The sequence below is a fragment of the Papio anubis genome, chromosome 6 (assembly GCF_008728515.1).
Source record: "Papio anubis isolate 15944 chromosome 6, Panubis1.0, whole genome shotgun sequence".
Lineage (NCBI taxonomy): Eukaryota > Metazoa > Chordata > Mammalia > Primates > Cercopithecidae > Papio > Papio anubis.
In genome coordinates this window covers 70780984-71040760 of record NC_044981.1, presented here as the reverse complement: position 1 = coordinate 71040760, position 259777 = coordinate 70780984, and the positions used below count along the sequence as shown (strand labels likewise).

Below are 259777 nucleotides of genomic sequence, written 5' to 3'. Positions count from 1 at the left end.
TTTTTTTTTTTTTTTTTTTTTTTTTTTTTTTGCCATTTAGAAAAGTGTTTATTAATGTGATTGTGTGTGTGGGTTTTTTTTTTTTTTTTGTTTTTTTTTTTTTTTGAGATGGAGTCTGGCTGTGTTGCCCAGGCTGGAGTGCAGTGGCCGGATCTCAGCTCACTGCAAGCTCCGCCTCCCGGGTTCATGCCATTCTCCTGCCTCAGCCTCCCCAATAGCTGCACTACAGGCGTCCGCAACTACACCCGGCTAATTTTTTTGTATTTTTAGTAGAGATGGGGTTTCACCATATTAGCCAGGATGGTCTCAATCTCCTGACCTCGTGATCTGCCTGTCTCGGCCTCCCAATTTGTGATTGTTTTTTACATTTAATTAAATAATGGCAATTGGAATAAAAACTCAGGTAAATGAATGGCATAGTAGTTCCATTATGAGCTTCAAATGTGAATTTAGAATTTAATAGCTCAACTTTATATTCCCAAATGTTCTATGATTGTTGATGGTGCATACATTTGTCAAGATTCATCAAATTGTATAATTAAAATTGGTGAATTTTATTGTATATAAATTATGTCTCAAAAACCAGAAAAAAAAAATTTTAAAGGGTTCCGAGGCGTCAGATAAAGGGAGAAAGATTGTAAACAAATATTACTAGCAAGTGACTTAAAATATGATAGAAAACATAAAATTGGTTATTAATCTTAAGGCAGAAAGAGGTGGAAGCACAGGTGGAGAAGATAAAGAGAAGAGAGCTGACATTTCAGGTGGTGTTAGAAGGGCTGACAAGAAAACTTTTTCTGGGGAAGTAATGTTTCAGACATTACTTCACACAATTTCTAGTCCTAATATTATTTCAAGAGGCTCTTAAAAGCCCACCCTGCCAGAGCAATCAGTCAAAAAAAAGAAATAAGGGGCATGCAAACCGGTAAAGAGGAAGAGACATGGTTTGGCTCTGTGTCCCCACCCAAATCTCATCTCAAATTATAATCCCCATGTGTCAAGAGAGGGACCTGTTGATAGGTGATTGGATAGGGGTGGTTCCCCCCATGCTGTTCTCATAATAGTGAGGGAGTTTTCATGAGATCTGATGGTTTTAAAAGTGGCAGTTTCCTCTGCACTCTCTTTCCTGCTGCCTTGTGAAGAAGGTACTTAACTTCTCCTTTGCCTTTTACCATGATTGTAAGTTTTCGGAGGCTTCCCCAAGCCTGCAGAACTGTGAATAAATTAAACCTCTTTTATTTATAAATCACTCAGTCTTAGGTAGTGTCTTTGTAGCAGTGTGAAAATGGACTAATACAGGAAGTCAAACTGTCAATGTTTGCCAATGATATGATCCTATACCTAGAAAATCGTAAAGACTCGTCCAAAAAGCTTCTAGATCTGATTAATGAATTCAGTAAAGTCTCAGGATATAAAATCACTATACACAAATCAGTAGCACTGCTATACACCAACAATGACCAAACTGAGAATCAAATCAGAACTCAATCCCTTTTATAACAACTGCAAAAATAATAATAATAATAAAGCACTTAGAAATATACCTAACAACAACAAAAAAAAGAAATACACCTAACCAAGGAGGTAAAAGATCTCTACAAGGAAAACTACAAAACACTGCTGAAAGAAATCACAGATGGTACAAACAAATGGAAGCACACCCCATGCTCAGGGATGGGTAGAATCAATATTGTGAAAATGACCATACTGCCAAAGGCAACCTACAGATTCAATGCAATTCCCATCAAAATACCATCATCATTCTTCACAGAACTAGAAAAAACAATCATAAAATTTATATGGAACCAAAAAAGAGCCCATATAGCCAAAGCAAGACTAAGCAAAAAGAACAAATCTGGAGGCATCAATTACCTGATTTCAAACTATGCTAGAAGACCATATTCACCAAAACAGCATGGTACTGGTATAAAAATCAGCACGTAGACCAATGGAACAGAATAGAGAACCTGGAAATAAAGCCAGGTACTTACAGTCAACTGATCTTCGACAAGGCGAACAAAAACATAAAGTGGGGAAAGGATACCCTATTCAACAAACAGTGCTGGGATAACTGGCAAGCCACATGTCGAAGAATGAAACTGGATCCTCATTGCACCTTATACAAAAGTCAACTCAAGATGGATCAACGACTTAAATGTAAGACCTGAAACCATAAAACCTCTATAAGAAACATCGGAAAAACTCTTCTAGACATTGGCTTAGGCAAAGAGTTTATAATCAAGAACCCAACAGCAAATGCAATAAAAACAAAGATAAATAGATGGAACCTAACTAAACTAAAAAGCTTCTGTACAGCAAAAGAAATAATCAGACTGGGCACGGTGGCACACGCCTGTAATCCCAGTACTTTGGGAGGCTGAGGCCGAGGCCAAGGCAGTTGGATCATCTGAGGTCAGGAGTTCGAGACCAGCCCGGGCAACATGGTAAAGCCCTATCTCTACTAAAAATATAAAAATTATCTGGGTTTGGTGGCGCACACCTGTAAGCCCCAGCTACTTTGGAAGCTGAGACAGGAGAATTGCTTGAACCCGGGAGGCGGAGGCTGTAGTAAGCTGAGATTGCGCCACTGCACTCTCAAAAAACAAAACAAAACAAAACAAACAGCAGAGTAAACAGACAGCCCACAGAGTGGGAGAAAATATTTGCAAACTATGCATCTGACAAAGGACTAATATCCAGAATTTAAAAGGAACTTAAATCAGCAAATAAATAAATAAATAAATAAATAATCCCATCAAAAAATGTGCAAAGGACATGAATAGACAATTATCAAAAGAAGATATACAAACAGCCAACATTTCCAAACATTTGGGAAAAATGCTCAACATAATTATCAGGAAAATGCAAAATCAAAACCACAATGAGATACCATCTTGCTCCTGCAAGAATAACCATAATTTAAAAATAAAAAAAAATAGATGTTGGCATGGATGTGGTGAAAAGGGATCACATCATGTGTAAACACTTTTTTACACTGCTGGTGGGAATGTAAACTGGTTACAACCACTATGGAAAACATTATGAAGATTCCTTAAAAAACTAAAAGTAGAACCACCATTTGATCCAGCAATTCCACTATTGGGTATCTACCCAGAGTAAAAGAAGTCATTATATGAAAAAGACACTTGCACATGCATATTTTAGCAGTGTAACTCACAACTGCAAAAATATGAAACCAGCCTAAATGCCCATTAACCAACGACTGGATAAAGAAAAGTTGAGATACAGATAGATAGATAGATAGATAGATAGATAGATAGATAGATAGATAGATAGACAGACCGACCGACCCACACACCATGAAATACTACTCAGTCATAAAAAGGAACAAAATAATGGCATTCGCAGCAACCTGGATGGAGTTGGAGACCATTATTCTAAGTGAAGTAACTCAGGAATAGAAAAGCAAATATATGTTCTCACTTACAAGTGTGATCTAAGCTATGAGGATACAAAGGCATAAGAATGATATAATGGACTTTGGGGACTCGGGGAAGTAGGGTAGGAGGGTAAAAGATAAAAGACTACACACTGGGTTCAGCGTACACTGCTCGGGTGATCGGTGCACCAAAATCTCAGAAATCACCACTAAAGAGCTATCCCTGAAGAACTTATCCCTGAACCAGAAAACATCTGTTCCCCAAAAACTATTGAAATAAAATAAAGTTTAAATAAAGCCCATCCCAACTCCAATATTTGCTAATACCTAATTCTGAAAACATGAAATAAAAGGAAAGGTCTCTTAGGTAGTGTGAGAGCTTTATTATTGAATCTTCATTCCCTTTGAGCAAGGCAATACTGTACCATTTTTTAAATAAAGTAAATTATTGTTTAACTTAATCAAGAGAACATGACTAAGAAGAGGCAGGTTGGGATTTTGAATCAGATCTGCTTGCACAAACACTGTGCTTTAATAACAATGCTATTGCTCAAATGGATATTGCCTGGACAGCTCAGGTTTGCAAGACTCTGTTTAGGTTAACTTCATCTTGCTTGATTCAGTTTATCTTAGAATTGTCAAGATGCCCCTTGGACTCTATTTTGTCACCCAGAATATCAGCTTATACCTAGCATTGTGTCGATGGCGAGATGACCCCAATTATTAATTAAATAGGCAGGTCAATGCACAGAACCTTTCAAAGCACTCTCCAGATCTCCCTCCTGCTGACATCAATCCATTCAGTGGCGTGGACATTGTCATTCAATTAGCTCTGGGCCCACTGAACTGTTCATTCTTTATCTCTTCTGAGCTCCCAATCTTCCCCATGAATCTGTTCAAACCACATCTTCCTCAAATCAATCACCTACAACCACTTCTTCCAGATGCTTAGGACTGAAATTTAGAGCCGTCTTGAGTCACATCCCTACATTCAATTCTTCAGCAAATCTTGTCAATTCTACCTTCAAAATATATCCTGAATCCAATTACTTCTCACTTCCTCCATTGCTATCCCCCTGGCGCAAGCCACCATCATCTCTTATCTGGATTATTGCAAGAGCCACCTAATCTGACTCCCAGCTTCCACTCTTGTCCACCCACAGTCTGTTCTCTTCCCAGAAGCTGGAATGATCCTAAAAGAGGGTAAATCAGAACATGTCACTCTGCTTGTAAAAGGAAGGAGAAACAGGAAAGTGAACACAGGAAACAGGTAGGGCAGGATCAGTAAGGGTTTTTTGTGTGTGAATATATATACAGATATAGATACACATATATGTATGTATATATATAAAATATTATATAATAATATATAATAAAATATATTATATAATAATATAAAATAAAAAGGTCAATGCACAGAGCCTTTCAAAACACTCTCCAGACCTCCCTCATATATATATGAGATAAGAAACTAGTTTGTTTTTCCTATATAAACATTAAGAGAGATATATTAACATGTTTCTTCTTAATTTAAAACTCTTTGTTTTTCCTTATTATTTATAAATTAATAAATGAAAATATGCCACTATTGGCATAAATAAAGAGGTAACTCTGGAATACCACCATTTTGAAATAATGGATGTAGGTAATGCTCATCAGTGTTTCTCAAAAAGAGGCAGCCAGACATTGTATACAAACCTCCACCCATGAAAGATTCTTTTAACAAAAAAACCCTGAACCTGAATCAAATCAAGGTCCTATAACCACTAATTACTAGTTTAAAGGAAAGATAGGAGCAAGAAACTGCTACATGACCTCATGATGATGCAATCAGAAAAATCCAAAATGTGGGCAACTATATAGGATAAACAAACTAGTTTCTTCAATCAATAAATTGCAAGATAAAATGGGAGCAGAAAGGGAAACCTATGGATTTTTTAAAAATTTAGAAGACATATCAACCAATTGTAACCTTTTGGATTCTTATTCAAACTACTTTTTAAAATCAGATAATTGGAAAAATTGTATTATTGAGAAATGATTATTAAGTTTAGGTTAGATAATGGATTATGGCAAGAGTCCTTTATTTTTAGGAGTCCTTATTTTTTAGAAGTACACATTGAAATATTTGTGAATGAAATTATATATCTGAAATTTATATCAAAATAATTCAGGGGAGTGAAAAATAGATGAAACCAGACTGGTCATAGTTAATTAATTGTTAAAGATTAGTGATAGGTACATGGGTGTCCATTATACTATTCTCTTTACATTGTAAATGTTTGAAATTTTCTGTAATAATTTACAGAAATTATTGTTTTTGTTTGTTTGTTTGTTTGTTTCTTTTGAGATGGAGTCTCACTCTGTCACCCAGGCTGGAGTGCAGTGACATGATCTTACTGTAACTTCGGCCTCCCAGGTTTAAGCAATTCTCCTGCCTCAACTCCCAAATACCTGGGATTACAGGCACGCGCCACCATGCCTGGCTAATTTTTGTATTTTTAGTAGAGACGGGGTTTCACATGTTTGCCAGGCTGGTCTCAAACTTCTGGCCTCAAGCGAGCCGCCCACCTCAGCCTCCCAAAGTACTGGGATTACAGGCATGAGCCACCATGCCCAGTTAATAACATTTTTTTTAAATCTCCTTTGTAATCTTTAGCTCCCCTCTCTCACCTCCAGTCTCAGCTCCTTTGGTCTTTGGTTGTATTTTTACTTTCCTCACAGTGCCATGGAACTTTCACATTTGTCTGTGACTGTGGGTGATTCTCTTATTCCCTTCCATGTTTATGTAATTTAGTTTGTTGGAGACTTTTACTTTTCTTCCTTATTGAAATCCTTCTGATACTTAGTCAAACTTATGCTAGAGAAAGTATTCTCACTCTGTCCTACTCCACAGATACTTGTTAATTTATCTTTCTTCTTATGGTCTAAGGACAAACTGTTTGGGAGAAGGAAATGGGAAGTGAGAATTTTTTTAAAGCTTATCCTGATTACCCATTCTTGTGATAACCACCATCCTTGGAACACTTGTCAATCTGTGCTACTAAATATTTAAGGGGACATTCTGCCTGTATTCATTCTTACTTCTCTTCCTTGGAACAAGGTGGTGTAAGATTTCAGGGCTCCTTTTGACCAACATTCTTGACACTCCCACTTTTCAACCACATTTCCAAATTTATCAGCATTAGCTCCAGAGCATCAATTGTCTCTTTGATTCCTTAAGATTTTGTCACTTGTCCCCATCTTAATCCATCGGACTCTGTTTTGCAACACAAATATCACCAAAAAGTCATCCTAAGCTTGTTTCTTAGGCAGACCATGTTAATTTCCTTCTCAGAGCACTATTTTTGCTTTTCTTCAACTCTCCCCTTGTGTATGCTTCTCTGTCTTCCAAGACAGAGGGCAGGTTAAAACTCATAAGGGCATGATAGTAATTAAAGATGAATGAACCTCAAAAGAGTCAAGCTTGCATGTAGTTTGAAGTCTTTAGTCACAATGCGTTTTTTCCCAGCTAGAGTACAGTACAGAGCTAAGCATCTTGTTAACATAATACGGCATGGTTTTACCAAATAACTCAGAAAGAGCATTACCTTTTAATTTTTTAAATTTTTAATCTTTAATTTTTGTGGGTACATAATAGGTATATGTACTTATGGGGTATATGGGATATTTTGATACAGTCATACAATGTGTAGTAATCACATCAGGGTACATGAGGTATCCAAAACCTCAAGCATATCCTTTGTGTTACAAATGATCCAATTATAGAATGTTACTTCTGAATAAATTACCTCAGTTCCTCAATATGGTGATTATTATTATAGTTATCCAAAATTAATCAGTGTCCTTCATATACTACGCAGGGCTGGGATGAGAGAGAAGTGGATGAGGGTTGGGTTGTACAACTGCAGAGTCAGAGCCTGTCTTCACTTGAAATTTTGATATTTTCTTCATCGTAAATTTTTTGCATTAATTTTGATACTTTTAAAATAGTTCATTAAAATATAATATATCTCGATTACTGAGTTTTTTGGCATCACCTTAAATTTTGCACCCAAAGCGAGAGCCTCACTTGCCTCACCCTGGTTCCAGCTTTGATTTCTGAGTGCTAGAGAATCATTTTTTATAAAGAAATAGTGAATCCTTCCCATCAGGACAAAAACTTTTGAGCTTTGTTTTTGTTTTGTATTTCTTAGTAGTGAAGATGAGTTTACAAAAGCCCTTGTACACTTGTTTTCTCCTCTTGTCTTATAAAGACCAGCAACATTTTGGAGCATGTGATCTCAAATTTTTGACCTAGCCCAGTGCAGGAAGGCCTATTTCACATAGTCCCACTCTAAAAAAGAACTTGGTGATAAAAAATTGGAAGAGAAGAGAAAAAAATCAGTAGACCTGTTGCTAGCAGCTTTTGTGAACTGCTTTTGCTTCATAAGAGAAGATCCTGTAGTTATATTTACGATTTTAAGCTATAAAACTATTATATATCCTATAATTTTTTTTTTAAATCCAGTAATTTAATTACATTTACTTTGCTAGTATAATTCAAGTAATTTACATAGCAAACACACAAAGCTCAGGCAAATTATCACAAATAAAGTTTTATTTTTCATCAGATTTTGAGGGAATTATGTATAATTCTGCTCTAGAATAGGCATATTGATGATGGTCCTTGGAACTAGTTGTTGAAAATTATAAACTGAGAATCTGCATTATGGACTCTCTGTGGGTTAGCCCAACAACCCACAACAAACTAAACTGTGACGTTTAATCCATAGTAATTTACCTTTAAAATGCATAGATGGCGAGAACTGAAAACCATGAAAGGTTGATGGCTAATAACAAATTATACATCTCGGAGATGATTACATTTCCTACTACTAGGTAAGCAGAAACTTGTAGGTATTTGCAAACTGGGTGGCAGCTAGACTGCATTGTAAAATACTGATTTAGTCTTCAAGAAAATCTGGTAACATGGTAATTTAAATTTATAAATGCTATATATGTTGTAAAATAAATTGCTCAATATGTAACTAGTAAATAACACTTAGTCATAATAAAAATTAAAGTCTAGGGAATTGTTAGTTGTTTGCTCCTATGAGCCATAGAAATGGCTGGTATTTTCTGATAATTTCTGACCATCCTGGAGGCCCATATTTGAGAATCACTGAGAGGAAACTCTCTGATCACACACTCTAGTATGAAGCTCCTTGTCTCATATAGAATATAACCATGATTCATTAATTAACTCAATAATTCAACAAAGATGGGCAGAATGTCTCCTCTCCATTGTCAGTGCATTAGGGGATAGGAATAAATATATATATATTGCAAGGCTATGTTAAATGCCAGTTATCCTTTAAATATAGGCTACTCCATGGATGGGGACATGGATGGAGGAAGTAGTTGTTCAGAGCTTTTGCAGTTGTCGGCCTTCCCAATACCCTTCTCCTGCTCTCAGGGGTATAACCCATATGGCACATTTGTCAGAACTGGAAAGATCTCCTTCCTCTCTGTGGAATCAGTGCCATGCTGCAACTCTATTTCAGCTCCTATTCCTTCACTGGTCGGGCGCCCTTGTAAGCTATAACCTGCACGACTGCAATGAATTAAAGGTTTACATCCTCTCACATTCCAAAATTTGTATATTAAAACCCTAACCCCCAATGTGATGGTATTAGGAGATGTGGCCTTGGAGAGGTGATTAGGTCAGAAGGGTGGAGCCCTCATGAATGGGATCACTACCTTTAGAAAAGGGATCCCAGAGAGCTCTCACACATGAGGATATAAGGAAAAGACAGAAGTCTGCAACCAGGAAGGGGACCCTCACCAGAACGTGACTGTGCTGGCACCCTGATCTCGAACTTTCAGCCTCCAGAATTGTGAGAAAAAAAAATTTTGTTGTTTATCAGCCACCCAGTCTATGGTACTTTGTTAGAGCAGCCTGAACGAACCAAGACAGCAGTTCACCGTAGTCTCATGGGCTCTTCTTTCTCAACCTTCAGATTTCTGTTCTTATGTCCTTTCCCCAAAGAGGACAACAATATGCCTTTTATGGTGCTTTCCTATTTTCTATGTTGTTCAAAGTACTTTTCAAACACCCACTCAGATTGGTCAGATGAAATACTTTCAAAACAAGAAAAAGCAGGTAGTATTCTTTATTTTTGATAATGTGTATAAAGAATCAGCTAGGTGAATGAATTTAACTAGTAATTTTCACTAGGAACAGGCAAAGCCATGAACCATACAAGTTTGTCACTTAAATGTGTGACCTTGGGCTCTCCCTTCCAGGTGGCCCCTTCACCTTCTCTCCCCAACTCAAAGAGGCCTTCCATATCCCATTCTTAAGGAATGTGTTGCCCAGGTTCATCACACCCAATTATGGGATGCTATATTTAGGAAATGCGTATTGCCATAGGAAATTCTCTCCCTCAGAAATAGGTTAAATGGAGGGATTCCCTAGGGAAAGCCAGAGGGCAGGGAGGATATTAGAAGCAGGTAGGTTTTTCAGTCCCTGAATTCGCAGTATGAAGGTCTCCAATGTGTGAGGGTCTCCTCCCACATACACCTCCCACAGTGTGAGGAGCCTTTCCCCCATGGGATGCACTTGTGGTCACACAGAACATAACAGGAGGAGCTGGCAGCATGAATGAGGTTTTCTGAGACTAGTCAAACAAGTTGGAGACAATCCATAAAGCTACCATACATCTCATTTTACTCCACACAAACATTTATACAGTGCTGGGCAAAAGTCATGGTTTTAAGCTTATATAGTGTGGGACCTCACAACATAAAAACATTTTATTGTAAAACTTTTAATTAAGATACTACTAATCTGTCTCAGGTAAATCCATTTTCACAAATAAGATTGTTTAAAATAACATGGTCGTACTTAGGTAGCAAATTAATTTAAGTATATACATCACTTATTGGTGTGTTTTCATTTACTTACTCAGAAAAGTAAACCTGTCTCTTTCTAAAATGGCAGTTGAATTTATTGCCATGACATTTAAAGGTCTTTTAAAAAGTTTTAAATATAAGCTTATGTAAAATTTTGCTAAAGTTTTTGAAGTATTACGTTAACATTTATTTAATAATTATCTCACCCAGTTTTGGAACAACTTTAAAACTAATTCAAAAAATAAAATGTCAAAACAATAAACAAAACTCCAAAACCTCAGACTCAATTTTGTATTGATCTTGACTATCGTTAATCTAGAAAAAAAACAAATGTGAGCATCATTCTGTTGTGGAAAGGATACTTAATTTTACAAGTAAACAGAAGTTCATCTAGTCACATGGAATTAAGAATCCAGGAAGATCAATGTAGTGAACCCAAGATTTTCATCATAGTTGAACTCAAGATATTCATCACTTTAAACACAGAGACAAAACAGTATTAACAACCAATGTCACACAAATTAAATCTACACAAATGAAAACCATACCATCTGCCCCTATTTCAAATTTCTATAAAACGGGTCATGTGAATCTAAAATCACACTATAAAAATTTGGTTTTGGCCAAATGAAGTTCTTTTGTGAAAGACTCACAGATCTTTCAGCCCTACTGAGCACTAAATCAAGCTATTTATTTTTATACACTCTGCTGAACTTAGACAATGTTTTTTGGCATTTTGAAAAATTACTAAAGTTCAACTTTTTACACATTTGTTCAACATAATCCAAACTTTAATCTCATTCCCACTTTGAAATCAAACCTCCTATTTACTTTATTATTCTTGTTATCACTGCCACACTGAGTGTTTCAGAACAAACACGGCTTTCTTTGGATCGCTGTGCATTCTAATTCATTGCCAACTTTTACAAGCCTTTTCCACACATGCAAAGAGAGAGCTGTAGAAAATCCACATGACAACAACAACAATAACAACAAACCTTTGGGAAGAATATTTTACTTGAAATTAGTTGCTTGCTCATCAAGAAATCATACATTAGAAGATACATTTACAGTATATAGAAAGGCTGCCTGTTAAAAGCCTTCAGAACACATTAGTAGGACTGCTGGTAGTAAGACAAGAGATTTTTCAGTTCTGATACAAACTCCCCAAGGTTTCTGTAGGATGAGATTACTTCCCCCACCATAGAAAACCAGGAGCACTCTTCATACCATAACAAGGTGCATCTTGGACAGTTCCAATCAAGGATTCTGAGGCATCAAGGAAAGTCACAAAAAGCTGGTGATTTTCAAGGCTTGTCACCATCCACACTCAGTAAAACCTGTAGCTGCAAACTGAAAGGTTGTCGAGTTCTTACAGCCCTTGTCAGATTAGTCAGGGCTCTACAAATATCCAAACCCAGCTTCCAAGATGCTCTTTGCAGTAACACTTAGAAATGAGTTTACTGCCAAGTAAGCCTATTAACAAATGAAATGCGCATGGACAAGAGTAACTAACATTGCTTAAATCAAAACAGATCTTGACTTCCTTACCTTAATACTAGGAAGCATAGTAGCTTTGTTTTTGTTTTTGTTTTTTTATAAGGGGGTACTGAAGTTTGTTCAACAGCTGCAGGCCTTGCTCAGCCCCCTACTCCACAGGGAATTAACCGTCACATTCCAGCCCTGTCATCAGAACAATGAAAGGTGAATGTTGTGCAAAACAGCTTGGGACCACTAACTGATGATGTCATTCCTCCCTTATATGGCTCATTATTGTGCAGATTTACTTTGGTCTGTGAGAAGGGGTGGAGCTGCCCAAGACTGGAAGGGAAGGCAGCTCTTAAGAAGCAAAGCAAGTGAACGGGAATTACACTCCACGCTAAGGGAAATGCATTGGGAGAGGGATACAGCTGGGGAGGAAGAATGAAATAAAGAAAAGATATGCAGAAAATGTCAAATGGGCCTCACTCCTGATTTTTCAAACGAGCTAAACTCTATACAGTTCTATTCAGCACATATTGGAATTTAAATAGGGATCCCACTAGAGCCTAATCTATGATTCAGCCAACAGGAGAAAATTCATGTTTCAACTAAAATGCCAGTTAATGTACATGGTATCTAAATGAAAACACTACAGTATGGGCTACAGAATGCCAAGTACTTTTCATTTTAAAAATCATTTTGTCTTTACAAAATATTTTTACTTGAATTTTTTTCCCTAAGTGTTTTTAAATGGCAAAAACTGCTACCCGCACAAACAAAAGTAGGTGAATACATGCAGCTAAAGTTAGAAGAATATCTGTATCATCATTTATATAAAATGTTTTCAAAAGCTTCTATCATCTTCAAATCAGTTGTCCCTCTTCTCTGTTTTTTCTTTTCTTTTTTTCCCATTGTTTCTTTCCTCCCTTCCTTCCTCCCTCCCTCCTTCCCCTCATTCCTTTTTTCCTTCTTCCTGAGAGAGTGTATGAGTGATAAATCTAGTCAAAAAGCCATTAGGCAAATTAAAAATTCCAGTATAATTTTTTCTAAGCCATATGCATAGAAATGTATGTCATTTATGTTATGAAATTTCACTTCAATTACAGAATAAAAGCACAATACCAGATAAATTAGTCAAATTAACTTTAAGTTAATAGAATTAAATGTTTGCAGAGCATTTTTAAGTCTTCAGATATCTTTTATACTACATAAGTATAAGCCATTATGTTATGGCATATGGCATATGACAGAATACGAAAAAAATAACATCAAGATCGTTGCTTTCTTACATCCCTAATGTTCAGTCATGCCCTTTTCTTTAAGAATATGTCTAACTTCTTAATAGCCTGAACTGAATATAATAATTATTGCATGTTTAAAGGTTGTAGTACTAAATAAATGTGTTTTCATTACAGAGTTATAATCAAATAATGTAGCTTTCTGTAAAAGTTACATAAAGCAATGTTCATTGTTAAGGTAAAATTACAGATACTAACCAATTAGTTATTGTTTTGTTTTTTTAGCTATTTTTTAATATGGGTGGGGAAACTGACATTGAAGAAGAAAACAAGAAACTATTGCCACTGCCTGGCAAGGCTGCACTAGTGCTGGGGGAAGAGGCATCTTGGCAATTGATTGATAGACTTAATCTGGGCTTGGCAACTACTTGGAAGATAACCAAGGGGTATATTTTATAACTCTGTGGCTTCAGTTAACTCAGCTGTATAACAGGGATATGGGTTTTAACTTACAGGGTTGTTATAAGAATTAAATATAGTAATGTAAGTCAAGGCCACAGAATCTGATGCGTAGTGGACCCACAATATATAATATGTTTCTGCACAGTTTAATTTTGATCATGGTAGGCAGTTTGTGAAAATATAATCTTGTGGTCTAATTTTGACAAGCAACATAAACCCATGTGAAAAAAAAAATGGGAATCAAGGGATCAGGACTGATTATATAGTCAAGTGGCATCTTGTACTCAGTTTGCTTCTAGTGATTCAAACTTGAATTATAGTCCTGGGGAGGTATTGCTCATGTTCAAGCCATATTAAATCAATATTTAGAGACAAATGATAATAGCAAGGGGAAATGTTTTATTACCTTTAAAAAACCTTTTTAAAAAATACCACAAACGTTAATCACAGACAGGTTTTTTTCCCTCCCTGTTTAATACCACTAAGTGATTATATTCAAAGTTAATTTAAAAGATTCACTCAAAATGGCTATATTTATTATAAATTAATTAACACTCCCTTGGCTAAATAACATTGTTTATTAGAAGCCTCTTGGAACCCAGAGACGTTTAAATGGTGTTGTAACCCTCCCTAGAGTTACAGTAACAAGAAACGTCCCACTATTAGCTTCTGAAGGGCAGGGTTCTTTCTGTGTCTTTCTGTTTTCAGGAAGTATCTTGTATTCACTCATTCAACAAACACTTAATTGGTTGCCCACCAAGGACCAGACATTGTCTTAGACACTGGTACCTAATTGTTTTTCTATGAATCATATACAACCTTTCTTCAACTCCTTATTAACTGAAATGTACACTACAATGTAATATAGTGCATGTGGAAAGTATTATTGTGATTATTGTTCCCTAGGTCGAGTCCTAAGTCCAGTTATGAGTGGGAATCTTCTAAAAACAATTACAACTTTTTAAAGCACTGGATCCTAGAGATAGAGTATCCAGGCTCCTATCATCCTTTAAGTAACTGGTTGCCATTAAGCATTATGACCTGACCGAGTGACTCTTTAAAACAAGTCTTCTTTCAGTTGCTTCTTTTTCAAATTGATAAAGAAAAGAGATGTAAAGAGGACATGATTCCTGAATTATGAAAAAGATCTAGTTTAGCATATGGCAAGTTGGAAGTTTCTCAATGTGTTTGGGCAATCACTGGGCTTGCCAATGCAATATGCTTTCATCTCACGAACCTTTTTTTTTTTTTTTTGTAGCAGAGCAGGGTGTGCTCCAGAATTTCAAGAAATGGAGGCACTGCAGGGCTGGAGTGAGCAGGCAGGAAGAAGAACATCATAGGATATATAGAAGCGCTGCACTTGCCTTCCTCAGTTGGGGCAGAGGTGCATTCTTCCAGGATGCCACCTTGGAAGCTTGGAAATGGTGTATCAAGTCTGGACAACAGTTCTTCCCACAATTACGCCTTCTTCCTTGGGAGTAACATAATCCAAAACTTACAGTATGTTACAGATTCAAGGAGAAGTGAGAAAAATCTGAGAGCACTGGAAAGCTGAGTAAATCAGAAAGTACTGGATGGAGGAATGGTAGTGTAGATAAGAACACTTTCCTGATTTGAATACAGGATTTTTACAGAAGTTGTTGTGTGTTATTTAGTCACAATGTACTAAATGACAAAGACTAGGTAGACTAGAGCATTCCTCCCCTCTAAGAGCATGCTGGATGTAGTGCAGTCATAGTCCACCATTTCCTGTTTCCTTCATACTTCAGGTCAAATGAATGTGCTTCCTTAAGCATTTAAGAATAAAATAAATAAAAGGAACTCTCAGTGACCTCTTATATGATATTAGGAGCTATGCAGAAAATATTTTTTAAAATCCTTAAGGCACAGCATTTCTGAACTTAAGAGGAATGAGTTAAGACTAAGTAAAGTTGACCTCTTCTTTTCAGTTAAAGCTCACATTCAGCCCCTGAATAATATTTGAATAGTTTCTTGGCTAAGAGTTCACATCCAAGAGCTGAATATGTTATGCACTGAGCATGAAAGACCCAAACTTTGATTAATCTTTTTTGTTCAAACTTTTCACCACCATGAAGCACTTTCCAAACACAAGCATTCTTGGAAAAAGCGTGCACACACAGTCAAAGAGCCAGAAGAGGAGCAATCTTCAAACATTGAAAACACCACCTTCCCAAGTTTCAACCTCCTCTCTGGAGTCCCAGATTTCTAATGCTAATCTGACTACCTTCTTCCACTCTAGAAAAGAAGTAAAAATACAAAAACAATGTAGTTATTCACTATAGTGATACAAGACAACACATTTTTCCAGCACTTTCCTTTCTTAACTTTTTCTTGATGTATAAGTTTATGCAAAAACAATATTTACTTGTTATTTATTGTGATGACAAATCTCTGCCAATTTAGAGCAGAATTCCCAGAGTTTTTTTATTATAGAAGAATAATCTCACATCACTTTTCCATACCCGATTTTGTCCATGAGGCTGAAATAAGCAATTAGATCAATTAAAAACTCAAACCAACCAGTCTGGAATGCGGGGAACAAAAACTCCCCTCAGTTGTTGGAAGTGTTCACTTTTAATACAGTTGCTTCTATAACCTGGATTAATTTATTTTCTCTGAAATGTATGCATCTCACTGATGCTTCAATTCATGAAAAAAAATCCATAGGAGACTTCGATTTTGCATTTCTGACTTAAAGAACGTCTGTTAAAGTTAGAATTGATCTACAGTTAATCGTTACAGTTGCCTGGATTAGTGATAGTTTCAGTGTATTGATAGGTCAGAAAGCATTTTTAAAATCTGTTACGACAAAGCAGTAGTTGTTCACTGTCTAAATGTTTGTCACGTGGCTAGACTCTGAGGCTGTAACTACTGATGGAAAATTTGTCTGTTAAAGTCCCGTTCTGACTGGATTGTTTGTTATTTCCTGATGATTTTCATTGTGTGTTTCTTAAAATGTCTCATCTACTCTGGTTCCTGAGGACTATCTGATTAATTAATGCTTATTTATCTCTCTGAAAAATAGGCATGAATTTTCATCTATATACATAAACTGAATCACTCACAATCTACTTTCATCTAGAAATTATAGGGTAAATCTGTGCTAGACTTTCAAAATAAGTAAATTTGTATCTGGACTCTGCTAAATAACACACAACAACTTCTGTTAAAAAAAAATGCATGCTTTTAAATCCTTCAGTTTGGTAGATGCTAAATAACACACAACAACTTCTGTAAAAAAAAAAATGCATGCTTTTAAATCCTTCAGTTTGGTAGACTATTAGGCACAGCTCTTCATATTCGCTTTTTTTTCTCATTTAAAGCAATTTGTTTTATGCAGCTGTTGGGAAAAGAAAATTAATATTCTACAGATTATTCTAATAAGTAAGTTTAAGCTGTGTTTAATCCTTTCAAGATATAAAGTGTGAGGAGGCCAGGCGCAGTGGCTCACACCTGTAATCCCAACACTTGGAAGGTCAAGGCAGGTGTAAGGCAGGTGGATCACTTGAGGTCAGGAGTTCGAGACCAGCCTGGCCAACAGGGCGAAACCCAGTCTCTACTAAAAATACAAAATTTAGCCAGGCACAGTGGTGGGCGCCTGTAGTTCCAGCTACTCAGGAGACTGAGGCAGGATAATCGCTTGAACTTGGGAGGCAGAGGTTGCAGTGAGCTGAGATCACACCACTGCACTCCAGCCTGGGTGACAGAGCAAGAGTCTGTCTTAAAAAATAAATATATACACACACACACACACACACACACACATATATACACACACATATATATACACACACACATATACACACACACAAAGTGTGTCCTGTCACTTCTTTTTATTTTTTAAATATACAAATTTATAGAAATACAGCAATAAACTTATGACCTTAGCAAAATAACTCCAGCACTTCCTCTTCCAAATGATGCTTCTAGTTACCACATATTTTATTTCTCATAAGATTTTATATGGCTAAAAATCATAATATTGCTTTTTAAAATGGAAAGTAAGCCATGATTTTCCAGCTATATATTTCATAGTTTTATTTTATTCCTCAAATATAATTTTTTATTATAAAGAATTTATCTGTTCTTTGGAAACTTAAAATGTAAATGCTAAAGTTTCTTCTGACACAAACCACAACTGTTATATGGATGGTTCTCCTGAAATGGTAGACATTAGATTAGGTCAGGGGAAAATACTCTCACTAAAATACGATCAGTTGTTCCCCATGTTTACAAATAAAGTATAGGAGCCATACAAAAAGATGACTATAATAATGGTCATTACTAAGGGACCCAACTTGTGCCAACTGATTTGGAATGCCATCTTTAAAATATATTACATTTTTATATCTATATAATCTTATCTCCAGAAGTTCCATCAGCTCTAATGGTCTGTCCATGTACCAATACCATGCTATTTTATGAACTGTAGCTTTAAAATGAGTTTTTGTTTTTGCTGGAAAATTTTTTGTTTCTACTTGTTTTTGGTTTCAAAATTTGACTATTTTTCCTTATGGGTTTTTGTTTTTTTGTTTGTTTGTTTGTTTGTTTCGAGGTGGAGTCTCACTTTGTCGCCCAGGCAGGAATGTGGTGGCATGATCTTGGCCCACTGCAACCTCTGCCTCCTGGGTTCAAGTGATTCTCCTACCTCAGCCTTCCTAGTAGCTGGGATTATAGGCACACACCACAATGCCCAGGAAATTTTTTTTTTTTTTTTTTGGAGAGATGGCATTTCGCCATGTTGGCCAGGCTGATCTCGAACTCTTGACTTCAAGTGATCCACCCACCCCGGCTTCCCAAAGTACTGGGATTACAGGCATGAGCCACCATGCCCACCCAGCCGCTTATGTATTTTTCATATGAACTTTAGAATCCCTTAATTTAGTTCCCATACTTTAAAAAAAGGTATTTTTAGAATTACATTAAAAATTTGATATTAGGATTACATTAAATTTGTGAATTAATATTGGGAGACTTGAGGGGTTTTGTTTTGTGTTTTTTTGTTGTTGTTGTTGTTGTTTTTGAGACAAGGTCTCAATCTGTCACCCAAGCTGGAGTGCAGTGGTGTAATCTTGGTTCACTGCAACCTCTGCCTCCCAGGCTCAAGTGATCCTCCCATTTCAGCCTCCCAAGCAGCTGGCACTACAGGTGTGTGCCATAACACCTGGCTACTTTTTTTTTTTTTTTTTTAAGATGAGGTTTCACTATGTTGCCCAGGCTGGTCTTGAACTCCTGGGATCAAGTGATCTGCCTGCCTCAGACTCCCAAAGTGCTGGAATTACAGGAGTGAGCCACTGTGCCAGGTCTTTGACATCTTTATGATGTTGAGTCCTCCAGTCCTAGAATATGATCCTTTCCATTGGTCTCAGTCTTTTTCATGTCTCTATGTAGCATTTAAGATTCTTCTTTATGTAGGTCTTGTTTTATATTTAATATAGTTTATATGTAATATAGTTTATATTATTTTGTCATTTGGAAATATGAAAACTATTGATTTTTTGCTTATTGATTCCGTGTAATTTTGTACTTTGCTACTTCCCTTTACTGAAGTCTCTAACTGCAGTAGGTTTTCAGTTTTCCTGAGTCTACATGTAATTAAATACAAAAACAACTACCCTCAAACAATAGAAGAGTTTACTTTTGCTACGCATTGCATTGTTCTCAAAATGTCTTAGTTTGATAAACTGTAAATCATGAGTTAGTGAAATTTGTATTGTTTTCCTGCAAGAGTTTAATACACAGATAAGTAAAAGAAATTATCCCTTTAGGTATTACATGCTATGCCTTATGAATGGGGCTATATATTCATTATCTCATGAACATAAAATGCTATGAGATAGGTACTTAGTTATCCCCATTCTATTTAAGAGGAAACCAAAAATCAGAGAGGTTAAATAACCTATCCAAAGTCATAGACCATAAGTGATAGACTTAGTAACTGAATTCAGAGTTATCTGTCTCTAAATGAAATGCAGGAGACTAAGAAAATAACTGTCTCTAGGTGACAGATTTCATGAGGGTCTCACACTGTGTAGCTAGAGTAACCTAGAGAAGAAATTGACTGCAGTTGAAGAGGTAAAACTTAGTTCAGATGATCCTCTGAAGGTCACAAGATATTTAGAAGCACATCATATCTAATCTGAAATGCCTCAATACTGCATTATTTCTCCTCAGCACACATACAGATTATTTTACCCATGAAGTGGTACTAATTGCAGGCCTCATACTCATGTGTGCGAGAAATACAACGATCTTCATTTTTCTATATCTTTTATAATTTCTATTTGGGGTCCCATTCCACAGGTGACAGAAACTTCATCTTAGTTAATTCTGGGTATGCTCACCCAAGCCTAGTTTCCTTTAGTAAATTCAGACTTCAGTCAAGTCATGATCTCCTGAGTTCATTCTAGGGCTTCAAGTCCTCATTTCTGGAGTGTGACTAACTTCTGGAACCATCAGGAAGGTGGCTGAGAGGTCATCTGCTCATCATTCTTCCACACAGGCATCCTCTAAATGCACACTGTGGTCTCTGATCTCAGTTGCCAATCTGTCCAAGTTGCTGATCCAAGTCAGTCGCAGTTCCACGCTCTTGACAAGCCCTGCCTCAGCTACTTCCATGGCCTTTCAAAGGCATAGGGAAAAATCTAGATATTCTTTTAGAGTGGCAGGAAACTGAGGCTGTATCAAGATTTCTCCAACTAAACATATTGGACACCATTTTTACTCTTTTTCTCCTGAATTCATGGAGGGACCAAAGACTAATTTGTGCCTCTCAAAATTCATATGCTGAACCCCTAATCCCCAATGTGCTCTAATTTAGAGACAGGACTTTAAGGAGGTGATTCAGGTCAAATGAGGTCATAAGGTTGGAGTTCTAATCTGATAGGATTGGTGGCCTTATAAGAGTTGGAAGAGAGTGAGCTTTCTCTACATACATGTGAACTGGAAAAAGCCCACGTGAGCACAAAGGGAGAAGGCAGCCATCTACAAGCCAACAGAAGAGGTCTCACCAGAACCCAACAATTCTGGCATCCTGTACTTTCAGCCTCTGGAACTGTGAGAAAATACATTTCTATTGCTTAAGCTACAGTCTATAGTATTTTGTTATGGCAGACCAAGCAAACTAAGATTCTCTTGGATTCCACCTGGTAATCCCCTCAGTCTAGAATTCTCCACACTAACCCTCTTTGGGTTTTATATTACTGTCCATCTTTGTCCCCCACCCACTCTCCACAAAAAAGCACCAAACAGAGCCTCTTATTTTGGACTACCCCTTCCTACAGCATAAACTTCTCTTGCTTCCTTGTTTCTATCCTCTCAGAGAATATCTTATCTAAATGGGAAAGAAGAGGGGTGATAAAAATTGGATCCACTTGATTACATATTCTGTCTAATGCTATACCTGGAACCTTGCTTCTGATCCTATATACCAGATATTGATTTCTGTTCTCCCCTTTAGTCGCGACAAATTTCTCTTGAGGCAGTGGTTGCTCTTGGGTGACTACTCAAATGGGCACAGGTCACAAGGAAATAGAAAATACTAGGTGAAAACATCCAATTACTATCATGCTATAGTACATTTTTTATAATTGAGCATAAGCAAATGATAATGTGAAAGCTATAACAATTTCATTATTGTAACCCTTGGTCTCTGAGGTTGTAAGAGCAGAGCCACCCAGGTTACTTAAGATGATGGGAGTTCTTAGAAAGAACATCCTAAAAAGTGAATAAATACAGAAAACTGTCTCCACAGTCAAACAGGCCCAAAGAGAACTGTAATATTGTTCATCATTGTTTAACATACACCTGCAGTTCCAATAACCCAACAGCAATGCTTATGGCCCAATGCTTGTCATCCCTTCAGAAATAGGCATCCATTGTAACCCCAGATATGACGTGGCTTTCTTCACTCTGAGAATTTCTATGTTCTGGAGTGGTTTTCTGTTTGTTTGTTGCTTGGTTTTGGGTGGTTTTCTAGGCTACTGTTGTCCTTTCTTCTTTCTGTTTTGTATGCCTCATGAGGGTCTCAATGGATTAACTGACCACCATCAGACAGCACATGCCCTGCCACCTCATCCACCTTAGTCTCTCTAATGCCTAGGCCATCAAAGGTTGTAAACCAGCCACTTTAAAGACAAAGTGGCCAGGAGACGGCTTTGTTCACCACACATTATTTTATCAATTTGAGTCAACATTGAAAAACTGGAATATCTTACTAAAATCAGAGTTCTATCATTTTCTGAAACTTAAGAATTGACAACACTGGGTCTACAAAGTAAAATGGGGTCAATTAGTCTGAGCGAAACTTTACCTTTCTCTAGTAATCAGAGAATGGTCTCTTCAGTCTAGCAGTTTCAACCACTCATGCCATGTATGCTGAAGAGTTGGGTCAGCTGGCTCTGGAGGCACTTGCATTGGAGACCTCTGTGACCTTTGTCCAGGACAGTTGTCAACTTCTCTAACTGGTTGTGACCAGAATTTACAGGGCCACATGACAAAAAGAATGACAGCAATGTGAAAGGAGCTGCCTCCATTTCTCTCAGTAGAGGCCTTTTCAGCAAATCAGGAACTTAAGAGTTTCAGGGACTATCTGGTGATATCCTGAAAACTTTTTGAAAGAGATCAACTCTCTGGACGTTGCAGTGAGCTTTGATCACACCACTGCAATGCAGCCTGAGCAAAAGAGCAAGACACCAACTCTAAAACATAAAAAAATTTAAAAATGTATTTAAAAAGATAAACTCTCTCAATGACTGGTTCAGATCTAGAGAAAGTCTGCTAACACGAACATCTACCCTTACTGGGTTCCCACTATTTCTCATATTTAAATGCCAAATACTGTCCTCCACTGTTGCTTTTCTTAGGACTTTTCTAAAATAAGGCATATCAAACACCAGGACTAAGGCATTCTTACACAGCTTGTTGAAATCATTTACAGTAAAGTACATTTCTTGCCCATTTTCGCTCAAGCCCTCCCTTTCAACACTTTTTTTCTTGTAGTCAGTTTTCTTTGATTATTATCTCATCCTTTTGTACAATTGACATAGGAGTTACAAAGAAATTACTTAGGCAGATAGTGAGAGTACGGAAGTCCTTGGTAAGGTTTTCTTTTTAATGAAAAACAGCCCCCAGCTCTTTTTTTTCTAACCAAGAGCAGCCCATAAAATCGAGCTGCAGACATAAACAAGCAAGCTGGAAGCTCGCACAGGTGAATGTCCCCAGTTGTGCCCATAGGAATATACTACCTGTGACTAGGCCTGTTCAAAATGGCAGTGTCATCTTTTTGCCAGCCTCATGTACAGTAAGGAGCAGACAAGCTGGTGCTGGCCAAGTGGAAAAACATTTGCATAATAAGATTAGGGTGTGTAAACGTCACACCTGGTCAAACCAATCTGTGAGCCCTATGTAAATCAGACACTGCGTCCTGAAGCCTGCCTATAAAATCTGCTGTGGTCAGCCGTCTTTTCCTTTTTGGGCACCTCTCTCTCACAAGAGAGAGACAGCTGCTCTCCTCTCTCCTTTCTTCTGCCTATTAAACTTTCCACTCCTTAACCCACTCACATGTGTCCGTGTCCTTAAACCACTTGGTGCAAGATGAGGAACCCTGGATATTTACACCAGACAGCAATGCCACTCCACAATGTCATTAGGGTTCTTTCTGGTCCAAGTTCTATTGCTATGATCGTGGTGGTGGTGGTGGTTATAAAAGCCTAAATATATTGAATCTAATTAACTAAAATTCTCAGTTAAACCAAGTTAAGCCCTAAAATCTAGAAAAAATCCTCACCATTTTTATCTGTAGTAAAACGTGATCAGAACAGATATTTAGATTTAAATATAATCTAATAGGCTCTGAGTTTATAAGGTACAGAGTCATCCAGGTAGTAGCACTATAAGATCCTGAATCATCAAATATGACTTAATTGGATTTTGTGGTATATTTTAAATTTTTTAAAAGAAAGTAAAATGTATTTGAGAAATATCTTCTATAGCAGTAAAAGTAAATTAATTCATGGCATAACCTTGATTAATTAGAAATTTCTGTGAGTCAGATAACCCATTTTCGTAGGCATCCTTGTTAACATTATAATACTAAGACTTTAAAGAGTCTTTAATCAGAGGCTGTTAGCTCATTAACTTTGAGAATGACAGTGCTATGAAGCTTGGGAAAAAGCTCACATCCATCCAAGACCCAGCATCTTTGTATAGGTGGAATCTGGTGAAATGAACCTCAAAAGCATTTTTAATGGGCTCCTTCATATTTAATCCAGGGGTGTGCCTGGTAGATCAGCAACATGCTACTAGTTCCACAGCACTGATAGTAGGTATGTTACTATCCTGGGTCTTTTAAAAGAAGTGACTCTTCTAACCCCAAACTTTCCAACCCTGGGAAGCTACCTTTTTAAGTTACTTTCCTGGTCCCTTCAAGTAAGATGTATCTTCACTTTCTTTATACCACCTCGCACCCACCTTATCACCCAAAACAGACACTCTAGCTATGCCCTGGGGTAACACCTCGTCACCTCAGCCTCCTTTACTTTAATTACATTTTTCCAGTAGAAAGTGGGATTTGCATATTTTAAGGGTAAGAGGAAATGGAAGGTGGTGTTTGATTCTGCATTATTTCAGAAACTATAGAACATACTCCAGCTGGGTCATTGGGCCTCTGAATTCTAATTCCTCTTCTTTCTTGAAAACTGTCTATTCCCAACAATTTCCTTCATCGGTGGGATACTGATATTAGGCGGTATGTCTTATGACCAAGAGAAGGTCTGTGAATTTGAATCCTAAACAGGCAACAGAATAGGTATGCAGTTCAAGTCACTGGTCCACTTTCCAAGTCACCTTTCTCCCTGTGTGCATTGAAGAAATAAGGCTTTCACTTTTATCAGAAGGTAAGAAGTTAGGAGTGGGAAAAGTTATTTTTTTCTTACTGAAAAAAACTCAATTCAAACCCTGATTCTGCCAATTAATTATTGGCAAGTGTCCTTGGGGGAAGGAATTTAACTTCTCTGCTTCCTCATCTGCTAAAAGGGGCTAATAATTACACATCTTATAGTTTTGTAAGGATTAAACAAGTTGGTACATGTGTCTAGCTTATCCGGGGGTCAATAAAAGTTAACTTTGCTTTTGAACGGCTTCTAGCAGAGTGCTAATCACAAAGAAGAAGGCTCAGTTGTTTTCTGCTGTTATGTTACACATATGGATTACTTTCTGCTTGTTAAGACTTGAGCATTTACAAAGCATAAGCAACCTTTTTCTACATAGTGCTTTATTTAGATTCTCTGAGCTACCAGTGAGAAAAGTCCATTTTGTTAACATGCTTTTAAGATATGGCCACTAAACCTAAGAAACTTAAGAATAATGTTCCAGGGAACCAGACATGAATCTTTTTCTATAAAGTGGATCAAGAATATTTCCAAAGATCCCAGTCCACTAGAGCAAGTTTTCAAAAACAGTTGATTTTGACTGGTCATTCCCCCACATAGGAAAGTATAAGAGTGCAGACTGTCCCATCATCCACCAGATACATGACCAACCCCCTGTTCACATTGACTTAAAGGAAGAATACCAAAATGGGGCTTGAAAGCTTCCCTTCCATTCAAGCCCCTGCTCTTACTCTCCTTCACAGGTTAAGGGATTTCTCTTGAGATGCTGATTTGTACTTTAAAAAACTTAACTTACACTTGGAAGGCTTGCTGCAATATTATATGATGATGTAATTATTTATGTAGTTCCAGCTGAGCCTATAAAATCCAAAAGTTTTAAAATCTGTATCTGCAGTGATAGATCTAGACAGCACTCCTCCATATCATTTATACACACACACACACACATATATTTCCCTCAAATATTTCTTTAAGTCCCAGACCACTTTTTAATGTAACTGTGTTCTCTCTATTTTGACATTCTTGGAGCAGCCCTAGTGAAGCTTAAGATTAAAATCACAAGTCTTACAGTTCAGGCAGAGAATAAAGTACAGACTCTGAAGGTGATCTCATGTGCTCAGAATTATGCCTTTAAAAGTCAAGTTGACTTGAAATATGGACCAAACTAAATATAGCATTTAGACAAGGGGGCTTTCTTTACGCAGCCTGAATTAATACAATAAAAAGTATTTTGTCTTTATTAACAGTGCTAATTAAGCCAAAACATTTTAAAATGGTGTTTTCTCTTTTTAATTTGGGACTCTAATTTTAATTTGTAAAAACAAATATGCAGTAAATGATGGCAACAAATTATGATCACAGTTTGTTGACTTAGAATAAAGGAAGCCCAGAACAATATATTGCCCATTTTAGGTACTTAATTTGTGCAATTTTTATATAAGATGAATTAAACAATTCCTGAAAAGTGAAAAATAATTTGTATAGTTTTCACACGTATAGGGTATAGGTCAGTGGCAAAACAAGGGAGTTAATTTGGAGGAGGGCTTTATTAAGCGCCCCCATAAACCTCATTAACTTTCCATGATAACTACCCCAATAGAATGTAAGCTAAGTAAAACACTGTGTGTGCTATTCAGACTCAACTTCAAAACAAGTCCCAGGCTGCTCCTCCCAAGAGACCACTGTGCCAAAGCTTCTATCTTGACATTCTAGAGACACCCTGGTCCTAATATCTCTGTGCTTATATCTTCACGGTAACAGTCATTCTGCCTTTTAAAATTTTGTGTCACAGTTTGGATAAAGAGGGTGGGGGTGGGGAACCTACACACAAAAATGAAACTTTTTGCACAAAGCATCCACTTGCCCACAAGTGCTAGAGTGGTGGCCTGCACTGTGTGATCTTGGTTTAGTTACATAATTGTTCTAGGCCTCAGTGCCTCAATGAGGGATTTGAAAGGGCTGATCTCAAAATCTTTTGCAATATTCAGGGCCTCAGACTCCTGGCTTCATCAAACATCTGAATCTGGATGGCTTATCAACAGCTACTACTGATCTTGTGAGCCTGAGTTCCTTTTTGTTGTCTTTAACCATTTTTCTGGAAGAGGTGAGAAACCCTTACAGAGCAGGACAAATGTGGAGAATGGAGCTGAAAAGGTTCTGGTACCCGGAGAGTCTCTGCTCTGCCCCGCCCCCAACCTCACCCCTCCACCACCAAATCAATAAGCCGCCTGGGATGGAGGCAGCCTGCAGAGTCTCACCACCGGCGGGAGAAGCTGAGTGAGTGATTATTAGGAGAAAACCACTCAGGCTTATCTCAAACTTCACTTTCTTCCCTTACTCATGTTCACTGTAGAAACAAAGGGAAGTGTTTCCGAAGCAAAGTTCTTGGCTCTGCTTTTTGCTCACAGGGACTTTTCGGGAAAAGGGGAAGGGAGTGCAAAACAAAAAGCAAATAAAGGACTTGGAACAGTCTACAGGACACGAGGACTCCCACTTGTTCTCAGAAATGCCGTTTCCTTATTAGCTGCAGTCCAGCTTCCCCTGCAGGTGCTGTGGCCGCGTTGCGCCTCGGCGGGAGCCTCCTGGAGAGGCTCTCTGGCAGAGCCCCAGGGATGCGGCAACCCGGCCGAGCGAGGTCCGTGGTCCGTGGTACGCGCTGGGGAGGGGCTCCCCGGCAACTTGGCCCGCGGGAAAGAAAGTCTCGGGGTCAGCCTCCTGCCAGCTCTCATAAGTAGATCTAATTATGACCGCTTACTTCAAAAAGAGGATTTAACCCAAAGCAGATTTAGCGGGGCAGTTTCCAAAGGGTAGCAGGAATCCCAGGCTTGACCTTTGAAAAATCCCAGACTTCGCTGCCCCGGGAACTTGGCAAGCAAGTCACGGTGGTCGCCGCAGAACGCAGAGAAATTCAGAGATGCCAACTTAAGTTATCAATCAGGTCCTACTAGGGATGTTTAATTTAGAATAAAGTGTCTGTCAGAGAGTGCCCACGGCGTGTGCACTGGTGGTCAGAGTGTTGAGCTAAGATAAAACGTTGACAGAAAAAAAAAAAAAAAAAAAAGATTTAAGCACTCAAGTATAACTGATTCCATGAAAAAGTATTTTAAAACATAAAGTGGTGTGAAAATTAAGTGAGAGTCAAAGGTCTCTTAGTGAATTCTTATCTAAAACGTGAAAGTTTGGTGACATATCCCAGTGGTGCTGATGAAAGTGTCAAAAGCATGTCAGGGTAATTTTTTTTAAGTTTTTTTTAACTCGGCTTCTACATAGCACTTTCAGGAGAGGCTATTATGAGTGTTTTTGAGGCGGGAGTCTGCAACTCTGTCGCCAGGCTGGAGATGCAGTGGCGGATCTCAGCTCGCAGCTCGCCTCCTGGGTTCACGCGTTCTCCTGCCTCAGCCTCGAGTAGCTGGGACTACGAAGCCATGCATCAGCCGGCTAGTTTTGTATTTTTTAGTAGAGGCGGGGTTTCACCATGTTAGCCAGGATGGTCTCCATCTCCTGACCTCGTGATCCCACCGGTCTGCGGCCTCTAAAGTGCTGGGATTACAGGCTTGAGCCACCGCGCCCGGCCTGTAATTGTTTTAATAAAATTAACAATTTCTACAAGAGGATGGGGATTAAAATTGTTAATCTAGAGTTAACCAACATGAAGGTATTAAATAAACACATTCTGCATAGGCTTAGTGGATACTGAATATAAAATTACTCTGTGAACGATCATGCTCTCTGGCATGTATTATTTCAATTACTCTCACAGAACACAAAAATTAGGAAAACAAAAAACAAGTATGGTCACTCCATCTACACACTTTTATCAAACCAATGACTCGGTAACTGACCTTATACTACCTCAGGCATTTAGCTTAGGTGGGAAGCTGAAGAAAAGACAGATATCTGGTTCTAAATCAAGTAATTTATGAGGTAATGAAAAATAATTTGCACAGGTGCTCTTAGAATTATTTGATTTTCGATATTCTGAAAAGTCTATATCAAGTTGCTACTTTTTTATCTGACCACATTCCAACACAGAACACCTAACCAGATGACTGTTGTAGATAGAGACTTGAGCCACATAACAACACTTCTGTCAACAAGGGACTGCATATATGATGGTAGTGTGCCTGAGGCAGCACAAGAGAGCATGATAGTTCACAGAGCACTTTTTTTTTGGGGGGGGGACAGAGTTTCGCTCTTGTTGCCCAGGCTGGAGTGCAATGACACGATCTCGGCTCACTGCAACCTCTGCCTCCCGGGTTCAAGCAATTCTGCATCAGGCTGAGTAGCTGGGATTACAGGTGTGCACCACCACACCCAGCTAATTTTTGTATTTTTAGTAGAGACAGGTTTCACCATGTTGGCCAGGCTGGTCTCGAACTCCTGACCCCAGGTGATCTGTCTGCCTCGGCCTCCCAAAGTGCTGGGATTACAGGTGCAAACCATCATGCGCAGCCACCACAGAGTACTTTTATATTCATTACCATTAATATTAATTATACACTTAATATTTTATTTCAATTGCATAGGGCTCTAAATAATTTGTTGACATGGGTCTAGTGACTTACTACCTTAAAGGGAGAACAGTGAGTCTGGTATTCACGGCCATTTCCCCCCTTGTATCCCATAAGATTATAATACCACATTTTTACCTTACCTTTGATATGTTTAGATACACAAATACTTACGATTGTGTTATAGTTGCCTGCAGAATGCAGTAGAGTAACATGCTGTACAGGTTTGTAGCCTAAGAGTAACAGGCTGTGCCATATAGCCTAGGTGTGCAGTTGGCTATACATCCAAGTTTGTGAAAGCGTACTCTATGGTGTTCACACAATGATGAAATCACCTAATGATGGATTTCTCAGAATGCATCCCCTTCATTAACACATGACTGTATATGTACTCTCCTTAGAACCATGTTTGCAATATCTATAGCTTGAGGTTGGAAAGTTCTCAGAGATTGAGGAGGTGGGATTTATTTTCACTGGTTACTCCAAGATGTCAAATCAGTTAGTCTATGTGTTCAAACATGAAGCTAGTTAACCTGAGCTTAACAGGAACTTAAGACAAACATAAGTCTGGGATACAGTACACAACAATTTAGCCATTGTTCACTTTTCCATTTCTCCTTCCGCAAGGGATGTACCAAATCCAATAATAAATAAACATTACCAATAATTTTTTAAAAATGTTTAACCCAAACCTGTTCTATTTTATGCTTTTATTTACTGTCTAATTGTGATCGCTTCTTCTCATATATACACTAATCTGGGAAAACTAGATCTCTTTTTTGTAACTAAATAGATAATACAGTTGGGGTAGGTAAAGCTGTTCCCTAGTGGTTCTCAATTTGCAAGCTCTAAACACAAAAGCAGACATGCTTGGTAACTCAAAGCATGGGGATTCAATATCATTGGTTTCAAAGTCTGTGGAATTCACAGACACGAGCATTCAGCCTAGGGAAGAGAAGGGAGATAATAATTTAAAAGATACTGGGAAAAGAAAACAGATGGTATAGAAGAGTGAATTACAACATTTTAAAATTTGGGGTCTCTGCTTCAGTTGTGGCAATCCTTGGTCTTAGAAGACTAAATAAATACCTACAAGAATAAACATCAAGGCTAAATGTGTCAGTTTTTAGTTGCTTTGGTTTATTTTTTTACCCCAAGTTTTAAAAGTTATGCAGCCTTTAGAAAGTTCAGCAGGTAGTTCTAGTCATTAAGTGATTTATACACAGCCAAATAGTAACATTTTCTACACTGGTATTAAAAATGAATAGGATTCATTTATAATTGTTAAGTTTAATAATTTGACTTCCTGAAAAGCTGATTCCCGCCCCAAAAAGAAAAACTAGATTAGTTCAAATAGAAAGCAATTTGTAGAAAGACTTTTCAAATGTAGGTGCTTCATTGATCAAGTGTAAATATAAAGTCCTTGAGTTTCTTTCCAGCTTTACGGTTTCATGGCTTTTAACATCCTTGTGGGAATGTGATGCCCTACCTATATGCAACCCCCAAACCATTCATGTAACAATCTCAGGTAAAATTCAGTATCATTCTCTATGGTTACCACCCATTCAGAAATCGGCATTCGACGCTGGGCACCTGTCCACAGTACCCCTGGCTGAAAGACTGATCCCTGAAGGGAGGGGCAGACATGAAAGGGCTATGGGCATCCAGATGTGACCGGTGGTGTGTGTACGCATTACCTCTCCCGCTCCTGCTCCAGCAGGTTGGTGAAGTCGTCGCTCTTGTTCATGTAGTCAGTGTGTTTATGCTTCTCGTTCTCTAACTCGTACACGGTGCGCCTGTGACACTTTTCGGCCAGCAACAGCTGCTCTAGCATGCGCCGGTAGGTTTCTTTCTGTTTTTCCTCAAGTCTGTCCAGCTGAATAAGCAAACATGGGAAAGAGCTTAATATTTTATTGCATTTGCATAGGACTCTAAACAATTTGTTGACATGGGTCTAGTGACTTATTACCTGAAAGCGAGAACAGTGAGTCTGGTATTCACTACTATTTCCCCCATTGTATCAGTTTCTTTATGCCAATTGGCTGTATAAACCAACCATAATAATGTTGCAATAACTTCTGGCTTTCTGGCTTTCTTGTAAACATATATATGGTTCCTAAACTTTTTTCCCTTTTAAGGGTGGTGGGATATACCACAATTTTATCCATTCTACTGTTGATGACCATTTGGGTAGTTTCCAACTTGGGTCTATTACAAATAATGCTGTTCTGAATACTCTAATTCATGTCCTTTAGTGAACATATAGCATATGTGTCAGGTGTATACCCATGAGTGAAATATGGGTCATAGGATATGTGTATATGTAGCTTTATTAGATATACCTATGAGTGAAATATAGGTCATAGGATATGACCAAATATGGGTCATAGGATATGCCAAGCAATTTTCCAAAGAAGCTGTACCCATTTATGCTCCTACAACCAATGTTTAGGAGTTTTGATTGTTCTACATCCTTGTCAACACGTAGTATTTTTAAAACTTTTAGCCAGACGTGGTGGCTCATGCCTGTAATCCCAGCACTCGGGGAGGCTGAAGCAGGCAGATCATGAGGTCAGGAGTTCAAGACCAGCCTGACCAACATGGTGAAACCCCATCTCTACTAAAAATACAAAAATTAGTTTGATGTGGTGGCACATGCCTGTAATCCCAGCTACTCAGGAGGCTGAGGCAGGAGAATCGCTTGATTCCTAGAGGCAGAAGTTGCAGTGAGCCAAGATCTCACCACTGCACTCCAGCCTGGGCAACGGATGGAGACTCTATCTCAAAAAATAACAACAACAAAAACCTTTTAACCATTTTGATGGGTGTGTGGTGTTCGCTCATTGTGATTTTAATACTCACTTACCTGATAAAGTTCAAACACTTTTTCATTTGTTTATTGGTCATTTGGGTTCCTAAACTTGCAGGAGAACAACTCTTTCAGGGTTTTATGAGATAGCACAAAGCTCTATACTCAGAAAGAGGATAACACCCTTCCTAATAGAAAAATTAAGATCTCAGCATGTACATGCACCAGGCTTCTCCCCTGGAAAGTAATTTTCATCACAATCTGTTTTTAAAGCTTGCAGCTATCTGCATTTCTAGGAAAAGTATATGTAGGATCCAAAGTCCTCTGTTTTTCAAGAGATGCTAAATATAGGGAGGATTTCAGAACTTGTGGACAGTACATATCTCTAAAAGAGTTCTTACCAAATATTATTACAGGGGCCAGGCACAGTGGCTCATGCCTATAATCCCAGCACTTTGGGGGGCTGAGGCGGGTGGACTGCTTGAGGTTAGGAGTTCGAGACCAGCCTGACCAACATGGTGAAACCCTGTCTCTACTAAAAATACAAAAATTAGCCGGACGTGGTGGCAGATGCCTGTAATCCCAGCTACTTGGGAGGCTGAGGCAGAAAAATCACTTGAACCCAGGAGGTGGAGGTTGTAATAAGCCAAGATCACACCACTGCACTCCAGCCAGGGCAACAAAGCAAGACTCCATCTCAAAAACCAAAACCAAAACAAAACAAAACCAAAAAAAGGCAAAACAACAACAACAACAACAACAACCCATAAATATTATTACTGGGTTTTGGGCCGGGCGCGGCGGCTCAGGCTGTAATCCCAGCACTTTGGGAGGCCGAGGTGGGCGGATCACAAGGTCAGGAGATCAAGAGCGAGACCATCCTAGCTAACACGGTGAAACCCCGTCTCTACTAAAAATACAAAAAATTAGCCGGGCATAGTGGCAGGCACCTGAAGTCCCAGCTACTTGGGAGGCTGAGGCAGGAGAATGGCGTGAACCTGGGAGGCGGAGCTTGCAGTGAGCGGAGATTGTGCCACTGCACTCCAGCAGGGGCAACAGAGCAAGACTCTGTCTCAAAAAAATAAATAAATAAATACAAAATAAAAAAGAAGTCTTTGTGCCTCTTTCTCTGGTCAGGTTATAAGATTTTTTTATTGTTTATTTATTTATTTATTTATTTATTTATTTGAGACAAGTCTCACTCTGTTGCCCAGGATGGAGTGCAGTGGCATGACCTTGACCTCAGCTCATTGCAACCTCCACCTCCTGGGTTCAAGCGATTCTCCTGCCTCAGCCTCCTGAGTAGCTGGAATTACAGGGCACGTCACCATGCCCAGCTAATTTTTGTATTTTTAGTAGAGATGAGTTTTCATCAGGTTGGCCAGGCTGGTCTCTAACTCCTGACCTCAGGTGATCTGTCTGCCTTGGCCTCCCAAAGTGCTGGGATTATAGGCACGAGCCACCACACCAGGCCTGGCCAGGTTATATGATTTTAAAGAGATCATGCCTTGACCACCTTTTTAGACTCTGGTGCTGAGTACAGGCCCTGGTACAAAGTTGATGTTCAGTAAGTGTTTGTTAAATTGGACCAAATCTGACAATCTTGATATTTCCCTATGCTACTCACTATCCTATTCTTCCCTTTGAATTCTAGTTCAGTGTTCCACAACTTTGGCACTGCTGAGGCCAGGTAAATCTTTATTTCAGGGTGCTGTGAGCTGGAGGATGTTTAGCAGCATCCCTGGCCTCTGTCCACTAGATGCCAGTAAGCACCACCTCCTGTGTGACAACTAAACTATCCTGACACTGCCAAATGTTCCCTAGAGGGAAAAATCCACCACCACCCCAATTGAGAACCAATTGTTCTAGTTGAAACAGACATATTTAAAATCAGTTCTCAATCTCACAACCAACTTCCGGAAACCCCATGGGGTAACTCCACAGGGTCTCAGCATTAGAGCTATTCCCCTTTAGTTTTCTGTTTACCCTTCAGTTATAAGGAGGATTAAGTTCTCTCTATAATTGCATGATGTGTTCATTGTGAGTGAGTCATTTCTGGGGCCCAAAATAAAAGAGAGACTGCTCGCATTATCTTTTTCCCAGATCTCCACTTCCCTTGTTTAGGAGTCAGTGACCAGATAGAGACTGGTGAAGAAGCCCATGTTAATGGGTGGCTGATATTATCTGAGATCATCAGGAATTGCTAATTGTATTTTTATATCTTCCAATAATTTTTTGTAGTCTTTTTTTTCTTTTCTTTTCTTTTTTTTTTTTTTTTGAGATGAAGTTTCGCTCTTGTTGCACAGGCTGGAGTACAGTGGTGCAATCTTGGCTCACTGCAACCTCTGCCTCCTGGGTTTAAGCAATTCTCCTGCCTCAGCCTCCTGAGTAGCTGGAATTACAGGTGCCCACCACCACACCCAGCTAGTTTTTGTGTTTTTAGTAGAGACAGGGTTTCACCATGTTGGCCAGGCTGGTCTTGAACTCCTGACCTCAGGTGATCCACCCACCTCTGCCTCCCAAAGTACTGGGATTACAGGCGTGAGCCACCACACCCAGTCAATTTTTGTAGTCTTAAAGAGACAGTCTATGCGTGAGGTTTTCCCATTAGAATAGCTCCATTCCCTATTACAAAATATTCTCCCCAAGAACTTTCCAAATTTCTACAAATGTGATTTTCAACATATTTTAGAGAACATGTCAAACATTGCTGAAACATCATCATCATCAGAAATGTAGAAAAAGCAACTTTCCCCCCTTTTTGAGCCTTGCTGCTTTATCATAAAATAGGACTCCCCATCCTTTGGAAAGTATTTGAAGATCAGTATTTTCCCTCTTTCTTCAGGCCCTACCCAACTCCTCCCAAAGGAAGGAGGGGTGACTTATTTGAAAGTTGTATTTGGAATAGGGAACTGGATATGTGCAGCCCAGCCCTTTCGTTTCTTAGTTTTTACTCTGCCTGTCATACAATGATACACTGTGATCTGAAGGGTCAAACTCTTCTGCAGGATCTCTCAATCCATGTAAGGAATTCTGGAGAGGAAGGTGGGAGCATTACTAATCGGATGCTTGACTGGGAAATGTAACGAGATAGTCATTACATGGACATCTGGAGAAAAAAACAGCACATGGAAATATCAAGTGTTCTGGGGCCCCTTAGGCAGAGGGTAGACCTTAGCCTTTTTACATCTATCCTTGTAGGCTTTTGAGACTGGTTGTTTGCGATAGCTACAGTTCTGGACTAAGCCACTGGAGTAGGTGGCTGAAGTCTTTGTGGGTAATGTTCACCTCACCAAACACTAGCACAGCTTGACCACAACAGTAATTACATTATCAACAAAGCAGTCTTTTCATCTCTTAATGCATAAGTTACTGAGGCATTGGTGTATATAGTGTGTTTTTTAGGCAGAGCTGCAGATCCAGACTTTAGAATGTAGAGGCTATAAATTCTTCTGCTATAAAGCATTAGTATGTGAGGTTTTAGGTGTCAATTTTAAGTTTTGGATGTAAGAATAACATAGGTAGCAAAAGATCAGCTGTACCAGATGCTGTTTCTTGTTATTTTGTTTGGAACTACATCAATCTCCTAAGAGAGAACAGAGGTAGTCTATTTTCTTGGCTCTATGTGGCTTGTCCAGAGACTCTGAAGATTCTGTAGATTCATTAATCATAGATACTATATGTACATGGCTTTTGGTTTCAGGATCCAAGCTGTGGCTCAGTATAGAGGAACGGGTTTTATTAAATGACTAGTGAAAGTAGAATGGGCACCTATTACTTTGGAAATGTAGATTCTACTTGGACGAGGTGGAAGGAAAATTGAATGAGAGAATCATAACACCAAATGCCAAAAATTTACTAAGGAAAGAGAGTACCTGGAAGTCTTATTCTAATGAATAAAGTTAGTGGAGAAGTACAATAACTTGAGGAGAAATTTCAGTATGTTTTAGACAAAAAGGCATGATTCAGGAAGTATTTTTAGCTCTGTTACCTGCAAAGGGCTAACTGGAGAAGTATTAAGGAATTGAGGAAAAGAGAAATCTACTTAAAAGCAAATATGAGGTCTTAAAGACCAAACTAGATTTACACAAAGCGGAAATGGATCTAAGTACTTCTAAAAATAGGGATATTAAAATGGAAGGTATTTCAGACATTGTTGAATCAGAATGCGTGCCCAGAGACGACAGAGACAGGAGAGCCCACAGGACAGAGCAATGTGACTTTCCTCACAAAGAAAGCATTAGGATCCAGGAAGGGATTGAGGAGAACACTGTAAATGGACTGATAGTCTTTTGTGAGCTCAACTGGGGGCCCTTCCCTTAAAGATTGCAACATCTATTCAAAGTGGTTATATAAAATACGAATAGATTTAAGAATCGAAAACTGGGAAGATCAGGGTAAGATATCTGAAGCATTATTTGGTGAGTTTCAGTGTCTCAGCTGTTGTAGATGGAATTGCCAATGTTTATTTATTTATTTATTATTTATTTACTTTTTTTTTTTTTTTTGAGAAAGAGTCTCGCTCTCTCGCCCAGGCTGGAGTGCAGTGGCGCAATCTCAGCTCACTGCAACCGCCGAGGCCTCCCAGGTTCAAGCGATTCTTGTGCCTCAGCCTCCCGAGTACCTGGGATTATAGGTACCTGCCACCACGCCCGGCTAAGTTTTGTATTTTTAGTAGAGATGGGGTTTCATTGTGTTGGTCAGGCTGGTCTCGAACTCCTGACCTCAAATGATCTGCCTGCCTCGGCCTCCCAAAGTGCTGGGATTATAGGCATGAGACACCACGTCCACTGGAATCGCCAATATTACTGGGGCCCTGAGTGAACATACTCAAGAAATGTTGGGATGTGGTGTTTGAAGGAAAGATGAGACAAAGAAAAGGGAATTTAGGCAGGACAACATTAGATAAGTTCAAATGTGGGTGTGGTGTAATGGAAAAAGGCCCTTTAATGAAGATTATCCAACTCAAGAAGATGAAAATAGATAAGATTTAGGTTTAACAAAGAATACTCTTGGCAGACTCAGAATTCTTTGATTTCACATCTCTCATTGAGGGAGCCCACATAATGTAGAATATGGAAGGCAATATTAGAAAAACAAATGTCTGGGAGCACTTGAAGAAAATGACTAAAATGCTGAAGCAGCAACTCAGCTGAGCCTTCCTACACAGAAAAGTTGTGGCAGAAGAAATATTTTTGAGTCAGACAAGTTACTCAAAGATTGAAAGTTCAAACATGAGGGGAGTTCTGAGGAAGAGTAAGGTCTGATCCCTTCTGGGCCTCAAATTACACAGGCTTCAGAAGGGTAACCCTCTAAAGCGATGGGCTTCCTAGGCCTGGCAACAGGGCCCGAAAAAAGAAAAAGACCAAAGAAGTTTAAATACTCAGATGGGAAAATTGAGTACCTAAAATGAGACCTAGGCACTGAAGAGGTCACCACTGCAAATCCCTAGACTTTACAAAAAGACAGGAATGTTTTGAATGCCACTCACTGAGGCAAAGACAATACCTGCACAGAGGCTCCACCCAATCTCGAGCTTGCCACTTCCCATAATTATTAAGCTGCTGATGACAACAGGCTCTGGTAAGAGCAGGCTTACCAGAACCCTGCTATGGCTGAAGATTTTCTCTATCTGCCTTCCTTCCCTCAGACATGCCCTAAGTCTCTGCTTTAGTCTCTGGCAGGAGTAACATGGACCTTCTTTATACTGAGTCCTAGGGTCAAGGAATATCATTTTGCTTGAGAAAAATGTATCTTAGTGCTAGAGACTCTCTTGTATTTTTTAAATTTATGAGTGTGAAGTTGTACTCTGATAATTGCATGTGTCCTAATAATTCTTTAGATTCTTCAGAAAAAAGTAGACTCTAGGGACTTCAGGATATATTAATACAACTTTGAAAATGCCAGTGAGTCCAGGGTTTTTTACTAAAGGGGAAAACAAAAACAAACTCTACCCAGACAATCAATTGAGATCCCACTGGCTAAAGCTAAGCAGAATACAAAATTAGGAAGGAAAGAAATCAAAACCTTCAATGTTTTTGGAATTTTGCTTAAGAATTATGAACTCTCTGGCCGGGCGCGGTGGCTCAAGCCTGTAATCCCAGCACTTTGGGAGGCCGAGACGGGCGGATCACGAGGTCAGGAGATCGAGACTATCCTGGCTAACACGGTGAAACCCCGTCTCTATTAAGAAATACAAAAAACTAGCCGGGCGAGGTGGCGGGCGCCTGTAGTCCCAGCTACTCGGGAGGCTGAGGCAGGAGAATGGCGTGAACCCGGGAGGCGGAGCTTGCAGTGAGCTGAGATCCGGCCACTGCACTCCAGCCTGGGTGACAGAGCGAGACTCCGTCTCAAAAAAAAAAAAAAAAAAAAAAAAAAAAGAATTATGAACTCTGATATCCCAGACTTTAATTTACAAAGAAGGGCAGAGAGATTTAATATTTGCTGTTTAATTTTTCCCCAGCTATTTGGCAAGGGAAAAAGGTCCACTGTATTGGGTTCATTGCTTAACTTCTCGTGAGTTCTACTGGATACCCCTGCTGGGCCTAATACGGTATGGAAATAAGAAAGAGCAGTGATTTTTGGCTTAAGATATAATATGGCTTCTAGGAAATAAGAGCTAGACTACCTGCTCATGATCCCAGGAGGCTAATGGAACAGTGATGTATCACAGTTCCTGCCTCGTGAATTTGGAAGCAGGATTCTGCTCCTAGGTAACAATAAATTGACTGTTAATTTCAAAGGGTTAACAGACCCAAAATTTGTAAGTGTTGGAAGGAAATCTTTTCTCCTTCTATCATTTTATTTCTCTCACAAAATGGACTTCATTTTGGCAGTATTAGGAGAAGTATTTTCTGCCCTCTCTCTCTGCCTTCTCACTCACTTCTCCCCAAAGGGGAAACGACTCTTCAGATTGTTAAGAGGAGAAAGGAACCATGAAATATGCCCAGCTTAGCCAGTTCCAGAAGGACAAGTCACAGGGTGAGTGTTTTCTGTTCTGATCCTCTGTCCCTGAGTTAGGAATATTTAGGTCAGGCCTACTTTCTAAAGGTAGGTCGGAAACTCCTCTCTCTGTGTTCAGCCCACAGAACCCAGTGGATTGGAGGCAGTAATCCTGGGTAAGTGTGTATTCTCTGCAGACCCACCTCTCCCTTGGTGGTGAGGGTGGGGAATGTCATCCCAAGCTCTAGCCTTGGAAGAAAAGAATTCAGAAGCCCAAATGAGACCATTTATCCAAGCTGAGTTCTCTAATCCAAGTTGTTATTATTATTATTATTATTATTATTATCATATTAAATATATGTTTTTGACCTCTGTGTCTTTTACTCCTCAAATCTTCCCAAGTTTCAAACCAATTAAGGGTATGAGCAGTTATTCTTGAATCCCAGCAAATACTAATGACTAATACTTGTTAAGTACCTAGAATGTGCCAGAGACTATGTTAAGAGTTTTATAGGCATTGCTTTATTAAATCCTCACAGCAGTTCTGTGAGGCAGACACTGTGGTTCCTCACACCCCACAGTTGAGGAAACTGAGGCTTAAAGAGCTTACATAATCTGCCTATAGCCATACACAGCTAGCAGTGGTAGGTCTCAGACATGAAAGTAGATCCAGCCTGTTGACTGCATCCTAGCGTATAATCATCTCTTAACTCTTTAGGAAAAGATGAGAATAGGCCGGGCGCGGTGGCTCAAGCCTGTAATCCCAGCACTTTGGGAGGCCGAGGCGGGTGGATCACGAGGTCAGGAGATCGAGACCATCCTGGCTAACATGGTGAAACCCCGTCTCTACTAAAAATACAAAAAACTAGCCGGGCGTGGTGGCGGGCGCCTGTAGTCCCAGCTACTCGGAGGCTGAGGCAGGAGAATGGCGTGAACCTGGGAGGCGGAGCTTGCAGTGAGCCGAGATCGCCACTGCACTCCAGCCTGGGTGACACAGCGCCAGACTCCGTCTCAAAAAAAAAAAAAAAAAAAAAAGATGAGAATAGAGCTCCAGTTTATTCTTGCTGCAGAAATTTAAAAATTATGGGACCATCAGTCTGTTGTGAATGCTGTCTAAAGCAGATCTTATCTCTGAGAGTTATCAAACTGAGCTGCTCCAAAGGCTTGACATAAATTACATGTTAAACGTATAGTAAGTTGTTTCAGACTTTTAATTTCTGTTCTCTTTTTGGTTCATGACAGTAATTTCACATCTGTAAATTTTTTAATATAAAGTCTGAAGGGTCAATGTGAAAAACTTGTATCCTAATCTGGCTCGAACTTCTACTACAATGTGAGAGTATTTTTAAAATGTGGTATTATGAGTAATCGATAATAATAGTCATAGCCCTATTAGAATTCCTTTCATCTTAAAGAATTGCCCTAAGTATTTCATAAGGATTTTGCCTCAATCACTATATTTTGGCCACTCACATTAGACCATTTTAATTATGAAAGAGTTTATAAAATTCGAAAAAAGTGTCTTTATAACCATATCAGTGATAAGATCAATTTAATTTTAGGTTACCAATTTTGTAAGAATCATGACAGCTCAATGTTAAAACTGGTAAGCACTTCAAATTTTTACACTATCATTTCTTAGAGAAGTAAAATAATAATATACTGCAAGCGCATGTAACTATCAGAACCACATGGAAAAATATATTTCAGGCTTTGGTATGTTTAAAGAAAAGCTTCTACAATTCTTAACATTGAAGCTTATCCACTATAACCCTTGACTTATTTAATTACACTTTAATTTTATATTAGTGTGTCATCAAAATTTTGCCTTTGAAAGAAAATGTTAAAGCATGTAAATGGAAGAATGTGAAGATATCTCCCTGAGGTTCCTTCCCTTCCAGGGGACTTGTTGGTGTCATATTTTTACCTCTGAAATCGGTTTTTCATAGACATCTTCTCCTATGGATTTCTCCTGGGCAAGAATGGCATCTCGGTGCAGGACCCGCAGCACTTTCTCTGGCTCCGCAGACCCGTAATGAGCCTCCAGAACCTCAGGTTTGGTTTTCTCCGTCTTCAGCATATGGATCACGTCTTCTCTGGCCTGTAATAGAAAATGCAGCAAGATCAGATGATTGACAATGTAAATCACATACTGGGCTCAAAATATCAACAGAGAGCTTATTGAATACATCCCCATTTTGTCAGGGCTATTGGCAAATTCATTGGGTATTCTGTTCTTTTTTTTTTTTTTTTAACCAAAAGCAGATTGGCAAGCAGATACTCTGCTTCAGGTTGCTAGGAAGCAGGCGAGCAGAAAAAAGGATTTGTGCTAATATTAACTACATAAAAATTGCTTTATCTAAGTAGCAATAATTCGGGATGGGGTGGTGGAGGGAGGCAAGCAGGGCTGGTCCTGGGATACTTAACCTGTTTCAGTGCACGCGAGGTCAATGACAGTCTAAAATCTTCTAGTTTTCTGTTGATGTTCTCAATGTAGTATTCAAATCTGGTTTAAAATAAAACCCTGCTGCCTCCATTCTAGTTATAACTTCATGTGTCAATTAACAAACAGCCTTTATTGATGATTTCCTGTTTCTCATTAGGTGATTCATTTTGCACAGAAACACATGGTTGAGAACTCATATGATGCTTGGCTGTCCTTTTCAAATCTAATGTATCTAATGTATTCACAATAAAGGTGAAATTACACCCCTTTAACATCCAGACTGTCAGTTAGATGAGTCAGCTTGGTAGGTCAGTTTTGTTTGTTTGTTTCTTAGCACAACGTATTACTGAAGCTTTCAAGAAAACCATGATTGTAGGCTTTATATCATACAGTCTGTGGTTCCCATCACATAATGCAAATACACCTGCTTATGTTTTGCACTGGTTAGTAGGGATGATCTTTCTACTTATGATGGAGCTGACATTTGCTGAATGTATTTCCATATAGGGACACACTTGGAGCTGTTTTTCCAGTAATGGTGATGGGTAAGAAGTGCCCTGACTTCATTCCAACTTGTACTAAAGAAAAATCTGGTTGGGAACAAAGTTTCAGCCTATGACAATCGAATAGAGTTTTCTCCTATATTGATGCTAACTGTGGGACTGAAATTATAAACCTGGTTCATTATTATGATATTCTAAAGAAGAGAGCTAACTAGTCAGCTATGAGTGTTCACAATACGACCGTTATAAAGTTTGTCTTTCTCGAGGTTTCTCACTTTTGTTGCCTTTTCAGTCTCCAAATTAATCTAATTCCATATGGCTACAGAATAATTCATTACTGAGATGTCAATGAACTGGAATTTGCAGATTTGAAATGTTTCTGCCACATATACACATGCTCACTTCAAGACAAAAATGGAAAATATGAATTTTGAAGAACCTGGTGGTTTAGAATGTTAGTGAATGTTGAAGTCAGGAAATAGTTTAATGGAAAGGCAATGTGTCTCCATGCAGGTTGAAAGAAGATAAGCACAGATGCAGGGTCAAGTTAGCCTGTACACTGTGCTCATTAGAAAAAGGTGCCCACTTTATCTAGGAGACACAGCCCTGAGTCAGAGCGCAGCTCACCTAGTGAGTGAAGAGCAGGCTGTCTTTTAGCCCTGTTCATCCTCTCTGCCAGGCACCATTGTGCAAGGCATAACTCCCAATCTATACTGAAGGAGCCTCAAGTTATGTAGACTGCTACTGGTCTTCAGGCAGAAAGTGTTCCTGTGTTCATCTGACATAGGTGAATATATAAAGCATGTTCTAAAGTAATGATTCACAATGCTGACTGTGCTGAAGTCATTTGAGGAACTCTAAAAAATCCCAAGGCCCAGGCCGTTCCAGACCAATTACATTCTAATCTTTTGGGGAAGGACCTATATACATCAACGCTTTTTAAGGCTCCCAGGTGATTCCAGGGTTCAGAGTACTGTGCCACACTAATAGATTACGAGACATAGCAACTAAATTGAATACAAATCCTTGGCATCATCCAAAGTCAACTTGCTTACTTTGGTGCAAGTACATTTCCTTTTTCCGATCTTAAAAAGCTGTCATCACTTTTCTCCTTTAAATTATCCTCACACCCTAGGTCAGTTTTTTGCTTTGACCAAATCCGAAAGAGACGAACTCGTCTTTAAAGAAGAAACACCATACTGTGAATTTAGTGACTTATGTAATGACAGGAAAGGAAAATTTAGAATCACATTTAAAGTGAAAAAATGGCGATGATAGAAGGTTGGCAAGCTGGAAGTTCTTGATAACAAACTACTGTCTGTTTCTCATCTTTAAATCAGATGAAGTAAAGGCCATTTTCTAAAGTTCATTTTTCTAACATGTGAAATGTGAAGTCTTATAGAGCAGACATAGAATGTACTGTCCTTTGAAAAAATAAATAAATAAAAAATTTTAATATAAAAAGTAAAATAGAATGTACTGTTGTTTATACTATAAATTGAGATACTGATTAAAAATTTCTGAAATACTAAAAGAAAAGGGCTTAGAAGACAGGGTAGTAATATTAAGGGCTTTTTTTTGATGTTTATTTTGTTTTTCTGTTTTTTGCTTTTGTTTTTGTTTTTGAGACAGAGTCTCAGTCTGTCACCCAGACTGGAGTGCAGCGCCATGATCTTGGATCACTGCAACCTCTCTCTCCCAGGTTCAAGTGATTCTCCTGCCTCAGCCTCCCGAATAGCTGGGACTACAGAACATGCCACCTTACCCGGCTAATTTTTGTATTTTTAACCTCTTCTTTTTGTTTTTACAGGTATGTATTTTCTAAATTTTCTACAGTAAATATGTAGCTAGTTTTACAAAGAGAAACAAAGTAGTGCTTTCATAAAGAAAAAAGAAATACTTCATCATTCCTTATTCCCCATAAATAAAACAAAGGCAAATAATTTCATAGAAAGTTCTTTTTCATGCACCCAATGCTGAGAAAGCCACCTTCATTCTGGCTATAGACAGTCCTATGCACAGTACCTAGGATTTAACACAAAGGAGGACATAAAACAAAAATTGCTCAAGGATTATTCTATACCCTCTTTTTGGCATTGTCTTGATTTCTTTCAGAATTATTTCAAACACACCAGTAAAGCCAGAGGTAAAACAGCCACTGAGCTGGGTAGGTGTACTGAAAACAGCATAGTATAAGGATTATAGGTTTTCTCACCTAAAATTTATTATGATTTAGTCACATTCTAACTAGACAGCTGAAGGAATCACAGCAGAACTATTTCCATGTGGTCTTTCCACAAATGACATTCTGAAAAAGTGTTTGTCCTTAGTTATGGATAAAGGTAATCAGAAAGTGGCTCTTAAATGTAAACTGTATCAAGTAATGTTGAGAGCAACAATCTTACTGCTGGTTTGCCCAAGTTTACATAGCTCGAGCATAAAGAAAATTAAATAAATCTTAAAGCTATCAAGCAAGTATGAACTTTAATTAAAATATAGGAATAAAATTTATATCATGATAGAATGAGTCCAGCTTTGAAGAGACTCAGAAATAGTTTCCAATCTCAGCTAAGGTGTGTGATTTGTGCAAGCAGTTAACATTACTTTGACCTAATTTATCATTTATGAAGTTGGATCATAATAACTTTCTTATATATTTGTTGTTAGATTAAAATCAGACGTAAATATATAAGATGCCTAATATAAAACTTGGCATACAGTAGGTGCTGAGACAATAGTAATTATATACTATGGTTTCTGTTATGTCTCCATGATTAAATAACTTTTTGCTGCATGGGTAGAAAAGGAATTTTATAAGATACATTTTTCCCTAACCAAATATAACATGTAAAACTGATATTGTTAAAACTGTCTAGATATTTCACAATCTACTCTTAGGAATATTTTTTTCAAAAAGGAATTTCAAAATTAGAGCTGTCTCTCCAAAAGTTATTTAATCTCCCTGACTGTTTCCTTGTCTGTAAAGTGGGGACACAACCCCTATACATTATAGGGACTGTGTTAGGCTCTAACAAGATAATGCAAATAAAGTACTTTTAAAACTGTAAGCAGGTAGCTATTTCAGTTTAATCATTTAAGTTATTTAGTTTAAAAATATCCATATATTATTGGTATTGATCATCTTGACCCCAAACTTCCTAATTCTCTTAGAAGACAGTTTCCTGTGTTCCAACTGATATCAAACACCTATTACTTTCCTTCCCCGAAATACACTTTTGCTTGAACTGTATTAATTGTGATATGCTACATATACTATATATTTCATCTTAGTTTAATTACCCTAGATACTAATTACTGAAGAAAAAGAGGTTATGGTGATATAATACAATGCATTTATTTACAACCACACTATTCACTATAAATTTACTAAAGCCTCTTTAATTGTATAGTAATAATCATGGAAAGAGGCTGGGTGTGGTGGCTCACGCCTGTAATAAGAATAATAGTGATAATAATAAAATAGTAAATCAATAAAATTGTGGTATCTAATCAATGTATTAATGAAGATGACTGTGTGATCACAAATTTATTTTACTATTTGAAACAAATGATTCAATTTATGTTAAAAAAAGATTCTATATTTTGGGGAGAAAACTTTACATCTCCATTTCTGAGAAACTTGCTAATTTTTCTATAAAAGAATAAAGTTCAAAATGTAAGAAAGCTTCTGTTCTTGAGCATTAATATTTTCACATAGAAATTTATCCAAAACAATTTGTTAAAATCCTAGGATGTGGGGAAGCTGCAAAATAGACCACTATATTTAAATACATGTAAAATGACCCAGAGAAGAATGCTTTGAAGATGACTCTATGTTCAACTTATTTACTCCTGATGATAGAGAACAAATATGAGATTAGAGTAGAGAAACAGACACAGTTGTCACACCATTCTCTTCCATCAGACATAGTTCTTCTTTGTGCCAGTGGAAGTGTAGGGAGGCCAAGAACAAGGATGTTCCATAAATACCCCACAACTGAAACTGCACCAGGTGGAACAAGCGGTTTCTCAGTTGACTGGATAAGAAGCTGATTCAAAACATGTGGGGGCAGCAAAGAGCTGCTCTGTGAAGCCTAGGGCCCACAGGTGAGTGTGCAATTCATTGTATAAAGTCAATGGAGTGAGTCTGCGCTTTGCTGGAAAAGCAGGAGCAAATTGGAGGATAGAATAAAACACAGGACAGGTGGAACCCACACAAGTAGCACAGGTTCAAAAGAGGGCTGAATCTAATCACTCCTTCAATAAATATTTGCACACATTTACTTTGTGCAATGCATTGTATTCAGTATTGGAGAAATAACTGCATCCTTGGGAATTCAAGTCTGGAGAGACACAAACAAACAATTGAGAGGTGTTTACAATATGACATAGTAAGCCTTAGGTGGAGGAAATAATTGGGGCTAAGGACATCATCTAGAAGAACACTTAACTTGAATCTGAGCTAACAGAAGAGGCTTCCTGGATTAAGGACCTGAAATCTCATAATGAATACTTGAGCTAGAGAAAGAAGAGGTAAGGTGAGAGTGCTCTAGGCCCAGGCAAGACTGTATACAAAGGCCAAACAGATTTAAATGCATGAGATTTTGCAATATGAGACTGGAGTAATAAACTCATGAAAAGCTTTGTAAGCCATGCAATGAGTTTGGATTTTGTCACAGAAGAGCAAGAGGCTTTGGAGTTTTTGAGCAGCAGGACAGTGATGGTCAGATTTGTGTGCTGGAAACATCATTCATCTGCTATGTTAAAAGCACAGAAATTCTAAGTCAGCCAGTCTGTTGGTGCAGGCCAGGAATTGTGTTTTGAAATATCTCTGTAGGTGATTCTAAAGCACAGCTGCACTTGGAAATCACTGCTCTAGGACAGATGACCAATTCAGCATCAAAAATACTTAAAACTTTGGCTGTGTTAGCTCAAGGTTCTTGGCAGAGTTGTCTGATTCCCAGGGATTTGGTTGCCTCAGAGGTTTCTTGCTGTTCTCCCTGTGTTGTTAGTCCCTGACCTTTCTGCACCAAAGAATCATGGCCATTTCCAGCCAGCAGCCTATATGAGGAGGATCCCTGAAAACTGCTGGAAGTGTGTGCCAGTTCTGGGCAAATGAGGGTGACCAAATGTCCCAGGTTGTCTGAGACTAAGGGAAGCTGAGTCGTGTGAAGTCAGACTTCTGCAAACCAGGACAGTCCCAGGCAAGCCGGGACAAGTTGGTCACCCTATGACAAACACCAAGCCAGAAAGAGACTGGATATTTCATAATATTCCTGTGTCTAGCAAGGCAGCCACAAATGGGCTTATTATGCTCAGGAACTGAATTTCATTGATCATGTTTCCAAAACTTAGCTTTTTTTAAAACATACAGCACTATTACTAGTTATTATGTCTGACGACAGTTTAACTGTATTTTAAACTTGTGTGGCTTTTCTATCTTTGAATGAAAAAAACATAATGAGTAGGAAAGAATGCTTAGTTCTTATGCTCCTATGACATAGCTTCTTCCACACTTCTAAAATGGGGATGGTATGCCCACAAGCCTTGGAGCTTGGAGATAAACATGGTGCATCCTCTTTTAGCACTAAGATTACTGAAAGACTTGGGGTGGGTGATAAGTAGCTTAAAACTCAGAATATTCATACAATTTTAATATTCACCTGAGTGTTCAGAACAAAACAAAAGATATAAAAAAGCATTTGCTTCAGCAAGGCAGCTTGGGACAGACTCTTAGACGATGTAACCATCACCCCAACATGATGATCCACTCGCTTGGCTGAGAGGAAGCATAGCCAGTGGGAAGTTTAAGAAGCCTGCCCTTACCTAATGACACTGCACACTTTGAACAAGGCATTCCTGCCAAAAGCTGTTGACTTTAAATAATGATGGATCCATTTTGAGGAAAGAACAAATCCATTTCTATGCTTATGGAAGAATGACACAGTTCCCAAGCACTATCACTTCTTGGTATTATTTAACTTCTTAAATATGACCCCATTGTTGCAGTGAGTCAAGGAGCCCTAGAAAAGACAGTCCTGGAAGATCAGTAACATACCCTTTCTGTGATTGCTTTCCCATTCTGCTTTCCCATTCAACCACTCTGTATCTACTTACATATGGTAATTTATTAATTTACTTGTCTATTTCCTTCTGAGGCTTTGAGCTGCTGTGAGGACTGTGACTGCTGTGGGAGACTGTGTCTACAGTGCCTAAAAGAGTGCCTGCTGCATGGCAGGCACTCAGTAAATATTTGCTGAAATAAAGAAAAGTAAAATTAAGTGATGTGAAAGTCAGAGAGGCATAAACTGGCACTGAAAATCTCAGAACAACCTTAACTACTTAGCTTTGTTCAAAAGATCTAAATAGCTACATTTTGTCAACCTCTTTACTCTTTCAACTGATGTATTTGTCTGTAATTTGGGAGTCTTCTCTTCTTCTTTTTTTCTTTCTTTCTTTCTTTTTTTTTAGACAGAGTTTTGCTCTTGTTGCCCAGGCTGGAATGCAGTGGCATGATCTCAGCTCACTGCAACCTCCACCTCCCGAGTTCAAACGATTCTCCTGCCTCAGCCTCCGAGTAGCTGGGATTACAGGCGCCTGCCACCACACCTGGCTAATTTTTGTATTTTTAGTAGAGACAGGGTTTCACCATGTTGGCCAGGCTGGTCTCGAACTCCTGACCTCAAGCAATCCTCCCACCTCAGCCCCCCAAAGTTCTGGGATTACAGGCATGAGCCGCTGTGCCCAGCCCACTTTCTTCTTTTTAAGTTGATTCCAAAAAGAAAATATGTAAACTGAATAAGGAAAAATAGTACATTCCACCAGAATGCTGCAACAGGAAATGGACTATCTTTAAATCTCGTACAAATTGAATTATATTATTTACCTGAGTTAGATAAATTCTAATATTATAAACAGATTGAAAGAAAAAAAGTTATGTAATGTATAATGTTATTAGCTGTTACTATAGAAATTAAACCCATTTTTCCCCTGAATTTTAGAAATCAAAGTTAACAAGATTCGTGATACAACTATGTACAAGAAGAACATTCAGACGTAGTTAGGTTAAAGGGCCACTGGGGCTAAAAATGTGACTTTTGTTCTCTTTGGAGAAATTATTCTCCACAACTATACAGTCAATAGTAGCCTAAAAGCCTGTATAGAGCTTGTTCATAAAAGAGTAGCACTTCAGATTGAATATCTACCAAAAGAAATCTGTTATTAAAATATCAGAAACAGATGCAATTTCTTATGTTAAAACTTGCTTTGCCACCACCATGATAGCTTGAGTTTTTAAATGTAAAATCCTCAAAATCCCAATTATGACTTTGCAGAAATAGAAAAATCCATAAGTTAATATGGAATCTCAAGGGACCGTGAATAGCTGAAATAATCTTGAAAAATAACAAAGTTGGAGATCTCACATTTCCTCATTTCAAAGCTTACTACAAATTTACACTAATTAAAACAGTGTGGTACTGTCATAAAGACAGACATATGATCAATGGAATGGAATACAGAGCCCACAAATAAATTATTGCATATATAGACAAATGATTTTCTACAAGAGTGCAAGATCATTCAATGGGGAAAGGAGAGTCTTTTCAACAAATATTGGGAAAACTGGATATCCACATGCAGAAGAATTAAGTTGGAACCTTTCCTTGTAGCATATACAAAAAGTAACTCAAAATTGATAAAAATGTAAGAGCTAAAACTATAAAACTCTTAGAAATAGCACAGGAGAAAAGTTCCATGATATTGGATATAGCACTTATTTCTTGGATATGATACCAAAGCACAGGCAACAAAAGAAAAACATATAAATTGGACTATATTAAATTTAAAAACTTCCTTGCATCAGAGAACACAATCAACAGTATGGAAAGCAACCCATAAAATGGGAGAAAATATCTGCATATTGTATGTGCAATAAGAATTAATATCCAGAGACCGAGCATGGCGGCTCATGCCTGTAATTCCAGCATTTGGGGAGGCCAAGGTGGGTGGATCACCTGAGGTGAGGTCAGGAGTTCGAGACCAGCCTGATCAACATGGAGAAACCCTGTCTTTACTAAAAATACAAAATTAGCTGGGCGTGATGGTGCATGCCTGTTATCCCAGCTATTTGGGAGGCTGAAGCAGGAGAATTGCTTGAACTTGGAAGGTGGAGGTTGCGATGAGCTGAGATCGTGCCATTGCACTCCAGCCTGGGTAACAAAAGCAAAACTCTGTCTCCAAAAAAAAGAAAAAAAAGAAAAAAGAATTAATATCCATATCTAGAATATTAAAGAACTCCTATGGCAAAAAAATTTTAATGGGCAAAGGACTCAAATAGACATTTCTCCAAAGAAGATATACAAGTGGCCAAAAGGCACATGAAAAGATACTCAATATCACAAACACAAATCAAAATTAACAATGATACCACTTACAACCCAATAGATTAATATCAAGAAAAGAGAGAAGGAAAGAAAGAAAAAGAAAGGAAGGAAGGAAGGAAGGAAGGAAGGAAGGAAGGAAGGAAGGAAGGAAGGAAGGAAGGAAGGAAGGAAGGAAGGAAGGAAAGAAAAAGAAAGAAAGAAAGAAAAGAAAAAGAAAGAAAGAAAGAAAGAAAGAAAGAAAGAAAGAAAGAAAGAAAGAAAGAAAGAAAGAAAGAAAGAAAGAAAGAAAGAAAGAAAGAAAGAAAAGAAAGAAAGAAAGAAGGAAAGAAAGGAGAAAGAGTTGGTGAGGGTACAGAAAAATTGAAACCCTGGTGCACTCACTAGTGGTAGAAAAGTAAAATGGTGCAGCTACTATGGAAAATAGTATGTCAGTTCCTCAAAAATTAAAAATAGATTACCACATGATCCCAAAAGAATTGAAAGCAGGGATTCAAACAATATTTGAACACTCGTGTTCATAGTAATATTATTCAAAATAGTCAAAAATAAGAAGAACCCAAGTGTCCATTGACTGATAAATGGACAAACTAAATATGGTACATACATACAATGGAATATCATTCAGCCTTAAGAAGGAAGGAAATTTTGACATGTGCCATAAGATTGGTGAACCTCGAAGATGTTATGCTAAGTATAACAAGTCAGTTACAAAAGGACAAATACTGTGTGATTCCACTTACAGGTACTTAGAGTAGCCAAATTATAGAGAAAGAAAGTAGAATAGTGGGTAGTTGCCAGGGCAGAGAGCAAGGGGGAAAGGGATGCTATTTTTTTAAATGAGTAGTTTCTAGTTTAGAAGATGAAAATAATTCTGGAGATGGATGGTGGTGATAATTGCACAACACGGTGAATATACTTAATGCCACTGAACTGTACACTTGAAGATGGTTAAAATGGTCAATTTTATATTGCATACATTTTACCACAATTATTTATTTATTTATTTATTTATTTATTTATTTATTTATTTATTTATTAGAGATGGAGCCTTGCTATGTTGTCCAGCCTGGTCTTGAGCTCCTGGCCTCATGCAGTCTTCCCATCTCAGCCTCCCAAAGTGCTAGGGTTACAGACATGAGCCACCACGCCTGGCCAACAATTTAAAAAATTTAAGTATACGTTCACCTGCCTAAAAAAATCAACTAAGAAAAGAAAATTAAAATCTTTCCCAATTTTCTATCTAGAGATTATATTTTTGGAAAAAACTAAAATTTCAAGCTGAGCACAGTGGCTCAGGCCTATAATCCCAGCACTTTAGGAAGCTGAGGCTGGTGGATTTCTTGAGTCCAGGAGTTCAAGACCAGCCTGGGCAACATGGCAAAACCCTGTCTCTATAAAAAATGCAAAAATTTGCCAGGTGTGGTGGCCTGTGCTTGTAGTCCCGGCTACCTGGGAGGCTGAGAAGGTAGGATCACTTGAGTCCAGGAGGTAGATCACATCACTGCACTCCAGCTGGGGAAACAGACTGAGACCCCATCTCAAAACAAAACAAAACAAAACAAAACAAAAAACTAAAGTTCCATGTAATAAATTATAAAAGTTTAGTCATAGTTCCCTGTAATTAGTCATCCAAATGTCACTGTCATCCATGGATTTGAATGCATTTTTATTATGTGGTTTTCTCCTTTTTTCTGTTTTACACACATTGGGATATTAATAGTGTGACAGCTGCAGTGTCCTGGATTAAAAATTAGATAAGGTCACAGGTTCCCCCATGCAGCGCTATCATCCTACAGTGTATAATTTCTTAAATTCCAAAAGACTGCAAGCTCTCAGTTCTGTGCTAACAAAGACCTTAGGCAGAGCCCTTAAACTGCCCACCTGTATGCATAATCAGCAGATAGGGTCCAGCTTTCTGTGAACCAGGTGAGAAGCTGATTTTTTTTTTTTTTTTTTTTTTTTGAGACGGAGTCTTGCTCTGTCACCTAAGCTGGAGTACAGTGGCATGATCTCAGCTCACTGCAACCTCCACCTCCCGGGTTCAAGCAATTCTCCTGCCTCAGCCTCCTGAGTAGCTGGGACTACAGGCGCGTGCCACCACACCAGCTACAGTAGCGACAGGGTTTCCCTATTGTTGGCCAGGCTGGTCTCGAACTCCTGACCTCAGGTGATCCACCCGCCTCGGCCTCCCACAGTGCTGGGATTACAGGTATGAGTCACCGTGCTGGGCCAGTGAGAAGCTGAATTTTTTAGAACATGGGAGAAGTCATTGCTAAGGTACAACTAGATAACATTTTCTCACAGTGGTTGTTTATCAGCTCAGTAAACTTAATACCCTCAACACAAACCAGCTAGATGAGACCCAGGACAAATCAAGCATCTCTGGTACAACTCTGTTTATTAAGTTAAATTTTCTTCACCTCTTTCTTAATTTTCTGCGATTGCCTCCTTTTCAGTTGTCTCTAGAAGTTATTTTCCCACCTCAAGGGGAAATCCTTCTGTATAATCTAGAAGACTGACTGGCGGGTGGCCTTGTCCCACAGCTATTTGCATGAGGCTCTTCCTGGGAAAGAACTCATCCCCAGGGAAGAAGGGCACCATTTTGGTTGAAGGACAATAGAGCAGGGTCAGAGGGGAAGGGTGAGTCTGAGTGCAGCACAGTGTCTGTCACTCAGACTCCCATGTAGCCCACCCCCATCGACCCTTGCCTGAGTCCTGGGGTGAAGGATTGCCATGAAAGACCCAAGTAAGAACTAGAGGAATTGGTAAATTAGAATTCAAAGCACCACAGCTTCCGCAGTTGGGGGGGAAGGTGGGGAAGAGTAGCCCTGTCTATAGCTTACATCATGCTCTCAGTGTAGACATCAGCCTGAGCAGCCTCCAAGTAGACAACAACTGACATAAACAGAAGAGAGAGTCTTTGGGGCACACACAGCTGTGTTGGCTGTGCACTTACAGGGGCAGTCATCAGACCCACAGCTGGCTGGAGAAGGAAAGAAAGGGCAAATGGCAAATGCCAATATTATCCCAGAGAAGTGTGTGGAACATGTGTGGGTCATTTTCTGATTTTCTGGGGTCTTCCAAGGCTTATGAGATAACCTAAAGGAGCTTGGCATTCTCACCGAGCAGGAGGGTGCAGGGGCAAGAGAGGGAAAAGATAGCTTTATAAAAGTCTTTGATCTTATTTTTATCCTCAGACTGGTGAGGTCTGGAGATATGGGTAAAGCATTTTCAAAAGAGAAAATATATTGATCAAACAAAATAAAACTACATTGTCTAGACAGAATTTATATGAGGTTTATTTGAATCACATAACATTGAATTTCTTTGGGTTTACTGTGTTTTCTGATCTATTCATTTTAGCCTCTGACCTAAGTGAATTCTACACTTATACATTTGACCAAGGTAACAAAACTACTGTTGATTTTTTTGAACAAAAATGCAAGAAAATCTCGCCGTTCTGAACCTATGAGGAATGTCACACTGGATATTCACTTTTACAAAAAAATCAGAGTTAGCATGCCAAATATTAGAGATTTAAATTTTAAGCGTTTGGGCACAGGTACATCCTCAAATGTATTATAAAGTCCCCCTCCACTTAAAAAATATGTAAGGTACATGATATCTTTTTGAAAACTCAGGGTGGTCCTTATAAGTATCAATTTTCTGATGTACTGAAGATTAATATTGTTGTGTCCTTACTGAATCCACTTGCTTTTTGTTTTTCTTTTAAGGCAAGTTCCTGATGTAGACTCAGAGCTAGTTTTTGGCTTAATTTTACTCCTACTCAAGAGATGCAATGTGGTAGAAAGAGCATGCCATAGGGACTCTTGTGTTAGAAATATGCGTCGGTACTACTGTTAGTGTGACCTTGAATGAGTGAGTTAGCCTCTCTGAGCTAATGTATACAAAGTGCCTGGTAAATGTTGGTTACCCTGCACCCCTTGGGAGTCAGACAAATTATAGCTCTTCTGTTTACTACAGCTATGTGACCTTGGGCCAGTTAGCTCTGAATTTCAGCTCCCCAACCTGCATGAGAATGAAATATTTGTGAAGTGACTAATATAGTGCCTGACATACAGTGAGGCCCAATGAAAGGCAATTTCTTCCTTTTTTTTTTTTTTTTTTCTGGTAAGAGCAAATTGCCTGATCCACTGGGCAACATAACCAAAAGCCTTTCCATAAACTGAACCAATAAGTCAAAGGCTAAGGCATTTTTTTTCTTCATCCCTGTTGTTCCCAATATTCGGTGACTACCCAAACCATTCATAACAACATCTGTGATTCCTATGCCATGAACCTAGCAGACCACTAGCAACCCTATGTCAGCTTGTGCCAGCTTGTGCAAATAGTGCAAATGGAGGCCTCTTGTACTATTTGTTGATGTGATTTAAAGAGGCAGCTCCCTCTCTAATTCAAAAATTTGGACTACACTGTTTACAGTCTGCAGTTCCCTCATCACCGCTGTCAAAAGATTATATTACGGCAGAAATATCTTACTATTTTTTCTAAACTTTTCTTAGTATTTTTTTAAAATCCAGCATCAGGAAGAAAAAATACTACATAGCACATTTTGCTAGTACTCATGCTGAAGGTAAGTATTGCCTGTATATGAAGGATGCAACGAAAGTCAAGCTCTCTGATTTAGGAAAGGAAAATTAAAATAAGCACAAAAAATAGAAATGTTAAATGTTTTAAAAATTGCATCTTTAACAATATTCCCATTGAGTTCCTACTTGGAATGTCCTTTTTTTAAAAAAAAAAAAAAAAAAAAAAAGAAACTAGACCCTCGAGAAAAAGGTCTACTTATGTAAGATTTGTGATTTGTTAACTGCTTTTCATGGGCAATATTTGGCCTTACAAGGCCTGTTTAAATGCCAAATAGTCAATTGTATCTGCTTGCAAAATTAACTTGCCTTTTCAGTATATTGGATCAGAGATGGGACACATTCAAAAATGTTTTGAACAACAACATCTTATATGTACTGTTACCTAAGTGCTATTGTTTAGGAGATACGTGATGCTCTGTGACTTGAGAGTGAGCATAAAATTTGTGGAACTGCCATTTCTGATGGCTGATACTTCCCTAATCACAATAGTCACCACTTTGTAATTACAATTGCACCTTTATCCCTTCCCACAAGACTGAGAGCACTGAAGGCAGGAGCCTCTTGTTCTCTTTTGTGTCCCTAGCTCCTAGCACAATGACTGACACAAGTGGGTGCTCAGTAAACATTTGTTGAATGGTGTGTATGTGTGTATCCTACTTATCCATCAACAATTTATTATGCTTCTTCTTTTCAAAGCATGTACATTTTCTCCTCTGAGGACAGAACTGCTTTTTAAAAAGCTACCTTTTTGCCCTTCACTAGAGAAAGTTTAGATTCCAAAAGATATCGACTTATTAGTTTCATTTATGTTCACAAAATTTCTGTCAAATGTCTCCATGGTTCAGATTCCTTACTGAACATGAAGAACAAATAGAAGTGAACAACAGTTGATCCTCATTATTCACAGTAGTAGTTATGTTCTGTAAAGTTGCCACAAACATGAATTTAGTGAATACTGAATCATTGCTCCCCGGGGAAACAGAGTTCGATTCCTGTGAGTCTTTCTTCACAGTATTTTCATCAACCAATCAATACATTACTTTATTTTGTGTGTTTTTCTGCTTAAAGCCATCTTATTTTATAAAAACTGTTACTTAATCAACATTGAACTCATGATCAATGACACTATGTCTGAAGGACTCATGTCTGAAGGAAACTTACCTAACACACATGTTTTCTCCTTAAAGCATGTCCTACACTTAGGAACACTAGACAGCACTTCAGCACTCTGCCTGGGGCCATTTTAAACAGCAAAATCACCAACAAAAACCACAAAAAATAGATAGCAAAATAGTGGCACTAAATAGATAGCAAAAAAGATACTTGTCTACGGTATGAGAGCTGAAACAAGAAGGCAGAGAAAAGCCTGTTCGGCCTCCGTTGGGAACATGCACGTAGGCAACACAAATTTTTGGCCGCTCTGTGCATATCTGGGAATGGCCATGAAAGCACTGCAAGTATTGATTTGAGGATTACAAATAAAAAGTATCCCCCATCTCCCAGCCTCCTTGTGACTGGAGGGGGTTATGTGACTAGTTGTGGTCAATAGGCTATGAGAAATGATGAGTGAACTGATGCATAACTCTTCTACTTTTCTCTTCAACTAATGGACATGAAGTGAAAACTGATGGAATTTTCACTTGATGGTGAAAACTCCCTCTGGGTCCCTGAGTGACTACCTGGAACACAAATCACCCCCTGCTCCCATCAAATCAAGTTGGACAAATATAGTAATGAGAAAGAATTTGGCCACTGGTATTTGTAGATTAATTTATTATTGCAGCATGTTCCTGTCTACCCTTATTAATACTGAAATTGATACCAAACTAAGGGCACCAACATAGGTTTTGCCACCACCAAAATCTAAAATATAGAGCTGATAATATGTAGAATAAAATGTATGACCCTCATTTCAAAGATCCTGATTCAGGAATTGAATTCTATTTCTTTATCTATACATAATACCTGAAAAAAAAAATCCAACTTAATGCTCTCATTTATGAATGAGAAATCTAGGCTGAAGTAAGGTGAATAACTTAAAATATTACCCTTGAAAATGAACTAAATATTATGAATTTCATAAAAGTAAGTTGTTATTATTGCCTACCGCCTACCAAGGATATACAGTTGGTTCACAACCAAGCTATGACTAGAACCCAAGTTTTTTTTTTTTTTTTAATTACTAGGTATAAATGTAGTTTATTACTCAGTTTTTAAAAATATAGAAATACATATTACAAGGAATATTGACTGGAAGTTGCTGATATTCAGATGCCTTTTGCAAGTAGAAATAAGCAACTGTTTCGTTTGCATTACTGCTTTACACAGAAGCTAAAGATGCCTAATGGAGGCAGAAAAAGAGAGACAGAGAGAGAGGTCTATTATTGAACTTCAGACTTATTCAAAGGTATTAGATAGATTGCAATGGTCAAACCAAGAACGACTTATTGGGAGAAACAACAGAGACTCTGAGGAAGCTCACTCTTAGGGAAGAAAAATCTGGGATGGGAAGTCAAACCCAGCAACAGGACCCAAGTGTTGGAGAGGCTGTTGCTGACTTCACTACTCCCTCTTGTAACCACCACCTCCTCTCCCCTTGGTTTTATCTGCACTGGCCTCCTTGCTGTGCCTCAGACTCTCCAGGCATACTCTCCGCTCAGGCCTCTGCCCCTTTGCCTAGAATGCTCTTCCCCCGTGGTGTGCTCTCCCATCTTCTTCAGGTCTTTATTTAAATGTTAGCTTTTTAGTGGAATCTTCCCTGATCTCCTATTTAAAACTACAATCCTCATCTCTGAAATATCCTAAGGCTTTTCTTGTCTTTCTTTTTCTCCATAGGATTATTATCTTTTAACATATCTGTTTGACTGACTTAATTTGTTTCTTGTCTGTCTCCTCCTGTAGAATGTAACTCCTTAAGGACAGAGATTTTTTGTTGTTGTTCAACAAGCTTCGTTTATGCTTTATCCCCAATGCCTAAAAATAGTATCTGGCAAATAGCAGATACTTCATAAATATTTGCTGGATTAATGAATGAATGAATATACATGGGTAGTTATCTGACTTCTGAATACAGGAAAGACTTTCTCTAAAATAACAAAGAAAAAACAGAGAGATTCTAACTATAAAAAACAATCATAGCCAACTAAAAGACAAAAAAAAAGAAAGGAAATATTTGTAACAACTCTGAAAGATATAGGGTAACTATACTTAATTATAAAGAGTTTACATATATCTGTGAGAAGAACCCTAAAGCTCAAAAGAAAAATGCCTGAAAGGTATAAATAGACAGCTCTCTAAAGAGATATAAAATGTTCATTAAGAAACAGTTCAACTTAACTGACAGCTAAAGAATTATAAATTGAAACAATAATGAGATACCATTACTCACCTCTTAAATCAGGACAAATTTTAGAACTATAATAGTTATTAAAAGTGAGAGTTTGATAAATAGGCATTCTCATAATTTTGTTGGGAAGACATATGGCTCTAAAAATAACTTGGCAACAGAAACACACAAGTCTTCAAAACCATTTATACCTTTTAATTGAGTAGTTTAAAAAGAAGGACAAAGATGGTTGCACAAATACGATGTTATGTTTAATAGTAAAAAAAGGGAAAAATAAATATTTAATAATAAGGAAATATTTGAGTAAAATGTACTATACCCCTAGAATAAAGTGTTATACAAAGATTAAAAATTATATCCCAAGGGTGGCTGAATGATGTGGGAAATGCTTATTATAAATATTTAAAGTTGCATATATACTGTGCTTGCAATTATGGAAAAAATACATGTGAAGAAAAATACCCACCAAAATAGCCACAATTATTCTTTTATGTTGGTAGAATTATGGATGATTATGAAAAACTTTTTTCTTAAGTTTTGTTTTCCTAAATCATTGTTTTTCAAACTTGTTTTTGTCCTCCTAAGGAGACTTTTTAGGTGTTTTTACTTGTATTGCCCTCTTTTGAAACTTTAATACCATAGATATATCCTGTACATATATATATGTTCTGTGATCCTTTTGAGGGCCATAAACCATTGTCACATCTAAAATTTATTTACCACCACCCTCAGAACCAAATTTCACCCTCTTGAGAACAGTAGTGATGACACTGAGAATGCATGTTCTAAATAATCTATATCAGACTGGTTTTACTTTGATAATTAGATACAAATTTTTTGTGTGTGGTTTTTTTTTTTTTTTTTTTTTTTTTGAGACAGAGTCTTGCTCTGTCGCCCAGGATAGAGTGCAGTAGCTTGATCCCAGCTCACTCGGGTTAAGACCTCCACCTCCCGGGTTTAAGCCATTCTCCTGCTTCAGCCTTCTGAGTAGCTGAGTTTATAGGCGCGCGCCACCACACCTGGCTAATTTTTGTATTTTTAGTAGAGACGAGGTTTCACCATGTTGGTCAGGCTGGTCTCAAATCCCTGACCTCGTTATCTGTTCACTTTGGCCTCCCAAAGTGCTGGGATTACAGGCGTGAGCCACTGTACCTGGCCTACAATTTTTTTAAAAGAAAGTGCTAGGTATTTCAGCTCAAAGGACTAAATTTTCAACAGTGGAATTTCTGGTCCTCTGGCACCTGAAATTTTGAAACAATGATCTTTCTATTATACCTAAAATTGCTTGTGTAGTAGACATTTGTTCTAGCTAATATAAGTCTGACTTCGGATATGTAGATTTAGATATGTAATATATTTTGCAGGAAAGGACAGAGTTCAATTTAAAAACAACCGATTCTTACGTTTTACTCTAGTGTGGACAAAATTCCTTTCAGGAGCATTATTTAATTTACTGCTTCTTAATTCCAATTCTATAGATGAAATAAGGCTCAGAGAAAGTAAATAGCTTGACCAAGATCCCGTTAGTAAAAAACAGAGTTATCCAACTCCAAAATATTTGTTCTTTCCATTATATGTTGCTGTAGGTGTTAATAACAATTTTCAGTAAAAATATGATGTAAGCACAGAGCTAAGGAAAGTCCTGGAACAAAACTTACTGGGTAATGTTTCCTGTACTAACAATTATCCACAAGTGGTGCCGTCTTTAGCCATCTGGTCCAATTTCCCCACACTACATAACTTGATTGGCTTCTCATGGTCTTGCCAACATTTTTTGAGTATTGTCATCTTTTTTTAGTAACTTCCTTAAAGATGCTGCACTTCAATCTTCAGGCCAGGGCACGTGAGGCAGTGAACCCAATCCTGTAAACTTCTCTGACTCTCCAAGACCCCTTGCCAAGCCACTGCTGCTGGGAGACAGCCCTAGAGCATGACTTCTTGCAATGCACTTTGAAGTAGATAAAATATGCACTCACGGACATCTGTCTGTTATTTCCTGCACTCACAGCTTTGTTCTGCTTTATTGCCAGAGAATTCTATGGATGATGTCACTTTTTTCTGAAGAGAACAGGCCATCAGAGCTTTTCACTGACATAATTAATTATCTGTAGTTTGATTCTGGGCCAGAAAATTCTCAAGGCACAGCCCCCAAAAGAATTAACTCTACTGTGCTTGCTATTCTTAAACTGTTAAAGAGACAGGGTACCATATCTCTTTTTTTCTCAGACACTGATAATGGTATTTTTGTTCAGTGATATCAAGTAACAGAAAGTGAACTGGGGCACTATTCTATGATTTCACAAGGAAGACCTTCGGTTCAATGGGCAGCAAACTCTAAAGGTCGCTACAGATCAAGTATACAAAGCAAAGCTTTTAGGGCTTAGTCTTAAATGCTATAGGAATGCATCACAATTACTGAATAGACTTTGGGGGATCTTGTGAATCTGCAGGCAGAAAAATGAGATCTCAACCAAAGCTAACCATGTTAAATTAGCCACAAGGTGAAAGGCTTCAGTTTATCAGCCACAAAAACCTAAAACATCAAATATATTTAAACCTTACAGGAGATAAGAAATTACCAGAATGGTGACCATATATTTTGAGAGTCTTCGCCTATGTTTTTATATAGATCTAAAACGAATTAGTCAGTTCCCCAAGAGACTTGTTACTCTCCATTCTGCTGGGTTTCAAGATTATGTAAATGCACTGTTCTTTGTCTCTTTAAAACTGGAGCTCCGTGGGGAATGATGGACACCGTAGATGTCATAAGGCAGTGGAGGGGCTCTGTGGAATCAGGGAACTTCAGTCATTTCTGTCCCTGCTCTTCACTAGGTGACTAATAAGGTAAGATCTGGGAAGTCTCTCAACTTTCTCAACTCTAGTGGAAATAGCAAAATCCTATTTAACCTAAAGGATTAATTGAGACTATAGGTTTGAATATGCATATAAATATTGTCCCCCTAAAAAGGAACTGTTATTTGTAGTATCTTCTACTACCTTAATTCTGCATAAATGAGTTTGAATTGTGCTCTCTCTGAATGAATTTACAGTGGTAAGTTCTCTCTTTAGATCTATCAAAATTTAAAGACAAAATTATGACATAAAAATGTTTGTTATAAAAAAGTCAACATTAGAGAAGTGGTTAAAGAAAAAGTGAAACGTATATGCTACATCCTCCCACATTCCACTCACCAAGGCTAATTCTATTAATAATTTGAAGTGGATCCTTTCAGAATTGTTTTCTCTATAGATATACAAACGTAGTAGTAGCATACGCATTATCTCCCCCACCCAACAACATTATGAAGCACTTAGACAAGTAATGTGCAAAGTGCTTTTTAAACATTATCTCATTTAAACTTCACATAACCTTATCAGACACTGTTATTATCACCATTTTGTAAATGAGGGTTCTGAGGCAAGTGCAGAACAGTTCAGTAATTTGCTCAGTCATATTAACTAATAAGTGGTGTCAGAATGCGAAATCAGGCAACCTAACTTCAGAGCTGCAATCTTAATATGATACTTTATAAATTCGCCATATACATACATCCATATAGAACCTCTCAAATACGTACCACCTAAAAATATGTATTTTTTTATTCAACAATAGAATGGAAAGGTCAAGGAGAATTAAATTTCATTGCAGCTAATACTCATTTCACCATAACTGTTATGTCTTGCTTATTTCATTTTCAGTAAATTAATCGAGTCTCTTCTATTTTTATGTTCATTTCTCAATTGAGTCTTTTTCAGTGTTCTCAATTTTTTTAACCTGAATCTATAACCTAAAATTTAGATCAAACTCTAATACAAAAAAAAATTCCAAGGAAAAGATCACATAATTGTGTTGGACTAGAATTTCACTTCGTTAACTTTGTTTGAAATATTACTTTCCACTGTGATTTACGTCTGTAGTAATTAAATCAAACCTTTACCAGATATCTCTGATTTGTCCTGCTCCCCTCTTTAGATGGAAGTTGACAGACTTAGCTACTTCTTCTCTTTCCTTTAGTAGCTCCACATCATAAATGGAACAGTTAGTTATCTATCTCTCTCCCTCCCCCTCTTCTTACATCCTTCATTCCATCTGCTAATTTATTCCTTTAGCAGCTATGTGCAAAGTATGTGGCTAGTTGCTGTGGTGAATCTCATACGAGTAGGACATAATCCTATGTTGGTATGACTTTATAATCTAGTAGGAGCAAGATTGTGGAAGGCTACTCCTACAGCTAGTTGTTCATCAAGCCACCTTTTGGAAGGAAGGGTGAAAGGAAAGTTCTAGAGCATGAAATAGCATTGGGAAGTCTTTAGGAATGATTAATCTTAATTCCCGTTTTTTGACCTTCTAATTGGCTCCAAGCCTTAGCAGACCATCTGATTTATAGAACCAGAATAATTTAGAACAAAAAAATTTAATTTCCTTTTTTTTTTTTTTTTTGAGACAGGGTCTTGTTCTGTTGCCCAGGCTGGAGTTCAGTGGCACAATCATGGCTCACTGAAGCCTCAACCTCCAAGGCTCAATTGATCTCCCCACCTCAGCCTCCTGAGTAGCTGGGACTACAAGTGAGCACCACCATGCCCAGCTGTTTTTTTTTTTTTTTTTTTGGAGAGACAAGGTTTCACCATATTGTCAGGTTGGTCTGGAACTCCTGGCCTCAAGCAATCTGCCCATCTCGGCCTCCCAAAGTACTGCGATTACAAGAGTGGGCCACCACACTCAACCTAATTTCTTAATTTACAACTAAAAAGACAGAGGTTCAGAGAAGTCAATAATTTGCCTAAGGAATACAACTAATTGGTTCTTGATTGCACATTAGAATCCCAGTCTCCTGATTCTCAGACCAGAGATCTCTCCATTATGCTAAATCACTAGTAAATATATTGCCGTAATCTCACATAGGAATTAATTCATAGGCTAATTAATTTTTAAAACATGAAATGTGCAATTTTTGGCAAAATTAATATTTTAAGAAGCATTTGAATGCTATTGGGCACACTTGAAGGAATGCTGGCATACATATCAATAGCAGCTTTTGACTGTAAAATCAATGCCCTAAAAAATGGTAATTGACGTTTCACTGATATTTGACTGTGTATTCAAATACATCACTTGTCAATTAGCAACAGGAATGTGTTTACTGAACTTAAATTAGCTGATGCAATGTATTTTTCTCTTACCCCTTTATCATGTAATGCAATATTTTACCTTAATTTTCAGATAAGTACATATATATATAGCATTATTTATATCATGCCTTCTTTCCATATGCAGATCCTGAAGTTAACCAGGAACTGGTTGGTATGTTTGATAATCTCCTTGAGGGAACATGTTGGAAAACTTTAATTTTGTTATAAGGTGATTACTTCCTTCCAACTTTCACTCAAAGTGGGGAGCATTCTGGTTAAGCATGTTACATATCATGGTCCCATTACTTGTAGCCCCTTAGGAATTTTTTTTTTTACAGGATAGGCTAACCCTGAGCTTTATCTGGCAGCCTAACATTGATTGTGACGTTGGGAAATATTTGCCTTACTAGCTTGTATAATGTTTCCAATGTATCTACTTTTTCCAAATAAATGACCAAGAACCACTGGCCAAGATTTATATTAATAGCTGGAAAGTTTCAGGGAAAGAACTTTCTGGATTACGATAGAATCAATAAAATGGTTCAAGTTCTCCCTAGCTTGTTTCAAACTCCTACTGCATATCTGTAGTTACCAAGCTGCCAAAAATTATTGTTTCAGACAATGATATGTATTGACCTCTACTGAGTTTTTGTGGTCAGGAACCTTCTCTGAGCTGTCATAATCGTGCTTCATCATCTCCAAGCAAGTGGTCAGATGAAAGCATGGTGAAGATGACTAAATAGAAGAGGCAGGTGGATGAGATCAGTTAACCAGCACCGCCAGATTTCTCAGCGCTGAACTCATTTCATGTTCAACAGTGGCCAGTCTTGTTAAATAATATTATGGGAATATCCCTAGAGTCTTCTTTCACATCTCTTCATGACCTTCAAGGCCAGTAAGCATGTAGTCTGAAGCCTTTTTCTTACAGCCACTCTTCACATGCTTAATCCCGAGAGCTAGCTTATAGCAAGACACCATGGAGCTGCAGCAATACCGGCACATCAGTTCCAGTTGAGTCTTACTAGCTGTTTCGGAGATAGTGTCACATTCAGGGGGATGAGTTCTCAAGGCTTACATCTCAAGATGACTTAATCACAACAAAACCATTTGAAGCATCTCTTCCTGAGGTGTCTGGCGTTGCTTTTCCTAGCCACGCCTCCTAAGGATTCACCAAAGCCACAAACGAAGAAAACAATTTATGTAACTCTGATTTTGCAGCTGCTAAAGTGGAGGGACTTAGTACTTTCAGAACCATCAGTAAAACAAAGACAAAATTCATCCCTTTCACCCTCCAAACTCAAATCTGTATTTGTTCTACCATCATCTTTTCTTTTTTGTTATACTTTAAGTTCTGGGATACATGTGCAGAACGTGCAGGTTTGTTACCTAGGTATAGATGTGCCTTGGTGGTTTCCTGCACCCATCAATCCATCATCTATATTAGGTATTTTGCCTAATGCTATCCCTCCCCTAGCCCCTCACCCACCAACAGGCCCCAGTGTGTGATGTTCCCCTCCCTGTGCCCATATATTCTCATTGTTCAACTCCCACTTATGAGTGAGAACATGTGGTGTTTGGTTTTCTGTCCTTGTGTTAGTTTGCTGAGAATGATGGTTTCCAGCTTCATCCATGTCCCTGCAAAGGACATGAACTCATTCTTTTATATGGTTGCATAGTATTCCATGGTGTATATGTGCCACATTTTCTTTATCCAGTCTAACATATGTGTGCATGTGTCTTTATAGCAGAATGATTTATAATCATTTGGGTATATACCCAGTAATGGGATTGCTGGGTCAAATGGTATTTCTAGTTCTAGATTCTTGAGGAATCACCACACTGTCTTCCACATTGGTTGAACTAATTTACACTCCCACCAACAGTGTAAGAGCGTTCCTATTTCTCCACATCCTCTCCAGCATCTTTTGTTTCCTGACTTTTTAATGATTGCCATTCTAACTGGTGTGAGATGGTATCTCATTGTGGTTTTGATTTACATTTCTCTAATGACCAGTGATGATGAGCTTTTTTTCATATGTTTGTTTGCCATATAAATGTTTTCTTTTGAAAAGTATCTGTTCATATCCTTTGCCCACTTTTTGATGGGGTTGTTTTTTTCTTACTACTTTGTTTAAGTTCTTTGTAGATTCTGGATATTAGCCCTTTGTCAGATGGATAGATTGCAAAAATTTTCTCCCATTCTGTAGGTTGCCTGTTCATTCTGATGATAGTTTCTTTTGCTGTGCAGAAGGTCTTTAGTTTAATTAGATCCCATTTGTCAATTTTGGCTTTTGTTGCCATTGCTTTTGGTGTTTTAGTCATGAAGTCTTTGCCCATGCCTATGTCCTGAATGGTATTGTCTAGCTTTTCTTCTAGAGTTTTTATGGTTTTAGGTCTTACATTTAAATCTTTAATCCATCTTGAGTTAATATTTGTATAATGTGTAAGGAAGGGATCCAGTTTCAGTTTTCTGCACATGGCTAGCCCGTTTTCCCAACACCATTTATTAAATAGGAAATCCTTTCTCCGTTGCTTGTTTTTGTCAGGTTTGTCAAAGATCAGGTGGTTGTAGATGTGTAGTGCTATTCCTGAGGCATCTGTTCTGTTCCATTGTCTATATATCTTTTTTGGTACCAGTACCATGATGTTTTGGATCCTGTAGGCTTGTAGTATAGTTTGAAGTCAGGTAGCGTGATGCCTCCTGCTTTGTATTTTTTGCTTAGGATTGTCTTGGCTATACGGGGTCTTTTTTGGTTCCACATGAAATTTAAAATACTTTTTTCTAATTCTGTGAAGAAAGTCAATGGTAGTTTGATGGCAATAGCATTGAATCTATAAATTACTTTGGGCAGTATGGCCATTTTCATGATGTTGATTCTTCCTATCCATGAGCATGGAATGCTTTTCCATTTGTTTGTGTCCTCTCTTATTTCCTTGAGCAGCGGTTTGTAGTTCTCCTTGAAGAGGTCCTTCACATTTCTTGTAAGATGTATTCCTAGGTATTTTATTCTCTTTGTAACAATTGTGAATGGGATTTTGCTCATGATTTGGCTGTGTATTGTTAGTTTATAGGAATGCTTGTGATTTTTGCACATTGATTTTGTATCCCAAGACTTTGCTGAAGCTGCTTATCAGGTTAAGGAGTTTTGGGCTGAAATGATGGGGTTTTCTAAATATACAATCACGTCATCTGCACAGAGATAATTTGACTTCCTCTCTTCCTATGTGAATACCTTTTATTTCTTTCTCTTGCCTGATTGCCCTAGCTAGAACTTCCAATACTATGTTGAATAGGAGTGGTGAGAGAGGGCATCCCTGTCTTGTGCCAGTTTTCAAAGGGAATGCATCCAGCTTTTGCCCATTCAGTATGATATTGGCTGTGGGTTTGTCATAAACAGCTCTTATTATTTTGAGATATGTTCCATCAATACCTAGTTTATTGAGAGGTTTTAGCACAAAGTGCTGTTGAAAATTTATTGAAGGCCATTTCTGCATCTATTGAGATAATCATGTGGGGTTCATCATTGGTTCTGTTTATGTGATGGATTACGTTTATTGATTTGCATATGTTGAACCAGCCTTGCATCCCAGGGATGAAGCTGACTTGATCATGGTCGATAAGCTTTTTGATGTGCTGCTGGATTCGGTTTGCCAGTATTTTATCGAGAATTTTCGCATCAATCTTCATCAGGGATGTTGGCCTGAAATGTTCTTTTTCTGTTGTGTCTCTGCCAGGTTTTGTTATCAGAATGCTGGTGGCCTCATAAAATGAGTTAGGAAGCTGTCCCTCTTTTTCTATTGATTGGAATGATTTCAGAAGGAATGGTACCAGCTCCTCTTTGTACCTCTGGTAGAATTCAGTTGTGAATCCATCTGGTCCTGGGCTTTTTTTTTTGTTGGTAAGCTATTAATTACTGCCTACATTTCAGAACTTGCTATTGGTCTATTCAGGGATTTGAATTCTTCCTGGTTTAGTCTTAGGAGGGTGTATGTGTCCAGGAATTTATCCATTTCTTCTAGATTTTCTACTTTATTTCTGTAGAGGCTTTTACAGTATTCTCTGATGGTAGTTTGTATTTCCATGGGATCAGCGGTGATCTCGCCTTTATCATTTTTTTATTGTGTCTACTTGATTCTTCTCTCTTTTCTTCTTTATTAGTCTGGCTAGCAGTCTATCTATTTTGCCATCATTTTTTCTAATCTTATATCTCCTATCCCCATCTCCTGAGACTCTTCCACTGTGCTCTCTGAAACTCACATTCAACACAAGTAAACTCTCCTCAGTTCACAAACTCTTCTGAGAATGTTCCCTTCACCTCCTTGCTCTAAGGTAGTTATTCTCAAATTTGGCTGCACTTTAGAATCATCCAAAGCTTAAAACAAACAAACAAACAAAATATAGGTCTATGGCTCCTACCTCCAGAGGTGGTTATTTAATTAGTCTGGGATATGGTCTGTGCATCTGCGGTCAAGTTTGAGAACTACTTCTCTAAAGGAACACTGGCTCTCTCCTGAGGACATCACTTGTCCAACAACTCAGAAGCAGATAGTTTCTATCCCACTCTCCTTGTACCAATGGGCCTGGATGTGGGGTAGACTTTCCTCCTTGCTCATCATCACTGCTTCCAAATAATTCTCTTTCCCTGCTTCCTAAAATATACTAGCTTTTATTCTCATGTCATCAGATAATATTAATTATATCCTTTCTGTTAATAGCTGTACTAGTCCATTCTTGTATTTCTATTAATGTAAAGAAATACCTGAGACTGGGTAATTTATAAGAAAAGAGGTTTAATTGGCTCATGGTTCCATAGGCTGTACAGGAAGTATGGTGGCATCTGCTTCTGGGGAGGCCTCAGGAGGCTTCCAATCATGGCCGAAGGCAAAGAGGGAGCAGGCATGTCACATGACAAAAGCAGGAGCAAGAGAGCAAGGCAAAAGGTACCCCACACTTTTTTTTTTTTTTTTTTTTGAGACAGAGTTTCACTCTTTTTGCCCAGGCTGGAGTGCAATGGCGCGATCTCGTCTCACCGCAACCTCCGCCTCCCGGGTTCAAGCGATTCTCCTGCCTCAGCCTCCCGAGTAGCTGGGATTACAGGCATGTGCCACCACCCTGGCTAATTTTGTATTTTTAGTAGAGACGGGGTTTCTCCATGTTGGTCAGGCTGGTCTTGAACTCCCGACCTCAGGTGATCCACCTGCCTCGGCCTCCCAAAGTGCTGGGATTACAAGCGTGAGCCACCGCGCCCGGCCCCACACTTTAAATGACCAGATCGTACAAGAACTCACTATCATGAGGACAGTACCAAGGGGAGTGGTGCTAAACCATTCATAAGAAATCCATCTCCACGATTCAATCACCTTTCACCAGGCCCTATGTCCAACACTGGGGATTACATTTCAACCTAAGATTTGGGCAGGCACTCACATCCAAAGTATATCAATAGTCATGGGACATTCAATACCCCCAGGTCATTCATTTTCTTTCCTTCTTTGAAGATTTTTGTCTCTGGATTGCTGTTATTCTAATACTACTTTTCCCAGTTTTTTGGTGATTTCCATATCCTCTTAGATGATATTTCTGGTGTTCTGACTTCCCAGTTCCCTGAACTTCTCTGCTCTCATAATTCTGTCCTTCATACTACCTCAGCACTCACTTGTATGGTCATACCCTAGTTTTTGCCATTATTATAAAAAATTACAACTATCTGTAATTTCAACTCTCCAGCATCATCTTCTGTATTTCCAGCTTATTCCCTCTAGAGCTCAAAATCCAACAGTGGTTTGATGGCAGCACATTATAATTCATTGATTTTTGTCATCTTCTGATTGGCCTTCACCCTTCTCCTTCCATGCACTCATTTTCTTTCTCATTCAGCTTAAATTTCGATTGCATACACCCTTAATGTCATGCCCATTCTCTCACGTGATTGTACTCTCTTGGTCAAATTACAGCCTTGGTTAAATCTCTCTCCCCAGAGAAAAACTCATGCCAACTGATCTCATTTCAAATTCATGGTCACTAACTTTAACTGGGCTGTTAATTCTATCAAGAAATCACACTATATTCCTTTGGTCCACTCTCATACACTATTTCATAACTTCTCTAGCCTTATCAAATCACACATCTACCCTATTGCTCCCTGACTCACCAAGAAAATTGAAACAATTTGGGAAGAATTTCCACAATCTCCTATCACTTTCATACACCTACTGCATCTTTGCTGGTATATGTGACCTTCTCCCCTATTACTAGAGGTAAACTGATAGTGCTTCTAATTAACACAAACTTCTTACTTCATTCACTAAATCCCACCCTCTTTTGACTAGCTAGGACATTGCTCCAGCCTTTTACTTTTTGTTAATGTTTCCCTCCATATTAGCTCATTCTCATTAGCATAGAAAATAGTTATTTCTTCCATCAGAACAAGATCCTCCCTTGACTCTACTTCCCCGGGAGATCCCACTTCATTTCTTTCCTTTCCTATACAATAAAACTCACTGAAAGAATTGCCTATACATACTGTCTCCAATATTCTCTCCTCCCAAGTGAGTGGGATTTCTTTGAGCCCACTCCAACCAGGCTTCTGCTTCTAGTACTCCACTGAAACTCTTTTATGAAGGCAAATCATGATCTGTCTATTGCTGAATTCAATGGTCAACTCTCACTCCTCATTTTTCTTGATACATCAGCAGCATCTGACACTTTGAATCTTTCTCTCTGCCTTGAAAAATTTTCCACTTTTACTCCAAGACACCCTACTTGCTGATTTTCCTCTTTCCTCTCAAACTGCTCATTCTCATTCTTTATTGCTGAGTCCTCCTCATCCTCCCAGTCTCTCAGTGCTGGAATTTCCCAGGGCTTAGTCCTTGGACCTCTTATCTTTTCTATCTAAATTTGCTTTCTTCATGATTTTACTGGATTTCAAGGGCTTTAAATAGAATCTATATACATGTGACTTCCAAATTGATTACTCCACCCTAGACCTCTTCCCTGAACTCTAGACTCATATTCAAATGCCAGAGTTTCAGATTCAAATCTGAAACTTCCTGTGCAAAACTATATTTCTGGTTTCCACTTGTCTAAGCATCTGAAACTTCCTGTGCAAAACTATATTTCTGGTTTCCACTTGTCTGCTCTCCACCTGTAGTCTTCTCCATCTCAGTAAATGACAACCCATTTCCCATTTGCTCAGGCAAACAAACTTGGAGTCAAGCTTAGCAAATCTCTTTCTCACATATCCCACATTCAACCTGCCATCAAATACAATGAGCTCTCCTACACAATTTATACAAAATCTTAGCACTTTTGCCCCACCAGCACTGTTATTGCCTGATATGGTTTTGCTCTGTGTCCCCACCCAAATCTCATCTTGTAGCTCCCAAAATTCCCATGTGTTGTGGGAGGGACCCAGTGAGAGATGGTTGAATCATGGGGGCAAATCTTTCCCATGCTGTTCTCAGGATAGTGAATGGGTCTCACAAGATCTGATGGTTTTAAAAACACAAGATTCTCTCCACAAGCTCTCTCTTTGCCTGCTGCCATCCATGTAAGATGTGACTTGCTCCTCCTTGCCTTCTGCCATGATCGTGAGGCCTCTCCAACCATGTGGAACTGTAAGTCCCATTAAACCTCTTTCTTTTGTAAATTGCCCAGTCTCAGGTATGTCTTTATCAGCAGCATGAAAACAGACTAATGCACTGCCCTAATCCAAGTCACCATTATCTCTTGTCTGGATTACACAAAGCTACCTAGTTTGGTCCCTCTTTCTTTCTAGAGGTTCACATTGACTCAGAAACAGGGAAGTAAATAAAGAACTGCTGACGAAGGAAAGGATCCCTCCACTTTCTCTGTTTAACCCAATCACTGTCAACATAATAAAACTAAAACTGTTTTTAAGTACATAGAGATGGAATTTTTTTTAAAAGACATAATGACATTTTTAAATGTTAATAAAGTTATTCACATAAATTTATTAAGTACCTAATATATGAAGATTCAGATCACCATAAATAATGAAACAATAGCCGAAAGAAAACAAATATAATTTTCCTAAAATTGGCTCTTACTTTTAAAATTCCTTTAAAGATCTTTTAAGTAAAAAGCCAAGTTTTTAAAAAGTAAAAAAGAATATTTGGGAAAATTCAGAAAAGCATAATGAGAAAGGACTGGTCTTTCCATACATAAAAACATATTATGCTACAACAATAATTAAAACTATGGTACTAGAGCATGGAATACTAGAGCATGGAATAGGTAGATAAATCTTTGGAGTAAACTAGAAAACCCAGAAGTAGATTTAAATATTATAGGATAAAAGTAACATTTCAAATCATAGGGTAAAATAGCTTGTTCAATTAATGGTTGTTTACTCATTATCTCTCAGTTATAAAACCATTTATATCTATTCTACTCTGTGATACTAAATCTGAGATTCTGCAAATTACATTTCCCAGGTTCCTGTACTAGCTGCTTTCTGTTGGGTTCTGCTAACTGGAGTGAGTAGAGGAATGTTAAAAGGTGGGATGGGGAGAAAGATTTCCTTTCTACTTTATCCTATTTCTGACAATGTTGCTCCAGTAGTAGCAGTTAGCTGCGGCTCTTGGTTCTTCAGGCCTCCCACAACTAGTCTCATCAAGCTCCCTCAGAGGTACTAGCAGAGGCTGGGCAGTAAGCCCTCTGCAGATGGATTCCTCCTCTGTAGTCCTATGCACTAGTCATCTTATGTCTTCTCTTTGTTTCCTCAGCCCTAGAGGTGATAGCTGCTTCTTGCAGTTACCATCTCTGGTTACTTCAGCATTCTCTTTTTACTCTCTTAGGCTTCTAACATCTGTGTGACCAAATTCCTTTAACTCCTTTCTGTTTGAAATATCTAGTGCACTTTCTGTTTTCCTGACTAGACCCTGACTGCTATTAACAGCCACCCACAAAAAAGTAAAGTAGCTCACTTTAAGATGAATTTCAGATGGGTTAAATATTTAAATAAGAAAACTTGGGGGAAAAAAGTACTAGAAGAAAATTTGAAAGAAAATTTGCATAATCTAAGAGTGAGAAGGCCTCTCTAATTTTAATCCACATTAGAAGCCATAAAACAAAAGATCGATGTCTGGGTAATAATAGTAATAACAAATTCTGCATAACAAAAAGTGCCAAAAGTAAAGTCAAAATAAAAATAATGAGATAGGAAAAAATATTCGATTGACAGCTTATATCAAAGAGAACTAATTTCTTTGTTATATAAAAAGTGATCATTAATCAATAAAAGACTAATAAGTCAATGGAAAAACAGGCAAAGATAAGAACAGACTAGTCACAGAAAAGGAAATACAAATATCTCTAACAACATTTGAAAAGATGTTCAGCCTCACTCATAAGATAAATGTAAATTAAAACTACTGGAAAATACCCATTTCACCTATCAGATTGGCAAAGGAATTACAGCACTAAATTGGTAAAACAGCTGATAATGTACTGTGTTGACAGGAATGTAAGAAACCAGGCCTATGAAGAGCAACTTTGCAAAGTCTATCACAAATTTATATACCATTTGACTCAGCAATTTCAATTCTGGGAATTTAATGAAGAGAAATACTCTTACATGTGTGGTAATATATATGCATAATGTATTAATGGAGCTTTGATTGTGATAGCAAAAAACTGGGTACAACTTAAATGTCCTGCAACAGGGAAACTGCACTATGTACCCAAATATCATACACTCTAAAGTCACTGAAATAAGTGTAAAATCTCTATGTGTACTAATAGGGAAAAATTTGCAAGCCATATTTGATTAGAGAAAAAGGCTGATTTCAGAACTATTTATTTTTTTTATATATATATATAAAATATGCTCTCATTTGTATAAAAAACAAAAATATAGTATATATACTTCCATATATTATACCCTTCTGGAATTTTTAAACCATATGTGTGAATTAACCAGTCAAAATTTAAACTAAAATAGTTTTAACGTACTTTTTTTTTCTTTTTTTTGAAACGGAGTCTTGCTCTGTCACCCAGGTGGGAGTGCAGCAGCATGATCTTGGCTCACGGCAACCTCCACCTCCTGGGTTCAAGCCATTCTCCTGCCTCAGCCTCCTGAGTAACTGGGATTACAGGCACCTGCCACATTGCCCGGCTAATTTTGCATTTTTAGTAGAGACAGGGTTTCACCACGTGGCCAGGCTGGTCTCAAACTCCTGACCTCAAGTGATCCACCCTCCTCGACCTCCCAAAGTGCTGGGATTACAGGTGTGAGCCACCGTGCCAGGCCAAAAATGTTTAAATATATAAACTTTTCCCTTAGAATTCTATTTTGATGTTTTGCCTAATTTTTGAATACAAGTTTACTACTGAATTAGAGCATGGTTCCATCCATACACTTGTCTTGTTTTATAATTACAACATGATTCCTGAGCATGTGATTACAATAAGACTCTACCTTGGAAAAGACATTGTAGTGACACTTTATCAAAAAATAAAAGTTTCTGAACACCTGGACAGAATGGAAGTTCTCTCCCGAGTCCTTGGTGAAATATGCAAGCAAGTTATTTTACGACAAATAATGGAATAAGCTTTTAAGTACTAGCTTAACAGTAGGTGTTTGTATGGAGAATTCCTTTCTCCACCTAATGACCTTGACTTGGATGTGGAAACAACATAAAAAAATAAAGTAGGACAAAAATCAATGAAGAAAATAAATGCACTATACACATCAGCCAACCTGGAACACATACAATCTTAGTGCCTTTTCTTTAAAATCATTTGCATAACACATAATGAAAAAGAATACTCTCCAATAAGAAGAGGCTCCCAACATTATTTAAGACAGGAAACATTCAGGGGACTGCAGACAGGTCAGCATGACAGGACCATAAATTGAGGAGATGTAGTGAAAGAAAATGCTGAAGTGGTGAGCAGTGGTGAGCAGGGGTCAGTCCATGAAAGCCCAAGCAGAAGACAGACTTGATCAATTTTATATTTTAAAAAGCTAACTCTTGCTGTGATCTGGGGAATTAGCCAAAGGGCGACAAGACTGCAGGAAGGGCATACCAGTTAAGAGTCAGTTGCAATAAACCATGTGAGTGGTGGTGAGGATGCCTGAAGTAAAGCAGTGGCAGTGGAGATCATGTCTCTCCAGCTACGTGAGGTCAGGGACTCTGTGGCTTACTCTTCTACATTCTCTCCATTGCCTGGCATTCCATAATTGCCTGTCAATTATACCCTTGTTAGTTGAATCCACTATCACATGGTGGTAGATAATAAATAAGAGTGGCCAGGCTGTTGATCTCCTCTCTGCTGTAGGTAGGCAACAGTATGATATCTGTAAAGGTAATTGCAATTAGCCAATGACACTCAAGAGGGAATGGGATCTTAACAACCACCTGTGTCCTGTCTCACAGGCTACAAAGGGAAGCCTACGTCTCTTAAACAATTACTTCTGGAGAGAGAAAGTGCAGTGTTCAAAGTTTCCCATGCTCAACTCTTCAGTGACCCTATAAGTGTCTCCCAGTCAGGATTTGTAAGATTCTTTTCAAAGGTCTTTGCTCAGGTATTTTGTAGTCAGCATACCGGGCACTTCAGGCTGACACGTTATGCCAAACCATCTATAAATAAGTCATGTTAGATATTGCAAAGATTACAAATAGGGCTCACACTCTGTATGCAACATTGATCTTATCAGCGCTCACATGCTTATCCTTTCTAAACTCAAAGCCACGAATTTACATTCCATTAAAGAAAAAAAAGGCATGCATATTTTGATTACTTCAGAACACAACTCATCTTACACATTGTTTTCAGGTTTAAAAAGTTTGCTAAATGAATATATATGTGTGTGTATATATATACACATATAGATTTTTTAACATAACATACACACACAAGACATATATACATATATAAAATTCCAAGTTGGCAGGAATTATAACATCCCATCTCAGGGCAGAGCCATTTAAAGTTCAAAAACAGTAATGTTAAGATCCCTTTCCTTCCACTCTTCAAGGATCACTCACTTTCATTGGTACAAATATGTGTTTTGAGTCTGTGAGACAGTTTCCTTCATCTGCTGAGGAACCTGCAAAATCTTGGTTTATAGCTGACTTTCCTCATAAATGAGCTGATCCTCATAGAACCATGGACTTGCAAATGTACTTTCATTATTTCTATTTTTTGAAGGGCAAAGGGATGGCCCAGAGGCTGCTAAAATTTGTGCACATTGTTTCATGTTTATTTTCAGGCTGTTGATGAGGAAATGTTTAACATCAGAGTAAGTATTCTAGAGATTAATGGCTGCTGTTTGGAAAGGTCCATAGAGGTCCTTTCCTGCCAATACAAATATATACATTGTTGAAGCACAAGACTACATCCACAGATAGGATTACATATTAACTGAAAAGATTCAAGGTACAGTGTTCTTATTTCATCAAAGTGATGTCCTCTTTTGATTATGCACTCTCACAGTGAAAGAATTCCAACAATTTTCGTCAATACCCTGCTTTCTCCCTTAAATACAGAGTTTGGAAAAAATATTTCTCTGTTGACAGCCATGTGATATGAGTCACTTTGATCCCTTCATTGTTTTGAAGCCAGTCTGTGACAGGTTGACGTAGTACTTATGAGGTCGTTTTCAATCCCAGCTGGGCCAGTGAGTTTTGCAAAGAAACATATTCCACTACCTTGTCGGCATTTGTAACCTCACCTGCAAACCTAAAGATACTGCAGGTCACATGAGCTTCAGAATAAACCCTCCATCACCACTACACTAGGAGAGGTCTCCTGAGGATCAGTGAGGCCAAAAGGAGGGAAGATCAAGAGGAAGGAAGAACCTAAGAAGGGGCCGTTCTGTATCTGTAAGTATTAGCCCAGTGACTTTCAAGAGTGTCCCTGAAACTGTTCAGAAGAGAGAAGAGAATAAAAAAGAGGCTAAAGGTTGCACTAGGTACTTTAAACAATGTCAAGGTGCTAAAAGTTGTAAGTGATGTGGTACAGTGACATGTCACTAATTTCGGTCAATAAAAATTTAAATTCACTATGGTCTAGACATGCTGGTCTACATTTTACTCTTAAAAACATTTAATAACTATCTTTTAAAAAGTTTTACATGAATGGTGTAAGCCAGCAAAATGCACCTAACTTAAAGTGAAATTTATACCTTTTTTTTTAACCACTCAGACTGCATCCTCCCCTTCTTTTCTCTCCCAAAGGAAGAGAAGATGGGCCATCAATGAAAAACGGCGGTTGCAATGAAGCAACGGATTTCACAGCTAAGGCAAGAGCACTGCACTTCCTCCTCATGCTTTCTGGTACACTCCATGCTCAGAGAAACTTCTCTAGTAACAAACTATGAAAATGGCTCCTCAAAGCATAGAATTTTACTTTATTTTTCAATGTTTTTCAATCACCAGTTTGACAATGGCATTGGCCTATGTTACCATTGAGTTTATTACAATTGATTTCTATTGTTCAGGTCGTTAAATTCCTACTGAGAAGCATGAAAAAGAGTAAGATGCACTTGAGGAGATAAAGCAGACCTTTGAAGGGAAACCAAACATCAATTCAAGTTATGACTTAGAGACCAAAAAAGATATTCCAAGTTTTTGTGAATTTTAAAATATGCTGTTTTGTGTGGAAAAAATAAATCCTGTTGGCAAACAATTGGTGTTTCCTCTTCTTATCTGTGAAATAGGATTCTCTTTTCCAGTGAGTTTGCTCCTCAACTTGGACTGCTAAGACAATAGCAGCACATTATTTTACTGCCATACAATAGGACATTAATATACATTTGTTGGTTTATTGTGATTTAAAATCATTAGCTTTCAGTCTTTAGCACAAAGCGGAATTATTTAAAAACAAAATGTGAAAACAATGTGATGCCACAGATTTTGGAGATTCTTGCTGAAACAAAAGGGCACTGGGTTTGGGGTCAGAAGAGCATGGTACACTTTATAAGGAGGTGCTCTTAATGGAGTTTACTTAAACCCTCTGGGCTTCTGTTCGGACCTCATCTAACCTTTTAGGGTTATTGTGATTATTAAATAAAATAATGAAAATCCTAGCATATATTAGGCAGTGCAAGAAAGTCACATGGGCAACATAGACATTATTTTTCTTTTGTCATTTCATGCTATTTGTTTTCCTCTTTGTATTATGAAAAAGTTTTAAACATACATCAAAGTAACCTGAAGAGTATAATGCACCATCTATCTCTTCATATGTTTTTTTTGAAACAGAGAAGTTGGAGCCTTTTAAAGGCAATTCCAGGCACACTATCATTTCACCCAGCAATCGGGACATTAAGATGACAGTGTCCTCAGAGCAGGAACCCATCTGGTTCCTGGCTGAGAAACATCTCTGCCATTAATACTGGCCTAACACATCTGTGGAAAAAACAGGTAAAGTGATGCAGGTGTTAGGCACTGTGACAGGTAGAAAACAAATCCAGAGTATTCATCATGACCTGTTTCCTGTTTCCTTGGAACAGCCTCACTCTTGGTCGCTATGCTGAAGGTTCCGCCAAAGCCAACTCTTTGCATTTAACATGCAATATTTTAGAAAAAAATTGAACTGGAAATATACCCTTTATTTAAAAAAACACACACACACAGTTTATATTTACCGATTGCAACTACAAAGTAATTTTCAAAAAGCACCTATCAAAGTGCTTTATAGACACCGTCTATTCTCAAGAAGTTGTTAATTTAAAATAGTTCTTTAAAAGACAAACATGGACAAGTACAAGTCTTGTTAAAAATAGTCAATGTAGAAAAAGAGGAGATGAATTTACCTCTGTGAGGCTATAGGTATCTAAATAGAACGGAGGGAGGAAAGAAGAGCATGTATATAGTCAGGAGAAGGTTAGAAAAAGGGGACCCAAATATTTCATGTCCATATTCCCTAGAGGGTGGAGACCTTTCTGAAAATAATTCCGTGCCTAAAGAACCACAGGAGCTTTGATCAATCTAGCCCCCTTAATTTGCAAAGTTTCCAGGACCCCAACAGTCTAGTGCTAAAGGCCATGGGAGATTCAGGGATGGGGGAGGGAAGGGTAGGAGATATGTTAGTATGGGAAGGCAGTAGGATCAAGTGAGCAGAAGTAGCTTTGACAAAAAGAGACACTTTACTTTTAGTGAAGGGGGAAGTAAAGAAAGGTGAGGCAATGAACAGAGTATTTTTGCTGTGGAAGGAAGTTGAGATGATCTTAATCTTATAGGTAAAATACTTCTACATCAAAGCATCTGTGGAAGACAAAGAGAGCAAGGGTAGGACTGGAAATTATGAAAGAAGTTTGTATTTAACATGTATAAAGTGTTAAGTGTCCTCTTTCAAAAAAAAAATCAGAACAAAACAAAAAGCCTTTCCCCATCCCTACTATTCCCTTAGATACAGCCCTACCATCTGTCCACAAACTTGTCAAAAGTGAAGTTTGCCTAAGCACTTCTGGACACCAGTAGTCTGGCATCAACCCTCACTGTTCCTTGGAAAACATACCTTCTAATTGCTGGCTCAATAAACAGCCTGTTGTCAGTTTTCATTCTCCAGCTTTGTGGCAGCATTGAGAACTATGTCTTCCTGAAATTCTCTCCCTCTCTTGCATCCATGACACATCTTCATTCAGATGGCCTTCCTTTCTCATTAACCATGTCTTTTTTTTTCCCCCCCCCTTTGGCCAGTTCTTTTCTCTCTTACCACCCTTAACCATAGATAATTTCTAAGGGAATCTCCTTGGTGTTAATTTTTCCTTTTACTCTCTCATCCCTTTGCTTCAACCATGGTCTCTTCAGATTAGTACCTTGTTTGTTTTTCTATATCCATGCTGATCAATACAGTAGCCACTAGCCACATGTGGTGACTTAAATTTAATTAACATTAAATACAATTTACAATTTAGTTCCTCAGCCTTATTAGCTACATTTCAAGAGTCTGCAAACCACATGTGGCTAATGGCTACCCTATAGGACAAGGCATATATAGAACATTTCTTTCTTCAAATAAAGTTCTATTGTACAGCACAGTTCTAGACCTTATCCCTCCCGAGCTTCAAATTTGGCAGTGTTCTACATGACATCTCTCCTGGAAGTCCTTCTGGAATCACAAATTCATCATGCCCAAGTCCTACTCTGCTTAACATACATTTCTCATACCAGTTATCTGTACAAACTAATTTTACTTGAAAATGCTCCATGTAAAAAGAGAACATCCCCAAATAATTGGGAAATATTTGTACAGGTAAGTTGTAATATTTATATATAATTTAGTTTACTAAATAAAGACCATTTTCACTGAGGAAAATGCAGGCTGCAGCCATTTAGGGGGAAATCTCCATCTTTCACATATTACCCTTATGTGGTATCTTCCCATGACCAGATTCCTATAAAATAATAAAAGGATTTATGAGAGATTTTCTTTATTAATATGTCTTTTTTTATGTTTCTCAATAAAACTAAAGTTCTCCCCTACAACACCAATGAGGACATTATTCTCACTGCAGGAAAGCCAACTTTCTGATTCTATTAGGAGCTCTAAAAGTATTCTGCCTGAAACAATGAAACTCAGACAACAAAGCTCTTTGCCAAAATACGAACAATACTACTGGACACATGAGATTCTGAAGCATCATATTCAACAAATAATCAGATCTGGTCCTGATTTTAATCAGAAAGCAACCTGTCTCTCTGTTGCCTCCTAAACTTAGCAAAGACATGCCATTCTCAGCACGCCTACCATTTTGATGGTGTGAGGTTTCACTGGGCAGCCTCAGTCAGGGTGACCTCAGCCTGAGATTCTAAAGATGGAGCATATTAAGTGCAGGTGAGTCATCAATTTAAAAAGGCATAGAGAGTAACTAAAAGCCTCATTCTTCAGAAGCACAGGGACTCTACTGAAGGCCTTCCCATGTGACAAATGGAACTCATTTAGTAAAAGAAAAGCCATTTTTTAAAAAAAGTGATAAATGGTACCCCTGAAGGATAAGCCTATTGTTCTTGGTTGCACAAGTAATTCCATCTGAACTGATTATCACCATTCCCAATGGAGTTATGACATCTCTTGTTAAAGATGACAGAAAAGTAGAATCATAGTATTGTAGTAGGAATATCATTGTAAATATTTATGACCATTACTGTTAATTCAGTAATAACATTATGTATTATGATACTTATACTTTTCCTATATAATTCAGAGTGTTTTGTAGATGTTAAAAATATTAATCTTATGACTGTCTCATAGGGTATATAAATATTAGAACATTTCAAGATTAATCACCAGTTTCTAATAGACTAACAATGATATGCCTAACCCTTTTCTAGATATAATGAGGTACGTGAAAGATGCAGAAGACACAGCTTCTCCCAGGAAGTTTTTTTGGGCAACAAGGTGTAAGTACATAAAATACTTAGGAAATGTGGGGGTATGAAGTGCTATGGTTCACTTCATGAAGGATCAATGTAGGATTTCATGGCAGGAGAAAGATAAGCATCAGGGAGCAAGTCATTAGGAAATGCTTCACTGAGGAGGTAAACCTTCAGTGGCCCCTGAGGAAATACTGAATAGGGCTGAGTGCAATTGTTCATGCCCATAATCCTAGCACTTTGGGAGGCTGAGATGGGAGGATTATTTGAACTTAGGAGTTCAAGACCAGTCTGGGCAACATAGTGAGACCCCATCTCTACAAAAATTCAGAAAAATTAGCCAAGTGTGGTGGTGCATGCCTACAGTCCCAACTATATAGAGGCAAGAGGATCCCTTGAGTCCAGGAGATTGAGGCTGCAGTGAGCTGTGATCATGTCACTGTGCTCCAGCCTGGGCAACAAAGCAAGACCCTGTCTCACATACACAAAAACAAACAAACAAACAAAAAAAATACAAAAAAAAAGAAAAGAAAGAAAAAGAAAAAGAAATATTGACTGGTACAAGAGAAAACTATGGGATAGGACAAAAATAAACACATATCCTGAATTTCCTTGAGAGCCTCAATTTATGTCTTGCAAGTATTTTAAGATTGTATGTGTGAGTATAGGGAAAAAATGTAGAGACTGCCTGATTAGATAGGAATGGTCATGTTAAGTAGCTCTAAAGACGAGGTTTCATAGCTAAGAGGGAGATTTTTCAGACCAGTCTAAGCAATTTAGACTTCTATCTGATAAGGTGTAGGGACCTCTTGTAAATTCCTAAGCAACAGAATAAAATGATCAGAGAAACACTTCAAAAAAAGTAGTCTGGCAGCAGTTATCCAGTTATCTACTGACCTTTTGGTCCCCAACGCTCATATTTGTTAGATGACACAGACTTGCACTCCACTCCAAATCCTGCCATAATCCTAGGAGATTTCAATATTTAATGGAAGATTTAGCCAATGTCCTAACTTCACCATTTCTTGACCTCATTCATTCCAATTGCTTTCACTTCCACTCCCGGGACCACACCCAAGACCCTGCATTAGTTAAAAATGTGCCACAAAGCATGCACCTATAGTCCTAGGCACTTGAGAGGCTGAGGTGGGGGGTCACTTGACCCCAGGAGTTGGAGGCTGCAGTGAGCTGATTGTACCACTGCCACTGCCCATGGCCTGAGCAACATAGCAAGATTGTCCCAAAAAACAAAACAAAACAAAACAACACTGCCATACCAGAAACCCTAAATGCAAATAGCCCAAATTCCAGTTTTTCCAGCCCTCTCTTGCCTGTCCTGCCATTGGCCTGCTCACTTCTCCCAAGACCTCTTCCTGCTGGGTACCATCTCACCAACACATTCTACTTTCTTATAACACTGTCCTTTCACTGCACCAACTTGGACAACTGCAACCCTAGATCCAGTGCTATAAAATATGTCTCCCCCTTTACACGGAGGCTTCTAAACAGACTGCTGCCACTGTTAATGCATGGTCTCTCCCTGCTGAATACTAAACTTCACCCATTAGTGCTTGTATTTGTACATAATCACCTTTCTTTAGCATTCCCCTCTGTAACGATTCAGCATGTACATAATCATGCTCAGGACCACCACTCACTTTCAGCAGACCATAACTTTGTTCCTTGATGAAAAAGCTGAGGCTTTAGGAGGATCTACCTCAACTGCCCACCCCTCAGTTGCAAATGTTAGCCCCACTCATCTTTCCTCCTTCCATCACAGAGGAAGGCTCTCCTTCCTTTTCAAGACCAAAACCAAGTTCAACCCAAAATCATACTTTTGATTCACCTCCTCCTATATCCTCCAAGATGCTGTCATCTAAAATTCTTTCTCTTTTCTACATCCTTGACTCTGCTTTTTTCTTGTCCTGTAATCTCTTAACCTGTAAACACAGCAAAGTGTCTTTCATCACTAAAAACCCTCAGTTGACTTGAGTTTCCCTCTAGCTACTGTCTTCTTTCTGTGCCTTGTTCATTCAAACTTCTCCAAATAACATCTATATTGGCTAAGCTTAGTAACAACAATGGGGAGTAAACTGAGGCCCAGAGTCAACACTAATAAAGTCAACTACCAAAGCTTTTCAATTCCATCATATTTCCCCATAGGACTTGGCATTCAAGTCACACTGTTTTGACCTTTTCCTTTTAATAATCCCATGCTTCACTTAAAGCTTCGAAGTAGAGAAAAGCAACACGTAATTTCAAATCAGGAAGCCAACAAATGTAGGCCTAAAGGCCTATTCTGTGCCACACAATTAATTTACACTAAGCTAAAGAAGGGGGAAGCTTCTCTGGCTATGTAAAACAACAACAAACAAACAAACAAAAAACCCAGAAAACCTATTACCAAAAGAGAAAAAGAAAAAAGAAGAAAAAAAAATGTAAGAAAGTTTTCCTAAATTATTTACTTAACTTCCCTTCACCTTGTTATAAATAAAGTTTTGATGCCGCAAAAGAAATAGTACTTGAATATAAAATTTTCTTTTTAATTCTCAGCAAGGCAAGTTACTTCTATAGAAGGGTGCACCCTTACAGATGGAGCAATGGTGAGCAGACACTTGGACAAGGGAGGGGAAGGGGTTCTACTCCCTGACACACGTGGCCCCTGCTGCTGTGTTGTTCCCCTATTGGCTAGGGTTAGACAGCACAGGCTAAACTAATTCTGATTGGCTAATTTGAAGAGACTGACGGGGGTGAGTGATTTGGAGGTTATGACAGAGCAGGCAATCGGAATGAGTCAGGGTGGAGTAGGTAATTGGAATGAGTCAGGGTGGAGCAGGTAATCGAAAAAGGTTGCTTTACAAGGAAGTTAAGTTTAAAAGTAGAAGTCAAAGAACTGAACATACTGACATACTGATTCTCTGAAAAGAAATTTAGAAATCATATCTAACAACTTCTCAACCCACTGAAAATGGGCTTAACCTCACTAAAACTGCTCTGACAAATGTTCTCAATGAACTTCAAATTAACAAACCCAAAGAATGTCCTTCAGTCCTGTCTGATGGGGCCTTTCTGCTGATTTGAGTAACTGAACCTTTCTTCTTGATACTCTTTCATCTTTACTCCCCCGACTTCTGCATCACTCTACTCCCCTGGAATCCTCACACTTTCTGACTATTTTGGTGGGAAAGGAGGACCTCCTATTTGTAGTCTCTAAATGGAGGTGTCGTTTTACCTCCACAAAATACTACTACTTCACTAAAGCCAGACTATTCACCGATGAACATGGCCCAAGACTTTTTCACTCACTCTGTTTGATTCTGCCCATGTTGGCCCCTATGCTCATCTCTGTCTGTCCAAAACCCACAAATTCTTCAAAGTCCAGATTTTTAGTGAAGAGCCTATATTTTCATAATCTTTCCCTCCTTTGTACTCCTGTAATTTATATTGCAATTACTCAATACAATACTCATTCCTGTATATTCTTATCTATTCATCTATCCTACCAAGTCATGAGCTCTTTCTTCATGATTGTTGTAATATCTAGTGACTAAAACCATACTTGGCACATAGTAGGAGCCCATTAAATACAAGTATTATGATTATTTGTCTTTTCATTCCTCAAATCTCTCAAATAGCAATGTTTCTTTCTTTTTTTTTTTTTGAGACGGAGTCTTGCTCTGTCACATAGGCTGGAGTGCAGTGGTACAACCTCGGCTCACTGCAACCTCCGCCTCCTGGTTCAAGCGATTCTCCTGCCTCAGCCTCCTGAGTAGCTGGGATTACGGGCGCACACCACCACACCCAGCTAATTTTTGTACTTTTAGTAGAGACAGGGTTTCAACATGTTGGTCAGGCTGGTCTCGAACTCCTGACCTCGTGATCCGCCCTCCTCAACCTCCCAAAGTGTTGGGATTACAGGCGTGAGCCACCACACTTGGTCTCAGCAATGTTTCTTAAATATTGTAAGATCAATCTATTTTGAATTAATTATTTATTAATTAAAGCCCAAAGAATGAATGAACTCTCTTGGTAAGAAAGAAGCACAGATAGGAGGCTCACTTATATTAGGTGATGAAGAGGAAAAGAGAAACTAATGAACAATATTTTTAAAAATGGCTGGGAACCCCAAAAGAATGTGTTTATGAGGTAAGAAGTTATGGAATAGAAGAAGCTTCTAACAATCCACAGACAAATTATTTACTTTATAAATTATTTTTGAAGTATTCAACACCTCTTCTGCCACTCACTCAGAATGAAGAGAGATTTCTCAATGTGTCAATGACTTTGTCTCTGACTTAGCCTGGAAAATAGCAATGCCGAATGGAATGGTGGTGCAGTATCCAGCTGCGTAATCTAGTTTACTCTGCACCTCCTTATACACAGGCAGAAGGGAGCTAACTATAACAACAAAAGGAAAAATGATGAAAGCAAATTTAGGTCTTTTTCTGTAAAATGTACCCAGGTAAAAATATCAAGGGAATTTATTATATAAAATGGCTATTTTTTCATAAAGAAAAAAGAATTAATTTGTCCCTTTTTCTTGAATCATTCTACACGAATATCCTTTTGCCAGATCTTCTATGTAATGGCTTTTTGATATGAGTACCATTTCTGTCAAACTTTTGTTATTTTTAGTACAGTCAAGTTTACTCACTTTTTAAAAGTGCTATTTTGGGACTAATACAAGGGGAAATTAATCATGGTGCCCAAATGACGGGCCAGGGGTACTATTTTATTACTTTCAGTTTAAACTGGGAAATATGTAACTGGTTTTTCACCCAGAGAATAAGAATGTTCCAATTTATTAGAAAGTAATTGGTATTGGAAGCAGTCACTGACAGAAGTATAATAATGGAAACCATCCCAGCTACTTCATGCAGGCAATGCAGGCCAGTCATTGTGCTGAGATGACAGGCCTGCATCTGCAGAGGTGTGGCTTGAAAAGTCTGAAAAATGTCCCTCTTCAAGACAAGGGTCACATTACTGGTTCTAGACAAGACTCCCTAAAATGCAAAATCTCCAGTAGATGCAACTCCATTTCTAATATATATCCATTAAAGGTGCACTTCAGGAGTTCATGGGATACCTAGATTGGCAAACAAAACAGCAAATGTGCATATTTTGCAAAGAACCAAGGCCTACAATAAAGGTCATGCTGTTTATAATATTGGCTCAACAATTTTCTATAGATCACTTAACAGGTACTAAAAGTGGCAGGGCACTGGTGTACCAGAAAACACACAGAATTGTCTACAGTGTCCAAAATGTTGGATATAGAGTTGGAGAGAATGAGAGAGGTCAAAAAGCAGTCTGTAAAGGAGAAAACTGGCATGACAAGCCTGAAGGAACCTCCATCTCCTCCTTTTCCCAAGTCACTTTTAAGGTATACCTCCTATGGGCAGACTTGATCTTAGTCCTATCTCTCCAAAATATAAGCTGTTTTCTTTGTGTGTCACCCTATTTCTTTCTACCTGGAGATGTGATCCCCCAAAGCCTGCACTGTTACACAACTCCAGAAGACACCATCCTTAGAGTAGTGAATATGAAGCCCCCCCAGAGCTATGCAGTGGCCAGCTCACATAGCCCTGTGTGTGGCACCCCTGCCTGCTGCCATTTTACTCATCATCTAGGTTGTACCAAACTCTGAGGCTCAGATCCCATTTTTGTCTCCCTGGTGTAAAAAAAAATACCTTACATTTCTCTTACCTGAAAAGTTTCATCCTTTCACAAAATAGCTTCAGCCTCTGAGTTTACAATGTGAGTCTACTTTAAAGAAACTCTGGAGGCCAAGAATAAATGGAAGGTCCTGGAGCCCAACTTCCCTTGAACCTCCATAGAATGTAAGTGATATATTGGGAAGGACATTCAATAGAAAGATAGGAAATTTATATCTAGAACTCTACATTGCTGTGCGACCTTGGGCAAGTCACAAAACTAGCATGTGAGTTTCACATTTGTAATATAAAGGAGGTGAGGTAGATAAGACACCTTAAAGATGTCTTAGAGTTCTAATATTTTATGGAAGCTTGAAACCTCCTTTGCAAAGATTATGACAGTGAGAGGACTCTTGCATGGCTGACTCTATCTTGCTTCTAGCCTCACAAGCAGGGTGACCTCACTCATTCCTGGGTATAGGCCAAGCTAACCATGGGAAGAATTTAGTTTATAGTTTAACTTGGAAGCAAGGATGATAATAATCCCTCCTAAAAACTAACCCCTTCCTTGCTCAGGGACCTATAACTAATGAAAAACCATGAAATTAGGATTATAGAAGGGGCCTGAATTCTGCTAGAATGTAGGCAGAGTTTCTATAATGCCTTACTGCTCAGGAGTCATGTGGCCAGAGATCACAAGATTTGTGACTTCTCCAATTGCTCCTATAGATAACATCACTATTGTAGAACTTAAGATTGGTGTTTTGAGATATTTTTCAGATTTTTGCATTCTGGCAACTGACTGACCCCACTTGGACCCATGACTCCTGACTCAACCGGTCCTGTGGCCTCCACCCAGAAGTGGACTCAGCTCACAAGAACTGTTTTCCACACCCCTATAATTCCACCCTCAACCAATCAGCAGCACCTATTCCCCATCCCCTTGCCCACCAAATTATCCATAAGACCTTAGCCCCTGAGTTCTCAGGGAGACTGACTGAGTAATAACTCCAGACCTTCCACTTGGCCAGCTTTGTGTTAAACCATTTTCTACTGCAATACCACAGTATCAGTGAGTTGATTTTGTCTATGTAGCAGGAAGGAAGTACCCATCAGGCAATCATAATCTCAGAATACCACCTCCAGAGTAAGGGCATCTGACTCATATATAGTCACCCCATAAAGAGAGAGCAATAGGTGGTCTTTGGAGATCTGGGAGACTACTCACTAAATGCTCCATACATATCAAGCCAGATGACCCATAGGTCTAAGCTGAGAGTAACTTATTTCATAAGGCATAGTTCTGCTTCTCCTCCCAGCACCAGCCATTCAGAAAGATTTTTTTTTTTTTTTCTTATCTCTAGTCTGGTAAACCTTGCACATACCTTCCACATTTTTTTTTTGAGATTTTTTTTTATTATTATACTTTAAGTTCTGGGATATATGTACATAACATGCAAGTTTGTTACATAGGTATATAAGCGCCATGGTGGCTTCCTGCAGTCATCAACCCATCATCTACATTAGGTATTTCTCCTAATGCTATCCCTCCCCTTGCGCCCCAACCTCTGACAGCCCCGGGTGTGTGATGTTCCCCTCACTGTGCCCATATGTTTTCGTTGTTCAACTCTCACTTATGAGTGAGAACATGTGGTGTTTGGTTTTCTGTTCCTGTGTTAGTTTGCTGAGAATGATGGTTTCCAGCTTCATCCATGTCCCTGGAAAGGACGTGAACTCATTCTTTTTTATGGCTGCATTAGTATTCCATGGTGTATATATGCCACAGTTTCTTTATCCAGTCTAGCATTGATGGCATTTGGGTTGGTTCCAAGTTTGCTATTTTTGTTGGTTCCATTTTTTTGCTATTGTGAATAGTGCTGCAATAAACATATGTGTGCATGTGTCTTTACAGTAGAATGACTTATAATCATTTGGGTATATACCCACTAATGGGATTGCTGGGTCAAATGGTACTTCTGACTCTAGATCCTTGAGGAATCACCATACTGTTTTCCACAATGGTTGAACTAATTTACACTCCCACCAACAGTGTAAGAGTGTTCCTATTTCTCCACATCCTCTCCAGCATCTTTTGTTTCCTGACATTTTAATGATCGCCATTCTAACTGGTGTGAGATGGTATCTCATTGTGGTTTTGATTTGCATTTGTCAAATGACCAGTGATGACGAGCTATTTATCATATGTCTGTTGGCCACATAAATGTCTTCTTTTGAAAAGTGTCTGTTTATATCTTTTGCCCACTTTTTGATGGGGTTGTTGGCTTTTTTCTTGTAAACTTGTTCCTTGTAGATTCTGGATAATAGCCCTTTGTCAGATGGATAGATTGCAAAAATTTTCTCCCATTCTATAGGTTGCCTGTTCATGCTGATGGTAGTTTCTTTTGCTGTGAAGAAGCTCTTCAGCTTAATTAGATCCCATTTGTCAATTTTGGCTTTTGTTGCCATTGCTTTTGGTGTTTTAGTCATGAAGTCTTTGCCCATGCCTATGTCCTGAATGGTATTGCCTAGGTTTTCTTCTAGGGTTTTTATGGTTTTAGGTCTTATGTTTAAATCTTTAATCCATCTTGAGTTAATATTTGTATAAGGTGTAAGGAAGGGGTCCAGTTTCAGTTTTCTGCATATGGTTAGCCCGTTTTCCCAACACCATTTATTAAATAGAGAATCCTTTCCCCATTGTTTTTGTCAGGTTTGTCAAAGATCAGATAGTTGTAGATGTGTGGTGCTATTTCTGAGGCATCTGTTCTGTTCCATTGTCTATATATCTTTTTTGGTACCAGTACCATGCTGTTTTGGTTTCTGTAGACTTGTAGTATAGTTTGAAGTCAGGTAGCGTGATGCCTCCAGCTTTATTCTTTTTGCTTAGGATTGTCTTGGCTATATGGGGTCTTTTTTGGTTCCATATGGAATTTAAAGTAGTTTTTTCTAATTCTGTGAAGAAAGTCAGTGGTAGTTTGATGGGAACAGCATTGAATCTATAAATTACCTTGGGCAATATGGCCATTTTCATGATATTGATTCTTCCTATCCATGAGCATGGAATGTTTTTCCATTTGTTTGTGTCCTCTCTTATTTCCTTGAGCAGCGGTTTGTAGTTCTCCTTGAAGAGGTCCTTCACATTTCTTGTAAGATGTATTCCTAGGTATTTTATTCTCCTTGTAGCAATTGTGAATGGGAGTTTGCTCATGATTTGACTCTCTGTTTGTCTATTATTGGTGTATTGAAATGCTTGTGATTTTTGCACATTGATTTTGTATCCTGAGACTTTGCTGAAGTTGCTTATCAGTTTAAGGAGTTTTTGGGCTGAGATGATGGGGTTTTCTAAATATACGATCTTGTTATCTCCACATAGAGATAATTTGACTTCCTCTCTTCCTATTTGAATACTTTTATTTCTTTCTCTTCCCTGATTGCGCTGGCCAGAACTTCTAATACTATGTTGAATAGGACTGGTGAGAGAGGGCATCCTTGTCTTGTGCCAGTTTTCAAAGGGAATGCTTCCAGCTTTTGCCCATTCAGTATGATGGCTGATAAGTTCTACATTTTTACCAGTGCACTCACATTTGCTAATGTTAACTCCCTCCCACTCTTAGCTACAACACCCCCCACATGACAATGCTACTAGAAGACAAGTGTCTACTACTACAAGAATATATATCTATAGCTCTAAATATAGGAGCACTCTCATTTTAAACAAATCTATCATAGTTAAATCTGCATTTACAAGGACATATGTTTATATATATGGACTTGTATATGTGTGTGTGCATATATATATATGGAATAGATTATCTGCTTTGCAAATGAATTCACCAGGGAATTCCTTAAAATAGCAGGTCCTTCATTTATCCTTCTCTTCACTGTTTCCCACATAAATGATGTCTTGCACTTTTTACTTACTGATAGCTGCTCAAGAATTTATCTATAATGTAATGTAGGTATATTGTATTTATAAAGATTAATGGAAAGCAAAATGCATTTCTTTGGAGCCGTCTCACTAATTTCTTTAATATTTCAGAGGTGTGAGTTTATATTTTGTATAGCTAGGATCTGAAACCTTATCTAGCACCACTATGAACATAAAAACCACATGAATCTTAAATACGTTCCAGAGTTCACCATGATATAACAGCATTATGCAGAAATTAGAGTCTGCAAGAGCCACTGGCTTCACAAAAGCCTTTATGGATGGAGAAAAGTGAACTAATGATGTTGTTTTGTGAAGGTTTCTAAGGCAAAAATTATACCTTTCACTCAGGTCAATAGCTTTTGGCTGGGGGTAGCTTAAAAGTGAAGTAATTCTGCCTCTGTACACAACCAATGTTAATAGACAAAAACATTAACCACATTTCTGGGAGTGGTGAAGCTATTTTTAGTAACAGTGGCTGCTCTAGAAAATTTTATCTTTTGCTGTGAAATGCCAATGTGATTTTTCTCAGTCTGTAAATGGTAAGCACAATCATGTTTGTTTAAACTTAAGTTTTGTATGTTGTTTGTTTTTCTTTACCCCAGGGATTTCCTTATCTGTATGCACACACAGATGATAACAGGAACAGAGTGACCCACCCTAGTTTAGAGTAGGCTGCCAATTACCTCTCTAAAGCTAACAGCACCCATAAGCCAACAAGGATTTTATTTCATGCAATTGTTAAAGTAATTACTTTTGCACCAACCTAATAGTATTTCTTCAAAGGCTCATGCAAGCTAAGAAACTAATAAAAACAAAATGAAAACAGTAGCTCCACTCTTTAAGTCATCTTCTCCAAAAAAAAATATTGTTCCTCTACTTCCAGAAATATAATTGTTCAGGGCTCAGAAACTCAGAAGTTCAGAAGAATCCTGACTTCCTGCCTGCCTCCTGGGTCCCTAGAAACATAGACTTAATGGGAAGGAGGGACCTGGCTCATGGCAACTAAATAAGATTGGTGGGGGTGGGCAGAGGAAAGAGCATAGGACGAAGAATCAGGAAGCTTGAGATAAGATCTAGACAAACCTTCAATCCTTCTGGGACTCTGATTCTTCACTTATAAAATACAGATGATACCCATATTTTTATTGTGATCATATGAGATGGTAGATTTGAAAATGTTTAGGAAACTATTAGGTTCTTCATAATGAATGCAATGCTCTGCTTATTTCTGTGCATCTCAATTCCTATGATGTTGTAGAATATTGAGACTGAAAGTTAAAAAAAAGAGAGAAAAGACTGGGCAATAAGGCTGGTTTAAACAAAGCCTTATTTGCCTCTAACTCTCCTTCTCTCTTTCACTCTACCTCCTAGAAAAAAGCAAAAGTAACAATTGACCTGAACTCTCCATTTTAATAATCACTGCATTTCTACATTTTTCAGTCACAGTCAATGTCTAAATTAGATAAACTAATTGATTACCTACTGACCAAAAGGATCTGTATGAAATCATTACCAAAATCATATAATGAAGAAATTTTCTGTTTCTAGAGAAGTTTGAAGTTAGAATCAGCACTTTTTCATTTAGCATTCATTCAACAAATATTTATTGAGTGCAAACTTGTGCCAGGCACTAGGGATTTAGAAATAAGGGAAACATATTTCCTTTCCCCATAAAGTTCATTATTCAGAGAGAGGAACAGATTTACATTCTCTTGTTTTATAGCTTAGAAACCAAAGACACAATAGTTGGGAAAGTTTGACTCTACCTGCAACTCTCCTTCCATTATACTGAGTAGTTGGATGAGGTCTTCTTTGGATAACTCCAGGGATTTCTTAGTCTTTCGTTCACTTTCTCCAGATGTTTTTAGGTGTCGTTTGATAGTTCCTGAGGCCATGACATCATCCTCCTTCCTATTTGATTTCTTCTTCTTTTTGGCATCTTCTGAGAGACTTTTTTCACTAGCATTGCCGATGATGGAGGGCTTGGGACAGGAGACATGCCCATCAGATGAACTTTCACCACCTTGGTTTCGAGATCTCATTCCCACCTACAACACATAAAAAAAAGATAAGATGCTCTTTACCACCATCAAAATTATTTTTGCCGAAATACTTAGAGACTTATAGCAGCTTTACCACATCACCAACAATGAAAAATCAAATTAATATGTCATTAAAATTTTCAGGAAACCCCTTTGATGGTCTTCAGAAAAAATAAAAGTGAGATTTTAACCTGAAAAACCCCTCAAGCCAAATGATCAAGGTCAATATCAATAGTGCTAAGTCATATTGCTGTTACATAATCCCCATAATAATATATCAATATTGGTTCATTAATTGTAACGAATGTACTATACTATCCTAATGGAGAATGTTAACTATAGAGGAAACTGGGTGTAGGGCATATGCGTATTAGCTTTGTAATAATGTTATGAATCTAAAACTGTTCTAAAATAAAATAAAAATCAATAAAAAAACTGTTCTAAAATAAAATAAAAATAAATAAAAACAGTTCTAAGATAAAATAAAAAGTTTATTTATTTATCAGAAAATTCAGACCTGAAACTCTGTCAGGAACCAGTTGGATGTCACAGGGGAAAAAAAAAAAGTCCGCATAGAGTAGGGGCTTAAAATGGACAGAGGATAAGGGAAAAGCAAAGGGAAGAGGAGGGTGGTGTCATTTTCAGTGATATGCAATTCTATTTTCCCATAGCCTCTATTTAAAAATCAGGTCTTTTAATGTCATTTACAGTAATAAGCGCACAAAGAATTGGGAGAAAATGAATCAATTTCACAATCAAAATGTAAAACAATATTTTGAGGTAAAATAAGGAAAAAAGACAAAGCAGCAGCTAAGATATTAACTTGTCCTATGAGAAGCACATTCAAGTCATTCTATGAGGAACACTTTATAGTTTCTCTGTCAGTCTCTGAGCAAAAAGATTCTACCAACAGGTATGTTACGAACAAACACACTGAACTCACAGGCTAGGTCTCATAGTGCTGTGAAGAGAGCTCTAATATCCTGGGGGGTGTATTTCAAATTTTGCCTAAACCCTTAAATATAGTAGATTAGCTCATGAGCTTATTTAAAAACTCACAGTATAAATAGCCCTTACCATGAATAGCTAAGCAAAAAGATTTTCATCATTCATTCCAGATAAAATACAAGGACTTAGTTATCTGAAAGTAAATTTCCTTTATGGACCCAACCATACTTAAGAAACTAAGGAAAGATTTTAAAAAAAACGTTAGGTTTGTAACACAAAAATTAACACAGGGTGATGTTTCCTTTCAGATAGTGAATATTCAATTCTTCCAATGAATCTTGAAATCTGCATTAATGCTCTTTTTTAAAAAATTGAACTTGTATTCAAATGGACCCCTTTATGTATGTGTGAACTTTCTACAGCACCCCAGCTTTTAACAATATAAACCAAAGGAATGTTTCTTGACACTAGCACCCTGTTTTCTGGTTCACTCAATGATTAGTTCCCTATTTTAGAGTATCTTTTGGGTTTCCCTAGTCAACAAAGAATAGAAGTTTCTTTGTAATGGAAGCCAGAGCACTTTGGAACAAACCTACTGTATTTTATCACAGCTTATTTGTGGGCAGAATGGGCTGACTAAAGCCCCAATCCAAAAAAAAAAAAAAAAAAAAAAGATGTGATGAATAAAGAGTTTCAAATTTAACTCATGACCTGTTATCGCTCACAACTAAGACACATGGACTTCCCAAACTGAATTGTGATTCTGTACGACTTCATACCACATGTGAATTCCTTTTACCTGAAATAATTTTCTCTATAAGATCTTAAAGCTCTTTGAGATGGCATATCAAATATTGATTTGACAACTTTAATTTAAATCATTAAATCATGAGTTAATAGAAATCCCAGACAATAGTTCCCAAAGCACAGGAAGTGCTTAATCTTACACAGTATTTAAATCTGATTGTATTATGTTACATGTATTTACTCAATCACAATTATATCTGCAAACATACAGAAAATAGTCTATTAGTATCAATTTTATATTTAGTTCTTTCTAAAAATTTCAGTCTGAAATTAATGTTTTAAAATAAAGTTTATTATAGTATTATATTAACGACTTTTACACAAAAAAATCCACCCATTTTAGAATTATGTAATTATTTTATATCATTATTCATTTAAAAAGCTTAAGTTTCCTATTCCCTTCCACATTAATTCACTTTGGCTGATGGAAAATCTCATGTGGTAGACCCATGATGTTAATTTTGTCTTAACAAATATTTTTCTTTTGTGATATTGAAATTTGACATTAATTACTTTTCCTTTGGCATGAACATAAAGATTTTTAGTCCTTTCTCGGTTAGATAAATGACGTCTTCTATCTATCTTCACAATAAAGTCAGCAATCAGCACCTGTACTATGTCAGGAATACAAAAGTACTCAGCAATAACAAATGAATCAAGAATGTTTTAGCAAGGAATTAGCATCTATGCGAAGATACACATAATTTCTCAGTAGAATAACTAAGTCTGTTATAAATAATGTACACTTTAAAAATGCTTTATTCTATTTTGGAGGGAGAAAACATCCAAGCAATAATGGACTTGCATGTGTCTCATTTAGTGACATTTATATTCTTCATATTTTTAATAGCTCTCACTTACTGCTTCTTAAGTGTTACATAGTATAGGAAGCATTTTTCATTCAGCACCTTGTTTAATATTTACATCAACCCTGTGAAGTAGGTGCTATTTCTCTCAGGTTTATAGATGAAGCTACTGAGGTTTAAATAAATTAAATATCTTCTCCTGGATCACAGTTACTCCTAGTGGATAGAAAAACTAGAATTTGAACTCAAGTTGGACATGAAATACTACCCCACTATACAGCTTTCCTTACAGCTTTCCTCTAAGTTCTTAAACATATGCTAATTGGAAAAGGGGCAAACCCTGATAAATCAGGGGATCAAGAAAAAGTTAGAGGCCAGGCGCGGTGGCGTGTGTGTAATCCCAGAACTTTGGGAAGCCGAAGCGGGTGGATTACCTGAGGTCAGGGGATCGAGACCAGCCTGGCCAACATAGCAAAACCCCATCTCTACTAAAAATACAAAAATTAGCTGGGCATGGTGGAGTGCACCTGTAATCTCAGCTACTAGAGAGACTGAGGCAGGAGAATCACTTGAACCTGGGTGGCAGAAGTTGTAGTGAGCAGAGATCGCGCCACTGCGCTCCAGCCTAAGCGACAGAGCAAGACTCCATCTCAAAAAAAGAGAAAAAGCTACAAATGCTAAGAAGTTTTCTCACTTCACATAACAAAATTTGAGAAATCCACATATATGTCTTCCTCCAAAGACACTCTTGCAACACTCGCATAGCAATTTAAATTAGGTTACTAAGCAATACTATGTTTTCTGAAATAATTAACCTTCTGCAGAACTTCTAAGATGATGAATCATTCAAAAGTCTTCCTGAGAAGCAATCTGGTCAATTATTAAGGGTACAGTTATGAAAACAGGATGTAAAGTCTGAACAGGAACAATTACAGACTTATTGTGTTAAAAGCCCTGGAGCTGAACAACAGTAAACACATCATCAGTGTTGGCCAAATCCTGCCTATTGTGCTTACAAGGGTAGCAGGCAGGTAACAGAAAAGGCATCCAGAACTCTTTAGGCTTCTTAATAGTTGATTGCATGGCTGCAAGTTTAAGACGTGTAGATAACATTTTCTGAAAGAAGCCAAGAAGGCCTTCGAATCATCCCAGTGTATAGCCTTTAAAAAAAAGTTCTCCCCAAGAAAAGTATATAAATAAACTGAAGATTCATATCAGGTTTTATAACCCTTTTTAAAAAATCAGTGTCAACTGGGGCACAGATGCTTCTCTTTGATAAGCAAATTATCTTAACATAGTTCATAAAATATACTTACTTTTCCTTTCATAGTAGTCAACAATAATTTACATGGAATTTGCTAACTACAGTATGAAGAAAGATCAAATGTTATTCTGAACCTCCCTCTTTTATCCACAGTCCTCTCTCCCTTTCATCTGCGCCTCCCTGCCCCCTGCAGCCTCCCATTAATTGGGCAATGCCAGAGCATACTGTCAGATGAAAAATATCACAGGAATCAGAAAATGTAAAGCCTTTTAGTCATTTATGCTGAACTACCAAGTATTTCTAGAGCATTTGAACAGGAAAAGAAAAAAAAGGAAAAAAAAAAAATGTCTACGGAAATTCTAGTTCCCAGACTTCCTTATCTCTTACAAATCCTGACCTTGAATTTTCTCCCTAGCACTCTCACCTTTGCTCTCGCTCCTTTCCAGATTTATATTTTCCTGTTATGATTCACCATTGGTCAAAATACTCCCTACCCCACCACCAACAAAAACTTATTTTCTGTATAAATTCGGTTTTGGCATCTTTGCTATGCTTCTCAGGTATCCAACCGCTATCTGTTCCCGGTTGTATTTTATCTATATATATTTTCAAGAACATACCTAGTGCATAGAATGAGATGCCATAATAATTTTATATATTTAATTTCTATTTTAAAATTACTTCATAGAATTATGAGGAAAAATTATCACAGTAAAAAAGGAAAGTACATAATTACAGAAAAGCCGAGATTTTACAAGGTGGCCTGGCAAAAGGCCTGCTGCAAGTGGAGCTTCCAGAACATTACCACAGAACTGTCCTGACTCTTTCTCTTACACATAAACGACAATACCCAAAGCACCCAAAACTCAAAAAGAAAACATCTGTTCTAGTTTTATATCATCAGTGAATTTTCAGATGCAAAAGATCAATTAAATCAACTAGTTTATTCCCTATCAATGCCAGATTACTTCCCGTGTGCGTTATCTTATTGGTTAAATCTGCATATAAATATCCCAACTCATGAAATGTTCAAATATTTCTCATGAGGTTATCACATATTCTATAGTGTATATTGCTCAGAAATGTTCCCAAGTTTGCCTCTAAATTTTCCTTTCTTCTCTTCATCCTATTTATGCAACAAGCCATGTTATATATTTGTTTTACTTCTCATTACCTACATTTATTAAATCCTAAAAAATAACTAAGGTTTTTACTTAAAGTATTTTTTATTCTATTAGGGTAGATCTATGCAGAGAAATTGAAAATTGCTGTAAGTAATTTCACAAAATGTTAGAGTTCAGAGAAAGGGATTCTCTTGGAGTCACTGCAGTGATGTTGTCATCAAAAGGCCAAGGAAAATATTATAACTGTGGCAAATAGAAAAATATTATTCTACTCCAGCTTAAAACTATGGTGAAATATTTTATGACGTTCTGTTTAATATCCTTCAAGAACAATACCAGCAGGCCCAGAAAAGTTTCCAGAAAAAAAAAAAAAGACAAAAAATAACAAGAGAATAGATCAGGGAACTGCCATGAAATAAGAAATCTTTTAAAATTAGCATAGAGTCTAAAAGAATGTACAATTTGAGTTTTAAACTTTGAATGGTAATACATGGTAACCTTTCTTACCAACATTTTAATTAAAATCCCCAAATTGATGGACTCTTCTATCATAATGTGTCCTGTTGCTATCCTTTACTTTCCATTCCACTAGCCATGATCTAGTATTCAAGATCCTCCACTTCCCAAAAAATTGTATTTCCAGTCTTACCTTTCAATGTCTCCCATACATTTATCATGTTTGTTTAGTCACTGATTAGAAATTATGTCTGGTATATTTTATTTTTATATCTTCGCTCATGAATTTCTTTCCTAAAATGGCCTATTCTTCCCTTGTACTCTTCACGCCTCCTCTGACTATTCCAATATGTGCCATTTCTCCTTCCTGGTTAATTTTGTACACTCGCTTGTTCTTTATATTACTTGGTGCTTTTCACACTTGCTTATATTGTTGTTATTGCCCCAAACATAATCTCTTTAAGGATATTTAATAAGACTTCTTCAAATCATCGAAATACCAATTGATAGATATCATTTGATGGTTTGAATTTATAACATTTTACATATTAGAATATAGGTTTATAGAACTCATTGCTTCCAATTAAAATAACTGGATAAAATATAATTAGAGAGAAAGAAATATTTAGATACACTTGTTGTTAACAGGTGCCAAAAGCAATTAGCAATATTTGGAGAGATTTCTAACACTAAAATAATAAAATGTTCATGATAGTAACATGTGCACTTTGGGATAAACATGGTGAATTAAAACTTGCATTTATTTCCACTCTCTCCTGAAACACACTAAAATAAAAACAAAGAAACAAAAGATGACAGAGAAAATAGGAGTGTAAATGACAGCAGATGAGGATGAGAGATGTCAACACAATTTTGGAGAATCGAAAGTGGATAGATGAGTGGGTACGTACTTGGGCACCTAAATGCTGGCACAGTAGAAAGTAAAAGAGACGCAAAGTTCGAATTTTCCCAATTACTCTCAAGCTAGGGATGTATCGGCTCCACAGGGCAACAGGGTAACCAGGACACAGGTCCCAGATCCTTAAGTCATAGTATGTATTTAGGAAATACTCAAGAGATTTGAGTCCGGGGTGGTTACTGCAACATTCAACCAGATCCCTCCAACTTGAGGCTGGAACTTCTGGTACTATATCCTTGTTACTGAGCCTGAAACATCAGTACCCTTCCTTGCTACTCCTCCTCACTGTCCCTCCACAACATCTCTCTTCCCTGCTTCAGCTCGTACTGACTTCTTCTGCTAAGCTCCCGTAGCATATCTAGTTTGTACCACCCATTCAGGGCTTAATAATACTGTCTAGTGTGGTTCTTGAAAGGCTCCTGGTATTAGTCTTGTTGACTCATCTAGAATGTAAACAACTTTGCATAAGAATAGTGTTTCTACTTTATCTTCCTAAAATAACTAGCATGCTAGCCCCTCTACTCCTACAACTGAGGAAATTGAGGCTACACAGCTGATCAATGGAATAGTTGGAACCAGGACTCACGTGTCATGAGTATTTCCTAAACACATCCCATGACTTCAGGATCTGTGATCTTGCAGAGTGGGTATTACATTTCACTTATTTATACTCACTTCCAGCGTCTATAACAGGGTTTTTAACTTTTTTCTTTTTTACTTCAATCCATGGAAAAAGGCTACTTTCAATTACATAAAAGAGAAAAGCATTTAACTATCTAGTAATATACTGTTATTTACAGTGGTGGAGACATAATGACATAATTTTTTCTGGCATTTTCAACATTAGTGATTCATGCTTGAACCTCAAGTACATGTTAAAATATTTTTATATTTATAATCCTTTATTATTATAATTCTGATGTCACCATCACCACTAGACATAGCATGTGATATATAATCATTGATTAAACAAAAAGAGTAAGACCCTCACATTTAAGTGATTATGAAAGTTGTTTTCTGGTAAATTTTACCTTTACTTTTTCTACTTGATTACTATAATTTTTTTCAGACATTTTAGTAGTACCATCTGGCCTCTGAAGAAAAGGGAATGTCACCATTTAGTTTAATTAAAGTTTCTAAATGTCTGGAAAATTACCAGATTCCTAGTTAGCCAGGACTAGAATTTCTTCCTGTGTTTCATCAGGCTCAAAATTGAATAAGAATCAGCCATTTTCCTGCCACTAACAAAACAGGCCTATTGGTAGCCAGAAAGACAAGTACCTTAGATATTATCTCAGCAGTCTATATCTGCTGAATTATTCTTAAATATTACCTTTGTTTGCAATAACAATAGCTGACATTAACTGAAGAGCTTATGATGCACTGAGCTGTGGCTTAACCACCAGATAGACATTGGTGCAAAAGTAACTGCGGTTTTTGCATTGTTGAAATTTGCCATTTGATATTGGAATACATTCTTAAATAAATGTGTTTATGTTATACATCATTTTAATGTATATTTCTTGCTCTTTTGGTAATCAATTATTACTTGTTATTTATTTTAGACTATGGAAATGACGTTAGAAAAAGCAAATTTGAGGGATTTTCTTGTTCAAGTTCGAAATGGGTAGTAAAGCAACAGAGACAACTGGCAACATCAACAACACATTTGTTCCAGGAACTGCTAACAAACATACAGTGCAGTGGTAGTTCAATAAGTTTTCAAAGCAGATGAGAGCCTTGAAGAAGAAGAGCACAGTGGCTGGCTATCAGTTAACAATGACCAATTGAGAGCAATTATCAAAGCTGATTCTTTTACAACTACACGAGAAGTTGCTGAAGAACTCAACCTCTACCATTCTACCTTGTTCAGCATTTGAAGCAAATTGGAAAGGTGAAAAAGCTTGATAAGTGGGTGCCTCCTGAGCTGAGGGAAAATAAAAAAAAAATTGTCATTTTGAAGTGCTGTCTTCTCTTATTCTGCACAATAACAATAAACCATTTCTCGACCTGATTGTGATGCACAATGAAAAGTGGATTTTATACGACAACCAGTGCGGCCAGCTCAGTGGTTGAACTGAAAAGAAGCTCCAAAGCACTTGCCAAAGCCAAACTTGCGCCAAAAAAAGGTCACGGTCACTGTTTGGTGGTCTGCCGCCTGTCTGAACCACTACAGCTTTCCGAATCCCGGAGATACCATTACATCTGAGAAATAAGCTCAGCAAATCGATGAGATGCACCGAAAACTGTAATGCCTGCAGCTGGTCTTGGTCAAGAGAAAGGGCCCAGTTATTCACAACAATGCCGGACCACACATTGCACAACCAACTCTTCAAAAGTTGATCAAATTGGGCTACGAAGTTTTGCCTCATCTGCTATATTCACCTGACCTCTTGCCAACCTACTACTACTCCTTCAAGCATCTTGACAACTTTTTGCAGGGAAAACACTTCCACAACCAGCAGGATCCAGAAAATGCTTTCCAAGAGTTCATCGAATCCTGAAGCATGGATTTTTATGCTACAGGATTAAACAAACTTATTTCTCATTGGCAAAAATGTATTGATTGTAATCATTCCTATTTTGATTAATAAAGATGTGTTTGGTTTAGTTTTAATGATTTAAAATTCATGGTCTGAAACCACAATTACTTTTGCACCAAACATTTCCTGACACACTGATAACAGCCTGGTAAAGCAAGTACTATAATCATACTTCTTATAAGGAAAGTAAGGCTTAGCTAGTTGTAGCCATTTACCCAAACAATATGGCCAGCACCTGGGAAAGCCTGAGCTACAACACAGGTCTGTTTGGATTCTCCATGTGCAAGAAGTCTGAATGGAAGCTTTTGCCATCACATCAAGAATACTGCAATACAAATGCATTTATAGCCACCTTGTCATGGGCTGAAATAAGTTTAGTCACAGGGCATAGCATCCCCCAAGAAGTCTCAAACAATAATAAATGATAAAGAATCCCACTATTTCAATAAAATTTTTCTCTTATTTGTGCAATAACTCTTTCTACTAAGACTGCATTCTCTTCCCTCACTTCTTCCTCACGCTGTCTTTCTACTCCTCAATACTTGAGGTTTTCAAAGGAGCTGAAGGGTAACTTTGCCCTCACAGTCTTGACTTTTAACTTCTTGGATTGGAAAAGTCACTAAGACTCCAGAAACAGAAACAGAACAATTTTATGACAACTTGATGAGTAGAACTGTTTTTTGAAAGTAACTGAATTTTTAAAAAATCTAGTCTGTGGATTAATTATTCTATTAAGCCAACCATACAAAATTTCCTGATGGAAAAATGTTTGTCTTTATATAGCAAATATTCTCAACTTTATTGCATTTTCCAGAAAGGTGAGGCAAATCCCAATTGATGGTCAATGTTCATAAAACAAGTTAACCTCCACAGGGTGAAAGACATGCTGTGATTTGGATGATATCATTGCTTTATGCTGACAAAGAAAAAAAATGAGATACGACACAGATCACCCCATCTGTGGGCTGCTGATGACTTCATGTGTTCTAATTGCCTGCACACACTTCAACTGTATTCAGGTATCCTTTAAATGCCTTTACTTTCAAATCCCTAGAGCATTTCATAACATAAAAGAATAACTTAAAATCAGTTGTAATGTATGAAGTCAAGTTGTGTCTTTTTTGAAGTCCTCCTGACTTCTGTCTCTTCTAATTGGCCCTGAGATCCCTTGTCTTAGATTAGATCAAAGCACATAGAGCCTAAATTGAAAACAGGCATAGCCACTACATAAACCAAGAAAGGAGAAATATAAAAATTATTCCTATTAAAACACATCCTGTGAATGCAACTGAAACTACATGATTGTCAAAGATGTTTATTTGATGTTTAAAGATGTTTATCACTCTGATACTGTGTTAAGAGACTCTGAATACTGTCAAACAATCAGCATAAACTTAGTTGCTATGTGAATGCAAAGGCTGGCAAGAGCCATAAACTTGAAGAGCTTTGTGATGAACTAATTAAGGTACACTAGAAATTTATTTTATCTAAAATGTCATGCCACAATGCAGAAGTTTCAGACTCAGTGTGGGCAGGAAGTATATAAGAAAATGAGTCATCGCCTTTTGGAATAATTTTTTCAAATACATAATGGCCCTTAGACTACTATCTTCTCTACCCTCCAGCCACCCTACCTCAGCACACACCCAACTCCACATTGGACCTTAAGGTGTCTCATCACCTCATACATCACCATCCTTAGCATTTGTTTCCTTAACATGCTGAATCCTTCTAGAGATGTTTGCCATTAACCTCAAGGAATCAAAGGAGCTGCATCCCTAACCCCACACACTTATTCTGTAATGCTGGACAAATTACTTAACTCTCCAACCCACAATGTCCTCATTTGTAAAATGACGAAAATAAAGCATTGGATGTACTACCCACAGTGTATGTATGTGAAATCATAATGCCTGTTCTACTCTCCATATGTATGTGAAAATATTTACTAGAAATATTAAGGCAAGAAGCATTAACCAATGGTAGATTAACTACTGGAATCATCAAATGCCTCTCAATATCCTCATATAGGTAGCACCAGGGACAAAACTACTTTACTTTCAACTGTGAGCATCTAGCACAGGGGTTGGCAAACGTTTTCTTTAAGAGGTAAACATTAAATATTTCAGGCTTTGCAGGCCATATGGTCTCTGTTGCATCTACTCAACCGTATCACTATAGCACAAAAGCAGAAACAAACAATACATACATGAATGGATGTGGCTGGAGTTGACTCTTAGCTCTTAGTTTGCCAACCCTGATCGAGACTATGTGACAAAAATGATGAGTGTATTTAATCTGGGAGAAATAGAAATGGTTTCTGCCACTCCTCATTCTGTCCTCTAGTTAAAAAAAAAAGTGCCACTTCTTCTCTTCCAGATAAACTGAAGGAGGACATGAAGATAAAAGGGTTCTCCCACAAAGTTTGAGGAATCTGAAGTGGAAGAACCTGACATTCTGTTTCATGGCTAAAATTTGAGAGTAGGATTCCGCTGACATTAGCCATGCCATGGGATATGCAGACAGGAAATACAGTTCTAGCTATATGTGACTGTAGAAAGGAGGTGATAGTGATGAATGCCCACTAAGTATATAGAGGAGATACAGAAGTGGCCATGTGCTCAACCAAGGTGGAAGGTAGCTTGGAGAGGCAGCTGATACGCTAACAGGAGAGCCACCAAGGCAGACAGCTTCAAGCAGATCACCCAAACTGGGGCTGAAATGGAAGGCACAGCTACGTTTGAAGGACTCTGCAGCCTTATGTGAATTATGGTGGGATTCCAAGACAGCAGTAGAAATAGGGGCATTTTACAAGAAAGAACCATAGGCACTACTTCAACAGAGGCCAAGCTGAGAGATGACAGCAGATAATACAGGCAGGATGGGTTTCACAGGCATTTGACCCATTACAGTTACACAGGGCCTTGCACTCAGTTTAATGCTCTGCTGTAGCTATCTTGAAATTCTTATTTTTGAACAAGTAGCCCCACATTTTTATTTTGCATGGGACCCCCCAAATTATGTAACCAGTCCTGATGGCAGCAGGGAAAGCAGTCTAAACTAGATACTGAATGTGCTTCCCCCACTACTTCCACCAGACTACCATGCTAGTAAACTTCCCTCCTACTCCCTAACACTGATGCTCAGTGTTTGTGTGATACCCCAAGATATAGAGGAGGAGAGCTTGGGAGAAGGCAAAGGAAAGACGGTAATGGAATTTTGATTTGGTCTAGGATTGACTTATACATATTGAATGTAACAACAACAAAATAATCACCAGATAAAATTTTACCAGAAAATATATAGGTTAAGTTCTCTACCTCTGGCAAGGATTGCAAGGAAGGAGTATAGGACAGGTAAATAAAGAGCAAAGTTGAATTCAGTCATAAAAAATAAATTATTAGACTTGTGCCCCTGAGTTTTACATGTATCTTGACTTTGAAATATGATACTGGTTACGGTTTTATAAACTATAAAGTAGTATAGGACTTTCAGGCTATGCATGCAAAGAAATTTTCCTTTAAGTCTCATCGCTATTCTTCTTTTTCTGACTTTGAAAAAGAAAAGAAAGAAGTAAGACTCATATGGGGCCTGGAGGCGGCCAGAGTTTCAGTCTTTCCAACAATGAAATGACTCTACAGCTCCTCTCAGAGGAGGTTGGTGAGGACCTCTCAGGAAGAGGGAATGGTCCAGGAGTACTCTGCCCCAAAGCTATCCATTACCTCTCTCTCTCTGCCCCTCCCCACCGCCTTCCTTTAGACCCATTTCTTATTTTCACATCTGTGCTCCTCTTCTATGCTTTTCCTAAAATTTTAAAATGAAATCCCAATGATATTCTGCTTTTGAAGAGGTCTCTCTACCCCTCACTTCCTCAAAATGTGCCCCAAGCCCAAATATGACCCCTCATATCCTTTTGAACTCTCACTCTTCCAGAATCACAGAATGGTGCTGAGAAATCAAGTTGGTTAAATTTAAATCACATAGCACCATGACTATTGTAACTGTATATTCCTCAGTGTCTTTGTTTGTTAACACTAGAGGATCTTTGATTGAAATTAAAATAGAAGTAGCCATTTTTAAAGAGGGTGGGTTGAAGGAAGAGTGAGGAAGGTCTTTCTTTAAATCATATCAATAGCTTATTCTTCTTTGTGAAATAAGCCCTGGCAGAGGGAGGAGAAGAAGAATACTGCAGAATATCTTTTTCCTCCTCTTCCCTTTGAACATACTTAATTCCCAAATCCCCCTTTCTTTGCTAAGTGCCAGCCTCCTCAGTCCAATATTCCTTTCTTGGAAAGCCAAGCTGAACCCATGGTTCACATATCAGGCATATCATTGCTCCTAAAACCCGGTGTTGAGGGTGGAGGAGCAGGAGTACCAAGACTATACCAGCCTGCAGGGCCCCAGGAGCATATTACAAGTGGAAAAGCTCCCTCTAAAAGCCTAGGGCAGTGGTGCTTAAGCTTCAGTGCATCTCAGAATCCCCTGGAGAGCTTGCTAACAGATTATTGGTCACCACCTCCAGAGTTTCTGAATTTGTGAGACTGGGGTGGGGCCTGAGAACTTGCATTTCTCACAAGTTTCCAGGTGATGCTGATGCTGTTAGTCCCAGGACCACACATGGAGAAACAATGCTCTAGGACAAAGTAGGACTAAGTTAGGTCCAGAAAATTGCAAAGAAGCCTCAGCCCCTCAATATCTACCTATTTCAACCAGCAACTCTGCCTTCCCACAGTTAAACTAGAAATATTTGCCTTGGTTGGATAAAAATATTAACTGTAATTATTTCCATGAAAGGATTATATGTCACGTTATCATTCATTTTCCAGCAGGGTCCCTGCTTGAGAGTTTAGACTTGTGGATTACAAAATGATGCCCAACTGACCAAACCTTCTTTGCAGATATGGTTTCAGTATGTGTGGGTTTAATGAGACATTTTTGTATCAGATTTCACAAATAACCTATTTAGATTTTGTTGAAAAAGTTAGAGTATTTGGCACCACTTGACCTTTAGTCCTGCATAGTTACATTTAGCTGGAGTTGGGTAGTAGCTTACCCATTTACATGGAGCATTTACTAGCTAGTTTACCACAATCCTTATTACTCACTATTACCTCTTGAGCGCTGAGACTAAGAGTCAATTGCCATGTATTTATGACTATGTTTGTACTATGTTTTTTTGTTATTGCAGAGAAATTCTTCTGTGTACCTAAGGGGAAAAACAAAAGCTACACCAAGAGTTTCATGTTTCAATTTAGAAAAAAAGAGGAAGGGAGAATTTTTAGTTCTTAGGGGTTTAATACACAACTACTCTGCCAGCATCACTGTTTATTATCCACCTATCCTCCAAAACCAATTGAGTTTGGGTCCAATCTGGACAAACCTGGATGGCAAACAGAAATGCAAGGCGGATGGGTGGAAGCAAGAGGCCAACTCTTTGTGTAGGGTGGTCAAAGAAACCTCCCGGAGAGGAATTGTCCAACAAGAAGAAGCTGTGCTCCAACTACAAGTTTGATCCAAGGTCAATGTTACTTTCCAAGGGGAGAAGGAATGTTGTGCATAGCAGGGAATGTGTTCCTCAGGATGCCTCCACAGGCATGCAGCCAAAGCTGAGGCCCCTAGCAGGTGTAAATAGAAACAGAAGCACACCAGGAAAGGCTCTGTAAGAACTGGCTATGCAGGAGACAGGAAGTGGATTTGGGGCACTCCTAAATGGTCACTGTTGGAACCAGCAGAGGTAGCAGAGGCATCAACAAATCTTCAAAGGCAGCATAACAGTGTTTGGAAGGCCTAAGGAACATGCCCTGGGGACCACCTCTTAAATTAACCTGGCAGAAAGTGAAGAGAAGGTTCTACAATAGTTCAGGTAGAAATGAAATCAAGGAAATATGATACTAATCTTTTACTATTAACCCCCAGGCTTTCTCAGCATGAAAACTATGGGTTATATTTCATTTCACAAACTTGTTTTTGTATCCCACGATACTGCATAACAAGCACACCAGCACCATGCTGGATGCAAAGACACACACACACAAAAATAAAGCATGCTGCTTTCCTCAAGAATGTCACAGTCTAAGAGAGTGGTTGATATGGTTTGGCTTTGTGCCCCCACCCAAATCTCATCTTAAATTGTAATCCCCAAGTGTTGAGAGAGGGACCTGGTGGGAGGTGATTGGATCATGCGGGCATTTTCCCCCATGCTGTTCTCATGTTAATGAGTGAGTTCTCACGAGATCTGATGGTTTTATAAGGGGCTCTTCCCCCTTCACTTCTCTCTCCTGCTGCCATGTAAAACATGCCTGCTTCCTCTTCTGCCATGATTGTAAGCTTCCTGAGGCCTCCCTAGACATGCAGAACTGTGAATCAGTTAAGCCTCTTTTGTTTATAAATTACCCAGTCTCAGGTACTTCTTTATAGCAGTGTGAGAAAAGACTAACACAGTGGTTTTCAAATTTGTTTGATAGTTGATAAATAAAAAAGTTAATCACTTATCCCAAAACATGTATATGTATTTATAAATTATAAGTGTTATGCTACTCTCCTTATGTTTTAGGTGTATTATAAATCATATCCAAAAATAGAAAAAAATAACAAAATGAAATAATTATAACAAATATTATATGTATATAGTATAATAGACATCATAAATATATATATAATAACAGCTCACACCCCAATGACTTCTCTTGCGAAAACTGGTCTACAAAACAGACATTTAAACAAATTTCAAAAATAAAAGAAAGTTTGGGACATGCGTTAGTAGTGGTCTCATATCTGAGGATTAACTAGACCTAATCCTGAATAACTGCTAAGATCATAAGAAATTAGAAACATGCAAAGACAAATGGCTGTGGATTAGGACAGAGGTGCAGGTTTTGAGGACTGAGCATTTCCCAGCTGATGGTATGCCTGTTGGTCCTTAAGCAGGGAAGTAAGCTCTCTGTGGGCCAAGGGAAAAGCACAAAAACAGATTGCTGTCTTGTGGTTTGATGTGAACCTAGGAGGAAAAGTTCAAAATGGAGGACAAGTGTAGCAAAATAATAAGTATGTATATTGCAAAACACAACAGATTAACTCAAGAAAGTTGCATGTTATAACAAGACTACACTCTGAGTTTGCATGTTCAGCCTTCAGTTTGTCCTTCATATGGCACTGTTATCCATTCACATCAGAAAAAAAAAAAGTGAGCCTTGGCGGTAGCCATGGTAACTAAATACTGAGCATGAGGGCAGAGGAAGGTCAAGGAAATGTTCTATAGTTACACATCAAGAAAGTACAAAACACAGGTTATTTTTAATTTTGGCTACATTCCTGTAATTTTTAATGTCTAAAATTTAAGATGTACATAAATAGTAAAGTCTATTTCTCATGTAGGCATGAGAAAAAATACTTTCCCAGTAATTTAATACTATCTTCTTATTTTGTTGACACTTTATTTTCATCAGCTGCCATTCAAGCCAACAAAAATGCCCAGAGTTCGTATTTTCCAAATTTGAACCAGGGAGGGTGTCCTTTACCCTTCTTTCCCGTGTTTTCTGTTCACCCCTGTTCTTAGTATACTAGCATGACTCACCATCCACAGAACACAAATTGAGAACTGCTTTTCTAGGAGTGCTGGTGTGTTTGCCTTGAGTCGTTCATATGCTGTCATCTAATGACACTTGTGGCCAAGGACAAAGATTTGCCAGACAGCTGACAAACCAGAGTGAGGGTGTAGCATAGCCAATGAACAAAGGACTTCCCCCACACCAGGCACAGCCAGCTGTCCTAAGCAGAGAAGGAGGCTGCAGTATTGGACTCCTGGGCCAACTGAGGTAACAGACCTAAACACCCCTCTGTCCTTTCTACACATCTGCTCCAAGGGAATATGCACAAAGACTAGTGGGAGGATAAGAAGAAATATGAAAGAAAACAAATCAAAACCTCAGAAGATAAGAGGAATGTGTTTTTAAAAATCTCTTACAGTACCCTATGCAAAAGATATTGACATACATGAATTGTGTAAAAAAAAGTTTCTCTTCTAAGGATTATAAATAGCAGGATTCTGCTTGAACAAAAATCCTAGCCAGGACTAAAGACTTAGAGGTTTTCTATTTCTCCATACATTTCACTTAGATTGCAAACTATTGATACCCTGTATTTGATACACCGTTTCAGTCTTACCAAAATAGTCCAACTGTTTTTATTAAATAGTTGTCACTTGCATATTTATAAATACCATACCCTACATATGAATGCATCATTAAAAAGCTAATTTTAGAGTAAATCTTTCTTTGTCACTTTAGAATTTACATTCAAAACTAAGTTTGAAGACAGGCTTAATGTAAATGTTACCTATGAAATTATTTTCAGGATCTACTTTATTGTTTTCAAATTATTTTCAGGATCTACTTTATTGTTTTCTTGTTACTGAGTAATTTCAAAGGTCCAGGCCCTTGGTAAAGGAAGGAATTGTAGATGATTTGTGTCAGCATGGACCTCACAGTGTAACAAAATTGTTCCCATTGAAAAGATAAATCACAGAGAGAGCTGGAGAAATTAGGAAGATTTTTGCCTGTGCTAGCTGATTGGGTGAATGAGTTATTTCCAAGTCAATGTTTATTCTAGTTTATTCAAAAAATAAATTGATATTTCTTTCACAAAGCCAATTCTGCAAAAATGTAACTATGCAAGGTCATATAGGTTTCATCCACAGTGGTTCAAAGAGAGTGAATTTTTTTTTTTTAGATTTTTATTTATTATTTTATTATTTTTATTTATTTATTTATTTATAATGCTTTAAGTTCTAGGGTATGTGGGCACAACATGCAGATTTGTTACATATGTTACATATGTATACATGTGCCATGTTGGTGTGCTGCACCTGTTAACTCGTCATTTACATTAGGTATATCTCCTAATGCTATCCCTCCCCTCTCCACCCTCCCCCCCACCCAAGGCAGCCCCCAGCGTGTGATGTTCCCCTTCCTGTGTCCAAGTGTTCTCATTGTTCAATTCCCACGTATAAGTGAGAACATGCGGTGTTTGGTTTTCTGTTCTTGTGACAGTTTGCTCAGAATGATGGTTTCCAGCTGCATCCATGTCCCTACAAAGGACATGAGCTCATCCCTTTTTATGGCTGCATAGTATTCCATGGTGTATATGTGCCACATTTCCTTAATCCATTCTATCACTGATGGACATCTGGGTTGGTTCCAGGTCTTTGCTGTCGTGAATAGTGCCGCAATAAACATATGTGTGCATGTGTCTTTATAGCAGCATGATTTATAATCCTTTGGGTATATACCCAGTAATGGGATGGCTGGGTCATATGGTATTTCTAGTTGTAGAACCTTGAGGAATCGCCACACTGTTTTCCACAATGGTTGAACTAGTTTACAGTCCCACCAACAGTGTAAAAGGGTTCCTATTTCTCTACATCCTCTCCAGCACCTGTTGTTTCCTGACTTTTTAATGATCGCCATTCTAACTGGTGTGAGATGGTATCTCATTGTGGTTTTGATTTACATTTCCCTGATGGCCAGTGATGGTGAGCATTTTTTCATGTGTCTGTTGGCCGCATAAATGTCTTCTTTTGAGAAGTGTCTGTTCATATCCTTCACCCACTTTTTGATAGGGTTGTTTGTTTTTTTCTTGTAAATTTGTTTGAGTTCTTTGTAGATTCTGGATATTAGCCCTTTGTCAGATGGATAGATTGCAAAAATTTTCTCCCATTCTGTAGGTTGCCTGTTCACTCTGATGGTAGTTTCTTTTGCTGTGCAGAAGTTCTTTAGTTTAATTAGATCCCATTTGTCAATTTTGGCTTTTGTCACCATTGCTTTTGGTGTTTTAGACATGAAGTCCTTGTCTATGCCTATGTCCTGAATGGTATTGCCTAGGTTTTCTTCTAGGGTTTTTATGGTTTTAGCTCTAATATTTAAGTCTTTAATCCATCTTAAATTAATTTTTGTATAAGGTGTAAGGAAGGGATCCAATTTCAGCTTTCTACTTATGGCTCGCCAGTTTTCCCAGCACCATTTATTAAATAGATAATCCTTTCCCCATTTCTTGTTTTTGTCAGGTTTGTCAAAGATCAGATGGTTGTAGATGTGTGGTATTATTTCTGAGGGCTCTATTCTGTTCCATTGGTCTGTATCTCTGTTTTGGTACCAGTACCATGCTGTTTTGGTTACTGTAGCCTTGTAGTATAGTTTGAAGTCAGGTAGCATGATGCCTCCAGCTTTGTTCTTTTGACTTAGGATTGATTTGGCAAACGAGACTATTTTTTGGTTCCATATGAACTTTAAAGTAGTTTTTTCCAGTTCTGTGAAGAAAGTCATTGGTAGCTTGATGGGGATGGCATTGAATCTATAAATTACCTTGGGCAGTATGGCCATTTTCACAATATTGATTCTTCTTATCCATGAGCATGGAATGTTCTTCCACTTGTTTGTGTCCTCTTTTATTTCATTGAGCAGTGGTTTGTAGTTCTCCTTGAAGAGATCCTTCACATCCCTTGTAAGTTGGCTTCCTAGGTATTTTATTCTCCTTGAAGCAATTGTGCATGGGAGTTCACTCATGATTTGGCTCTCTGTTTGTCTGTTATTGGTGTACAGGAATGCTTGTGATTTTTGCACATTGATTTTGTATCCTGAGACTTTGCTGAAGTTGCTTATCAGCTTAAGGAGATTTAGGGCTGAGACGATAGGGTTTTCTAAATATACAATCACGTCATCTGCAAACAGGGACAATTTGACTTCCTCTTTTCCTAATTGAATACCCTTTATTTCTTTGTCCTACCTGATTGCACTGGCCAGAACTTCCAACACTATGTTCAATAGGAGTGGTGAGAGAGGGCATCCCTGTCTTGTGCCAGTTTTCAAAGGGAATGCTTCCAGTTTTTGCCCATGCAGTATGATATTGGCTGTGGGTTCATCATAAATAGCTCTTATTATTTTGAGACACGTCCAATCAATACTTAGTTTATTGAGAGTTTTTAGCATGAAGGGCTGTTGAATTTTGTCAGAGGCCTTTTCTGCATCTATTGAGATAATCATGTCATTTTTGTCTTTGGTTCTGTTTATATGCTGGATTACATTTACTGATTTGTGTATGTTGAACCAGCTTTGCATTCCAGAGATGAAGCCCACTTGATCATGGTGGATAAGGTTTTTGATGTGCTGCTGTATTCAGTTTGCCAGTATTTTATTGAGGATTTTTGCATCGATGTTCATCAGGGATATTGGTCTAAAATTCTGTTTTTGTTTTTTTTGTTGTTGTTGTGTCTCTGCCAGGCTTTGGTATCAGGATGATGCTGGCCTCATAAAATGGACAGTGAATTTTTAGTGTAGCCTTTTAAAAAATTGAAAAAGTACTCTGTATTCTGGCTGTTGATTTTTTTCAAATGACAAAATTATATCATACGTAGAATATCAATTCAGAGGTCCCTACAGATTTGTTCACTTTTCTTCAGAAGAGGATTTTAAATCATTGGATATTTCTTTGCTTTTTAAAGTCTTGAAATATGAATGAATGGGTAAATTATTGTTAGGGACTTAACTAACAATTAAAAAATGTTTGATTCAGTCCAGATTCCACATTTTTATGCCTCTGTTGTTTCACACAATGAGAACTTAAAATCAGGTTCCGTGGAATACAGTAACCTGGCAGTACAATTATGGCCTCTCAAACTCTGCTCCCACCCATGACTGGGGACCAAGAGACTTTCCTCAAAGACCCTTATTCAGCTATTTCTAGAATTCCCCAAGGGTGGGAGGGATGAATAACTCTGCTCTTAAATGCTGTCCTGACAGCTACCAAGAGACACTCTTACATTTCCTGCTCTCTTGATTTCTGCCAAGTGACTTCTCCTTCATCATTGATGCTACTGAGATGTTATCAAAGGCACCAAGGAAAAAAATCTCAGGAAGGTGCGCAGCCTCCAGGGTTTAAACCACTCAAACTTCTCACATACTAAAGGCACACTAATCTCTGCTTATTTAATCTGCTTGAGGGCTTTAATTACTCAGAAAAGTGATGGAGCATAGTACAGTAGAACCTTGATTAACTGGAACACTGAATTGAGATAATGGGATTTTCTTGTTAATTTTGTCTTTAAGATCAATGGCAGGGCTGGAATCCCTGATGCTCTTGAAGCCCTTAGGATCACAGAAGTCGTAAGGTGGCTCAGGCCTGTAATCCCAGTACTTTGGGAGGCCGAGGCAGGCAGATCACTTGAACTCAGGAGTTCAAGACCATCCTGGACAACAAGGTGAAACCCTGTCTCTACTAAAAATACAAAAGTTAGCCAGGCTAGTGGCCTGTGCCTATAATCCTAGCTACTTGGGAGGCTGAGGTGGGAAGATCGCTTTAGCCTGGGAGGCGGAGGTTGCAGTGAGCCAAGATCGCGCCACTCCAGCCTGGGCGACAGAGTGAGAGAAAAAAAAAAAAAAAAAAAGAAAACAGTTTTGCAAAAAGCTTCCATTGTAGCTAACAACTTTGTATGTACCAAAGTTGGAAGCAGAATGGCTTCTAAGTTCCGTCTAGGAACAGGAGATCTAGTGGGAGAAATCTGGTTAGAAGTGGCTCCAAGGCAATCATAGATTACCTTGAGGCTGCATTTACTTAGAAAGTACACTTTTGTCACAAATCAGTAATTATATGATGGAGCTTTACAGAGTTGCTCATGGAGATTATGGGACAGATAAAGCCCTGTCCCAAAGCTATCTTTTGATGATGAGACAGGTGGAGAGAATTTGTCTCTTTCTAACTCATTGTGGGTTGCCAGTTTATGCTGACAATATGCCAGAAGTGTGGTGACGTTTTAATGGACACTGGCAGAAATCCTCTGGGTTTAGGTAAAGACAAACAAAGGGAAATGATGTGCTGGTAAACCAGCTCTCCAGAAAAATTAAAAAAAAAAAAAAGGACTTGATTGGTAGCATTTGCACTTTCCATGGTGTAAATACCCCCATCATGGTCAATTTCAAGCTACCAGCATGACATCACTGAATGCAGAGTTGAGAAGAGATGAGCACAATCAGTTCCTGCAAGCCAGTGCCAGCTGGCTCCAGCACACCACTGAGAAAGGGCCAAATAACTCCTGCGACCTCAACTCCCCGCTCTCACTTTTCCATGCAGACGGAATCAGATCGGAAAAACTTCCCTGCATTCCTAAGTAAAATATGATGAAGACAGAACTTGGAGAAACAGATATACCAGATAAACCTGGCATCATTTGCTGCGCCTGATAAGGATAAATATCATGCCTCAGTCCACAGTATTATGGCTAGTTCAAAGCAGAGAGAATAGCATGGAAAAGGAGGAAAAAATCAGAAGGAAATAATTTGTCTTCTTAAAGTATGTGACAATAAGCTAGGGAGAAAATATGTGAGTTTGTATGGACAAACTTAAAACAAATGGCCTCTGTAAAGAAAACAAGCTGGATTTTGAACTGCAGTCAATGTTTTGTTCTTGTTTTTCTTTCTTTTATTAGAAATAAAGCTTAGTTCATATGAACATTGGCTTTCTCATCTTCCTCACAATCCTCATTTCAGCAATCCTCTTGGCCAGAGACGCCTCATGGGAGAGCCTGAGTCTGTGGTATTTCGGTAACAGTTGTTGATGTGTTGATACAGTCAAGAATCTCTCCTTGCTCACTATGAGGTAACTGCCTCAAGTACAGTCCAAAAAGATGATGTCAAAGATATATACAAACAAATGGTGACCTTGAAGACTTCTAAGGCATCTCTAATGGAACAAGGAGAGACGTACTTATTGGTCAGAGTCCTTCATGATCTGCTGAGAACATGTTTGAGCTGGGGAGGAACTGTCATCAAGAACCAAGAATTAGTCATTAGTAACATTGGCTAAGAGACTAACTGGGCATTCCAAAGCAATTAACTGGTAACTGGGCATTTCAAAGAAATTAGCTGCTTGCTTTGTGCCTTAGTTTCTCCAATCTAAGTTGGGAAATCATTAACTGTTGCATTTTTCATAGGAGTAAGTTATAAGATTTCATGAATTAATTTATTGAAAATAAATAATTTTAAAAGAAAGATTTTAAAGACAAGGCCCTGTGTATCACGGCTGTCTTCACTAAGCTGCATTGTAACAATTCCTGTATTATCTCTGTTATATTCCATTATGTGGCATAGAGACAGTTGAAAGACAACCTGTTTTACTGTCATGAATTTCAGGATATGCTTCTTCCAGCTGTGCATAGTTGTGTGCCTGCTAGTGGTCTTTTGGGGCAGGAAATATTAGCCAAAGAAGGTTAATGCTTCATCATAGGTTATATATAAATAGTGAAGCAATAAAAGACATAGTACTCTGATTTTTGTCATTCACTGAGCTGTGATATAAATCCAACATCTGGACCTCATACTTAGGAGCCAGCTTATTCACAGCGACTGATGAGTATAGTCAGCCTGGAGATTTTGCTTTTCCTCTTCTTATCCTCCTTTATTTCACAGAGCTTTGATTAGAAAGCCTTAGATAAATTTAACCCAAGTAAGATATAAAAATGGAAACAGAAATTATACTTATTTTTGTCTGTATATTATAGCTTTGGTATAATTGCCATATCTTTCATCCCACAAGATCATAAACTGCTTGAGGGCAGAAACTGTCTAATTCACTCTTGTAACCCCTGCAGCAATTAGCATAGGGCTTTCACATGATGCACAAGCAATAAATCTTGGTGTAATTGGATTAGGCTAAAACAACAAATGGCAGGGTATGGGAAAACGCAATGGATATCAGTACATTCTACTTAATCTCCAAAGGCAGCTCCACTCTGGCTCAGATAAATTGAAGAATGTAAAAAATGTGGACTGATATCTCAAAAGTTCTCAGAATCGTAAGGCCCTACCAGAATGCAACTAGTGGAAGCAACTAGAATGTTGCTTCTACTCATGGACTCTTTATTAAGATGAGGAATTGACAGGATTTCCCAGAAATTACAGAGAAATCAGAAAAGCCAAACTGTGACTAAAATGTTAAGAAACTAGAAAGATTTTGAATGACTCCAATAGGAAAAACTAAGCTCTGCCAGAGACAGGGGTTACAAACAGGCTGCTGACCAATGTGATAGGCCAATATTACACTCTCCCCAGATAACCTCTAATGAAATGTCTCCAGATCTTTTAATTCACTCCTCAGCATGTTAACACAGAGGTCCTGCATTATAGCAACTCCCCAGTTTGTTGAGAGAAGGAAATCTAAGCTACTAAAAGTTCTGAGAAAAGGAGACCATCCTGGCTAACACGGTGAAACCGCGTCTCTACTAAAAATACAAAAAATTAGTCACATGTGGTGGCACGCGCTTGTACTCCCAGCTACTCAGGAGGCTGAGGCAGGAGAATCACTTCACCCCAGAGGGCGGAGGTTGCAGTGAGCTGAGATCACGCCACTGCACTCTAGCCTGGGCGACAAGAGCGAGACTCTGTCTCAAAAAAAAAATGTTAAATGGATAGTAAGAAAATATGGTCATGATTGGAGTATGCTCTCTGTCCCTTGGAGAATAGAATAAAAGTTACAATGTGCAAACATATGTGGAAGTCCTTAAAATATGAAGGAGGGCAGGCATAGGACAATGAAAACCAAGCTATCCCTAATGCTGTAAAACAGAGTATAGTCACTCTTTGAGATGAGTCAAGCAGCTCAGGTTTGAAAAGATTTAGATAATTAAGTAGATGATCAATTTATAATAGGATACTAAAAAAAAGTTAGAAATATTTAAGTACCACTCCAGCCTTTGAGGAGAATGTCCTGGAGAGCAAGCGTCATATTATTTGACAAAGGTCACTGGGGATTGCTATCCAAAATAAACTCTAGGTTAGAAAGACCACACACTTGAACTAGCGCTTGGTAAGTTCTTCCTAACATTGAAGTACAAATTAGGCCATTATTAAGAAGTAATTCTCAATTAAAGAGGGAAGATAAATCAGCAAATCTTTCCTACTATACTAAATAAACCAGTCAACAAATATTTCTTGAGAATCTATTAAAGGCAAGTCACCCTGGATATCCTACCTCACCTCAGTCAATAAAAAAATATGCATTTGCATGACCACATATTATTGCTATGATGGTTTGCTTTTCTTGTTAATGTATAAGTCAATATTTTAGGGGTTTAAACTTGGTAAAAACCTGTAATAATTGCATTGAGCAGATGACATAAATAAGATAGGAAAATAACTTATGGATTTTTTTTATGACCTTCATTTTGAAAATCCATCATGGGCTCTTTGGGCAACTTTTTGGGAATGTAACATTATTTCAGAATAAAAAGTTTTAAAAATACACTGTGGCAAAATGAAAATAAAAAGCAAATAAGCACTGAGATACAAGCTGATCTTTTAAAATGCTCAACTCCAAGTCAATAAAATTCTAAGAATCTGGAAATTCTGGATTCCATCTGCCTTCTCCAACCTTCATGGCAAATCAATTAGGTTTACTGCCAAGCCTGTGATTGTGTAGTAAATGAAAGAGAAATTGCAGGTGAAGAGAATTTTCACTATAGAGGGCTTACTGAAGACATTAAACAACATTTGTAGTATTAAAAGCCATGCAACCTGTAAGAGGGAAATGCTGAGACCCATCTACAAAGTGGAATGGCAGGCAAGATTGACTTCCTGCGATCAAGAATCACATAACTCCATGAGACCACAGGTGAGGGCTCACTGGGAAATGGCCCCACCAATTTACCACTCTGTTCTTTGACTCCATGGACTTCTCTTAAGAAATGGGTGTGACAGGCCGGGCACGGTGGCTCACACCTGTGATAGCAGCAGTTTGGGAGGCTGAGGCAGGCGATCACCTGAGGTCGGGAGTTCAAGACCAGCCTGACCAACATGGAGAAACCCCATCTCTACTAAAAATACAAAATTAGCCAGGTGTGGTGGCACATGCCTGTAATAACAGCTACTCGGGAGGCTGAGGCAGGAGAATCGCTTGAACCCCGGAAGCGGAGGTTGCAGTGAGCCGAGATGGTGCCATTGCACTCTAGCATGGGCAACAAGAGCAACGTCTCAAAAAAAAAAAAAAAAAAAAGGAATGACAGAAGAGTGACACTTCCTCTTTTTTCCCACTCTATTTCATAAATCCATGTCTACACACATGCAGGATCCCCAGCCAGTGTCATTCGTGGAGTTAGCCCTCTCTGATTCCTTAACACCCCTGCAATGGATGAAGGACCAATGAGTTCTCAGAAGGGCAATCTTTTTACTATCAGAGAGGAAACAAAGAAGGGAGAAAATTGTTCAAAGTGAACCTGTAGATAGCTTTATATTTATGGTCCACAATGAAAAATCTTGGAGTGAAAGTGTAAAGTTTCTTAATTGTTTTGGGAAATGATTCCCTAACTTATTTGTCCAATTTTTAGATCAGATGAAAAATGAAGAGTATTAGAAAATTTGTAGTTAGAATTCATTCTGCTCCTGGAACATCTATTAAACAAAAATAAAGTCAATCCATAGTTTTTTTTTTTTTTAGAAATTTTATTATCCAAATTATATTACTTAATTAAAGCTCTTTTTAACATAATCAAGCCAAAACAATCAGCAGAAAGAAAAGCATATATCTGTAAATGTTTATGCCAAAAGCATTAGCATTACAAGCATGGATTAATTTTAATAGATTGTCAAAGAAATAAACAATTTTAATATGCATTTCAAAAATCTACCGATTTTTAAAAACATTTTTCTGAAAAACGTAAATATTTTGGTAACATAATCTCACATTATCTTAAGGGGAAAAATATATATATCCCTGACTTGTAGTGAGTCACTGGGTGGCTCACTTCACTTTTCTGTGTCTTATTTGTAAAATAATGGAATTGTACTTCATCAGAGGTTGCAAACTGGTGACCCATTGGCCATAACCAGCCTGTGGACATATTCTATTTGCCTAGCATGTTTTTAAAATTGGGAAATATCACATTCAAATTCTGATTCCTCATTTCTGTTAAACAATTATAAGATTGGCAACACTGGGTCGACATTCCCATGTAGCAACAAAAGGCATACACTGAATAGCAGCTGTCCCCCTTGGATAAGGCATGAACTCCTGGTGTTATGTTATCTGCCTGACTATTTAGGCATCTAAGTTTTTGATAAAATGGATTACCTCTAAATTTTCTTTTAGTTCTAACATTCTCATATTAGATTCAGCTGTATAGCAAAAGGGTCATTTAACCTCTCTAAGCCTCAACTTAATTTGAATGTGGAGATAATAATAATGTCTGACTGCCATTTGAGCTTTGTAGAGACAAAATGAAGTCGTGAATGGTGGCTACTCAGCACAGCACTATACATGTAGAAAGTACTTAATAAATAGAAGAGGTAACAATAAAGGCAAATAATGGTAAACACAATGACTCAAATATAATTTTATGATGTTCAATCCAATTTAACATACTACTGATTCTTCTCTTTCAAATGCAGCATTGATCCCACCAAAAAATCAGTTATTTGCCTCTAATTATCAGATACATTTCCCTCAGTTAATACTAAACAGGTTGGGATTCTTCAATGAGATTCAGCCAATTAAAACAAGTATTCTTTGAGTGTCTCTGGTTCTCATATTCTCCACTTCTGGTTGAACCAGCTGTCAATATTTGATTTGTTGTAAGCTTTGATCCTACTTGATATGCTTTCTAAGTACATAGTCTACTATTGGTTATTCTTATTAAATACAAATAACCAATTTAATAGAGAGTTTGTGCTGGGCTTCTCATTGATACAAGAGCCACAAATGAGCCCATCTTTGTTATAAATGTTTTTCCACAATTGTAATTATATTGATGTTCATATTGTGTAAAATAACTCATTCAATAAAGTAGTACTTTGATTTATAACATCAATAAAAGGACCTCACAGGAGTTTTTGTCATAGGTGCCCCCACCATCGTAAGTTGCTTTACAGTCAGCCAATCACTTGCCACTCACCTAGCTCACTTCCTCAGACACACCCTTTATATGTTAGTTTGTTATATTAATAATGAAGCTTAAATGGACATGTTCCAGTGTGTGACTGGCACAGATTTATCCACATTTTAAAAGCTTCATTGTTAAATTAAACTAACTTACACATACTGCTCCTGTGTATATGTATATTTGTAGAGAAAAAAATTCATGAGTTCTATCCCAGCAATACCTTAGGACAGGTAAAAATATTTCAAACAATTAAAATAATTTATAATCCCCATGGAGTTTGTTTTATTGGGATTTTTACCTGTAATTGTGTAAATGTTACTTATATCACCTCACAACTTGTGACTGATTAAAGAGAATTGGGCCAGTATAAAGGGTGTTCCACTGACTTTCAGTCCAGCATAAATTCGAGGCTGAGACAAGATAGAAATAGAGCTGTAGTAGGCTATGCATTCTGACTTCCACTCCTACCTCCATCCCCTCTCCTACCATCTCTGCAATAACCACTCTTCCCCAAGTGCAGCCCCTCCAACTCATACACTTCAAAGCTCTGAGGAAAATATTTTCAACACAAAAGTGGTTTTGTGTCAATTCTCTGCTCAAGACTCTTGAGTCATTTGCCAAGATTCTTTGAGCTATTCCCCAAAATAAACTTCTTACTCTTACACGACCTAAGCTTTTCAAGGTCTTTATACTCTTTTCTCGTCCTTCCCCTCAAAGTACCCTGTACTGAACCATGTCCTACTGATCTCTGTTCCCTAAACACACCACCCTTTCTCAAGGTCTCTGGAACTCTGTCTCTCTCCTACTCCCCACACTATTAATCTTATTCTTCCTCAAATCTCATTGCAAGCATTACTTTCCCTTCCCTGACTTCCTTAGGAAAACTTAGCTGCTTCTTTTCTTACTCTCTTTTCTTTTTTTTTTTTTTTTGAGACGGAGTCTCGCTCTGTCGCCCAGGCTGGAGTGCAGTGGCCGGATCTCAGCTCACTGCAAGCTCCGCCTCCTGGGTTCACGCCATTCTCCTGCCTCAGCCTCCCAAGTAGCTGGGACTGCAGGCGCTCGCCACCTCGCCCGGCTAGTTTTTTTGTATTTTTTAGTAGAGACGGGGTTTCACCGTGTTAGCCAGCATGGTCTCGATCTCCTGACCTCGTGATCCGCCCATCTCGGCCTCCCAAAGTGCTGGGATTACAGGCTTGAGCCACCGCGCCCGGCCCTTTTCTTACTCTCTTTGAACACTGGTTCACATGTAATTATGGCAGCCACCATGTTTATTTGCCTATATGTGAGCTTCTTGAAAGCAGGAACCACATTTAATTTTTTTTCTTTTTACTCCCAGCACCTACTACATCCTAGCACATCATAGCCAACACAGTATCTGCTAAATATTGAATAAATGAACCTGCTGAATTTCTGTAGTCTATATATTTGTAGATTCCATTTGGCAAAGTCATAAGACTGTGCTTGTTAGTACTATATTAATTAACAATATATTTTTGCACCTCTTTTTTTGAACACATTTTTCCTTCTTCATTTATTCCTTTAGGACAGTCCATCTGTTTGTGCTTAATACCTATTAACAACAACAAACTATCCAATCCCGTCAACATGGTAAGATCATTATTTTGCTGAATCTTACAAATTTGAAACTTTCTTAGCATTTATAGGACATTTGTTGTAAAATTTAAAGCATCACCATGTCATAGACTACTTTGAGAACTAATTTCAAAATATAAAATCAGATTTACAGAGAGAAAACTTAAGAGATCTTGATTTACAATCACTCAGTTTTCAAAACTCACAAAATTTTCATTTTCTGAAGCTATTGCTATAGTTAGATTGTCCTTAAGAATTTATATTTATTAGAATATATTTATTCTTAGAAACAAATCCTCCAGTTGTTCCATTCACCGTTCAAATCTTCCTCTTCATAGCTAATGGCAGATACTATGCTAACTACTATGGAGTAGTGTTTGCAGCTGCAATCACTATAAAATATTATAAACTCCTGTACTAAACAAGGCAAAGCCCAAATTCTCTAGAGTGACATATCTGTTTCTTATTATAGTTACTGAATGCTGTGGATGTAACCACTATCCATCTCAGTAAAATCTCCCTCTTGCATGTTTAGCCTAAAATTTAAATGAGCTAACCTACGTTTCACAGCCATTCACAGAGAAGATTGTGCCTCTGCAGAATGGCATGCTTCCTGTGAAAGTGCTATGCACCTCAGTGGTTTCAAATCCATGGTAGCTTCTTTAGTGGTAAACATTTCATTTACCTGGGTTCACACTCCTTGACTTTCACTTGGACAAACCTGAAAGCTCAAGGAAGCTAGAACTGCCAACTTTCGCATAGTTTCTAGCCACAACCATCAGTCTCTCCCTGGCAATGAAAGGAGACTAAACCTTGGTTTGCCCCAGTTCACCTGGGAAGATGATGACTCTTTCATTGCATCTGAGCCAAGGATGACGTTCTCCAGCAAATGTAAACCGGGTGCACAACGTTCCAATAGTTCTATAATTTGGGGGGTTGGATTCTTTACACACAATGTGGCACATTTCCTGAGCTGGCTAATTGAGCCAGTTGCTTCTAAAAAGCTAATGCCAAGAGTCTGGCCAATCATTTAAAACACCTTCCCTTTTTGTTTTTTTAAATAGTCCATGTTCAGTTCCTTGGTTAACATTGGTGTCATATCAAATGAAGTCACTGAACCTTAGGGAGGAGACAACTTGCCTCCAAAAAAGTAGCATATTATTCAGAGGAGACGTTTAGTCAAAACCAAAAAAGAAACGATTAAGGCATAAGTATGGTATGAACAACTCTACAAACTTCTGTCATATTAAAAACCTTTACATATTTTTAGCTAAAACAAAGTTTGAGTGCAAGTAGGGAAAAAAGAAAGAAAATGGTTATAAACATAGAAAAGCAGAATTTTAGATTTCTTTAAAGAGTTCTTTTTTCCCCTGCAAGAAACACTGGTAATAAAACTTAGAATTTAATTCCCTGAAAATCAGGTGCAATATACATTTATTTTCTTCGTTCGTTTTTAATTGGCAGGAAGCATTTTCAATGAAAACTCTAGTTCACCACACATTAGCTTGAGCCAAGAATTGCATTTTCAAATTTCAAAAGACCTTTGGATGAGGTCAAGGTCTCCTAAAGAGAATGTGCAGGGAGCCTTGGGATTCTACTTGAAGACGATTTGAAGAGAAGAGGATAACAATGCTCTTCATCCCTGGGTTTGTAGTCCTGTGCTTTACCTTAACAAGCTGAGATTATTTAAAATATTCATAGGACAGAAAGATAGATGGAGGCTAGTTGTCTAGGGAATAAAGAATAGTGAATTTTGAAAGCTAATGTTAAGGACTGAAAGGTACTGAAGTTATTTTTGCATTTCAGGTGTACAGGATTTTGATCAAGGATACTTTGGAAAGATCTTTTTTTTTTTTTTTTTTTTTTTTTTTAACGTGGCTCCAGACCTTTCCAGTGTGCCCTTAGCTAAATATCCAGGTGAGGCTACATGTATTAAATCTTCATCTTAAAAACAAACTGTATTTAAAAACCTAAATGCACCCAGAGGTCGTCACAAATACAAATCAGACATCTTTTCCCATTCTTTAAATATTGAGCCCTTGAAGAAATCAAACCAGGTACCAATATACAAGAAAGAGAATTCCTTCAGGATTCTTCATTGGCACTTTTCAAACAGAAAAAAATAAAAATAATTGTAATATCACATTATTTTATAGGGAGCTGTTCCCTGCATATAGAATAATACCTCCCACATAGATGAGGAAAAAAGTCTTTGTAATTTTGCTTCAAAGATAGCACGCCAGACACTAAATAAGTTTGAAAATTCTGTTTACATTTGAACATTCAAATTTATTAAATTTACTTTAATCTGGTGGTAAACACACAGCGTGGATTTTGTCATGCCTTCCTCCTAGATCACTAATTAGTTGTGGCATCCTTTGACTGCTGAGCCTGAATTCATTCTCAGAAGCCTTCTCAATACATCACTGGAACAGTCTCTACTACTAGGTGAGAGTTCCTATTTACAAGGATATGTATTTAGCATTTCTGATCTCAATTCTTTTAAAATGAAACATGATTAATTATTATGTGTTATTACTGTATAAATAAGATAGCAAATATATCCCTTTAAAGATAAATGCCTTACAAAGACTTCATATCCAGGAACCCAAAAGCAAATGCAACAAAAAAAAAGATAAATAGATTGGACTCAATTGAACTAAAAAGCTTCTGCACAGCAACGGAAATAATCAGCAGAGCAAACACACAACCCAAAGACTGGAAGACAATCTTTGCAATCTATGCATCTGACAAAGAACTAATATGCAGAATCTACAAGGATTATAAACAAAACACCAAACAATCCCATCAAAAAGTGGGCTAAGAAAAGACAGTTCTCAAAAGAAGATACACAAATGGCCAACAAACATATGAAAAAATCCTTAACATCACTAATGATCAGGGAAATGTAAATCAGAACCACAGTGTGATACCACCTTACTCCAGCAAGAATGGCCATAATAAAAAAAATAATAGATGTTGGCGTGGATGTGGTGGGATACACTATTCGTGGGAATGCAAACTAGTACAACCATTATGGAAAACAATGTGGAGATTCCTTAAAGAACTAAAAGTAGAACTACCATTTGATTCAGTAATTCCACTACTGGGTATCTACCCAGAGGAAAATACGGCATTATACGAAAAAGATACTTGCACACGCATGTTTATAGCAGCACAATTCGCAATTGCAAAAATATGGAACCAGCCCAAATGTCCAGCAATCAGCAAGCGGATAAAGAAATTGTGGTATATATGCACCATGGAATACTACTCAGTCATAAAAAGGAATGAAATAATGGCATTTGCAGCAACCTGGATGGATTTGGAGACCATTATTTTAAGTGAAGTAACTCAGGAATGGAAAACCAAACTTCGTATGTTCTCTCATAAGTGAGAGTTAAGCTATGAAGACGCAAAGGCATAAGAATGATACAATGGACTTTGGGGACTTAGGGGAAAGAATGGGAGGGGAATGATAGAGAAAAGACTGCATATTGGGTACAGTGTACACTGCTCAGGCGATGGGTGAACCAAAATCTCGGAAATCACCACTGAAGAATTTATTCATGTAACCAAATACCAACTGTTCCCCAAAAACCTATTGAAGTTTAAAAAAGAAAAAAAAGATAAATGCCTTCACTGGGCATGCGCCTGTAATCCCAGCTACTCAGGGGTTGAGGCAGGAGGATACCTTGAGCCCAGGAGTTCAAGACCAGCCTGAGAAACAGTAAGACCCCATCTGTATTTTTTTTAATGCCTAGGTAGCCTGGCTAAACACACAATTAATTAAACCCAAACAAGAGTAGGACATTGAAGGAAATGCATTTAAAAACTAATGATATTTATTTGACTGCTATGGCAAAAATCCTGAGACATTTACTCCCAGCTTAACTATCTTAAAGTCTGAGTATTTAAAGTATGAGTGTTTATGACTCATTGAAAATAATCAGTGGAATCTGCAATTGCACTCAGAGTAATATGATAACCAGTTAGAAACTATTACTTCAGGTTAAAATACACATAACTCTGAATACTATGTTGATATATCTGATTGTTTTATTTAAAAAAAATTCTTTTTTTAGAGACAGCATCTCACTCTGTCACCCAGACTGGAGTGCAGTGATGCAATCATGGCTTACCCCCATGCAGCTTTTAAACTCCTGGGCTCAAATGATCCTCCCATCTCAGCTTCCTGAGTAGGTAGAACTACAGGTGCACACCACTGTGCCTGACTACTTAAAAACTTTTTTGTTGTTGTTAGAGATGGCAGGGCCAAGGAAGTGGCCCGGCAGGTGGAGGGGTCTTGCTCTGTTGTCCAAGCTGGTCTTGAACTCCTGGCCTGAAGTGATCCTCTCACCATTGCCTGTCAAAGTGTTGGGATTACAGGCATGAGCCACCATGACCAGGCTAAACTAATTCTTGATTTCAAGAGATGTTCTATAAATATTCTGTAATTGTTTAATAAGAATACCAATGAATTCTTTTAAAATAATCAGAGGTCAAGTGAAGTGCCTCACGCCTGTAATTCCAATATTTTGGGAGGCCAAGACAAGAGGATCACTTGAGGCCAGAAGTTTGAGACCAGCCTGGGCAATAAAGCAAGACCACATCTCTATTTAAAAAATTAAAAAATTAGCTGGATGTGGTGGTATGTGCCTGTAGTCCCAGCTACTGAGGAGGCTGAAATGAGAGGATTGTTTGAGCCCAGGAGTTTCAGGCTGCAGTGCAATTATGCCACTGCACTCCAGCCTGGGGGACAGTAATAAGAACTTCTCTCTTAAAAAAGAAAGAAAGAAAGAAAAAAAAAAAGAGTGGCCGCACATGGTGGTTCACACCTGTAATCTCAGCACTTTGGGAGGCTGAGGCGGGCAGATCATCTGAGGTTGGGAGTTCGAGACCAGCCTGACCAACATGGAGAAACCATGTCTCTACTAAAAATACAAAACTAGCCAGGCATGGTGGTGCATGCCAGTAATCCCAGCTACTCAGGGAGCTGAGGCAGGAGAATTGCTTGAACCTGAGAGGCAGAGGTTGCAGTGAGCCGAGATGGTGCCAGTGCACGCCAGTCTGAGCAACAAGAGCAAAACTCCATCTCAAAAAAATTAGTTTATAAAAGTAATGTAATCAATTTATACTTCGGAGGAAATATAAGTTCAAATGCTAGTGGACTTCTCATTTCATGTTGGGGCAGCAGGGATAAGGATTGGGTGTCAGGGAGTGAGAGGAAACCACGTTTCACAACAATTTCAAAAAGCAAGCCATTAACTTGCCATGATGTTTAGATTGAGGAACTGCTTTGATATGTTGATCTGTATAAACGGTATAAACAAAATTCAAAGGCAAACTACAAAATAGAAACATTATTTATAAATATTATATATAAATATGTAAATATATAATACACATTATATGTATATGTAATTTGTATTAATGATTAATACATATTTGTCATTAATATAATAATCAAAATATCAATAATTAATTATAGTAGAAATAGAACTCATAAATCAATATAAAACACTAATATATAGAAAAATAGGCAAAAGGTAACAACACGTGATTCCCAAAGAAGATAAACAAATTTCCACTCTAACATGAAAATATATTTAACCTCATACATATATCAAAGTGCATTTAGAAAAATTAGTGACATTTATGGCAAAATAATAATAAAATATCATTTAAAAAGAGTTATAAAAGCCAGGCACAGTGGCTCCAGCCCGTTATCCCAGCACTTTGGGAGGTCAAGGCAGTCTGATCACTTGAGGTCGGGAGTCAGCCTAGCTAATATGGTGAAATCCCGTCTCTACTAAAAATACAAAAGTTAGCCAGATGTAGTAGCCTGCACCTGCAGTCCCAGCTACTCAAGAGGGTGAGGCAAGAGAATCGCTTGAACCCAGGAAGCGGAGATTGCAGTGAGCCGAGATTGAGCCATTGCACTCCAGCCTGGGTGTCACAGCGAGATTCTGTCTCAAAAAAAAAAAAAAAAAAGGAATTACAAAACTAAATGCTGGTAAATGTATGGTGAAATAAGCACTCTCATACACAACTAACAGAAATATCAATTAATGTGAGGTAGCATGTAAAAAAAATTCCATTTTTTTCTTCCTGTTAAATAATTTGACAAGTTGTATAAAGAGGTTTAAAAGTAGCCATTCGTTTGGATCCAATAATTCCAACTTCTGGGACTTTATCCTTAAGTTATTATCAGAGATGCAACCAGGAATTTATTGACAAGGATTTTTACCAAAGTTTTAATAATATTATTGAATTCCAAATTCCACAACATTGGAAACAACTTAGATGACCCATAATGAGGGAGTTATCAAATAAGTTACAGTTTATTCACATTATAGGAAATTACACAGAAAATAAGAATTAGATATAAAACTATTTCTTAGGCATAATACTAATCTTGTGACTATAGTATTTAAGTGATTCAGAAGGACAAAATATGAAAAAATACATCAAACTACTCAGCAGTTATTTTGGGTGGTGAAATTCTGTATGATTTTTTTTCTTTATGCTTATTTTTTCCTAAGTAGTCTATAGTGAAGATGTATTCCTTTTGCATTAAAATTTATTTTTAAAAAGTAAGATATTACACCATTTAACATGAAGGTGTCATATTTTGATGAGAGAAAAAGCCAGATGGAAGAATAAAAGGAATGATCAAGAACGTTGATAACTGAAACCCTAGTCCCCATTGATAGGTGTTTTGTACTATAAAGTGTTCGCTGTAATTTCCAGCAGGGCAAGGGACTGCAGATGACACAGCAGACTCACCATCGGGCTCAAGCCAAGATTAGTACATCTTGGATTACCCTAAACTGGTCATCTTGGATTACCCCGTACAGAGTTGTAAAGCTGTTGTCTTTTTCTCCTGTCTTTCTCCCCTTTGTTTTGCTTTGCTTCTTTAGTCATCTTACCCGAAGGCCCATTTTCTCCATGAAATTTATTTCCACCTGTACCCACTGCAACTTCTATGCCCCTAGAAAACTACAATATGTATTGTCTAGATCTCTCCGTTGGCACTGAAATATATTGTTCTGTTTGGGGAGTTAATTGAGATTTTGATGCTTCAACTAGATTTTTAAGCTCCACTAAGGCAGGGATAATATTGAAAATTCTTTTGTAACCCTATATAGTCATTCAATAAATATCTATTGTGCACATAGTATGTGTTAGACAACTGTTTGAAGTGTTAGAGATTACATAGGTGAAAATTTTATAAGAGAGGGAGAAAGGCTGGGAATAATGGCTCACACCTGTAATCCCAGCAATTTGGGAGGCTGAGGTGGGAGGATTGCTTGAGGCCAGAAGTTTGAAACCAGCCTGGGCAACATAGCAAGACCCCATCTCTACCAAAAATTTAAAAAGTTAGCCTAGCTTGGTGTTATGCACCTCTAGTCCTAGCTATCTGGAGGCTGGTGCACGTGGATCACTTGAGTCCAGGGGTTCAAGGTCACAGTGAACTATGATCAGGCCAGAGCACTCCAGCCTGGGTGAAAGAGAGAAAGAGAGAAAAAAAAAAAATCTCTGTCCTTAAAGGCTTAAAATCTAGTGGCAAAGTCTGGTACTTGGCGCCATGTCATGTGATGCAAATATACAGTAAGTCATAACAATGGTGGTGACAGTAATGAAAACAGAAACAATGACAAAGAACTCTATATTAGTTTTCTATTGCTGCCATGACAAATTACCATAAATTTCAAGGCTTAAAACAACATCCATTTATTATCTCACAGTTTCTGCAGATCAGAAGTCCAGGTACAGTGTGGCTTAGTTGGTTCTTTTGCTTAGGGTCTCTCAATGATAAAATCAAGGTGTTTCAGGGATGTGTTCTTTACTGGAGGCTCTGCGAAGAACCTGTCTCCAAGATCATTCAGGTTGTTAGCAGGATTGTGGTCCTTACAGCTGTAGGACTGAGGTCTCTGCTTTTTTATGGATATCAGCGGAGAGGCCTTTACTTCCTAAAATTCTTTCTTTGAACTTCATATTAGAACCCTACATCTCAATACCAGCAATAGTGCATTGAGTCCTTCTCATGCTTGGAATCTCTCTGACTTTCCCTTTTGCAGCATCTCTTTTCCCTCTAGCTGGATGAAATGCTCTGCTTTTAAAGATGCATGGGATTAGATTGGGCCCACTTGGATGATTCAAAATAATCTCCTCATCTTAAGGTCCATAACCCTAGTCACATCTGCAAAGTCTCTTTTGCCATGTAATATTCACAGGAGTCAGAGATTAAGGTGTGGACATCTTCAGGGGGGCTATTCTGCCAACTACAAACAGTAACAACAAAGAATAACTAAATGGAATACTGCTAACCAAAATTATGGATTAAAGAAATTTAATTAGAGTCCATGAAGTCCCATGTCTTTTCTTATGATGAGAAACATTTCTACAATAGGCCTGATTTCTTGATGACTAAATCTAGAACATATTGACAATCTTTTGCTTGTCAATGTTTTTAATTAGCAGAAACCAATTTTAGCCATAGTTGAGTTTTCTCCTAATTACTCATTTCATTTTTGTTGGATCAACTAATTTATTCTCATCTTTGTCCTAACATCAGTCAGACATTGAGGAACCAAGGAACAAGAAATGTTTGTTTTGAGGCAGCAGGGGATAAAAAAGAAGAGCCGTGCATTACCTCATAACACCCAAAATTATGTAACTTCTCCACAGGATAAGATCCGATCCTACAGTAAATAGAAAGGGTACCTAGGAGGTGGGAGCATTAGAAAGAAAGCTGTCTGGCATTTTTGGGGATGGAAAGAACAGAGTGGTCAAGGACTAATCCTGTGGCACCACAAACAGACTTTCAAGAGATTGGGGGGGTGGGGGGACAATGCCAAATTCATATGACAGACATCTCTTTTAATGCTTGTACAGTGCCACTTATTCATCTGAAGAAGCAAAAGGAAATGCTTTCAACCCGGATCCCAGACACAGAAAGGAGCCCAGGTTTAAAAGCTCCTCCCTGCCAAGGACAGAGTGCCACTCAACTGCATCTTTGCCCATAAGGTGAATCAGTTGCCCAGGCCCTTTGATGACATCACAACTTGAAGGACAAAAAAATAAAATAAAATTGTGAGCGTTTTTTTCACGGCATGAAATGTATCCAAAGCTCATTTTTATTGAGATGTCCAAACATCACTGCTAGTTGGGAAGAAAAATAACTAAAGAAGAAAAATTTTTAATGAAATTGATACTGGATTTTTGAGACAACCAAATTAGAAAATGCAGGCAAAGTGCTTTGTAAATTGTGGGGGGAAAATTTTTTTAAAGGTGATTGCTATTACTATTCGCAATTCCAACTCCTTTCTCTCACCATTGAGATAACTGATCCCAATCAACCCCAGAACAGCTTGACTTCCTCAAGGTCATGCCATTCCCTTGCTCAAATAACCTTCCAGGACTCTCCATTGTCCACCAGAAAAAGTTTTACCTCTTAGACTTTCCATTCAAAGCTTTCTTATCTTGATGCATTTACCTTTCATATCAAATCACCACTGAATTACTGAACAGCTACTAAGGTCAAGACACTATTAGGCTGCTACGGGCATGGGCGGAGTCACAAAATATGATCTATTTCTTAAAGTACTTTACAATCCCACTGTTTCCCATATGAACAATAACTATATAGTTAAACTCATCTGCTTACTCTACTCCAGACTTACTCTCAACTTTTATACCTTGACATCTTTATTTATGCCTTTTCCCTCACCTAAAATGCTCTCCAAAAAAACTACTTCTTTCTTGCAAAATAACACATATCCTCCCAGGCCCTGCTCAAGTGATATCTCTCCTAAGTCTTCCCCTACCCTAAGAGGCTAGTGGTTCTCAACCAGAGAGATTTTCCTCCCCAGGGAACATTTGACAATGTCTGGAAACATTTTTGGTTGTCACAAAGGGGTTGAGGGTACTACTGGCATGTATGAGCAAAAGCCAGAGATTCTGCTAAACATTTTACCATGCATAGGACAGCCCCCAGCCCCAACAACAAAGATTTATCCAGCCCAAAATGCCAATAATGCTGATATTGAGAAAGAAGCAGTATCTCCTCTCAACTCCTAGAACACCAAATATGTAAACAATCTTTTGGCATCTAGCATATGTTGTAACATATATTTATTTGTCACATTTAGCAAATAAATGTACAGGACACTCGGTTAAGTTGGAATCTCAGATAAAGAACAAATAAGTTTTCAGTGTAAGTGTGTTCCATTTAATATTTTACATACACTTATACAAAAAAAGTATTCTTTTTTTTTTTTTTTTTTTTTTTGAGATGGAGTCTCGCTCTGTCGCTAGGCTGCAGTGCAGTGGCACAACCTCAGCTCACCGCAACCTCTCCATCCTGGGTTCAAGTGATTCCCCTGCCTCAGCATCCCAAGTAGCTGGGATTATGCCACCATGCCCAGCTAATGTTTGTATTTTTAGTAGAGACAAGGTTTCACCATGTTGGCCAGGATGGTCTCAATCTCTTGACTGCCTCGGCCTCCCAGAGTGTTGGGATTACAGGTGTGAGCCACCATGCCCAACCCAAAAGTATTCTTTCTTTATCCAGTATTCTCTTTGTTACTTTTTCTTATCCACATGTATTATTTTCCTAAATGATATGGAAGTTTGTAAAAGACAGGAAAAATTTTATGCTGTTCAGCCTTCTTTCAGCATTTAATTCATACCTATGGAAAGCACTGAAAAAACCTTTATCAATAACAATGATAAAATATTTTTTATATCCTTTAGTATCTATGAGCACTGTAGGCTTACAGTTATTACTGCCATATTTTACAAGTTTCAACATCCTCATGACTCCCTCATCCTTATGTTGAGTCTTCAAGCCCCACACTATCATGAAGACAACAAGTAAGAGTGGAAATAAAAAAATGCCAGATCCTAAATTGGTCAGATGAGTCTGGCTCAAATTGAAAATGCAGTGTGTTGAGTTTGGCACAACACAAAGACATGTACCTAAAGCTCTGTTTCATTTGATTATCCACTTCTCTACATGTACACTTCTTCATAGAACTGCCCTTTATACATAACTGCTCAAGAGCTTAGGGTAGAAAGGAGGAGTGAACTACCTGTGGCAAACCCTCTTTCTGTTATGACTGATGTAGCATAAAATGTCCTAAAATCAGGCCAGGGTTAGAAACTCAAAATCCGTAGGCACTGGAAAGATTATCCTTCACCCCACTTTCATATGGAATTCAAAATAAGTTCCACAAAGTTAGAACTTCCCCCATAGTGTCTACTACACTGATGCTTTTTAAAAAATCTAATTATTTCAAACAAAGTCTCCCTTTCTCTCTTTCTCTAGTTTCTGTTTTATCAATGCCCTAAGCACATGTTTAGCCTTCCCAGAGAGAAATCAGCAGTGGCTAAAAGGAATGGTCATTGTCTGACATCCCTATCCTAACAATGTTGAAAAATACTCTTTTTTAGAATAGATATATCTATGAATACAAAATTAATCAATCAGGAACATTTCCAAAAATCTGATCTAATGGAAGTCTGGCCTATCCCTTTAATCATTCTAATATGGAAAACTCCAAGGAGAACAAAACCACATATTTTTTAAAAACCTTTTGCCTAGAACGTTGGTTTTTCAGTGGAGTGGAGGAGAGAGCAATTTTGCACCACCACCTCACCCACCCCACCAATAAGGTTACCAGATTTAGCAAATTAATCATCAGAGTGCTCAATTAAATCTGAATTTCAGACAAAAAACAAGTAAGTTTTTAGTATAAATATGTCCAATTAAATATAATAAAATGATTCATTCTTTATCTGACATACAAATTTAACTGGGTATCTTGTATTTTATCTTTCAGTGTCTGTCCAGGGGACATTTGGCAATAGCTAGAGACACTTGGGGATGTCAAAACTAGGAAGGACGCTACTGCATCAGGTGGGTAGAGGCCAGGAATGCTGTTAAACATTGTACAATGCCTACAACAGCACATCACAACAAAGAATATTCAGTCCAAAATATCAATAATGTTGAAATTGAGAAATCTTTAGAATGACCTTTGAGAACATCTATTCTTTCTTCTTCTTTTTATCAGAAAAGAACAGAAGGTCTAGAGGAGTTAAAGTGGTTTGCTCTAAGCCTCACAGCTAATTAATTTCAAAGTTGGTCAATTTGGAGGCAAACCAAGAAAACTAGTTCCATTTCTGTGTGGCTCAGAAATGTTGCCTACTAAAGCAGATATACTTAAGCTACCCAAGAGTGGATTCCTTCAGACTTCTCCAATAGAAAACATCAGCCAAACCCCTGGGTGGTCTCCGGCTGGGAGGAAGAGGAGGAATAGGGATAAAATTTTTGCTCAAATATTTTTCCAAATCTTTTCCCCACCCCAAATTTTATTTATAGGCAAGGAAGCAAGGGAAGAGTGAAAACGCTGGCTTGGAATGAACTCTGATCATGTCTACTCTCTCCTACTCCCACTTTTTCTTGGAGCTACAAAGATAAATTGTTTGAGTCTTTAGGAGAGCCTAACTCCTTATTCAAGTGTTTCCTTGCTCCTGTATATGGAAAAATTGCTTAAATAAAAATTACCCAAAAGAAAAAAAACCACCCAAAGAAGTTGGTAAGTATTACAAAAGAAAAATGAAGGCATTGATGAAACCTACTAGAGATTATTTGGGGGACAGCCAAATGTCAGAGGCCTGTGAAATAACACGAAGTGGTGTACTGAAAATGTATTCATACGTCAATTCTTGCCACATAAGGTTTGCCTGGAGGCCCCAAAGCAAGCAACATGGCTCATCTAAGTAAAGAGCCAGCCAAGATAATCTAATGACCTAAGAATCTAATGACACTATACACTGTCTCTGATCCTGCTTGGTTTTATTTTAACAGACCGATTTTTATTGCTTCTTTTCTGTGAGTGTCTGCAATGATTCCCTGCCACTGCTTACTGAAATATTTTCTTAAATTATGAGTTGAGTTTTTTAAAATGCAGTTTTAAAAATATTCATTCAGCATGTTATTAATTACTAGTATGAATTGTTGGCAGGATTGGACTAAAGGGGAGTAATTGCTTTAACCACACTATCTAAGGAGTACTCATCCTATTAAAAGAATTTTCACATGAAACATAAAAATGAATTTAGAAAAGGACATATCCTATTGAAGATATTGGAAAAGAGTTTCCTCCTTCCTTCTCAGTCCCTTCAGCCCTGTCATCTGATCATTACAAAACTTTCAAAAGAAGTAAGTCTTTGCCATTTACATTGCCTTTACCAGACCTGGCACAACTAAGGTCTGAATCTATTGCTTTTTAAAATCCTCTTGAAACATCCACGCTGTCATTGTTACTTATATTAACATCTACATTCCCTTTCAGACACATAATTTTCTGTTACTTTTTGATCCACTGATTTAACAGGGATGCACTTCAATAGCAGTCTTTCCAATTGTCAAATATATTTCCTGTCTCTTGATATTTAGGTTACCCATACACTTTGCATTCCCAAGAGAATTAGAAGATAATTTTCAGAATCTTGAAGTCATTTCTCTGTTTCCTGGGAGCCAATTTCTCAAATATTTACATTAATCTCTTCGAGGGCCTTAAATAATTATAAGTAATTCAAATCAAACATTATTTTGAGAAAGGAAATACTACTGACTCCTGCTCTAATTTTCATTTTATTTGGGAAAGCACTTAGACTCCAACACAGCCAATAAAGATAATGGTGATCTATGACTAGGAGGTCCCATAATTCCCTCTGCCATTAGCTCTTCACCTAAAAGACAACAAAAAATCTCCTCAGCCCAGTCAGTTGGAGCATGTCTAAGGATTCTTTAGTTGGAACTCCTTCAGGAATTTAGTGTGGTCTCCACAACTGCAACCTTCTTCAGGAAGCGTGAGGCATGATCAAGCTAACTAGAACCCTCAAAGTATTTTTGCTAAGTCTCAGCAAATATATGAAGACTAAAAAGGGATAAAGATACTCTCCCTAGAATTTAGTAGCACTCTGAAGAGAAACTCCTTTCTGCCATTCTAAAGGTATTCAGCTCTTAATACATCTTTCTCATGACTTACAGTCATTTTATGCATATTAACATATTTTTTTAAAGAATCTAAATATTATTTGGGGAAAAATCTATTACATCCTAAAGTAGAAAGCTAAATTTTTACAGGAGTAATATTAGATATTGAATCATTTCTGTAGTTGAGAATTTGGGATCAATAAATTATTTTACAAAGTAGAAATCTAGGCATTTCAGCCATCTTAGAGTGAAATAACTGTCAGAATTACTACTAATAATTTTCATTTTCTTCTGAGGCTTGATTTAATACTGAAGTGAAAACCTCCCCTTTTGGAAATGGTAATTTAGCCTCTATTTCTGAGATTCTAATGTGAGCCCTAGTCCTCATTATAGGTTTTTGTGCATCTCCTCAGAAGATAACCAAGACAATATGGCCAAAAGACTATAAAAGACTGTGCTTTCTGAGTGTTACAAAAAAAGCGTTGAGTCAGAATACTTGCTAGCTTTGTTTTTCTCTGGCTTTGATTGGACATGATTTGCTTATAAGAGAGATAAGACATGCTGATAAAAATAGAACTGGCCCAAACAAGCTGATTTGTGACAAAACGTTTAGTACTTTCAAATTTTTCTGTAGCTAACATATTCGGTACATAATTCAAGTAGGATTTACTGTTTACTGTAATAACCCCACACGACCTCCCTCTCTATCTAACCTTTCACTTTTGTACTTATCAAATCGATTTGAAGGAAATCAAGTTCCTCTTACTCTCTGAATCTGGTCTATAAAAAAACCTCAGCCCACAAAAATTGTGATAATAACAATACAAGCAGCCCTACTGTGTGCTAGGCATTGCTCTAAGCTAAATCATCTTGCATAATCATCTGACCCACTCTGTAAAATTTACATTATTCTCCTTTTTACAAATAAGGAATCCAAGGCAGAGAGAAGTTAAGTAACTTGTTAAATATTGCTCTGCTAAAATTTGAGCCTAAGCAATTTGGGATCCAGGGTCTATTCTTTAACTACCTCTCATGACACCATAGAAGATAATTTATTGGCTTGTGCATAGAATGTTTCCTTTGCCTAAAATTATGTTCACGTATATATTTTTAATGTGGTCATATGGATTTTTTCAGTCAATGTAATATTTTGAATATTTTTCTAAGTTTTCATAAGAAAAAAACAAAGTCCATTGTTCTCAAAGCACAGAACCAACTGAGAAGCTTGTCCTGATTTGTAACATAATTTCCCTCAGGAAACCTGCAGTTTGAGACCTACAGTGTTAGTAGGAGAATCATCCCTGGATTTGAGGACATACAGCAATTATTTGATTTCTTTAGACCCATTTTATTCTCTCATTTGCAAAATAAGGTAATAAATTAGGTTATTTCCAGATTCACTGCATGAAGTTGCCTGGACATACACATTAGAAAGCAAACATTCAAGAATTCTTACTGAGCACCGCTTGAACAAGGGCAAAGTATGTGCATGCAACACAGGAGATTAGCAGAAGAGAGGATGGGGTGTGCATGCTCAGAGGGACAATAGGAAGTATTTTCTCAAAGGTTCCTACACAACTTTCAAGCGAAGATAGGTCCTCACTTGAAAAGTGAGGCATGAAAAGCAAAGGCATGGCTACCCCAGGCCATCCAGATGTAGCCCACGCTGACTCACAGTGCCCTTCTTCAGCAGTGTGTCTTCACCTCTCTTCCCACACCCTTCAGTTTCCTTTTCATGCCCCATTTTTATTTCCACACTTCTTATCACCTCTCTTTCTCCCCCTACCAACTATGAAGCCCACATGGACTTGCCCTTTCTAAGTATCTCATCTCCTTAGGGCCCAGCTCCAGATAGATCACAGAGGTGGGATTTTAAATATTTAACAACCAATCAGAATGGATGTCAGCTATAGTGCTGAAGTGAGTTTCTGAGGATGCCAGCTATAGTACTGAAATGACTTTGAGGCCCTCTGAGGCACCAAGCTTGACCCCTTTGTCTTCTGGATTATGGGGAGGCCCAGAGAATTCAAGGGGAGAGGCTGCACAACTGGAATGGCAGGGTCACTGGCTGGACAGAAGAGACACTGACCCAATCAGGAGGGATAACAGCTGTAAAGAACTAGTTTGCCCATCCCGATGTGTACCACATTAATATAAATCTTGCTGATAATCAAAAATAATTACAAATAAGGTTAAATCTTATTAAATCTTACAAATTAAACCTCATATATGTGTGTGCATACCTATATATACACACACATATACCTATACATATTGATAAGTATTGCTATAGCTGTGTACAGCAGCTGCTTCAACAAATTTCTTTCCTTCCTCTCTCTAAACTCTAGAAAATTCTCTCTCAAACTCAAGCCAAGCCCACTGCCCAGTGTGTGTTTACTCTCCTGTAACCTATTGCTTTCTGGGGGTGCAGAGAAGCTGCCCCCATCCCTTTACTCATTCCAAAGAAACCACTTTTCTACCATCTCCACTTCTCCACTACCCCTCTCATAATCACAGTGGCCCAAGAGCAGTTAAGTGGAGGTGGGAAAGTCTGGGGTAGGGGAATGGGAAGAGGGATCAAAGACTGTAGTTACTCAGATGTTTATTTTTCAGTCACATAACTTCATCTATACCTGAAGTCTTCACAGTGGCCACAGAATAGAAAATGAGCACAATATATGCAAGAAATGCGAAGATGATACACTTGGCTCTTGATAGAGAGTAAACAGATTAGCAAGAAAGGACATATCTGCGAGCAAAGGGCCAAAGAGTCTGCATTTAGTTCCATGTTCTGGCATATGTGTGAATCTTAGAATTGCTGCTCTCAGGGCACAAAGTAAAGCCCACTATTGTGCCCCACACCCCGTTTCCCTAACTTAAAATCTCATGGAAAGAAAAAATGTCATATATTCAACATAAATATTTTTTTCCATTTAGCATTCAATATACAGAATAAGCAACCAAGCCATTGAATTATCTTGTTCTATTATAACCTAATTGGTTACTGTGTTTGTGTGTAGTGGCGGTAAAACTAAAGAGGAAGAAAAATAACTAGCTAATTATGCTCAAGTATAAACATAGCAAAATATCTTTTCTTTTACATAAATATCCAGTTTTGGATTACTCAATTAAGAAAGCAAATCAGCTGAAAATAAACAGACTGAATGAGCCTACTATGTTAACTCACATGAATCCTCTGAGACTTCCAAAACAGTTTTCTGGGTATCATAAAATAAGGGTTCTTTGCACAGCATGGATCACTAGAATATATTTGACCTAGAAAAGAGCCAGAGTCTTAACAAGAGAAAAATATAGTAAACGCATTATGAAAGCAATGAAGTTAAACCACAACAAACTATCTGATGTTTCTTATCTTAGTTTATTCCTATTAATACCTTTAGATTTCATGACCCTAGCTCAGAGTCAGTGAACTTTTTCCTTGTCATTTTATTTCCTTATCCAGAGATGTTTATAGATGGTCATATTTCTGAAAGAAGGCTCTAGTTGAATTGTTCACATTAGGAGTTAATAGGGGTTAAAAGCATGGTACAGATGGTAAGGGGATAGCTGAAAAAAATTGCTATGCTTCTGTGGCTTTTAAAAAATCCATATTTTATGAATTAAAACCATGGAAAACTATCATGATGTCTAAACATTTAAAAGGAAATATTATGCTTCACAGAGGTCATTCTGGCACAGATGTTGGACTGTTCCATGTCTGCCCTTAAGAATCCAAGACATCAGACCCTTGACGTCATTCTTTTAAGATTATAATGCTCCCCAATTTTGATTAACTTGTTTTTATGAGACTCAGGCCTAATACTCAAGTACGTATCTTTTACTATTTCCTTCTTTTAAATTAACATCAAGATTTTCTTTCCAATGACTAAAAATAGATTATTTATGCTGCAGTGGTAAATGAAGTCTATTTAAAGTACAGTGATTTGGGTTTAACTGTTAAAAATATTATGGGCCTGGGAGAAAATAATACCAGCATTTGTCCTAACATAGCATTGATATTAACAAAAATGCTCAAGTGCTTTCTGTGAAAATCACAGGAAAACTCTGCACACTAAATATCAATGTCTGCAGGAAATATTTCCTTTTTAAAACTGAGTGTAATGCCTGAACATTTTGTAAATGTTTGCAAAGCAAAATTTGTTAACAGGTCTCTCAGCTCATGCTAAGAACAAAATGATGATATTTTTACCCAAACTCACAGCCAGCCAATTCTACCTTCTGATATACAAAGACTTTGGTTCATTAACAGAGAATATATTTGCTTACCTGTTAGTAACCTATTTCAACTCCATATTATTCTCCCAAATCTGCATCTGTATATCCAGCAACTCATTCAACTCTTCTACTTCTATGTTTAATAAACATCTCAAACTTAACATGCTCAAAACTCAACTTCTGGTCTTATCCTCTGTCTGCTCCTCCTGTAGCCTTCCCCATCCCCATTAATGCTGACTGCATCCTTTTAGTTGCTAGGCTGAAACTCTGACTTCTCCCTTTCTCTCACATCCACATCCAACCCAGTCAGAAATTTTATAGTTCAACCCAGAAAATATATCCAGAATCTGACCACTTTTCACTATTACTATTGCTACCACCCTGGACCTAACCACCATCATTTTCAACCTAGATAATGCAACAGCCTCCAGCCAGCCTTCTTGCTTCTGTCCTTGGCTTACTACAATGTCTTCTTAACACAGGAGCTAGACTTCACCTTTCAAAACTTAAGTCAAGGAGCAACAGCTCCTTTGCTCCTTAAGTCAAGGAGCAAATCAAATTGTGATATGATTTATTTATTATGCCTATTATTTACAATATTTACCCCATCCTCCAGTACATAAACTCCAGAAGGGAAGTAATCTTGGTCTGTTTACTTTCCTGATCAAGTGCCTGAACCAGTACCTGGCAAGTGGTAGGTATTTGATAAATATTTCTTGAGTTAATGAATGGATAAATGAATGCAGTATTTTATCAAATAGTGGGAATTCACTGCTAGCTTCATTCATGTATCCATTCATCAACAACATTATTGATTCCAATCAATGTTATTGATCACCAATCAACGTTATTGATTCCTGAATGCCTATTCTGCAACCAGTATGGACCCATATTCTATCTTCTGTTAGACCCCCTGGCAATTAAGATCTGGGATTACATTTAATGTAGTAATCTACAGAGGTAAAACTATTGGTATGTAGAGGACCTAAATTAAGAGATCAACTAGGTCGGTGCTGTCCAATAGAGTTTTCTGTGATGACGGAACTAGTCTGTATCTGTGCTGTCTAGTACTATAGTCACATGGAACTAGGGAGCACTTGAAATACAGCAATATGATTGAAGAACCTAATTTCTATTTTCTATTTTGTTTTATGTTAATTAATTTAAATTTGAATAGCCACATGTGGTTACTGTATTGGACAGCACAGCTTTAGTTCATCCCTCTGCCTCTCTACCTAGGGCTTTCCCTAAGATATCCAAGGCAGAGTGTTAACTACACCACTTTGTTTATCAGAAAAGATGATTAACAGCTAGTTACTGTCTCCTTTTAACTCTCTTTTCTCCTCTAACTATCCTGTTCATGAATGCATCTTCTTTTAGAATTATTGTTATTTGTCAACTAAGGTAAAGCTTTTATATCTTGTCCAATTTGTAAAATATGAAATCTTAAACATTTATCCTCTAAATCCAACAGAACATTTTACACACTTTACTACTTGCATAATAAAATGTCTTTAACTTTTTTTACTTTATTTTTCAGCTTTATTGAAGTATAATTGATGCACAAGGAACTATGCATATTTCAAATGAATAATTTGATGCATTTTGACCTACGTATACACCTGCAGAATCATCATCATACATAATGTAATTTAAAGCTCAAATGACTAGGGCGACTGCTGACCCACAGGACATCCTTGTGTCAATTAGAAAGAAAGAGTCCCTCCTGCCTGTCAGTTGCTTTCTGACAGATGGGAAGAAACAATGTCCTTGCTCTCAGCTCTTGGCTACCTCCTCAGCTGGATGCCTTCACACTGTGAACAGCATACACAACCATAAATGGTAGTCCTGCAAACTGGTCTGCTAAACTCATTTTTTTCAAAACATCCTCCCAAGGTTTTGAAGATTACACACTGGTTTCCATTTCAAGGTGGTAGAATGGAAATAGATTGTAGTCTCCTTTTCCCACTGGAAATCTCAAAATTTTAGAAAGGATTTTTTAATGCATATAGCTGGGAAACAGTATCAAGCTTTGGAGGACCATATAAACTTTGAGAGGACATTTGGAAGACAGAAAGCAGGTGTTATTAGAAGGAGGATTTAAAACCAGCTCAAAACAAGAATAGGAGAGTGCTGCCAATAAATGTTGGGAACGGATACAAAAGACAACAGTGTTTGCTACAGGAGAGCAGTAGGAAGAGCAAGGTTGAACTGTGCACCTTCCCTCTACCAACTTAGGCCACATTTGGAGTCAAAGAGTAGCAACAGGAGTTACTGCTTCCAGCTGGGAGTCAAAGGTATGGAAGCTTGAATCAGAGAAACAAAGCAGCATCCTGGACACCCTGAATAGCTGGAGCTACCAATGGAATGAGACAGCCTCTCCCCTACCAGGAGCTAATCTATGAGGCACCCTGCCAGCAGTATCCTCATCCCCTCCCATACACTTTTGAAAACAGACTGAAATACAAGTTCCTGCAGCAAATCTGGTCCTTCTCTCTAAGCAGCCTGCAGGATCACATAGAACAAAGAGCCTAATAAGGAGTCTCAGCTAACAGATGAACACGCAGGAGTCACTAAGTGTTGGAGGAAGGCCAATACCATTAAAAAGAGATACAATAGAGTTCTTTGTTTTTAAAACATGAAGAATATACAGCCCAGAATTAATAATGTCAGAAAAGGACTTCAGAATATTTACAAGTCATATCCACAGAGATATGTGAGAGAATATTAAATCCACAGAAAATAATCAATTGGAAAGCACACCTATTAAAATATTGATCTTTTAAATAGAATACTCGACAAGTAGGTCAAATAAGAGAATGGACACAAAGAACAAATTGCTAAACTGTAATATTAATCCAAAAATTTCTTCCAGAATGCAATAAAAAGTGATGAATATATAAAAAGAATAAAATAAAAGTTAGGAATTATGTAAAATAGACTCAAATGCTCCATCATCCACCCAATTGGAGTAGTATTAGCAGGAATGGAAGGAAGGTAACATATACATTAGTTTAGTTGCAATTTAAGGTCCAACCAAGTTCTGAGTAAGATAAATTTAAATAATAAACCATACCTAGATATTATATTAACATTTCCCAAACCAAGAATAAAGGAAACAAATACTAAAATCTTTGGGAAAGAAAAAACAAAATCTCCTATACAATTTTCTTGTTAACGAATGAATAAAATCAAAGGAGCAAGAAAAAAAGTTAAACCTGCAATTTTATATCCAACCAAACTATCATTCAAGAATGAAAATGAAACATGAAGGAACAAGAAACTTTACCACTCACAATAATTCCTTGATATAATTTTGCCAACCAAAGTAAAAATGAATATAATAATAAGGAAGCTCTGACAAATAATGGTGAACAAAAAAATCAATTAAATTATATTATTAATTCTAGATAACTATTGATTTTTTAAAACAACAATGACAGGAATTTTTAAAGTAACAATGTAGAATAAACTTTCAAATTAGGTCAATATGGAAGAGAATTGAAATGGGAAGAAATACTTAAGTAAAACTAAAGCATACAAAAATTTTGGTTTTGTTTAATAACTGTAGAGAAACACAGACCAACTCTGAATATTAATAGAAAATATATTTCATTCAAGTGCTAACTGAATAGCATTTAGTAGAAAAACACAAATACAATTTATAATTTTTACACTATCACAAAAAAGTGGAAGAAAATAAAATCAATCCAACAAAGGCAGAAAAAACTTGAAATGGTATTCAAATATACTCCCCTCTCCCCTAATTTAATCAGGTCCACAAAATTTCATAGGCAACTCTGACCAACTCTTTAAAAAATAAAAAAAGTCTTTTAAGAATATGCATTAGCTTTTTAAAAATTTCGAACAGGACTGCATAAGGAAAGAAAACCATAGCAAATCTCACACAGATGCAAACTGCTAAATAAAATACTAGAAATTTAAATTCAGCAATCAATTAAAAGAATAATGCACTATGATCAAGTAAGGTTTATCCCAGGAATACAAAATATAGCTTTTTAATAATGAACAACCAATATAATCCAATATAATTGGCTAACTTAATCATATGATTTAGGAGAGAAACAGTTTCAATAGATGTCCAAAGACAATTGTGATTATGTGTGTATATGTAATATACTTGTGTGTGCGTCTGTTTGCGTAAAAAGTAAGAACAAAAAGAAACTTCCTTAATCTAATAAAGAGTATCTACCCCAAAATACAGCAAATGTGACATTTATTAGAAATATTGTAAGGTCAAGAACAAAACAAGAATGCCCATTGCTACTGTTACTGTTCAACATTAGACTGAACATCCTAGCCAATGGAATTAAATAAGTGAAACCATAGTAAGTTGTATAAATGTTGAAAAATAAGGGGTAAACTGTTATTATTTACAGAGAAAATGGTAGAAATTTCAAGATAATCAAAGGAAAAACTTTTATAGCTAAGAAGAGAGTTCAGCAAGATAGCAAGAAACAAAAACAACATAAAAAACAATGACTTTTTTGGCCGGGCGCGGTGGCTCACGCCTGTAATCCCAGCACTTTGGGAGGCCGAGACGGGCGGATCACAAGGTCAGGAGATCGAGAGCATCCTGGCGAACCCGGTGAAACCCCGTCTCTACTAAAAAAATACAAAAAACTAGCCAGGTGAGGTGGCGGGCGCCTGTAGTCCCAGCTACTCGGGAGGCTGAGGCAGGAGAATGGCGTGAACCCAGGAGGCGGAGCTTGCAGTGAGCTGAGATCCGGCCACTGCACTCCAGCCTGGGCGACAGAGCGAGACCTCGTCTCAAAAAAAAAAAAAAAAAAAAAAAAAGACTTTTCTATATATTGCCATTGATTGTTTTTAAAATGCAATTGGGAAGGAAATTAATGAATTAATGCAACAATACACAAGTATTTCAAATCTGTTTCAAACGAAGAAACAGAATAGAGTTCAAAAAATAGACTCACAAACAAACAGAAAATTTATAGAAAGTATAGTCATTAAGGCCACAGACTAAATCTAGATCCATATGTTTTATTTTTTGCTCCACTATTTCTTGACTATGTGTTGCTGTGCAAGTTATTTGATATTTCTGTACCTCAGTTTCCTTGTCTGTAAAATGAGGAATAATCATAGAACCAACCAATATGTGTATTTAAATGATAAATATGTACGTATATATGTATGCATCTATCTATAGAACACATATGTTTATGAAATATGATAAAAGTGGAACTTCAAATCAATGGGAAAATAATGGTATGCCATTTCAAATCAATGAGACTTACTAGCTATCCTTTTATAAAAAGTAAAAGTTTGATTTCATCTTACACTGTTCAAAAAATTGTAATTAAGATTAAAATCTTTTAATGATAAGAAATTATTAGAAGAAAATGTAGGCAAATATATGGTGCCTTAGAGTTAGGAAGACCTTCTGAAATAAAACACAAAAAGCAAAAGCCATAAAAGAAAATATGAGTCCAGGCGAGGTGGCTCACGTCTGTAATCTCAGCACTTTGGAAGGCAGAGGCAGGCAGATTGCTTGAGCCCAGGAGTCCAAGACCAGCCTAGGCCACATGGCAAAACCCATCTCTGCTAAAAATAAAAAATTAGTCGGGCATAGTGGTAAGTGCCTGTAGTCCCAGCTACTTAGAGGCTAAGGTGGAAGGATTGCTTGAACCCGAGAGGTGGAGGTTGCAGTGAACGGAGATCACACCACTGCACTCCAGCCTGGGTGACAGAGCAAGACCTTGTCTCAAAAAAAAAAAGAAAAAGAAAAGAAAATATAATGAGTTTAACTACATCAACCACAGCAGTATAAAAGTGAAAAGACAAGTACTAGGAGAAGGTATTTCAACCTAAATAATAATAAAGGATTAGAATCAACAAATCATTTAAAGAAAGAAAAGAATCATCTATTTGAAAAATAGACCAATAATATAAACTGGTAACTCACAGAAGAACTAATAAAAATAATCAAGATTTATATAAACTGGCATTCAACCTCACTTTGATGGAGGAAATTCAAATTTAAATTCAATAAGTATATTTATACACTGCTGAAGGGAATTTAAATGTAAGTATTGTGCATTCATGGATCACTTTACATATCCCGTCACCTCAAAATTCTACTGTTAGTATCTACCTCAGAGTCAACTAACTTTGGAGTAGGTATTGAGGAAGCAAGTACAAGAATCTTCATCATAATATTATTTGTAACAGTGAAAAATTCAGAACAATTTAAATATTCACAAAATCAAGAATGACTAAAGAAATAATTGTGCATCCTTTCTATGGAAGAACACGCTGCAATTTTCTAAAATGAAGTGAATCTATTTGAACTGAAAAAATGTCTAAGTCATGTTGTCAGGTGAATTAATGTACATATCATTTATGCTAAAATACAAACATAGATATATCTTCCATGAGCAATGCTATGGAGAATTCTGGAAGCATATACATTATATTGTTAACAGTGACTATTTCTAGAGAGACTAAGATGGGGGCATTACAGAGGGGAATAATCAAAGGGTATGTCAACTTGATCTGTAAAGTTATAATTTTTTGTAAGGAGAATCTATTACTAAGGTAATTTAAATTTTTTAACGTACAAATTATAATTGTAAAGTACTGCAAGCAAGTTGCTTTAAACTGGTGAAATCAGTGAAACAACAGTCTTTATAAAATCTAAGCTATTTCTTCTTTTCATTCATATTACTGGAAAATCCAAAGATGTTGCATGTCATACCACAGGAGTATAATCCTTTACTCTCTGGTCTTAAAAAATGAAAGGTAATCTTGGGTGGGACTTTATTTTTGGGGGCCATGTTTTGGATGAAGTTTCATTTACCCACCCAGGGTGCTATGATATAAGTGCTCTTTAATTTCTAAAATGATTATTCTGGGAACAAGAGTTACCCTCTTAATATAATTAGAACATTTGAATGTTAATTTAATAGAATAGTTTTTCTCAAGTCTTAGTTAATATTCATTGGGAGAACAATTTTATAAATCTAAGAATTATCCATTTTTTAAAAATTTTTATTCCCACATTGAATGTTTTGTGATAAGATGTTAAAGGACTAATTGAATTGGCTTTTAGTGGGAAATGTAAGACTGTGAAGGCCAAACATACAAACATTTATTTCTTGATAACCACAAATGGCCTATGATTAAGACGGAACCTGATAATTTAAGGAAAATTAACTTGTCTAAAGTAGAACAGAGAATAATTCATGAATGTACTAATTTTTCTTTTTCTACTTCCCTGCTAGTCTACATTGGTCTTTAACTATGACATGTACAAACCAGTGGGAAAACATTAACCATGGTTAATGGACTGAATGGGTTTATTTAAGAAGAAATATTTAAAGAACTAAAAGCATCAAATTATCTTCACAACACATATATTGGTCACAGAGACATCATATAAAGTATGTCCTAAATATTACGTCTTCCAAAAACCCATCTTAAGCCTCATAAAGATTGAAAGAAACAGCACATTTCCAAATCTCAAATTCTCTTTGCCATATTTTTACTTTTCTCTTCTCATCACCTATTTCAATATTTTTCTACCTTTCTAATTAAGGTCTATACTCTAGAGGGAAGACTGTGGGTATGGTAGAGCAAAGGCTTTCTCAGTTGCAGAGTGTGGATATGAAACCAGGTCTGACTACTTTCAAACCGACTAAAGTTGAGAAGATCGTATGTTGCTTTTTAACTTTATGGACAATCTTGAGGAAGGATCATTTACTTTGATTCCTCAAAGTGCTTATTTATGATACAATATTATAGGACTTTAAAGGGCCAGAGAAGAAGGGCTAAGGAAATGTTACAGAGTGAAATAAACTAAGGAGACACAACTGAGTGCCATGTGTGATTCTGAAATAAATTATCTCACTATATAAGACATTTCTGGGACAACTGAGAAACTTAAATGGGTTCTGAGTATTAGATGATAGTGATGTATCAATGTTAATTTCCTAACCTTGATGCTAGTGTTGTAGTTATACGGATGAATATCCTTGTTTGTAGGTGATCCAACGAAAGAAATGTGAGACATCAGATCAGAAATTACTCTCCAGTGTTTCAAGAAAAAAAAAAAAAGTCTTTGTCTGTGCTTCCAGCTTTTCTGTAAATATGTGACTGTTCGATCTTTAAAAAACAAAATGAAACAAATTCACTCATGGGAAAGCAAAATGTCCATGCATATGCTAACTAAGAAATGTTTTATTTAAAAACATAAAGACATAGTTTTATTTGAGACAATGGATAACAATCTCTACCAAATCCACATGAAAACTTTTTTTTAAGGGGAAAGCATGAACGCAGTCCCCCACTATCACAAATTATGCAGTTAAGTTTCCCACATTTGGGGAAATCACAGGGGTCAGCACATCCGGTGTGCAATGGATGAGCCTCGCCCTGGGAAAACCACCTTCCTGATCATGCTTTTAATACTTTTTATGGAAGAAGGTAAGGGTATAAACATACACACATACAATTTTGGCACTATGACCTCTAGAGAATATCTTATTAAATTTTGAGTTTAAAAGGAGTATTTCTTATCTATTTGGCCATGTGAACTGAACCATTAAATTATTTTGAAATAGCTTCAACTCTTTTCCTTATTAAATGTAATTCATGCTTAATGTAGAAATTTAAAATCACACATTTATATCTCCAAATGGAAATGGTTACTGTTAATGTTAGAAATATAATCTTCTTGTTTTTGCAATAGAATCTTAAAGATACTTTCTGTAATGCATTTATTTTTACTCAATATATTATTTTATTAATATCATTTACTCTCACATTTTATGTCTGCAGATTGTCATTAAGTGGATGTATTAAGAGCTATTCAAATTTCACCTTTTCTTGGTTAATAGCACCCTATTATTAAACATGTATTTGTTTCTAACTTTTCACTATAACAATAATGCTACCATCATATACCCATGATGCAGTTAAACATCCATGCTCTTTGTATTACCACCTCCTATTACTGAAGGACTGGAAGTGAAGGAGGAAGTAACTAGTAAGTAGCCATATGTCAGACCCAAAAATGGGTCTTGCTTCTTCTTTTGAAGAACAATCAGTGTATGCAAACAGAGGGACCGAAAGAACTGAGATGCTAGTTCTTCTTTCTTCCAGCAGTGCTTGCTTGAGAGGTCTGCAATTGACATGACAGCAGTGAGTGAGCTGTACATTAGGTTCCCCAGAGCTTCCTTTTTCCATGAGACAATTATACTCATTAGGTATTTAAAGAAGATATCAGACAAAAGTTTTGATATGGTCTGTATCTGTGTCCCCACTCGAATCTTGTATTAAATTGTAATCCCCAGTGTTGGAGGTGGAACCTGGTGGGAGGTGATTGGATCATGGGGGTGGTTTCTCATTCATGGTTTAGTACCATCACCTTGGTACTGTCCTTGCAATAGTGATGGAATTCTCATGAGATCTAGTCATTTAAAAGTGTGTGGCACCCGCCCCCCTTCTCTCCTGCTCCTGCTTTGGCCATGTGACATGCCTACTCTCCACTTCACCTTCCGCCATGATTGTAAATTTCCTGAGGCCTCCTCAAGAGCCAAGCATATGCCAGCATCATGCTTCTTGCACAGCCTGCAGAAAATGAGCCAATTAAATCTCTTTTCTTTTTAAATTACTCAGTTGTAGATATGTCTTTATAGCAATGCAAGAATGGACTAATACAGGTTTAATTGATCTCTAACTTAAAGTGAGTATAATTAAAACTTTTCAATAAAGTATATCTTAAATATAAATCAATGTTTATTTGAATTATAAATCACACATAGTCTGGGCTGGTCAGTGAAGTAGTTCCAGAGACACAGGTGAAGATTGAAGATTTGCTCTAAGAGCAGTTAGCCTTCCACAAGGAAATATTTATTTCCCAATAATCCTGAGAGCAATCTGGCAGGAAATAATGGATGCTCAATTCCTCTCCTGAAATCAGCTCACAGTACTGGTTGAATTTATGATGGCTAACCATCATCCCTTGTTCCACCATTCCCTACAAAGGACAGCACAGCATCTTAATATATTATGATACTGTTATTAAAACAATAAAAAAATCTTTCTGAGGTTTAGAAAATTAAAAAGACTAAATATGGCTCACATTTTTTTACTCTGATAATATCTTTGTGGGTAGATTTTTAAATTTCATAGTGAATTTTGTATACAAATCAAAACTATCAAGTATTAGAAAATCTATTAGGAAAAAAATTATTTTATGAGCCTCGCCTCATTCTGTAAAAATCTACATATCTGAGGTTTTAGAGAAGCCCAAATTTTAGTTGACAAGAGTTTAGATCATGTCTTGGAGAAGAATTCAAAAAACAGTATGATTATATCCATAAAACGAAAATGACAATAGTTATCTCATGGACATAAAGCATTTAGCACAGTTCCTGATATGGTAGGAGGCACTCAATAAAAGTAACTATTATTATCTGTCATTTACTTTCTTTCTAGAGCCAATAGCTTTAATAGTTATATTAAAAGTAACATTGGCCAGGCGCTGTAGCTCACACCTATAATCCCAGCACTTTGGAAGGCTGAGGCAGGCGGTTCACTTGAGGATAGGAGTTCAAGACCAGTGTGGCCAACATGGCAAAATCCCATCTCTACTAAAAATACAAAAATTAGTCGGGTGTGGTGGCAGATGCCTATAATCCCAGCTACTTGGGAGGCGGAGGCAGGGGAATGACTTGAACCTGGGAGGTGGAGGTTGCAGTGAGCCATGATCACGCCACTGCAGCCTGGGTAATAGAGTGAGACTCTGTCTCAAAAAAAAAAAAAAAAAAAAAAGAAAGAAAGAAAAGAAAAGAAAAAAGAAAAAAAAGTGACATTGATGACCATCATATTCAGGTGACAGCTTAGAGGTTGGGTCTTATCGGTATCATGATTCTTAATTTGTCATTCAGTTTAACTGGGATTTAGGTGACCTGGGAAATTGCTTCTGTAGTCAGGTCCAGATCACACAAAACATAAGAGATTATACCCTCAGTTTAATCAGTTGTAAACTTCAGTTGGTCTGAACAAAACTGAACAAATAAGTCAACCACTATTAATAAAGAACTTAAGTTGAGTTAAAGAAAGTAATTAAACATCAATATTATGCAGAATCTTTTCGGGAATATTTCGTAAAATGGTGCTCAATTATTCTACATGCATATTTTACATACCTATTTATAACTCTCCTTTTAAAGTTAAGCTATTGCTCCAATGCACTTATGAAAAATATCTGGAATTTAGCTAAGGACTTTATATAATGAAGATTCTGGCCTTTTCTTAGTATATTGAGCACCCTTTACAACCCTTGTACTCACACCATGTTCTCCCTGTTTCTGAGCATAGTAGACACTATTCCTCCTTACAGCACCAAATTCCAAAATAGAAAAACAAATGTTAAAACCTAGGAAGAGTCATGACAGACAATCTTCCTGCTCCCTAGTGTTTGGTTTGATCTCCTCATTGAATATCAATTTGTTCTTGGAACTCTGCTCTGTTATACAACAATATGGAAGAAATGTTGGGTCCTTCCTCCAAGGTGGATATTTCCTGGAGAATGATTGGAGTTACCAGTTTTAATTGGAAATTGATAATATATCTTGAGTTTGAAGGTTAATTATTGGTTAAAAAATTATCCCTGTGAATATACCTTTTTCTACAACATTAATAAAAGTGCCTTGATTTTGTGTAGCTTTCATGTATATTAACGTTGAAAGACGCTCTAAGACTGGCTGAAGCAGAAGAAATAACAGAAAAAGGGTTCTTGCATGATCTCATTTATATGTGGAATCTAATAAAGTTAAATCATGGAAATAGAGAGTAAAATGATGGTTACCAGAGACTTGGAATGGGGGAGAGGAAAGGAATGGGGAGTTGTTGATTAAAGGATACAAAAGTTCAGGTAGACAAGAAGAGTAAGTTTTGAGATGTATGTCACAGCAGAATGACTACAATCAATAATAAGGCATTACATAGTTCAAAATAAGAGAGTAAATTTCAAATGTCTCACTATACAAAATGATAGGTGATAAATATTAATTAGCCCGATTTAATCATGCCACAATGTATACATATATCAAAACATCACATTATACTCCAAAAATGTATGTAATTATAATTTGTCCACCAAAAATTATATTAATAATTTAAAAATGTTTTAATATCTAAAAAAATAAGGAGAAAGAAAAAAATTCTGAATAAAAGGTAAATAAGAGATAATAAAGAATAAGCTCAGGAAAGCATAGGAAGTTGAATACAAGGCCTAATGGAAAGGGTCCTCGTGTGATGCAGAGGGACAAAATTTGTACATATCCAAGCCTGAACCCAGAGGAAAAGGGAAGAGGGGGATACAATTCCCATAAGTCACAGTATGATTATGTCAAGGAGGCTACAAAAGATAATAGGAAACAAGGATATGAGAATATAATTGGCTAGACTGTTTAAAGAAAAGACGTCTACAAATGGACAATGTGAAAAATCCGTTGAATAATGTACTGTTTGTTAGATTTCTGGGTCTGACAATCATCAAACAGAAGTCGAAACTAGAGCGCCGTTGTTGGTATTATTTACACTTACGTTGTAATTAACAGAATTAAATATGATGCTTGGACTCACTTCTCTTTACCTGTGGGTATGAGAGAAGTAAAGAGATTTCATTCGCTTGAGCCCAACGTATGAAAACGAAAGGAGTACTTATGTGATACAGCACTACTACTCATCTCAGCACATTCTTTGCAGGATCAAACAGCAAAAGATAATCTAGGTGATCAGCTTGGCTTAAAATGCTTCATGCTTAGCTTTACTCGGGGTAATGTTTCAGGAGTGGCTTATTCCAAAAAAGTGCTTCCCCAGGAGAAAGACGAAAAATGTTAGCACACAAGATCTTGAGTGAGATTTCACTCAAATTGCTGCTCCCTACCCATTCACAAAATGACCCTGCTGTCAGTGCAGTGAGAAGCAGCTGAGAATCATTTACCACCTTCAATGGACACCACATAGGACACATTCACCCTAGACACCACTCTATAACTGGAGCTTAGGTTAGCACCAGCCTCTCTCCATACCCTGGAGTAACAGGCAGGATTGATGGGTAGTGAGCTGCCGAAAAGCCCAACATCTGGTGGTGCTAGAGGCATGAGGATACAGAGAAATCATACAACAGTTATAACAGCTCTTATACAACAGGTATCTTGGGAAATAATGTAAGACAGGTGGTGTTCTGGATTCTAGGAAGATATGTGCCACAGCATTGTGACTTGTCTATGAATTCATACATCTGAATTAATAAGCTGTATGACCTTGAGAAAGTTAAACTTTCTAGGTCTCAACTTCATCATCTTTCCTAAAAAGAGGTTAGAGTCAATTATCTTTTAGCATCTACCAGTAGCTACAAATACTATGGTAAATCAATTTTTTTTCAGAGTATTTCATGCCCAAAACAGTTTAATGAGCCTGAGTAATTTTATTCTAGGTAATGATCCATGGCAAAGAGTTGTTTGGTGCAATTAGCCATTTCTTCCACCTGCTCCTTGGTCCCTCACCCTCATGATCTAGTCATAAATGTGTCAATTTTGGCTATCAGTTTGTTTTAATAATACAAAAGTAAGGAAACAAGTTGCTATCAAGATGTACTTGACACTTTAGGACTATGCAGCCTTGTTTTAACAATCCTATTCTAACAAGGTCCCTCCTAGGAAATCCTATCAAGCAACTGAGAAAGAAGTATATTGGCTGTTTTTTTCATGTAAGAGTCTCTAGGTCTGCCAAATTTTTACAAGTCAATAGATTTGAGAACAATAGGAGGAAGAACAAACAATGTACTCTCAAAAGCACTGCATGTGTTTAGATTTTTTTATTTCTCAAAATGGAAATATTCTTATTTTTCTTCTGATTATAAGGATTTTTGCCACATATTGTTGCTTTTCTGGAAACTTTTGCAGTTGGTTTTCCCACCAGCAACATAGAATGTCAATTTCCTCATACCCTTATCATACTGGGTATTGAATTGTTTTGTCTTTGTCAATGTATTGGTTGAAATAATACATCTTCTTTTAATTTAATTTTTAATTATAAGTGATTATAAGTAAGATTAAGTAGTTTTTCACATATTTATTCCAAATTATTTATGTCATTTGTCAATTTTTCTATTGCGTCTCTTTTTCTATTTTCATTTAAAAGAGTCTTGGCCTGGAGTGGTGGCTCAGGCCTGTAATCCCAGCACTTTGGGAGGCCAAGGCCAGTGGATCACCTGGGGTCAGGAGTTCAAGACCAGCCAGGTCAACAGAGATTGGTGAAACCCAATCTCTACTAATAATACAAAAATTAGCCTGGCGTGGTGGCATGCACCTATAATCCCAGCTACTCAGGAGGCTGAGGCATGAGAATTGCTTGAACCCAGGAGGCAGAGGTTGCAGTAAGCCAAGATCGTACCACTACACTTCAGCCTGGGCCACAGAGTAAAACTGTATCTCAAAAACAAAACAAAACAAAAGTCTTATATTAAGGACATTTGTTCCTGATTATTTTGGTCACAAATTGTTGTTTGAATTTTAACTTTGCTCATGATGGTTATAAGGGGTTTTTTTTTCAGTGTAAAAGTTTTCATTCAGTTTTTATGGAATCAAATGTTTTAGTCTTATGTTTTACTGACTTTTTGTCTTACTTAGGAAAGCCTTCCCCACCTATATATGTTTTTAGGTTTTTTTGTTAGTATTTCACCTTCATTTTTTTAGACTTAAATTTCTGGTCCATCTAGTGCATATTTTAGTTAAGCTGTAACAGGAATTTAATTTCATATTTTTCCAGTTATTTCAACCCTGTTGATGGAATAATTCATATTTTCAGTATAGATTTGAAATCTCTTTTTTATAATACTACATTTTTATAGTATTAAAAATGTACACCAATTTTATAGGTATATACTTTCCTGAACCTTCTACTATTTTCCCTTGATCTCCTCATCTGATGTGAACTGATTCTGATACCACCTGCAAAGTGTTTTAATTAATATGGGTTCAAAATTCTTTTTTTTTTTTAAAGAGACTCAGCTGCACTCTATTGTCCAAGCTAGACTTGAACTGCTGGGCTCAATCGATACTCCCCCTTCAACCTCCACTGCTTCTGGTTCAAAATTCATTTTAATATGTGGTAAGGCAATTCTCCAACATGTGCTTCAAAAATTTTCTGGCTACGACCTAGGTTTATTGCCTCAGCAGCAGTTAGGCACTTGAAGTGGAGTGTTGAATATATGTAAGTATTTTTTCAAAGTGCACAAACTTATAAAAGTCCTAAAGCAAATACTTTTATAGGAAGCATTCATCATCTGCTTTTAAACATACTCTCAAGTAGTCACTGTTTAGAAAAAATACTCAGCAATGTGGTTTGAGGGTCAGGAATTTTCTAGCCCGCAAGAGGCTTCTTTGGTTGCCTCATTATGGCCACTAAAGATTTAACTATGATGAATATATATGTATATAGCAGACCTCTTCATCACATTATTTTTTAAAACATTAAAATTGTCATGTAAGTGAAAGAAAGCAACTCACTAATTCCCCACTACTGGTAGAGCTATGTAGACTTGTTTTAACAAGTCAGATGTTTGAGCTTTTCAATAACACTCATGTCTGATGCATTCCCTTAGACCTTGTTTATCAGGCCCTATCTTGTTTTCGGCCTCTACAGTTCCCTTTCCCACAGCAAGAGTCACTTTATACTGTTTCTGGACCAATCACTGACGATCCCAAACCAGGTGAGTGGTCCCATTTCTGTGGTCCCACTAAACCATTTACCCACTAGTCGCTTGGTGTTGAAATTGCCACTGTTTTGCCTGTAACTCCTGTTAGAGAGCAGAGATAATATAACATTCACCGTTGTATCCCAATCCCTAGCTCAGTGCCTGAACACATGAGTTTCAAAAAATAGTTGGTGAATGAGTACATTATTTTTACTAAATGTGAAGCAGGAGAGACACAAAGAACTCTAGCCCAGCACTAGGATTTAGCATCCTCTTAGTTGTTTTGACATTGTATGACAATGTTGGCATCTCACTCACAGTCTCTAGGACTGCTCCTCCTCCACAGCTATCCTGTTCCTGATTCCCACCTCCCTGCTCTCCTTCCTGCTCCTGCTGACAAGCTTGCCCAAATGTGGACTGACTCCCTGCCTGTGTCAGAATGCAAGCATCCTCTAACCGCCTGCCAGAATACCCCATAACCGCATGTTAGACCTTCAGATGCCAGCTGCTAGCTTGAACCACTCTACCATCTGATGGCATGCCATTTAGATCCTATGTTCTCTCAGTTCAGCATCAATCCAACCCCTCTTTTAGCTACAAAACATGAGCCTTGCCTGATTGAGTCCCAGGACATATTGTTTAAGATGAGCAGACTGAGTGGACCTCACTCTATAATCATGTACTTTCACACAGACAAAATCCTTCTAAATTCTCACACAATTAACAATGAAAGCTCTGTTGAAATTCAGCTCCTATGAAAAAGTGTCTGGAAAGAGAAATTGAAATAATATAACCCAGATATAGTTCAAATGGGATGATTTTAATCTTTCACTAATACAATGTAGAAAAACAAGAGCTCTGTTTTTTCCCTAATCTTTCTCTCAAAAGGACAAAATTCTTCACTTTCTGAGAAACCACAGGCCACTTTCATCTGGTTTTCCCCCTTGTCCTCTTCTCTGAGCTCAGCATTTCACGTGCTCGTTTTGGTGAGATTCCATCACAATACATCACCAGGAACACATGTGTTCCACTGGGACTTTATTCCCTGGAAGATGTGAATGGTGATGTAAATAATGGCATCACTGGAATTTGGAAGAAGTGATGTGAGAAAGAAATAAGGTGAAATAAGGCAAAATAAAGCAATTATACTCAATATATCCTTTTGGAGCAATGTAGATAGTATTGATGGTAATAGGGAAATTCAATGGTATTCATCAGCTGGAACTGTCAGCAGAAACATTAATTAAAAGGCAGCTGTTGCTTTACCACTTGTAGAGGAGTGGAGCAATCCTAACTCCAAAATAGATTTCCAAGGATGGAAGTGTTTCCAGCTAATGAACTACAGCCTGGTTGTGGTTTTGGGTTAGTAGCCGCAATTAGACTTTTGTCAATAGTTATGTGTCTATGCCACTGTATTTTAAAGTAAGAATTCTAGTCTATTAATGGAAACATGTATGCATCATGCTCATTAGAGCTACTAAGTCCAGCTCCCACTTAGTTATGAATTGGTTATTCTGTGATACTCTAGTGAACATTTAAAACATTTGTTTATTTTTAATTAATATTGTTAGAAAAGCAATACATGACCATAAAGGTTTAGAGAAAACTGAGAAGCAGAGAAATAATCACCAATGGTCACTAATTGTTACTGCCATGTTTATCAAGGAAAAATTATGCTCACTTCAATCAATGGAAACTGGTCATTAATATTTACTTTATCAATTTCATGATATTTAATGAATTCAATTTAACAGTTATTGAGTACTTGTTTGGTGCAAGGTGATTCTAAAAACAGTGCCAAGTCATAACAGAATTTATTTATCACATTGAATTTTTGAATTTACATGTAAATATGTGTTATATGATAATTATAAGAATCTTTTCATTTTTTGTTTGCTTTCTATTGCTTAGAAAAACCTGTGCTACAGTATTTGTTATTGGTGATTTTCATCTTAGTAAGGTTCGTTTTACCAGACAACACACATAAATTTTTCTCTAGGTGTGAAAGAGCCTGTTCTATAGAATTTCAAACTTAAAGAATCAATCAGAAAATTAATTCCATACACGCTACCTAAAAATGTAGATTTTAAAAGTTCTTCAGAGTACATTAACACACTGACCTGTCAGTTTCACAGGACAGATCAACTTGTTTCCAATGTACTGGCTGTATAAAAGCAAAGTGATTAATCCTTTCCTGTTGTTGCTGGTATTGTGAGAGAAGATAGGGGGAGGTCCAGAGAGAGGAATCCCAGGATAAATGGGGAACCCAGCCAAACTCACAAGACTAGGCGAAAAGTCAAGGATCCAAACAAGACAGTAGAATTTGTGTTCAGAATGTCTGGGGTAAAGTTCATGTGCCCAAAAGTAAGGCATAAAATATTATATTGGTCCCCAAGAGAAAGGAAAGACAGGAAATAAGAAACAAAGTCACTAGGGGAAATAGAGCATTATAACAAAATGTTGACAAGAATAGGTTGTCTCCAATTGGGCCACTCATTGGGAAAATAGAGGGAAAGGCAAGGACCCAATCTCTAGTCAAGCAGAAAGCCCAGTTAGCAGGAACTAAGGGCACCATAACCAGCTGCAACAAGACCCCTGATGCTGATATGAGGGAGCAGCTGCCATTCAACACCTTACATTTTCAGAGTGGGCTCCAGAATAGCAAAGTGATTAAGAGCTTACAAGCCCAGGCTGGGGAGTCCAATTGCCTGGACTCATCCCAGACTTGCCACCTGCTTGCTGGGGGCTGAGGGGAGGATGAACAATTCCCTCAGCCTCCTTATCTGTAAAATATATAGTATATGTGTATCTGCCTCATGAAACTGTTAGTGCCTAACATACAGAAAGCATTCATTAAATATTAGCTACTTTATTATGATTGTGTGATAGAAAAAAGTAATAGACTGGGGCTCAGGGGATTTAAGTTCTGGTCCTTGCTTTACTTCTTTTTCTACCTATGTGACTCTAGTACAAAACTGAGGTGCAGTCATAGAAATGGACCCAGAAAGTAATCAAAAATCCTTAAGTCAAGATCTTAAAAGTAAAGCCAGGCAACGATCCTGAGTTTCAGTTCTCTTAAGACAGGAACATAGCCACTGCAAGGTGTAGAAAGTACCCACTACCAAGGGTTGAGTAAGCACAGTTCCATACTCAATTCTACCTGCAAAGGGTTTCATAATTTGAGCTGAGTTACTTCTCATTCCAGTACTATCTTCTTTAAAATGATGAGGTGGCACTCATCATTTTAAAGTACTATCTTTTAAAGTACTTTTAAAGTACTGTCTTTAAAATGATTGCAATAACTTGTTCTCAATATCAGATGCAAATTAAAATCACACAAAAGCTTACAAAATAGACCAATACTTGGGCACCCTCTCAGGCCAACTTAAATCAGAACTTCTGGGGACATAGGCTAGGTATCTGCATTTTTAAAGCACCCCAGGTGACCTTGATGCATGGAGAGTATTGAGAACCACAGTACTGGATAATCTGATGGTTTCAAGTGAGGTCAGAGGCTAGAGGTTTCCATTCCTTTTGGTTTCCTATAAGGTATAGCTGTTCCCAGGACCAAAGCCATGTAATCATTGACACTGTGGTACTCAAGGCCCTGTGCCTGCTCACAATTAGACTAGGGGCAGATGTGCAAAGAGAACTAGGAAATCTTACCGAAGTCTTAGATAATTCTTGAATGACTATGATAAGCTGTAAATATCTTAACAATTAGCTAAAGACTAATGTGGAAATTATTGCTGTTGTGTGCCAAAAGAAATTTAGAATAACTGAATGAGGGAAAGAAAATACTTCCAGAGGCCAACTAGTCAAACTCTTTGTCTCCAAAGAATAGAACACTAATACTCTTTTTCTGGGTGGGTGAAAAAAAAATTACAATTCTTTTTCTCCTTTGACACTGTTACATCTTTTTATATAAAGACAGGAGAAGACAAAAGGAAAACTGAGTTTACTGCAAAGAAATCAAGAGATGTAATGTCAAGAAAGCAGACAGCCTTCGTGAAATGTAATACATCTCTGCCTTTACTTCTTTTTCATTGGCTTGGATTAAACAGGTCTGTGTCACACAGCAAACAGTATATTTGCTTCAGGAAGATGTTTAGCCTGTCAGGTGAGTAGCAGTACAAGTCCTGTGCTATTAACCAATAATGAATGTAGTGTGTTTGGGGAGGGGGTGAGCTAGTATAGTTGTGACAAGTTACTGTTTCAATTTATTAGAATAGAATTTCTCAGAAGGTAGAGATTTATTCCATCATATGTCATCCCATATAAAACATTCACCTTCCTGGGGTATTCAATCCCACTACCTGGGATATGTGATACTCCGGAAAAGTGGAGTCTTTATGGCCACTGGCATAAGAGAAAGCAAAGCCTTATCTGCTCTATCAAAATTTTATTAGAATTGCTCTCCTTTTACTTCAGACAATCTGAAAGTTAAATGCCAGAAATGCAAATAGAAACTCAAAAGTTTCAATTATTTCCAAATAGTCAGACATTTGGACATCATGCAGCCAAATAAAGATAAAAGAATTAAATAAAATATCCAATAAAATATGCCACTGATCTACAGTAGCAAACCAATGGCTGAAAAGTGTCAGATAATTTTTCTTAAACTATAGCAAGCTCTCTGTTTTGTCTTTTTTGTTTGTTTGTTTTTTGTTTTTTGTTTGTTTTTTTTTTTTTGAAGGAGCATCATGCTGCCAGAATAACAACTCACTACCAAAACAAAGTCATTTGGAACCAATAACAAGCCTTTATGTGGAGCACTTTCTAGCCGCTTCCTCACTGCCTCCTGACCAAAACACACACACACACACACACACTCCACCAAAGGTTTCTTGAGGAAGTATTGCTACCAACAATGGAGATAAGTATTTCATAGAATTCCCTCTTGAACCCACTTCACAAACTAAATGTTTATGACCAAGGCAGAGACTGGCAGCACATTCAAAGTTTACAATAGAAGGTGTGGCTCTGAGTTGTCAATAGAAGCAACAGCAGACCAAAGCCCCAACAGTGTCAAAGGAGGTGGTACAAAATCAAATGCTCCATGGCATCTTCTTCTTAGGAATCGACCCAGCAGTATAGAAACCAAGAACCACATTGCCCCATCAATAACTGGAAGAATCGCTTCTGCTTCTCAGTGCCCCAGGCCTAGCTTATCGAGGGTGGCCCAACTCTACTGGCCATTGAAGCTTCTGATTCCACTTTGGGATCCTGGAAAAGAGCCTCTGTTGGCTTTCTAACCCTAAATCTCTTCATTCTTTGCACTTTGTGAATCTTTTCATGCTATAGAGGCAGCTGTTACCCTGCAGTGTCACATTCTATACATGTCATTAAAACATCTCATAGTCATCTAGGTGGAGGTGTTCCATAAACAACTGCCTGAATTTTAAAAAGTGGTTGAAAACATAGAACAGATAAGGTCAAATTGCCTGGATTTGGATTTTAAATCTACCACTGAGTAAGTTATTTAACATTTATAAACCTCATTTTCCTGATCTGTAAAATAGTGATAAAAATAGTACCTCATAGGATTGTTATGAGAAGCAAATAAAATCATCCATGTAAAATGCTTGGCACAATTCCTGGCACATAGTAATCTTCTCAAGTATATGCTAGTTATTAATATCATTTTATGTAGTAAATGTACTGCATATGTTGTATATTATATAGATAATATATATTACATGTAGCCATTATCATTATTATTTGTGCAATGAGCAGAATGTAGAAGGTGGGGATGTCTTACCAAAAGTTGAGGGGCCCTGAGAAGTGAACTCTACCAATGCAGCTGACTTCCTTAAAGACCAAAATAAACAGGCTATAGCCAAACCAGTTGGTTTGGTGACCAGAAGATGATATCTATCAACACAGCATATGAAAGTTAAGCTTATATGTAAGGCCACTCCCTGATCCAAATACCAGGCTGCTCTTCAAGCATGTGTCACTTACTAAACAGTTAATGAAACCCAAAGATCCTTGAATTCCTCCAGTGTCACATTTCAAGACTTATAGAATAATTAGGAAAAATCTGAGCTGGCAAAACTCTTCCTGGCTTGCCCTGATGAGCAGACCCTCTTTGTTTGCCATTAGTGTGTGTTGTCGTCACAGTAACTACAGGGCTCCAAATACAGGCGCAGGGCATCATTTCCTCATGTGCACTTAGGCTGCCACACTGAAATAGCATTATGAACTCAGCAATACCTCTTCCTTTCCTGTTGTGCTTGGTACCACGGTCAAAGAGGCAAGGCCTAAAAGGAGTTACTTAAGACATAAGTATATGAAAGAAAAAGAATGTTCATTTATTCCCATTACTGTGTCATCGTGTGTGTGTGTGTGTGCGCGCATGTATGTGTGAAAACCTAATTTTTGCATAGATCTTTTAGATAAACAAGGGCAAGTTGGCAGTAACTCCATTGTCTTGGTGGTGCCAGCAGTCTATTGTTTTCAGTCAAATTTTCTTTTGGCCTGAAATCTTCAGCAAATTATTTTTTAAAGAATGCATTTAGCCAACTCTGATGTGTCCATTTCATACCTTTCTTATATCTTTTCCTTACAAAGATAAGAAGCAGATAATTCATTTATTGAAAGTAACTTGGGAAGATTGCAATTAGAGTTTTTACAAGATCAAAAAAGACTATTTTCAAGTACAGACTTATAGGGTCCTTGGTCAGTGAAGCAACAATCATCGTTTCCTCAATGTTTTGGTAAAGGAGGTAGGCAACAGCATTTAGGCAAGCAAATAAAAACAGAAATATCCTTAAACCTTAAGGGCTCAATTAAAATCAGATCACTCAAGATAATTTCTGCATTAGCTTTAAAAATTCTTTTTAGTTTGTCTTTCACAGACCTCAGAAACACATAAATCACCCAATATTATGCACATTGACACCATTTCCAAAAATGGGAAAAAAGACCCAAACCTTCTTTTGATGTCTCAGTGTTGCTAAGGCTTAAACAAAGCCCTCAGAGACACAGCAGCATGGGGATGCTGGTTTATGTTGTATTACTTCACTTCTGTGCTGGGAGTTTCTCAATTTCTGCAATCAGCTGGTTAACAGCCAGCTAAAGCTGCTCAGTTCATGTATGATTTTCCTTATTCTAAATTCTTCCACAACAGGCTTCCTGGTCTTTGAAATTCACTGCCTTAGCTTCTACCAGGGAAAGCTATATTCTGCCTGTTGCCTTTTCCCTTCTCTCATTAGCTAAAGCATAGACTGACCATTTAATAAAAAAGAAAAACATAATCCAATATACTTTCCTGAGGTTCCTATATTTTTGCCCTGGTACCACTATAATGTATTCATTCTGCAAAGCCAGGAAAAATTATTTCCTTCTTTTCTTTCTTTATTGTACTTTTCCTTCCTACCTTCCTTTGTTTCTTTCTCTCCACACAAAGTTTTCATTAGAGAATGACAATTTTAAAATTTGTTTTGCCTCATCTTTTAGAGACTTATCCTTTCAATTGGGAAAAATAAAGTAAAATTGACAGATTTAAACCATGTATGTCCTGCATAAGGTTTATTGCCACTAAAGCTGCTAAGAAACTTTCCTGCTTATAAGGGTGCTTTATATATTTTTAAGTATACAGAATATTAAGCAGAATACACATACACACACATCTTCCGAGATAACACTTTTTGTTTGTCTTGGAATGTATATTTCTTTTCATATTTAAGAAGAATGAATAGGATTAAGGGCAATGAATAGCAAGAATTCATTTCCATTTAGTAAAGTTAAAGTTAGCTTAAGATGACCTTTTTTGGTCTTTTCATTTTTATCTGTTACTAGGTTAGTAAAACAAAACAAATCATCTAAGGAAAGAAATAAAGAATGATAAATTTAATAATGTGTTCTTGCATGGAGGAGGAAGTCTTCGTTGCTGTACATTACCCAGTGTAGTTGGCTGTAAAACAGACACCCAAGCACTATGTATAAACATACTTTATCTCCAAGTGCAAATATAGAAACCATAGAACAGTCTGTGCTGTGGGTGATTTCTTAGCCTTTTTAGTAATGATTCTATAAGACAACAGACTGCTGAGTGATACGGGAGAGTTTGAAACATAAATTCCATATTAAATGATTGGCTGGTGTTCAAATTGTGTCTGCTTAGAGTACCCAGCAGAAAAGTATGTCCCAAGCAGGATTCCAAACTTAAATAATACATTCTCCTACCTTTCCTATAATCTATGAAGTTGAGATCACAAACTATCTGCATCCAAGAATTTTGTATGCAACAAAGATTAAAGTAAACAAATAACTACATTTAAGGTATAATAAAGCCATACTAGCTTAAATTTATTAAAGAATAAATTATAAACTACAGATTTTATAAGTCATTTAATGTTCAAAAAAACTTTATAAGGAAATAGCATTATTACCCTCATTTTACAGATGAAGAAACTGAGACACAGAGATTAATTTGCCTAAGGTCACCTTGAGCTGAAATCTGAATCCAGGCTATCTGACTGACTTACTCAAGTACTAACCTTTTCTGACTCCTCTTCCATGAACATATTCTGGTTATATCCTCAACTCAGATTTAAAGAAACAAAATGTATTTTTATTAGCTTATCTTTTTTTCTATTTATTGTTATATGTATTAAAAACAATGTAAAAACAATTTTATACTGCAAACTTTTAGATGTCATTTTTCTAATAAATTGTTAACTAATCTTTTTTCTCTTAAACCTTTCTGTTGAGATAAATCTCAACATGAGCTTGCCCCCTCATTTCTCCTAGTGCTACCTTTCTAAAACCCACAAGTTTAAAGAAGGAAGATTAGACAAATGAATGAAAATGTGGATTAAACAAACTGTGTAAAATCTTATATCTTAAGGAATATGTTTTATGAAAAAATGCTCATCTGCCAAAAAAGGAAAACACAGGTAGCATTATTTAGACTGTGTAAACCCCAAAGTTTCACTTCTAAACAATAAATAAAAATTATAACCACAAGGAAACCGGTGCTTAATGAATATATTAAATATTTCACAAATTTCATTGGAAAATTCCATAGGGTTTCTTACTGAATATCCATTTAAAAGAGTAAATTTCACCACTTTGCCCATCTTAAAATATAAATACTAAGAGAATGTTTTTCTTTTGGTGGATACAAAACAAATTGCTTCGAAAGTATGATTCCTGCTTTATCTCACCCAATAAGGTTACAGTTTTCACGAGAAATTAAAGATAACACTGAAAAACGTCTCTTTTTCAAAATATCAAGAGAAAAAGAACACAAAAAGAATCATAACGCATTTAAATGTTCTCTTGTTCAAAGCCAGATTCTAATTCACGATCCACAAACAGGAGCCATGATTTAAATGAATTGTACCAAAAGTAACTGTAAGTAGAACCTGGCACCAAAAGATAACAAAAGTATATAAGTTACAGTATTTAGAGGTCTAGGTAGATACACAGGATATGTGTGTGTGTGTGTGTGTGTGTGTGTGTGTGTGTGTGTGTGTGCATGCATGCATATATACATACACAGTCCTGTCATATTTCCCCTTTCTATTTTATTCCTGAGAGATACAACATCATTTCCACAATCAAGTACATGAGTGTAGTTAAAAGTGTTTGTAATTTTTCTGTGCATGGTAAAACTATGAAGACTTTCCTTGAGAAATTTCTGAAGTAAAAAGTTATTAACTTACAGTTGCTTTTCTTGATTCTATACTTATCCATACTTTCTCTTATCATCAGATATCAGAGCCACAAATGTGAATGGAACATCCACAACATGCCTGCAGCTGAGAAGCTCCAAAGCCAAGTGATGCTTAGGATACTGCCTTGCACCTAATAGACGTCATAAAATTGTTCTGAATATAAAGAGGCAAGCCCTACTCAAAAGTACCCTAATTCTAACAGAGCACCAAGCTGTCTAAACTTAGAAAGAATCACTTCTAAAATGTATGGTCCAGAATATCATTGTGAAAGTGGAAGACTCTGATCTGGGTCTTAAAGAGTAGGCAAAGTTTCTACAGGACCAGAGAGTAAATGTCTTCCAGGCGGGGAGAATAAAAGCTGGGGCAAAGCTGGGGTATTGAAATGTTCGCTGAGTATGTGTTTGGAGAATGGCCCATAATCTGAAATACCTGAAGCAGAGGGACCTTGTTGTTGAGTCATAGTAGTGAGACTGGAAAAGTTAAGTAGGTGCCAGATGATGGAAGGTTTTCAAAATACCCAGCCTAGGTGTTTGGCAGCTACTAGAAGTCCCAGAAGATAACTGAAGAGTAGATAGACAAACATAGCAATGCTTTAGTAAAACCAATCTCATGGTCATGGGCAAGATGATTTGGATGGCAACAAGGGGTAGGAAGGAACAGCATTGTTACAACCCAAACTAGCATGAAGAGAACAGGCATTAGTGTGGTGGAAGACATGGCAATGGAATCTAACAACTTTCATGGTAAAGGGGAAAGGGACGATTTCAAAATGTCACAGAACTATGAACTTGAGTGAATAGGAGAACAGATCTGCATTGTCGTGGAGAGCCTGATTGTTCATGTAGTGGAGGAAACCGTGTGGTTTAGCCTGAGCTGAGTTGCTCTTGATTCTCAAGAATAAATGTACGACAATGAAGACAATTAATGATACTGAAAAATTCACTTCATAAGCAAACACGACTTTCACACAGGGCCAAATGCTGCACTCAGTTATCGCCACACTGTCCCACTGACTCCAAAAGAAATTACATGCCTAGAATCAATGGTAGATTTTGGCCTTACACATACATTTTTAAGCCAACAACGTGACCCTTCTTAGCATAAAAACAAGAACAATGTAAAGCATTTAGTTCTGACTTTTCAAACTCCTTTGAGACAAAGATATTTCATCTCTACTAAAGCACCAGGAGTTTCATTCTCTAATAGTAAACTTACCAGAGTGCCTTTTGCACTATTATTTGTACATATTTGTATCATATGTGATTCACTTATTTACTGTATAAACAAGTAATCAGAATTATAAAACATAATACATACTGAAATGGGTGCCCTGTTTCATTTTCCTGAGTATATGCTATATAAGCTTTAATTAGCTTTTCTTAAAAGAGGATCATTTTCTGAAAAGGCTGATACATTCTTATTTGTCAACAAATAATATGTTCAAAACTGGTCTTGGGTACTTTCTTTACATTGATAGAATAGACTTTAAAAATTCCAATTAAAATGTGCTTCAATAAATTCTTTGATATTATCCTTAGACTAGAAAAATTATTCAAATCATCATGTTCATTTAGAGGAAAAATATTTTTACGCAAATCTAGCCCAATTACAAACCACCAGATGTCAATACTAACTATGTCAACAATGTACAGCCATAAGTTGTCATATTCAACATGAAATTGGTTACTCTAAGCATTCTGATAAAATTGCATGGCAACTCATGGAAGGGGAGACAAGATGTCATCACGTGAAAGGAGGATTTCCTTCACACTATAGTAAACACATTCATACACACATACATGCAACTTAAGAGAAAACGTTTTCTAATTAAGTTTTTAAAAACAGAATCTGTTATATCTAAACACAAGCATTAATTTATTTTTTAAAAATACACAAATATCATTATCTTGAGTAGTTATAGTCAACAACTTCAAGAGTAGTGATTTAATACCAGGCATATTTTATGCCCAGTCAGAAGCCTTCGGGGTGACTCTAGTGTAACGAGGTCAGAACCAGCACAAGGTGTACCAGTGTAATCAGAGAATTAGGCAAAAGGAGACACATACAACAGCAGGTTTAAAAAGTACAGCAATACAAACACCATGCGGGACTTTCCTGTCATTTACCACACAAGCTGGTTAGCTAGTTTCAGTAAATGAAAGTTATTTTACTTCTAGGGCAGATATCCTTTTCATTGCTTAGCCATCCCAATTGTGAAAGGAGATGTGAAATGTTCTTTGTCATATTTCTGTTACCTGCCGAAGAGCATTAACTTGGCAGAAATATTTTGATGTCTACTAAAACACGATAAAATTATGTGTTTAAAAAGGAATCAGTATGATTTTGAGGAAAAGATGATGTTTCTGACTTTTTAAAAATAATTCACAATGGTTACAATTTCTAAATGTGCTATCACATCGTAGAACAGGAATAATCAAAGGAAACAGACAAAACAGAATGGAAGAGAACTCTCTTCTTGTGGAAACAGATATTTCTTAAGAGAGCAAGTAGTTATTTATTTTGGTCTTACCTGACGGCAGCTCCTTTAACCAAAGGTATGTCCTCTATGGAGGTAGTTTATCCTTTGAAGAACCCAGTGGCTTGTCTCACAGCCCAAGACAGATTTGAGTTCTTAAAAACTATCCAGCTCAAAAGAATACAGAGGAAAAAGCTTTTCCCACTTTCTTTCCCAGAACTAGCCAATAGCTGAAGTCATGCAGGAAACAGAGTAGAGAGGGGGGAAAGCAGCTTCTTCTCCCTGAAATCCCGATCAGCAGAAATTGGAAGTTGTTGTATATCTCCCACCCAGACTTTTGTTTAAAAGTTTTTTCAACTGTTGCTAGGTGTTGTTGGGTTCTGAGATTAGGTTTCTCCTCTTCTGCTCCCTTCACAACACTGTCAGAGCAATGACTATGTTGAGGAGCTGAGCTCGCGGGTGCTATATTTAACTGGTGTTCTCAGCAAGTCAAGCCTGTCAACAGCTGAGAAGTTTGGAGCCGGCTTTACTCAGTTCCTAAGCAGCTGGGTTATCAGTGGATATAGCGCTGCTCACCCTGTAAAAGATTGCGGGAAAACCGACAGACCCTTTTAAGGACTTCTGCTTATTTCACAGAGGTAATTATTGTTTGAAGCTCTTAACTACAGACTGAGATTTGGGACTTAGGTTTTAAAACGTGAAGAGAAACAGAGCAGCTGTTGTCTTGGGCAGAGCAATTTACTAATGCAATATTCTTCTCAATTAGGCTCTCTCAGATAAATGTTCTGAAATAAAAAGTGCTTTTTAAAAGTATATCACTTCTTCTGCATAAAGGGAGGTTTCAAAAAAGTGTATCACATCTGTTGGTTGTGAAAATGAATACGAGATCACTTCCAAACAGCGTTTGACACCGGTGTGTTTCATTTATAGCTAGATCACTTACCTAGACATATCAGACTTTTGTCCAGCTATGTACCTGAATGTTATTAAAATAAAATTACCATAAAGGAATGTCTATAACATTATGATTTTGAAAGGAGTAACGTTAAGACGGAAAATCTTAGCATCCTCACTCAGGTCATTCATTCAAAGTAACACACGGTAAACACTCCAGGAAATCCAGGACACGAGATACCTCTGGTTGTTAATAGGCTTGCCTCATCATTAACCCTCAAGTCTCCACAACATGAAGAATGTCTCAAGATACTTTATGTGCTTCATCCTACATAATAAAACGGTATGAATCTGCTGAGACTGAAACTTTCTAAAAATTGTTTAACTAGTTTTGGGGACTGTTTTACTAATTACATATGTGAAATTAACACTAAGGGAAACTGAGGGAGGTCCTTTTGGCCACAGGTAAAATAGGAAGGGAGGCACACACACCACACACATACACACACACACACACACACAGAGAGAGAGAGAGAGGGGGAGAGAGAGAGAGAGAAACATTATTGATTAACAAACTAGAATATGGCCCTGACAAAAATCTCACCAATACCGTTATAAAGGTTGACCCTCTTCCTGAGATCAATTTGTCAGATTAAAGATACCCTCTTTTTGACATGCAAACTGAAGATGAACCAAAGACATATGTAAAGGTGTGGATGTAATATTTTAAGAGTTGCATACTTGCAGTAAGTAGCTTATGTGCTGGGTAACCCTATGTCTCTGAGAAAGTTTGCCACTTCAATCAGGAGTGTGTGCGTGTCCTTCTTTTTAAAGAAATGACCCTCACCTGCTCAAGCCATTCGAAAACATCTCAGTTCTTCTTACTCCAAATAGCACACTGACAGCGTGCAACCTGCCCCCTTAACGTACTTACTACCATACACATGTAAAATTGCATTTGTTCAGACTCAGTCTTTCTGAGTCTGAGCCAACCTTGATTTAAAAAAAAAAAAAAAAAAAAAAAGTCCTTCTATTAAGATGAAAGAGCTCTCATGTGAAATTGACTGACTCTTCTTGAGCTAATGGATCTTTTAGAAACTTAATCTATTCACAGTCCCCAAAAGTGGGTTCTAATAGAGGTAGAAAGTATATAAGTGAAGTATGAGATAATTCAGAATCATCAGAACTTTTAAAAAATTACAAAGGGGCCAGGCACAGTGGCTAACACCAGCACTTTGGGAGGCTGAAGTGGAAGGATCACTTGAGGACAGGAGTTCAAGGCCAGCCTAGGCAACACAGCAAAACCCTGTCTCTACAAAAAATTAGCCGACCATGGTAGCACATGCCTGTAGTCCCAGCTACTTGGGGAGCTGAAGTGAGATGATGGCTTGGGACCAGGAGGTCATGGGTGCCGTGAGCCATGATTGTGCCACTGCACTCCAGTCTGGGCAACATGACCCTGTCTCCAAAAAAAGTGGGGGGTCAGGGTGGGATGTGGATAAATTACTGTTTGAAAATATATACACTTCCCCTCACACACACCAAATGCAACAGCTCCAGGTTAAAATCCACTAAAAATAACTCTGAGTATATATTATTTGACCCCTACTAAGAGTTTACTTTACAGATATCTTCAGACCAAAATGAATCAAAGAAGAGTGGTAGCCAAATGTCGAGATAACTGAGGGGAAAAACCCCCTTTGCCCTTATGGCCAAAAAGGGTGATAGATTTATTTCTTCCGTAACTATCCAGATAATTAAAGTTTTCAGTTTTTTTTTGTCTAATGAATACCTATTCCCTCACCATGGTTTTCCTTAACCTTTGGATTAGCTGTCTATTGTTGCTATTAGTTTATTTTTAAACAACGTGGTCACAAGCCACAGTATACAGAATAATTCATATAATTAGATATTCATATAATTGCTATCATCAAATTATGTTCTTTAATTATACTACGCATATGTACATGACTGACTCAGTATTCTACAATAATCAGACTTTCTCTCTCTCTCTCTAACACACACACTCACACACACACAGGCGATAAAGTAAATTTATTTTGAAGGCTTTTCCCCCTGGGAATGATTATTCAGACTAAAGCATTTCCGACATAATCTGCAGAGGAAGTGGTGCAGCTAAGAACTATTAGAAATTTGTGTTTTGTATACAGTCAACAAGGAACTGCTGTTTCAACACATATTGTTAATATATTACTGTTCAGCTGCATCCTTTCCCACAGCCCTAAGTGTGAGCATTCTGAGAACCTCTGATCCATTTATAAGTAAAGCTGAATATCCCAACCTCAAGGATGAGTCATGATGAAAGTTTTTAATAAGAAGATAGACTAATGCTATCAGGGGTGGGAGGGAAAGGCAAATAAATTAAATAAGAGCATTGACCCATGATCTGTATACCCATTTCTAAAACCAAATTTTCCCGCCTTGTTCATTGAAATAAGCACAGTGATTTTTAAAAGCAAAAGTAAGTTAAGTTATTTAATAAGTTAATTAAGTTCTTTAATATACCAGTGAAGAGAAAAATAGACATTTGCTTCAAAACAATGTTTACTTTAATAATGTTTGGGGGTAGTGGATGGGTGGCATGAGACAAGTTTTCAATCAAACATGCTCTGTTAACATTTATTGCCTGACTCTGAGATGATGAATATAAGCTCACCGGTACCAGAGAATTTTTCAGTTTGTTTTTTTCCGGCTACCTAAGCACCACAGTAAGTGTTCAATAAATAAGAAAGACTGAATGAGCAAATGAACATATAAAAGATTAAAGAAAAGATAAAGAAAACTATAGAGCATACAGAAAATGCTTCCAGGCTCTCTGGACAGAGTTGGGTCATCATTAGATACCTATAAAAAATTTGTAGAAGGAAATTATTTTATTGTGAATTAATTATTTTGAATTTGTTAATTTTTTATTGTTGTTGTTGTCTGAGACAGAGTTTCACTCACTCTGTCGCCCAGGTTGGAGTGCAATGGTGTGATCTCGGTTCACTGAAACCTTCACCTCCCAGGTTCAAGCAATTCTCTTGCCTCAGCCTCCTGAGTAGCTGGGACCACAGGCATGCGCCACCAAGCCCAGCTAATTTTTTTTTTTTTTTGGTATTTTTGACTGAGGCAGGGTTTCGGCCATGTTCGACAGGCTGGTCTTGAACTCCCGGCCTCAAGTGATCTGCCCTCCTTGGTCCCCAAAAGTGAATTTGTTAAAATTTCAAAGAAAAGTAATAGATCTCAGGATAATAATTAAAATATCTATGTAACATTTACTATTAGCCAGACACAGAGTTCTAAGGGCTTAACATATATTAACCCAATTAATTCTCACAATAACTTTATGAGGTGGGTAGTATTATTATCCCACATTTTACAAGCAAAAAAATTGAAGCACAGAGATGTTAATAAGTTGGCCAAGGTCACATGTTAGTTGGTAAATAGCAGGACCAGAATTTGAACTAGTAAATCTGGTTCCAAAAATATGTGTTCTTAACTACTTAACTGCCTCTTACATACAATAGTCACAGTAGCCGGTTCTTATCAATCACTGAGGGTTAAGGCATATGAACTTCACTAGCCCTGAATATATATACTTCTGATCAACAAATACATTTAAAATCCAACAGTTTTGGAGGAGATAGAAAAAAAGATGGGATAATTTCATGATTAGCATAGTAAAATAAAAATTCATTGGAACTGAAGTCCTGTTGAATACCAGAAAAGAAAAAATTGGACTGAAAAGAAAATAATTGCTTTAAGAAAAAGTCTATTTTTAAGCAAAGGATATGAGCTGTTCAGTATTGTTTCTAAAACAAGCAATGCATGATGTTTTATGATGAATGAGTTTAATGCTTAATGAAATTCTAAAATTACATTCTAAAAATATACTTTTGGTCTATGATTTGATAAACAATTTTAAAATGTTTTGGAGCTATGTCTTCTCAAAGATGTAACCAACAACAAGAAAAAATGAAAAACAATGTAGGGGAAATCATACATTAGTAAGTTATTTGGCATCAACATAATATTATATTACACTTGATATAATCAGCTTTCACAATTTGAAGATACTTGCATTTTCAATTAATCTAGCTATTCTTCTATTTAGATTTTATAAAACCTTAAAAGAAACAGCACTAGCACTGTTATAATAATATATACATATATTTGTAATAAAATAAATACTTGTCCTGACAATTAATAAGTACTGTCACACCCACAAATATTCATAAAATATTAAATTATTTATTTTTCCAACTGCTTCAGGAAAGAGAAAAACTAGGTTTTAAATAAACTAATAAGATAATATTTCTGCTTTTGCCATAAATTAAGCACTTATATGCATGTATTAGACATTAAAATTCCCACTTCTCTGCACGTGTGCTTGAAAGTGGGTTATTAGAACTTAATCCTAAAAGTTGTTGTTTTTTTGACACCCCATAAGCCAACCTCTGGAGGACAAGCCTACTAGAACATGTCTAATCCTTAAAGTTATTTCAGGACCATATTCTACAGACACTTACAGATCACAAGCATCCAACTTTTCAATAGGGTCAGACAACCTTCTCCTGAGACTATTTCCTGCTTCCTTTCCTGTGCCAGAGTCACGACCTACTCTTGCTCAATACTCAATTCTTAGTTGTAAAGGATGACTTTTAACAATTTCTTATAAGAGATTGGGACATTTATTCTCTAAGAAACAGATACAGAATCAGAAAGCCAGTGATTGGGCATAGAACCACAGAGAACAATGCATTTTCTCCACAAAGTATATAGGTTTGTATGTACACACTACACACACACACACACACACATATATATATAGTTAACTGAAAAATGGGCTTTCTTAAAAATACAGACATTAAGATATCTGATTCTGGAGTAGGGTAAAGCTAGTTTAAGTCCAGACTCCCTTATTTATTACCTGTGTGAGCTTAGCAAATCACTTAATCTCTCTTAAGCCACCTTTCCCTCTTCTATAAGATTAATAAAAGAATTTAAGACTATTCAGTTCTTCCCTTTTGCAGCCATCACTGAAGCAGAAGCAGCCAAAATGAAGTCCAGCCCCTTTGGGACTTCTGACTGAAACAGAACTGTAAGAAGCATTTCAATGCACCTTCCCACATTTGCAGGAAGATTATGTCTTCTCCTCTTTTCGAAGAGCTGGATCTGAAGTACAATGTTAGATGCATGCCTATGTGAAAGGATGATGAAGTTCAGATTGTGCAAGAACACTATAAAGGTCAGCAAATTGGCAAAGTAGTCCAGGTTCACAGGAAAAACTATGTCATCTGCATTGAATAGGTGCAGCAGGAAAAGGCTAATAATAGCACCACTGTCCATGTGGGCATTTACTCCAGCAAGGTGGTTGTCACTGGGCTAACACTAGACGAAGACCACAAAAAAGACCCTTGAAGGGAAAGCCAATCTTCTCAAATAGCGGGGAAAGGGGGATATATAAGGAAGAAACAATACAGAAGATGTAGGAATAAAGTAATTTTATATAAAACTTTCAATTAAAACTGCTAAAATGGAAAAAAACGACTATTCACAATATCCAAACACTAGAAACACTCAATGCTTTCTACAATTGAACAGATAAATTGTGGTATAGTCATACAGTAGCACTGAGAATGAACAATCTACAACTACACAGCTGTGTAAATAAATCTCTCAAACAAAATGTTAAGTGAAAGAAACCAGACTCACAAAGTACACTGTATGATTCCATACATTTCAAGTTCAAAAAGTGACAAAGCTAATCTATGGTGTTGGAAGTCAGGATAGTAGTTGCCCTTAGGAGATGGGAATATGACTCGAAGTGGACATGAGCAAAGAGTCTATGGCATTGGTAATGTTTAGTTCCTTGCTTGTGACACCAGTGTGTTCAATTTTGAAAATTAATCAAGCTATATACTTATGATTTGTGTATGTTATAATTTAGTGACATTTTTTCAATTAAATGTAATTTAAAATACATCATGCCTATAAGTCCTTACCTTCTGAAATATTTACAGATAATGTGATGTCTGAAATTTGCTTCAAAACAATCCAGTGTTAGCTGGGAGGGATTACAGGTGGCTCGTGCCTGTAATCCCAGCATTTTGGGAGGCCAAGGTGGGCAGATCACCTGCCTTGGCCTGGCCAACATGGCCAACATGGCCAACATGGTGAAATGCCGTCTCAACTAAAAATACAAAAATTAGCTGGGTGTGGTGGTGCACGCCTGTAGTCCCAGCTACTTGGAGACTGAGGCGGGAGAACTGCTTGAATCCATGGAAGGCGAGATCACTCCCACCTGAGCAACAGAGGAAGACTCAGTCTCAAAAAACAAAAAAAAAAAAAAGAGAAAAAAAGAAAAAAGAAAAAGAAATCCAGCGTAGGGAGAGGTAGAGAACTGGGTGAGGGTATAATGAAACAGAATTGACCATCACATGACTGCTGTTAAAGCTGGGAAACAGGTAATCATTATACTGCACACTCTTTCTATTTTCATACAGGTTTTAACTTTTCTTTTTTTTTTTTTCTTTTTTTTTTTTTTTTTTTTTTTTTTTTTTTTGAGACGGAGTCTCGCTCTGTCGCCCAGGCTGGAGTGCAGTGGCCGGATCTCAGCTCTCTGCAAGCTCCGCCTCCCGGGTTCACGCCATTCTCCTGCCTCAGCCTCCAGAGTAGCTGGGACTACAGGCGCCCGCCACATCGCCCGGCTAGTTTTTTGTATTTTTTAGTAGAGACGGGGTTTCACCGTGTCAGCCAGGATGGTCTCGATCTCCTGACCTCGTGATCCGCCCGTCTCGGCCTCCCAAAGTGCTGGGATTACAGGCTTGAGCCACCGCATAATTAAATGTCTTTAATGCTTACTGTTTGGCATATAAATAGACACTCACTGAATGATAGTTATTATTTATAGAATTAATATTATGACTATCTGAGTCTTTACATAGAAGTCACATGGAATTCCATTGGTGTCATAAGATAATTAAGAAGATAATTGAGGGCTAGGGGCAGTGGTTCATGCCTACAATCCCAGTACTTTGGGAGGCCGAGTGGGGAGGATCACCTGAGGTCAGGAGTTTGAGACCAGGCTGGCCAACATGGCAAAACCCTGTCTCTATTGAAAATACAAAAATTAGCTGGGCGTGGTGGCATGCACCTGTAATTCCAGCTACTCAGGAGGCTGAGGCAAGAGAATTGCTCGAACCTGAGAGGCAGAGATTGCAGTGAGCCGAGATTGCTCCACTGCACTCCAGTCTGGGCCACAAAGCAAGACTCTATCTCAAAAAAAAAAAAAAGATAATTGAATTTATACTATTAATATACACTATTAGCAACCGAGATTTTAAAAATTGAATATAAAAAAGTTTATTCTCAGCCGGGCGCGGTGGCTCAAGCCTGTAATCCCAGCACTTTGGGAGGCCGAGACGGGCGGATCACGAGTTCAGGAGATCGAGACCATCCTGGCTAACACGGTGAAACCCCGTCTCTACTGAAATACAAAAAAAAAAATTAGCCGGGCGAGGTGGCGGGCGCCTGTACTCCCAGCTACTCGGGAGGCTGAGGCAGGAGAATGGCGTGAACCCAGGAGGCGGGGCTTGCAGTGAGCTGAGATCCGGCCACTGCACTCCAGCCTGGGCAACAGAGCCAGACTCCGTCTCAAAAAAAAAAAAAAAAGTTTATTCTCAAAGAAGGTGATTATTTTTAAAAAAAGAAAAACAATTTTAAGAAAAAAATAAAGTAGAGAAACTAGAAATGCCAACCTGAAGCAATTAGTTTTAAAACCACCGGAAAAGAGGCTTCATTCTTGGTTTTATTAACAAAACTAACAGCATATTTTTTTTGCCTTATCTGATAATTAAAGGTAAAAAATATCAAGAAAGTAAGGCATCCAGACAGCAAAAGCTGTAGGCCAACAGTTAGTAAATAACAGGAAATGTCATCACAAAGTTCGAACATTCAGGATGAAAAATTCAGGGCAACAAATGTTCAGAAACACTTGAATTTGGTATCCATCTTACAGCTGAGTGGGCCCTTGTATCCTTAATATTTGCGTTCTTCACTTTTTTCATCTGAAAATGAAGTAATAAATCACCTCCTGGAAGAGGTGGAAGGGACAAGAAAGTGTTTTTGAAATGACAAAATATCTGAAAACTTTGTGCCTCAAAGTTTCCTTTCAGTCACCTACCTTGAGAACTATGAGCTAAGTCAACTATATGGTGAAATGATGGAGAACATTCTTTTAGAAGCTTTATGTTAAATAAGTATAATATACAATAAATGTGGAAATTAGAGTCATTAGAGTGAGACAATTAAAAAGTCAATGAAAACTACAAAGCAGTAATTTTTTAAAAAACAAAACTGACCTCTATAAGATAATTACAAGTTCCTTGTTGAATCTTTAGCCCTTAAAAACAGCTTTACAGTCAGTGCAGTGACTCACACCTGTAGTCCCAGCTGAAGTGGGAGGATGGCTTAAACCCAGAAGTTCGAGACTGCAGTGAGCTATGATTGTGCCACTGTACTCCAGCCTGGGTGGCAGAGCAAGACCCCGTCTCTAATAAAATTTAATAATATTGCAGAAAATATTAAATTTAGTTAATGAATTGGAAAAAAACTCACTGAAAGTAAAATGAAAACAGCAGGTAATAAAACAGCATTAAATACATTGTTGCATTATCCCACTTAAAGATTATGTAGATAATATAGTTATAGAAACAGATATGAAAATAGAAATGCCCTCCCCACATTTCTATAGAAATACATACACACATACATATATGTGTGTATCTGAAATATTTGCACATAATAATTACAATGGTTATCTTTCTGTATGTTCTCTAAAGTTTTCATATTGACATTTTGTTTTTATAATAGGAAAATAAGATAATTTAAAATTATTTGCTATTGGGGTAGTTTTCCAACATGTTTCTGAGGTGGAGGCTTGAAGATTCATGCTTGGTATGACTTGCCTTTCCTGTTACTACTCGGGATTTCAATGAGTCTGCCTCAGGATAATGTAATTATTAAGCAAATGACATAGTTGAATTATGTCTGGTGTGGGTCTGGCATTCAATTTCCTTAACTAAATTCCTCTTAATATTCACTCACAGAATAAAGAAGAAAGGTCATGTTGTGATTCTTCAAAATGAATTACGGTTGCTTTGCTTTCCATGCTGTATATGGGTTTTTCTGCTCTTTTATCCTTAAGAATGTCTTAACTTGCCATAACACTATATCATTGCATTGGCCTCTGTAGTTTTCTCCCATGACATTTTCCCTTTGAGCCATCGATTGTGTTTGGGTCTGCCTGGAAATTCTGCATGATGCAAGGAGGAGATATTTTCTCCTTTAGGGCTTACCTGAGGAAAAGTTTCAGTCATTTTGCTGCTGTTGACCTTAAGTGATAGAGGACAGAGAAACACTTTTTGCACTTCCTTAGCAATAGCTAGAACATGACATCACTATCTGAACATGTGTTACGATAGAATGAGGTCTGGGAAAAAGGAGACTTTGTTCTGACCCCAACTAGCAAGACAATTTTTTTAAAATGATTTAATCCCTCTGAGCCTATTTCCTAAATTGTCAAGTGGGAATAATGGTGTTTAATCTACACACTCCACTGCCACTCTGCACCCTCCACCAGCACCACCACTGTGATGATTGGGAGCCACTGCTCTAAGAACGAGAATGTTCCATGAGAGAAACGAAAGGCAATGGTGTGGTTGGGTTCACCCCAGTCAATTTCCACTATCTAAAATTATTTTCATTGCCTAAAAATATTTTCATTACCTAAAAAGGGTTCCTTGTTATAAGGTTCATTTCTAACATAAAATACCTTTTTTACAAAACATATTTTATTGTATTTATTTATTTATTGTAAGTGTGATGGAGTCTACTCTGTCACCCAGACTGGAATGCAGTGGCAAGATCTCATCTCACTGCAACCTCTGCCTCCCAGGTTCAAGCTATTCTCCTGCCACAGCCTCCTGAGTAGCTGGGACCACATGCGCGCACCATCACACCCAGCTCATTTTTGTATTTTTAGTAGAGATGGGGTTTCACTATGTTGGCCAGGCTGGTCTTGAACTCCTGGCCTCAGGTGATCTGGGACCACAGGCATGCACCACCACACCCAGCTCATTTTTGTATATTTAGTAGAGTCAGGGTTTCACCATGTTGGCCAGGCTGGTCTTGAACTCCTGGCCTCAGGAGATCTGGGACCACAGGCGTGCACTACCACGCATGGCTTATTTATATATTTAGTAGAGTTGGGGTTTCACCATGTTGCCCAGGCTGGTCTTGAATTCCTGGCCTCAGGTGATCTGCCCGCCTCAGCCTCCCAAAGTGCTGGGATTACAGGCATGAGCCACCACGCCTGGCCTAATATATTGCTTAGGTTTTTATACATAACTCTAAACTGTTGAAAACATTGTCAGATATGTAAAGTAAGGATGCAGGAATCTTTCTTTTCAAAAGCTGCTGATTTAATTAGTTGTAACCTTGCTGAAAGAAATAAATGTTACAGTTCCAAAGTCAAATTTTGCACATTTATGTAAACAAATAGTAAGTATTCTGAACTTCTGTGTCTGTGTGTGCTTGGAAATTCCATCATTTGTAAAGAAGGTGCATTTGAATGTAAATTGACCAATAGCATTTGTCAGAAAATGAATACATGTATTACGGAAGTAATAGACTTAAGCTACACACCAAGATCATAAACTCTAGATGTTTTCAAACTATAAATAAGTAGATGAGAATGAGAGAACAGGCTTTGAAAAGGGAGTTGACAATGAGTGGTGACAGGAGCATAGCTCATCTCAGTGCCAGTTCAGATCTGCAAACAAGAAGGTTGGTCCAACATGAAACCAGTTCCCTTGAAAAATATGAATCCCATGTTTGCCTGTGTGGAATTCAACCAAAATCTGCTATAGGATTTATATAATAAATGAATGTGGTGCATTTACTCTGTGTGAGGCCCTCTAAAGCAATGGTTTTCAAGTGAGAGACATTTTGTCTGCCAAGGGACATTTGGAAATATCTGGAGATGACTTTGGTTGTCATAACTGAGGGTTGGACTGGCATCCAATGGTAGAGGCCAGGGATGCCGCTAAATATCCTAAAATGTACAGGATAGCTGCCCCAAACAAAGAATTATCCGGCCCAAAATGTCAATAGTGCCAAGGTGAAGAAACCCTGCATTGGAAGATTAAAAAAGTAATAATAATCAGACAAGAATGGCCCTCAGGAGCTTAGAGTCTGGCAATAAAGAGGAGGCAAATACATAACAAAATGGGCAAAGCAAGAAAAGCTATAAGAAATATACAGAGGAAAAATTATTTATAGCTTAGGGATCAGTGAAAATTTTGAAAAATAACACTGTACCTGGAGGTATTGTTACCAGTGGAAGGTCGTCCAGGTTCTGGTGTTTTGAACAAAGAATTGGACAAAATGCACAAAACAATGAAAGAAGCAATGAAAGCACAGATTTATTAAAATGAAAGTACGCTCCACAGAGTGGGAGTAGGATCAAGTAAGAGGTTCAAGGGTGCTAGTTACAGAATTTTCTGGGGTTTAAATATCCTCTAGAGGTTCCCTATTGTTTCCTTGGTCACACCCTGTGTAAATGAAGTAGTTACCCATGATTAGTTGTAGGAGGGGAACGATTAGAGGCTGAAGTGAAGTTACAAAGTTATACCCCTATGCGAATGAAGACTAGGCCCGCGACCAGTCTGATTTGTTGCAGGAGGGGACCTAGCAGAGGTACTTTCCATTTTTCATCTGCAGTGCAGTGCAAAGGGAATAGCCTCTGATCCTTTTGTTACTTGGGGTGGAGAGGTAAGGTTCTCCTTTTGATTCATTTCTAGGAAGTCAGCATGAATTGGCCTTAGGTTCCCTACCTCCAGACCCTATTCTGTCTCAGTATCACCAGTGAAGGCTGCGAAACAGTAAAGATGGCAGGGTATTCAAATAGGAGGAGTGGAAGTCAAATTATCTCTGTTTGCAGATGACATGATCCTATATCTTGAAAACCACATCATCTCAGTCCAAAAACTTCTTAAAATGACAAAAAACTTCAGCAACGACTCAGGATACAAAATTAATATGCAAAAATTGGCTGGGCATGGTGGCTCATGCCTGTAATCCCAGCACTTTGGGAGGCCGAGGCAGGTGGATCACCTGAGGTCAGGAGTTCCAGACCAGCCTGGCCAACATGGTAAAACTCTGTCTCTACAAAAAACACACAAAAATTAGCTGGTATGATGGTGTGCACCTGTAGTCCCAGCTATTTGGGGAGCTGAGGCAGGAGAATCGCTTGAACCTGGGAGGCGGAGGTTGCAGTGATCTGAGATCATGCCACTGCACTCCATCCTAGGCGAAAGAGTGAGACTCTCTCTCAAAAAAATAAAAATTAAAAATTAATTAAAAAGTTAATGTGCAAAAATTACTAGCACTCCTATATAACAGGCAAGCAGAGAGCCAAATCATGAATGAACTCCCATTCACAATTGCTATAAAAAGAATAAAATACCTAGAAGTACAGCTAACAAGGGAAGTGAAGGCTCTCTTCAAAGAGAACTACAAACCACTGCTCAAAGAAATCAGAGAAGACAAAACAAATGGAAAAGCACACCATGCTCATGGATAGGAAGAATCAATATCATGAAAATGGCCATACTGCCCAAAGTAATTTATAGATTCAATGCTATTCTCATTAAACTACCATTGAGATTCTTCACAGAATTAGAAAAAACTATTTTAAAATGTATTAGGAACCAAAAAAGAGCTCAAATATCCAAGGCAATCCTAAGCAAAAAGAACAAAGCTGGAGGCATCATGCTACCCAACTTCAAACTATACTATAAGACTACAGTAACCAAAACAGCATGGTACTGGTACAAGAACAGACACATAGACAAATGGAGCAGAATAGAGAACTCAGAAATAAGACTGCACACCTACAGCCATCTGATCTTCAACAAACCTGACAAAAACAAGCAATGGGGAAAGGATTCCCTGTTTAATAAATGGTGCTGGGAGAACCATTCTTTCTATATGCAGAAAATTGAAACTGGACCCCCTTCCTTACACCACAAACAAAAATTAACTCAAGATGGATTTAAGACTTAAATGTAAAACCCAAAACTATAGAAACCTTAGAAGAAAATCTAGGCAATACCATTCAGGATATAGGCATGGGCAAATATTTTATGATGAAATCTCCAAAAGAAATTGCAGCTAAAGCAATAATAGACAAATGGAATCTAATTAAACTGAAGAGCTTTTGCACAGGAAAAGAAACTATCATAAACTATCATCAGAGTGAACAGACAACCTACAAAATGGGAGAAATTTATTGCAATCCATCCATCTGACAAAGGCCTAAAATCCAGAGTCTACAAGGAACTTAAACAAATTTACAAGAAAAAAAAAAAAAAAACACTAAAAACGGGGCAAAAGACATGAACAGACACTTCTCAAAAGAAAACATACATGTGGCCAAAAAACATATGAAAAAAAGCTCAACATTACTGATCATTAGAGAAATGCAAATCAAAACCACAATTTGATACCATCTCATACCAGTCAGAATGGTGATTATTAAAAAGTCAAGAAACAACAGCTGCTGGTGAGGCTGTGGAGAAATAGGAATGCTTTTACACTGTTGGTGGGAATGTAAATTAGTTCAACCACTGTGGAAAACAGTGTGGCAATTCCTCAAAAATGCAGAACCAGAAATATCATTTGACCAGCAATCTCATTATTGGGTATATATCCAAAGGAATATAAACCATACTATTATAAAGATACATATACCCATATGTTCATTGCAGCTCTATGCACAATAGCAAAGACATGGAATCAACCTAACTGCCCATCAGTGATAGACTGAATAAAGAACATATACACTATGGAATACTATGCAGCCATGAAAATCCATGCTGGGACATGGATGGAGTTGGAAGCCATTATCTTCAGTAAACTAATGCAGGAACAGGAAACCAAACACCACATGTTCTCACTTATAAGTGGGAGCTAAATGATGGGAACACACGGACACATGGCGGGGGTGAACAACATACACTGGGGCCTGTCAAAGGATGGGGTTGCTGGGGGAGGATGAGTATCAGGAAGAATAGCTAATGGATGCTAGGCTTCATACCTAGGTGATGGCATGATCCATGCAACAAATCACCATGGCACACGTTTACCTATGTAACAAACCTGCACATCCTGCACATGTACCCCTGAACTTAAAATAAAAGTTGAAGAAGAAAAAAGGAAAATAACACTGTAAATATCCATCTTAACATTCCTTAAAAATCTAAATTGAAAGGTGCTAGTGATTTTTATCATTCCTTTTTAATATAAATAAAAATAAATTAACCACCAAATATCTATGGAAAGATCCACTCTATTCTTGCAACTCTATTACACTGTCTGAGAAGACAAAGCTGAGTAAAACAGAGTCACTGCTCTCTGGAACTCAGAATGGTTACATCTATAATTCCACACTGACATTATTGAGATTCATTCTGTCAATGTGTTATGAGTGCCAATTATGTGCCAGGCGCTTTGTGAGACATAAGACTTCAATCGTCAAGGTTCCTGTTCTTATGGAGCACACTGTTTCTTGGAGCAGAGAGATAAAACTCAAACCAACAAGTGCATGATTTCAATGTGTGACTTCTGTTTCCGAAAATGTTGGACCATGGTCTAATAATCCTGAAAATCTCCTCACCAAAAAACACCTAGAAATTCCAGCTAAAGTAATACAAATACTCTTTTAGAAACCTAGCTGACATGAAAGACATTACAGGAAATCCCTAAGGGCCAAAACCAAAGAGGGAACTGAAAATCAGAGCCATGAATATGAGGTTTCTCAGGTATGGGGGCTGTATTAGTCTCAGAAACCAATAGATTTTAATAGACAGCTAAGGATAGGATAGGATATGAAGCCTCAGGTCCATAGAGATAAAACCCCTGGATAAAGTTAGGATGGTTGTAATAAAAACAAAAAATGAAAACATCAAATTATAGACACAGGAAAATAAGAAAACATCCATCTTGGCCTGGCTTTGGATGAGGAAAAAAACAGCCTATGCTGAGAATTCATTACTACAAACCAGGTTTCAGTGGGTCTGATGAGTGAATATACAACAATCATTTTGAGTCCCCAATCAAAGATGTTAAAATAAGAAGCTCTAGATTGGCAGTCCTCACAGAATACCTAACAGAAGAAAATGTTTATTTATACAGTCAGTACCTGGTGACCAGCTGTGCCTCTTTGTGGCTCGTGAAGCCGTGGGCAGCATTGTCATGCTTCATCTTGCATTGATTTCCATCCTTCCCTCCTTCTTCATTTCTCTTTTCTGTGAGTTTTGCCATCCTGGAATTACACCTCCCAAATAAAGCTTAGAGCATAATCCTTGTTTCAGCTTCTGCATTACAGGATACCTGAGCTAAGTTAGGGATTCCCATAAGAAGAAAAGGACTGTTTACAGAGATGCCATCTAAACTGAGACCTGCAGGATAAGAAGACCATGCAAACTATATAGTGGAAGAGGAAGAGTAATCCTGACAGAAGTATAGCACATCGGAAGTCCTTGATGTGGAATAGAACACAGAACCTTCAAGAAATGTAAAGACAATGGCAGAGTATGGAATAGAGAAGTTTGGAAAGCTACATAAGCACCCTGCCATGCAGAAGAGAGGTCTCAGGCCTGGATCTTGGTTAAAGCTATGTATGCATTTTCTTAATTTAGTTGCCAGAAGTTGAAAAGTAAAAGATATCATATAAATACATCTGGATTTTGAAAAAATTTAAAATATCTGTCAGCAATGGGCCTGAATTCTCATGGGACAACAATCAGCTGGATCCACTCACTTGAGACAAGACCTGTGACCTCATGTTCACCACTGCATCAACTGTCTTTTCATTCATTCGTTTTGCCTATTTGGCCTCTGTGTACATTTGAATTTCTAGTTCCTAATTTAGGACCTTATTAGTTATGGCTTTTTAAAAGTGGAATTTTATTATAAAATAAAGGATAGCCCTTGACATATTTTAAGCAAGGGAATTATGTAATCTGCTTCATTTCTACACCATTCACTGTGCAAATATGCATTGGAGAGGACTAAGAATGGAAATAAGGATATGAATGAGGAGAGTGTTGCAGGAATCCAGGTGAAAGATTATCATGGCTTAAAATAGAGTGGTAGCAATGGAAATGAAGAGAAGTAAGTGGATTCTAAGTGTATTTTGGAAGCAGAAAATACAATATTTGCTGACAGATTTTATACTGAAAGTTAGAGAAAGAATAAAAATGACTTGTATTCTATTATTAACAACTTGAGCCTTCTGTGGTCAACAGTTGAAGGGATATTTATTGATAATCATTAGTACCCAGCAAATTTAACATGTGTGAGTTAAAAATAAAGGAACTCTGATTCCCTAAAGGAGCTTGAATCCTACAAGTAGATATAAGATTGATGCAAATATATGTACTTACAAGTAGCCAAAAATAAAAAGATATGTAACTGTAATTGTAGAGAGCAATAACAGCAACAGCTAATATTCATTGAGGATTTATAGGTATCCAGTAAATACATCTCATTTAATTCTTATGATACGTAGAGTTAGGCATTGTTATTCTCATTTTACACATAGAAAAATAAGAGGTTAGGAAAGTTAGGTTAATACAGATCATATAGCTTGTAACTGGCAGAACTGGCATTTGGGACCAAGCAGACCAACTCCATGGCACGTTTTCTTAATCAGTACACTAGACTGCTTTTATAAACATGTAGTAGGTCACAAATTTACCAGCATCCTGCAAGTTAGATAGTCAAAGAAAAATGAACTCCTTTAATTGACTGAAATTGCTCTGATCTTCACAAACCTCCATCAGATGGTTAGAGAGGAGGAATTAGCTTTCCTCAATCTTGCTTAAAATTTAGACCTATTCAATAATTGAAATAATCCATTGTTATCACATAAGAATACAGGCTCATGTTCTGACATGTCTAAGAAAGAAAGAGAAATTTCTCAGCCTCTCACCACATCTATGTGTGCAGTACATATGCAGGTCCACACATATTGCAGCTCTCCAAGATGGTACCTGAGCATATGGGGGAAGGCTATGGTTTATGTGTGAACTGAGAACCATTAAAGTTCCCCAATCTAAGCTTGATGTTCAGGCCCACTTTGTTGCTGCTTGCTCTGCTGGCATTCATAACAAAACTCCTGTTCTGGAATTGTCCTTGATCTGGTTCCTAGCTTGTTAAAAACCTGGTAGCATTACCAGGTTAATGGAGCCTTAGCTCAGTTCTCAGTAGTGCTGTAGAGCTCCCCTCATCTGTGACATTTCCTACATCCAACCGTCTGCCCCAACAATCCATCTCCTGCCTCTGCTTCAGGATGAACCACACCTAATCAGGGCCACTAGCTAGGCTAAAATATAACTTGTCATTCAAAGTGAGAGTGATAAAAAGGTCTACTATAATTATAATGAAACAATAGGGGTAAATTAGAATAATCTCCAATTAGGACATAGGGCAGGCCCACTTGCTCTCAACTTAGCTGCCTTGCAAGTTCCCCTTCCAGAAGTTTCAAGAACTCTTGAGTTCTTGCTCCAAGGGATGGAGGAGAGGCCCAGGAAAATTAACTTTGCAGACTCCACCTAGTCACATTATATAACCAAAGTTCAGTTTGTTGTGGCTAAGTCCCAGGTTGGTCTAGGTTAGCCCAAAAATCAATCTCTTTCTGATCCAAAATGGAAATAGCCTCCCACACAACTGTTTAACACACCTCCTCCTCTTCAGGCCAATGCCCAGAAAGGGAAATGGCTCAGTCAGATGCCACAGGGGAAGGGATACCTTCTCTTCACTATGGGAAAACTCTGTGACCCAAGTTCTCCAGACTTTCCCTTTGGTGGGTAAAATCAAAGCTAAAAGAGACTGGAAAAGGGGAAAAAAAAGAAACACTCTCAATTCCACTAGCCTTGTTTGAACCCTACTGTCTTGTTAAAGTCCAGTACCTATCTTCTTATCCTGGACCTGCAACCCTCAAGGCCCAGCTTTAGAAGGAGAAGATTACAAAGGGAAAATGATTTGATTTAAGGGAAAAGGTAGAAATAAAATGCATTGGTTTAATACTTGCAAATTAAAGTAACTGTAACATATAGAAGGCTATTCATTCTTACTCATGTTGTCTACAGTGAGAAAAGTATTTAATGTCATTCAAAATTAAACTTCTTAACCCAGACTTGATAAGGCAATTATACATATGCCCTTTATGAGATATCCTGTCAGAATGATTAGATCTTCAGAGGTCAAGGGTCAGCTGTTTTTAGATCTAAGATCTTGTTCTAAATATTCTATGGTTCTGTGATTTTTATCTTTGAAAGGCCAAAAAGTATTACATATCAAGTTTCCACTTAGGGCTTTGCTTACTCAAGTGTCTCAAACCTAAACTGCAAGTCTTAATGTTTTAGAGTGGCATTAAATGGTTTTCCAATATTGAGCAGGGATTATTGAGAGTTCCCCAAAGCTTGTGATGTTTCACAAGGGCATTATAATGGGTTAGTTGTTCTATTTATCCCATTTAGTGTCAGCTAATGGCAACAAAGGTGTTTCAATGTATATTGTTATTTCAGTTGATTTGCAATAATCCTAACCAAAAAAAGTTCTGTTTACTAATGTGCAATTTCCAAACACAAACAGAAACACAAAAATGTTGAGTGATTAGAATTGTGGAAGGACCAAACAAGAAGTAGCCAGATGGAGTTTGTCTGGAAAAGTTTTACAGTGCTTTTATGATTAATAAACCTAAGGAAAACATCTGAAGCTTCTTTGAAATGTTAAGAATGAACTATTGGAGAACAACTGTTCTTCAAAGAGCAGCAAAATATGCAAGGCAGTATCTCATTGGAAGGGTTAGGGGAGGAATCCTATACCTCCAATAAATTATTTAGAAAGGAGTAGAACATTGAAGTCTACAAGTTTGGAAGAATTTCTATTAATTCATCAAGTCAAGCTACCCTCTCCAAACCCTAAATTCCAGAACTTTCTGACAATTTCTTTGAAGTTTGTGTTGTACAACTGACTATTCTAGGAAATGCAGTTTCCTATTGCATATCCAAATTAGATGGGACTTAGCAAAAAGAAACTGTATGGAAATCTGGATAGTTCTCCAAAATACCTCTAGGCACTTCATCTGAATGAAAAGGTGCTTAAGAAACCAAATAAAGAAGAAGACATTCTGCCTTATAAATTATATAATTAGCAATACACATTCATTGAGTACCAACAGTAAACTAAGCTTGTTCTTAGAAATAAAAAGAATTATGTTTGTCTGTCCCTTCAACAAATTTCCTCTAGTTAATACAATAGATATAAATACACACAATTATAACTAATGTGTATTCTAATTGTTAGAATTATAATTAAGATAACATAAAACAGAATTAGGAAAAAGAGTCATAAATACTCTTCTCTAATGCAGGAATTTGTGAGGAAGAAATACCCTTTCAAAAAGGTCTAGGTAAATCAGAAACGCAGATAGATAAATATTAGACAAAGAGCACACCACATGCCTAACGAAGAGATTAGCTAATTCTCAAATATTCATGATTACAGAGACAGAAATTATGTAGGTAATTGAAATACATCTACAAGATCCTCAAGTTTCATACATTCAAATTCCAAAAATCTCATGCTTTGATACATCATGTATCAATTCCCTTAAACCACAGAGACCAAATCAGAGTTTTATAATTCACTTGACTAAAAGTTATTTCAAGCTGTCACAAGGTGGTACTATGTGCAAGCTATTGCTTCTGGGAGAGAAGACCTGTTCTCCATCAGAACGGCAAGTAGAGTATCATACACTGGCCATGTTTGTGGGAACTGCCTGTGCATTTAGAAGCACTTAGAGCAGTTCCCTACATCCCTCTATCCCTGATGGAAGTCACATATGTCCTCGATTAGGATCTCTAGAGAAACAGAATCGATAAGGGGAAGAGAGAGAACGATTAATTATAGAAATTGGCTCACACAATTATGGAAGCTGAGACATCCCACAACCTGCTGTCTGTGAGGGGGTAGGACCAGGAAAGCAGGTGTTGTAATTCAGTATTGAGTCCAAAGTTCTGAGAACCAGAGGAATGGGGCAGCAATGGTGTGAATCCCAGTCCAAGTCCAAAAGCCCAAGAACCAGGAGTGCCAACGGATAGATGTCCAAGGGCAGAAGAGAGTTGACTTGTCCCAAGAGCCTTGTCTGGTTCTCAGTCCTACTCAAAACTAGCAACTGTTAGAGCCATTTAGTAAATAAGCTGGAGTGACACACCTAAACAAGTAATATATTGCCTCTAAAATCCAAATAGGCCTAGTAAGTATTGTGCCTCTTTCTTGATTGTAGGAGGGGCCAGATGCGATAACTTATCCTTAACTTAAAAGGGATATCTTGATATACCCCACACCACTGGATCCCTAGAAATTTTACTGAAGTAAAAGTCCCCTGAATTTTAGTCAGACTTATTTCCCACCCTCTGACATGCAAATGTCTTAGCAATACATCTACAGTAGTTAGTACCTGTCACTCACTAAGTCCAGTTAGCATACTGTCATCAATGTAATGAACCAGTGTGATATCTTATGGAAGGTCATCAAGATCCCAAAAAACTAAATGATGCCATAGAGATAGAGAGTTAATATACCCTCTTCTGGTGGGTTTTGTAGACAGGTAGGTAGAAAAAGTCATTCACCATATCAATAGCTGCATACCAGGTACCAGGAGATGCATTAATTTGCTTAAACAATAAAACCATATCTGGTACAGCAGATGTAATCAGTCACTGCTTGGTTAAGCTTACAATAGTCTACTGTCATTCTCCAATATCGATCTGTCTTCTGCACAGGCCAAATACAAGTGTTGAATGGGGATGTGGTAGGAATCATCACCCCTGCATCTTTCAAGTCCATGGTGGCACTAACCTCTGCAATCCCTCCAGGAATGCAGTATTTCTTTGATTTACTGTTTTCCTAGGTAGAGGCAGCTCTAATGGCTTTCACAGGGTCTTTCCCGTCATAATGGCCCTTACTCTACAGATCAGGGAATGGATGTGGGGATTCTGCCAGAGGCTAAGTATGTCTATTCAAATTATGCATTAGGAACTGGGGAAATAACCACAGAAAGAGTTTCAGGACCCACCGTGAGATTGGACCTGAGCTACAATTCCATTGATCATCTGACTTCCAAAAGCCTCTACTCTGACTGGAGGGCCACGGAGATGTTTTGGATCTCCTGTAATCAGTGTCAATTCATAGCCATTGACCAATAGTCCCCAAAATGTCTGATTATTTCCTTTCCCCAATGCACAGTTACTCTGGTAAAAGGTCACATGTCCCTTTGGGGAAGGCTGAGAGAAACATTAAGGCTATACATTTTTAGTGGTGTGCCAGGATTCTTCCTCAAGGGATCCAGCCTCCCTTTCATTCAAATGGTTTTGGATCTGTAAACTGGCTCAAGTCTGTGTAGGAAAGGAAAAATAATTTTCTCCCACCTTTCATGAGTTGTTAGCTGGGACTCCCCATAACAAAAACAAACAAACAAACAAACAAAAAAAGATTAACAAGTGAAAAACAAAACAAAAAGAAGTTTAATAACATGTATACCTTCTGTATACATAGGAGATAACCCAGATGAATGAGTAAATCTTTAGAGTAGGTCTCAAAGAAGTAATTTAAACTTCAGACTTAAATATCATTTGCTAAAACAAAAAAATAAGAGTGTGGGGAAAGGCTGGTTACAACAAGTATAGTAAACAAAGTTAAGATTTGTTATCCAGATTTAAGTCAATGCCTTCTCCATTAAGAGTTTTTATTTAGTAATCCCTCTCCTCCTGGTGCAGAAGAGACACTTTTATAAATGGAGATTCTCTTTGTGGATATCAATTTATCTTAGAAAATGATAACTTCTACTTTGTTTTCAAGGCTTCTCCTGTATCTGCAGTTTCTCAAAATAAACAGCTTAAAATAGTCCTTATGCCAAAAAGGCATATTTGGGGTAGCATACTCTGATTTCCTACAGCTATATTTTGGGGTAGTGAGTCCTGAACCCCATCATCTGGGAATTGATTAGGGAGCCATGATTCTCCGTTTTTATGATTAGACTTTGTTCACTTGACCTGGAACTTTTCTGCTTATATGGATAAAGTAAGAATTTAGTAAGTTTCCTATCTATTTCACTTCTAGAAACACCATGATTAACTAGCCAGCACCCTATGTCTAAACAAGTCAGAGGGTTCTGATTGTTGCTTTGACTTTTCTGTTCATTACACTAACTATACCCACCTTGTCTTTGGCAATTGAGTGCCATCACTTGGCCCCTCTCACTCCAGGATCCAATTATGCCAATTGCATTTGGCATTTCCAATTGAGCGACTATGGTTTCCTCTGTAAAATCTGGCCTACAGAGAAGAGGCCAGAATTCACTGAGCTCTTCAAGGATGCTGGTGGTCCCTTGCCAAATTTATTTTTTCAAAGTATTGGTGAAAAATATGTCTTCTGGACCTCCTAGTGTGGGTGAATAGGTCTCAAATGACAAATCCACTCTAACATTCCAATCTCACTAAGTCTTTGAATCCCTTCCTTTACATTAAACCAAGGGTTGTCAGGCATATCGATTTCCTCACAGTGAGTTACCTTTCGGCCCATGTTTCAGCCAAACAAACAAACAAACAAACTGTTAGAGATCTTTCTGACTCACCAAGCTGCAACATAAATGTAGAATATCTACTTAGAGGGCCAATATAAATAAATTTGGCCTGATTCAACTTTATGTTTTTTCCACCATTATTGCACACCTTTAATATCAACCCCCACACATTTTCCCTGGACTTCTGCTTACATAAATTAGAAAAGTCAAGTAGTTTCATTGGAGTGTAGTGCACTTCCTCATGGGTCACATTTTGTACCTCACCTTCAAGGGTCTGCCAGGGCTTGAGTTTAATAAACTCACATAGAAATATCTTATGCAGGTCACTTCACTTCTTGGTAATAGATCTAGAAGCAAAGAATGGTTTGAGGGGGTGGGGAGTGGTACTAAGGAGAATCAACCAATTCAAATTTTGCGTGGCAACTGCTTTAGGGAAGCCATTACCATTTCCTCAGGCAAGGCAGGGTTAATCCTCTCAGATGGCAGTGGAAAGGCTGACACCACTATGGGTAGGGAAGCTACTTCCACTGGGGATGGGGAGACCTCTTCCACTGGCAAAGAAGACTCATCAGAATTTAGGGACTCAATGTGCCCAGCTTCATCAAGATCTTCCCACACATGCCCATCTCCATTTATGGAATCCCATTCTTTCCCAATTAATGCCCTCACTTTAACATTAGACACCCTGTGAAGCTGGGAATTCCACTTGCATTGTAATTCAGCCAATGGAAGGATGAAGTTCTATCATTGATTTTCAGCAATTCCAGTCCTGCAGCTACAGGAAATAAGGCTCTCTTTCAGGGCACACCTAGCTTTTACATCATTTATGCTGTGCATTAGCTGGGAATTCAAATATCTGAGCTCACCCTTTTCTTTCACCAGTTTGTCCAGAGACATTAGGAGCAACCAACTAATGTCATTATATTTTTTAATTTACAAAAAAAAAATGTTTAAAAGTACTATATAGAGAGTCACTTATCTCCTTGCTTCTTATAATTGGTTGATTAAGAGTAAGCAATGCAGATATTTTGCAAAGCTCTATTAACAGTTCATGCCATGGAACTATAAGTGCTCTCTTTACGACTGGAAATCAAGTATTAGCAACTTTAATCAGGTTAGAAAGCCAACTCTAGAAGTCCTCGACCTACCCAGAAAACTTATTCTTAAAATTCTCTTCCTCTGGAACCACTTTCGGTACCAAAATCTGTATTAGTCAGAGTTCTCTAAAGAAATGGAACCAATAGGATATACATAAAATACAAAAGGACTCATGCAATCACAGAGGCCAAGAAGTTCCACAGTATGCCACCTACAAGGTGGAGAACCAGAAAAGCCAGTGTTATAATTCAGTCTGACTCTGAAGGCCTAAGAATGGGGGCAGAAGGGTACTGTGGAGTGAGAGGGTGGTATTACAAGTCCCAGTTGAAGTCTGAAGGCCCAGGAATCAGGAGTGCAAATGACCAAGAGCAGGAGAAGAGAGATGTTCCAGCTCAAACAGAGAGAGAGAGTAAATTCATCCTTCCTTGGCCTTATTGTTCTGTTTGTGCTCTCAATGAATTAGATGATGCCCACCCATCATCTAATTGGTGAGGATTATCTTCTTCTATTCAGTCTGCCAATTTAAATGCTAATCTCTTCCAGAAACAGTCTCACAGACACATCCAAAAATAATGTTTTACCAGCTATCTGGGCATTCTTTAGCCCAGTCAAGTGACAAAATTAACCATCACAAGTCCACTGTAGCAAACCTAGGCCCTACCTCTGATCCTCTCTTGAGCTCCCCATACCCCCACCAAAAACTATGGGTAAAAAACCCTGCTTTTTCCCATGGTGCCCCTAACACTACTTCCCCTCCTACCCCAACACCGTCTCCTTTCTTTATTTCCAAATAAGCCTCAAGCAGATAGTATATGGGGAGCCTTACCATGAGTAGCACGTGCACCAGATAGTGGTATGATAGTTGGATGGCAAAAGACCTCTTCCCTCATTCTTGCTCTGGGAACTTACTGAGACCTGATACTTGATTAAAATAGTACTGACTGCACAACAATCTTCCCAGGTAGCTACAGAAGAGTAACAGACCCCCAGGAATGTGGAACAGGCAACAGAGGCCCCTGGCCCCAGGCCTCCTACTTTTGAAAGTCATTAATTACCATCTGCTTTGCTTAAATACAAAAATAAATACATAAATAAATATAGCATTTGCTTGAAATATACTTAGAGATGATATACTATGTCTTACATGTCTGAGAACAGATATCAGCATACCAGCAACTTTCTAACATTTTACTTTCTAAAATCGTTTTCAGGAAGTTATTATGTATGGAAGTGTGAGACTCCCTGCAATAACTTTCATTCATTTCCATTTCACTTCTCTTTTTCCAACCAATGAAGCAACAGAAGTTATTTGGTAAAAAGTGGAATAGACACACACAAGTGATTAGGCAAGGTTCAATCTAAATATTCATTACTGATAAGTCAACATATAAATCAAGATGTTGTATACAAATGTATAAAAATATAGGGGAGAAGGTATATTTTTCTAGGTAAGTATATGGGTGGGTAAAAAAGAGAGATGAGGTGAAATCCAAGATATTATCATTAGTATGTAAAAGCTCTGTGACTTGATTTGCATAAAAGATGCCAGAGAGATTGATAGTTTCATATTCTGTCCCCTTGTCTGCAGTTAGTGAGGTTCACAAGGAGCCAAAAATACATACTCTACTACAAAGATGTGGTAGAGGGTGCTGGTGTCTACAAAAACCCATCTTCCCTTTTCCTATAATAATAGAATTATAGTTAGTTACCTGATTACCCAGGTAGTTGGCATTTCCTAAAGTCCCTTGCAATTAGATATGGCCTTGTTGTCCAGGCTGGTCTTGAACTCAAGTGATCCACCTTCCTTGGCCTCCCAAAGTTCTGGGATTAAGTGATCTGCCTTCCTTGGCCTCCCAAAGTGCTGGGATTGCAGGCATGACCCACTGTGCCTGGCCTGGAGAATGGTTTTAAGCTGACATGGTGAAATATAAAGTAGCTGGCTGTCTTCATTTGAGTTTTCCCAGAAGCAGACCACAATGCAAAAATTTGAAGTTAGTAAATTTGGGTATTTCAGAGAATATATTAAAGAAGCAGAAAAACTCATTGAGCAACAGAAGCAACCAATAAAGAGGACACGGGTAAAGCAGCTACCACAAGGGGAAACTGGAGCTTAATTTTGTAAGAAAACTTTGGGAAAATGGTGCAAAGAATACACCTTAGAAATTATTCCACCCAAGGGTTGAGGTAACTGTGATATTTATGCACCAACAAAGGGTTGAGGTCATTGGTTGAGGGCAGCTCCTGGGGATATGAATTACTTAGCACTTGAGTCTACACCCACTCAGAGCTGGAAGAAACATACTGAGGCACAGAGACACACATACTGGCAGTTGGGGTTTCACTGGAGCACCATGAAAGGCCCAGATAAAGTGGAATGGGCACTAAACATGTCTTCTGCAGTAGCACAATGTTTGTGCAGTGTTCAATAAAATATAGCTATTAAAGTAAAAAATAAAATTACTTGTTATTAAAAGGTATTGTTATTTCAAGACCACCCTGGGCAACATGGCAAGACCCCATCTCTACAAAAAATACAAAAATTAGCCAGGTGGAGGCAGAGGTTGCCGTGAGCCAAGATCATACCACGGCACTCCAGCCAGGGTGACAGAGCGAGACTCCCTCTCAAAAAAAAAAAAAAATTAGCCAGGTATGGTTGTGCATACCTGTGGTCCCAGCTACTCAGGAGGCTGAGGTGGGAGGATTATCTGAGCCCAGGAGGCTGAGGTGGCAGTGAGCCAAGATAATGCCACTGCACTCCAGCCAGGGTAACAGTGAAACCCTGTCTCAAAAAAACAAACAACAATAACAAAAAAAAAACAACAACAGTATAGCTGTTATTATTAGGCAGTATTAAGCTCTTTTGATGGATGAAGAAATTGGATTTCTGAGAAAGTAAGTAGCTTAACCAAGGTCGGTGTCAGAACTAGAATGCATACCCAGTACTATCTCTCTCTGAAGTTTCTGCACCTTTGAAAAAAAGTAGCTCCTTTTAACAGAGTTGGAAGTTTTCCATTTTCTACTGTTGGAATTTTCAGTAGATGGTTATGTTGAAAGTTTTCTGATTGGAAGATACATTTCAGGGAAATTAGATAAAATCAGTCAACTCTACATTAGCCTATAATGTTTTATTCAAAATAAAATACTTCTGATAACACTTTTTGTTAAGCAGAACATTTTTTATGCCTGAACAGGCAAAAAGAGGCACATTAAGGCCATTTGCTAATACAAATTTGATTAGTATTATTTAGATTAGTTAGTCAAAACCTAACTGGAACTAACTCTGTTGAATAAATCTGCTTTTTAAGATGGTCTGTGTGTGTGTATATGTGTGTGTGTGTGTGTGTGTGTATATATATATTATATATATACATTTTATATTTTTATAATTTCAGATAAGAACCCAGTTCTACTCACTTCCCTATCAAGACTTGCATGGAGAAAAAAAATAGGTGAATACTTATCAAAGTATAAATAATTCATAAGGTTTAAAGTGCTGGGGAATTGCTGAATTTGAACAAAGAATTCAATCTATCTACCTAATAGAAGTTTGGTTTAAGTATTTCGTAAATTAGTTAATAGATAAAATTCAGAGATATTTGATGAGACAAAGTTACTTGTCCTATGCTTTTTAATCCTTTATAAAGAAAAGCAGGCATACAGACAGGATAGTCAAAATCTTTATCCTTATTGGATTAGCAATTTAATCCAATAAGCAATTTTTTCCATGCATTCTTTTATATTTTAAGTTAATAGTCTGGCAGGAAAAATCCTTCAAAGCTGTCACACACAAGCAATACACTGGGTTAAAATAATGATGTTGTAAATAATATGGAAGCATTACAAGGTCTTACAGGAAAAAAGCTGTCTGTTTACTCTTCACTGCCACTAGATATAATCTAAACATTACATTCCTAAAAGGATATGCAATATCACTCACATTCAGGCTAGGCAATTGCATTCCTCTCTTGGTCTTATCTAAACTCTGCGGCATGATCTTAAACTTTGGCTATTTGAGGTAAATGAACTCTGTGGTCACGCCTGCCTCGGCTGAAGCAATCTGTCAATATGGACGGGCATGGAGGAGAATACTAAAAGCCTAAAAACTCTGATTATCTTCAGAAAATGTAATGAGTCAGTTCCTATCCTTATTGATGTCAGAGTTTCATAGGGAACACTACCTCACATAAAGTCTGAAAAAGAAAGCAAGCCAAAATAAACAGAGCTGCACATCAAAAAGTCTTAAATCTCACAGCAGGCAGAGTTTAGCTAATATAGCCATATTCATGATTTTTATTCAGACAACGGCAATAAAACAGAAACATGCACATTAGGGCTATGCACTTATCTAACTTATAAACAGAAGTATGAACACTGGAAATATGCACTTATCTAACTTAAGACCTCACCTATCTTGAGAAATGTATTTGCTTTTCATTTGTCCAATGATCCACACATGAGATACACAAGGCTTAATTAAATAATGAAATGTAGAATATATATATAATACATTTTATCTTAAAAATCTTTTACTTTTTTTTTTTTTTTTGAGACAGAGTCTCACTCTGTTGCGCAGGCTAGAGTGCAGTGGCATGATCTTGGCTCACCGCAACCTCCGCCTCCCGGGTTCAAGTGATTCTCCTGCCTCAGCCTCCCAAGTAGCTGGGACTGTAGGTGCGCACAACCACGTCTGGCTAACTTTTGTATTTTCAGTAGAGACGAGGTTTCACCATGTTGTCCAGGCTGGTCTCAAACTCCTGACCTCAGGTGCTCCACCCGCCTCAGCCTTCCAAAGTGCTGGGATTACAGGCGTGAACCACCACGCCCAGCCACCTGTTTTTTAAAAACAATATTTATTTAACATTCTACAGCATATTCTTATTTTAAACTCTCAAGACAAATATTGTCTCACTGAGGATGGCATACTGCCTGACTGAGCTTTAAAACAAAGTTTCATATCACGTGCTTGGGTAATGGACTAGCAGTACTGTGATTATGTGGGTTTGCTTTTTGAAGTTCTCATCTATTGGCAATACAAACTTAAATTTCACAGATAAAATGATATGACCTCTTGTTACTTAAAAATACTTCAAATGCTTCAGAAAAAATAAGCTTGAAGAGTATAGATGAAACAGTGATGCAGAATGTTGGTAATTACTGAAGTTGAGTGATGAGTACATGTATATGCAGGGGATTGGCTCCAGGACTATTGAGTATACCAAAATCCACATATACTCAAGACCCACAGTCAGCCTGTGGATCCTCTGTAAGCAAAAAGTCACCCCACATAGGCACATTTTCCATCCATTGAGATATGTGGTTAATCGAAACAATTCCTGTATAAGTGGACCCGTGCAGTTCAAACCCCTGTTGTCAAAGTATCAACTGTATTATTCTCTTTTCTTTTGCGTATGTTCAGAATTTCACATAATAAAAGCATAAAACTAACATTAAAATAACAATCACATTTTGATTGTATGCTTTCAAATTACCATGTTAGGTATTTTCTGTAATAGTATTAATTCAGCATAGATCTAAGAAGTTTTAATTACATATAGAAACTACACATTTTTCTTTAGTATATTCAAATGCTATATTAAAGTACTTAGAAAAAATTAACTTTAGTAATAAGAATATAATCTTTTTAGAAAAGTGGTATGAATGTTTATCATTTTCCATATTTTTGGAAGGGGTTTGCAAAGTCAGACACCCTCTGGGGTGAAGAGGAGGCCCCTCCAGAGAAATCCCAGGGAGAAGTGCATCTTACAGAGCAGTAACCCTGTATGCAAACTTTTTCCTCTTTGCATGGGAGTTCTGGCCATTTTTCTGACAGAAGATTTTTAGGCACTATTTATTGATATACATTTTCAAGCACCTGATCAATAAGACAATTATGAATTCCTATCTTGTTTTGCAGTGTGCAAGAGAAGACTATGTATTCATAGCAGATAAGCAATAACATTTTATCCTAGTTTCAATAGATTTTAACCACAACGGAGTTTGTGGTTCTATATTAGAATTCATTCATATATGAGAAAAAGTTCTTAAAATTAAGTACTTTTATTTTTTCAGCAAAATTGGTTGCTTCATCATCATACACTAACCTGACCGCATATGCATGTTCTAACATTGATGAATAGTACTTGAGCGCTACCTGGTGGCTCTCTTTCTCCACACACTGTAATTTTAGTCTGATAGTCTGACATGAGAATATCCTTGCACCAGCCTGGCACTCCAAATGCCAAATTAAAAGAAGACATTATTTGCCAGACAAATAGATCACCTGCTCAAAGACTGTAGAATCCTAAACCTCGTAACACAAAATATCCATTTTTTGAAATATATAAGTAGCTCTGTTTTATTATGGTCAAATATTCTCTAATAATGCAAAAATTGAAAGACAAAAAATAGTTGTATTGGTTATTTTTAACAACATATCATGTTTTAACATCCTAATTGAGTATCATTAATCACTCTCCCCTCTTGGAAGAAGCATGAGATTTGGAATTAGAAAACTAGGTATTAGATGTTTAATGTCATCTTTGAGCCATTGGAGAAAATGGTCCCATTCTGAGTGAAAGAAAACATTTTTTAAATATTCACTTTCTTTGTTCCCCATAGTTTCTTGTATCCTCCCCCAAATCAGTAAGAAAATTGTTAAGTCAAGAGAACAAGAAAGAAGCAGTCAATATTCACTGTGGTTTTTGTTTAATGACATTTAAAAAAGGTCCCTAGGGGAACAGTACCTAAAGTATACACCATATCAATTCATTGGAAGAATAATAGAAGGCACCAATAAAGTCTTATCTCTGTCCATGAAAGAGAAAATGAGAGTCATCAGGACTATAAGGGAGGTGGCAAGCAAAGTCAGGATCCAGAGGTGACCAGCACTCCAGTGCTCAAAATTACAGTTTGCAGAATTCCTTTGGTTGAATAACAGGCTTTCATCTTTCTCATTTGCAAATCAGAAAATTTAATAGAAAATATAGGACACACCATCTTGTCATATTAATGCTTTCTATTTCTGAAGCTCCAATCTTTCTGCTGACCCATCATCTGACCAAAATTTTCTAAGTACCTACACCACAATTGACCCGAAAGTACATTTCTTCATTTTGCACCACATGCTCTTTCCCATGCATCAGCCACAACTCACTATGTCTTCCCCCTCTCAAAGTCGTATTTATCCTCCAAATGCTAATTTAAACCATGCATGTTCCATGAGTCCAAATATTACTAGCCTGAGAGAATCTTTCCATCTCCTACATACCCACCCAGCCCAGAACCACATGGAGTGAGACAGAGGCAGATTCCCTGAGAAGAAATGAGTGGGGAAAAAAAGCTAGGCAGACAAAAACAAGAAGTAACAATTACAGTTACAATAGGAACAAATTATAAGAGTAAAAATACACACAAACCATTCAGGGAAGTGCACAAAGTCAATTCTGCTGGGGGCTTTAGGGAACAGTGAGAGGAAAGGTACTTGGGGCTATAATGTGGAAGTTAGTGAAATGAGGAGCTGAAGAAAATGGTACCTAATTAGGCAGAAAGTGAAGAGCCAATGACTTCTTTTAAAAACACAATGGCATAATTTAATCTGGGTTGTAGGAAGATTTATCAGTCATCAGTCATCAATGTGTAACAATGTTTTCAAAGTTTGGTCCTTGGCTGACCAGTATCAGAAATCACCTGGGTACTTTGTTAAAAACTGCAAATTCCTACATCCCACCCAAATTTACCAAATAAGAATATCTGAAGCTGGGCCATGGGTATCCGTATTTTAAACATGCACTCTAGGTGGTATTTCTACATTCTAAAAAGTTGAGAAAAAATAAGGTAGCATTTTAATAGGAAAAAAGATTTTAACAATAAACCTACACAATGACCTTAAGTGGAAGGTCATTGAAAACCTTCCACTTAATCCTGATGCATTTTGTCTATCACTCACTAGCTGTGTGATTGGGTAATAATTTAGCTGCTCTGAGCCACAGTTACTCAAGCTATAAAGTTAAGTTTGAACTAATTAATCTTCCAAGCCTTTTTAAACATTGCAACATCATGATTTTTCAATCCTTCTTGAACTATTTCTACACCAATGTGTAATAAAGAGTTAGTTCAACAGGCTTTGCCTGCTCAAACTGCACAATCTAAAAAAAGGAGTGGCTCTTGACCTGGTCCTGGGACAGAACTTCTGAGTCCTTGGAATATCCTGCCTGATAAGAATGCTTTTGCATGCCTCATACCTTGAGCCATTCTGTATTGGAGCCATTGCATGCCTCCAGCCTTTAGCAGGCTGGAGATTGGGTAGCTATGGTCAACCACATGGGCACTACATACCTATGTGACTGACCCCCCGAAAAATCCTGGATACTAAGCCTCAATGGAACTTCTCTGGTTCACAATACTTCACACATATTGTCACAGATCATTACTGAGCAAATTAAGCACACCTGCCCTGCAATTTCACTGCTAGACAACACCGGGAAGCTTGTGACTGATTTCTCCTAGGTTTCAGCTATGCACCTTTTCCCATTGCTCATTTTAATCTACAGTCTTTCACTGTAATAAGCTGTAATCATGACTATAACAGCTTTCCTGAGTTCCACGAGTCCTTCTAGAGAATCATCAAGCCTGAGAGTTGTACTGGGAACCCCTGACACAACAGCATTTCAATATGATAATATTTTCTCTTTCATTAAGCTAAAAAATTGTAAGTAGAACATTTTGTATTAATTTTTTATTTTGCTGCTCTTTGACCCAATATCTACCAGAAATTTATTCCATAGAAATTATATAAAATAAGAAAAGCATTACATGAATTTAAATGTTTATTACAGTGTGGCAGAAAATTGAAAACAACTTAAGTTTCAAACTTTACAGGAAATGACTTAATCAATGATGATATGTCCACCTAGTGAAATAGTGTATAGTTACTAAAATGTTTAATTAAAGAACATAACTCTCACCAAATTGTGTTTGTACATGGACAAAAACTAAAAGACAACATGGAAAACTAAGAGATGATTTATGGTGACATTTGGATATTTTAAAAGTTATTATTATAATAAAATTGCTTTATATAAGTATATATTTAAAGCACAAAATTATAAATTTAATTTCCTTGTTTACAGTACTAAGTTAGTTTTTTAAATTTGAACTTCTGAAAATCATGGACCACTGATATATAGACCATTCATTAACTAAAATAGAAATTCTAGGTTCTATGTGGAATCCAGCTCCCTTTGACAAAGGATTAGGAAATATGAGAACGGAGCAATGTGGAGAGACAACATTATGTGATGGAAGGGGATTGGATATTAGAGTCAAACTCATCTAGGTTGAACACCAGCTTTACCCACTATTAACTATGAGGCCTTGAGTAGCTTTCTTTACCTTGGAGAGCCTGAGTTTCCTCATATGCGAAATGAGAATAATAACAACAACTGTACTGAATGATTATTCTAACAAGTAAGTATAGCACTCTACAGTTTCTGGCATGGAAGAAAAGGTACATAAATATTCAGTTCCTTCTCTCTTTCTCAATTTCACCAAGATTCCAGATTTTAACCTACATATATTTTTAAGTGCTTTTCATCCTGTGATATCTAGTTTCAATATCATATCAATTATGAAGCAATGCAGTCTTCATGACATAAATAATGATGGCCCAATAGATCTGAAAAAAATCTTAATTTTTTAGGTGATTGATTTAAGGGTTGATAAACGCACACATTACTGTTGAGCATTTTTCCACTTAGCTAAGTCATAAATACAATTCTGAAAATCAAATAATCTCATTCAAACTTATGTTACTAATTTTCAAATCCAAAATAGAGCAGCATTGCATAATAAATATTTACCAGAGGTCATTAATGAACCAAAACCAATAACAACAAAAAATCAGAGAAATAATGGGATACAATAATGGATGGAAATTCTTACCACAGCCACTGTCACTGCCTTCCAAAAGCTTCTGGGCATTGTATTTTGCTAAAAAAATTCAAAGATGGAAAATTTTAGAAATCTTTTCTCTACTTTTAAGTGCACAAAAGAAAATTGTGTTCAAATTGTCTTTCCTTGATTAGTTCAAAAGCAAAATAAAAAATGATAGTGCAAAAATATTTTCCTCCAGTTTGCAATGTTTTATTGACCATCCAGCCTATCTGATATGTTGCTTTAATTATGTTTCTGTGTGGGAAGTATTGTCTCCTACCAAAGCATGCTCTTTATTTAGTCACACAGGAGATTTTGAGAAAAACAAGTAAGACAAGTTTAGTTTTCTTACCAGTGGGAGTCAAATATGCATTGAGGAAATATTTGTCATGCTCACCACATTTTTGTGATATGCTCGTCTCACAGAACCAGTGTACAACTTACATAAAAGAAGAATGGTTGTTGTGTATAACGCTGGAGAAATATTCCCTGCCGCCCATCTTCCCTCCTACGGAATTGCCAGGACAATCTTCCTAAAACATAACTTTTCAATTCTGAATCTTGTTTAAAATTTATTAAGGTCTCCTTTTTATCTCCTGCCTGATATTCGGTATCTCCAGCCTGCTTCCAATGATCCTCCCTGCAAAATCATCCCAATAACAGGATCAAATTAATCCAACCCTGTACCTTTGCTCATTTTGCTATAGCTGCTTCAAATGACTTTTATTTAAATTCAAATCATCTCTCAAGACCCAGATCAAGCCATCTCTCATTCATGAGACTTTTCTAGTCCTTGTGGCTCACACTAACTCTAAATGCCCATAGCAGCTCTTGTATGAACCCTTATCTTGGCATGTCATAAAATACTCCTTTGTACTTTTGCCATTTCAAGTAGCCATATCCTTTTTATCATCCACCTTCTACTCCGGTAATTGGAAAACAGTAACTGTGGTATTATAGAAGCAAAACATGATGATTATATCTGTGGTAGATTATGTTATTGTTTACAATTATTAATTCCCTCCTTTGTGAATAAGATATATTTCCCCAGCCCACTGATTTGGGGCTTGGACATGTGAATTGCTTTGACCAATGGAATATTTGATGTATATCATTTCTGAACACAGGCTTTTAGAGAGATTACAAGACTCCAAAAGTACTCTAGTTTCTGTGCCCTCTGCCATAAGAAAGGCATGTTGCACAGGAGGCTCTCGTTTAGTTCATGTCCCAAAATAAGGAGATATATGGAGCAGACTCAGCCTGCTGTCTGCATAGAGTCATAGCATCCAACCAGTAGTTGACAACATGAACCAGAGACAAGAAATAAATATTTATTCTTGTAAACCACTGAGAATTCGAGGTTGTTATACAATGAAAGCTGACATAAATACCCACTATTTTGCTTGCACTACGTCATATATTCACAATATCTCATTTGACTGACATATAATTCTATGTGCCATTGCTATATCATCCCCATTTTACATATGTGAAAACAAGGATAAGAAAGGTAAAGTAACTAGTCCAAAACACACAGTACTGTAAGATTTTAGAATCAGACACACCTGATTTTAAAGTTGGATTCTGCCGCTTAGTAAACTTAGCATTATATGCAAGATACAATCACAATGAAACTCAGTAAAACAGAGATAATATTTAAATTCTTCTCACAAAGCACACTTTTTAGACCTGTTGGGAAGATTAAATAATGTATTTGACTGTCCAAATGATTTAATAAATGTATGTCTTAATTTATGTCACCATTAAATTGGACCATGATAAACCCTTAAATGTAGGCAGTTTAGGAAGCATGTGTGAGGAAGAGAGACTGAGAATGAGAAAAGTCAACAAAATGATCAGGTTATAATTTGGGGAAAAGGGCTCAAGCCCACTAAGATACTATATGAGATATGTCTCAGATGACCAAGTAAGAACCTATCAGCACCAATCTTTTCAAAAATAAGAATCCATATTTACTTATAATCTCTGGATAAAATAAATAAAGTAAAATAAACAAGCAAACAAAAAATGATCCGAAGTCACTGGAAAGTGAACAAAAGCAAGAAGATTCTGTAAGAATTAAAACTTGGAAGAAGGACTAGAAGAGGATGAGTTTCCCATTGTTATAGATTTTAGCCTGAGGGCACGCTAAAGTCAGCACTACACAGGGTGGCTAAAATTCTAATAGAAAGCAGTCTTTCTGGCCTGAAGAATTAGAGAATGGAATTCAGAGTGACCACAGAACATGGAAAGTGTGGAAGGAATCTGAGAAAAAAGAGAGCCAGAAAGGGAGAGGCCAGAATTCTGTTTATGACCTCTACCCAAGTCCCTGAACTATACATGAATGAGGCAGAGACTCTAAGTACCTCAGCTAAGGACAAGAGGAATGAGTTGAGATTTCAGCTGCTGGCCAAGAGAAAGCACGTACAGTAGGAGTTTGACAAAGTTAATTTTCCACTTGAAATATTAACACTCTTTGGAGAAATACAGTAGAAACTAGAATCTTAACTACAAAACATTCTACAGAGTCCACAACACAATGCAAAATGGCTCAACATATTAAGAAAAAGGAAAATGTTCATTTTCAAGAGACAAGACAATGAGCCGAGATCAACTTCGGCTGAGCACAATGGCCCATGCCTATAATCCTAGAACTCTGAGAGGCCAAGGTGAGAGGATCACTTGAGCCCAGGAATTTGAGACCAGCCTGGGTAACATAGTGGGACCCCATCTCTACAAAAAATGCAAAAATTAGCCAGGTTATGGTGTGATGTGCTTATTGTTCCAGCTACTTGGGACAATAGGCACACGGAGGATCACTTGAGCCCAATAAGTTGAGGCTGCAAGGAGCCATGATCAGACCACGGTACTCCAGTCTGGGTGACACAGTGAGATCCTACCTCTCAAGAAAAAAAATTTTAAAAAGATCAATTTCAAAGTGATCTAGATGATAAAATTAGCAGACAAGAATTTTAAAGCAGATTTTATAACTCTGTTCACTCAAATGAAACGAAATATGCTTATATTAGTGAAAATATAAAGAATATCAGCAAAAAATAGAAACTTTAAAAAAGAATCAAAATTCTTGAAATAAAAGATGCAATTTTGAAAATTATAATCTAACTAGATGGACTTAACAGCAAACTGGACATGACAGAAGAAAGAATCTGTAAACTTAGATTAACAGATATCATTCAGTCTGAAGGACAAAGGATTTTATAATTTTTAAAACTATCAGTGTGTCTTGGAGATCTATGGGACAATGACAGAAGATCTAACACATATGTAATCATATTCCCAGAAGGAAAACACAGAGAGAATGGAGCTGGGGGGAGAGGGGAATATTTGAAATTTAATGGCCCAAAATTTTGAAATTGGGTGAAAGATATAATTTAGAGTCAAGCTGCTCATAAAGGCCGGGTGCAGTGGCTCACGCCTGTAATCCCAGCACTTTGGCAGGCCAAGGTGGGTGGATCACTTGTGGTCAAGAGTTTTGAAACCAGCCTGGCAAACATGGTGAAACCCCATCTCTACTAAAAATACAAAAATTAGCCGGGCGGTAGTGGCACGCACCTGTAATCCCAGCTACTTCGGAGGCGGAAGCAGGAGAACTACTTGAGCCTGGGAGGCGGAAGTTGCAGTGAGGCGAGATCACACCACTGCACTCCAGTCTGGGTGATGGAGTGAGACCCTGTCTCGGAAAAAAGAAAAAAAAGGCTGCCCAGAAGGATAAATTTGAAGAAAACCACACTTACACACATCACAGTCAAACTGCCAAAAAGCAACAATAAAGAAAAAATCTTCTTGAAAGTAGTCAAAGAAAAATGGCATATTGCTTATATGGGGACAACCATTCTAATATATACTGATTTCCTCCTCAGAAACTATGGCAATCAGAAGACAGTGAAATATCTCTAAAGTGCTGAAAGAAAAAAAAAATCTGTCAACTCAGAATTCTATATCCAATGAAAATGTCTTTTCAAGTACAAAGGCAAAATAAAGACATTTCCAAGCAGTAGAATATTAAAAGGAGAACTGCACTATAAGAAATGTCAAAGAACCTTTTTTTAGACTGAAAGAAAAATGAAACCAAATGGAAACTGAGATCTTCAGAAAGAAATAAAGAGCTTTTGAAGTGATTAATATGGGTAAATGTGAGAGACCATTTTTTCTTCTTTAAAAGATAAATATAATTATTTAAAGCAAATATGACATTGTCTTGTGAAGTTTTTAATATATGTAGTTGTAAAATATAACATCTACAGTAGTATTCACTTATTCTCAGGGGATATGTTCTAAGACCTCCAGTGGATGCCTGAAACAAGGTACTACCAAACCCTATTGCCATTAAGCAAAACACATATCTATGCATGTCTTTCACTCACAAACTTAATGTCTTTTCCCTCCTAATTAGGCACTCATCATGCACTGCGGCCATAACTTCTGCAGTATGAGGTGCAGCAGCAAAACTAGCATAAATTTCTTTTTCCTTATTCACAATTTTACAGACAAAAGATTTGTTCTTACCACAGATCTTAGCAACCTCAGCATGTGATTTTTTTCTTTCCTTATTAAGTTGGGAACTTTCAGCTTTACACTTAAAGGAAGCAGTGTATTGCTTCTCTTTGGCATATCCAAATTGTGAGTATCACTACTCTTGCCCTTTGGGGCCATTATTAAGTAAAATAAGGGTTACCTGAAGCAAGCACTTTGATACCATGACAGTCAACCTGATAACCAAGGTGGCTACTAGGTGACTAATAGATAGTGTATTAGTCCGTTTTCACACTACTGATAAAGACATACTCCAAACTGGGCAATCTACAAAAGAAAGAGGTTTAATGGACTTACAGTTCCATGTGGCTGGGGAGTCCTCACAATCATGGCAGAAGGTGAAAGACATGTTTCACATGGCAGCAGACAAGAGAAGAGAGCTTATAAAGGGAAACTCCCCTTTATAAAACCATCAGATCTCATGTGACTTATTCACTATCATGAGAACAGCACAGGAAAGACCTGCCCACATGACTCAATTACCTCCCACCAGGTCCCTCCCACAACACGTGGGAATTCAAAATGAAATTTGGGTGGGGACATAGCAAAACCATAACAGGTGGGTGAAGTATACAGCATGGATACACTAAACAAAGGGATGATTCATGTTCTGGGTGGGATGGAGTAGTACGGCACAAGGTTTCATCACACTACTCAGAACAGTGTATAATTTAAGGCTTATGAATTATTTCTGGAATTTTCCATTTAATATTTGTGGATTGCAATTGACTATGGGTAACTGAAACTGCAGCAAGTGAAACAGCATACAATGGGGGAGACTACTGTAGAGCAAAAATGGCCAAAGGGGGTGGTTAATTGATATATAAAGTTGCATGGTTTCTACATTTTACATGAAGCAGCCACCAAAAATAATAATAATAATAATAACATGAAGTGGTCTAGCTAAACAGTAATAAATAAATAATATGGAATTTTAAAAAATATTCAAACAAGAAGAAAGCAGACAAGAAAGAATAAAAACAGAAACAAACAGAAAACAAGCAATAAAATAATAGCTCTAAATCCAACCACATTAGTAACTACATTAAATTTTAATGAACTAAATACTCCAATTGAAAGGCAGAGATTATAAAATTAATAAAAAAGCAAGATGCAACAATACGCTATCTACAAGAGATACACTTTCAATATAAAGGCACAGTTTGAAAGGAAATGGATGGGAAAGATATACCATGCAAACAATATCTATAAGAAGGCTGAAGTAATTATGCTAGTATCAGATAAAATAAACTTCAAAAATCATTCCACCGCAGTACAAAGAAAATAGAGTTGCCCCTGCCTTTAGTGGAGCAAGTGCCTACAGGGCAGAGAAAGCCCTCAGGCAGCAAAACAGTGACAGACCAAGTGCCAACAACTGTCTGCTGATGTAGGTGAATTTATGGAGCCAGGGGAATATAGGGCAGCCATCATTGGCATCTGCTATAGAGTAAGTTAATACATAAATTAATAAAGAGTGGTCCCAGCAAAGTACATAAACAGAAAACTCTTCTGCTATAAGCACTTAAAAACACTAGGCAAATGTAACAAAAATACTTTTTAAATGCATAGGCAATTCCCAATAAAGTTACCAGAAGCTAAAGACGCAAATGACAATCAAGTGATCTGATACTACAGCTGCAGGGGAAAGTAGTGATGTTTGCAGATGGACAGGAATAGATTTTATAATTCAGCAGATTCTTGGCTCTCTCATTGATTAACAAACGAGTTCAGGTACCAAAACTGCCCCTCTGCAAGATGGCTTTCTTCTACTAAGAGAGACCATCTAAGCTCTAAGACCTTGTCCAATTAGAAATAGATTCTGTGTCTGTAAGGTTTCTTTCTGCTGTAAGCTATAAAAAACTGGCTTGGGGGTAAGGGATGATAAGTTCAAAGAAGGAGGAATTCTTGGCTCACGTAAATGAGACTTAAGCTTTGCTGGATTCAATACTCAGATAGTGTCAATACGACTTGTTCTCCCTCCATTTCTCAACTCTTCTTTCCTCCATGCTGACTTTCTTCATGGAGATCTAATCCACATGGTAGCAAGATGGCAGTCAGCATCTCCAGGCTTATGTCTTTATTGCTTCTACCCCAGAAAACAATTGTAGACAAACAAGTCTTAGGCCTGACTCTAATCAGTCCAAATAGGGTAGCATGCCCATTTTTAAACCAAACACCCCAGGGAATGCACCAGTCTGATTTCCCAGTTAAGTCATATCCCTGCTCCTGAACATGGAATGGACTCAATACCACTTAAGCTACTGTAACAGACTCTTTGGTACCCTGTGTCCCTTCCCCTTGTGCCACCTCTGATTTCAGCATCAGCTGTGATAGAATTTTCTGTGCATGCTGAACCCCCTACACTCAAGCACCTGCCCTGTGTTTCTCCACTTTTCTGCTTCAAGGCTTTCCAAAGCAATGGGAATTTCTTCAACCTCTACATGGCCACAGGTCCAAAGTGCAGGGGATTTAATGTCCCTAGTGGCAATATTCAACAAAGTAGGGATGGAGATAGCAGATAATTCCTCAGCCTCCCAACCTTCAGAGAGGTTATACCTAGGAACATTCTAATGAGTTCCCAAAGGATCTTTGACAGAATTGAGCCCCACTTGCCACAGTGATAATGAACTTGATAAATCACTCTATTGGCTATTGGCTTTTCCATATTTCATGTGTTTCATACTCTCCCTACTCCCTCACTTCTGCTTCTTGATATCATCTCCCAAATAAATCCCCACACCCAACTTCTAATCTCAGGCTCTGCTTAAAGGAATCTAAACTAATAAACTACATGACCTGGAAGTGAGATAAAAGATGCTTTATCCGAAAAAAGTTAGGACACTGTTAACAGAATGATGACAGCACAAAACGACAAATGTCTATTACAAACCACCAGTTACCCAAATTTCTCCTATCTATGTAGGGACAGACCAAAACTTCCCATCTACTCTGGAGAGATTCCCAAGAGTCCTATACAGTCTCTAGCTAGACTGTCAAAGGTGACAAAACTTGGATCCTATTTTAGCTCTTCTTTTTCCTTTTTTTCCTTTACAAATTCAAATTGATCAACTCTTTATTCTTCTGAAGATCATTTCTGTAAATTATATTAATCTTTTCAGTTACTATTTCCTTTGGCTACGTGTATACACTTTGCTGGTTCCCAATATTTCTGTTCTTATCTTGTCTGGAAGAATCAGCTTTGGGAGCAAAGGTTTTGTTCAGTTTACCTTGATTTTATCACATTTTTATTAACATCCCCAACCAGAAGACTCAAAATAATACATGATATTCCCCTTTCCAATCTTAGACCTAGATGTTGTGTATTATCCTAAGAATAACCATGAGCACACACACTATGGGAATTTGTAAATGTTTTCTTAACTAGTAGACCATTTCATCCATTCAGGAACTCACTGCTACTCCTTACCAAAAAAGTTCTATACTCCTTTTGTTTAGTCAAAACCCCTCTGTAAGGAAACACTTCCCCTTGAAAAATGCTAATCTTCCTCTTTAACCCTTTCCCCATTTAAAAAAAAGCAGGGGGCAGCTTGCTGCCAACACTCATTTAATTTTACATAAACATGCTCTGAGGCTGAAGCAAATCTGTCTGATTTTTAATGTGAAAATAAAATATAAAAAATATAAAAACTGATCTTGGAGTTATTTCTAAACAGAACTAACATCAGAATCATCCGAATCATCAGAATTGTCTATTTCGGAAAAATTGAATTCATCACATGAATCTTTGGTCAACAACTGTTCAAGAATGATGTTAACATCGTGCAAAGGAATGCTACATTTTCTAGGATTTGATATTTTCGGCAGTTGATAATTATTATATTTTGTAAATGGAAATACCACTACCAAAAACAATGCTATAAATAGAATGATGTCTTTTGTTTCTAAAGTTGACATACTAGAGCAATGCAAAAATAATAATAAAAGTGAGATGTTTAACGGCAAAGTTATTTTGAGGTAAATATTGCAGCTGCAAGTGCTGCTGGCAAGTATTCGCAGGGCAAAAGGGGAGAGTTAACTAGAAAAATGTAAACAATCTGAAACTGCCTTGGCAAAATTATAGCAGTTAGAAAAACTGACATAACTGATTTCATCTTGTTTCTAACTTCACAAGCTAAGTGCCTTTGCTAATTTCTGTGTATAGACCAAGCTAACTGTGGGAGAAATTTAGTTTATAATTTAACTTTAAAGTGAGGATAATAACAGTCCCTTCCCGGGTTCCAAGATGGCCGAACAGGAACAGCTCCAATCTACAGCTCCCAGCACGAGCGACGCAGAAGAAGGGTGATTTCTGCATTTCCAACTGAGCAAACAGCACACCAGGAGATTATATTCCATGCCTGGGTCAGAGGGTCCCACACCCATGGAACCTCACTCATTGCTAGCACAGCAGTCTGAGATCAAACTGCAAGGCAGCAGCAAGGCTGGGGGAGGGGTGCCCACCATTGCTGAGGCTTGAGTAGGTAAACAAAGCGGCCAGGGAAGCTGGAACTGGGTGGAGCCCACCGCAGCTCAAGGAGGCCTGCCTGCCTCTGTAGGCTCCACCTCTGGGGGCAAGGCATAGCCGAACAAAAGGCAGCAGAAACCTCTGCAGACTTAAATGTCCCTTTCTGACAGCTTTGAAGAGAGTAGTGTGTCTCCCAGCATGGAGTTTGAGATCTGAGAACAGACAGACTGCCTCCTCAAGTGGGTCCCTGACCCCCGACTAGCCTAACTGGGAGGCACCACCGAGTAGGGGCAGACTGACACCTCACACGGCTGGGTACCCCTCTGAGATGAAGCTTCCAGAGGAACAATCAGTCAGCAACATTCGCTGTTCAGCAATATTCACTGTTCTGCAGCCTCTGCTGCTGATATCCAGGCAAACAGGGTCTGGAGTGAACCTCTAGCAAACTCCAACAGATATGCAGCAGAGGGTCCTGACTGTTAGAAGGAAAACTAACAAACAGAAAGTACATCGACACCAAAACCCCATCTGTACATCACCATCGTCAAAGATCAAAGGTAGATAAAACCACAAAGATGGAGAAAAAACAGAGCAGAAAAGCTGAAAATTCTAAAAATGCGAGCATCTCTACCCCTCCAAAGGAACGCAACTCCTCACCAGCAATGGAACAAAGCTAGACGGAGAATGACTTTGACGAGTTGAGAGAAGGAGGCTTCAGACAATCAAACTTCTCCAAGCTAAAGGAGGAAGTTCGAACCCATTGCAAAGAAGCTAAAAACCTTGAAAAAGGATTAGACGAATGACTAACTAGAATAACAAGTGTAGAGAAGTCCTTAAATGACCTGACGGAGCTGAAAACCATGGCATGAGAACTACATGACGAATACACAAGCTTCAGTGGCCGATTCAATCAACTGGAGGAAAGGGCATCAGTGATTGAAGATCAAATAAATGAAATGAAGCGAGAAGAGAAGTTTAGAGAAAAAAAGAGTAGAAAGAAATGAACAAAGCCTCCAAGAAATATGGGACTATGTGAAAAGACCAAATCTACATCTGATTGGTGTACCTGAAAGTGATGGGGAGAATGGAACCAAGATGGAAAACACTCTGCAGGATATTATCCAGGAGAACTTCCCCAACCTAACAAGACAGGCCAACATTCAAATTCAGGAAATACAGAGAATGCTATAAAGATACTCCTCGAGAAGAGCAACTCCAAGACACATAATTGTCAGATTCACCAAAGTTGAAATGAAGGAAAAAATGTTAAGGGCAGCCAGAGAGAAAGGTCAGGTTACCCACAAAGGGAAACCCATCAGACTAACAGCAGATCTCTTGGCAGAAACTCTACAAGCCAGAAGAGAGTGGGGACCAATATTCAACATTCTTAAAGGAAAGAATTTTCAACCCAGAATTTCATATCCAGCCAAACTAAGCTTCATAAGTGAAGGAGAAATAAAATCCTTTACAGACAAGTAAATGCTAAGAGATTTTGTCACCACCAGGCCTGCCCTACAAGAGCTCCTGAAGGAAGCACTAAACATGGAAAGGAACAACCAGTAACAGCCACTGCAAAAACATGCCAAATTGTAGAGACCAGCGATGCTAGGAAGAAACCTTATCAACTAACGAGCAAAATAACCAGCAAACATCATAATCACAGCATCAACTTCACACATAATAATATTAACCTTAAATGTAAATGGGCTAAATGTTCCAATTAAAATACACAGACTGGCAAATTGGATAATTTGTGTGCTGCATTCAGGAGACCCATCTCACATGCAGAGACACAGATAGGCTCAAAATAAAGGGATGGAGGACGATCTACCAAGCAAATGGAAAACAAAAAAAAAGCAGGGGTTGCAATCCTAGTCTCTGATAAAACAGACTTTAAACCAACAAAGTTCAAAAGAGACAAGGCCATTACATAATGGTAAAGGGATCAATTCAACAAGAAAAGCCAGCTATCCTAAATATACATGCACCCAATACAGGAGCACCCAGCTTCATAAAGCAAGTCCTTAGAGACCTACAAAGAGACTTAGATTCCCACACAATAATAACGGGAGACTTTAACACCCCACTGTCAACATTAGACAGATCAATGAGACAGAAAGTTAACAAGGATATCCAGGAATTGAATTCAGCTCTGGACCAAGCAGACTTAATAGACATCTACAGAACTCTCCACCCCAAATCAACAGAATATACATTCTTCTCAGCACCACATTGCACTTATTCCAAAATTGACCACATAGTTGGAAATAAAGCACTCTTCAGCAAATGTAAAAGAACAGAAATTATAAAAAAACTGTCTCTCAGACCACAGTGCAATCAAACTAGAACTCAGGATTAAGAAACTCACTCAAAACCGCTCAACTACATGGGAACTGAACAACCTGCTTCTGAATGACTACTGGGTACATAACGAAATGAAGGCAGAAATAAAGATGTTCTTTGAAACCAATGAGAACAAAGACACAGCATACCAGAATCTCTGGGACACATTTAAAGCAGTGTGTAGAGGGAAATTTATAGCACTAAATGCCCACAAGAGAAAGCAGGAAAGATCTAAAATTGACACCCTAACATCACAATTAAAAGAACTAGAGAAGCAAGAACAAACACATTCAAAAGCCAGCAGAAGGCAAGAAATAACTAAGATCAGAGCACAACTGAAGGAGATAGAGACACAAAAAAACCCTTCAAAAAATCAATGAATCCAGGAGCTGGATTTTTGAAAAGATCAACAAAATTGATAGACTGCTAGCAAGACTAATAAAGAAGAAAAGAGAGAATAATCAAATAGACACAATAAAAAAAATGATAAAGGGGATTTGACCACCGATCTCACAGAAATACAAACTACCATCAGATAATACTATAAACACCTCTACACAAATAAACCAGAAAATCTAGAAGAAATGGATAAAATTCCTGGACTCATACACTCTCCCAAGACTAAAGTAGGAAGAAGTTGAATCCCTGAATACACCAATAACAGGCTCTGAAATTGAGGCAATCATTAATAGCCTACCAACCAAAAAAAGTCCAGGACCAGACGGATTCACAGCCGAATTCTACCAGAGGTACAAGGAGGAGCTGGTACCATTCTTTCTGAAACTATTCCAATCAACAGAAAAGAGGGAATCCTCCCTAACTCATTTTACGAGGCCAGCATCATTCTGATACCAAAGCCTGGCAGAGACACAACAAAAAAAGAATTTTAGACCAATATCCCTGATGAACATCGATGCAAAAATCCTCAATAAAATTCTGGCAAACCAAATCCCGCAGCACATCAAAAAGCTTATCCACCATGATCAAGTGGGCTTCATCCCCGAGATGCAAGGCTGGTTCAACATACACAAATCAATAAACGTAATCCAGCATATAAACAGAACCAAAGACAAAAGCCACATGATTATCTCAATAGATGTAGAAAAGGCCTTTGACAAAATTCAACAGCCCTTCATGCTAAAAACTCTCAATAAATTCGGTATTGATGGGACGTATCTCAAAATAATAAGAGCTATTTATGACAAACCCACAGCCAATAGCATACTGAATGGGCAAAAACTGGAAGCATTCCCTTTGAAAACTGGCACAAGATAGGGATGCCCTCTCTCACCACTCCTATTCAACACAGTGTTGGAAGTTCTGGCCAGGGCAATCAGGCAGCAGAAAGAAATAAAGGGTATTCAATTAGGAAAAGAGGGAGTCAAATTGTCCCTGTTTGCAGATGACATGATTGTATATTTAGAAAACCCCATTGTCTCAGGCCAAAATCTCCTTAAGCTGATAAGCAACTTCAGCAAAGTCTCAGGATACAAAATCAATGTGCAAAAATCACAAGCATTCTTACACACCAATAACAGACAGAGAGCCAAATCATGAGTGTACTCCCATTCACAATTGCTTCGAAGAGAATAAACTACCTAGGAATCCAACCTACAAGGGATGTGAAGGACCTCTTCAAGGAGAACTACAAACCACTGCTCAATGAAATAAAAGAGGACACAAACCAATGGAAGAATGTTCCATGCTCATGGATAGGAAGAGTCAATATTGTGAAAATGGCCATACTGCCCATGGTAATTTATAGATTCAATGCCATCCCCATCAAGCTACCAATGATTTTCTTCACAGAATTGGAACAAACTACTTTAAAGTTCATATGGAACCAAACAAGAGCCTCATTGCCAAGTCAATCCTAAGCCAAAAGAACAAAGCTGGAGGCATCATGCTACCTGACTTCAAACTATACTACAAGGCTACAGTAACCAAAACAGCATGGTACTGGTACCAAAACAGAGATATAGACCAATGGAACAGAACAGAAATAATACCACACATCTACAACCATCTGATCTTTGACAAACCTGACAAAAACAAGAAATGGGGAAAGGATTCCCTATTTAATAAATGGTGCTGGGAAAACTGGCAAGACATATGTAGAAAGCTGAAACTGGATCCCTTCCTTATACCTTATACAAAAATTAATTTAAGATGGATTAAAGACTTAAATGTTAGACATAAAACCATAAAAACCCTAGAAGAAAACCTAGGCAATACCATTCAGGACATAGGCATGGACAAGGACTTCATGTCTAAAACACCAAAAGCAACAGCAACAAAAGCCAAAATTGACAAATGGGATCTATTTAAACCAAAAAGCTTCTGCACAGCAAAAGAAACTACCATCAGAGTGAACAGGCAACCTACAGAATGGGAGAAAATTTTTGCAATCTATCCATCTGACAAAGGGCTAATATCCATAATCTACAAAGAACTCAAACAAATTTACAAGAAAAAAACAATCTATCAAAAAGCGTGAAGCACATGAACAGACACTTCTCAAAAGAAGACATTTATGCAGCCAACATACACATGAAAAAATGCTCACCATCACTGGCCATCAGAGAAATGCAAATCAAAACCACAATGAGATACCATCTCACACCAGTTAGAATGGCGATCATTAAAAAGTCAGGAAACAACAGGTGCTGGAGAGGATGTGGAGAAATAGGAACCTTTTACACTGTTGGTGGGACTGTAAACTAGTTCAACCATTGTGAAAGACAGTGTGGCAATTCCTCAAGGATCTAGAACTAGAAATACCATTTGACTCAGCCATCCCATTACTGGGTATATACCCAAAGGATTATAAATCATGCTGCTATAAAAACACACGCACACATATGTTTATTGCAGCACTATTCACAATAGCAAAGACTTGGAATCAACCCAAATGTCCATCAGTGATAGACTGGATTAAGAAAATGTGGCACATATATACCATGGAATACTATGCAGCCATAAAAAAGGATGAGCTCATGTCCTTTGTAGGGACATGGATGAAGCTGGAAACCATCATTTGGAGCAAAATATCGCAAGGACAGAAAACCAAACACCACATGTTCTCACTCATAGGTGGGAACTGAACAATGAGAACACCTGGACACAGGAAGGGAAACAACACACACCAGGGCCTGTCGTGGGGTTGGGAGAGAGGGGAGGGATAATATTAGGAGTTATACCTAATGTAAATAACAAGTTAACAGATGCAGCACACAAACACGGCACATGTATACATATGTAACAAACCTGCATGTTGTGCAAATGCACCCTAGAACTTAAAGTATAAAAAAAAAAAAAAAAAACAAGAACTGAGGAGAAAAAAATAAATAAATAAAATAACAGTCCCTTCCCAAAACTCACCCCTCTGTTTAGGGTCGGAAACCACATTTATAAAACTATAAAAGCCTACAAAGTTAAGATTACGGTAGGACCCTGAATTCTGTTAAAATATATGCATAAACAGTAACCAATCATTGTCTCTTAGCTCACTTTTTATAATTGCTTACTGCTCAGGAGTCACATAACCAGTGGTTACAATATTGGTAACTTCTCCAATTGCTCCTATAGGTAATACCCCTATTGTGAAACCTAAGACTGATCTTCGAGATAATTTTCAGACTTGGCATTCTGGTGGACCAACTGACACCACCCCAACTGGTTACCCTCACCAAGGAACTGACTTAGCACATGAAAACAGTTTTGACACCCCTGTGATTTCATCCCTGACCCAACTAATCAGTAGAACCCATCCCCTAGCTCCTGACCACCAGACAATTCTTAAAAACCCTCATCTCCAAATTTTCAGGGAGGTGGTTTAAGAAATACCACCCATCCTCCTCACCTGGCTGCCTTGTAAGCAGCCTCCTCTTTCATAAATGAAGACTCTTTGTTCTTATTTTTTCTAAATAAGGACATAAAAAGCCGGGCGTGGTGGCTCACACCTGTAATCCCAGCACTTTGGGAGGCTGGGGCAGGCATATCACCTGAGGTCAGGAGTTCCAGAGCAGCCTGGCCAACGTGGTGAAACCCCGTCTCTACTAAAAATACAGAAATTAGCTGGGTGTGGTGGTGTGCACCTATAATCCCAGCTACTTGGGAGGCTGAGGCATGAGAATGGCTTGAACCTGGGAGGCCAAGGTTGCCGTGAGCTGAGATCGCACTTTTATACTCCAGCCTGGGTGACAGAGCAAGACTCCATTTCAAAAAAAAAAAATAGAACATATAAGTTAATATAAAACACAGAAAATTACTCTGGTAAAACACAGACACTTTGCTATCCAGAGTACACAGAATTTTTTTTTTTTTAATCTCACCTATTGTAGGCAAAGGTATTAATCGGTAAACCAAGAAAGCAAGACCATCAAAACTAGGCAAACTATGCCAAAATTTTAGCCCATTGCATATATTCTTTTCAGACTCAGGTATTATAAACCAAGGCAAATTCATTTTCAATGTTTCATATTCTGGAATAAATTGACACTTTAGAATTGCCTTTTTCACTTATCTTCTCACCAGTGTACAATGAAGTTTTTTTTATAAGCCATATGATATGTGATATCACAGATTGAATGCAGGAGATATGAGACTCTGGCTGTGTTCCATTAGCCAGCTCTCAAAGAGATTTGCAAAAATTTAAAACAATGCAAGTCTCCTCACTAATTTTTTAACATATAATTTGTTTCTATTAAATGTGTTATTTAGGTTAGCATGCAATCAGTTCATCATCTCTGTTTTTCAAAAGGATCAAATACTTTAAAGGTTTCTTAATTTTCATTTCTAATATGGCAAATTGCTGATAAATATAACCTACTTAAACAAAAGTTCTTTAGTTGTCCTTAAAAGTTTTAAAAATATGAAGGGATTCTGAGACCAAAGGGTTTGAGAATACTTCCATTAGGATAAAACTACTCTTTTTCCTTGAAAAACAAAGCACATAAATAATTATATTTCTCTATCACCAATGTTCACAGTATAGTCTCAATGCGCCATATTAATTATCATTTTTTTTAGACAAGGTCTCACTCTGTCACCTAAGCTGGAGTGCACTAGTGCAATCACAGCTCACTGCAGCTTTGAACTCCTGGGCTCAAGCGATCCTCTCACCTCAGCCTCCAGAGCAGCGAGGACAAACTACAGGCACGTGCCAACACACCCAGCTAATTTTTTCTTTTTTGTAGAGATGGGGTCTTGTTATGTTGCCCAAGCTGTAGTTATAACTTTTAATCAAAGTAGTTAACCTCTGCTTTACACAGAAAATTAGATGAAGGTAGGTAATTGAAAACTGTTTAATATAAAGGAGTATTTTAGTAGACTAGCAAAGTTCGTGAACACACATAACACAACTTTCTACAAACACACACATCCCTTTTACATCATAGAGTGGCAACACGAGCACATTCATTAAATGATCCAAAGATTTAGATTATTTATAGAATATTTAAAAATAAGCAAAAGCATAGAAATAATATGATATTTAATAATCAAAATCTCAGAATTGCATCTTAGAAATTATTTACATATCCAGTAATTACTCATACATTTGCTTAACTTAATATTAATTCAGATTGTAAGCTATCCAAAGATCTCAAAAATTGTTTAAACTGGAAGACTTTAAAAATTTAATTATTCTTTATATAAAAGTTTGTCAAAATAATTATTCAATTTTATTTCAAACAAATTTATGTTTTTTATAATCTTAAACATTATGGAGGAGAACTGTTAGCTTACTTGACTAGAAAATCTGTATGTCCTATATAAGTTTAGAAAAAATAAGCCCCAGTAAAATAAATTGTATAATTGTATTTTATCATTTAATACACTGATAAATCCAGAAAAGATATAGTTGTTATTTTCTCATCAAAATTATACTGATCTCATTTGCTTTAATTATGTGAATGGGGATTCCTAAAATATTCTTAAATTAAGTTTCTATAAGAAGAATTTTTTTAAGTTTAGCACATTTAAAATGTTAGAAGTCAAAGTCCTGGCTGTGCACAGTGGCTCATGCCTGTAATCAGAGCTCTTAGGGAGGTAGAGGCGAGAGGATAGCTTGAGTCCAGGAGTTCGAGACCTGTCTAGGCAATATAGTGAGACCCTGTTCTCCACAAAAAGGGGGGAAAAAGTCCTTCTGTTACAGGCATTTTTAGGGACATTTGGTTTATATAAGTACTTATTTAACTCAATAAGCCAATCAGAACAGAGCCGCTTTAATTTAAGAGATTACAATCTAATTTATTAATACTTTCTGGAGCTAAGAAAATATTTTATACTCATAAAATGGGAGGAAAGGGTCTTTCTGAATTATAGACACATAAACACAAAGGCACATAGGCACAGATACATAGAAAACTTATAGCTTCAGTTCTACAACTTCAGCCATAGGTCAAGAGTAAACATAGAAACACAAAAGCTCAATGGCCGGGCACGGTGGCTCATGCCTGTAATCCCAGCACTTTGGGAAGCCAATGCGGGTGGATCACCTGAGGTCAAAAGTTTGAGATCAGCCTGGCCAACATGGTGAAACCTCATCTCTACTAATAATACAAAAATTAGCCGAGCATGGTGATGGGCACCTGTAATCCCAGCTACTCGGGAGGGTGAGGAGGAGAATTGCTTGAACTTGGGAGGTGGAAGTTGCAGTGAGTCGAGATCGTGCCACTGCACTCCTGGGTGACAGAGAGAGACTCTGTCTCTCTCACACAGACACACGCACACACACACACACACACACACACACACATACAGAGAAGCCCAACAGTGCAAATATCAAAGAACTGTTCTCTTTCCCACTGAACATAACATTTTTAACTGAGTTCAAAATAAACAAACAAAAAAAACCTAGCAAGCCAAATTTCCTGTCATCTCTCACTCAATAGAAAATAAATCTCTATCATCCATTTACAGAAAGCATCAAATACGCCATACCATAAAATCAAATCCCCAGTCACTGCTGCCACCAATAGAGAATACTTATTTGTCATGTGTGAACAAAAGAAAACACAAAATCAAGAAAAAAAATGGGGAAAAAAACCAGAGAAATAGCCAAGTCAAAGTTCTACTGACACTAGGGATTATTCTGGGATCTAAGAAACAATATGCCTAGGTTTAAGTAACCCACAAAATCCACTTTTCCAGCAAGACAGTTTACCTGGCTTTGTCATCAGGTGTCTCAGTGGATGACCACCAAGACTATCAGGGATAATTTGGTAAAATTATGGCTATCATACAAATATGAAATTAACATATGCCAACATTGTAACTCAGTGATTAATGAGGGAACCAATAAGATGTTACATAGACCATGAGTTTTTTAAAAGAAGAAAAAGAAAAATTTTCTTTGTAATAAATTGTTCAAAGAACAATCTAAATAACAGATATAGGCTGGGCATGGTGGCTCACACCTGTAATCCCAGCACTTTAGGAAGCCGAGGCAGGTGATTACTTAAGGCCAGGAGTTCAAGACCAGCCTGGCCAACATGGCGAAACCCTGTCTCTACTAAAAATACAAAAATTAGCTGAGCTTGATGGCATGCGCCTGTAATCCCAGCCACTCAGGAGGCTGAGGCAGGAGAATCACTTGAGCCCAGGAGGCAAAGGTTGCAGTGAGCTGAGGTTGCGCCACTGCACTCCAGCCTGGGCGACAAAGTCAGACTCCTTCTCAAAAAAAATAATAAAATAAAGATAAAAATAACAGAAATACAGGCCATTAGGAATAATGAAATTAATTTGTTAATAGATATAAAATGGACCTCTTGGGGAGAAAGGGAAATCAATTGCCTCTCCAGCAAGCAAAATTCACTTATATTACTTTTCGTTTTCTCCACCCTGTTTAAAATACTCCATTAAGTCAGTGGAAGATACAGACTCCTATAGTATTAGGTAACCTAGAAGTGTTCACTAAAAAATACTTAGTATTCCATTGAAAAGACACCCAGTAATCTTTTTTCTTTTCTCTGTTTCTTTTTTCCCCTTTCAAAATCTTTCACAATTTTGCCTGACAATACAATGAAATACTATTCAGACATTAAAAAGGGTGGGAGGATAGAGAATATATGCATTTTGGTATACAGAAGAATAAAATATCTCTGGAAATATTTTTTAAAGCTATCACTATTGGTTGCCTCTAGCAAGGGTAACAGGGTGACTAGGGATCCACGATAAGGAGAAGCTTCTCAGTATATATATAAAACCTTCTAGGGTTTGGCATGGTGGCTTATACCTGTTATTCCAACATTTTGGTGATGCTGAGGTGGGAGGATCATTTGAAGCCAAACATTCAAGACCAACCTGGCCAAGATAGCAAGATCCCATCTCAAAAAAAGAAAAAAAAACTTTTATGTCTTTGAGTTTTGAAACTTGAGAATATATTTTTAAGTGAATAAATTAATTTTTTTTTGAGACAGAGTCTTGCTCTGACGCCAGGCTGGAGTGCTGTGGCACAATCTCGGCTCACTGCAACCTCCAACTCTCTGGTTCAAGCAATTCTCCTGCCTCAGCCTCCTGAGTAGCTGGGATTACAGGCGCCCACCACCATGCCCAGTTAATTTTTGTATTTTTAGTAGAGACGGGGTTTCACCATGTTGGCCAGGATGGTCTCGATCTCCTGACCTCGTGATCTGCCCGCCTTGGCCTCCCAAAGTGCTGGGATTACAGGCGTGAGCCACGGCGCCCAGCCAAATTAAAATTTTTAAAAAGAAAAAATTGCATAGTATACAGCCTTGATATCTCCAGTTTCAAAGTAATTATGCAAATCTTCCACTTCCGTTTAGTTTTTTTTTTAAACTAACTCCTTAATTATTCATAGTTGCTTTTATGTTCATGTTTAATGTGTCTAATTAATCTTTTTTTTTTTTTTTTTTTGAGACAGGGTCTCACTTTGTCACCCAGGCTGGAGGCACAATCATGGATCACTGCAACCTATATCTCCCAAGTTCAAATGATCCTCCCACCTCAGCCTCCCAAGTAGCTGGGACCACAGGTGTGTGCACTATGCCCGGCTAATTTTTGTATTTTTTGTAGAGATGAGGTCTCACTATGTTGCCCAGGCTGTTCTCAAACTCCTGGACTCAAGCGATCTGCCCGCCTCAGTCTCCCAAAGTGCTACAGGAGTAAGCCACTGCACCTGGTCTAATCATATTCTTATAACCCCACTTTCATTAAAATGTCATTGCAAAACCTTGATACCAATAGGCAAATTCTTTTTTTTTTTTTTTTTTTTGAGACGTAGTTTTGCTGTAGTTGCCCAGGCTGGAGTGCAATGGCGCAATCTCAGCTCACTACAACCTCTGCCTCCCGGGTTCAAGTAATTTTCCTGCCTCGGCCTTCTGAGGAGCTGGGATTACAGGTGCCTGCCACTGCACCCAGCTAATTTTTGTATTTTTAATAGAGACGGGGTTTGACCATGCTGGCCAGGCTGGTCTTGAACTCCTGACATCATGATCCACCCACTTTGGCCTCCCAAAGTGCTGGGATTGCAAGCATGAGCCACCATGCCAGGGTCCAACAGGCAAATTCTTAATAACACTTTGATGATGAATGAAAGTGGCAAATTTTATGTTTATGTATGTTTTACCACTTGTTTAAAAGAGAACACCTTGAATATTCCACGCACCAAGACGATTCTTTTTCCTGCAATAGTCTCTCTTTTTATAACAGGTAATTACCTGTTATAAAACTGGTCTGGGCTGAGTCTCTCTTTTTATAACAGGTAATTACCTTTTCATGTTTGTCAAACTCAGGATATGTGAGGAATACTGGAATAGACAGACACCAAAGGTGGGCTGGGAAGAAAAGTTGGCTAATACCATGGGAATCAGGAATCTTCCCAAACCAGGGCCCAGCACGTTACAGAAGATCAATATGTCTTTGTTGAATAAATTAATAAGTGATTTATCTTAATAGTCATTTAGCACTGTTTTTATATTTGAAATACTTGATCCATTTATCCAGTATTTATCCTGGTTCTCTGATCCATCAATCAGAAATCAGGCTGTCATCCTGTGAGAGGTAAATCCTCCTAGATGTCATTTAGAGGGAGAAGTATTTAATTGGTTCTTACATAGAGGATTAATCTGAGAGACAGACTTATTCCTATCTTATGCAAAAATGAGAAAACATTGTTTGAGCCTCCAAGAATTCTCTCATAAATTCTGTGTGCATTTCTCACAGTGGTAATCTTCCCTTCCAATGTGGCAGCAAATGCAATGTAACCTAAAAATATCAGAGGAAGACTGAAAGAACATTTGCTCTCCTTAGTGATGTCATGTGAAAGGTAGTTATGTACTAAGAAATTCTTTAAAAAAAAGAGTAAATGCTTAAAAGCTCACAGATAATTTCCATAAGATTTCCCAAGTGCACTAATATATTCAAATAGTACAACTCTGACACCAAGTGGTAAAAAAAAAACAAAAGTATAAGCTCTTTGAATAAACAATACTGCAGATGGTATTATTATGGGTAGACCAAAAATTTTACAGCCTTTCAGTCAGTGATATTTTGTTAGCCCATTTTTTGTTGCTTATTACAGAATGCCTGAAACTGGTATTCTAAATACGATATGATTTATAGAGAAGAGGAATTTCTTTCCCACAGTTATGGAAGCTGAGAAGTCCGAGGTCGAGAGAGCACATCTGGTGTAGAATTTCTTCCTGGTGGGGACTCCCTGCAGAGTTGCAAGGTCTTGCAAGGCATCACATGACATTCCAGCTCAGTTCTCTCTTCCTCTTCTTATAAAGCCACCAGTCCCACCTCCATGATAGCCCTTTAATCAATTAACCCATTAATTCATGAATCCCTCATGACTCAATCACCTCTTATTGGCCTGACCTCTCAATCCTGCCCCATTGAAGATAAATTTTAACATGAGTTTTGGAGGGGATAAATATTCATACTATAGCAGATATGTTACTTCTAAGACTCATTGTCAATGCTATTTTTCATCTAATCATTTCTAAAGAAGAACATTAAGATTGTTCCTTGTATAGAGTTGCTGAGAAAATTAAATAAATTAGTAAAAGAAAAAGAAATGTTTAATGCCTGATACACAAATAAGTGCTAAATAGATGTTAATTATTATTACTTCCTAATTTCATGTCTGCTAGTGATAGGGACACTAAGCAAGCTGTCCCTGTCCTCCACATGCAAAGAAAAAACCAAATGCAACAAAGTGTTAGCAGGTGCTATGATAGACATATTTAGTAGATACATGGAAGGCACATAAGAGGGAGTGATCAGGTCGGGCGCCGTGGCTCACGCCTGTAATGCCAGCACTTTGGGAGTCTGAGGCAGGCAGATCACTTGAGGTCAGAAGTTTGAGACCAGCCTGGTCAACATGGTGAAACTCCATCTCTACTAAACATACAAAAATTAGCTAAGTATGGTGGCACGTGCCTGTAGTCCCAGCTACTGGTGAGGCTGAGGTGAGAGAATCGTTTGAATCTGGGAGGCAGAGGTTGCAGTGAGCCAAGATCGTGCCACGGCACTCTAGCCTTGGCCACAGAGCGAGACTGTCTGGAAAAAAAAAAAAAAAAGAGGGAATATCGGTTCTCTTTGAGCACTTTCTTCTTCAAATACAGACCTTCAGCAACTATATTAGTAATATATGACCTCAAACACTCCTCATGTGTGATTGACCCGGGGTTGGAAACTCATCTCAGTATGGGTCCATCAAATCCTTTATTCTAGGAATTTAGATTTGAAATTTTGAAACATTTATCAGTCTGAGATGTTCACTTGAGCCAAGGATGTAAAATGAAATGCTTTAAGGTTGTCATCTGCAAAAGAACTAGGACAGACCTGTCTACAGAGAAAAATAAAACAGAGGACAGGCAGAGAGAGAGTTCAGATGTCTCCAGAGAGACACAGGATCCAGCTCTCTGTAGTTCTAATGACTTTCCAATACTTGGTTCGAGGCCTGAGAATGTTCTGGACAATATCCTTGCCCTTGAGTTTTGAGAAATATCCCTGCATCCTTATAATAAATTTCCTCTCCTTGCTAAATCTTGCCTCTGTGAATTTGTTATTTGCCACTAAAGTAATCTTGGCTTAGACACTGGATAAGCTCAAACATTAACTTCCCACCTAATATTTATCCTGAATAATTAAAATTTTATTCTTTTAAATATTTGCATACCACAGATATGTAATGTAACTTTATACTATAAATTGGATGCTGTTTTTCACCAAGAGAGTAGCTGTTTATTTTGTCAGATATAAAAGGCTGTCAATCTTGATTCTTAAATTAAGAAGAAAATAGATTTCTCCACAAAGAAAAGGGTACATTTGAATTTAAAATTCTACAAATATTTAACTAGAACATTTTTCCTAGTTCATTAAGTTAACATATAGGAATATGCAAATATATGTCTCACACACATAAATATATTAAGGTAAAACCATGACAGAGAAATAAAAACTCATCTAGTGTACAGTAGAGATCAAATAAAGAAGACTATCAAGTTTCTGGAAAGTCAACACTCCACAGTCTACACATGTGTACATCACAGTCACTGTTTTTAAGAAAAAAAATATGGCTGCACATGGTGGCTCACTCCTGTGATCCCAGCACTTTGGGAGGCCAAGGCAGGCAGATCACCCAAGGTCAGGAGTTCAAGACCAGCCTGGCCAACATGATGAAACCCTGTCTCTACTAAAAATACAAAAATTAGCCAGGGGTGGTGGCATGCACCTGTAATCCCAGCTACTCAGGAGGCTGAGGCAGGAGAATCACTTGAACCCGAGAGGCGGAATTTGCAGTAAGCCGACATCATGCCACTGTACTCCAGCCTGGGCAATAGAGCTCAAAAAAAAAATACATATATAATATATATATACACACATATATATAATTTTGTTAAATTTAGAATACACAGAAATTTTTAAGAAAGAAAATCATCTTTTTAAGAAAGAAACATCCTCTAGTCCCAGCTACTCGGGAGGCTGAGGCGGGAGAATGGCGTAAACTCGAGAGGCGGAGCTTGCCGTGAGCCGAGATAGCGCCACGCACTCCAGCCTGGGCGACAGAGCGAGACTCCGTATCAAAAAAAAAAAAAAGAAAGAAAGAAACATCATAGTCACTGTTTTTAAGAAAAAAATACATATTAAATCAAAATTTGGAAGTAACCTTTAAATCAAGAATACACAGAAATTTTTAGGAAAGAAATCATCTAGTGCCCCAGTACTGAAAGAAATTTCATTTGTCTATTTTTCCATTCAAATACAATTTTTACACCAATCATAATGAATCCACAGGATTTATCTCTCTTCTTCCCAAATAATTTTTGAACTGTTTTCATCATTAAACCATCTCCAAAAATATCTTTTTTGGTGACTGAAAGATGGGAAGGTAGGAGTAGAAAGAGAAAGGTTTTTCAAACCCTGTTCAGCCACCCCAAATACTGTTTTTTAAATGCTCTCATGCTATATAAAAGCTTTGAGAAACATGGGACCAAGTTTGGTGCTTTTACATACATACAGATATTCCCCTACATCATGCACACATAGGGACACCATGGAGGGACACATTTCTGTGAGTGGTCTGCTGACTAAATAAGAGTAGAAAGGAGGTGAACATATCAAACCATTGTTCTTTTCTAAACTTGGGTTACTTCTATGAGTTCTTCTGATACAGGGGATTTATTTATGATTGTATGCCCCCAAAGGCATCTACCCTAAAGTATACATAAATGGTAAAAGAAATGCATATTATCAGTTTAGAAAAAAGTTATCGTCTTCAAGTCTCTCAAACCCTTTACAACTAGATGTGATTAGCTAGAATGGCTATTCCACATTTTGAGAGCTCCTAACCTGTCTCAATCTTTTTGAATATCTACTACGAGGAGGTTTTTTCATTGGCACCTCTGCTTTGAAGTTTGTTTCTGCATAATCTATTTCTGTTTTACACCAAGAAGTCCCAGGCATGATATTCAGCCTTTCCCTCAATTCAAAATGCATATTCAGAGAGAAAGAGAGAGAATTTGTTCATAAAATTTTTCATACTTCCAGCCCGGTGCAGTGGCTCCCGCCTGTAAACCCAGCACTTTGGGAGGCCAAAGCAGGTGGATCACCTGAAGTCAGGAGTTCAAGACCAACCTGGCCAATATGGTGAAACCCCATCTCTACTAAAGATATAAAAATTAGCCGGGTGTGGTGGTGAGCACCTGTAATGCCAGCTACTCAGGAGGCTGAGGCAGGAGAATCTCTTAACCCCGGGAGGCGGAGATTGCAGTGAGCCGAGATCATGCCATTGTACTCCAGACTGGACAACAAGAGTGAAATTCCATCTCAAAAAAAAAAAAAAAATTCATACTTCCAGAAGAATTTACTGAGGATTGAGAGAGGGGATGTGTCTCAGAAAGGATTTTCATACAAATTCAAATAGCATGGTGGATATTGTCATACTTAAAATTCCTCTAAATATTGCACTGGTAATTTTCCAGCAATTGTTTTGCTCCTTTGGCCTCAAGTTATCTCCTTTCATCCCCATCCTATTTCTTATTTCTTCCTTTCCAAATTACTCAGTGTTCCAAATTTTCCTCCTTCTTTGTAAAGCACTAATAACAAACCTAAGAAGGGGATAAGCAGAATAATGACATGGTCAGTTTAACAAGATCTATACTTGTGGTTTACAGAACAAAGAATACCATAGGAAATTCCCTCTTCTCCTTGCAGAACACAATCACTTAAAAACAAGATAATGTGAAAGAAACCAAAATAACATGAAAGAAAAAAATGTGTGATTCATCTTTGATGAGACTAGAGACAGCTGATATCCAAGCCACAATATATTTGGAAGAGAGGCCAAAACCAGAGAAGAAAAAATAAAGTCAAGAGAAAACAGAGAGAGGAGGTCTGTTGGTAAAAATCTCAGAATTAATCAGCAATGTACATTTCTCCTAGGTAAAAGACACTATACTAGTCAGGGTTCTCCAGAGAAAGAGAACCAATAGGTGATGTATATATGTGTGTATATCTATGAATATATAAAACATGCATAGTATCTTATGTTCCTATATATTAATGTGATATATATTTATATAGTATATATTTTAGTATTTTATCTATAATCTATTGTCTCTGATTATATATACACACACAAACACACATACACACACACAAAGAGGCATATAATAAGGAGGAATTAGCTCATGCAATTATGGAGGCAGACAAGTCCCAAGATCTGCAGGGTGAATCGAGCAAGCTGGAAATTCAGGAGAATTAACGGTAGTTCCAGTCTGAGTCCAAAGACTTGAGAACCAGGGGATCTAATAGTGTAGTTCCCATCTAAACACTGGCAACCTCAAAACCTAGGAAGAACTAATGTTTCACTTGAAGTCCAAAGGCAGTCAGGCAGGAAGACTTCTCTCTTACTCAAGAACAATCAGCCCTTTTGTTTTATTAAGGCCTTCAACTGATTTGATGAGGCCCACCCACATTGGGGAGGGCATTCTACTTTATACTTAGTCTACCTATTTAAATGTTAATCTCATCCGAAAACACACTCACAATAACACCCAAAATAATGTTTGATCAAATATCTGAACACATCATGGCCCAGTAAAGTTAACACATAAAATTAACCATCACAGACACACACTGAAGTATGAAACTGAAACCACTTGTCAAAAACAGGAGACATAGCATACATAGACTAGTAACAAAAACATCTCTTTTGTTTCAAACAGTAGAGAAGAAAGAGCTAAATCATGAATAATATCGATTTGTAGGAAGAAATGCTAAACATTATATTAGCAAAGAAAACTCAGTAGCACAATTAAGGAACAACACACCATAATCAAATGTGATTTATTCCAGGAACACAAAGATGAATCAGTGTTTCAGAAAGTCTTTCTAAATATGGCACAAACCCAGAAACCATAAATAAAAGATTTATAAATTCAACCACTTTAAAAAGCTAAAATATCTGCACATTAAAACCATCATAAACAGAAACACTTTGGGAAAAATATTGCAACTCATGGCACTGAAAAATGACTGATATTTCTGTATTTATACCTATCTTTCATAAATTAATAAGAAAAAGCTCAAGAGCCCTTTAGAAAAATAGGCAAATTTTATGAAGAGATGGTTTTTTGTTGTTGTTTTTGGGTTTTTTGGGTTGTGGTGTTTTTCGGTTTTGGGGTTTTGGTTTTTTGGTTTTTTTGTTTTGAGACAGGGTCTCACTCTGTCATCCAGTCTTGAGTGCAGTGGTGCAATCTGGGCTTACTGGAGCCTCAACTTTTCTGGGCTTAGGTGATCTTCCCCACCTTAGTCTCCTGAGTTGCTGAGACTACAGGTGCGTGCCACCACACTCGGCTAATTTTTGTATTTTTTTGTGCAGAGACAGGGTTTTGCCACGTTGGCCAGGCTCGTCTCAAATCCCTAAGCTCAAGCAGTCCACCCACCTCAGCCTTCAAAAGTGCTGGGATTACAGACATGAGCCACCATACCCGGTTGGTTTATTAAAAAGTAAAAATGGTTCTTATGCTGCTGAAAAAGTAGTCTCTCTCATAATAAAATAAAAGCAAAACAACTCTGAGATAATTTTTCACCTACCACATTGGTAAAGATTAAAAAATTGATACACTTTGACAGGCAAGATACATTACTTCTGGGAATGTAGTGGGCACAACCTCTATGAAATGTAATGTAACAGTATCTATCACAATTATAAATATACTTACCTTCTGACCCCACAACTTCACTTTTGGAATTTACCCTCCAGATATACTCATTTATTTGCAAAACGATGGATGACCAAGATTAATCAAGGAAGTATCATTAGTAATATCAAGAGGTTAGAAATAACCTAAATGTCCACCAATAGGGACTAGTAAATATATTACGGTGCATTCATATGATATAACGTTATGCAGCTGAAAAAAAAAAATACGAGATCTACCACATCACCTAGGACAATACCTTGCATATAGCTACTAAATGAATACATTACTGAGAGGAAGGAAGAAAGAAAGAGGAAGGATTCTGTGTATTGACATAAAGTAACCTCAAAGATATATTGTTAAGTGAAAAAAGTAAGGTACAGAAAAATATGTATAGTATCCATTTAAAGATGAAAATGGCTTATTAATATATTTGCTTTATTGAGTATATAATATCTCAAGAAGGGTATATTCAAAACTAATACCAGTGACTGGGAAGCTCAGGGACTGAGGCATAGGAATTGAAGAGATAGTGTTTGCATTTCAAATTCTTAACCATAGAAATGTATATCACCAAAAAGTATAATTAAAACATTTTAAATAATTTTAAATACAAAAAATAGAATCTACGTTTATTAGAAGGTGATTTTGTTTATAAATATATGTTAGCTGCAAAAGAAACTACTAAGCAACTCCCTCCACCTAGACCTAAGTCTAAACCCATACAAAAGCATTATAAATAGGCAGATGAGATACTTACGTCCACTTTATTAGACTGTTCCACTGCAGTCCTCTTTTGGTATCTATCACTGCTGGAAATCTTTTGTTTGGTACTTACCCATTGTCCACCCTTGCTTGTGTTCAGCAGGATATTTGAAGGAAAAAAAGACAGTGAGATCTGGATACAGATGCTCTCACACTTAGAATGGGGTTATGTCTCCATAAACCCATCATTAAGTTGAACATACTCTAAGTCAAAAATGCACTTACACCTAACCTATCCAACATCATAGCCTACTGTAACTACTCAGAACACTTCCATTAGCCTACAGTTGGGCAAAATCATCTAACTCAAAGCCTGTTTTATAATAAAGTGTTGAATATCTCACATAATTTATGGAACATGGCACACAGTAGAGTACAATATTAGTTGTTAATGGTGGTGGTCAATAGCTGACTGAAAGCAGCAGCTTACTGTCACCTCCAACATCATGAGTGAGTATGTTGCTAGCTTAGGAAAATATCAAAATTTAACAGTCAAAGTATGATTTCTACTCGAGGTGTATTGCTTTTTTGCCATCATGAAGTCAAAAAAGTCTTAAGCCGAGTCATTGTAAGTCAGGCACCATCTGTATTTTCCTAAATTCTACCCTTCCAAGACATCCCAGGAAGAGCTCCCTTTGTCCACCATGGATTACAGCTCCTGTCAGCAAGCCCTCCCACACAGCCTGCTGTGTGTCCACATTCCAGTACCAGCTTCTTCATGTCCCTCTCTCCACCCCCACCACATCATTCAATTGTAGAGATGGTAGCAGTCCCATTATTATGAGAACCAGATTATTGCTGTATTCTTTGTAGGTTCCTTGTACCCCAGCCACAGCTTTGTAAATACAGTCAGCCCTCCATATCCAGGTATTCTACATCCATGATTCAACCAAACATGTATCAAAAATATTCCAAAAAGTGGACAGTTGCATATGTACTGAACATGAACAGACTTCCTTTTCTCGTCCATATTCCCTAGACAATACAGTACAACAACTATTTATGGGGTATTTACATTGTATTGGGTATTATAAAACTTACTGTAATCTGGAGATGATTTAAAGTATATGGGACAGGCTGGGCCCAGTGACTCATGCCTGTAATCCCAGCATTTTGGGAGGGCAAGGAGGGTGGATTACCTGAGATCAGGAGTTTGAGACGAACCTGGCCAACACAGTGAAATCCCAACTCTACCAAAAATACAAAAATCAGCTGGGCATGGTGGTGCATATCTGTAGTCCCAGCTACTCAGGAGAATTGCTTGAACCCGGGAGGCAGAGGTTGCAGTGAGTTGAGATCATGCCACTGCATTCCAGCCAGGGCAACAGAGCAAGACTCTGTCTCAAAAAATAATAATGATAATAAATAAATAAAGTCTATGGGACAATGTGTAGGCTGTATGCAAATACTATGCCATTTTATATAAGGGACTTGAGCATCTGTGGATTTTGGTATCTGACAGGGTCCTGGAACCAATCCCTTAAAGATGCCAGGGGATAACTATAGCTCCTTTTTACAACTCATCTCAAATTATACACTTTGAGTATGCCATTTCATTCCAGGCCCTAACTGATAAATCATTTCAACCCTTGTAATTAGTTCTTAAACTAATATTTGCATGTTTTATCTCAACTCTTTGCTCCTCTTTTTCCCAAGTTGCAATTCAAAATTCATTTAACCTCAAACTGATATTCTTTCTTTAAATTTCATAACACTTACTAAAATATATGCAGAATCCTAGCTGTATTCATTTTCATCTGTATCTTTTCAGCATTCAAATTATTTTAAGTTTGGAAGATCATTGTTGAAAGAGATTTTTTTCATCTCCTCCTCATAAGTCAGAAAAAAAATTGTGGCCCCAGGTGGTTTACAGTCTGGCTTAACGAAGTGAGTGACCAGGATGGAAAGTTAGACCTATGGTAGGCAGCAGGGCCAACTTCATAGTCATGTGACCTGGACAATCAGCAGGACCCACACTTAAAAGAGCCCCAGACTTGGTTTAATTCACTGCTATCATCATCTTGAAAATATTAATATTCTTTGAACAAAGAGCTCTGCATTTTTATTTAACATTGAGTCCCACAAAATCATGATAGGCAGCTTTTAAGATGGTTTTTAATGGTAAGCTGCCTTTAAGATGAGTGGGGATGGGGAAAACAAAGATGGTCCCTAATGGTCCCCATTTCCTGGTATTCATAGCCTTGTATAATCCTCTGCCCTTGAGAGTGAGCTGGACCTACTGACTCAACTTCTAACAAACAGAGTACCGACAGTGATGAAATGTCACTTCCAGGATTAGGTTTCATAGACTGTGGCTTCTATTTTGTGTTTTTCTTTCTCTCTCTCTCTCTCTGTCACACACACACACACACACACACACACACACACACACATTCTAAGGAAGTTACCTGCCATGTTGTAAGCTATCCTATGAAAGAGGCCTCCATGACAACAAATCATAGTCTTTAGTGAACAACCAGTGAAAAGCTGAGGCCTGCCAACAGCCATGACAGCGAGCTTGGAAGCATATCATCCCCCAGTCAAGGCTTCAGACGAGACTGTAGTCCCACCTAACACCTTGTTTGCAGCCTATGAGAAATCTTGAGACTGAGGCACCCAGATAAGCTGTACCTGGACTCCTGACCCAAAGAAGCTGTGAGATAATAAATGATTTTTGTTTAAGCTGTTAGTAGCTTAAATTTAGATTTTGGGGTAGTGCATTATGCAGGAGTAGATAACTAATACAAATCCCCAAGGTAAGCTTATTGCCATATGAAGTTCTTAAATAGATTATACAATTTTAAATGCAGACATTACAAAAATATAGCACTTTCATTCATTGATAAAACTCAGAGAATCTGGTCTACACTTGATTTCTAATGCAATCTCAGTTTTTGCTGGATCACAAGTAGTCTATTGCCCTTTGACAAAACCTCAGCAAAGTAACAACAGTATCCTCCCCTAACCTTTCCAACCACATCCATTAATGAAGAAATGTGTACCTTAACAAAGTACATTTCATTTCATTAAGTACCAAAGCACACACTTACTTTTGCTTTCCTGGATGGGTACAACAGAGTGAAATGTTTCCTGAGCTCTGGGCTAGTGAGTAGAAAAACTACACACTGCTTCCCCTCCCCAAGTTTGTTTCAGGTAAATCTCTGTGATTTCTACACCATTAACACTATTTTTTAGTGCTGTATTTTTGTTTCAAATAAATTAGTTTAATTATTTTCCAAAAGATAAACAACATGAAACTCCAAAACTACTAGCAGATGCTAAAACAAGTTTTCCCAGGCTTCCAGGAGCATAAACAGTCTGGTAACCGAAGGTATGATCTAGATCTGGTTAAAATCATAAACCCCAAATCGTATGTTAATCACATTGCCCCCGTATTTCTTCTGAAATGCAATTATTTCTATGCAGTTTTCTCAGGCTGTCTCTAAGTAAATGACCCAATATGCCAAAGCAACTCATCCTCTAAAAAGAATTCAGCTAATTTGAAACATCGACATAGGCTAAAGATAAACCACAAACACAAGCATCATGTCCTAAAATAGACTTTATCAATCTTCTATCAACACTGAACTGTATTTTCAATTTCTTGTTTTTAATCTCTTACAGTGCCTAATCCAGTCCTAAAGAAAATATTTACTAGTAAACAAGTATGGAAAGAAGGAAGGTAAATAGGGGAAGGAAGGAGGATTTTATGGGTTTGAAAGATAAGTATTCTCTTAACATTTCCTTACAATTTACTAAGTGTTATGGTCTGAATATGTCCTCCAAACTTTATGTATTAGAAACTTAATCCCCAATGCCTTCTGTGGGGGAGGCATTTAGGTCATGAGGGCTCCACCATCATGAATGAACTGATGTTGTTATAAAAAAGCTTGACAGGCCAGGCCATGGTAGCTCACACCTGTACTCCCAGCACTTTGAGAAGCCAAGGCAGGTGGATCACTTGAAACCAGGAGTTGGAGACCAGCCTGGCCAACATGGCAAAATCCCATCTCTACTAAAAATATAAAAATTACCTGGGTGTGGTGGTGCATACCTGTAATCCCAGCTACTCTGGAGGTTGAGGTTCAAGAATCGCTTGAACCCGGGAGGCAGAAGTTGCAGTGAGCCAAGATCATGCCACTGCACTCTAGCCTGGGCGACAGAGTGAGACTCCATCTCAAAAAAAAAAAAAAAAAGTAAAAGATTTTTGAGATAAAATATATATTTTATATATATATATATATATATATATATATTCTTCATTTGATTATTTAATTATGCACTTCATGCTCAGCACGTTTGGTTCTGTGGAGGAACTTCAAAGGATCCATGAACTCTTTTTGGCTTTTTTGGTATCAGTAATATTTTTCTTATATTTAAAACATTAACTCATATTTCAGAAATCAATATTATATTTGATTAACAGAAAATCACAAAGTCATTGCTCTGTTGCACAGTTTTTTAAAAACGAAAATAAAAAAACTTCACCACAACGCAGATAAACTAAGGATTGAGACCAGGCTACCACAGAAATATTTAGCCCTAATTATGTGACAATTGTAGACTTAAAATCCTGAACACAGGCATCTAGTTAAACACAGTAGATTAAAAATATAGAATGTATTGCCTCTCTCTCCTAAAACCACACTAAAACGACAGTAAGTAGATTTTTTTTTAACCACAAAGAGAAAGAGAATTTTAAAAAAGATCGTAGCAATCAACATTTTGGCTGAAAAGCAGATGGATGAGTGGTAACTGACTTAAAAAAGCACAGAATACTAAAACCTAGCAGGGTAAGGGAAATCCAGAAACAGACAACGAAATCCCAGAAATGCTCAGAAAATTGAAGCATCAGTTACTCTTGAAAGTCAAAGTTAGTACAGATGGATTTTAAAATAGAAAATTGATTTCTTTAAATGCTATATAGTTTGACAGCTTCCTCTCCCTCAGAAACCTGCCCCAAAACTGAAGCTACTATCCATCCCCAATCCTGGAAGACAACTAAAGATCTGCTCTCTGAAGAAATGGAACTATAGAGATTTTAATTCAAGGACAAGATACTGAAACAGAATGATCAAGTGATCATTATTCATTACTAAAAAATAAGATCTCTGACTCCCATTCCCTGGGAGAATGGAAGATTTCTCCTAGCTCAAGGAAAATTACTTGAAGAGTCTGGTATCAGACCCTGCCAGATGACACTATAGTAAAGTTTACCTGTGACTAGTTCTGCATACACATCCAGAGCTTCAAATCAACCTCACATTGCCTTACCATCCAATAGAAGCTGATAGCCAAGGATTGCCTGATACTTGAGAAGTCTCTAATGTGAATCAGTAATGAAAAAAGAAATAGAAAGAATTTGAGATAAAAAATGTGCAGAAGGTGCCAGTGCTGTGGTTCACAGCCATAATCCCAGCACTTATGGAGGCCGAGGTGGGCGGATCACCTGAGGTCAGGAGTTCAAGACCAGTCTGGCCAACATGGTGAAACCCTGTTTCTACTGAAAATACAACAATTAGCTGAGTGTGGTATCGTGTACCTGTAACCCCTGCTACTTGGGAGGCTGAGGCAGAGAATCACTTGAACAAAGGAGGAGGAGGTTGCAGTGAGTCAAGATCGCATCATTGCACTCCAGCCTGGGTAACAACATGAGACTCCATCTCAGAAAAAAAAAAAAAAATGCAGAAGGAATAAAACATTAAAGAATGTTTTTAAATTCTTAGAAAAAAGGCCAGACATGGTGGCGCATGCTTATAATCCTAGCACTTTGGGAGGCCAAGGTGGGTGGATCACTTGGGCCCAGGAATTTGAGACCAGCCTTGGCAACATGGTGAAACCATATCTTTACAAAAAAACACAAAAATTAGTTGGTGTGGTGGCATGCACCTGTGGTCCCAGCTACTTGGGAGGCTGATGTGGGAGGATTGCTTGAACCTGGGAGGCTGAAGCTGCAGGGAGCTGAAATTACACCACTGTACTTCAGCCTAGGTGACAGAGTGAGACCCTGTCTCAAAAAAAAAAAAATTTCTTAGACAAAAAATTTTTTTCAGAAAGTATCTCACTCTGTTGTCCAGGCTGGAGTGCAGTGGTGCAATCATGGCTCACTGCAATCGCAACTTCCCAGGCTCAAGCAATCCTCCCACCTCAACCTCCTGCATAGCTGGGACTATAGGTGCACACCACCATACCTGGCTAATGTTTATTTTAATTTCTTGTGGAGATGGGATTAAAAACATAAAAGCAACTTGCTCTTCTGCCTATGACAGAGTAACTAGTCTCAGACTAGCCCTCTCGGCAGTAAAAAAACAAACTAACTAAACTAAAAAAATTGGGCAAAATATATGAAATAGTTGTTTTCAGGTATTAGACAACTAGAGCATAGGATGGTGATTGCTAAGAAAAGGAAAACACATGAGGTGAGTGAGGTCCATAATTGACTAAATTTTCCCTTGGGAGCACATCCCAGACTATGACATAGAGAGAGGAGGAGACCGAGTTGAATACAGAGGTCTCATTGCCTCTGAGAAAGCAGAGATCAAAGTTGAGAAGTTGGAACCCTGTGGGGTAGGGTGCTAGAGAAGAGAGAGTTGTGTGGAGAATGAGCTCCAGAAATCTGCATTAGAGACCCTTTAAATTTTTGGCCAAATACTAATAAAGGATGACACAATGTAAGGCCTGGCAGAGACTAGCTACTAGAGAACCATGAAGAAAGGGGGTTCTGGAGGCCACATGCTTGAGAGATGCTGGAGTTCAAATGCCAGAGTAGGGACATTTCAGTTAGCCTAGGCATTCAATTGAGACCCCAGAAAATCTACACTTTGGAAGAAGGGCTGCTTCAAACCACCATGGCACATGTATATCTACGTAACAAACCTGCACATTCTGCACATGTATCCCAGAACTGAAAGTATAATTTAAAAAAAGAAAAAGAAACTAGGAGAACAAAAGAAGAAGGAGGAGGAGGAGGAGGAGGAGGAGGAGGAGGGCTGCTTAAGCTGTAAAGTAAAGGCTAGACTAGACCTGCCCTAACCACATCTTTTTTAAAGCCTCAAAATTATCAAGCTCATTTGGTGAGTAAATTAATTGTCTGCAAGAACAAAACACAGTCCTCTTCAAAAAAAACAAAATCTGTATTCATAACAATGTACCAGCCAATGTCCAATATGAAAGTTTAAAATTCCTAGATATAGAAAGAAGCATAAAAATACTAGCCATACGCAGGAAAAAAAACAGATTTTACAGACTCAGAAGTATATATATGTGTATCTATACACACACACATATACACATATATGTGTATATATATGTGTATACATATATACATACATACATATATGTGTGTACATATACACATATGTTTAAAGGGCCTAATGAGTGAACAGATGCAATATATTCTACCAATAGAAAAACTGAAACTTTACAAAAGAACCAATCCTGGAGCTGAAAAATATATCTGACATGAAAATTTTATTGGATAGGTTTAATAGTAGATTAGACACCAAAGAAGAGAAGAATCAGTGAACTTGAAAAGAAAGCAGAGACAGTAGGAATTACTCAAATTGAAACACACAAAGATAAAATGTCAAATATAATTATGAAATCTTCAGTGACTTGTAGGACAAAATCAGATGGCCTAAAATGTTGTAATTGGAATACAAAAGAAGACAGAGGGAAGAAACAATGAAGCAAAAAAAAGTTTGAAGAAATAACAGCCAAATTTTTTCTAAATTTGATGAAAACTATCAACCCACAAATTCAAGAGGTTCCATACACTGAGCAGCATAAACGTAAAGAAAAACACATGAAGTCATAATCAAATTGTCAAAAAACCAAACATTATTAAGGAAAATATTTAAAGGAGCCCAAGGGGGGAAAGCACATTATACATAAGGACAGAAAGATAAGAATTGTCGTTGACTTCTCATAGAACATTGAAATCTGCATACATCTTTCTTTTCTTTTTCTTTCTTTCTTTTTCTTTTCTTTTCTTTTTTTTTTTTTTTTTTAAGATGAAGTTTTGCTCTTATTGCCCAGCTTGGAGCACAATGGCGCGATCTCAGCTCACTGCAACCTCTGCCTCCCAGGTTCAAGCGATTCTCCTGCCTCAGCTTCCCAAGTTGTTGCTGGGATTACAGGCACCCATCATCAAGCCCAGCTAATTTGTTGTATTTTTAGTAGAGACGGGTTTTCGCCATGTTGGTCAGGCTGGTCTCAAACTCCTGACTTCAGGTGATCCACCCACCTCCACCTCCCAAAGTGCTGGGATTACAGGCATGAGCCCTCGTGCCCGGCCTGTATACACCTTTCAATAGCAGAGGTCCAATCTTTGGTGTGCTCCCAGAAGGTGGGCATTTCCAAATTTGAGCAATGTTTATAGAATAGATGAATTAGATAGCTGTAACATGTTACCTGCAGCCAGTGAAAAATATTCCCCCTGGAAATGTATTCTGTTCTGATTCACCTAATAATATTCCTCTTTTTTGAAATATTAAGGTTTTCAAAAAAGGGGACAGTAAGTTTCAAAGTTCAGTAGCAGAATTGGATATAAAGTTGAGGAAATCTCTCAGAGCATAGAAGAAAAAAAAGGAGGGAATATAGGAGAGGAAAAGTTAAAGAAAAGTAAAGAATCAGCATAGAAAATTCAACAACATACAAGTAAGAGTTCCAGAAAGAATAGAGAAAAGGAGTAAAGAGAAATTTCAAAGAAATAATTAAAGAGTTTTCTTTTTTTCCCCAAGATGGTAGATTAAAGCTTTTAGCATGCCTTAGACACTTGGAAATAGTAAGGTATTGCATAAATATTAACTTCGTGACCTTTAATTCAAGAAGAAAAATGGGAGTTCACCAGAATCATGAAGAACACCTCAGATCCTGGGAAGGAGAATGCAAGCAAACAGACGCTGTGATGACATCTAGCTGTTAAAAGTAAGTGGGTGAAGCTGCGGTATGTGAGCAAGGCATAGGGCCTCCCTTTGTGACTACTTTCCACTGGAGAGCAGGGCAACTCAGGCCAAGGGAGAACATTTTGTTTCTCCCAAGCCCTGGAGCTAACTTGGGGAGAGACTTGGAGATGCCACAGGCATTTTCCCAGACGTGGGACCAAAAATGGAGTGCCATTTTCAATATGGGCTCATACAGTCAGCCATTTCTTGGCTGACCTGGCAGCATTCCCACAAAGCATTTTAGTCTCAAGCCAGAGATTGGAGCACCTGCTCTGGAGCAATGTTGACCATAGCTGGCTGTTACACGTAAGTGCCCCATCTACTGGCTTGTAGGTCAAACTGCACAGCCCAATAAAAACCTGCTAACAAAAGTGCTTAGGGCTATAGAACCAAAGCCAAAAGACCTTACCCAGCATTCTCTATAGTCATATTCTGTGTGTGTGTGGCGTTGGGGGGTGGTGTGGAGGGACAAGCGGGGGGAGGGCGTGGCGGGAGATAAAAGAAGAATATTAAAGGAAAGACATAAAAATAAACAATATTACCCACATGAAAATTATTAGAGGTGTGAGCATCTCTAAATTTAAAAAAAAAAAAAAATAGGGCAAGAATTCTGACACCATGAAAAACCTGAATGTAATGACACCACCAAAGGATCACCCTAGCTCTCCAGTAATTGTCCCTAACCAAAATGGAAACTCAGAAATGACAGATAAGGAATTCCATGCATGGACTGCAAGAAAGCTCAATGATATCCAAGATAAGATTGAAAATAAACTCAAAGAAACTCCTAAAGCAATTCAGAAAATGAAGGAAAAGATGAACATCTTAAAAACAAATCAATCAGAGCTTCTGGAATTGAAAAACTCACTTAAGGAATTTCAAAATACAGTTGAAAGCTTTGTCAATAGACTAGACCAAGAAGAAGAAAAAATTTCAGAGCTCGAAGACTGGTCTTTGAAACTAGCCTAGTCAGACAGAAATAAAGAAAAAAGAATTTTAAAAAATGAACAAAGTCTTCAAGAAATATAGGATTATGTAAAGCAGTCAAACCTATAAATATTGGCATTCCTGAGAAAAAGAGAACAACCTGGAAAACATTTTTTGAGGGACTAGTTTGAGAAAATTTCTCTAATCTTGCTAGAGAAGTAGATATCCAGATACAAGAAATCCAGAGAACACCTGCAATATGCTACACAAAATGAACATCACCAAGGCATTAGTCACCAGACTGTCCAAGGTCAACACTAAAGAAAATATCTTAAAAACAGCTAGGGAAAAATGTCAGATAATATACAAAAGGAACCTCATCAAACTAACAGTGGAATTCTCAGCAGAAACCTTATAAGCAAGGAGAGATTGGGGGCCAATTTTTAGCATTCTTAGAGAAAAAAAATTCCAACCAAGAATTTCATATCCTGCCAAACTAAGGTTCATGAATGAAGGCGAGATAAGAGAGAAACAAGTGCTGAAGAAATTTGTTACTACTAGATCAACCTTACAAGAAATCCTTGAGAGTTCTAAACATGAAAACAAAAGAATGATACCTGCCACCACAAAAACACACTTAAGTATAAGCCCCCAGACCCTATAAAGCAAACACATGATAGAAACTACAAAGAAACCAGCTAACAAATCCACAGTAGGTTCAAAACCACACTTCTGAATATTAACCTGGAATGTAAATGGTCTAAATACCCCACTTAAAAGGCACAGAGTGGCAAGTTCTATAAAAAAACAAGACCCATCAGTCCATCTTAAGAGAACCATGTCACATGTAAGGACACCAATAGTATCAAAGTAAATGATTGGAGAAGGATCTATCCCACAAATGGAACACAAAAAAATGAGTAGGAGTCTCTATTCTTATATCAGATAAAACAGACTTTAAACCAAACCAACAAAAGTTAAGAAAAGATAAAGAAGGCCATTACATAATGATAAAGGATTCAATTCAACAAGAAGACTTAACTATCCTAAGCATATATGCACCCAGCATTGGAGTACCCAGATTCATAAAGCAAGTGCTTCTAGAAATGAAAAGATTTAGACAGTCACACAATAATAATGGGGGACTTCAATACCCCACTGACAGCCTTAGACAGGTCATTGAGGCAGAAAACCAATGAGGAAGTTCTGAACTTAAATTTGACACCTGACCAATTGGACCTAATTGACATGTAATTAAAAGGCCAAAACTGTACCAGTCACACTCTTGGACCACAGTGGAATAAAAATAGAAATCACTACCAAGAAGATCTCTCAAAACCACACTACCTGGAAATTAAAGAACTTGCTTCTGAATGACTTTGGATAAACAACAAAATTAAGGCAGAAATCCAAAAATTATTTGAAATATATGAAAACAGAACACAACATACCATATCTCTAGAGTACAACAAAAGCACAGTTGAGGAAAATTTATAGTCCTAACACTTAGAAAGATCTTAAATCAATGACCTAACAACACACCTAGAAGAATTAGAAAAACAAGAACAAACCCCAAAGCTAGAAGAAAAAAGAAAATAACTAAAGTCAAAACAGAACTGAATAAAATTGAGATCCAAAAACCCGTGCAAAGAATCAACAAAACCAAAAATTGGTTCTTTGAAAGTATGAACAAGGTCTATAGACCACTAGCTAGATAAAAAAAGAAAAAGAGAGAATATCCAAACAAAATCAGAAATGACAAAGGTGACATTAAAACAAATCCCCCAGAAATACAAAAGATCTCAGAGACTCTTATGAACACCTCTATGGACACAAACTAGAAAATTTAAAGGAAATAAATAAATTCCTGGAAACATACCACCTCCCAAGATTGACTCAGGAAGAAATTGAAATGTTTAACAGACCAATATGAAGTTCCAAAATTAAGTAAGTAACACAAGACCTACCACCACCACCAACAACAAAACCCAGACCAGATGGATTCACAACAGAATACTACCATACATACAAAGAGCTGGTACCAATTCTATTGAAACTATTCTAAAAAATTGAGGTGAAGGGGCTCCTCCTAAATCTCGTGTCCTTCTTACATTGCAAAATACAATCAACCCTTCTCAACAATCCCCCAAGTCTTAATTCATTTCAGCATTAACTCAAGAGTCCACAGTTCAAAGTCTCATCTGAGACAAGGCAAGTCCCTTTGCCTATGAGACTGTAAAATCAAAAACAAGTTAGTTACTTCCAAGATACAATGGGGGTACAGACATTGGATAAACATACCCATTCCAAAAGGCAGAAATCAGCCAAAACAAAGGAGCTACAAGCTCCACGCAAGTCTGAAACTCTGCAGGGCTATCATAAGATCTTAAAGCTCCAAAATGATTTCCTTTGAATCCATGTCTCATATCCAGGCCACACTGATGCAATGCGTGGGCTCCCAAGACCTTGGACAGCTCTGCCCCTGTGGTTCTGCAGGGCTCAGCTCCCATGGCTGTTCTCAAGGGCTGGCATTGAGTGCCTATGGCTTTTCCAAGCACATGGTGCAAGTTGTCAGTGTATCTACCATTCTGAGGTCTGGAGGGCAGTGGCTCTCTTCTCCCAGCTCTACTAGGCAGTGCCCCATTGGGGACTCTGTGTCAGGGCTCCAACCCCACATTTCCCCTCCACACATCCCTAGCAGAGGTTCTCGATGAGGGCTCCACCCCACAGCAAACTTCTGCCTGGACTTCCAGGCATTTTCATACATCCTCTAAAATCTAAGTGAAGGCTCCCAAGCACCACCTCTTGTCCTCTGTGCACCTACAGGCTTAACACCACATGGAAGCTACCAAGGCTTACAGCTTGTGCTCTCTGGAGCAGCAACCTGGGATATATCTGGGGCCCTTCAGCCACAGCTGGAGCTGGAGTTTCTGGGACGCAGGAAGCAGTGTCTCCCAAAACAGTTCATTCCAAAACAGATTAGAGAAGAAAGCCTCTCTGCCGTCTCAGCCCTATTGTTCCCCTTGTCTACTCTAACAGTCAAGCCTCAATAAATTAGAACTGAAGTAGAAACCAATAGCCAAGATGAACTGTAAGTATGTTCCTTGCCCAAATGTGGCACACTCAAATGATAAAATAAAGTTGTATATGTCACCTAATTTTACACAGGTTAAACCAAAAGTGCTGGAGTTCCACTTATTGCTAGAACCTTTGGAGTCTTCAGAAGTCCTGTTTATTTTATATACCTAATTACGTACTGTATTGTTTTCCTAAAAATTAAATGAAAACAAACTGTTCTCTTTGTTTCTCTTTGTTTCCCCTCATTTCCCTTCCTATTTCCTTTTCTTCCTATTCACTTTCATTTCTATTCCCTTCCCTTTGCTTCTCTTCCCTTTCCTTCCCTTTCTTTTCTTTTTCTTCTTGGTATAGCATGAGGAAGAGGCGAATAGGATGCTATGCAGAGGTACAACAGCTGCCAGTGCATGAGAAGAGAATGCAAGGCGGGGAGGAGGAAGCCATTAGGAGACTAATCAGCAGCGTGCACACTGGCTCTGAAAGGTAAGAAGGCATTGCACAGAGATGGTGAATGAAGGAGACAAGAGTTTGGGAAATAGATAGAATGCGAAAAATAAGTAAATTAATTGAGACAGTGAGTAATTAAGTTGAAAGTTACAAGAATCAGATTTCCCACTTGGAGAAGGCATTTACTTACATGGGTAAGTAGAAATCAAAAAGAAATTGACATGTTGAATTAGAATTGGAGATATCATATGAGGACATGATTTTAAGATTTTCCTTTTTTTTTTTTTAACTTTTTGTGGAGACAAGGGTCTCACTTTGCTGAACTCCTGGCTTCAAGTGATCCTCCTGCCTCAGCCTCCCAAACTGCAAGGATTATAAGCACGAGCCACTGAGATTTTCTTCAATAGAGCTATCCTCAGATGGTTCCTTCCTTAGTGAGCAACAAGCCAGTTGGCATTTATGACCATGCCTATAGATATCCCAGTTGCAGTAGAAGAGGTACTAAAATACGTTTTTTCTTCTTTTTTTCTCTTAGTGATCACCAAACAACTTAAAAAACTAAAAGAAAGAAAATATCTTAAGTAAAAATTTAATTAAAAAAAAAACAGGACTGACTAGGTGGCTGGCTTGACCCATGAAGAGGAAGGAATAGCAGTGTGGTGTGGCAGCCCATCTGAAAGCCACACATGGCAGGGGAGCACCCACCCCCAGCGAAGGGAAGTGCTGAGTGAGCCTGCTCCCTAACCTGGGAAACCATGCTTTTTCCACAGAACTGTGCAATCCATGGATCAGAAGATCCCACTCAGGAACCCATGCCACTGGGGCCTTGAGCCCCAACCACAAAGCCACGCAGATTCTCAACACCACTCAGCTAGAATCGGTGTAAGCCTGCCAAGTTCCCAGTGAGGAGGGGCAGCCATCACTACTCCTGTGGCTGCCTGCATTCTAAGCCATCTGAACTCCTTGGGGGAGAGGCGGCAGCCAACACTGCAAGTGTAGGGCCTCTCTGCAGGAACTCCAACTCCAGCCATGGGCTCAGGGGCAGAACTCTGATCTCCCTGGGCCTGAGCCCTTAGGGGGAGGGGTGGCAGTAGTCTCTGTGGACCAGCAGACTTAGTCTTTCCTCCTGCTAGTTCTGAGGAATCCAGGCAGCCCAGATGAGTAGGTTTCCCCCCAGCTCAGCATACCTCCTCCACCAGGGGATAGCCAAAGTGCCTTGTTAAATGGGTCCTGCTTGCCATGCCACCCAACGGGGTGAGACCCCCCCTATTAGTCTGTTGATAAAGACATACCCGAGACTGGGAAGAAAAAGAGGTTGAATTGGACTTACAGTTCCACATGGCTGGGGCGGCCTCAGAATCATGGCAGAAGGCAAAAGGCACTTCTTACTTGGCAGCAGCAAGAGAAAATTAGGAAGAAGTGAAAGCAGAAACCCCTGATAAACCCGTCAGATCTCATGAGACTTGTTCACTATCACAAAAATAGCACGAGAAAGAGCAGCCACCATGATTCAAATTACTTCCCCTGGGTCCCTCCCACAACATGTGGGAATTCTGGGAGATACAATTCAAGTTGAGATTTGGCTGGGGACACAGCCAAACCATATCACCCCCGACCAATAGGGGTTGTCAGACATCCCATACAGGACCATTCCTACTGGCATCAGGTTGGTACCCCTAAAGGTCAGAGATCCCAGAGGAAGGAGCAGGCATCCATCTTTACTGTTCTCCAGCCTCCTCGAGTGACATCTTCAGATGCAGGAGTGAACCACATAAATAGGGCCTTAAGTGAACCCCCAGTAAACCGCAGCAGCCCTACAGAAGAGGGACCTGACTATTGAAAGAAAAACAAACAAAAAGAAAGCAACAACAACAGCATCAACAACAACAACAAAAGTTTCCACAAAAACCTCATCCGAGAGTCACCAACCTCAAAGATCAAAAATAGACAAACTCATGAAGATGAGAAAGAATCAACAAAAAAACCGGAAAACCCAAAAGGCCAGAGTGCCTCTTCTCCAAATGATTACAACACCTCTCCAGCAAGGGTGCAGAACTGGATGGAAGATAAGATGGACGAATTGACAGAAGTAGACTTCAAAAGGTGGTTAATAACAAACTTTGCTGAGGTAAAAGAGAATGTTCTAACCCAATGCAAAGAAGCTAAGAACATTGATAAATGGTTAGAGGAGCTGCTAACTAGAAGAACCAGTTTAGAGAGGAACATAAATGACCTAATGAAGCTGAAAACTGCAGCATGAGAACTTCGTGAAGCACACACAAGTATCAATAGTCGAATTAGTCAAGTGAGAGTAAGAATATCAGATATGTAATCCCAGCACTTTGGGAGCCTGGAGCAGATGGATCACCTGAGGTTAGGAGTTCAAGACCAGCCTGGCCAACATGGCAAAACCCCGTCTCTAGTAAAAATACAAAAAATTACCTGGGCGTGGTGCTTATAATCCCAGCTACTTGGGAGGCTAAGGCAGGAGAATCGCTTGAACCTGGGTGGTGGTGGTTGCAGTGAGCCAAGATCACACCACTTCACTCCAGCCCGAGTGACACAGCAAGACTCTGTCTCAAGAAAAAAAAAAAAAGAATATTAGAGATGGAAGACTATCTTGCTGAAATAAGGAAGGCAGACAAGATTAGAGAAGAAAGGATGAAAAGAAATGAGCAAAACCTCTGAGAAATGTGGCACTATGTAAAAAGACCGAACCTACAACTGATTGGAGTACCTAAAAGAGATAAAGAGAATAGAACCAAGTTGGAAAACACACTTCAGGATGTTATCCAGAAGAATGTCCCCAACTTAGTAAGATAAGGCCAACATTCAAATTCAGGAAATACAGAGAACCACACTAAGATACTCCACAAGAAGATCAACCCCAAGACATATAATCATCAGATTCTCCAAGGTTGACATGAAGGAAAAAAAGTTAAGCGTAGCCAGAGAGAAATGGGCCAGGTCACCTACAAAGGGAAGCTCATCAGACTAACAGTGGATCTCTCTCCAGAAACCCTATAAGCCAGAAGAGAGTGGGGGCCAATATTCAACATTCTTTAAAAAAAAAAAAGAAAGAAAGAAAGAGAGAGAATTTTCTTTTCTCTTTGAGACAGAGTCTCGCTCTGTCACCCAGGCTGGAGTGCAGTGGTGCAATCTCGGCTCACTGCAAGTTCCGCCTCTCAGGTTTATACCATTCTCCTGCCTCAGCCTCCCAGTGTAGCTGGAACTACAGGTGCCCGGCACCGCGCCCAGATAATTTTTTTGTATTTTTAGTAGAGACAGGGTTCCACTGTGTTAGCAGGATGGTCTTGATCTCCTGACCTTGTGATCTGCCCGCCTTGGCCTCCCAGAGTGCTGGGATGAAGGCGTGAGCAACTGCACCCAGCGGAAAAAGAGAATTTTCAACCCAGAATTTCATATCCAGCCAAACTAAGCTTCACAAATGAAAGAGAAATAAAATCCATTTCAGACAAGCAAAGGCTGAGGGAATTAGTCACCACAAGGCTTGCCTTGCAAGAGCTCCTGAAGGAAGCACCAAATATGCAAAGGAAAAATTGGTACCAGCCACCACAAAACACACGAAAATATAAAGACCAATGACACTATGAAGAAATGGCATCAACTAGTGTGCAAAATAACTAGCTAGCATCATGACGACAAGATCAAATGCACACATAACAATACTAACCTTAAATGTATATGGGCTAAATGCCCCAATTAAAAGACATAGACTGGCAAATTGGATAGAGTCAAGACCTATCAGTGTGCTGTATTCAAGAGATCCATCTCACATGCAAAGACACACATAGGCTCAAAGTAAAGGGTTGAAGGAAAATTTACAAGGCAAATGGAAAGCTGAAAAGAGCAGGAGTTGCAATCCTAGTCTCCGACAAAACAGACTTTAAACAAAAAGAGATTTTTTAAAAAGACAAAGAAGGGCATTACATAATAGTAAAGGGATCAATTCAACAAGAAGAGCTAGCTATCCATTTTTTTTTTTTTTTTTTGAGACAGTGTCTCGCTCTGTCGCCCAGGCTGGAGTGCAGTGGCACCATCTCGGCTCACTGCAAGCTCCACCTCCCGGGTTCACGCCATTATCCTGCCTCAGCCTCCCGAGTAGCTGGGACTACAGGCGCCTGCCACCATGCCCAGCTAATTTTTTGTATTTTTAGTAGAGACGGGGTTTCACAGTGTTAGCCAGGATGGTCTCGATCTCCTGACCTCGTGATCCGCCCGCCTCAGCCTCCCAAAGTGCTGGGATTACAGGCGTGAGCCACCACGCCCAGCTGAGCTAGCTATCCTAAATATATACACACTCAATACAGGAGCATCCAGATTCATTAAAAAAAAAAAAAAAGTTCTTAGAGACCAACAAAGAGACTTAGACTCCCACACAATAATAGTGGGAGACTTTAACACTGCACTGTCAATATTAGACAGATCAGTGAGATAGAAAATTAACAAGGATATTCAGGACTTGAATTCAACTCTGGATCAAATGGGCCTAATAGACATCTACAGAACTCTCCACCCCAAAACAACAGAATATACGTTCTTCTCAGTGACACATGGCAATTACTCTAAAATTGACCACATATTTGGAAATAAAACACTCCTCAGCAAATACAAAATAACTGAAATCATAACAATCTCTCAAGACTACAGTGCAATCAAATTAGAACTCGAGATTAAGAAACTCACTCAAAACCACACAGCTACATGGAAATTGAACAACCTGTTCCTGAATAACTCCTGGGTAAATAATGAAATTAAGGCAGGAATCAAGTTCTTTGAGACCAATGAGAACAAAGAGACAACATACCAGAATCTCTGGGACACAGTTAAAGCAGTGTTAAGAGGGAAATTTATAGAACTAAATGCCCACATTGGAAAGCTAGGAAAGAACGAACATTACAATTAAAAGAACTAGAGAAGCAAAAGCAAACAAATCCAAAAGCTAGCAGAAGACAAGAAATAACTAAGATCAGAGCAGAAGTGAACGAGATAGAGACATGAAAAACCGTTTAAAAAATCAAAGAATCCAGGAGCTAGTTTTTTGAAAAAAATTAATAAAATAGCTAGACTAATAAAGAAGAAAAGAGAGATAAATCAAACAGACACAATAAAAAATGATAAAGGGGATATCATCACTGACCCCACAGAAATACAAACTACTATCAAAGAATACTATAAACACCTCCAAGCAGATAAACTAGAAAATCTGGAAGAAATGGATAAATTCCAAGACCAAACCAGGAAGAAGTTGAATCCCTGAATAGACCAATAAAAAGTTCTGAAATTGATGCAATAGTAAATAGCATACCAACCAAAAAAAGCCCAGGACCAGACTGATTCAGAGTTGAATTCTACCAGAAGTACAAAGAGGAGTTGTTGATATCATTCCTTCAGAAACTATTCCAAACAACTGAAAAGAAGGGACTCCTCTCCAAATTTTTTTTTTTTTTTTTTTGACAGAGTCTCACTGTTACCCAAACTGGAGTGCAATGGCACTATCTTGGCTCACTGTAACCTCTGCCTTCTGGGTTCAAAAGATTTTCCTGCCTCAGTCTCCCAAGTAGTTGGGGTTACAGGCGCACACTGCCACACCCAGCTAATTTCTGTATTTTTAGTAGAGATGGAGTTTCACCATGTTGGCCAGGCTAGTCTCAAGCTCCTAACCTCAAGTGATTCACCCGCCTTGGCGGGTGCTGGCATTACAGGCATAAGCCACTGCGCCTGGCCCTCCTCCCTAAATCATTTTATGAGACCAGCATCATCCTACTATCGAAACCTGGCAAAGACACAACAACAAAAAAAGAAAACTTCAGGCCAATATCCCTGATGAACATCAATGCAAAAATCCTCAATAAAATACTGGCAGGCCGGACATGGTGACTCACACCTATAATCCCAGAACTTTGGGAGCCTGAGGCAGGTGGATCACTTGAGACCAGGAGTTTGAGACCAGCCTGGCCAACATGCGAAACCCTGCCTCTACTTAAAAAAAAAAAAGCCAGGCGAGGTGGCGTGTGCCTATAGTCCCAACTACTTGGGAGGCTGAGGCAGGAGAATCGCTTGAAACCAGGAGTGGGTTTGAGTGAGCTTGCAGTGAGCCAAGATCATGCCACTGCGCTCTAGCCTGGGCGACAGAGCAAGACTCTATCTCTATAAATGAATGAATGAATGAATGAATGAATGAATGAATGAATGAATAAAACTGGCAAACTGAATCCAGCAGCACATCAAAAAGCTTATCCACCACAATCAAGTTGACTTCATCCCTGGGATGCAAGGCTGGCTCAACAGCCACAAATCAATAAATATAATTTATCACATAAACTGAACCAATAAGAAAAACCACATGATTATCTTAATAGATGCAGAAAAGGCCTTTGATAAAATTCAACATCCCTTCATGCTAAAAACTCTCAATAAACTAGGTATTGATGGAACGTAACTCAAAATAAGAGCTATTTATGACAAACTCACAACGAGTATCATACTGAATGGGCAAAAGCTGGACGCATTCCCTTTGAAAACTGGTAAAGACAAGGATGCCCTCTCTCACCACTCACATTCAACACAGTATTGGAAGTTCTGGCCAGGGTAGTCAGGCAAGAAAAAAAAAAAAAAAAAAGCAAATTTAAATAGGAAAAGAGGAAGCTGATAACCAATTTCAGCAAAGTCTCAGGATACAAAATTAATGTGCAAAAATCACAAGCATTTCTATACACCAACAATAGAAAAGCAGAGAGCCAAATCATGAATGAACCCCTATTTACAATTGATAAAAGAGAATAAAATACCTAGGAATACAGCTAACAAGGATGAAGGACCTCTTCAAGGAGAACTGCAAACCACTGCTCAAGGAAATAAGGGAGGACACAGATGGAAAAACATTCCTTCCTTATGGATAAGAAGAATAGATATTGTGAAAAGGGCCATACTGCCCTAGGTAATTTATAGATTCAGTGCTATTCCCATCAAACTAACATTGACATTATTCACAGATTTAGAGAAAACTATTTTAAAATTCATATGGAATCAAAACAATCCTAAGCAAAAAGAACAAAGCTGGAGTCATCAAGCTACTTGACTTCCAACCATGCTACAAGGTTAGCTGGAGCCATCAAGTTACCCAACTTCAAACTATGCTACCAGGCTACAGTAGCCAAAACAGCACGGTACTGGTACCAAAATAGACATATAGACCAATGGAACAGAACAGAGACCTCAGAAATAAGACCACACATCTACAACCGTCTGATCTTCGACAAACCTGACAAAAACAAGCAACAGGGAAAAGATTCCCTATTTAATAACTGCTGCTGGGAAAACTGGCTAGCCATATGCAGAAAACTGAAACTGGACCCCTTCCTTATACCTTACACAAAAATTAAATCAAGATGGATTAAAGACTTAAATGTAAAACCCAAAACCATAAAAACCCTAGAAGAAAGCCTAGGCAATACCATTTAGAACATAGACATGGGCAAAGGTTTTATGATGAAATCTCCAAAAGCAATTGCAACAAAAGCTAAAATAGACAAATGGGATCTGATTAAACTAAAGAGCTTCTGAACAGCAAAGAAAATATCATCAGAACAAACAGACAATCTACAGAATGAGAGAAAATTTTTGCAATCAACCCTACTGACAAAGGTCTAATATCCAGAATTTACAATGAATTTAAACAAATTTACAAGAAAAAAAAAAAAAACAAACATCATAACTGGGCAAAGGAAGCCGGGTGCAGTGGCTCACACCTGTAATCCCAACATTTTGGGAGGCTGAGCAGTTGGGTGGAACACATGAGGTCAGGAGTGCAAGATCAGCCTGACCAACATAATAAAACCTCATTTCTACTAAAAATACAAAAATTAGCCAGGTGTGGTAGCACACACCTGTAATCCCAGCTACTCAGGAGGCTGAGGCATGAGAACTGCTTTAACCCAGGACGTAGAGATTGCAGAGAGCCAAGATCATGCCAGTGCACTCCAGCCTGGGTGACAGAGTAAGACTCTGTCTCAAAAAAAAAAAAAAAAAAAAAAAAAAAAAGATGGACAAAGGATATGAACAGACACTTCTCAAAAGAAGATATTTATGCGACCAACAAACATACAGAAAGAAGCTCAATATCACTGATCATTAGAGAAATGCAAATTAAAACCACAATGCAAATTAAAACTGCTGTCATCTCATGCCAGTCAGAATGGAGATTATTAGAAAGTCAAGAAACAACAGGTGCTGGTGAGGATGTGGAGAAATAGGAATGCTTTTACATTGTTGGTGGGAAAGTAGATGAGTTCAACCATTGTGGAAGACAGTGTGGCAATTCCTCAAGGATCTAGAACCAGAAATACCATTTGAGCCAGCAATCCCATTACTGGGTATATACCCAAAGGAATATAAATCATTCTATTATAAAGATCCATGCACAGGTATGTTATTGCAGCACTATTCACAATATCTAAGACATGGAACCAACCCAAATGCCCATCAACGATAGACTGGATAAAGAAAATGTGGTACACATCCACCATGGAATACTACACAGCCACAGAAAGGAATGAGATCATGTCCTTTGCAAGGACATGGATGAAGCTGGAAGCCATCATTCTTAGCAAACTAACACAGGAACAGAAAATCAAATACCCCATGTTCTCACTTATAAGTGGGAGTTGATCAATGAGAACACATGGATACAAGGAGGGGAACAACACACACCAGGGCCTATCGGTGGTAGTGGGGTAGGGCAAGGGGAGGGAGAGCATCGGTACAAACAGCTAATGCATGTGGGACTTAAAACCTAGGTGATGAGTGATAGGTGCAGCAAATCACCATAATACACGTATACCTGTGTAACAAACCTGCACGTTCTGCACATGTATCCCAGAACTGAAAGTAAAAAAATAAATAAATAAAAAATAAAAATACTCCAAATGCTAAAAGATTATTTACATTAAAATTATCCAAAGAATATAAAAATAAATAGAAATAAAATGTATTTCAGTGTTTATGTAATGCATATATAACAATTCCATATATATGCAATATGTGATAAAATATACTTCAATATATATGTCATGTTATGGCAAATGCAATAGAGAAAAAGAGCTTGCAAATTGAGTACAAGAAAAAACACCCAGTGGAAGTTGAAAACAACATTCTGGCTGGCAGTAAATTACACAGCTGGTGCCATTTGGGGAGTAAAAAGGAAAAATATATTTAAAGCCTGGTGATTTTTTTTTGGAAGACTCAAAAAAAACACCCTCCAGTTTCTTAAAAGTAATTTTTTCTTAACTGGAAACCTCATGCTCTCTGTTTTCCTTATAGGCTTAATAACTCTAGTTGATATTTCAAGGAGATTTTTATTTTAGAACTTGAAAATAATATGATACTAAAAATCATATAGTATGATTAGGTGAGAATAGAAAGCAATGGGCAGGAAAAAGCCCTATCAATAATTCAAATATATTATAAAATGACAAGAATCTTTAAAGTACAGTAGTAACATTGGAATAAAAGACCATTAATGAAATAAAATATAGAGCATAAAAATATGCCCTGTTTTATGGTTTAATATTAGATAAAGGAGGAATCACAAATCCATAAGAAAGAAGAAAGTATTTTTTAAAATATTGACAATTTATAAATTTTGAAAAAAAAATGCTCACTTCACCCTATAGTTCCAAATAAAAATAAATAGATGGAATATTAGAATCTTAAGAAATTAAAACCAAAGGAGAAAAGGTAAGAAAAGTGAACATTTGTCAAATATCCAATGAAACATGCTGAACACATAAGTAACATAATATTGACAATATAATAATGTTACATGTATGTACCTTAAAAAAACTGAAATACAAAAGAAAATAACAAGCTGGATAAAAACATTAGCAGCAAAAACGACCAAAAAATGAGTTATTACTTTACAGAAAGTTTATACAAATCAATAAGAAAACTGCAAATGAGCAAATTATATCAGGCAGCAATTCGCTAATGAAGAAATAAAAGTAGCCAATAAAAAGTTCGAAAATGGCCAGGCGCAGTAGCTCAGGCCTGTAATCCTACCACTATGGGAGGCTGAGGCAGGAGGATCTCTTGAGGTCAGAAATTCAAGACCAGCCTGGCCAACATGGTGAAACCCAACATGGTGAAAACTGTCTCTACAAAAATTACAAAAATTAGCCAGACATGGTGGCATGTGACTGTAATCCCAGCTACTTGGGAGTATGAGGCAGGAGAATCACTTGAACTAAGGAGGCGGAAGCTGCAGCGAGCCAAGATCACACCACTGCACTCCAGCCTGGTGACAGAGTGAGACTCTCTCTGAAAGGAGAGAGAGAAGAGAGAGAGGGAGAGATGAGTTTTTCAAAATAGAAGCATGACTAATTTTACACCTGTAATCCCAGCACTTTGGGAGGCCCAGGCAGGCGGATCACCTGAGGTCAGGAGTGCAAGACCAGCCTGGCCAACATCGTGAAACCCCATCTCTACTAATAATAGAAAAATGAGCCAGGCGTGGCAGAGGGTGCCTGTAATCCCAGCTACTCAGGAGACTGAGGCAGGAGAATCACTTGAACCTGGGAGGTGGAGGTTGCAGTGAACTGAGATCAGGCCACTGCACTCCAGCCTGGGCAACAGAGCGAGACTCCCTCTCAAAAAAAAAAAAAAAAAAAGTAATAGTAATAATTACTGTGAACTGACAACTGAAATAAAAACCGAAGGGCAATGGCTCAGTAACATCGTTGTCACATATGCAGTGCCTCCCTTTAGAAAAAGTGAGAACTACGGAAGTGTCCAGAGAGCTTTTTAAGACTATTATAGCACCAATTAAAAATTATTCTTGCCAGTTGTGGTGATGCGAGCCTGTAGTCTCAGTTACTTGGAAGACTGAGACAGGAGGATCTCTCGAGCCCTGGAGTCCAGCCTGGGCAACATAGTGAGATCCTATCTCTAAAATTAAAAAAAATTAAGAATTAATATATAAAAGTATCTTTATTAGGTAATACACATACATAAGGTACAAAAATTTTAAAGTAGAGAAAGATGTGCAGTGAAAAGTAAATTTCCCTTCCACTTTAGTTACCCCTCTCAAAAGAAAAGAACTGCTACCAGTTTCTCAGAGCTAAAACTATCTTACATAACCTTTCTTCCCCAAAACTTTTTGTATTTCCATTTCAGTTTTCTACAACCTTAATCCACACACAGACTCTACATAGTGTAGTCATAAAGAGGACTGTACCACAGTACAAAGTTAACCCTCTGAAACAGGCTAATATAATGACTAAGAAACTGATAAAGCCAGCCAACTGTCAAGATGATATTAATGGGCTTTGGATACTATTCTTCAACATGAAAGATAACTCACTTTTATCAAGGTGTATTTTAGGATTAGATTGGTTTATTTGAAACAATCACTATACCAAGGGGAGTGGGGTTAGCCTGAGTTAGACAATTCAGGCATGTCCCTTAGAGCTGGGGTCAGCCCTAAGCCATAATGACTATATATCAGAACAAGGTGCAAATTGACCTTATTGGTCAGCCTCAGTGTCCAATACACCAAAAATCTCTCTGTGACATTGACACAAACATGAAGAAGTCACAACTATTTGATTCTTAATTTAGAAAAACAATCAAAGTACACGACCTGCCTTAGACTGTGTGGAGAAAATAAGTATATTTACCTACACAGGGTTAGACAAAGTTATTCTATGAACTTAACAGAAAACTATTTAATTGTTATAAAATTTCCATAGTCTCCCCTTATCTGTGGAAGATACATTCCAAGACCCCCATTCCAAGATGCCTGAAACATGGATAGTACTAAACCTGATTGCCATTGATAACCCACAGGTCACATTTGACAGTTTTCTTTAAAAGTAAATAGGTGAACGGGCACAGGGGCTCATGCCTCTAAGTTCAGCACTTTGGGAGGCAGAGGCGGGGGGGATCACTTGAGGTCAGGAGTTCGAGACCAGCCGGGCAAACATGGTAAAACCCCATCTCTAATAAAAATACAAAAATTAGCCTGGCAGATGCCTGTAATTAGGTGGCAGATACCTGTAATCCCAGATACTTGAGAGACTGAGGCAGGAGAATCACTTGAACCTGGGAAGCAGAGGTTGCAGTGAGCCGAGATCATGACATTGCACTCCTGCCTGGGCAATAGAGCAAGACTCTGTCTCAAAAATAAATAAATAAGTAAACAGGCTCTCAGATTAACGGCCTAAGGAAGGTTTTATAATTCATGGCAACCCCTGTTCCTGAGTAAAGAATCTGATCATAAGTTTCTCAAATTGTTGATGTGCTGATTAATGCATAACCTACTGACACTGAAAGGACACTGATTTATTTCTGAATCATAAAGTTTTACTGACTGTCTTCCACGTAGATATTAATATTTTAGCCCATATGTTGCAACTGTATCCAAAATTGCAACCTCTTTATTGTATCTTCCAATAAAAAAAGGACAACTATGGTAAGAGGAATCCCCCTTCCTTCTCCTAAACTTTCCTACAAAAGCCCTCCAACTTGTGAGACTCCAGAATGCTCCCAACTTTGTTGTGTGTTTTCCCAGGTCAATCCTCATATTTGGCTTCCAATAAACCTTTATCAAATGATTTCTACCTTAAAAGTTTTAGTTTTGGTTAACACCATCAATTGGACCGTGTTACTGTTCCTATCTACTACCCACAAATGTAAGGCCTTTTCCTTTTAACTAAGCACTTATCACCGTCTGTACCCATAACTTTTGCAGTTTGAGATACAACAGCAAAACTAGCATGAAATTATTTTTCCTTCTTCACAGTTTCACAGATATACTTGTTCTTACCATAGATCTTAACAACCTTGACACACAATTTTTTCTTTCCTTTTTGAGAACTTTCACTTTTTCACTCAAAGGAAGTACTTCATGGTTTCTCTTTGGCATATCTGAATTACCAACATCATTACTTCTGCACTTTGAGACCATCATTAAATAAAAGGGTTACTTGAACACATGCATTGCAATACCGCAACAGTCAATCTAATAACTGAGAAGACTACTATATGACTAATGAGCAGGTACCATATGCAGTGTGAAAATACTAGACAAAGAGATGATTCATCTCCCAAATGAAAAGTCATGAGATTTCATCGTGCTATTCAGAGTGTCCTGTGTTTTAAAACTTAAGAATTGTTTATTTCTGAATTTTCCATTTTATATTTTTGGACCACGGTTGAGCACAGGCAACTGAAACCATGGAAAGTGATATCTCTAATAAAAGGGGAACTTCTGTATTCCATATTACAATCTATCGTGTAAAACTATTAAAGACACCAAAGGCAGCCTAATTTATCCACGTGATTTAACAAAAACAGATCAGATAATTAAATTTTTTTTATTTTTCTTTTCTTTTTTTTTTTTTTTTCTTGTCATCCAGGCTGGAGTGCAACGGTGTGATCTTGCTCACAGCAACCTCCACGTCCCAGGTTCAAGCTATTCTCCTGCCTCAGCCACCCGAGTAGCTGGGATTACAGGCACCTGTCACCATGCCTGGCTAATTTTTAGAGACAGTGTTTCACCATGTTGGCCAGGCTGGTCTTGAACTCCTGACTTCAGGTGATCCGCCCACCTTGGCCTCCCCGTGCTGGGATTACAGGTATAAGCCACCATGCTCTGCTCTCTAAAATTTTTTTCAAATAGGCCAATTTACTGATAACAGTAGATAAGAAGCAAATAGCACCAAATTCCTATTCCCCTATTCTTTCATGCCTGACCTCAGAGTGTGCTGTTCTTCTGAGAAGAAGAACAAAAAATACAAAAAGTTTTCGGGAAGAAAGGTTACATAAGATAGTTTTAGCTCTGAGAAACTGGCAGCAGTTCTTTTCTTCCAAATAATCTCTTCCCTTCAAGGCACATATGACTGGCTACTGACACAGCGTTAATGGCTCCTCTAGGACCATTGCTTGTCCATAGGCTGTCCATAAAGCCTTTTCTGGAAAGGGAGCTGGAGAGCTAAAATAGGGTCTATAGCTACAATTCAAGTTTTACATAATGCATGCTAGTATGCTTCTCTGTATCCAAAATAAGCACTTGTCCCACTCATCCAAGTTTCCTACCTAAGAAGCAATAGCCTTTACATAATAAAGACCCATTTATGGAACCAAATACCTAACTGTTTTATCTTGCTTAAGATGACAATGTTTGGCAATATTTAGAAAATAAATTACTTTCATGAGCATAAAGTCCTGATGAGTACAAAATGTTGTCTAGCTCACTATATAATGCATTCCCAAAACATTCCAAACTAAATTGTAACTTTTGCTTGTCCTTTTCCCAAGAGGAGATAATCATAAATAATTCTGCCTAAGGAACTCCCATTAAAGGCCTGACACATCTTCCCTTTCCCCTCTCCAAATGAGATGATGTCATAGAAACTTACATCTTCAATTTGTCATACTACAGATAATTGTTGGTATCTATTCTTAATATTATAGTCTCTGCTTTTCTTTTTTCAGTTACAAATTTTATTACATAGTGCTAATATATTTGCTGCATCTTTTTAGCAGAGATTTAAAAGAAAATGATTTATGTTTCATATACAGAGTATAACCAATCCTTTAAAAAAATATTTTTAATTGCTTTCTTTTGGTGTTTTTTTTGTTTTGTTTTGTTTTGTTTTTTTGCTTGTTTGTTTGTTTGTTTGAGACGGAGTCTTGGTCTTATAGCCCAGGCTGGTCTGTAATAGCACAATCTCGGCTCAGGGCAACCTCCGCCTTCCAGGTTCAAGCAATTCTCCTGCCTCAGCCTCCCAATAAGCTGGGACTACAGGCACGTGCCACCACACCTGGCTAATTTTTTTGTATTTTTAGTGGAGACAGGGTTTCATCATGTTGTCCAGGCTGGTCTGGAACTCCTGACCTCAGGTGATCTGCCCACCTCGGCCTCCCAAAGTGCTGGGATTACAGGCAAGAGCTACTGCTCCAGGCCAATTTTTTTCTCAGTCATTTTGGGGGAACAGGTGATATTTTGTTACATGGAGAAGTTCTTCAGTGGTAATTTCTGAGATTTTGGTGCACCTGTCACCCAAGCAGTGTACACTCTACCCAACGTGTAGTCTTTTATCCCTCACCCACTTTGTTCCCTCCCTCTCAAGTCCTCAAAGTCTATTATATCATTCCTATGCCTTTGTGTCCTCATAACTTAGCTTCCACTTACAAGTGAGAACACAGGATACTTGGTTTTCCATTCCTAAGTTACTTCACTCAGAATAATGTTCTCCAACTCCATCCAGGTTGCTGCAAGTGCCATTATTTCATTACTTTTTATGGCTGAGTGGTATTCAGTGGTGTATATT

At 37.8% G+C, this 259777-nt stretch overlaps 1 protein-coding gene, 1 long non-coding RNA gene and 2 other non-coding genes across 5 annotated transcripts; 1 reads left to right on the top strand and 3 right to left on the bottom strand.

Moving 5' to 3' along the window:
* Positions 1 to 27291: 27291 nt before the first annotated feature.
* LOC101020671 (filamin-A-interacting protein 1) lies at positions 27292 to 168048 on the bottom strand. 2 transcript variants are annotated; one of them, XM_031667239.1, is made up of 6 exons: positions 167637 to 168008; positions 138621 to 138709; positions 91768 to 92049; positions 40579 to 40752; positions 30598 to 30776; positions 27292 to 27410 (listed from the first exon to the last, which is right to left on the bottom strand). In XM_031667239.1, exons 2-6 carry the CDS (start codon positions 138660 to 138662, stop codon positions 27398 to 27400), a joined length of 690 nt encoding a protein of 229 aa, XP_031523099.1. In that variant the 5' UTR covers positions 138663 to 138709; positions 167637 to 168008; the 3' UTR covers positions 27292 to 27397. The 2 variants fall into 2 exon arrangements, with proteins under 2 accessions (XP_031523099.1, XP_031523100.1); XM_031667240.1 differs by lacking the exon at positions 138621 to 138709 and having other exon boundaries at positions 27294 to 27410; positions 167637 to 168048.
* Positions 60736 to 76342, top strand: LOC103883798. The gene is made up of 3 exons (XR_646152.3): positions 60736 to 60784; positions 63216 to 63299; positions 76277 to 76342. It is a non-coding gene; the product is annotated as an uncharacterized LOC103883798 (long non-coding RNA).
* On the bottom strand, positions 76236 to 76444 carry LOC116275639. The gene has a single exon (XR_004184734.1). It is a non-coding gene; the product is annotated as a small nucleolar RNA U3 (small nucleolar RNA).
* On the bottom strand, positions 147968 to 148128 carry LOC116275621. The gene has a single exon (XR_004184724.1). It is a non-coding gene; the product is annotated as a U1 spliceosomal RNA (small nuclear RNA).
* Positions 168049 to 259777: the final 91729 nt, after the last annotated feature.

Excerpts from the sequence above, each read along its gene's own strand:
- LOC101020671 (XM_031667239.1), bottom strand. The coding sequence starts at position 138,662 with ATGATACCCAGAAAACTGTTTTGGAAGTCTCAGAGGATTCAT. Across the intron at positions 92,050-138,620 it reads GGAAGTCTCAGAGGATTCAT|GTGGGAATGAGATCTCGAAA; the intron begins GTGAGTTAACAT and ends TATGTGTTGTAG. Across the intron at positions 30,777-40,578 it reads ATGAAAAACCGATTTCAGAG|CTGGACAGACTTGAGGAAAA; the intron begins GTAAAAATATGA and ends TTGCTTATTCAG.